The 259,957-nt window shown below is 44.9% G+C and overlaps 1 pseudogene; it reads right to left on the bottom strand.

Annotated features, from left to right (window-relative positions):
• Positions 1 to 35,343: 35,343 nt before the first annotated feature.
• Positions 35,344 to 161,084, bottom strand: LOC146796873 (extracellular calcium-sensing receptor-like; annotated as a pseudogene).
• Positions 161,085 to 259,957: the final 98,873 nt, after the last annotated feature.

Raw genomic sequence — 259,957 nt, 5'->3', positions numbered from 1 at the left:
CTGAAAACTGGGACACTGCCTCCCAGCACCCAGTATATTTACTCTGAGCCCTAAAACTATCGGTACATTTGGCCAATTCCTGATTGACATATTTAACTTACCGATATGTCCCTAATATATGGGACTCTGTGTCAAAGCCTTTATGTTAAATGTCACTAGTGGACTGGAGCACTTATCGTGCCATCACTAAAGTGACAAGTAAAGCCATGAATTGCCCCAGCAGCCTAGCTGGGCAGTTGTAAACTCTCAAATCACCATTTATCAGGCCTAAACCTTCCTTTTAAATAGTAGTAAGTCATCACTGTATTAGCCCCTACCGGACCTAAGGCAGGGTGCATAGTGCTTAAAAATAGGACGTATGTATCTAATGTTTTTAATTAGCCTTATAGAGGAAAAGGCCCCAAACCCATTTTTTACTGTGTCATAGAAAACACTGATTTACTCTATTACATTCTATAAGTCTAACTTCAGTTTGGCATGAGCTCGAAATATATTTCAAACACTTGCTTTTGTAGCTAAACAAAATCCGACCTAATGGCTGAAGTTAAATATTGGCTTAATATTTCATAAATAGTGACTTTAGAAACTCAGGGCCTCATTTAGGAGAAGTGGCACATCGCTGCGTGACAGCAGCGATGCACCACTTCTCAGTGCGCCCTCCTTGCGACACCAATGATGCTTCATATTTATTATATGACGCATCATGTCGCAAGGAAGGACATATACATATACGTCAGAATAACTGACAGAATAACTGACTTTTCTGTCAGGGCAAAAAGTGGCGCATTGCTTGAGTTGTGTCGGAAGCCCGATGCAGCCCCAGCAATGTTCCTTTCACATGGGGCAATCCCTATGGGAAAGGGTCTGCATCACCCTTACGCCTGGGATTCGCACACACTGCATACATTATACCTGACGCAGGTATAATGTAGCGCAGGGGCTTAAGAAGTGACGCATCTGCCCAGATGCGTCACTTCGCAAATATGGTGCAACATGGCGCATTACTTATGGCACCACTGCGTCATTAAAAGTGATGCAATGGTGGCGCAAAACTGGCGCAAGGGGCTCATAAATAAGCCCCTCATTGTTTTCCTGCCTGAAGGCTCTAGTAGCCTTTATAGAGTTCATCCTCAACTGTCACCTGGTAGCTGGCTGGCCCCTTGCAAGGAGGCATGCATGACTCCCAGGAAAGGGAAAAAATTGGGTTCTTGGATGGGAGTAGATGTGACCTCTTCTTGACAGGATGGCCTAGGGATGTGCCCTCCAACTATACAAGCCTCAAAAGGGAATCCCCTATTACAGACAGATGTGACGCATACCCAGGACTGCATTTCCATTGTCTAGGTAGTCAGGATTAAGGGTGGGCAGTGAACTCCGCGCGCCAGTGGCATTCACCGAGTTTTTGCCACTTCCCACTCCGCTTCGGATGCGGAGTTCGGCAAAAACTTGGCTCCACCGGCAGAGCGGGGTTCGTGGGCATGCTCGCAACTCACCCTATAAAGTAAGTTGCTCTGCAACACTATACCACTTACTTGGTCGGATGCAGGCCCGGCATCTCTGCCTAAAGAGACCTAAGTCCTCCCTCATCCTTAATTGATTGCCGGTGCGTGCAATGCTGGAGAATTTTAGTTTGGCTTGAGTCGCCTACAAAAAATGCCTAAATGTTCCCCCTCTTTGAAATAATACCATGGAAGGTTAAACGTGTTGCCGTGATTGTAAGTGTAACTACAGATAAAACTGATGTATATATATTTATCAACCATTCAGTTACGTTAGCTAATTTATTTGATCACATGTGGCAATGTGGTGCATAGGGTTAATTATTAGTACAGAATGAGCTACATTAATTTGTATCGGTGCGCGCTGCAGTATTTTAAATAGCACAAGTTACTTTTGAAAGGGACTGAATGTTCCCTCTCTTTTGGACACAACGACAGAGAAAACAAAATTCTGTATTCAAGATTCAGGAAGACAGCCAGGCCAGGACTCCCGTGTCCTATAACTAACTGCAAACTACCATTTCAAAGAAAGGTATGGGACTGTTCCCCCCCCCTTCGCAGCTCACCCCAGGCCAGTAGCACTACCCCGGAATATATGTCGTTACTACGCATTCCGTTGCAACGCATGCCTTTACCACGCATGCGTTACAACGGAATGTGTTTTCCACGCTTTGCCGTTACCTCGATTTTACCTTTACTCTGCTTTTTCTTTTTTGGGGGGGAGACCCCCCCAAGCCCCCTTTCTTCTTTTTTTCCTTTTTCCGCAGGTCTCCGCCGACACTGAAAACGGACTGATGCTTTTTTTTGGATTAGGATGACGTTGTTCCGTGATGACATTGCTTGCGTGGTAAAGATGGTCGTTGAAGCATTACGCGTTGTGAAGACGTTTACGAGGTAAGTGTATCGTTGTAAACGTAATGCGTAGAAAATGCTTCGTGGTAAAGGCTGTTTCCCCTACCCCAGCACTGAGACCAGGCCGCCCGACCCCTGGTTGCCAGCCTCCTGCCTGTGTCTGCCCTGCCATGCACAGAACCAGGGCCAGCTTCAGGGCCTGCAGAATCCGTCTGTGCCCCCGGGGAGTGACAGACCCAACCAGTACTGATGAGGAGCCAAGGGCCCAGATCTCTAGGGTACGGTCACTGCAGCACGGAGCCCTGTCTAATATACGTTGCACTCGGTGGAGCAATGGGCACTAGCTGACGCCCAAGGAATGCAGCTAAAGGTCAGGGATGGTGGCGAAGTGGAGCATCTGGGGCTAAGAACCTGCTGAGAAAAACAGGTGACGATTATTTTTTTTTCTGTATTTGTTTATAGGTTCGCTGAAACAATAATAAACTTTATTTGTATTTATACTGTACATGTAAGTGTGCAGTTCCCTCTAGTGGAAAATTGCATTAACCCGAGCTTCTTTACTGTATGTTCCGTTCACCTAGCATTCAACAATTTAGTAATTAATCCGCATAACATCATGAGTTTTAATTTTTCATGAGTATTCATTTTTTTATTTTTTCAGTTAATGCAAGAGAGACCTTGATTTCCGTTTAATGTATACCACCAAATTATGGTAACAACTGGCGAATGTACCAGTTTCTCATATAGCTCATGAACATTACATCACCAATTCATTCATCTTGGGGTGCAGGAGGTGTGTTGCTTTGATTAATGCTGCTGAGTGTGTGTACTGGTTCAAGTGTGAAACTCCTCTTATGCGGTTCTGGTCAGGGGGGCTTTTTGCTTGTTACAATGATACATCATTATCATCATCACATGATGCACGCACTCAGCTAAATGTTATGATGACAATATTGAGATTGATCAGCACGGTACATGCAGCTGCTTCTCTGCGATTGATTGAAATTGCTCTCACTTCTCAGCTAATCAATCGGCCATGAATGATTGCAACAGCCTATGAACTTGCTCTGCCTCTTAGTCTTGGTAGTTGGTACACTCCTCATGAATCTAAACTTGTGTCCTTCTCCTTGATTCTACAATATTTTTACAATCTGCAGGCCTGCATGTAAGGTGGAAGCTCCACAACACTCCTACTTACCTTACTGGACCGGTTCAGCCAGGCAAAGACAGACATTCCAAGAAGAATGCAGATGCACTGACCAATTTGGCAAAACAGTATAATTTTTCTTTGAACAATCGAGTTTTAGAACAGCATGGTTTCATTAATTACAGATGAAGCCAGGCTGCACAAAACGTGTTCAGGGTAGGACAGTAGACTTTAGCAGGGACTTTTTAAACCAACTGTGGTACCAGGATCCTAATACCTCTGCGTCCCTGACTCCTTTCATGACTTCTCAGTACCCCCACCTCAAATGCTCCCTCCGGGTACTGCAATTATGGTAGTGCACCAACCCATTTTAAAGCCTTTGAGTGACCACAAACAAACCCCCTGTAGTATTCTCATGTTATGCTGTAATGTTCCCTTTCACCTTGTCCTTAGCTGATCAGCCAGTGTGAGTGTTCCGTGTAGAATGTTGGCGTGATTGACATGAGTGGAATGCCAGGGTGCCTTGTGTGAGTGTTGTCAGTTGGAAGATGGGCTGAGCAACTAGCAGGCTGCTCCTGGTGGGGCTCGCTTCAAATACTTCTTAAAGACTTAATAAACTACATGAAATACATGTCTCGGCTACGTCTACTATTTCTCTTGAACACGTGGGGCCAGCTCACAACATTGTGGCGATGATCTGGAGCTCATCTCACCCACTACAGGTGGTTTTATGACAACTAGGGATGAAGAGTACAGCAGGACTATGTGTTGGAAAGGACCTCCACATTTCCTAGCGAAGACACCACATGAGAAACCTGCAGCAGTAAGTGGTCACAAAGGACGCACAGACAGCACCTGTAGACTTCAGGGAGGAAGTGCTGAAACAAAGGAGCAAAACAAAGAAACAAAGGAAACAGGAGTAGCACACCTCGCAGCCCCACCAGTGTCGATCCGGACAGCCCCAGCCCAGGCGTGCTGTGCTCTGATTCTTCTTCTTTCATCTCCTGGATATGTGTTACTAAGGCAGCCTACATCTTGTTGGACATCTTACGCTACATGAAATGTCTACAGTGGCTGGAGAAGCAAGGTATCCTGTTGCTGCCTAAGTTTCTGCCTCCAGTGCGGAGTGAAGTGATTCTGTTTTGCGGAAGGCTTTATCTGTACAAGTTTTTCACTTATGTCCGAGTACAAGCTCAAGGCTTTTTATTGCGTGGGCTTGGATGGTTTTCTTACTCATGGTACCTCCGTGTCAGCGCAGGATTTGTGGAGCCCATCTACATGGATCTATGGCATTTTTAACGTCAGTCAGATCAGCACGACTCAAAATTGGCCTGCGCTCCCTGCTTGCATGAAGTGAAGATCATCAGGGTGAGAAATATGCAATTTTCATGTTTTTTTTTGTGATGACTACATTGATTTTCCTACAGTCAGGCTGGTAAAAGAAACAGTTATGCTTCTATTTAACATTTCAAGTACAGCTCGCGCACCTTACATTGTCCATGGTGTTGCATGGAGCTGGAGTGGAGTCTTTCATGACGTCTTCATTTCTAGCCAGTCTTCAATGCTGCTGTTGGATGCCTTGCAGCATGTGCGTGCCTGGAGCCACTCGGCGTGCATCCCCTGTGCGTGACGCCATCTTTTTTTTGGAGGAGGATGCTGACTTACAACGTTGCCAGTTACGGTCCTGTTATTTCCCACTCTCTCTACTCTTGGCGGTGAGTTCTAGTTTTATAAAGGTTTGTGATACACCGAGGACACTGTTCTTTTCCTGGATATTCGACTGGTTTGTTCTTTGTTTCATTCAATCCCTTGTGTCCTTTGGTCTTCAGTGGGCGTTGGTTCTGCTGAAAAGTACTTTCTGGTTGCAAGTCTCCTGGAACTATTTTGTCTCTACATAGTACTGTTTGCGACCTATGAACGCCTGCCCCTCATCATTGCGGTGACAGGCATACCAGTGACATTTTTGTTTTGTTAGGCTTACAGTGCATATTTAATTGTTTTGTCTCTAGTTGCAGTAAAAACGAGTTGTATATTTTGAATGACATGTCATATGCTCATTGGTAAGCTGATTTCTTTAGTGGGTGTTCTCACGACTGTACTACTTTGAAGGTTTTTGCACTTCAGATGTCACATCCCTGCCTAAGGGATGAGAGTGGGTCTTAGTCCCATGTCTCTTCTTTATGTTCAGGTTACAGTATTTGCTAAGCCTCTGTATCCTTACATGAGGGGTTGCCTAGGGGTTTTGTTCCCTTGTTACGTTTGGAATGGGTTTTAGCCCCATTTCCGTGTCATTTGTCTCTCTAATTTTTTCTTAACCCTTACACCGTATGAGTTATGGGGTGTTTTCCCTATTAACATATTTTGGAAACATCTTTACATTTCGGGTGTGTTTTGGGGTGTTAGTCCAACCACCACGTTTTGCATCATGTTGTGTGTAAGTCGCCCTCCACCTCACGCTTTCATGTTGTGAGTACGTCACCCTGCGCCTCACCCTGTGCTTTTATGGCATCATTTTGTATGTAAGTCAACATGTGCTTCACGTCGACATATTGTGTGCGTGTGCCATACTATGCTGCACCTGTGTTGTTTTCTCATGCTGCACATGTCCTTGGGTGTTAGCCCCATATGACCCTATTTGTTACACTCCATGTTGTTGGACAACTTTCTTTTTACATCAACCCTTACACTATATGGGTTTGATGTACAGCCTTTCATTTGGGTGTGTGTTTTTGGGTGTTAGTCCCACTTACACTTTTTAACATCAAGTTGTCATTTTTGTGTGTAAGTCGCCCCGCGCATCACCCTGTGAATTTATGGCATCATTTTGTATGTAAGTCAACATGTGCTTCACGTCAACATATTGTGTGCGTGTGCCATACTATGCTGCACCTGTGTTGTTTTCTCATGCTGCACATGTCCTTGGGTGTTAGCTCCATATGACACTAGTTGTTACACTCCATGTTGTTGGACAACTCTCTTTTTACATCAACCCTTACACTATGTGAGTTTGATGTACATCCTTTCATTTGGGTGTGTGTTTTGGGGTGTTAGTCCCACTTACACGTTTTAACGTCAATTTGTAGTGTTTGTGTGTAAGTCGCCCTGCGCATCACCATGCTGGGTTTAGTGTGTAAGTCGCTCTGCGCCTCATTTTGCTGTGTTTAGTGTGTAAGCCGCACTATGCCTCACTTTGCTATTGTGTGTGTTAGTTTGCCACACTGTGCTGCACCTGTGTTGTTTTCTCGTGCTGAACCTGTTCTTGGGTGTTAGTCCCATACTACACTAGTTGTTACACTGCTTTCAGCATGGTCCCTCACATGAGGGGTGGCGTGTTGGGTCATGGTTGCCTTCCCCACTGTTTCCTTACATGAGGAGTACTTTCTTGAGTGCTGTCCACCCACATGTTTTATTCTTGGGGTTCATTTCCCTCTTTACTTTCAATGTGGTTGTTGCTCACATGGTATATGTGAGCTGTTCTTACACTACTTTCTTTTTCACTTTTTGTTCTCTTTTAAAGCAGGAGGATGGTGTTAGTGTGTTTTATCTTTTCATTCTCCTTTCTCCTTTATTTGTCTGTTTTCCTTCTTGTGATGTGGTTTAACCATTTATCCAAGGGTTTATGGACTGTTTTCATCATTTGTACATTGCTGTGTATAGTTGTTTTCATTTTAATGTGGTTCTACTTATTTTTCAATATGAAAGGGAGAGGATATTTAGTATCCTCTTGTTATGCTGTAATGTTCCCTTTCACCTTGTCCTTAGCTGCTCAGCCAGTGTGAGTGTTCTGTGTAGGATGTTAGTGAGATTGACATGAGTGGAATGTGTGGGTGCCTGGTGTGAGTGTTGTCAATTGGAATATGGGCTGAGCAGCTAGCAGGCTGCTCCTGGTGGGGCTCACTGCAAATACTTCTAAATACTTAATAAACTACATGAAATACATTTCGGCTATGTCTACTATGTCTCCTGAACATGTAGTTCCAGCTCACTACACACCCTTACTTTTTGCTTTCTCTTAGTAACCTAGGCACTTCTGTCAATGTTCAGTCTTAAATGGCTCATTGGATGCATATTGCTCAGGTACCCAGGCACTTACTACTTGGTACAGCCCCTCTCTGCACACCCAGAATGCACTTCTTTTCACTACTCCATAATTAGTATTTTTCAAACTTAAATGACAAAACATTTAGATATATAACTTGGGACTCTACAGCTGAAGGGCTGTTTTGCAATGGATTTAACAGAACTGTTTGATAAAAATGTCTCTATTTCCTTCCACAACAGATTGATGTTGATGTGCTGCTCATCATTTCCATGTCCAACCATGAATAAAAGGGATTTAGATATAGAACATCATTCATTAACATCATCATACAGGCCTTGTGTTGCGTCAATGCTTAATCTTGTCAACTCCACTCTTGAGTCCCCCCCCCCGCTGCAGCTCCACTAGCGCTTGTGTGCCCCTGTGCCCGGTATCCGCTGTGCCCAGTTTTGCTTTGTTCCTGTGTGCCCATTCTTCTCCCTCTGTCTCATTGTGTGCCCATTTAGCTCTGTCTCATTGTGTGCCCATTTTGTCTTCTGTGCCCATCTCGCTCGCAGTTTCCTGCCGCTGCTGCCCCTGTGGCCCCTCCCCGTGCCCCTTCGCTGACCCCTGCCACCCGCCTCCCGCCTCCCAGCTGCTCCTCCCTCCCACCTCCCCTTAAAATGGCAGCCGTTGTGCGGTGAGGAGAGTGACCCTTGACCTTGCCAGGTAGGTCGCTCCCCCCAGCTGCAGCTCCACCATCGCTTGTGTGCCTCTGTGCCCGGTATCCGCTGTGACCAGTTTTGCTTTGTTCCTGTGTGCCCATTCTTCTCCCTCTGTCTCACTGTGTGCCCATTTAACTCTGTCTCATTGTGTGCCCATTTTTTCTTCTGTGCCCATCTTCGCTCGCAGATTCCCGCCGCGGCTGCCCCTGTGGCCTCGCCCCCCCTGCGGCCCTTCGCTGACCCCTGCCACCCGCTTCCCAGCTGCTCCTTTCTCCCACCTCCCCTTAAAATGGCAGCCGCTGCGCGGTGAGGAGAGTAACCCTTGACCTTACCATTGTGTTCCCATTAAGCTCTGTCTCATTGTGTGCCAATTTTTTCTTCTGTGCCCATCTTGCTTGCAGTTTCCCGCCGCTGCTACCTCTGCGGCCCCGCCCCCCGTGCCCCTTCGCTGACCCCTGCCACCCGCCTCCCACCTCCCAGCTGCTCCTCCCTCCCACCTCCCCTTAAAATGGTGGCCGCTGCGCAGTGAGTAGAGCGACTCTTGACCTTGCCAGGTAGGTCGCTCCTCCCCGCTGCAGCTCCACCAGCGCTTGTGTGCCCCTGTGCCCGGTATCCGCTGTGCCCAGTTTTGCTTTGTTCCTGTGTGCCCATTCTTCTCCCTCTGTCTCATTGTGTGCCTATTTAGCTCTGTCTCTTTGTGTGCCCATTTTTTCTTCTGTGCCCATCTTGCTTGCAGTTTCCCGCCGCTGCTGCCCCTGCGGCCCGCGCCCCTTCACTGACCCCTGCCAACCGCCTCCCACCTCCCAGCTGCTCCTCCCGTACCTAAGGCAAGCCCGTCTGCACCCGTCTCGGCCCGTCCGCACCTGGACCACGCCCAGCGGCAGAACCCCTGGCCCCCGCACCAGCCATGAAGACCACCTCCGATATGACGGCAGTACCCTCATCGCTCTCAACCCAGGATGAACCCCCACCTGCTGCAGGGCCACCCCGCAGCGCACCCAAGGTACCTTCGCCTGCCAGAACTGCAGCTTCTCCTGCATCAAAGACGCTGAGACACCCGCCACGACAAAACACAACCAGCTCCGATGCATCCTGATTAACACCCACACCGCACGCAAACACTCCGTTGAGCTTTGGGACCTACTCGACACCACATCTCCAGACGTCGCCTTCCAGACCAAGACTTGGATGAACTAAGCCTCCTCCCCAGACATCGCAATAGCCATCCCCGACGGATACAAGATCGCCCGCAGAGACTGCATCAACAAAGTCAGAAGAGGAATCGCCATCGTTCACAAGAAAACCCCCAATGTCTCAACAAACGCCGACGTCACTCTCAGCACCACCGAACACATGCACTTCCAGATCGACACGGATCCTAAGACCACCCTAAGACGCACCCTTGTCTACAGACCACCCAGACCTGCACCACAATTCTGCGACACCATCGCCGACTTCATCAGCATGCATGCACTGACCTCCACCAACTACATCCTCCTCAGAGACCTGAACTTCCATCTGGAGAACAACAATGACAGCAACTCCTCCACCCTGATAGACAACTTCGCCAACCTCGGACTGGAACAGCTCATCACAACGCCGCCTCACATCGCTGGACACATGGTCAACACCATCATCTCCTCAAGCCCACACGTCTCCTTCAGCCACGTCTCCGAACCCACCTGGACCGAGCACCACTGCATCCACTTCACCCTCCAGAAACCAGTCGCACATCACCGCACCCTAGCACCCTACAGATCCCCTGTCACTGCTGGGGCAAAATCACCGAAGTAGATCTACAGACGAACCTTGCACTCAACCCACCGACCATCCCCCCCAACCCCGACGATGGCGCACACACCCTAAGACGATGGATGGACGACTGCGCCAACACCTTAGCCCCGCTGAAAAAAACAAACCCTCAAAGACACCAGCAAGAGAGCCAACTGGTTCACCCCGGAACTCCTAGCGTCAAAGCGCACCTGCCGGAAGTTGGAGAATGTTTGGCACAGCGAGAAGTCGCTTGGCAGTCGCGCAGCCCACAAAGACGCCATCCGCTACCACCACCACCTCATCAGGATCGCCAAGAGGACCTCCTTCAAATACCGCCTCAACAACAACGCACACAACAGCAAGGAGCTCTTCAATGTCGTGAAGGAACTCTCCAAACCCAGCTCCAACGCCAACGACATGCCGCCGTCACAAGCCCTGTGCGACTCCCTCGTCACCTTCTTCCACCTCAAGATCGCCGACATCCACGATAGCTTCAACCCCCGGACGACCCCTACAGGCCCCAACATGCAGGAACCACCACACCCCACCAACTACGACCCCCTGACAACCTGGGCCAACATGAGCATCGAAGACACAATCAAGACCATGGGCACAATCCGCTCACCGTCTGACCCTTTTCTACACCACATCTTCAACAAAGCCGGCAGCTCCATCGCACCCCACCTACGCAACATCATCAACCTCTCCTTTGAGACCGCGACCTTCCCTGAGAGCTGGAAACACGCCGAGATCAACGCCCTACTGAAGAAACCCAAGGCAGACCCGAGCAAACTGAAAAACGTCTGGCCCATCTCCCTGCTTCCGTTCCCAGTTAAGGTCATCGAGAAGATAGTCAACATCCAGCTCACCCGCTACCTCGAAGACAACAGCATCCTAGATCCCTCCCAGTCAGGTTTCTGCAGCAACCACAGCACCGAGACCGCCCTCATCGCCGCCACAGACGACATTAGGATCCTGTTGGACAACGGGGAGACGGTGGCCCTCATCCTTCTGGACCTCTCCGCCGCCTTCGACACCGTGTGCCACCGCACACTATACGCACACGACTCCACGACGCAGGGATCCGAGACAAGGCCCTGGACTGGACCTCCTCCTGCCTCTCCGGCAGAACCCAGAGAGTCCGCCTCCCCCGTTCCGATCCGAAACCTCTGAGATCATCTGCGGTGTCCCACAGGGATCCTCCCTCAGCCTGACGCTGTTCAACGTCTACATGGCACCTCTCGCACGCATCGCCCGACAGCACGACCTCAACATAATCTCCTACGCAGACGACACACAAATCATCCTCTCCCTCACCAAGGACCCCCTCACCGCCAAGTCCAACCTCCACCAGGGAATGAAGGCCGTCGCCGAATGGATGGAGCATAGTCGCCTCAAACTGAACACAAACAAGACAGAGAACCTCATCCTCGGGCCCAACCCCTCAGCGTGGGACGACTCCTAGTGGCCCGCATTGCTGAGGACACCCCTCACACCAACCAAACACACACGCAAACTGGGAGTCATCCTCAACTCGAAACTCACCATGACCAAACAAGTCAACGCTGTCTTCTCCACCTGTTTCAACACCCTCCGTATGCTCCGCAAGATCTACAGATGGATCCCGACAGACACAAGGAAAACAGTCACCCAGGCCCTAGTCAGCAGCAGACTCGACTAAGGAAATGCCCTCTATGCCGGAGCCCCGACCAAGCTCATCAACAGACTGCAAAGAATCCAGAATGCCTCTGCATGCCTGATCCTCGACGTCCCACGCCGCGACCACATCGCCCCCCACCTGAGGAACCTGCACTGGCTCCCTATCGACAAAAGAATCTCCTTCAAGCTCCTGATCCACGCACACAAGGCACTCCACAAGATCTCAACAGCCGACTATCCTTCTACGTACCCAACAGGAAACTCCGCTCCGCAGACCTCTCCCTGGCCACTGTCCCACGCATCCGTAAAACCACAGCCGGAGGCAAATCCTTCTCCTACCGCGCCACCAAGACCTGGAACACCCTCCCCTTCATCCTACGACAAACCCAAGCCCTTCTAACCTTCAGGAGACAACTCAAGACCTGGCTGTTCTATCTGTAGCAACAGCACCCCCTTCTTCCCCTCCCTTTAGCGCATTGAAACCCTTGCGGGTATGTAGTGTGCTTTACAAATTAACTGATTGATTGATTGATTGATAATATTAGGTATTCTTTTCTTTGTTGTGTCATGGTGGTAGTAGTCTGGTCTAAGTCTTTGTAAAGCTATGATATAAATATATTACCCACTAACTCCGTCTTTTTCTTTCAATGTAGATGCCTGTGAAGGATAATTTTTTTGATTAATCCTACAGTTGGGGCATTCCTACATAGGATTGGGGCCTCACTTGTGATGCCTTCCCTGTTAGTGTACTGGCCTGCTATTACTACCACTACCATTAAAAAGGTACCTTGGGAAATTCTGCAGTGAGTTTTGGAAGCCCGAGAGAGGTAGCAGCTATTTCTTCATCTAGTCAGGTAAGAGAACTATAGCGTGAAGTGAACTAGTTTAGTCAATAAGTAACTAACCTCTATTGCAGATTTGACTTTCCTTCCAAGTTTATCTAGGTTGTTGTAGTCAATACATGGAATGGCAGCATGCCCTACCCCCCTAATGGTCAATAATATAGTATATTGAGGGTAGTATGACATGGCTAGAGTTAACTATAACTAACTGATCTACATACACTTTGATAAGCAAACAGATTAAAAAACAGGCTGCACAAAAATGCAACACTGCAGAGTAAAAGTGAACCACAAAAATAAACTACAATAAAGTAAGATAATTTTTCCCTTTACTTGTTTTAACAATAAAAGAACACCCTCCCCACCCACAACAGGCTCACCCCTCTCCCCAAACAAATTACCCCAACCAATGTCCAACTCAAAAATGTCCAAAGTCTAAATTACCTCTCAACTCCCATACCAATTTCCACCCTTCTCACCAACAACAAAAGTCCCTCCCACCATAACAAAAAATAAAAAAGGGCTAGAAGATGGCATTCTCCACGCGGGTCCGAAGTTCCTCAAAGTGTCCCTCCATGCCATCTTGCAGTCTAGGCACGCCAGATGCTGCAGGACACAGCACTGAAAATGGCAGTCTGAGTGGGAGATGGAGGCAGCAATGGTGGTTGAACTGGTGGCTGTCAGCTGCTAGGGCAATGTTGTTACCCTGAAGCTGTAGGCCCTGGCGGCTGGCTGGAGGAACTGAGGCCTGGGGCAGCGGCAACTGCAGATGGCTCCTCCTCCTCCGGGCTGCTATCTCCAGGTGTGTTGATGAACCAGCAGGAGTAACTATATCAAGAAAGAAAAGAAAAGAAAAAAGAGAAATTCTAATCAGTGCTCTTTGCAAACACTTGTTTAAAATTATAGTGGCACGGGCCATGTTTTCTGTACACATGCCTCACATAAAAGCACCGTTTGCCTGAATGGAATTAAGGCAGAATAAGACCACACCAGGTTAAAAAACAAACTGTATTTAAAAAAAAAAAAAGATTTAGCAAAAAACTAAACAGTCACTTTGTATGGAAAACTAAAAATGAATTACCTCTCATTAATGAGTAAGGCATTATGAACTATGGAGTACAAGTATTCTTGTGCTAAATTAATGGAGGCAGGCTAGCAAGTGCATCTGGTACTTTGCTACTCTCTGCAGTCTGCAGCTGGGGCTGCTGTAATGAACAATTATCTTTCTTTAAGTCTAACGGCCTTGCCCTTCTCCAAATGCCTTTCAATGTTACCCTCACTCCAAAGAGGCAGATGAATTAGAATACTAATAAGTCACACATATCATGTATAAAATCATGTGGATATTCTGTCTGCTATAAGGAGACAGTGGGAAAAACGATGCACTGCAAAACAGGGAAATGAACGGGATGCATAGGTTGTACTTGGCACATTAGCCACAGAGTAGCCCATCTGCAAAACTCAAAATCAATCAATGTTGGTGGAGGGTCTGGAACTGTCCGTACCAGTGCTTTCTGGCGATCTTGAACCTGATGCCACTGCACTAGCAACTTGGCTTAGGTCCAATACGGAAGCTCCTCTTTCCTCACATACCTCAAGAGGACACACCCGTCTGCTCCTTGGTTTAATGAAACCCCTAACAGTGAGTAAAAGTAGATGTAGAGGTCTAGAAAGGAAATGCCACAATCATTACTCACCAGAAGATAGGAAGAACTATAAGGCTGCCCTGAAATCCTAACATCTTCAGGTGAAAGAAGCCAAAAAGAATTATCTGCAAGCAAAGATAGAAACTGCCCACAATAAGGGAAAGGAAATTTTCAACATTGTAAAATCTTTCACCGCTCCATCAGCAATAAAGAAAGAATCCCCCCATTCAGCTGATTTGACTAAGCAGGTGGCATTATCCTTTCACAATAATATTGCTATAATCCAACAATCTTTCTAAAATGTGGAAGAGGACCAAGTCATAGAGCAACCTTTGATCAGAAAGACTGCTGCTCCACTGACTCCTACTTTATTAGAGTTCCCTGAAATACAATTGGCCGACTCACTCACTTACCTTAAATGCCTCAAGTCCGGATCTCCAATATATGCTTGTCCTGCTAAACTATTAGCATCTCCTACTATCAATTTCACAGTAAATAAGATACTTAACTCATCTCTTTTCTCTGGCAAAGTGCCATGTATTTGGAAGCAGGTTAAAATGTTACCACTTCTAAAAAAAAACTTCTGCAGATCAAAATGACCCTGCCAATTATAGGCCAATTTCTCTTATTCCAGCTCTCTCTAAAGTCTTAGAAAAACCTATGACTAAAGCAACTTCCGATCACGCTGAAAGCTATAATCTGCTTCATACTGCCCAATCTGGCTTCAGGGCTAATTATAGCACTGAGACTGCCCTGTTTGAAGTGACTGAGTACATCAGGGATAAATTGGATCAGGGTGGTAGGGCCATTCTTATATTGCTGGACTTGTCGGAGGCATTTTATACTGTCCCACATGAGAGACTTATTGATAGATTGAGGAACCTGGGTATTGGTGGGACAGTACTGGCCTGGATGACGTATTTTCTGCAGGACAGTTCCTAGGAAATATGGATACTTCCTTTCTCATCCCCTGCACCTAGCATGAAAATAGGAGTACCCCAGGTGTCTATTCTTGACCCGACTCTTTTTAACCTATACATGTCCCCCTTGGCATCCTTGGTAGAGGCTAATGGTGCTAATATTATATCCTACGTGGACGACGCACAACTGATTTTTACCTGAGAAAAGGGAACTGACTTTGGTGGTGTCAACATAAGATCGTGTCTTACAAAGGTATTTCATCGACTCAAGGTGAATCAGTTGAAATACAATCTGGATAAATCCGAGATTGTCTTTTTCGGCCATCCTGCAGTGAGTAATTGTAATGTTTGGTGGCCGGAGGAGTTGCTGCCTCAACGTGTAGAGCAAACATCGGTTAAAAATCTAGGCATTTTTTGGGATAGTGCCCTCTCCATGAGGACCCGGGTTCAAACTCTGGTAGGCTTATGCTTTGGTATACTGCATATGTTAAAAAAATGTCTTCCACTTTTGACAACAGATACCATGAAAATAGTGGTGACGTCAAGACTAGACTATGCTAATATCCTGTACCTGAGCCTACCTTGCTATCTTATCCAGCACCTACAAGTGGTGCAAAACACTGGTGCCAGGGCGATTCACAGACCTAAATCAATGTCTCATATGTCCCCTCTTCTTTAATCCCTCCATTGGCTGTGATTGGAAGAAAGGATTAAATTCAAAGCCCTAGTTGTTTTTTCAAGGTCCTTAATGGGAAAGGAGCAAGCAATCTCAGCAAACGAGGAAGCGTTAACACTCCAGCACGGTCCTTCAGATTTTCTTCCGATGACCTTGTCCATACCGCCAAAGTTTGTTTGGCCCATATGGGGGGCCCGATATTTGCTGCTCATGGACGCACAGGCATGGAACAAATTACCTGCTACACTTAGAGCCATCTCAGATCTTTCGATTTTCAAGAAACATCTTAAAACTTGGCTTTTTAAAATTTAGTTGCATATCAAGTATCCTGACACATGCTATGTGAGCGCCGGGACACTCTTTTTGAGTAGCTGTTGCGCTATATTAAATGTCCTTCATTCATTCATGGCAGGGTGCATTGTAATTAAAAGGATTGACATGCACTTTTAAGTTTTACATGTCCTGGTAGTGAAAAACTCCCTATGTGAACCCTCTTTCATGGGATAACATTGGGTTGTAATATTACATTTAGTATGCTCTGAGAAGCAGAAGGAGACTGGGATCAACCTGCTCAGGTTTCCACCCAAGGTGCATTGTCCGTCAGGCTGACTTCATGGCAGCTCCCTCTGCATTTTCTCTTCTTCAGCAAATTCTGTTCAGGGGTCCTTCACAGAAGGGGTATGTGGACTCATGGAGCCCTCGTTGGCTAAAGTCTCCTACCTCGTCCCGCTGAATATTTTTGACTTCCAGAAAAGAGACTAGGTCCGAACGCCCTGCGATTCCCCGACGACAATGCCTTCTCCTCAGACACCGCCTGTAGCCTTGCCTCGGTGAGCTTCTACCATCTCAGAACATTTTTTGTTGAAATTTCATTTAAGTCTGAAGGTAAGTGATGACTGGGTAACCAATTCACTCCTTGTATCTGACTCAAGCTCCATCGCGTTCGGCCATATTTTTCGACTTTGACCCAGTTTTGCATAACTAAATGTGCACGTTTTTAGCCTAAATTAAAAAATTCACAACCCCATTTCTACTGATGCGATTTTTGTTGTTTTGAAGTCAAACAATGTATTAACATACACTCTATTTTGCTAGATTGGTGTGGGATGTGTCTTGTGTTGTGTTTTCACTTTATTACTGTTTGTGTCCTGCATAAATACTCACACATTGCCTCTAAGTTAAGCATGACTGCTTTTGTGCCAAGCTACCAGGGGGTTAATTACAGGTTGATTTAGTTACTTTTGCGGTTCACCCTTACATTGATTGTGGCTGTTGTTTGAGTTGGGTTAATACCCCAATCAACCAATTACAACATTTCTCACAAATATCATCCACCAAAATAATAACAACATCCAATACCAAAAATAAAAGTTCAAAAAAGGATCCTCCTTCTCAGTGAAATCTTTATCTTCAGTATATTTTGAGATGTTCCTAGAGGAAATTAGAGCATTATGGGCTTTCATGAATGAAACTAATAAAGCTTTGGAAAACTTTGATGATAAATGGTCTGCTATGGACAAATGATTTACAGAAGTGCAACAAAAAGTTAGTGATTTGCAAGATGATTTCTCTAAAATAGATTATCTGCAATCTGAAGTGTCTAATTTAAAAGGTAATGCTGAAGACTTAGTAAATAGAAATGTGAGAAACAATTTAAATATTTATTGTCTTTAGGAGGGTTAGAGGGCAGCAATCCAATTTCTTGTCTACAGTCCTTCAGCCAAAAACGTCTGAATGTACCAAGTGCTATTAATTTATATATTTATAGACCTCACATGTTGGGTCAAAAAACCCATGCAAACCCAAGGGGTATGAGTATAGTATTTTATGAGGCAAGATTAAAAAACAATTAACATGGAATTTCAAGGTATTCTTTGTTCAACATATACCTAAAGAGACTGCAGCCTGAAGAAAAGATAAGATCAACCTTTTGTTCATAACATGCTGGATTTGTCTAAATACATCCATCTTGATTCAAAGTAATTGTTAAGAATCAATGCGTTACATACGAAGATGTAGCCACATTGAAGGAAGTCAATGGATTTTAAGGGCAAAGAGATGGAAACGTCTGGAGCAAAATTTTTGATATTTGTTTCTTACTGGCAAATGGGATACTCCGTCTCAACCGTAACAGATATTCTGTCTGCCATATTACAAGCTTCATTGCATTGGATATAATGGAATTGTAATTTGTCGGATGGGATATCCATCACGTTTGTGATGGAGTAACCCTGACCAAGAAGATGATTATTTTTTTTCTTCTATACAGATTTCTATTCCTTGCTTTGCCTTTTTATAACAGGTTATTTTGTTAAGTTTTATGTTTCTTTATTGTCCTCTGTTTCTTAAATATTTCCCTCTCTTTCATCATTTCTACATCCATATGTACTAGTTTCAACTTTCCTTGTTCAATCTGTGTGCATTACTTGTCTACACTGTCATTTACTTACAGGTTAACAATTTATAGCTATTTCATGGAATGTTAAAGGGTTTGGAAGTTCGATTAAAACACTGTGACTTCTTTATCATTTATCTCATTTAAGTGCTGAAATTGCAGTTACAAACAACTCACATTCTTGTGACGAACCCCTTAAGCTGAAAAAATGTAGGACTTGACAAGTGTTTAATTCTTCTTTTTAAATAAAATATAAAGAAGGCAGATCATGATTTTCAATATTTATAGACTCACTAATGTAAATAATGTATTCTGGAATAACAGCAACAAATCAGCATATAATGGACAGTGTTTTATATTAGGAGGAGATTGCAATCAGAAAATTAAATATTTTATTGAAGACAGTCAAAGATAAAATACTTCCCAAACTAAATACAGAAACACTTCTCCTCAGTAAAACCACAAATGGTCACATACTTGGTGGTTGGTTAATTCTGAAAGATTATATATTCATAAGTATATGTTGTAGATGCACTCACTACAAGAGTCAAACTCATTATGTTGTTGTTTTTTCAAAAACTGAATAAGATAAAGATACATGGAAAACATTTGCAGCTTACTTAGTTGTAGAGAAACTCTTTGATTTTTCCACGCGATAAGTTGTTTGGAAAATAATAAAAAGAATATTCATAAAAACTATGTGGAGGTATGATACCATTGAGCGCCATGAACAGAGTTGTCCCATATATATTTCATGGGATGTTTACAGACCAATACCCCTATAGGGAATAGAATTTTTTTAAGACAAGAAGAGGTTATGTATGGAAACAAGGAATTGAAGGTAGGAGAGTGTGTTAAATTTTTCAGATCTAGAGAACTGATGGACCATTTGGTTTCCCTGTTGCCATGCTTTATGGATAATGTGGTCCATAATAATTGGATGTGTAATATGGAACAATGATATTTGGTGTAAAATTTAAGGAGAACTTTTGTGTTATCTATTGTGATAAAAATGACTAATAAGCGAGAGGGAGATCTGCATGGAGCACTATGTCAAGGACTTATGCCTTTAAAAACATCATGAGGTTGTTTTAATCTGCACTGGGACCGACGTATCTCTACAATGTTGATACATTTGAAGTTTAAAAGGGTGCACACTTGACTGCTTGACTTTTCTGTATATAACTAAGACAGATTGGAAGTCAAAATGCATCATACAAATACATCTCTGCAAATTGTTTTTCGTAACTGACCTGTCATTTGGGCCAGTGTTTGCACCATGGAAGTCTATATATGTGTATGTGCTTATTTTTTCAAATGTAGTTTGGAAACCTTTCTGAGGTGCAGGCAGAATACAGCAGGTGCTTCAAAACAGGCATGTCTGACCCATTTTACAACAATTAAAATCACCATTCCTGCCAGTTCAGCAACAAAGATCAGCATTCCAGGAGTAAAGCGTGCAGTACTCTGTTTTTTAAATGTGATAGTTCATCGACATAAGCTAGACAATGAGTTTCAGCTCAACCTCAGCCTATGTCACAGTGGAACCTTTGGGTGTGGTCCTTGTATGTACATTATAAATGAATAATCAATGCTTCTGCTTACAGGTAAAACCATATAGTAAGAACAAGCAGCAGAGGACAGCCTTCCCACCAGCCTTGCCACAACATTTTCTACCCCATTATCAGCCTGAGCTAAACAGCCAAATCCAGCTGGGCTTCTGACCCCTGCTGTCACAAACACCGCAGCTCCTACTCGTACCACCACAGTGGCTTCTGCTGGTACCAATGGAGAATCTCCTGTTGCCTCAGTCAAAGCAGTTCCTTCTTTTGTCAGCACGGCTGCTCCTGTTGTATTCACTATCTTTGCTATGCTCACCAATAGTGTTGTTTCTTCTGCAACCATGGCAGCATTGTGCTAATGGAGTTGGGTGAAAGAGTTATTAAACCAATTTTTACTTGAATTAAACTTAAATTAGGCAACATGGCATAATCTCGTTCATTTTGTGTACCAATTGTAACATGAAATACCAGAAACTACATGAGAATACGCTGGAAAAAAACAAAATATTGTTAAGCTTTTTATGTCCTTGTCCTAGAGGGTTCTATAGATCTAGAGACTTGTAGCCAGTAGATGTGAAAGATACACCTCTAAGTTTTCAGCCATGGAAGAGACAAGTACTCAGGGGAGAGAGATGAGCAAGAAGAGAAAGAGGTAAGCCACGGTGGTGGGAACATGGGGCAAAAACATGATCTGTGATGCAAAAGGGAGAAATAGATCAAGAAATAGGAAAAGTGTGCTGGCAAATGAGGAGGGTGTGTGGCCCAGGGGAGACCCAAGGTGGGCTAGAGGACTGATGGAGGAGAAGCGGATCAGCAAATGAAAGAATTGATCAAAGGGAAGGCTAGACATATGGATACTAAATGTCAAGACAGATAATTAATGGAAAACAAGGGAATATGAGAGTATGGAAAAAATCAGTGGGCAAGGGAGAGATCCGCCACAGAACAGTCTGTGCCAGGGGAGATGGGAGATCTACCAATGAAGAGATCTGAAGTAGATAGCACCTTGAACTGGAGAATGAAAAGAAATCCAGGGAGAAAAGATTTAAGGTAGAAAAGAGAAATGTTTGGCTAAATGTAATAACAGATGGATCAGTGTACCGAGGAGGGCAGCCATGGAAGAATGGAGATGATTTTGGAGATAGAAGATGTAGGCCAGGAAGGAAGATAAGTTGGCCAAGGCCATTAAGAGGATGAATGCAGACCTGGGCCTTTGGAATCCATATAGTGTCTAAGAGAGAGGAGAGTTTTTCTAGCTGAGATGAGTGGTAGGTCAAAGAAGATTTAAAGGTCTGCCAGGTATGATGATGTATTGGCTATCGTAGAAATAGGATGAGAGCAGAGCTATCCCAGGCATGGGGAAATTTGGGACAGAGAAGAAGAGATGTTCACCAGGGAAGATATGGGTCCAGAAAGAGATATAAACCGGGATTACAGTGATATGAGCCAGAAAGACTCAAGTTGATAGAGAAGAGTAGACAGGGACCAAAGGAGATCTCATTTAGTTTTGGGACCAGGAGTGCCTCTGGAGAGAAAAGGCCAGTGTAAAAGATAATGGGGCCAGGGAAATGTGACGGAGCAGTGAGTAATAGTTGATGAAAGGTGGGCCAGGGAGAGGAGTTATTGATTAAGTGAAATACTTGGAAAGATGGACAGAAAAAAGGCTGTCCGGGAAACAAATGCCTTGGGAAAAGGTAGAATGGGTGAGTGAGTAGTAGGCAATAGTGCAAAGTTATTGGTTTGGCTTATTAGAGAGAGGCTAGTTTTGCAAGGGCACAAACATATTTGGAATCTCACCTGTGAAAAACGTATTTGAGGAAAGCCATCATTATATACATGAATATAATTTTTTTGCAACAAAAATATTTTGCTCTGGTGCATCTGTTCTACTAAGCAAACAAATGCAATGCACAATGCGGGAATACTGCTTCCAGGTTGGCGAAAGAGCATGGCCATAGTAACTTTCATATCATATTTCTCTCCATAGACTTGTATTTTGGCAGGAAAATGTATTTGTCATATTCTCCTGAGGTGTTCCATTGAAGGCCCTTGCATCCTGCCTCAGCCCCTCCACCTACTCTTCAGGTAATGATTGGGTAGCATGATCAGAAAATTGGCAGCTTCCATGAATAGTAATCTTCAGAAATCATAATGGGTCACAGGTACAATTATCAGGAGGAAGCTGAGCAGTGATGAATTAATAAGGCCACCTGAGAATAACATCAGTTCTGATTTTAGCAAAGAGACAAAGGAAAGGAGGAGTTCAGGTTCCTCTTGTGTTTAAACTCAAAAATAACTTACACATCTAATTTGTGTTCTTTATATGTAGCATTCTTATTTTTTTTTAAATAACAAAAGGATTTGTGTGCTCAATCAAGTGGTGAGCACACATCACTTTCCAGTTTCATTGATACTCATCTTTTTATTTACAGAATTAAAGGAACACTCGCACAAAAATGAAAACTGAGCTTGACCATGTTGATCCCTAATTCCTCACGCTTGTGCTGTAACTCAAAAAGAATTCCTTTAATTATACAAGTTCATGGGAGTGAATTCTTAATTTTTTTCAGTTTCTGATACCCCTATTACTTGGTGACATATATTGTGTCTCTATATGTCCTTATCAGTAACATAAATCCATGTGCTGCAGTCCCTTCAAATAAATGCATTGGAATTGGCATCAGGGAATTGCTCACAGGGAGTACAGTGGAAAAGGTTGGTCATGAACAGTGGAAGTTCACTGTTAACTACAGCAATCAGCCTGGACCTACTAAAATGGTCCCAGAAAGGGGACCTTTAGTACAAAACCCTTGACCCATTTCTCACTGTGAAAAATATAGAACCACTATACTATTGGCTGCAAATAGGTGTGCCGGTTTCCAGGTGTAACTGTGCTCCTCTGCAAAGATATTCTCATGTTGTACACAGGACACACATTTGATAAAAAGAGGAAGTTGGCATTGCACCTGATGAAGGAGAAGTAGCTGAAATGATTGCTCTGTCTCAAGATTATTTTTTAACAGATTTTACTGAGTTTCAAAGCAGTATCAAACAATGGGCAAGGAAGTGGCATTGTACACGGTACCATCAATACATATCCACCTGCGGTCTCCCCCAGCTCCCCACATATAGCTTCCCACCCACCATCCTCAAGCACTCCCATAAAGCTACACAGCAAATACATTTGTCGCATTATTAACATTCCCACAATCACAGCCTGCGCTGGGAAGCCAGTCCAATGGAGTACAGACAGCAAAGGGTAGGGTTGCAATCATAACAGCAGCTGTTAGCAGATACTTGTTGCTGCACAATGTGGGTGTACTGTGTTTGCAGAGAGCCAGTGACAGGAAGCACTGCCCTAGGAAGAATGATCTAGGTGACCCACAGCTTCCATGGCTACGCATAGGCTCCTCTGTCACCATGATAATGAGTTAGTGTTACAGTGTGGCAGGGAAGGATGGTGACAGTGAAAATCAGCATTTTTGTCAATGTTAATCATAAGTTTGTCAGCCAATTTTCCAGAGCTCGGGTCAAAAACTTGATGTGAAGCCCACCTGATGGTTATTCTATTTCGCCAGATGCCATAGGCACCTGATTTTAAGTATTAAAATCACACATGCCCTCCAGCAATGATATCTCACACTATCTAGTGTTCCCATGTAGGCTTCTCATTATTTATAAAGATATGTTAAAAATAATTTTTGGGGGATCAAATAAAAGTATGATGAGGCTGCCACTTTGAACTTCTCTGTTTTGCCAAACAAATTTGGTTTAGGGGAGATGGAATAAGGAATCTATGATGTGTAAGAATAGTACAGAACAACAACATAGAACAAGCCAACTCTCTAGAACTCGAAAGGATTGATTACCTAAAAAAGGACCTTTGGTTTCAAGTATATACAAGTTGACTGTTATGGATTGTATAAAAATAGAAGAATTTATGGGTACCCTCATAAATATGTGGAATGTGGAAGTGAATGGTGAACACCCTAAATATCGATTCCAAAATATCGACTGCCCAGAATATCGAAGTTAAAATATAGAGTGGACAGAATATCGAATTATCAAAAAATAGATAGGTCAGAATATCGAAATTGGGGTACGAAATATCGATTTCCATAATATAGAATTTAAAAATATAGAATTGCATAATATAGAATTTTAAAATATAGATTACCATAATATCGAATTTAAAAATATAGTTATCTATAATATCGATTTTTTTTTAGTATTATGTATGGTAGTATATGTGTTAAAATTATGTATTCTTTTTGTAATGTATGTTTAATTTATTTAAACTAATGAATGTTATGTAATAAAATTTTTGCATAATTTAATTCCATAGCGGGTTGTGGGTTTATAGGGGAATAGGGTGGGAAGTAATTTAATTATGGTTAATTAAATATTAATTATATTTATATGTTTTGATAGTTAATTGATTGATAATTAATTATTAATTGGTAATTAATTTTTATTAATTGGTAATTAATTTATATTAAATGATAATTATGTTAATTGTATTTTTTATTATTAGGAGTGGCTTGTGGGTTTGTAGAGGAATTTGGTGGGAAGTAATTTAATTGTAATAAAGTAAATAATTATTTTTTTATTTATGTGTATTGATATTAATTCATAATTAATTATTAATTGGTAATTAATTTGTATTAATGGGTAAATAATTTGTATGAATTGCTAATTAATTTTTATCAATTGCAAAATTATTTTTATTAATTGATTAATTGATAATAATGTTAATTGTATTTTTTTTCGCGTAGTTTGCAAAGTTTACGCTACTTCGCACTACGCGAACTGCACGTAGCACAGTGCGAACACGCGCAGCGTAGTGTTGCGTAGTGCTGCGGTCATTTTTTGCTTGCTCGCGGTCCTCAACGTCAAGTTGGCGACCGCGAGCAAGCAAAATGACATCCCGGCGATACTTTTTCCTTGTTCGCGATCAGCAACATCAAGTTGGCGATCGTGAGCATGGAAAATAAACGTCACGGCGAGATTTCCAACGCGAGGAGGTCAGGTTTCTCATTGCGAGTGGTCGCGTATGCTCGCGACCGCTCGCGATGAGAAACTACCAGTTCGCGTTGAGAAAGCTGCCGCTCGAGTAAAAATCTACTCGAGCAGCAGAAAACTACAGCTCGCACTGTGCAAGATGCCATTTTCAATGATTGCACAGTGCCGGTTGCTTGTCTGCACTGTGCAATCATTGAAAACGACATCTGGCACAGTGCGAACAAGGTACTACGCAGTTCGCGAAGTGCTACGCGTAGCTCGCGTAGTGCGAACTGCACTTTGCGTAGCTTCGCGAAGTGCTACTTCGCGAACTACGCCCAGGGTTAATTTTTACCCCTACGCTATCCAACGTTTTCCCTACTGTTGCACTCACTGGAGTGGGAATAGTAATTTTTACCCCTACGCGATCCAACGCTTTCCCTACTGTTGCACTCATTGGAGTGGGAATTGTAATTTTGTTCTTCCTGCTATCCAATGCTTTCTGTACTGTTGCACTCTCTGGAGTGGGAATAGTAATTTTTACCCCTACGCTATCCAATGCTTTCCCTACTGTTGGAGTCACTGGAGTGGGAATAGTAATTTTTCCCTTCCCGCTATCCAACGATTTCCCTACTGTTGCACTCTCTGGAGTGGGAATAGTAATTTTAACTCTCCCGCTATCCAGCGATTTCCCTACTGTTGCACTCTCTGGAGTGGGAATAGTAATTTTAACTCTCCCGCTATCCAATGCTTTCCCTACTGTTGCACTCTTTGGAGTGGGAATAGCAATTTTTACCCCTACGCTATCCAACGTTTTCCCTACTGTTGCACTCACTGGAGTGGGAATAGTAATTTTTACCCCTACGCTATCCAACGTTTTCCCTACTGTTGCATTCACTGGAGTGGGAATAGTAATTTTTATCCCTACGCTATCCAATGCTTTCCCTACTGTTGGAGTCACTGGAGTGGGAATAGTAATTTTTCCCTTCCCGCTATCCAACGATGTCCCTACTGTTGCACTCTCTGGAGTGGGAATAGTAATTTTAACTCTCCCGCTATCCAACGATTTCCCTACTGTTGCACTCTCTGGAGTGGGAATAGTCAATCAATCAATCATTGGCATTTATAAAGCGCGCTACTCACCCGTAAGGGTCTCAAGGCGCTGGGGGGGAGGGGGTTATTGCTCGTACAGCCAGGTCTTGAGCTGCCTTCTGAAGGAGAGGTGGTCTTGTGTTAAGCGGAGATGGCTGGGGAGAGAGTTCCAGGTCTTCGCTGCGAGGTAGGAAAAAGATTTGCCTTCGGCGGTGGCTTTGCGGATGCGGGGGACGGCTGCCAGGGCTTGTCCGGTCGATCGCAGTGTGCGGGTGGGTATGTAGAAGGAGACGCGGTGGTTGATGAGTTTGGGTCCTTGGTTGTGAAGGGCTTTGTGTGCGTGGGTGAGGAGTCTGAACGTGATCCTCTTGCTGACTGGGAGCCAGTAAAGCTTTTCCAGGTGTCCGGAGATGTGGTGGTGGCTCGGGACGTCCAGGATGAGGCGTGCGGCGGCGTTCTGGATTCGTTGGAGTTTCTTCTGTAGTTTGATCGTGGTGCCGGCGTAGAGGGTGTTGCCGTAGTCCAGGTGGCTGGTGACAAGGGCGTGGGTGACGGTCTTCCTTGTGTCAGTGGGGAGCCAGTGGAAGATCTTGCGGAGCATGCGAAGGGTGTTGAAGCATGCCGATGTGACTGCGTTGACTTGTCTGGTCATGGAGAGGGAGGAGTCCAGGATGAAGCCCAGGTTGCGGGCGTGGTCGGTGGGTTGGGGAGTGCTGCCTAGGGCGGGGGGCCACCAGGAGTCGTCCCATGCGGTGGGAGTAGGGCCTAGGATGAGAACTTCCGTCTTGACGGTGTTGAGTTTAAGCCGGCTGTCCGTCATCCAGTCCACTATAAATGTAAATGTCAAGGTACTTATAGAGCGCACTGTCACCAGACGGCCACCTTGCGGTGTCGCCTTTGCGGTTTCCTGGCGCTGATACTCATACCGCTGTGGAACCCCTCCTGGCTTTCCCTGTGAAGTGTCCACTCCTGGGCACCCCCAGGGTGAAGCCAGGCATCCTTAGCGCTGTTGGGGCCGGTGTGGAGGCTAAGCAAGCTATTGCCCAGAGTTGCAGCGTGGGACCCATGATTAGAATAGGCACCGAGGCGAGAATAGACAGGTCCGAGGAAATTGAGCCTGAGCCCCGCCGAAGCGGGAATCGAACCCTGGTCCCTGGCCAGAACTCTGCTTCAGGGTCTGCCACTCTAACCATTGAGCCACACTCCTCCACTACTTCCTTCATTCCTTCGTGTAGTCTGGTTCTAGCAGAGGAAGGGTCGTTGGTGAGGGAGAGGATGAGTTGAGTGTCGTCTGCGTAGGAGATGAGGTTGAGTACGTGTTTGCGTGCGATGTTTGCCAGGGGCGTCATGTAGATGTTGAAGAGGGTAGGGCTGAGGGAGGATCCTTGTGGGACGCCGCAGATGACCTTGGTCGCTGTTGATCTGAAGGGGGGGAGGCGGACTCTCTGAGTTCTTCCGGCGAGGAACGAGATGATCCAGTCCAAGGCCTTGCCTCGGATGCCGCGTTGTTGAGGCGCTGTATCAGGGTGCGGTGGCATACCGTGTCGAAGGCTGCGGAGAGGTCAAGGAGTATGAGGGCACGGTCTCTCCCTTGTCGGTCAGGGATCTGATGTCGTCCGTGGCTGCGATGAGGGCGGTCTCGGTGCTGTGGTTGGCCCTGAAACCGAACTGCCAGGGGTCAAGTGATTCGTTGGTTTCGAGGAAGATAGTCAGTTGAGTGTTGACGGTTTTCTCAATAACCTTTGCTGGGAACGGGAGGAGAGAGATGGGTCGGATGTTCTTGAGGTCTGTGGGGTCTGCTGTCGGCTTCTTGAGGAGGGCGTTGAGTTCGGCGTGTTTCCAGCTCTCGGGGAAGGTGGCGGTGGTGAAGGATGTGTTGATGACATCTCGGAGATGGGGGGCGATGATGTTGTCGGCTTTGTTGAAGATGTGGTGGGGGCATGGGTCGGCGGGTGATCCTGAGTGGATGGAGTTCATAGTGCGGGTGGTTTCCTCGGTGGTGATCCGGTTCCAGGCGTGGATGGTGGTGCTGTGGGGGGTGGGTTCTGGTGGTGGGTTCGCGTTTGTTGTGGTGAAGCTGTTGTAGATGTCGGTGATTTTGTGGTGGAAGGCTGCGAGGGAGTCGCAGAGGTCTTGTGAGGGGGTGATGGCGTTGTTTCCGGCGTCGGGGTTGGAGAGTTCTCTGACGATGCTGAAAAGTTCTTTGCTGTTGTGGGAGTTGTTGTCAAGTCTATCTTTGAAGGAAGATTTTCTTGCGGCGCGGAGGAGTTGGTGGGGTTTCCGGGTGGTGTTTTTGAGGGCTGACATGTTCTTGTCGGTCTGGTCGAGGCGCCAGGTTTTCTCGAAGGTGCGGCATCGTTTTTTGGAGTCCTTGAGGGTGGAGTTAAACCAGGAGCTTCTTTTGTGGTCGGCTCCGTTCGCTCGGGTCTTCAGGGGAGCCAGGATGTTAGCGCAGTCGGAGATCCAGCTCGTGAGGTTGTTGGCTGCTTCGTTGGGGTCTGAGGTGCTGGTGGGCGGGATCTGGGAGAGAGCTGATGTGATGTGTTTGTTGGCGGTGATTCGGTTCCATTGTCTTCTCGGTGGTTGTTGAGCGTGGTGGCGGGTTGTGGTTTTCCTGTAGCTGAAGTGGACGCAGCTGTGGTCCGTCCAGGAGAGCTTGGTGGTGTGGTTGAAGGAGATGTGTTTGCTGGAGGAGAAGATGGGGTTGAGCGTGTGTCCGGCGTAGTGGGTGTGGGTGTTGACCAGTTGCTTGAGTCCAAGGTTGGAGAGGTTGTCCAGTAGGGTGGTGGTGTTGTTGTCGTTGTAGTTCTCCAGGTGGAAGTTGAGGTCTCCCAGGAGGATGTAGTCGGCGGAGGGGAGGGCGTGTGGGCTGACGAAGTCTGCAATATCTTCGCTGAAATTGGTGCATGGTCCGGGGGGTCTGTAGATGAGGGTTCCTCTGAGGGTGGTTTTGGGGTCGCTGTGGATTTGGAAGTGGAGGTGTTCAGCGTCGGAGAGTGTGTGGTCGGTGTTGGTTGTGATGCGGATGGAGCTCTTGTGGACGATGGCGATGCCGCCTCCGGTGCGGTTGGTGCGGTCTTTCCTGATGATTTTGTATCCGTCAGGGATGGCTATGGCGATGTCGGGTGCCAAGGAGGGGTTCATCCAGGTCTCAGTGAGGAAGGCGATGTCCGGGGCTGTTGAGTCGATGAGGTTCCACAGTTCGATGGCGTGTCTGTGGACGGATCGCGTGTTGATCAGGATGCACTCGAGGTTGTGTCCGGGGGTGTTGTTCTTGTGGGGTGCGTTGGGGGTCCGTAGGCAGGTGAATCGGCAGTTGCGGCAGGTAAAAGGACCGTGGGTGCGTCTCGGGGTGGTGCGGCAGCAGCCCGGTGCTCTGCCGGGGTTGAGTTTGGTCAGGGCGGCGGTGTCGTAGGTCAGGCGTGGGAGGTGTGGGTCGTGGGGGCCAGGGGTCATGGCGCTGGGCGCGGTCCAGGCACGGATGGGCGCAGACGGGCTTGCCTTCGGCGCTGCGCGGTCTCGCAGCGGCTGCCATATATGGGGTAACCGGGGAGGAGGGGTCAGCTGGGAGGCGGGCGGCGGTAGGGTAGGCGGGGGAAAAAACGCCAGGAAAAGTGGCGAGGGCAAAAAAGCGAAAAAAGACGAGAAGCGAGAGAAACGAAGCAAAAGGGGAACCGGGCACTAAAAGGGGGGCACAAGAACAACCGGGCACTCTGGGGGGCACGCACTCGGGAAACAAGGAAAAAAAGGGGGCAGCACTCACAACAACAGCCGGGCACGCACTCGGGGAACAAGGAAAAAAAGGGGGCAGCACTCACAACAACAGCCGGGCACGCACTCGGGGAACAAGGAAAAAAAGGGGGCAGCACTCACAACAACAGCCGGGCACGCACTCGGGGAACAAGGAAAAAAGGGAGCAGCAGTCAGAATCACACAGAATCGCACAAAAGGAGGCAGGCAAGCACTGGTGGTGCTGCGGGGGCAGGGGAGCGACCTACCCTAAGGTCAAGGGTTGCTACCTCTGTCTTGCAGCCATATATGGGGTATCCGGGGAGGAGTGGTCAGCTGGGAGGCGGGCTTGGATGATAGTAATAGTAATTTTAACTCTCCCACTATCCAATGCTTTCCATACTGTTGCACTCTTTGGAGTGGGAATAGCAATTTTTACCCCAACACTATCCAACGATTTCCCTACTGTTGCACTCACTGGAGTGGGAATAGTAATTTTTACCCCTACGCTATCCAACGCTTTCCCTACTGTTGCATTCACTGGAGTGGGAATAGTAATTTTTCCATTCCCGCTATCCAACGCTTTCCCTACTGTTGCACTCTCTGGAGTGGGAATAGTAATTTTTACCCTCCCGCTATCCAACGCTTTCCCTACTGTTGTACTCTCTGGAGTGGGAATAGTAATTTTTACCCCTACGCTATCCAACGCTTACCCTACTGTTGCACTCACTGGAGTGGGAATAGTAATTTTTACGCTCTCACTATCCAACAAAAGCTCTACTTTTTTTACATTACTTTTATTATGTTTACATTTTAAGCTTTTTTATATTATATTATGTATGTTTTATTTAATTGTTTTTAATATTTAATTCGTTTTATATTATTTTTAATACGATATTTTAGCTAACTATATTTTAACATTCTATATTTTGGAATCGATATTTTAGTACTTACCTGTTTGTAGATAGGGAGTCGATATTCTGTCCTTCTATATTTTGGCGTCGATATTTTGGACATTCTATATTATGTCCCTCGATATTTAGTCACTGAACCGAAGTGAATGACAGCCTTGCCCAGACTTGGGTCCCTTGCTCACTTTGCCACTGGATTCAAGCTAGCCTGGCTGATAAGGGGAGTTATACCTAAACCGGTCCCAGGGCGCTTGTTTCCGGTCCAGGGAAGACCTGGCTTGGCAGTTCAGGCTGGACTTTCCCTTGAGGCACAGGGTCAAGACTGATTTGCATATAGCTGGGTCTGAACTGGGGTGGCGAAGTGAGCTAAAGAATGATGATGGATTCAACTCAGATCTGCCCCTGGGGGTGAGTGTCTGAAATGTTTCAGAGCTGTACCATGAACTTATAGGGATCAGTTGGCTTAGCTTGGAATGTTTGTAGCTTGGCTCACACAAACCAATCTCCCAGGGCAAGAAGCTGGGCATTACTCTCTTCCTAATATATGTCTGCACCAGGCTTAATGACATGTTTCTGATTATTTTCGAAAGGCCATTCCTTGAGTTGAATGATGTCAAGTGCAAGAATGAATGCAGATATATGAATAATTGATGCACTATCAAACTGTCTAAAGTAAATATTATGTGAAGTGCACGTGCACTCAACATTAAATGCATTGCATATTTATAAATGAAAAATGTGCAATCCAATATATGTATATGTGAAATGCAATGGGGGGGCGGTACATAAGCAGAAAAGACAAAGATCACAACAATATAACATTCTTAGGCCAAATTAAGCTGTTGCAGCTTCTTCTTCTTTACGTAAGGGATTGGTCTCCTAGTCTACACCTGTGAATTCTGGAAAGAAAATCAAAGTAATTTCTTCATGTGTTATGATTCTTTTCTCCCTTGCCAGGCCAAGTAACTCACCTCAATCGTATAAGTATCGATATAGATATACAAAGTGCTACAAGTGGACAGCCGAGTGCCTTTGTTCGATGTGCTCTTTCAACAGTAAACATTGGTGAAAGGTGCATTCTCCATAGCAGTGCCACCAGCAAATCCTCTATATGTGTTTCTGTATTAGCAATGCTTGATAATGTCCACAAGAATGCACACAGATTGAACAAGGAGAGTTGAAGCTAGTACATAGGAAGGTAGAAATGATGATACAGAAGAAGAAAGGGAAATATTTAAGGAACAGAGGACAATAAAGAGACATACAACTAAAGAAAATAACCTGTTACAAAAAGGCAAGGCAAAGCAAGGAATAGAAATCTGTATGTGCACATTGTTCATTGGGATCTAGCTACCAAAACCCCATTCTTGCCTCTGTTTACCTCATTCTGCACAGTTATATCAAACTGAATAACTGAAATTATGTGTATAATATGTTTTTATATACATATACCTGTGGCAACCTACCAGACAGAATTGTTAGGCATGATCGATACAGAATGCGACATAGAATCCTATATTCTTTTACATACTAAGCGGTATTCAGTTTTTGCAGTGTAGTTTGAAAACGTACTGCATGTTTTAATAAAGACATTTGCTGGATTGTCATATGTTCGAATGGTGAGCGATGTTATGGTTGCGAATGTCAAATCTGAACCTTTGTGACCGCAATGTATATATAAACCAAATTGCCAATCAGTAACATGCTACCGAATCGCAATTTGGGTTTTAGAATAAATACAAAATTAGTATTTGCAAGGGGCGTGTAAAGGGTGTTCCCTCCTGATACCGAATAATTAGCCGATGTGTTAATGTTTTGTGACCTAAATACGGTTGCTAAAAATTAATATTGTACCACCAAATCAAAATTGGTGGTAATCATTTGCAAATTGAAAGGGGTCCCCTTTATGAGTGTGGCCCAAAAACTTCTTATGCGCAGGCAGTGGTCCCTGGGATTAATGCCTGCTCTTGAATTTTTTAAATAAAATTATTCATTTTCTTTTTTCAGTGCATCCCATTTTTGATTATTGCTTTATTCTAACTCAATCACAAACATGGTTGCCTGCTGACCCCAGGGTCTTCATTTGTGACCAATCTCAAGCATAGCATTGAGATAGGTCAAATTACAACCCAATTCAAATTAGTATTTTGTGAATCAACCTATTAATATATATAGAATATAATATAAATATGGTTCACAAAATACCGAAGCATTTGGTAGATGTTATTCTGCAAATTGCTTTTACTTCTACTAAATCCATTTTGATAGGTTTAGAAAAAGAAATAGCAAATTGCAAATCGTTCTTAGATGCAATTTACGATTTCTTATTAGTACACTAGGCACTTGGGGGCATATGTATGAAACGATTTTGTATTCGCAAACGCTGCGAATCGCAAAAAAACAGCGTTTGCGAATACAAAATCGCAAAATGAGATGTATGAGGCATTTCAGCCTCGCATTCTTAAGGAATCGCTAATTTCGCGATTTCTTAAGTTTGCGGAAGCATTTAAGAAATCGCAAATTGCGATTTCTTAAATGCTATGTAACACGCACCCAAGTTGTGCGATTTCTCCTTAAGAAATCGCAAATGACCACCAACTTCAAGTTGGTGGTAATTTGCGATTTCTTTGAAAAATTCACTTTTTTGCATTTTTCAAGGTGCCATATGCACACACATGCTGATTTCAGGGGTGCATCAGGGTGTCATCATGACACCCTTGCACCTTTGAAAGTATTCTCAATTTGCGATTAGCAAATAGCGATTCGCAAATTGAGAAGGACTTCCCATTCATTGCTATGGGCCTCCTGGCCAATAGGAATGAATGGGAAGGTATTCCTTAATTGCGATTTCGCAATTTGCTAATCGCAATTAAGGAATTTTAAGAATTCGCAAAATTTGTGCGAATTTTTAGATACATCCCGTTTTGCAATTCTCAAATAGCGATTCTCAAAAAATCGCTATTTGAGAATCGCAAATGGGGATGTTGATACATATGCCCCTTGGTCACTGGCTCGAAAAGACCTCACCCTCTATTTGTCTGCTCTTTTCTCAGTCCTGTGATTCTCTGTAAGATAAAGGCGAGTGTGTCAATATTAGCAGCAAGATAGCAACAGCAGTGCATAGTTGTGATGTTTCCAACTTGAAAGTGATATATGAATGTTCCATGGCTGAGCAACTTTGCAAAGACCAAGATAAGAAGATACACACAATATATGGTGACAAGCAGCAAAAGTTCAGTGGTTAAGAGCTGCAGAACTGCAACAAAGTGGAACAGGAGAAGGGTGTGGATTACTAGTTTGTAGCACATTAGAGCACCAAAAGATGCTCTAGGAAAGAGCTAGGCAGCGCCTTGTCTACAAATGCAGGGTGCTGCTGCTCTCTTCCCCGGCCCTGGAGATCTTTCAGGGTGCTTAGAACCATGCACACAGCTTTGAAACAGAGTGCAAGGTGTGTGTGTGTGTGTGTGTGTGTGTGTGTGTGCGTGCGTGCGTGCGTGCGTGCGTGCGTGCGTGTGCGTGTGTGTGTGTGTGTGTGTGTGTGTGTGTGTGTCTAGCATATATTTTGTACTGGACTGTGAGCTTGTTTTAAACCCTAACCAATAATTGTTTATAATAATTATTTCCAATTGTTTTACACCCCCTCGACATATCTTCCCTTAACCCCTGGAATTAATGGTATATCAATAGCTCCACACAGGCTTAAAATGTTGTTAAAATCACATCAGATTGTCTCAGTAGTGTGATTATTCACTGTTTCCTGAAATGTTTGCAACATGAATAGGTATATACTCTAGGGATGGATATGTCACTTTGTTAGTTTACAGTTTCTGATGCCCGGAAGTCCATTTCATTTTGGGGTAAAGGTTACCAAGGTGTTATCTTTGTATAAGACAAAAGACAGAGTGCATGGGGTAGATCATACATATTCTACACTTTTTCAACTGTTCAGAGATAAAGGTATTTCCTCTTCCTGAGTCACATCAAGGATTTCAGCACCAATTGGATACATGAATGATTCTTAGTTGTATGAGAACACACACTAAGGAAACTGTAATATGTAAGCTCTGGCTACAGGCTTTAAGACTCACTATGCTGTACTACAGCACCCAGGAGTCTCAATAACACTATTTGCAGTAATCCCCCGGTAATTACCACATTATTCAGAGTTGTGCTATTTCAAAGAGGGAATTATGTGTAAAAGCGTGTTTCTGCACTATTTATTACAACCAATTCCCCTGTTTCTGGACTTTTTGTGACGTTGCTGCCTGATGACTGTGTATTCAGTAATCACGGAGGGTATGGCAATACCACATTTGGAATTAATGCACATATCAGAATACCACTTCAACAAGTAACTTTTGCTGCCGGCTACTTTGGTAATTAAAAGCAACTTCGAATAAGAACCATTAGGACAACTAACGCGTTACATTGATACAATTAAAATGTGGTGGACGGAAGTCCTATTAGATTTTAAAGTGTCTCTTTACACAACAAAAGATACAATAATCTGTAGAGGTTCATGCAAGCGGAGGTACAACACAAAGAATAGGGATTGCTACATTATGAAGCAGGATGTAATGTAATTTGATACCTTGGAAAAGGTACTTGTGATACATTTTAGATACAAATTGGAAACATATCTGGTGCTGTATCGAAAATGAGATGCCTTGCAAGATATAGAGGTAGTCAGTCCCAAACATGGTAAATCAGCAAGGGACCTGAATTGCAAATCAACACAAAAGATCTTAACTATAATCCTAGCTAAATTATATCTGGAAAAACACCTGGGGCCAACTTTACTAAATGATGAAAAAAGTGAAGAATTATGGTTTGCAAACTGAGGATCTTTTGAGTAATCGGTATGAGGTGTAACTACTAACACATCCTTCGCCTCATTCAAACAATTTGTGTTTTAGTTCTCTTAGGATGTGCTGATTTCCTGACCACAAAACTCTTTGTATTCATCTCTGGTTTTAAAAAGACAATGTAAATCTTTGGAGCAAAAATGCAATATAGAACACCAGCACCAGAGGACAAGATGGCAAAAATCTCAGTCGCTACTAGGTATTTTCCTTTTGTGCTGAGATAAGCTGGGATGAAAGAGAGCCACACACTGACAAACACCAGCATGCTGAAGGTGATGAACTTGGCTTCATTGAAGGTGTCAGGTAAATTCCGGGCTAAAAAAGCAATCCCAAAACTCACACATGCCAAAAATCCCATAAAGGCCAACATGCAATAGAACATTTGTATTGAGCCCTCATTGCATTCAGCTTCAATCTTCCAATTGTTAACACTGTTGTTTCTGGGAAAGAGGGCCATGTCCACTGCCAGATGACACCAAGGCTCAGCTCTATGAAGGTGGCAGTTAGTACAATAGATAAAGAAGTCCTGTTGCCAATCCATCCCCTCAAGTTGCTATTGGGCTTGGTGGCCCTAAAGGCAATGACCACTGTGACTGTTTTTGCCATCACACAGGAAACAGCAGTTGAGAAGGATATGGCAAAGATCACTTGACGGACCATGCAGGTCACTCTGCTGGGCAGACCGATGAAAACCAAGGAACAGAGGAAGCACAGCATGAGGGACACAAGGAGAATATAGCTGAGATTAAGGTTATTGGCTCGCACCACTGGAGTGTGCTGATATCTTATGAATATACACAAGATAACAGTAGCATTGAGGAAGAGAAAGACTGAGATAACAGCTAGGATTAACCCCAGGGGCTCCTTGTATGACAAATAGTCAATCTTCTTCGGAATGCATCTGTCTTTTTCATTGCTTGACCAGTGGTCATCTGGACACATCATACATTCCAAGGAATCTGAGAATAATAGCAGATGGAATATTTTAAAAATAACTCTGTGATATGTTAGATTCCACTATTGAACAAGTACAGACATTTATCCATTACGTTTTATTGTAATGACATTTAGAAGGACTCTTTTTAGGTGTAATGAAATATTACAGATTCAGGAAATAATCCCAGTTATCATAATTCCAGGGTGAAAGTAACTCTGTATATCTGGTATTTTTGCATTAACTTTATGTTGTGCACACCATGATTAAGTGAAACAGAGACTTACTCCAAATGTTATGCTCAATGAAGGATTGCAATTACTTATATGAACATCAGTGAAGTATAGTCTATGGAGGCATTCCCTTTGAATAAGGCACTTTGCTATTTCACTTAATATTATGTTGCTGATTTGCAGGGTTAGGCCCATTTACCTCACTAAGTAGATGAGCTGGGCCCTGCTACTGACAAGATTAAACTTACCTTATACAATCAACTTAACATGCAGTATATTCCTGTAATGTATTAGTGCTTGTTGTTCATTCCCAGATATTCATCATTACCCTTATTAGCAGTTTTTTTCAGTAGCGTGGGAGATTTATCCTGTGTACATTTAATTAAACCTATTGATAAGCACCAGTAACACATCATGCCAGGATCAGTCAATGGAAATCCAATGCTCATTTCTGATAATAAAAGATAGGTAAAGTACAATGGCGAAGCAAGGCTGAAAAGCACTGCTAGCTCAAAACTTGAGCTACATTTGCCCCTCACACCAGCATGATGGCTGGAGAACAGTTGGATTTCCATGTGGCCCAGGGAGAGAATCAATAATCCTTATTAGCCATGCAGCACATATAATGCCCTTGGATGTGTTTTCCTTGTTTGCACAGATACTCCCCAGGCATGGATGAGCAGCAGGCCTGCGGGAATCAAACTTACTAGACTCTGGGACCTAAAGTTTCAAACAAAGCACTATCCATGCCAACAGGGCCTGGAGAATCCCTGAGATCCCCCAACCACTGCCATACCCAAATGAGAGAGAGGGTGGATCCTTAGTATTTGAGCACGCGTGTTTTCCACAAGTTCCAGGTGGTCATCACAATGGTAGGACAATCACCAAGATTATATCTGTTGATGCCTGCCACAATGTTAAACATTGTTAGATTGAGTGGGGCAAGGATAGGGTGGAATCCTTGGCAAAAATGACAGAGCGTACACCTAGATCTAAATTAGGTCTTACACAGAATTGGCATCCTTAGTCAATTTGAGGGCCTCATTTGCATTGCCACAATAACAGCCAATGTACATTGCCATATTAACAGCGAAAGTGGTTGTTGTCCTCAGGTATTACATACCCATTAAAGATAGCAGAAATGTGCTTATTAATTAATTGTAGGCTTTTGTACGGCTCTGTAATTCCACCCTACAGTCACTTTAGTATGGTAGCTGCACAAGAGAATCATAGGGCTTTACTTAGGGGAAGTTAAGTTATAGCCACGGGGAGCAAGAGCTACTGGGCCCAATGTGATGGTTGAAGTCCCAGGGTCCGGCCTACTATGGGCTCTAATCAACTTGGGCAAGTACCTCTAAAGCACCTGACTCTCAGTGGTAGCACAGGCAAAGCAGTACCAGGCTCCTTGCGGAGGGAGGCAGATTTAAGATGAGCACACACTCACAACTCAAAATATGCAAATAAGCAATACATAATTGCCCAATTGAATGCAAAGTATGTTAGACTTGGCATCTTTTGGCATGTTCCCCCTGAGTTTTTACTCTCTGCCCTCCCGGTTTTGACTCTGTTTTTGCTGGGGTACTGTTTCTGTGCACTTTTCTCACTACTGATCAGTGGTAAAGTGCAAGTGCTCCTGTGGTAAATTGTGTCATGGATTTTTGTTTCCATGATTGGATATTTGATTTACTTGTTAGTCCCTTGTAAAGTGCACTGCGTGTGCCAGGACCTGTAAATCAAATGCTACTAGTGGGCCTGCAGCACTGATTGTGCCACCCATGTGAGTAGCCCTAAAAAGGTAACTAAGACCAGCCAGTGCAGAGTCTGAGCGCAGTTTGTAACTTTATGTCGACTTGGCAAATGCCCCCACTTGCCAGGCCCTAAACCTTTTCTACATGTTAATCACCCCTAAGGTAGGCCCGAGGTACCCCTGTGGGCAGGGTGCAGTGTATGTGAAAGGTAGGACATGCCCTGGTGTGTGTGGCATGCCCTGATAGTGAATTACAGACCATTTCGTTTTTCACTATTGCAAGGTTCCCTGTTCCCCATAGGACAGAATGGGAAGTTTGTTTATAACATCTTCTAAACATAACTGGCCCTGGGAATTAGGTAGGAAAATATAATTTAGTATGCTTGAACTCAGAATCTAAAGATGCATCTTTTAGTGAAGGTGATTTTTACATTCTGTGTTTGAATATACCACTTTTAGAAAGTAGGTATTTTCTTGCTCAGTCATCCTGTGTGCCTCTGCTGGAATGTGGATTGCCTGTCTGGGTTTTGGATGACAGAAGGCTGGGGAGCAGGAGTGGCTCCAGATAGTCTAGGTAGGTGAGGAAATGGCTGAATAGACCTGGGCTGCAATGGGGGAAGGGGGAGGAGATTTCCTTGCACCTCAAAGGGCCTGGTCTGCCTCTGACAATGCCATCTCCACCTCCTGCCAGGAAATCACACCAGAGAATGCAGAACTGGTTCTGGCTGTGCACAAACACTCTCTGCCTAAGAGATCAAAGGATTTGGGGGTATAAATATTGGGACCCAGACCCCTGAACTTTAGAACTCTTTTGGATCAAGAAGACTGCCAAGAAGAAGAGCTGGAGAAGCTGTGAGGAGGACCTACCACTTTGCTGTGTGCTCTGCTGTGTTGGCCTGCAGTGGCTGCTTCTGTCTTGGGCAGTGAAAGGACTGGACTGAACTTTCTGTAATCTGCTTTGTGAGTTTCTCCAAGGGATTGAGGTAGAGCTTGCCCCCCTGTTTAAGAAGTCTCAGGAACAACAAGGACTTCAAGCTCTTCTGCCCACAGCACTAGGGACTGTGTGTTTTGTGCTGCAACAAAGGAAAAGCAACTCAACGACTTCTATGACGCCGCTGCCGACTCAGTGTCTTGACAGCACTGCAGAGGGCACCGCCGCAATGCCACTCCGTGACCTTGATCTTACCGACGGCGCCTGCTGCCACCGCTGCTGCCGAGCCACTACTCGCACCACGACCTGTGGGCACCACACTCCACACCGCCTCGCTTCATGGCAACGCCTTGGCACTGCAGAGGGCACAGCCGCAACACCTCACTGCGACCCTGGTCTCACCGATGTCGCAATCTGATGCCGCCACCGAGCCGTTGCTCGCACCGTGACTTGTGGGCACCGCACTCCGCACCGCCTCGCTTCACAATGACGCCTTGGTATCCCCGACGATGACGCTCCATGCCATAATTGATGCCGTTGATTGCACCCTCATCCTGCACTGCAGCCTTGGCCTACCGACGCTGCTTTTACCGTGACCTGCTAGCACCGTGACGAGCACCGCCTTCATCTCGCACCGCGACCCTGGGCTCACCGACGATGCGATCCTTTAGCGCTTAAGAATCAGGTACCACCCCACCCCCAAGATGGCCGCTGGCTGGTACATCTGCTTTCCAGCTATTTTCAGGTGCATGCAGCGGTGTAGTCTTTTCCCAGTTTTGAAGTGCGCGAGCGCGTCCTCACCGCGGCGCACTTCAACCGTCAAAATTGGTTTGACTAGACGGAGTTTCCTACCGCTCCGTATTTCCTAGGTAGAATTCCCCGTCAAGATTCAGTCAGTCAGTTCAGAGAGAGCCTACTTCCCCTTAAGGTTCCTTCCCAGCCCCTAGTCTTTTGGGTTCCAGTTATTTGTTCCCTCAGCTCACCTCAGGAGTACAGTTCGAGTTTCTAGTCACAGCATGAGGTGAAGAGTCCAAATCCCTTCTCGTTCTACAACATCTCGGCGGACAAGAAGAAGGTAGAATCAATTCTTGAACTTGCCCTGCTGGGAAGTAAGTGCTGATTTGTTCCTATTTCTCGTGAACTCAGGATTCCACAGAAGGCAATTGTGACTATCTATCAATTAAAAGAGAAACGAGTCAATCTCACTGTTGGTGAAATCATAGCGGCAGAGAGAGAATAGAGATACGCTATCGCTGAGAATACTCAGAGCTCCAGAACATTTTCAGAAATAAACTAGAGAGAAAGAAGTCGCAAGAAACAAGTAAGGACTACATGAGACCTTGCAAGAGATGCAGCAGAGCATATATAATATATATATATATATACATATATGATTTGAACTTTCAACCTTTGTTTTTCTGCATCGCTCTGGAAGTAGAAGAAAGACTAGTCCGCTAATGTATTTGGTGAACATTTTAATGAAAATCACACTATCTTCTGGTAGAATACAGGTAACGACGGACTTCTAGGGGGAGGTGGTGTGGAAGGGACATCAGGTAGATTAGGTTTACATGTGTTTCTATTTGCAGGAGTGGTACTCACCTTCAACTCCACTACACACCCACTAGAAGGTATCTACTAAGCACGAGCAGAGAGCGGCTAAACACAGTGTCAGGACAGGTACAGTAGGTTAGAAGCCAATGTCTATAAGTGTAGAGAGAGTGGTAAGAATTGTTGTTAAGTAATTCTCGTTGCAGGAATCGGAAGACAAGATCCGAGTCCAGTCCAGGAAGAAGACGCAGTGTTGTCTCTCTTTTCTGTCCAATTCCCCTTTCCCCCTCTTTGCTGCTCGTGAGCCTTTGAGCTCGCGGTAGCGGAGTGGAGGAGTGGAGATCAAGCATCGGCTCCTGTGGAAAAGGCACAATCAACTCAGGTACCTTGACAGAACCTTGACAGATTGAAGTGCCCACAATTAAAATTCCACCCGAGCACGATGGCTGAGGGAATTGATGTAAAGGCTCTAGCAACGGTGTTAGATAGTATACAGAAACAGCTAAGTGACACCTTGGAAGATAACAAGTCCCTGAGAGAAGAAGTTAGGAAGTCTGCCCAAGAAGCTCGCTATTTGCGTCAGCAGTTTGACGAGTTTTCCGGGGGTCCTCATTCCTCAGTAAAGGAAGATAAGCCTCCTTCTTTTGCTCCTGCCCCGTCTGCTGCAGAACTCACTACTCAGGTAATTCATGCTATCTCCCCGACAATTCCATTGGCAGCTCCAGAAAGATTTAGTGGGGACCCACACAAGGCCCAAATTTTTCTCACACAATGTTCCTTACACTATCTCTGTCGGCCAATCATTTTTAAGGAAGATCAATCTAAGGTGGCTTTCATGCTGTCGTACCTGAGTGGAGATGCTGCTGCCTGGTCCATGCCCTTGGTGAACAACAATGATTCCATTTTGTATGATTTTGAAGGATTCAAGAGAGAATTTTTACGGATTTTTGACAGAAGATCCATCTCCCAATCCACAGGCAATGAGCTGTTAGATCTAAAGCAGGGGAATCGTGAATTAGTGGCATACCTGGCCCAATTCAACAAACTAATTGTGGAAACCAGTTGGCCCGAGGCAAAACGAGCTGCAATTTTCTATCGAGGTCTAAAGGATGAGTTAAAGGATGGTCTATCGCAGATCCCAAGGCGTCCCACTGAGGTTTCTGAATTAATTGACTTAGTCCTTCAGATTGATCAGCGACAAAGTGAAAGAAAGAATGAGAGACGTAAGGAATTTAGGAACGTCCCGCCTCGGTTTGACAGAATAAAATCAGAGGGATCAAGGTTAAAGGAAGCTGTGTCTGAGGATGAGCCTATGCAAATTGGTTCTGTAAGAGGGCCTCTGACGAAGGAAGAAAGGGAGAAGAGACGATTGGGCAAGTTGTGCATGTACTGTGGGAACTCTGGTCATTTTGTGCGGGAATGTACAAAGAAGCCCAAGAACAATTTTGGGTTAAAAGATCGGCTCCACCAGTAGAAGGGGTTGCCCTGGTGGAAGCGAAGGAACAGTAAACTCCAGAACCAAAATTAGTGGCGAATACCTTGCAATCATCGGCGCCACATTTGATCATATCGGTGCAAATAAGATTCGGAGGTCGGATCAAGGATGGGATTTCTGTCATGATTGACTCAGGGGCAACTGGAAATTTTTGCGACATAGGTTTTGCCAAGTCTCTCGGAATCACCTTTTTGAGAAAAGAAAGGCCAGAGCCGGTCCGCGCAGTGGACGGTACGAGCTTGTCCTCCGGACCTATTGTGTATGATTCTGAGAAGATCCTGTTGAGTGGACCCGGACAACATCTTAGTTCCTTGCAATTTAGTCTGATCGACGCTCCGCAATTTCAGCTGATTTTGGGTCTGCCTTGGCTCACTGAGCATAATCCGCAAATTGATTGGGCCAGACGTTCGATTTGCATGAACTCTGAGTATTGTCTACGTCATTGCTTTCACACGAATCCAGATCCCCCAGAAGTTTCACAATCCCAACTTTTAGCAAGCTTCCCCAAGACAATTTGTGCGCTAGACACCCAAGAAATTCCACTTGAATACGAAGATCTTGCCTCAGTGTTCGACGAAAGAGAGGCAGAACGTTTGCCTCCTCATCGGGAGTATGACTGTCGAATTGAGCTTGAGCCAGGAGCCTCCCTTCCCTGTAGTCGGATTTACGCACTGTCTGAAGCGGAAAATGCCCATCTCAAGGAATATCTGAACAGATACCTGGCCAACGGTTTCATTCGCCCTTCCCAGTCACCGGTTTCGTCCCCACTTTTTATCATCCCTAAGAAAGATGGCCAATTAAGGACTTGCATAGACTACCGCGCCCTTAACTTGGTTACCAAGAAGAACCGATATCCGCTCCCCTTGATTTCGGAGCTGTTGGACCAGGTGAAAGGAGCGAAAGTTTACTCTAAATTGGATTTGAGAGGGGCTTACCATTTGGTACGCATGGCTGAAGGCGAAGAGTGGAAAACCGCCTTTCGTACCCGTTTTGGTTTATTTGAGTACCAAGTCATGCCATTTGGCTTATGCAATGCTCCGGCTGCATTCCAGCATTTTTTGAATGATGTTTTGCGAGAATTTTTAGATCGCTTCGCAGTGGTTTACATAGATGATATCCTCATATTCTCAGCCAGCGAGGAAGAACATATCCAGCACGTCAGATCCATTTTGAAGAAATTGCTTGAAAATCAACTTTTTGTCAAACTGGAGAAGTGTGTTTTTCACACGACTCAAGTTGAGTTTTTGGGATTTGTGTTGTCCTCAGATGGAGTTTCGATGGATGAGTCTAAGGTGCGAGCAATCAAGGAGTGGCCCTCTCCGCGTTCAGTAAAGGAAGTACAGAGTTTCCTTGGATTCGCCAATTTTTATAGGCGATTTATCATCAACTTTTCTGAGCGAGTTTGTCCACTCACGAGATTATTGAGGAAGAAGACCAAATTTGAGTGGAATGCAGAAACGGAATTAGCATTTAACGAGCTCAAGAAAATCTTTGTATCATCTCCAGTCTTACTCCATCCGGATCCGGGAGAACCATTTTTTGTGGAAGCAGATGCCTCCGATTTGGCCATCGGAGGGGTTTTTTCCCAGCGCCATAAGCAGACAGGTCAGCTACATCCAGTAGCTTTTCGCTCTAGGAAGTTGTCTGCGGCTGAAATCAATTATCCCATTGCCGATAAGGAACTGTTGGCAGTCAAGGATGCCTTCACTGAATGGAGACATTATTTGCTGGGAGCAAGGCATGTGGTGACGGTATTTACTGATCATCGGAATCTCCAGTGTTTGAAATCTGCCCGTACCTTGACCCCACGCCAATTGAGATGGTCTCTATTTTTTGCAGATTACGACTTTGTTTTAACTTACAAACCTGGATCGGCAAATGGGAAGGCAGATGCCTTATCTCGCCTAAATGTGAGCGCTGACAACAAGACTGCAGAAGAAGGAGTCATAATTCCAGCAGAACGGATAATCGGAACACTCTCCTACTCCGACATAGAACAGAAGTTACCAAACTTGCGGTCTCTGGAAGAAGTTAGAGGTTGGACAGCTAAAGGGAAGGAATATCAAGTCAAGGATGGAAGACCCGTCTACCAAGACAAGTTGTTCGTGTCTAGTCGGGAGTTGCAAGAACAAATCATTGAACACTTTCATGACAATATGCTGGCCGGGCACAAGGGAGTGAAGAAAACTACAGAACTGATTCGAAGAGAGTTTTGGTGGCCAGCAATGGAAGCTCAGGTGCGGCAGTATGTAGCTACTTGCGAGTCTTGTATCAAGGGAAAGACACTTAGAAGGGCTCCCCAAGGGTTATTGCAGCCATTGCCCCCTGCCCCGTACCCGTGGCATACTATTTCAATGGATTTCATAGTGGATCTAACTTCCAGTGAGGGTCTATCTGTCATTTGGGTTGTGGTGGACCTTTTTTCTAAGATGAGTCACTTTATCCCTTTAAAGGCCCTCCCTAATGCTACACAGCTGTCCAAACTGTTCACACAGCACATTGTCAAGGCCCACGGAATTCCAAAGGTCGTAATCTCTGACAGGGGTCCTCAGTTTGTCTCTCGTTTTTGGAGATCCTTTTTGAAAAGATTGGGTGTAGACTCTCGTCTGTCTTCCAGTTTCCATCCTGAGACTGATGGACAGACCGAGAGAGTGAATCAGGAGCTGGAGCAATTCCTGCGCCTGTTCTTGATGGACCAGGAGGGAGATTGGCCAGACCTGATTTGGGCGGCAGAGTTCGCTTATAACAATGCTGAGCATGCTTCCACAGGTTACTCTCCGTTTTATTTAAATTCTGGTCGTCATCCAAACGCTTGGGTAGACAAAGAGTCTAGTGATGTTCCTGCCGTGGAGACAGTGGTTCAGGATTTACATAAGGCCTATCAATTAGCTTCTAGAAATCTGCCTCAGGCTAAGATTTCCTACAAGAAGCAGGCTGACAAGAAGAGACGTCCAAATCCTGTGTACAAGAAGGGAGATCTAGTCTGGTTGTCTACTAGAAATTTACGTCTGAAGGGGAATAGAAAGTTTCAGCCGAGGTACATGGGTCCCTTTCAGGTAGACAGAATGGTGAATCCAGTCAGTGTGAAGTTATGTCTTCCTCCTAGGTTGAGGATACATCCAGTTTTTCATGTTTCCTTGCTTCAGTGTAGTCCAAAAGGGGTTAGGTCCAGAAATTCACCTTCCCCAGTTTTGGTACAAGGGCAGGAGGAATTTGAGGTGAAAAGAATACTCGACTCTAAAGTTCAAGGAGGGCAAATTTTCTATCTCGTAGATTGGAAAGGTTGCGGTCCAGAAGAGAGATCTTGGGAGCCCCAATCCAATATCCATGCTCCACGTTTGCTGAGAGATTTTCACCGCACACACCCCACTAAGCCCAAAGGGGTTAGGGAGGGGGTTTTGGTGGGAGGTACTGTCAGGGCTGTGGCAGGCGCAGCTAGATTTCCGACATTTTACATACACCCTAGGAGTCAGGCTGGTCTTTGGGTAGGTAGGCGTAGAAAGGTTTCAGTTCGATCGCTTACTGCCTTCTTGCGATCCTTTAGCGCTTAAGAATCAGGTACCACCCCACCCCCAAGATGGCCGCTGGCTGGTACATCTGCTTTCCAGCTATTTTCAGGTGCATGCAGCGGTGTAGTCTTTTCCCAGTTTTGAAGTGCGCGAGCGCGTCCTCAGCACGGCGCACTTCAACCGTCAAAATTGGTTTGACTAGACGGAGTTTCCTACCGCTCCGTATTTCCTAGGTAGAATTCCCCGTCAAGATTCAGTCAGTCAGTTCAGAGAGAGCCTACTTCCCCTTAAGGTTCCTTCCCAGCCCCTAGTCTTTTGGGTTCCAGTTATTTGTTCCCTCACCTCACCTCAGGAGTACAGTTCGAGTTTCTAGTCACAGCATGAGGTGAAGAGTCCAAATCCCTTCTCGTTCTACAACATCTCGGCGGACAAGAAGAAGGTAGAATCAATTCTTGAACTTGCCCTGCTGGGAAGTAAGTGCTGATTTGTTCCTATTTCTCGTGAACTCAGGATTCCACAGAGGGCAATTGTGACTATCTATCAATTAAAAGAGAAACAAGTCAATCTCACTGTTGGTGAAATCATAGCGGCAGAGAGAGAATAGAGATACGCTATCGCTGAGAATACTCAGAGCTCCAGAACATTTTCAGAAATAAACTAGAGAGAAAGAAGTCGCAAGAAACAAGTAAGGACTACATGAGACCTTGCAAGAGATGCAGCAGAGCATATATAATATATATATATATATACATATATGATTTGAACTTTCAACCTTTGTTTTTCTGCATCGCTCTGGAAGTAGAAGAAAGACTAGTCCGCTAATGTATTTGGTGAACATTTTAAAGAAAATCACACTATCTTCTGGTAGAATACAGGTAACGACGGACTTCTAGGGGGAGGTGGTGTGGAAGGGACATCAGGTAGATTAGGTTTACATGTGTTTCTATTTGCAGGAGTGGTACCCACCTTCAACTCCACTACACACCCACTAGAAGGTATCTACTAAGCACGAGCAGAGAGCGGCTAAACACAGTGTCAGGACAGGTACAGTAGGTTAGAAGCCAATGTCTATAAGTGTAGAGAGAGTGGTAAGAATTGTTGTTAAGTAATTCTCGTTGCAGGAATCGGAAGACAAGATCCGAGTCCAGTCCAGGAAGAAGACGCAGTGTTGTTTCTTTTTTTCTGTCCAATTCCCCTTTCCCCCTCTCTGCTGCTCGTGAGCCTTTGAGCTCGCGGTAGCGGAGTGGAGGAGTGGAGATCAAGCATCGGCTCCTGTGGAAAAGGCACAATCAACTCAGGTACCTTGACAGAACCTTGACACCGACAGCTGCCGACGCCACCGCTCCTGATCCCAACAGAGAGGAGATCGACCGGCAATGCGTGTGACTGTGAGGGCCCCGACGACTCCTGCACCGACCTCTGGAACCCACGCCTGCGGGCACCATGTTTTCAGAAAGTCAGCGAAGAGGTCGCTGGGGCCCTGCGTTTCTAAAAGGTGCTGTTTGCGGGTCTTCCCAACACCGTAGCTGGCCCGCAATGCTGAGGTCAGCCAGAACTGTTTGGATTTGTTTGCTCACAATGCTGTGATAGCCCCGGACTGAGCTATCGACATCAAGGAACTGTTTTTAAAGCTTATTTTTACAACTGTAGATTTGTAGGTACTGTATTGTGGATTGTTATCATTTTTGGTCTTGTCTTAAAGATATACAAATATTGGCTATTTTTCCAAACTGGTGTGGTGTCCTTTTGTAGTGCTTACATTGTATTACTGTGGGTTATGTGCAAATGCTTTACACACTGCCTCACAGATAAACATTGCTGCTCGTGCCAAGCTACTGAGGGGGTGAGCAGGGGTTATTTTAGGAGGGTAACTCCCTTATCCTGACTGGGAAGAAGGGTTCCTATTTGGACAAAGGTGCAAGCCCTTGCAACGAGAGACCCCCATTTCTAACACAGTACAATAAAATACACTTCAAAGAATATACACAGCCATCTTAAGGCATCCCTGCTAATGTTACCAAATGGCAATTCCTGTCCTAATTCCCCATCTATGGATGCATTGCTACTGAGTTCAAGTCTTAGAAGTTCAATGAGGGCTTTTATAAAAAGTTCATGTGTCCTAACCCCTGCATGTGTCAGTCAGGACAATTTCCCCCAGAGCCCAATGGCCCAGTATTTTATCTGCACTCACTTGGATGGCAGTTCAGTGTCCATGGGCTTGTGTTCCAGGCCTGACGATGAGCATAGTTGGCTGTGCGGCAGATGTTTATGGCTCCCCTCTGATTTGATGGTAACACTTCTTCACCCATGACTGGCTTTTGGTGGCCCAGGATGCTTTTTTCCAGTACAAGGAAGACCTGGCTTGGCAGTTCCCATGAGGCACAGGGTCAAGACTGATTTGCATATAGCTGGGTCTGAACAGGGGTGGCGAAGTGAGCTAAAAAACAGTGATAGATTCAACCCAGATCTGTGACTGGGGGTGAGTGTTTGAAAAATTTCAGCGCTCCATCCATCATCTCCTTCTGTTGGATGGGCTTTGGTGGCTCCCAGACTGAGGAAGGAGAAAATTGGTACCAACTCTGGAATCCCCCACCTGCTGGGAATTACAACTGCACGCTGTCCTAGTGAAATGGTCCTGATCCTGGACTCTGGCCCCCTCCTGATTTGCAGAGGTTCTTGATAGCACTCACTGAATGACGGTGTTTAGTCTTCTCATGGATCCCATCCCGGACATATGGGATTTAGCAGCATCAATGAGGAATCAGCCCTATTTTGGTCTCAGTACTACCAAGAGCAACACCCCCTTCTTAATGGCAGTACGGCACAGGATCGGTGACCATTTCTCTTAGCAACTGCCCCCTTCTGGCATCATGGTGTCACACAACGCAAATGGGCAGATTATCCAATCACGACAGCAGTCTTGTATTCTCCGTGGAACCCACCTAACATACTGTTCACATAGGCAGGTAACCTGAAGAGCAGGCTGTTCTCGATAGCCCAGAATATCACACTCCACTGCTGGGATCTTCTTCACAGGACCCCTACTTGACCTTGCTCCCTACAGACAATCTCTTTTTCCCAAAATGACCCATTGGTCCTGGGCCAGGCAGAAATGGTCTTCCAGACAAATGATCTAGATTCTCTTGGGTGATGTCACCTCACCCAGCCTTGGAGACACTCAGACCCTTAATTCCAAGTCCCCGTCATAACAAGAAGAACTTCTGCTGAGCTTCTGCAAACTGATGTACAGTTTCAGTTTGACAATTTGGGAGTCAGAAGCTCCCCATTTTATAATCCAGTTTCAGACACACATGATTGAAAATCCCTCTTTTTGTTTGAGTTCATTTTTTGGGGGTTAGCCACTCTCAAGTGCCCACTTCTTTGTTGTGCTCTTCCTCCATGGAGTAGTCTATCACAGCAGGGCAGTTTCCAATCTTGATAGCCCCAAACACAGGTCACAGGACTGAGGAGCAGTTCACACCTGGATGTCAGGCTCAGTGATATGCTCATCAAAAGGTTTCCAAATAGCCTCAGCCTCCTTTCAGAGCAGAGACACTAAGACTTGCATCGAAAAGCCTTGCATCCAATGTGTGCCCCACCCAGCTCTCAGGAATGTATCAATCTACTGATCTGTCCAGGGGAAATCTCTATCTCTCTTTACTAATCCATCAAGCCCTGGCCCTCCCAAAATGAAACCCAATGTCATCCATGTGTTGTGTCCATTGCAATCATGCACACTACTGTGCACACATATGCACATGTGTGTATCCTCTTATGCATTGCACCCTCGTATGGGCAGCCATGCATCCCAGAATGCCCATGCAGCATTGTGCATCACGTCCTACATGTGGTACTAGCTCACAAGCCCACATGTACATGTAACCATGTGTGCTATTTCCTGATGCACTGTACATCCTCAGAGGCACAATTAAGTCCCAATGCACAAAAGCAGCCACACCAGCTATCTTCTGATGCACTGTACCATCTTGTAGGCACATACATACCCCAACAAGCTCATGAAACCATGTGTGCTATCTTCTGATGCACTGTATCTTCTCACAGGCATGCATGTATCCCGGGGTGCATACGCAACCATGTGCAGTATTTTCTGATGCACTGTACCTTCCCACAGTTACACATAAATCTCAGCTGTGCACACTAGCCAATACATGCCAAGAGTGAGCTAAGCGCACAACTGAGACCTTTAGCAGAGTGGGCCAGGAGGCACCATTTCAGTGACACAAGTAAAAAGATCTGTTCACTCTCCCGATCACTAAAAACTAAAAACGCACTACATTGAGTACCACTGAAGGGTAGCTATTTGGGCATCCCTCCCAGTGTAAGCAGGCAGAAGTCCAGGAGACAGGACTACGTCATAGCCCACACACATGATCCATGTTTGCTTAAGACCAATTTTGTTTTACCAATGATCCAGATATCACAGCAGATGGGGCACCCATGATAGTGGTAAACATCTATCAGCATACAAGGACTGTTCCAATACAACAAGCCTGAACAAATCCCTTTTCAAGATATATCTGTAAGCCAGTTGGTTGGTTCATCACTTAAGATCATTTTGAGTCCATGTAATCACTCGGACTGGCTTTTGAATGCTTGTTATTAAAGTTCAAAGAGTTCCATACTGGATAAAGTGAGGTCACCTGAATGCCTGATTTTGCACTCTCTGTGATCCGTTGAACATGTTTCGTATACCATGGTAGGTGAGCTTGTAGAAATCAAAGTGTGTCATACCAACTCTCTGATTAGCTTCTGTGTGTTGTGGCTTTGAAAGAGCAGAGGACGCGATATACAAGATAAAACTGAGAATGGGCTCGCTTTACTTATGCATGGATCATAAGATCAAATTTGAAAATTCTGATGTATTCTTAGTTTGTGAGATATTTTTGTGTTCAACCCAGACATGCAGACAATTATAATAGGAAGGATTTGGGAACATTATAGACTTATATTCTATGATTTAGGCGTTTTGATGTTGTCAATTACGATACGACCCTTAACATATGAAAAGCAAGATATTATAGCATATGTTTCAGAATACAACTATTATTTCCTCTTTGCTCTTGTCACTGGAAGCATGTCAAGGTGGAATAGCAGCAGCATGGAGGAGTCCCGATGCACCTTACAAGTGGAAAATACGAGAGACATAATCCATTCCTCAGGGTTTATGAAGTCAAGAATGAATCAGTCCTTTTAAACATTGTTTTGCCAACTCCTTCCTGCGTGTTTTGCATTTTGAAAAACATAAAGTGCTCTAAGATTGTTTACGTCACTCAGACATCAAGGAGTGTGAAGTGGCTTGCTTGCGTTCAGTCATTTGGTATGACATTCTACTCTGAGTGCGTCAGAGTTGTTCCAGTTCTCTTACTCATTCTGTAACCCAGCTTTCGATCTTGGAGAACGTGATTGTTTTCCAAATGCCCTTGCAAGTCAAGATCTTTGCATAATATTACTCTGGATTGGTAAAATGTTAGTGTTGGAAGGTGGATTATTAGTAGGGGTAAGTATGCACCTACCACTAGCAATAAGGCCACCAGCGCAATATAACGTCCAGACAAGCTCTCAATACACTTGCCCCTGGTTTAACCCTTGGTAGCTGGCTTCGAGCAGGCAGGCTTAACTCAGGAGACAGGTATGTAAAGCAATTAAAGCACCAACACATTAAATAAGTAACACAGTGCACCCAATAACAATCAGACATCAATTTATACAAGTAGGGCATCTTTAAAATGACACCAAAATTAAAAAAATCCAAATATAGAGAACCAGAGATAAACATTTTTAAAGATTACCCACTTTCTAGTGCTTAAAAACATATAGTGCCAACTCTGGACATCTGGTCATACTTGACCAGCACAAAGTCAAAGTTTGAGGCTGACTGTGATTGAGCACTAAGCTGGAGGCCCTGGTCAAAGTTTTATATTTGGACTTCAAAACGTTTCTGGAGGATTTTCTCCTGGTGCCATGCGGTTCCCTTTAGCAGGCAGTGACATCATAGGGTTGCTTCTTCGCAAGGCCCAGGTCAAATCCTGGAAGCCTGGGGCTCCGGAGCTTTCAAAGGGATGAACCTGAAATCCTGACCTGGTTGCTGTTGAAGTAAGCTGGCTTGACTTTTGCTGTCATGCCGGTCATCTTATGGAACTTTTTCCAAAAGTCAAACTAAACGTCTGGAACGTCTTCCTGAAGTTCCTCTTCATGGTTTAAAGTGTCCTAAACACAAATCCAAGGGACTAGAGTCTCTGAGATTGTCCTTGGAAGTTTGGAACTATAATTCCCACTATCCACCTGGCCAAATCCTTAAAAGTTTACTGAATGCTTTCCAGGCTGGGGACTTCTTGAGGGAGATGGTGCAGGGAAGCTTTTTTCACCTGTTGCTTTCAGGAAGTCCAGTCCCTAATCCTTTTATAAGTAATTCTTAGGGCTGTAGTTCCAAGTGTGCAGCAGAAGCAGTCCTTCAGATTGCACTTCCAACTGCAACCCTTCGGGGATGCCAACCAGGGTTCCAGCAGGGCAGTCCTTCTTCTTGTAATATCAGGCAGCAAAACGGAATTGCTTTGCAGCTCTCGCATATTTATTCAATGATCTCATGAGAAAAGCAGGGGGGTAAGACTGTCCAATGAGGTGCCTGTTTCCACCCAAACACATGACAGCATCCTCCAAAGTGGTGCATAGTCTTGCCCCACAAAGCAGTGCACTTTAAAATTCAAGATGGAGAATTCCTCTCTAGGAGAGTAAGACCTGGCTAAACCAACCTACTAGTGTGGCTCATTTCCATTTCCATCCCACCCCCCCAGACCTTCTGTAAATTCCATTCCTGGACAGCCATCTGGTTGGGGGTGCAGGAAGGGGGGATAGACCTGGCTGGCATGCCTTACTTTCCTGCTTTCTTTGAAGCCCAGTTAGATTTACCTAGCCCCCTTTTTGACCTGTGTTCTGCAGCTGCAGAGCTCCCCCCATCAGAAAACATCTGCTCTATGCAGGCCATAACTTAGTGTCTGTATTAGTTATGGTAAATTCAACAGTGGCATGTTGTCATTTATTATTACCAATCTTTTAAGCCTTTGAATGAATGTATAGCCCCTTCCTAGCAATATTTATACTTAAATAAAATATTCCAATGTTAGCCTATGGAGCTATGGGGCATATTTACAACAGAATGAATAAGCGTGGTGTTAAGCAAACATTGCTAACGCCACGCTTTTCCAGTCTGGAAATGCAGGGGTGCGCCCTATTAACAAGAATGCGACACACGCCTGTGTTTCCCCTAGTGCTGAGTTCAACTGCCTAGCATCAATGCAAGGAACCTATGCCCCATAGTGCAAGTGTGTTTGCGTTGGTGTAAAGGATTGTTAATGTGCAGGAAGTTCTCTATTCCCGCACATAAACAATCATTCATGGCATTTTGAAACTTCTATTTGTGCTACTAAATGCTCACACAGGAGTTACTAAACTTATTTTTTTGATTGTTTATGTGTGAAAGGAACACCTTCCTGCACATAACCAATCAATGGTAATTTGCTGTTTCTATGTGTGCTGCACAGTACAAGGCAGCAAACATAGAAACATGTCACTAACTTTTAGCTATGCTGAACAGCATGCAAGCTGCTGTACAACATTGGCTAAAAGACATTGGCAAAGCCACTAGTTCTCACATGGCAGACAGAATTGGCTTTGCCAATGCATGTTATCCACTTGGAATGATGTGAGTTAAGAATGGTCGGAATATGGTAGGAATGGTAAAAATGTAAAAATGAAGAACAGAAGTCGTTGCATGGGCTGAAATATTTAAGTCCAGGAACTCCCTTTTGAAGAGGTTGATCACAGGCGTGTGCTTTCTCCTGCAGAACAGAACATTCTGGGGTCTCTGTATTTTTTGTTTTGGTAGTGGTGTGATTAAATAATGTGCTAGATGGTTTATGATATTGGCATACAGGTTTGTATTTATCGTTGTTCTTCTACCTATGTATGAACTTTATCTACATGATGCACCAATTTTTTTCACATGTATGGCACTATCTGAGTGCGTGTTCGTCTGTTACTTTCATACTCTTTGTACGTCCTTTTTCTCACTCCGGTTTCGTTTTCCAGTCTCCCAGAAAGGTTTAAATGGATAACATGTTAAGCATTCACTATGATCAAGTTGTATCATTCGCAGTTTCTTGACCAGATGATGTTTTGTATGTACATTGGGTTGCCCAACGACCCCTGGCCCACTGACTTTCTTCACAAGGTCTTTGACACTATGAACCTGTTTATCAATAACATTCCCAATACCTCACTATCAATGGCTGACATCCCCTCAGTTTAGAAATTGGCAGTGGTGAAACCCCTCCAGAAAAATCTCTTGCAGATCCTGACACACTGTCTAATTTTCACCACATCTCACTGCTTCGAGTACTAAAGTGTTTGAAAAATCTGCCTGGAAACTTCTGATGTACTTCATCCCCAGCATTCTGGTTTTCATTTCAAATATTCTACAGAATCTGCTCTGCTGCAAGTTTCTGACACTCTAAAACTGTCCCTGAATGTGGAAAATAATGCGTCACTGATCCTATTGGTTCTCTCTGCCGCGTTCGATACCATCTCACGCTACATACTTCTTAGAAGAATAAAGGACTGTGGCCTTTCCCAAAAATCATTGGCCTGGATTAAATGCTTCCTAGCGAGTATGAGACAAGTAGTCACATTAGGACCTTTCTTATCTATAGACAGACCGGTGGCATGAGGTGTTTTGCAGGGTTTATCTCTTAGCCCTGTGTTATTCAATATATATTTGGCCCCCTAATCTACCTGATAGCTTTTTTGGAATCACTACGACATCATATGCAGATGATAGACAGAACTTAACTTCCAAAACTGTCTGTCTGAAGATGCCAGGTGAATGCAATAAAACAACTTAAAATGCAACACAGACAAAATGGAGATCCTGACTTTTGGCAACTGCTTTAACGCAATTCAATGTTGAACGAACTCAGTACCCCCTTGCCATACTGGAAGTGGCAAGAAACTTAGGAGTGACATTCTAAACCTCACTCGTCTTCTGCCCTCAATCTCCTGCCATGGCTGGGACATGTTTTAACTTAATCAAATCCCTAAGAAAGCTTTTTGAGTTCCTCCAATTAGCTCACAGACAAAAAGTTTATTTTACTCTTATTACTTCTAGACTCAATTATTGTAACAGTTTCTATGCAGGATCCTCCAAAAATATGCCTCACAAACTTCAGGTGGTGCAACATGCAGCAGCTAGACCTGTGCTGAAACTTCCAAGACGTTCTGCTTCCACTACTCTAAAAACTCAAAATTGACTGCCACCACACATAAGGATCCTGTTTTCAGAGCATTCAAAGCTGCTGTTCCTAAATACTTCATGGCCAGATCCATGCACTATAAAACACAAGGAACCTTGAGATCCTCTCATATGAATCTTCTAAAGCCCCAATCGTTCAGACTTAAAACCGGGGGGTGCCATATCCTTCTTGGTACAAGGATCCAAGGCATTGAACAGCTTCCCAGGCCTTTGCGGTTAATGGATTTGGATGCCATTTTAAAAAAGCATTTAAAGACCTGGCTTTTCTTCAATCAATCAATCAAAGCATAGATTTACAAGGCCCAGATTTATTCTTTTATTCCCTTATCTAGTCACCCTCACATTCTCTTTTTCTCCTTCCCTTTCATCTGGGTTATCAGATTTAAAACTCCATTGCTAGGATGCTCCATTGTGAGTGGCAGCATGCTTCATAAGTGTATAATTCATTATTTTGTATGTCTCCCCAAACAGGGGCCAGAACTTAGCAGTGGTCCCGCATTTTAAGTTGAGCAGAATTGGTGGGCGCTCCTTTCGAGTCCTGGCAGCGAGTTGGTGGAATTCTCTTCCTCCACAAATTCGGGCCATCGATGAGCTCCTTCAGTTTAGACAGGCTATCAAGACCTTTTTATTTGTTTAGCCCATCTGTTGTGTCTCGTCTCCTTTTGTCCGCTTTTAGTGCTGTGTTGTGTTCACCTTCTCAAAGCGCCAGGACGCCCCTTTGCTGGGGCAGCTGTGCGCGGTATAAATAAAAATAACATAACATAACATAACAGGGGTATTCATGTCCTTCTCTTTGTCTTAGCTGCTGAATAGCAATTAGTTAAAAGTATCCCTCTTTTCAAATCAAATTAGGCATCTGCCCAGCAATAATTAACTAACAATGCAACATATAGTTGTTTCAAAATGATCCTACCTGTTTGGTTGGCAATGCTGCCATCAGGGCAGAGGACACAGGAGAAACAGCACTTGGGGCGTCCTGTGATGGTGGATTTCCTGTATCCTGGAGAACAACTTTCACTGCAGACTGAGAGTGGAACCTAGGACAATGACACATGTTAAAGCATTATGAAACTACTGGAATTACCATGTCTTTCTTGGCCTTCAAATCAATTTGTCAAACTTGATACAAACTAGAGTCCAATAAACCAGCAATCTATTTGGTTTCAGACATCCATAGACCATTAACTATTTTAGTGATTTCCATTTGAATCACTGAGAGAGAACTGAAGTGGGGCAGCGATTAAGTGATTCCAAAGCAGTTTGCTCGAAATTTCATCTCAGGTTGTAGCTGAGGAGGATAGACATGTCTCAGAAGGGATATGGGTGTCATATTTTAACATAGTCCCCTCTGGGATTGTGTTTTAGGGAGTTTTAGGGAGGTATACGCAGTTGATCTCCCCAAAATTATGGAATAATGCTTCTGGTTTTCCTGAGAGTGCATTGAGGCCTGCTAACCAGACCTCAGTGTTCCTACCCATGAAAAAATGTATGTAGAAGTGTCTACCACCAGCTGGCATTAGCTGACTTACTTACAAATCCATAGTGTATGGTACTAAGGGTATCCAAAGTATGTAAGTTAGAATGTCCACCCAGAGCTGCATCGCTGATTGTGCCACCCTGCACACAAAATATATAACGGCTCCCAGCCTGCCACCGCAGCCTGAAAGAGCAGTTTTAAAACAGTTTGTTCAACTTTGCCATTTAAGCCAATGACAAAGCCACCACTTCCATTAACCATATATACAAGTCTCCCCAAAGGAAGGCCTCATGAGCCCTAAGTCAGGGAGCTGTATATTAATAAGTGGGATATATACTTTAATATATACTTCCAAACTATAGTTTTTACTGTGGGATGTTTAGTAGCCAGATTGGCTAATACAGAGTTACAGACTCACATCTCAGTCCTGCTAACTTCTGAATGGGACTACCAAAATGGGTATTTCAAGGTATATAATTAATCATGGTATTAAACCAAACTTGATGCCCAAGTCAAACGTAATGTCACATTTAAGTAAAAACAATGTTTAGAAAGTTGCCACTTTGTTATCCAGTTAATCGCTCTGTTACAGTTCCTGGCCACCAGACAGCCTTCTGCCCTCCAGGGGAGTATTGTGAATGATGCCCAGGGCCAGGAACAATAGAGGCTTGTTACCTTCCCCATGCAGGAAGCCAAACAGGGTGTTGGCCCAAAGGCGAGCTTCTTTGGGAAGGCTGCCTTTGGTGAGAAAATGGTGATCACACTCGTATAGGGCTGCATCTTTGTTCAGGTACATTGACTGGCAGCGCAAACAGAGGGGAAACCAGTTGAAAAACCATTTTGTCCGTGTGTGTGACCACGCGCCTAACATCCAATGAAGGGTTCAGAAATCTTGAACATGAGCAGAATAGTGCACTCTGCCAGATGGTGCACTCTACCACACAAAGCCGTGAATCGTCATTAGGGTGGGGGGGACCCTGCTAGCACATTGGCTAGTGACTGCATCATCCTCTAGGGCTCTTTATGGGCATACATATGGCACCCTTGGCACACTGAGCCTCAGATAACAAATGGAGTGGAGAGAAGGCTGAAGGACTGCCTTGCTGACCTCTAGGAGCTGATAAGAGAGGCTGCACCAACCTCTGGAACGCATGTGCTACTCATATGGCTATCAAACAGAAGACTGTGGTGCCTGACTCAAGAAAAAGTTGCTCCTTAACCTTTATCTCCAAGGGCCTAGATGCTGAGTCCCTGTTCCAGCACGAGGGCCACAAAAGCAGAAGTAGCCCATCCTAGCCAGGCAGTAACCACTCGCAATCAATTGACACTGACAGCCGATGTGCAGCCAAGAAGGCCTCTACTCTGGTCTCAAAAGTTGCACCCATGTCTGTGGACTTGGGAGAGTTGTAAGAGTGTGATTTGGTTGCCAAAGAAAGACATTAGTCCACACCAAAGACTATCACTGGACTGGCTGTGACTGGATATCGGTATCCCAGCTGCTGTTGGGTCTCTACTGGCTCGATGAGGATTTCAAGGGATTCTAACTCATGTGGCCAAAGTCAGCCCACCTTACCTGTGGACCGAGGAAAAAAACACAGGGAGGCCCGGATCAACTGTACAGCACATTGAACATCTTTCTGTATCCTCAGCATTCTGCATACCCAGCATTAGGGCCACTCAATTGAAGTCTATGGTGGTCTTGATGAAAACCTTAGAACTGGACTTGTGACTGATTTGGCGACCAGGTAACTGTCCTTATGCTCCATATTGGCCCACCCTGTCCGAATTGGTCACGCAGTAAAGTTAGAAGTAGCCAAAGACTAATCTTTCAAACTTTTCAAAAGTTCCCAGTCTTTGCTGTTACTAATGCCTGTTAACCTTTACTGAAAAATCTATGCCTCCGGATCCCTCCTGTGGATTTTGCTCATCTTGGTGTCTAAAAATTCATAAAAATAGAATCTATTTGTATTAATTGGTTTAGTGCTTCTAAATGTTTTACACTGGTTCCTTGGTTTAAGCCTTGTTGCTGCTCAAAGCCACAGCTACTCAGGATTGAGCTAGAGCTTTTACAAATGAGCCTGGCTGGATCCAATATGTTTTCGTGAGGGTATTACATAGTAAGGTCACTTAACCATACCATATAATACATCACCATCCTCACAATCTCCTTCGCTCCCCCAAACATATTTGTTGCCCAGAAAAGGAGAATGGGTTCTCTCTTTAATGAGTGATGCTCTATGACATTGGGAGTGTTAGGAGCCAAACTAAGGGGCATATTCACAAGGAACTATCACCGAGTCAACGGCACTTTATCGCCAAAGGCGCGATAAAGTTATCGTCCCATTCACAAGCTGGTGTTAACAGCCCACAGCACCAGTTTACCCATGATAGCAGCCACAAAATCATCGCCACAGAGACCCCCCGCAACTATCGCTAATGAGATGCAGAGTGGGCGTTGCCGTGCCGAAAGCCGCGACAACATCACACCTCAACATTCTCAACAACCAGACAGAACAGCGATAAAAACACAAAACAGGCGATAAGGCGCGTTAGCCCCAGGAAATCTACACCTGCTCCGACCTGGTGTAAAGTCGGATGGCAGCCTGCACAACAAAAGGGAGCACAGCCCAGGGCCACATCGGAAGGGCAACAGATGCCATGGAGCCACCCTTCATGCGGCCCGGGCACCCAAGAGGGCTACAACACCCACCAACACCACCCCAGGACCACACCCCACACCCTGAACACCCCCCCAGACTACCTCAGACGCAGCACAGACAAAGAAAGCGGACCCACAGGAAGCGTACCAGCCGCACATACCCAACCTCTGACAATGTCCCTGTCCACCTCAGGCTGAAAGGGACAACCATCCCACGCATAGCGACCATTATCGCGCAACAGGCCTACGGCACCAACACAGCGGACAACCAACATCCCACCCCACACCAAGCTGCTGGCTTGGCTGCACCTGTTGGCCCCGGCTCCCCCAACCAACAACTGCCAGAGTCGGAGGAGTCTCACTGCCAGCAACATCCAAGTCCCTCACATATGTCCTGGACATCACCATCACCCTGGTACCCCAGTCCCCATACGTCCAACACAATGCGCAGGTCACGCTAGAGACCAAGCAAGCACCATACGCCATAGCAGGATGCACGTATGTGTTGGGGGCGACAGTCCATCAGCAACCAGCGTTCCCAGGATGGCACCAAGGGAAATGCACAGCCCCTTGGCAAATTTGAAATGAACACCCCACTCACCTCAACTCCACAACCATGCAAATCAAACTCTGGCAATGCACACGTCACAAAATCACAACCAACATGCACAACAACATGCCCACCCACCAGACACAACAGAACAACTCACAGTGGTTACCTGGCCAAGCCGTGAACATGAGCCATCAATGGCATGGCACCTCAGCCACACAACAGCTGAATGTGGGGAGAGGTGGCAAACAGGCATGTGTGAAGGATGCAGTGGTACCATGATTGGGAAAGTACACAATGCCATGAGTGGCGGAGATGTGCCGGACTGACCGCAGTATGCAGCACACACCCATATCCATGGTGACATACACCTCTGGTGTATGGAGTGTAGTGGACAGTGGATGCAACCATGTCACCACAGCCAGTGAGGGGCCTCGCGGAAATCTTGCCTGTTACGCCCCCCTAAGCTTGACCGGCGTGGGATGGCCCCGGGTACGCCACGCCAGCATAGGGGTGTGGATAAGAAGCACGTAGCCCTGGGTATGGTCCTCTTCTGGTAAGCCCGACGTGTCTGCCAGGGCGGCGCCTCTCTCCCCGCCATGAGGCCGACGCTATCCTCTAGAGCAAAGTTGCCTGCGACGCGGTGCGCCTGCCGGACCCTGGCACGCTGGACCACGAACCTGTCAGGCCCGCCCCTGCGCAGACAGGCCTCACTGATCACCTGCCGACACCGGCGTGTGTCAAGGAGGGCCCCCCACATTCCGGCGCAAGCTCCAGGCCTGAGTCCGGCGACCTTGGCAGCCTCCTTAGACCATCACGGCCTCCATGACATGGGCCCGCTTTAGTCCTTTTTCGTTGATGTACTCTACTGCCACCTCAGGCCTACTCCTCGGCCCAGTAGGTCCCATGTGTGAAACTGGTTCTGAGTCATGAATGGCAGTGACCCCGAGTCCACACCAGTGGTCGCACGGAGAGGACTAAGAGGAAGATGCAGCTAAGTATGGACGAAACCCAGGTCACATACACGGAGGTGTCCGAAAACGTGGAGCCACTGAACCTGAACTACGCTGGCTGGTGGGGCCATCCAACCTATGACGGCGACACTCGGTGAATGGCCCGTGCTGACTGCTGCCTCAGGCCTACACCACGGTTAGGTAGGTCACGCATTTGGAACTGAGTCTTGATTACACCATGGTAGTGAACACCATTTTCACTATACACACATCGATGTGGTGCCAACAAGTCTGTGCATGGCATGGCATCACAACCACACATGTCTGTGGCCCTACTCAGACTACTGCCCTCGGCCCACGCTGCGCACGAGTGGGTCACAGATTTGGAACTGAACATCGGTTATTCAAAAGGCAGAATACATGTCATCGTACGCACGGAGAGGTGTAAGAGGATGGCGCGTTGCAGTCTGGAGGGAACAAGATCATCGTTACGGAGGTGATTAAACACTACCGACAACTGCCCTTGTGTCACTAACTCTGTGCCTAGCCAACCAATGACACATGGCTGTGGGCCACTGCTGACCACTTCCTCCGGCATACACTGTGGTCCAGTAGGTTACAGACACTTCATTTTGCAATGGCTGAGTTCATATCAGCATACCGGCATCATCGCAGACAGCATCCCCTCTCAGCCCCGGTGCCACTAAGTCTGTTACCCAACAATCATGGACACTCTCTGGTCGAACTTTGGTGGCGTCTGAGTCTATGGACTAGGGGGCAGTTTTCATCCTCATGTAGCTCATACTGAATTGGTGATGACAACGAGGCTGTCGCATTCCACTCCTTCATTTGCTGCTTTCGGATAAAATCAAACATTTTGGCATCATGCCCTGGAGGACACCTTCAACTGTCCACCGAAACCCTCCGCAACATACACCTCGGACATTGATGGTGACCCGCTCAGGGCGCATGGCCCATCTGACTGCACCACAAGTCAACGTCCAGTAGCTGGGTGCCTGTGCCGGCCGCTGTGCATTCGAGGCCACTAACTCTGTATTTGTCAGGTTTGGGACCCCTTCTTCTGAGATATTGGATGGCCCCTGAAGCGTTGGCCTTGGGGTCATCAATGCCATTTCTCTGTGGCCCTGCGCTGTACGCAGCCTCCGGGCCCAACAGCATCCCACCAGGGCTCACACAACAAATCGAGTCCTTACCGGCCCAGACGTGGCATCACCGCAGGAGGCACACACCACCACAAGGACCACCTCCAACAGCCATCTGCCACAGTCGACACAGTGGTCCTAACAGACTTACGGAGTTGCTCAGACCTGTCGTGGAGGCCATCATTGGCCTGATACCCTGCTCAGCACTCCGGGTGCCAGTGACTCAGTGCACCACACGCCATTGTTTGTTACTGATTGAGTTTTGAGCTGTGGAGAGGTTGCGCAGCGATGTCACCTCAAACAGTGTGGGGGCCCTGAGACGTTGATGGGGAAGATGATGCAGGTGTGACACACCCCACTGCATCTGCATCAGGTATCTGTTGGAGGGACACAATCCAAGACTTTTTCTTCACATGGGCGCGCTCATCTCTAGTGTAACATCCCCAGTGCACTGCAACTCACGGACACTTCTGTTTGCATGTTGGCTGTCCTCTGGACTTTCTCCGGCTCCCTCCATGTTGCTCAGCAGTTGACTCTTTTATGCATGTGTTTTCTGTTTCCGTTGACCTGGTGTCTAATGTTCAAGTGGTTGCCAGCACCAGACATACCGTGCAAAATGGCTTACACTCACCTCCAGCACAGGTGTCTCTGTACATGTGGCCCTGCCAATAAAGGGGCAAGGCGCATGTGCCTGTAGCCAGTTCAACATGATATCTGCATGTGTCCCTGTGGTCTTGTTGTATGCATGAGGGCCCTGGGCCCTGCATAATTGTGTTGTGTACATCGGATGCAGACGTGTCACCGCAGGCAGCGGGTTGGAGCTTGGACATGTAGCTTTGTCGTCACCCACTCAATTCTTAAGAGGAGTGGCCAGGGCCGTCGTACGCAGAGCCAACATGGGTGTGTGACTGCTATTTGAGTGCCCCTGCCCATGGTTCTGTACTGTGAATGTGCATCTGCATGTGTCTCTATGGCAGTGTGGGTCTCCTTAGTGTGGTGTTGGTGGCAGACAACTACGTATGTGTCCTGGTTCACATTCCATTGGTTCAGCCCCCACCCACACCTGTTGGTCCACCTCCTTTTTGCATGCAGGAACATGGCATTGGGGTGCGATGTGTGGGTGGGTGAAGTGTCGTGAGCCAGCTGTGCTTGCAGGTGCTTTTTGCTGTGTGGTCTGTTGCAGGCTCGGTGTTCTCCTCTGAGCAGCTTGGCTGTCCGTGTCCTGGTGGGGGGTTGCGTGGGATATCCATGTGCTGTTGTAGGGCATTGGTGTTGACGGTGTGGTGGTCCTCTCTGGCATCACTGATGTGTTGTATTCTGTGCTCTGCTGAAGGTGTTGTGTGCCCCTCTGCGATGTGAAGGGGAGGTGCGTATTGACTTTGTGTTGACATATATGTTGGTGCATTTTGCCGGTTTGCATGCAGACTGTATGGCAATGTACATTGTGACTGTTTGGGAGGTGCAGGATTCTTGTGTGGGACAGTGTACATTTGGTCTACATGACGGATATGATGTCGTACGCGTACATTTCCATTTCACAGTTTCCGGCTCCGTCAGATGTAGTAGGCATGTTTCTGTGCATGTGCGGAGCCAGTTGCGTCCTCTGTTCTGCAGTGTCGGCTATGCGCATTGTTCCTCATTGTCGTCAATGTGGGTGTGCTGTTCATGCTATGTGTGTGTGCTACAGTGTGCCAAGGGGATCGGGCCCATGACCTGGGTGATTGTGGGTGTGCAGTGGGCTACACCTCGTTGTGCATGTATGCCATTGTGCCCACTTCCCCCGTCCCCCAGTCCCTGTTCGTTGCACTCCCTGTTGATCTTGTGTCAGGTCCTCTCAAGCTGTGTCTGTACTCCCTACTCCTTGCACCGTCTCCACACTGATGACTGTGGCCTGGGTTTCCTCAAGCTCGTCCAGTGGCGCTGGACTGCCACCTCCTGTCGCCGTTGCTGCCTTCCTGTTGGCAGCGGGTTATGCCTGGTTTAGGTAGTCACGTCATGCCGGCGTCTATTGGCCTTCTGGATTGGCCTCCTCGGCACTCTGACTGCAATCCAGGTGGTCTGCTAGTGGGTCAGTTGCTGGTGGTGTTCTGTCATTTCTGTGATGCTGGTCCTGTTTTCCTGCGGTCTGCACCCCGTCTTCCTCTCTCTCTTCTCCTTGGCCTTCCCCGACCCTGTTGTTCCTTGCTGGTAGTCTGTGGGGGTTGTGGGGTTCGAGTCTGCCCCTGCGCTGTGTCAGGGTCCATCCATGTTGCTACGCACTTTGGATTGTTTTTAGTGTATGTTTTCTGTGGTTTTTATGGTGCATTGTTCTGCCAGACCCGTGGGATTTGCAGGCCTGTGGCTGGTTTTCGCTACTTTTTGTACCGCGGTTGGCCTCATCGCATGTTTTTTTGCATTCGCATATCGCATATATGCGGCGTGGCATTGATTTTCACGTGGAGATTTGGCGCGTTATCTGGTGACTATCGCATGCTACCGCCTTGTTGTGAATTCCACGTTGAAACAGGGTTATTTTCCCGCGATAGGCTGAGATATTGAAAGTTGCGTTACGCTACTCTTGCGGTAGTTATCACACGTTCTTGTGAATATACCCCTAAGTCTGTTAGAAGTTTTCTCATCTTCAAAGTGTATCTTTGGTCAAGTCTTACAGTGATTCCCAGAAACAGATAGCACAGCAAATTTGGAAATTTTGTAAAAATTGGTTATTTATTATTCATTATTCTTCAACAAATAATATGTTTTAGATAATGATAATTATTATAAAAATCCTCAACTGGCATAAATTAATTAGGTAAAATCCTAAAAATGCCCTAAACATATTTCATCAGATAATTCTACACTACTAGTGTAAAACCTTCTAATTTAACTAAACATGCTACAGATTACATAGTTATCTTTGCTTTGGATTGTGATGTAAATATCAATGCATACTTTATGCTGTCACTGAGTCTGCGGTCGGAAATCAATGTGTCAGCATGTTCCATCAGCAACCAGCCTTTATATGTGTTTTCCTCTCTAGCTCTAACATCATTTAAACCTTTATCACCAATGATTTCCTAGGGAGAGTGGATGGGCACTCATGCGCGGCTGACATGTTGCTGCTTTTGAACACTGAAAATGTCTCTTTCCTGACGTGTAGAAGGAAGTCAAATGCAACAATTTCTGCTTTCTTCTAAGTCAGATCCATACAAGGCAGGATGGCCCTGTGCCTGTATCACTAGATGCATCTTGTTAGCTTTCATAGAGTGAAACATGGGAACAACCTTTACAACGCAACTGTTACAACGCACTACACTTACAACGCATTTTTTACAACGCATAATCCATTACAACACACTACACTTACAACGCATGACACTACAATGCATTTTTAAAAACTACCTTTACAACGCATTCAATTACAACGCCTACCATTACAACGCATAATATTACACTACACTATCCAACACTTACCCTACTGTTGCACCCCCTGGAGTTAGAATAGTAATTTTTACCCCTATACTATCCAACACTTACCCTACTGTTGCACCCCCTGGAGTTAGAATAGTAATTTTTACCCCTATACTATCCAACACTTACCCTACTGTTGCACCCCCTGGAGTTAGAATAGTAATTTTTACCCCTATACTATCCAACACTTACCCTACTGTTGCACCCCCTGGAGTTAGAATCGTAATTTTTACCCCTATACTATCCAACACTTACCCTACTGTTGCACCCCCTGGAGTTAGAATAGTAATTTTTACCCCTATACTATCCAACACTTACCCTACTGTTGCACCCCCTGGAGTTAGAATAGTAATTTTTACCCCTATACTATCCAACACTTACCCTACTGTTGCACCCCCTGGAGTTAGAATAGCAATTTTTACCCCTATACTATCCAACACTTACCCTACTGTTGCACCCCCTGGAGTTAGAATAGCAATTTTTACCCCTATACTATCCAACACTTACCCTACTGTTGCACCCCCTGGAGTTAGAATAGTAATTTTTACCCCTATACTATCCAACACTTACCCTACTGTTGCACCCCCTGGAGTTAGAATAGTAATTTTTACCCCTATACTATCCAACACTTACCCTACTGTTGCACCCCCTGGAGTTAGAATAGTAATTTTTACCCCTATACTATCCAACACTTACCCTACTGTTGCACCCCCTGGAGTTAGAATAGTAATTTTTACCCCTATACTATCCAACACTTACTCTACTGTTGCACCCCCTGGAGTTAGAATAGTAATTTTTACCCCTATACTATCCAACACTTACCCTACTGTTGCACCCCCTGGAGTTAGAATAGTAATTTTTACCCCTATACTATCCAACATTTACCCTACTGTTGCACCCCCTGGAGTTAGAAAAGTAATTTTTACCCGTATACTATCTAATACTTACCTGAAATGCAATGTAATATTATGCGTTGTAATGGTATGCGTTGTAAAGGTAGTTTTTAAAAATGCGTTGTAGTGTCATGCATTGTAAGTGTAGTGCGTTGTAATGGATTATGCGTTGTAAAAAATGCGTTGTAAGTGCATGCGTTGTAAAAGTGTGCGTTGTAACGTCATACATCCGTGAAACATTCCAGTTTCTGTGCTTTTTATTGTGACTTGTGCCAAAATGCAATTCTGAATAAAATCTGGTGATAAAGCACACATTTGTTAGTCTTACTATTCAAACAAATAGCTAGCTTTATTGGCCTCAAACTTTCACATCCATAGCATAAGAATTAAGTGTGCTCATGTCAGCATACAATTAAGCCTGGAGTATGTATAAGATTTATGTATTATTAGGAAAGCCCTGCCACAGATAACAAGTCATTCCCACTTGTTGCAGTGCCTGAGATATAATGACATTGCAAAGAGATTGGCCTCTTCCCCAGTGCTCTGTCTCCAACAGGTTGATACTTAGTGCCAGCTTGTGTGAACTGTCCAGCCCATCAGAAGACCACAGACATAGCCTCTGTGAACATTTAATAGAAGTAATAAGGACAACTAGCACAGGTATTCACCTGGAGGCTAACTGCCTCGTCAGTATCTGCAAAATGGCTAATGATAAAGGATATACTAACCTGCAAAAGGGTAACATAGAGAAGTTCACTAAAGCAGCTAATGGTCTGTTGCAACATTATGTTGCTCTATAGAAAGGTGTGACTAATGCATTTCAGACAAATGCTGTGTCAACTGCAATAATAAGCCAGGCAGTCCAGAATGCTCAAACCTCACTGGATATATGAACTCTCTGGTTCAGAAGGCTCTTTGAAATATGATGGACAACTCAACAAATGTGAAGGTTTGCTCTCAAAAGTGGAGAATGTAATCCATACCCTTCATAGTTCGGTAGCCAACCTCCTTTAATCTATGAAAAGCCTGCAAGCAGAGGAGACGATTCAAAGGGAGATTGTGGCACAACAACCTTCTGATCATTGGAATGCAGATGGGATAGAAGACTTCTCTCCAGAACAGTTTCAGCACCCCTGGCTTCAGCCTTGGATGCAGATGAAGGACATGTCTACTTGTTTTTTGATCAAGAGAGCACACTATCCTCCCTTAGTGCCCTACCTAGACCTCTTGTATCAAGATGTTGCAATCACATTAATGATGACAATATCCTGCTTGCATTTGAATTATTACCCAAAAGAGACTTATTTTGTGACTCCTCCAAAGTAACTATCTTCATATACTATATGCAAGTAGTCCAACAATAGGAAAAGTACTTCACAGATGGCAAGACAAAACTCATGGAGATGCTGTTGGTCTACATGCTGCTAGACCCTGCTAAATTAAAGGTAATCCATAATGGCAAATCATGTTTCTTCAACACTCTCAGAAGCAACTGGGGCTCTGTGGATGAGAAAAAGGAGTTCCGTGACCCAGCTAGATGGGTAAATACTATATCTAGATAACATTCACACCCGAATAAATGGACACAAGTGGAGAGGAATAGACTTGAGAGACACTGCCACAGTCGTACAATGGAAAGGTCCAGACTGCTGCAACGATAGGGAGCAGTGGCGATGTGAAACATCAATAACCTTACTGGATAGTGGAGCTCAAAACTAGCATTGATACTTGGAATGTTAAAATAGCCACATATCTATTCCTTAAGTAGAGCCTAACCCTGTGTATCAGATCAGGAGGGGGGACTGCTAAAGTTATTGCAGTAGAGAGAGCTTGGTCTCGCGATTGGACTACAAATACATCTTAAAAGTAACTACAGGGAGGAGAGATATTTGAGATGTAGGTTTTCTTCCGTTTGATTTACTTTTTCATATAGTTTCAGTTGACAGAATGTGTAAAAGCTGTCAGTTTTTCTTTTAACCCATGGCCTCTGTATCTTGTTCTAATGATCCAAATTAATATTGGGCCCTGACATGGAATGTGAATAGCTTCAACAATGAGATCAAAAGGGCAGCAGTAGTGATGTGTGAAAGCGTTATCCCAGTAAGATACTGATGTTAAAAGTAACTATCCTCATGTCCACAAATTAAAAGCCTTTTTAGATCGGTGTGGGGAATGTCAGGGTTTCTGCTGAGACTTCACATAGGGCTTTAAAGGACTAGCCATATTGGCAAGGATGGCTGCATGGAGTTTATCTGTCGTGTAAACCTAGCCAAAAAGGCAGTCCAGTGCCATATCTTATGCAGTAATTGTACTACTTACCTTTCTTCTCATTCTTCTGGTTCTTCCCTTTCACATTCCATTCATATCTTCCCAGCTAGAGAGAGGTATTTTGGGGTTTTATGTACTGGTGACCGGCTCACTTGAGGGGCTCATTTAAATATTTCTTAGTCTTTATCTTCAGTGCACACTTAAGTATGCATGTTGTATTTCAATAGTGCAAACTATGCCAAAAGGAAAAGCAGCACTGTAGCTTATGCAGTAATTCTACTGCATAAGTTCTTCCCATTCACATCTTCCCAGTTAAAGACAGATACTTTGGAGTATTATGTAAAGGTGACAGGTTAATTTAATGAACACTTTTGGATACTTTATAGTCTTTATGCTCCATGCACACTCAAGGAGAGCACCCTAGGAGTCTCCACAGAACTGCTGTTGAAAATCTGCAATTGGATTTCTACCTATTTGGGCAACCTGAATGGGGCTATGAGAAAATTGGCTGGGCAGGCATCTAGGTTAAACAGAAAACACATTATATTCTGTTAATCATCAATCGTTCTGTTGCCTAATTATCTTTTCTTCCACCCATTAGCGTCTCTGGACTGGCAGGAGTGTGTATCCTTCAACAGGGCTTTTCACCACGAGGGTTGCAGTTGTACCATTCAAAAGGAGGACCACATAATATCTAGTACCTGAATACCTGGTGGTTATCAGAAGACAACATCTTGGCATTCCTGATCAAGGAAGGCAATTTTTTTTTTCAGTATAAATTTGACTTGGTCTCATTGGCATCCACCGTGTGTGAGAGCTTCGGGACCATCATTTGAGAAAAGAATATGATCCATCCCAGTGGTAAGGTGTAGGAACAAGAACTGAGTGTCACAACTACAAAGAAAGATTCCCAAGCTAAAACAGACCATTGTTGCTAGAGGGTATGCCAAACTTCTCAAAGAATTTGAATCGACTTAATCTTAAGAAAGATAAAAAACTGGCATGCAAAACAGAAAGACATATTTGGAGAGCTTTGCAGAGGTGCATGTTTGTATATGGAGATAAAACAAACAAACACTTAAATGCCCTGTCTAATTGTAAAGCAGTCTCCAAAATCAATGCAAAAATATATGATTTTGTGGGATGAAGGTTAGTGATAGGTGTCTTTGCAGACTGTTAAAATGAGCTCTCCAATGTATGATCCCAGGGGGTAGAAAAAACTGATAACCCTCTACTCCAGGATCTTTTCATCGTGACCCTCTTAAAATTAGATTAGTGGGAACTTTACCTGCCTTTAACACTAGAGGAGATAATTGAAACAATAAGTGAAATGGCTGTTAGATAAAATCCTTAGCTTTCCCATCGAACTCTTCAAGAAATTAGCCTTCCTTCTCTGTATGGAGGAGGCAGTGGTTGTCTAGAAAAGACAGCAGGAAACGGAGACTCTCATGGAACCACTTTCAAGATGTTAGACCTTAATAGGTTACAGAAACATATGTAGTTGTAAAAGCTTTGACTATGTTGGTTGAACCTGAGAGATGTCTGTAGATGTATATTCCGATCTTCACCAGGTGTAATGCAAGAAGTACTGTATGCTTTCTTTTACTTAGTGACAAAAATCGAGAAAAATGAAAATGATTTAAAAAAAAGAAGAACTGTGAATACATTTTATGAACTTGCTGGAGCTTTGGATGGTGTGTTCGGAGAAGTTGTGTGCCCAGAAAGACATTAGATTAGTCAGAATTTGAATATAATGTGAAAGCAAAGTTAATTAACAGATTCCTACAACTGACTTTCCCCAATAGTTGTTGTCTGTCAACAGAAAGACAAGTTTAGTATACGTATTGATCTCAGTATTGATAAGTAACCTATTTTGCAAAAAGACACCATCTGCTGAGAAGACACTGCATTTCGGTATGTTTGTTATGAAAACTTCAAAGTGTGTTTGCAGCATCCTAGCATTCTAGGATGACATCCTTGTGCATGGCGTCAATCATTTGGGAGACTGACAAGATACTGGATGCCTTGTTGGGTGTGACGAAGACAGGAGGATGTAGGATAAGGAAGGCTAAGTACATTTTTAGTAAGCTTGAGATTGAGCATTCTGAGTATTTCTTATACAGGGATGGTATCAGATCAGAATGTGTGGGGTCCTTTAGAACGTAATTAGAATTTGGCACATGCAGAACATTAGCTAAAAGACACCTAATGAGTGTACATAGACATGCATATATACTAAAACTGGAGCTTATATTAATTAGCTTAGTGATACTCCATGCAAAGTCCGCTTTAGTACTGTGTATAAAAGGACCTTGTTATGCAAAACACCAAATCCTAAACAACAAATGAACAAGTTAACTGACCCATGTCAACATTTTGAATAAACTTAACAATCCATCAAGCAAAATATTATATTCTTTAACTTAATATTTTAAAATTCCTGTTGCTACCTTTCTAGATGTGTCTTCCATGGCTAACACATTCCTACTCTTGTACAGTGAGGATATCAAAAATTGATCTCACCTGAGTGTGTTTCCCACCCCATAAGATGGTGCTCTCGTTAATGATGAACTTTAAACCTTGAGGAGCTTGGCCATTGTAGGTCCCCACTTTTACAAAGCTGCTGCTGTCACTGGATGTCATGTGCCAATATAACACATCATATAATGGTGGGGTGTCACCATTTGAATCAAAAAGATTTTCACTGCCAGCAAAGCTCTTCATGCAAACATTCTTTACATAGTGCAACATCTGTAAACAAAATATGACAATATTATGAATAAAGATGAATTTTGAAAGAACCTGATTTGATCAACATTGAGTCTTTAAGAACATGATTGATGCTTTTAAATGATTCAGAATGATGCTCCAGTTTTTTTATTAGAACCAGTGAAAGTGTCAATACATGGGTGCACTCACCTGCCATGGTTGAAAATCTTTAGGATCTCCACATGACCCATTGGTGAAGGGACTGTCCTGTGGTTTACAATGGAGCAGATCATGCAGCGCTTGTGCCAAGGCATAGGTGGCTTTGTATGCATAGTAAGGAAATAAGAAATAATTCACCTCAAACACAGAACTATCGAGCAGTTGTAGCTTTTCTCTCCCAGTGCATAACCCTTTCAGATCTGTCATGTTCCCAAAATTTGCTTCTATTAATGTTTCGGGCCATTTGCAACTAAAGATCTGCTCCCAGAATGACTTTAGGAATATATCCTCAGAACCCATCCATGGGTTAATGCTGTAGAGGAATTCTTTGAACCCAGGTATTTCTCCTCTCTGCAGTGTCAGTCCCAGCGTGCCGTTCAATGTTTCCCACAGACCTGTCTGGGAAAACACTGGTGAGGGGATCCAGCTTGTCACTCCAATCCATATTTTTGTTGCAATCCTTTGACGAGATATTTCATTCAGAAAAGGGGCCATATGCACTGCAAATGCATAACAGACAATCACTTTGGCAGTGGAAGCTTGTATAATGTCAAGGACATGAGCTAGGGAAGCCCTGCTGGCTTGTGTGGGGAGAGTCTCAAAGATTTCAATACAAATCCCATTCCTTACTGCTGCTTCCTTAAGCATCTGGCTTCCTTGCAGACCAAAGTCATTGTTAGAGACAAGAATTCCAATCCATGCCCAGCCAAAGTGGAGAAGTAACTGAACAATAGCTTCTACCTGAAAAGCGCTACTAGCCACCGTCCTAAGAAAGGATGGGAACTGGGCTTTGTCACTCAGGATGGGGAGTCCTGCACCGTAACTTATCTGTTGAGAAGAGAGCACATTTACAGTGATAATTACCAAAACTTGAGTCTTGATTGCTGACTAAAGAAATGGAATCAACATTTTTGCTTTCAGAAATGTACCTAATCTGCATTGTTATTTACCAGTAGTGGCTAGTAAAATTTCAAATAGGTGTGACAGACATTGCTGTTTCAAACTGTACATAGCAATCAACCAACAAGAGGAAGCGTGAATACCCTGAAAGACCTTCAGGATTCCAACCTCCTTGATGACAACTGATAACATTCTTAAAGATGAGGCATTTATTGTTTGACTCAAAAGAGCACAGATTCAAGGAAAAGAAGTAAGGCCTATCTTCCCTTCTAACAATTTGTGGGGGTCCACACCGTTATACTTTTCTGAAACTTTGGGCTAATGTGCGTTATACAATACAGTATCTAAATGAAAATGTCTACCATACAATTACAGATAATTTGTAAACAGCTTTCATCAATTATTCTACTATTCCAGGAAGTAACAAGTCTGACTCTCATCAGATTATAGTCCTTTGAAAGGAAAGCTATACTGAAGTTAATCCAGTCCTACAGCTTGAGACAGCTCATCTAATAGTTAGGCTAGAGAAACAACATAGGTTTAGAAAGCAGAAATATCCCAAAGTTTACACTGATGTCACAGACTCGGGTCTCAGACAGCAGAAGGTATTACACAGCTATAAGAAAGCTCTTAAATCCTCATGAGTCACCATATCAGCAAAGGAAATGGTATATCAGCATTAAGTGTCCTTTACTCAACAAAAATTCTCACTGAATTCAAATCTTTAATTATTCATGAAAGTATCCAAATTGTGTCACCAAATATCAGCTTCTCATTTTTTAGGTAGTCAATGAATTTTGTTTGATAACAGCAGCATGTAATTGTAATTATGCTGGCATAATTTTAGTAATTTCACATAACTAAACTCATGCGTAGTTACTGGAATTGCACCACATTGACTAATGAGAGTCCCATTTGGGGAGAAATGGTAATGCAAGATATAGGGAAACAAGTCAGCAGACACAGTAGGGGTATCTTCCCGGTGTGAGCGACAGCTCCTTTAAGACGGATGGTCAATAAACATTACATATTGCGTTTTACATTTTTTAGGCTGCTTTTAAAAATATTTTGCTGAGGTAATTACATACTTCCTTGGTCCGTTCATGGTTGGGTAATTTTTAAGTTAATTGAATTTTCTTTTCTGACATTGATGAGTTACTGATGGTGGATGTGGGTAAAGGGCAACCCCGCATATGGGCCCCATCATGGGTAAATCTGCTTCATACTCTACCTGCAATGCTAAAATACTTGTTAGGTACTGCAGGCAAAATAGGGCATGTGGTTTTTGTTTTCTTTACCTCCTTCTTTGCTAAACATGAGGCAGTGGTAATTTGATGGAAGGAATGAGAGAGAGAGAGAGAGAGAGAATGTGTGTGTGTGTGTGTGGTGTTCTAAGCCTCCTTCTTCAGTGGCCATGTGGTACAGTGTTATTGTCTTGTATTGATGTATTAAATGTTCTGCCTGCCACCCCCCCCCCCCCTTCCATAGAGTCTAGGCCCTGGAAGGGCACCAGCAATATTTTATTTCATTTATTCAATTACCCTTCAGACTGCAATGGGTCCTGTAAGGACTACAGCATTTACTTTCATCATTTCATTTCTTTTTACCTGGTCTCTAACCATACCATACCCATGGGCCCCGGGGGCGACACTAACACATTTTTGAATAATTTTGTGGATCTGCATCCCCTGCCTTCCATAAAGCCCCCATGGCCTGGAGGGGAACTGGAAATAATTATATTCATGGTTTTGATTTTCACCTGCTTGCTTACCTGCCCGAGTCCCTATGGACCCTGGAGGGGTACCAGCAACACTATTATTCATTTATTAGGAATTTGTCTTAATCCTTCCTCACCTGGCTGCCCTAGGGTCCTGATTGAACACCAGTAAATATTAAATTAGTTTGTTTGATATTTGCCTGCCTTTCTTTGTTTCCCATAGTGTCCCATTAGTCCCTAAATGTATTTGTATTTGTATTTGTATTTGGGTATTTATAAAGCGCAAACTTTCGCTCCGGAGGGAGCATCATGGCGCTGAGCATACGTATAGGGTTCGGGTGATGAGAAATCTAAATAGCTGCCAACACATAAGTATCAGATTGCTGGTAAATCCAGGTCTTCAATTGTTTCCTAAAAAGAGGCTCGGTCTCTGTCAGTCTAAGGTTTAAGGGCAGTTTGTTCCAAGCCCTAGCTGCTAGGACTGTGAAAGTTCTTCCACCCCTAGTTTTGTATTTGTATCTCGGAATCCTGGTAAAGTTAGCGCCTGAGGATCGTAGGCATCGTGCGGGATCATAATGAATGAAGCGTTTAATGAGGTATTTAGGACCTATGGGGCATATCAACAAGGGATTTATCTCTGCTTTTTTGGCTTTAAAAGCCAAAAAAGCAGAGATAAAACTAGCGCCCTATCAACAACAGGGTGCTAACACGCAAATTTGCATGTTAGCACCCTTTTACTCTACGCTTCCCCTTGCATCTCTAATGAGATGCAAAGGGGGCGTTCCAGAGTAAAATAATAGGAGAAATGTCGCTAAGCGACATTTCTCCTATTATCAAGAATGTCGCTAATCCTGTTAGAGACAAAAAAAGCAGCGGTAACCGCGGTTAACGCTGCTTTTTTACGTCTGCTAATTTTCAGACTTAGCCATGATATCCTATGGAAGGAGGATATCATGGCTAAGTTTGCCTGTCCCTATCAACAAGGTAACGTGTGATTATCGCTGGGTTTCCAGCGATAATCACACGTTAGCCTGTTAGCGTGTAGATTTTTATCGCTATTGAGATAAGTGTTGCTAATAGCACGCTATCTCAGCGATAAAAATTCACGCTAGCCGGCGATAATTATCCTCACGCTAAGAGCGCTGAGCAATAATTATCGCTGGTTGTTGTTGATATGCCCCTATATTTTTCAAGGATTTGAAAACTGTAAGTAAAAGTTTAAAAAAGATTCTCTTGTGGAGAGGCAACCAATGAAGGGAATTTAAAGCAGTTGAAGCTGAGGATTTCCTGGGGAGTTTTAACACCAATCTTGCCGCAGCGTGCTGTACACTTTGCAGCTTCTTCAAAGTAGACTTTTTCACTCCTGTCATCAACCCATTACAGTAATCGAGTCGGGAAAGTATCAATGCTACCACGACTGATTTCCTAGAGGCAATGGGGAGGAAGTCAAAAAATTTCTTTAGGGATTTAATTAGACCGAAACAGCAGCCGGCCGTAGTCCTGACGTGATCATCAAAGGATAGAGTTACATCAAATTGCATGCCCAGATTGCGCGCGGAGGACACTACACAAGGTGGGGCCACTGAGTCTTTGGGCCACCAGTCCTTCGGGCAAAAGAGAGAATCCCGGCCTAATGGAATGATTTCAGTTTTACCACTGTTGCACCTCAAGTGGTTTTTATTCAACCACTGAAATACCTCCGTGAGACAATGCTGAAACCGAAGCTCTGCACCCGAACAGTTTTTATCGATGGAGACGACAAGTTGGGTGTCGTCGGCATATGATGTAACGAGGATCCCATGAGATTCTATCACAGTGAGGAGGGGTGCCATATAGATATTGAAGAGAAGTGGACTTAATATGTAATTATATTATTATATAAATGTGGAGCAGAAACAATGCAATGCATTTATTTAATTGTTCCCTGCCCCCCAGCTGCATGGCGTAGGGTTCCCACAGGGCCGGGGTAAACACCAGCAATTATTTGATGAATTTATAAAAGTTTTGTCTGCCCTTTGCCTCACCTCCAATAGAATCTCCATGAGCCCTCAAGAGGCATAAGCAATTATTGTACATATGCATTTGCTTTTCACATTCCACTTCCATAAGGTCCCATTGGCCCTGGAGGGGCACTAAGTTACTTTTTCCTATGTAATGTCGAGCAAAAACAAGAATGGCTTCTGCATGGGTACACTATTGATAATGATTGATGATGATGATGACTTGTATTACTTTGGCTATATTTCACATGATTCTCTGACTTCCAGCTTCATTTTTATTAGGCCAGGGCAGTGAACTCTGCTCCATTTGTGGAGTTCGTGGAGTTTTCTGCACTCCGCGGAGCGTAATTGCAAAGTTTTTCCCTCCCTCATCCTCGCCAACGTCAAGTTGCCAAGCGCGAGCGAGGAAAATCCACCTCACAGTGAGATTTATCAATGGGGGAGGCCGGATTTCTCAATGCGGGCGGTCACGGATTATCGTATCCGCTCACGTTGAGAAGCCTTCCATTTGTGTTGAGAAAGCTGCTGCTCGAGTAGATATCTACTCAAGTGGCAGGTAAGAAGCAGCACCCTCTTGCACTTTGTATGAAGCAGTTTGTGTTGATTTACAGTGTGGGAGAAACACCCAGTGCTGAAAATCAATGCAAAAGACGGGACCAAACTTACTCTGCTGATTGCAGAACTCTGCGTATGGCGGCCGAGCTTTTTGGTCACTCGCGGACTCTTCCCAGGCCTAATTTTTATTTCTTACAGGTTCACAACTGTCACATCACACACAATACCAGGATGAAGAGTAGTCTGAGATTTAGCTGACATTGATACCAGAGTCTTTTGCTAAATGCTTGTGCTAAGTGCAAACCCACAAAAGAAGATAGGCCCAAAGAACACAGTTCCTGTCAAGAATGTGGCTAATAAGGAGAAGAAGAAGAAGTTTGTTGCCTCCACTGGCAAAATCCCTCTCATTGACTGTAAATGCAACATACTTTCTGCACCCCCATCTGGGCAAAAAGAGACTGAGTAGAGGATCCCCCCTATATTAACAACACCATCACCAAAACCTAAGCCCATATCTCTTACCGCTGCAGTGAGTGCAGTGATTGAGAGTACTGAGTCTTAAATAGATTTGTCCCAGCAGCCAACTGAATCTTCACAGGAAAGTCAACAACAGGAACCACAGCCTGCAACACCGGCTCTTCCAGAGGTAGGAGAAGAGCAGGGGGATATTGTTGTGACTGCTCTTCCACTAGATGCAGCAGCTTTATGATTTCCATCAAAGTAAAAAAAAAAAAAACTCCTTATCTTCTCTAAGCCCTGCTTTTGATGACTTTAATATAGATTGGAATCCAACCGAGACCTGCCATGAGAGATGAGGGAAAAGAAAGGTTCCCAAAAGGCTTATAAATGAGGAGGGTGATGAAGAATAAGTCATTGTCAATGTAGAGTGTAGCACAGAAGAATTAGAGAATACCTTTATTTAATGTACTCTTAGTCATGTAGTTTCACCAACACTGTTTGCTTACATCTTTTCAAGACTCTAAAAACCCTGCAGCAATCACCACCCCAGCCTCAGTCACAGCTCATCCTAGAGAAAGGGCTACACAACTGCCTAGCTCACCTCGACAAGTTTTATAGGCTTTGGCATCATAAGAAAGCTCTCCTTCACAGTTCCTAACTTCTTTACACTCAGGCAAAACGAGGATCATATCACAGAATGCTCAATTTGCAAACAATAAGAATATTATGGTCATTACATTTTCAGTTATTTATTGATCTTCAGGTAATTATCTTGTACAAATATAGAACAGATTTTCAAATCTTACAATATTCAACATCCTCATACATCCAATTTGTTAATAGAGCAACATTTGTTATGAGGCTTTTTCAAAAGTGAGAAAAGTCTGATTCTGAATAAAAGTACTATATTTTGCAATAGCAATTACATATCTAGAAAGCTGTCAACTGTTCGACCCCTCACAGTCAGGTTTTCGGGCAGAATATAGGGGCTCATTATGATGTCTGCCCGCCATCATAGTGGTGCTGGGACTTCCCGCCAGACGTGCGGCTTTCCCACCAGCCCAATTAGGATGCACCTGCCAGTATTGCAGGCGCATGCTGGCCTTTTTACATTGCGGACGGTGCTGTGACTGCAGCACCGTTCGCAATGCCAAAATGCCACAATGTGCATTTCCATGCACAACATGGCAGGCACCACGTGGTGCCTGGCACCTTGGGCATGGGAATGTATGGGGGTACCAACTCCCCCAGTGCAAAACTGGCTTCCCCACGACAGAGGGGCCCCGTAACGGGCCCCCTGAAGCCAGCCTGCACCAGCCTTTCCATGGCGGTTCCACTGCCATGGAAAGGCTGGCTGACGCCAGCATTGTGATCGGACGGGCGGTGCCTGCTAGGCACCACCACCATATCCCAGTCTGAAATGCTCTGCCAGGCAATCGCTACGATTGTCTTTGGCCGAAGCATGGTGGGTGCTCTTTGCGCCCGCCACGCTTGCAGAACGATTCCCTCCACCATCCTAATGTGGCCGGGGGAGCCAGATGGCAGAGGGACCCGGCATAGAAATGCCTCAATGCCTGAATATTTAACAATGACACATTGGGCCTGAAGGAGGTGTGGCGCAGTGGGCTGGGTGGCTCCAGCACCGTGTGACTCTGGGCAATAACTCACTTAATCTCCTCAACGGCCTCCAGTGCCTTGAGACCCTTTGCGGTGAATAGTTTATGCTTTACAAATACCGAATGTATTTATTTATTTAGATCTTTCTACAAGTACCAACCTGGTTCTACCGGCATTGTTGGAAACAACTATACCTAAAAACAACTTTATGTTTGATAATTTTTTTCAATACCAAGTCAAGGGTGTTGCCATGGGCTCTGGCTTCACCCCAGATCTAGCAAGTTTGTTAATGGGCCACTATGAACTTTTGTGAATGATAATCCTTTGCTGAACAGAGTTTTGAAGTGGCCCAGGTATATAGAGGACGTCTTTTTAATCTGGAGGGGCCCACTAAATGAGTTGAACCTTTTTCACACATGGCTCAACACCTGGTCCATTGACATGCCACTTACAATGGAAACATAGTAAAATTGATATCCCTTTTCTTGATCTAAGAGTAGGTTCTGAGCAAGACAAGACTTTTGTGTTATTATAGAATCCGACCAAGAAAATCCCCTTACTACACTACACAAGCAGTCATTCAAGAAACTAGAAGACGTCTTACCATTTGATCAATTTTTACAGATTCGCAGAAATTGCAGCAGTAGGATTAATTATTTCAGTGAGACAGACAAGCACATAAAAAGACTGATCGAAAGGGGTTATCCAAGACCACTCGTAGGACAAGCCAGAAAACGAGCTTGGTACAAACATCTGAAAGATCTTTTAGAACCCCGGGACAGAAGCAACACCTTCAGCAGAATTGTCTGTGTGAATACATTTGGTCCAGCAAGTAATGCTATCAAACAGTTTGTTAGAACACATCAGAGTCTTGTTGATGAACACCTGACACAAAAGGAAGTACCTTTATTTTACTTCAAATGGGGAGAATCTAAAAGAGGCTCTCTTTATAAGGCGGCACTTCCCCAACCACCAAAGACCAATCTTAAAACACTATGGGACTCCCGGCAATAGTAGGTCATTACAAATGCAGCCAATGTGTGGTGTGTAAATTCAGTTTGATTACCTGTAATTTCTCCTATTTGAATATGAATATTGTGCTCACAGGTTTCAGTAACTGCAACACCCAGGATGTGATTTATGCTATCTGGTGTCCTTGTGGCATTCTCTATATAGGGCAAACCACACAGAAAGTGAAATGTAGGAATGTACAACACAGGAGCAGGATAGAATGTGGCACAACAGGAGCACAGTGGGTGGACCACTATCAACAATACAAACACAGTAATGGAGATTTTACAGTGGCAAGCTATTGAACAAATCACTGTCAGACCCCGAGGAGGAAACAAAGCGGGCCTTCTTTCCAAGAGAGAACTGTTCTGGATAGATAAATGCTGAACAATTACCAATTGCCTAAACACCATTGACAACTGGTGACAGGTGTCCTTTCTGTGAACATTCAAGACTATTTTGAGTGTATATTGACCTTCCTTTAACAGACAAAAATGTATTGCAATTATGTATACATAACAAAGGATACATTTCTGTTAAAAATTATGTTTATATTATAACATGTTTTAAACGATTGTATGATCACACAACCTACTGTATGCTGATAACCTGCATCTTGCATGTTAAATTATGTTTTGTAAATCTGTTCTCCCCACCTCTTGTTATGAAGGGCAAGTCTTGAGAGGTGAATATAGATGGGAGGATTTTTTCCATGGGATTTGTTCTATGGTCTCTAACTCACACACTATATAGGGTAGCAAAAGGGAAAAAGGAAGGAAAGAAAAAGAGTACTGGGGCACAACAAAGTTGTGGACGAAAACCCTCCCTCACCCGAGTGTGATATGCTCCATCATTGGGTTCCTCCAACACACGGGGACCGCAAGGTACCCCGTGTGGGCTACAATTTACCCAAAAGGGAAGGAGCGGGAGTGAAAAGCAGGTGTTGGATCTACCAACTCAAGATGGTAAGGAGGGGCAGAGTGCAAATTAAAGGGTGATTTAAAAACGACCTAAATAGGGGCAACAACTTTATTCTTCCTTCCTATATGGTAGAGATTAAAAAGCAAGTGAAAAAATAGGGTTAAATGTATATACCCTATCTATTAGTCGGTCAACATATTTCTGCCTTAGCGACAATTAAGTTCTTGGGCATTCATCAGGACCTGTAAAGTTTGAGTCTACACAAAATGAAGATTGATGGTGCAATTTGATGACAGGTCACTCAAATTAATAATATGTGTCCTTGTTCATCTATTTTACAGAGCCTTCTGACCATTTATACTGATGAACACATGCAATCTTTGGTCAAGTATAGAGGCCTACGTCCCTTTACATTTTTCGTTCACATTTTTCATTTATGCATTTCTAACAGCAGAGTGTATCATCTAAAAGGGGGGAATGCAAGTTTAGTGTGTGCTATTACATATGCCTCTGTCAGGGAATGTTGTATCCTTGGACCAGTAGAAACACACAAAGTCATGCCCTCAGAGCAGATGTACTGGTACTAATGTTGACAGGAGTAAGATAGAGATCTTTTGTGAATGGCAACATTATGTTAAATGAACATCACCAGTTAAATTGACTATGTGACCATGTCTCACTGCAGTAATGCTCGCCTATTCCAAAGGTCTGTTGCTGTGTGACAAGCTCATCCTAGACCTATATCATGTTTTCAGAAATATGTGTGCCAAATAACATAATGTGCAAGGCACATGTTCCTGTGCAAGACATACACAACATATAGTTTGTTATGCATAACAGTCTACATATGCTGAGATTGTGTGTGCTCCTATAGTGTATTCAGCTACAGACTAACTCAGCCAAATTCAAAAGTGAGTGTTGTACCAAACAGTGAGTAAATACTGAGTGTGTGTCCTGGACTTCATGATGTTTGTTACTGTCTTACATATGTGGATCATGGTATACTCTACATATTCTTCTGTGAGTATAAACAGAGATGCATACAATGAGCATGGGTATAGAGAGTAGCACATAGTCTCCATACGCCTGTTTGCAAGCACATTGGAAAAAATGCATTGCATCTAAAATAAATGCTTTAAAATGTTGCCTCTTGACCAGTGCTGGTCTTCTATTGGCTACATAGCTCCAACGCAGGCTCACTCCCACCATGAGGCAAGGATGCAACTGCTACATGCATCAATTTGTGTGATCGTGACGGTGCATTTAACTGATAACCAATATTTGCTGTGAGCAGATCACCACAAAGCATCTAGCATTTCCAGCGCCTTGAGTTCCTCACAGGTGATGTCCACGCTTTATAAATCCTTGATTGCTTGAATGAGCCATAGTGTACCATTAATGTGTGCTACTGTGCACAGGACACAAAGAAAAGTCAAGCCACGATAAGATGTTAAATCCAAGTAATGTCACTCCTGTGAAAATACTACTTAATGATGCATTGTTAGGTTTGCCTAGTGCCTGGTGTCATCTGTTTGTAAATGTAAATAATGCCATCTAATTTGAATGGCTACCCACATGCAAAGGTCAAGGAACCTCCCTCTGGTGCAGAGTAAAGCAAATCAGTGAATATATAGTGGCACTCATGATAATGACAATTTTCCGGGCTACTCAAGCTGTTTTTGCAATGCTCTAGCTATAGGTAAACAGATGCGCTAAACACTTTTACTAAGGTTCATTGTGCATGCACCACACATATTGTTTCACACATTAAGCCCAGACTGCAGATATGTCTGTACCATAACATAACATGGTTGACAGTGCCTTGTTTAGTGTGCAAATTAATGTCTGGTGGACAATCACCGGTGTAATATAGGGCTTATTCTATACCTATCATATCTATCCAGTTAATCTGTAAGCTAGATGCGACATAAACTGTACACTGGCTGAACCAGCCATTTCTTGTGCTTCCCTAAATGTGTACTGCATTCATAACATGTCTTATGCCAGGAATCCAGACAGATGGTCTGAATGAAGATATTGTGCATAACAGGGAATGTAATGGTGTTGCTCGTAGGCATTGTATGGGTCAATCAAGTCACCCATGTGTCATGGAACACTGGAGTCTACCATTATATTGGCCAGCATTACTCAATCCATCACATCCTTGATGCACTTTTCAGGCATATCATTATGGGTACATCTAAAGTTCAGTATCCAGCCAGATGAGGCCTGCAAGACGACTAGATGTGTGCAATGAGCTGGGCATATTACTCTCTGTCAGTTTTTGCTGTTGTGTACTTCTGATATACTGGGATCTTATACTTTGTATTTTAAAGATGTACACATGTGTGAAAGCAATAATCAAAAAGATATTTCCACATTCATTTCTCCTAGGGGGACATCTTCGCTTCACCAGTGAAGAGGTGGAATTCTTTCAGGACCCCAATGCTACCAGGAACTATTACAAGTACATGTGTGTACAATTTAGATTTATGTGTGTGTGCTCTATGTGGAAATGTTCAATTGTGATGTGTGGTGGGAGGTAATATTCAGCTACCATCAATAAGCTGTCAGTCTGTGAATCAGAAAATAACATGTCCACAGATTATTTAGGACTGATCATGGAGTCAAATCTTTGACTGTAAGGTGTATGTAAGCAGAGCCAAGAGTAGTAAGCATCTTTACATATGTTCTCATATTGGCACATCTATATGCATGTTGCTTTGGGCAAAGTGCAATGGCGTAGCTAGACATTTTGCTACCCGTGGTGGCCACACACAAGAACGGGGGGGAGGGAGTATGGGTGTTGGCGATTCCTGCGGTTGCTGGCTCACGACAGCCATAGATAAGGGTGGGGGGGAGGCCGCTGCCCCAAAAAACTCATGCTGCATGTGGCTGACCGCCCGCCCCTTGCTGTGCCACTGGCACAGTGGCCATCATCTGGCACATACTGTGCATGTGTGCCACACAAACACATTATCTCATACATTAAATGGCACAAACAACAAAGTCTGGAGTCAACGTGTGTGATAGCACAGTAAGTTCTCTGTTGCTAAGCGGGTGTGGTCATTGTTCAGTAGTAAATGGCCAAATTTGTGCATGATGCAGGGGCAGAAGATGGGCAATGGTTATACACAGCCACTCTTACCAAGCATGAATAGGATAGGTATCACTGTGTGATTATACAACATGTGTTCCATCACAATGCAGCATAATGGGTTCAGACATGCTGCATGTTTGAGCGTTGTCCAGATAAGAAATATGAGCTTCACTAACTTAAGGGTGGCCAAAGATACCTGCTGTGTTACATATGTTATGTTTGTAGAAAAAAGAACTTTCCCTATAGCAGTAATACACAATTTGGAAATGGTAGATGCAGCATATATATTTTTTGTGATAGACCTACATCTTCATAAGTAATGTATTAGGGCCATGATAGATAACAAATGACATGCCTGCATGTGTTTCTGTTCATGTGTTAGTTCATTATTGGATGGACATATAGATATTGGATATGTTAGCCTACCACGAGGTATGTCTGTTGTAATTCTGTCTCAGTGGTACTTGAGCCTCCCTCAGAGTTATGATGCAAGGGTCCCTGTATCCGATAAAATATATTTTGAGGACAAATGAGTAGTCCAACAAGAGTACACAAACTACTGCAATGCTATTTTCGATTTGTGATGTATGGCTTTAGAAGCAGCCTTGGAATGATGTGGGTACATAAGCTTATTTAAGTAGGAGTCAGCATGATATTTCCTACAAGTCTGAAGCAAGAGATCATCCTTACATTTCGGTACAATTGCCTGAGGGTAAATGTTATTTATGTTCCCCATTCATAGTCTACAAGAGGTATATTGCAACCCCCATCCATTTATTGAATAACTATAGGAAAGTAGGATCTGGTTCTTATGATTACCCCCAGTTTTTGCTTTTGCACCCACTGTTTTTGACTAGTCTGGCTGGGATCCTGCTATTCAGGACCCTAGCCTATCTGCTTTCTCCTCTAAATTGCAATACATGTACTGGGTATATCTCCAGATTGGATACTGGGATACCCTTATAAGTCCCTAGTATATGGTACACCACGTACCCAGGGCATAGGTACCCCAGAGGTCTCCCATGGGCTGCAGCATGTATTATGTCACCCACAAGAGGCCATGCAAAATGGAACACTAGGTCTGCTACTGTAGCCTGAGTAGGATGGTGCTTGCTCCACTTATCTTAGATATAGGTTCACTATATCTATATATCACTACACTTAAAACTCTTAAGTCACCTCTCTCGCAGGCCTTAGCAATCCTGAAGGCAGGGTGCTGTGTTTTAACGTGAGCGGGTGCTCCTTCATGAGCCAGGCTCCTCTGCAGCCTTCGGGAGCCATTCACCCTGGCTGTAGGTGATTGTACCAGACATATATGTAGAGATGCATTATAACCTCGCGGTAAATGCTATCTCGAAAACGACTGCTCAGAAGTATGTCGTATTTGGTGTCAAACACCTTGGAATCATGCATCCACACCAGTAAATGATGTGGGAGGCATGATTCCTCCCTTCGGAACCTATTTATGAGGGTACCTAAGTCTACCGGTACCAACTCGCTATAGCCTTACAGCACAAAATGGATGCTGCCAGCCACAGACACGAGTCTGCACTCCTGTTGCTGAGCCGAGCTCAAACAGCAAAAGGCAGCACGATAGGCATCCTGTCACAAGGAGGTGTTACCACCTCCGGGACAGGATTTAGTTTATTGGGGCTGGGTGGGTGCACTGTCTCAGTGCCAGAAAGTCTGCACGTAGGCCAAACTTGGTGTCCTCATGCATAGTTCAGTTCAAAACAGTCCTGGGAGCCATTTGCTCCTGCTCTGGCGTGAAACTGGACAAAGGACAGGAGAGTATCCTCCCCTCCGGTCCTGACCCTCCCCTGGGAGGGTCCCCATAATCTGTCCTACCCTCTCCCTTGGGTATAAAATAGGTTACCTGATCCCAGGACCTCAGATCTACGTGGACAAGATTCTATACAGAAGAAACCACTACGCTGACCATCTGGACACCGCTGGACCTCCCTTGGGCTCAACTTCATCTCCCCTTGCCGTCCTCGACTGCTCCAGTGTCCAAGCTCCATTCAGGCTCCATGCAGGACCCTGTGGACTTCAAGACCTCCTCAGCATCTCCCTTGGAGCAAAGCAGTCACTCCCCCGCTAAGCAGGCACCGCAATGCAACTGACCGGTCTGCTGACCATGAGCTCCTACGGACTCCGAAGAACGCAGCATCACAGGAGGTGAATGATTGAAGTCATGAGGTTGTGCCCCCAATCTTACCAAGTTTGAGGCCGCCAACTCTCGCAGGGACTGCATATCCTGTACCCCTGTGCACTGCACACTTTTGCAGCAGCATATACTTGTTGATGAACAACAACTCCGTGCTTTGAGCTAACTGTAGCCCTGACCCCAGCGTATCTTTCTTGCAAAGGACTCTGGCATCCTTGCACTCTGTGCCCTTCTAGCTGGTCTCCTGTGAAACCTCCTGAGGTCCCCTCGCGACTCCTGTGCCTCTGGCCTGTGGGTCCACTTGAGGGTCAACTATGCTTTTCTTGGGCTCCCCTTGCTGTAGTGAGTCTCCTGGTCTTTGCTGGGCCAAACCGACACCAATCCTCTCCTTCCCTTTTGCTTGCCACTGCCAAGGCTTGTTGGTGCTCCATCCGGACACCGACCCTTCAGCAATCGACATCCTACGTGGGACAGCTCGCCTCCGGCTCCTGGTCATCCAAGATGTCTCTGGGTCCTCGCAGCTGAAGAGACAAGGTCACCGTCACCACTCCTGAAGCACCCAACATCGGTGGGCATTCGTCTTCCGAACCCCTGGTCACTCCTAAGTGACCCAGACTCTGTCCCCTCTGCTTTCAGGTGCTTCTCACCTTGAATCCAGGCTTGGGTTCCTCCGAACACTATTCTCCGCTCCAGCAGCAGGACGTCTTTTCAGCTCGCCATTGAAATCGACGAAGGTTCCCGACACCACTTGACCCCTATGCACCCGGCTCCTCTGGGATAGGTAACTCGGGTACTTTGATACTCACGCGTGGGTTGGCTCTAGAACCTCTTATGTTCCAAAGGGTTTGCTGGAAGTCCTCCTAGAAGTGTCCTTAAACTGTATTTTTCCAACCGCGACTTCTTCATTGAATTGCACTTAGCACGCAGTTGTGTTTCCACACTACACACGTGCTTCGTGGGGTCCCTACTTATTCACCTGGGGTGGTTCCTTGGTGTCCCAGCGATTCTACGTCCTCTAGACTAGGTCTGGTCGACAGTCGTGGTTCTTAAACCACTATTTTAGTATATGGTCTGGTCTCCCCCGAGAGCCCACTGTATATTGTGCTACTTAGGATTGTCTAATTTGAACTGTGTTATTTGAATTGTGTTCTACCCTTTTGTAGAGGGTACTAGAGAGTGTTATATAAAATAAATACATATTTTTATAGCTACTGTGCGGTTTCCCTTTCATTTAATCAACACTATAAGGTTGTATTCTGGTAAAACAAACTGCTAATTCCTTCAAGATTAAGCCTGAAGGCTGCTCTCCATAACTACCACTAGGATAGCTTTCATAAGGGTTATCTTTAACCTAATCACCATAAGGGTTGTTTGGACTGGTGCAAGGTGCCCACTTTAATTAGTTGACAGCATTTACCAGGCCAACATCTCTCATTGGTGTGCAGCGGTTGTGATTCAAGCCTGCATTGTTTTAGCAGATAAACCTTTGTGTTGATTAACTGAAAAACCACTAGTATCTAGGAACATATAATAATACTAGATTAGATAGTAAATTCTACTGAACTTAGGGCTGGGTAGTCAAGGGTCTAGCACACCCTTTTTCCAACCTAAGAGAGTTTAGTTCCCACTAGGTTTTTTTTATTTTTTTAAATTTTATTTTCCATTTTCGTCATATATCAAAATATACAGAAATGATGGTTAACGGTCATACATGGCATCAAGTAAAAGTGATAGTTACAGCAGCTTTCAACACTACATGGCTCAAAAGGCATTGATCATCAGAACAGCAGACAATTCTGAACATTATCATCACATTCTCCATAGTTGACCCCCAATTATCCCGCACTCCCCAGTCTACAACCATGTCAAGCTTATATCTCCGAGCCCATCCTGCATGTAATCCAACCATCGCATAGAGGATACATATAAATGTGAAGACCCTGATTGTAGTAACATATTGTCTATATAGAGAGCGCTGTCAACCCACACCCTCCGGCACTATGCCTCTCTCCAGCTGGGAGTTTTTAGTCAGCCGTAGGTTCTCTACATAGGATTGGTAGGGGCCCGATATATCTTTAGGGCGGGACGAGCAGGGCACAGTGCTTGCATAGACCTCACAGTTAGTGTTACAGTAGGTGAGGCTGCGTAACCAAATCTGTAGAGTGGGAACCGACTTACTTCCACACAGTATAGCGATCTGTCTCTTGGCCAGCAGTAGCCCGAGGGCCACAAATCGTCTGACCTTTCTGGGGAAGTTGACAGTGTATCCTAGTAGAGCCACCTCTGGTGTAGAAATAGGGGTCAGGCCTATCATGGTTCCCAATGTACTGTGTACCTGTTCCCAATAAGCCTGTAGCTTAGGACATATCCACGAGAGGTGAGCAAAGTCTGCATGTGGGGCGGTACATTTCTGGCAATGGTGTGGTCTGGACAGATCCAGTCTGTGTGCTATGGAGGGGGTAAAATAAATGCGGTGTAAGAATTTGAAGTGGATAAGCTTATGCCTACTGTTAAGGGAGACTTTCTTTGTCACTTCGCAGCAATTTGCCCACTGCTCGTCGGTGATGGGATGCCCAGGTCTTGCTCCCATGCTCTGCGGACCCCGCCATCTTCAACCAGTCTCATGCTCGCACATGCTTTATATAATTTAGAAATTAAATGAGTGCCCGTCTCGCTTTCAATAATCAATGTAAGTGGCGTGAATGGGTCAGGTTCAATGGGATAGTTGGGCAATGTGGCGCGCAGAGCCGATCGAATTCGGCCCAGGACGAACCTATCCGTGAAGGAGATCTCTTGGAAATGGGCGTCGGCTGACACCGAGAAGATATGCCCCTCTGGGTACAAATCTCACAGTTTGACAATGTCGAGTTTAGCTAGGGTGCACTTAACTAGCTTTTCCCCGTTATGGGCAGCCAAGGGGCATTGGGGAGGGGGAGTGCTGCAGAATATAATGTGGTGGCGCCGGTGAGTCGCTTTTGTCTATTCCAGGCCCAACAGGTAGTGGAGACTGGCTGTATGTCCTTAGGGTCTCTGTTAGAAAGGAACCGTTTGTGAGGGGTATGGGAATGTTATTAAAAAGATATAAAAATTTAGGGAGAACCACCATTTTAAGTATCGCTACTATGCCAGTCATTGATAGTGGGAAGCTCAGCCACCTTTCCGCTTGCGAGTCTAAGGCGCAAACTGCTTGTCCGTAATTCGGGTGGAGGATTTGTGCAGTGTCCAGGGGAATATGGATGCCCAAATATTTCACCGAGTCCTTGCACCAGTCTAGAGGGAATTTGCAATCTCACGGGACTGTACTAGCTGTCAAAGGGAAAATCACCGATTTGTGCCAGTTTATGCCAAGGCCCGAAAAATGGCAGAATATGAGTATGTCTCTGATGAGCGGCTCTAAATTCGCCTGTAGGTCCCTGACATATAGAATAGTGTCATCGGCGTAGAGCGAAACTAGAAGGGGGCCAGTATTAAATTGTAAGCCTCTATGCAAATGTTTTTTCCTGGAAATGGCGAATTAAAGGGTCCATAGCCAGGATAAACAATAGGGTTGACAGAGGGCAGCCTTGCCGTGTGCCCCAGGACAGTGATATGGGTCGGGATTATGTGCCGTTTATACGGAGTCTCGCCGTGGGTTGGCTGTATAGTAATGCAGAGGTGTCTATAAAACCCAGCGGCATGCCCATGCGGCGCATAAATGAAATGAAAAAGGGCTATTCTAAGGAATCAAAAGCTTTTTTAGCATCTAAAAGGATCGCGGCAGCCGGGACCTCTGGATTAATTCTGTGGATAACCGAGAAGAGCGTTCTGAGATTTAACGAAGTGGAGCGGTGGGGAACGAAGCCAGATTGGGCCAGTGCAATAATGTACTCCATCAGCTGGGCTAGGCGGTTGGCTATGATCTTGGCTAACATTTTGTAATCTAGATTCAATAGGGATAGAGGTCTATAGGATCCGCATAGTGAAGGGTCCTTGCCTGGCTTAGGAAGAAGAAAGATAACCACTTCACGGAGCGTGGGGGGCAGTATCTATTTCTCAAGGGCCTCTGCATAGACCTCAATCAGCTGCAGCGCTAGGAGGTCTCGATATGTTTTCTAGAAGTCTGTGAAGCCATCCAGGCCAGGGGCTGAGGAGCAACGGAGAGTGTCAATGGCACCAACGACATCGGCTATAGAGATGTGATCTGCAATCTCAGACAAGTAGTCCTCCTGGGCCGAGGTGTCACTGTCTGTCCTAATGGAATAAAGAGTTGTGAAATAGTCCAGGAATTTGGCGCGAATCTCTGAGGTGGAGGTGAGTGTCTGGTTCGTGGAAGAGAGCAGTTCAGTGATGTATGCTCTACTGAATGGGGGCCGGAGCATTTGAGCAAGCACCCTGCCAGGACGCTCACCCTCTCCATATCGCCTGGTGGTCTGGTACTTGCCCAAATATAGTAGCTCATGGTCCGCAGTTTCCCCGAAACTCTACCAATAAAGCTAAGCGACAAACTGCCGCATCCGGATCTGGGGAGCAAAGTGTAGCAGTATCTAAGTCTGAAAGTTCGCGTTCGAGATGTGCGAGCGTGTTACGTAGATCTTTAAGTACCCCAGCATGTTTTGCGATGCAAACCCCTCTAATATATACTTTAAAGCCCTCCCACAAGACCGCCCATGTGTCCATTGACCCAGTATTAAATGGCTTAGTGCACCTCAACATTAAAAAGATCATCGTGGAGGACCCGGCTTGGGAAGCACCACTGCCCCTCAAATCCCTCAGGACAGGGGATCTTCAGGCTAAGCAGCACTGGTGAGTGATCTGAGTACATCCTAGGCAGTGTCATCGGCGATTGGGCCCAGTACACAATGCCCAGCGAGACTAGCCAGAAGTCTATTCTAGTCCAGGTGTTGTATTGGCCAGAATAATGTGTGTAATTTGTGAGTGCGGGGTTGCGCTGGCGCCAAACATCTTGCAGCGATAGTTGGTCGCAAAGATCTATGAGAGCGCGGCGTGCTCGAGGCTTGCTGTCAGGTGAGGTGGAGGTGCTGTCTAAGCTGGGGTTCAGGGGTAAGTTGAAATCCCCCCTACTAACAAGAAACATGGTTCTAATCACGCAAACTTGGCATGTAAGGAGTGGAAAAAGTCTGGGGAATCAGTATTTGGGCCATATACACACACCAGAGCCATGCTGTGGCCCATGAATGAGCCAGTGACAGTTAGGTATCTGCCCTCATTGTCCCCTACCACGCATCCGAAACTGAAAGGAACCCTTTTATGTATATGGATGGCTGTACCCCTGGTGTAACTGCTGTAATTAGAAAAATACCTGTGCACGATTTTAATAGTTGAGTTTCCTGCAAATAAGCAATGTCCACCTTATGTCTGAGTAAGTAGTTAAGTACCTGCCTTCTCTTACGATTGTTATTAAGTCCCCTGACATTCCAAGACATCAAAGACAAGCTAGAGGGACCATCAACATTACCTAATTGAGCCATCAATTGTATATGTCAAGCCTAACACATTCAAGCAGCTGCATATAAAGAAAATCTGTTACAGTGACCATCTCTGCAAACATAGAGAAATGTTGAAACAATGAGAGAATACCCCCTCCCTCCCCCATCCAACCTCACTACGATCAGAGCAAGGCAAAATCATACCCAGCCGTAGAACAGAAAGTACCAATCGGCTGTACATGGAAATGAAAGAACCCAATAACGGAACATTCGTAATAACAAGAACAAACCCAAAGGCATACACTGTGTGGGGTGGCAATGCCAAGTCAGTCGACCAGCTGCATGTAACAGTACAGAAGGATGAAGAACATTATCTCCGTATTACTTATATGAGAAGTGCGAAGGGGCCCAGCCACAGAGTCAGCCGGCGCCGGAGCCAGAGAAGAGAGTCAACACTTGCGTCAGATCCACATTGTCGGGGAGAGGAGCCCCCGCCCCTGTCCGGGTGTTGTTTTATTTGTATGTGTGGCAGAACTCCTGCACCTCTGTAGGAGTGTCAAAGATGCGAGCCCGGCCCTCCACATCTACCCTCAGTCTGGCGGGATACAGCACACCATATTTTAAGCCTAGATTTCTGAGGGTAGCCTTGACCCCATTGTATTTATGTCATGCATCCTGTACCATGACTGTGAAATCCGGGTAAAGGGAGAGCTTAGAGCCCTGCCAGATGGTGTCCCCTCACTCTCTGGCAAGGCACAGCGCGGTGTCTCGGTCCCGGAAATTCATAATTCGTCCAATGATGGGTTTGGGGGGCAACCTGGGTTATTTGCACGTTCTACCACAAACCCAGGTGTGAAGGATTCTGTACCAAACAGGTCGGACAATAGGGTCTCAACAACACATCCATGCGGCCAGTGGAGGTGGTTTCAGGTACCCCCAAAATGTGAATATTAATGCACCTGCTGCGCTCTTTAAGGTCCTCATTCTTTACCGCCACCTCCTTGAGAATGCGTTTGACGCGCTCGAATCGTTTTAGGGACTGCGCAGTACTATCTTCCCCAGCCGAGATGCGGGCCTCCGCCACATCCAGGCATCTGTCATGTACTTGGATTTTGGACCCCATATCTGCCAACTTCTTTTCCAGAGCGTCAAATCGTCCGTCCAGAGATTTAAAGCTGGCTCTCATCTCCTGCAGGAGGAATGTGGACAGAGTGGGGAGGTCGGTCGGTTGGCCTGCACTCTGCACGTTTTCAGTCATGTTGGAGCCGTCCTCGGGAGCCTTATCTGTGAGTTTTCAAATTGTAGGGTCTTCTATTTGGGGTCTTTGCAGCCCATGCCGCAGAGACACAGTGAAGACGTAGCCGCAATGTAGTAAAGTGCGGCAAAGGGCTGTGGTAATGTCGGAGCAGACCAGTGTGCAGGCCCTGAGATGCGGGCCGAAAGGTAGTGGCACAGGCAAAAGCAGAGTGATCCCAGGTTAGCTCTAGGAAACAAGGACTGACGTGTTGTGGGTGGCAAGTAAGAGGACCCGAAGAGGCTAATGACCAGAGTGACGCTGCAGGCAGAACACAGCCCTCCCACCATGCATCCCCGTCTCCGCCACTCGTCCGGAGGGTGTTGATAAGCGAATCTGCTTGGGGCTTAGGTTCTGGCCAGCAGCTGGGCCTGAGGCTTGTATAGATGGCAGTGCCCCGTCCAGACATTCGCGCCACAGCAACAGTACACAGGCAAGAGGTCAGCAGCAGGATCTATTGGCGAAGTCTAGGCCAGGATCCTAAAGGCCTGTTGAGGCAGGGGCCTCCTAAGGATGTCGGCCGGAGGTCCGCCGCTGTTCAATTCTCAGGCAAGAGGGAGCAGGCACCACGTCACCGATAGTTGGTCGCAAAGATCTATGAGAGCGCGGCGTGCTCGAGGCTTGCTGTCAGGTGAGGTGGAGGTGCTATCTAAGCTGGGGTTCAGGGGTAAGTTGAAATCCCCCCTACTAACAAGAAACATGGTTCTAATCACGCAAACTTGGCATGTAAGGAGTGGAAAAAGTCTGGGGAATCAGTATTTGGGCCATATACACACACCAGAGCCATGCTGTGGCCCATGAATGAGCCAGTGACAGTTAGGTATCTGCCCTCATTGTCCCCTACCACGCATCCGAAACTGAAAGGAACCCTTTTATGTATATGGATGGCTGTACCCCTGGTGTAACTGCTGTAATTAGAAAAATACCTGTGCACGATTTTAATAGTTGAGTTTCCTGCAAATAAGCAATGTCCACCTTATGTCTGAGTAAGTAGTTAAGTACCTGCCTTCTCTTACGATTGTTATTAAGTCCCCTGACATTCCAAGACATCAAAGACAAGCTAGAGGGACCATCAACATTACCTAATTGAGCCATCAATTGTATATGTCAAGCCTAACACATTCAAGCAGCTGCATATAAAGAAAATCTGTTACAGTGACCATCTCTGCAAACATAGAGAAATGTTGAAACAATGAGAGAATACCCCCTCCCTCCCCCATCCAACCTCACTACGATCAGAGCAAGGCAAAATCATACCCAGCCGTAGAACAGAAAGTACCAATCGGCTGTACATGGAAATGAAAGAACCCAATAACGGAACATTCGCAATAACAAGAACAAACCCAAAGGCATACACTGTGTGGGGTGGCAATGCCAAGTCAGTCGACCAGCTGCATGTAACAGTACAGAAGGATGAAGAACATTATCTCCGTATTACTTATATGAGAAGTGCGAAGGGGCCCAGCCACAGAGTCAGCCGGCGCCGGAGCCAGAGAAGAGAGTCAACACTTGCGTCAGATCCACATTGTCGGGGAGAGGAGCCCCCGCCCCTGTCCGGGTGTTGTTTTATTTGTATGTGTGGCAGAACTCCTGCACCTCTGTAGGAGTGTCAAAGATGCGAGCCCGGCCCTCCACATCTACCCTCAGTCTGGCGGGATACAGCACACCATATTTTAAGCCTAGATTTCTGAGGGTAGCCTTGACCCCATTGTATTTATGTCATGCATCCTGTACCATGACTGTGAAATCCGGGTAAAGGGAGAGCTTAGAGCCCTGCCAGATGGTGTCCCCTCACTCTCTGGCAAGGCACAGCGCGGTGTCTCGGTCCCGGAAATTCATAATTCGTCCAATGATGGGTTTGGGGGGCAACCTGGGTTATTTGCACGTTCTACCACAAACCCAGGTGTGAAGGATTCTTTACCAAACAGGTCGGACAATAGGGTCTCAACAACACATCCATGCGGCCAGTGGAGGTGGTTTCAGGTACCCCCAAAATGTGAATATTAATGCACCTGCTGCGCTCTTCAAGGTCCTCATTCTTTACCGCCACCTCCTTGAGAATGCGTTTGACGCGCTCGAATCGTTTTAGGGACTGCGCAGTACTATCTTCCCCAGCCGAGATGCGGGCCTCCGCCACATCCAGGCATCTGTCATGTACTTGGATTTTGGACCCCATATCTGCCAACTTCTTTTCCAGAGCGTCAAATCGTCCGTCCAGAGATTTAAAGCTGGCTCTCATCTCCTGCAGGAGGAATGTGGACAGAGTGGGGAGGTCGGTCGGTTGGCCTGCACTCTGCACGTTTTCAGTCATGTTGGAGCCGTCCTCGGGAGCCTTATCTGTGAGTTTTCAAATTGTAGGGTCTTCTATTTGGGGTCTTTGCAGCCCATGCCGCAGAGACACAGTGAAGACGTAGCCGCAATGTAGTAAAGTGCGGCAAAGGGCTGTGGTAATGTCGGAGCAGACCAGTGTGCAGGCCCTGAGATGCGGGCCGAAAGGTAGTGGCACAGGCAAAAGCAGAGTGATCCCAGGTTAGCTCTAGGAAACAAGGACTGACGTGTTGTGGGTGGCAAGTAAGAGGACCCGAAGAGGCTAATGACCAGAGTGACGCTGCAGGCAGAACACAGCCCTCCCACCATGCATCCCGTCTCCGCCACTCGTCCGGAGGGTGTTGATAAGCGAATCTGCTTGGGGCTTAGGTTCTGGCCAGCAGCTGGGCCTGAGGCTTGTATAGATGGCAGTGCCCCGTCCAGACATTCGCGCCACAGCAACAGTACACAGGCAAGAGGTCAGCAGCAGGATCTATTGGCGAAGTCTAGGCCAGGATCCTAAAGGCCTGTTGAGGCAGGGGCCTCCTAAGGATGTCGGCCGGAGGTCCGCCGCTGTTCAATTCTCAGGCAAGAGGGAGCAGGCACCACGTCACCGGGTGGCCGGTCGTGTCGTGGGATGGACGACATCGGCCCGTCCCTCCTGCTCTCCGCGCCTGCCCCCATGTGGATAGGCATCTCCCTAGTGCAACGTGGGCCCTGTGCCCGCAGCGGCCTCAGGGAAAACAGCAGGCACATATGAAGAGGATTGGGCGCTGCCTGACTAGGCCACACCCAACCTGAACCGGATGCCAAATGGGGGGGGATCGTACCACTGCCGCCGTGTGCCCAGCCAGCAAGTCCCAGCAACGGGCTCCCACTCACCACATACCCTGCTACTCCAATTCTCGTCCTCCGGACCGTGAGCAGGAGAAAGGCCCAGGACGTCGTCAGCAGCAGCTCCGCCGATCTCTCCACCGGGCGCTGCAACTTGGTCACGGAGTCACCGCTGAGCCTCGGAGTTGGACCCCTGCATGCAGGATGTGTTCAGCGCTATGGATCCAGCCATCTCAAGCAGGTTTACTGGGCTAATATCAGGGGGAACATCAATTCAGCTGGGGCGTCCAACGGAGCTTCAGCGACAAGCGCCCATCTTGGTCGCTTGTGTGGCCACGCCCCCTAGTTCTCACTAGGTTAGGTAGGTGCATACACCACACCACACCTAGTTATGTCTGCAAAAGAGGGTGCCACTGGTGGCAGCCTGCCTGCTCAGTATGATAGCCTTAAGTTCCAAGAACTTAAGTCTATGTGTGCAGCTAGGAAACTGAAGACAGGGAGAAATGCAAACACCCAGCAACTCATAGACATCTTGCTGTTAGATAACCTGAAGAAAGCTTCTGGGTCAGAAGGGCAGGACAGAGTGGGTGGGGCAAAGAATGAGGACAGGACACGGGAGGGAGACTCCCATGGTCTAGACTCAGACTCTGTACAGGAGGATCACAATGATCCTGACGGAACAGGAGGAAGATAAGGTGGACCCAAGAGGCTGGCTCTTCTCTCAACCTGGTAGAGTGCAGAGTTTACCCAGGAGATCTAGATCTCCCTCTGCAGAATCTGATCATTCTAGGCATTTAGTAAAGACGTCCAGATCTAGTCAAAGGGACAACTCCTATGAAAGGGCATGTCAATTTGTTGAGCTTGAGAGAGCTAAGTTGAGGCTCAAGCAAGAACTATCATCCCTGGATAAGGAGTCCCTGGAAGTCCAGAAGGCTAGGAAGTTAATGGTACTAGAGTCCCATGGTGGCAGCAATAGTGTCCCTAAGGTTAGGGAACACACCTATGACCATAGGAACTTGAGCAATATTGTCCCTCCCTTCCAAATAGGGGATGGCATCCAGAAATGAATAACTGCACTGGAGAGGTCCTGCAAAGTACAGCATGTCCCTTAAGGGCAGTGGGCAGCTATTTTGTGGCTCTCCTTTGCTGACAAAGATAGAGATAAACTCCTCACTATTAGAGAAGAGTTGCTGACAACTATACAGTCCTGAAGAGTGCTCTCATTGAAGGGTTTGGCTTAACCACTGAACAGTATAGGATTAAGTTCAGAGACACCCAGAGGACACAGGACTGGGTTGACTTTGTTAATTGTGCCATTAAGTCTCTAGAAGGTTGGTTGCTTGGTAGCAAGGTGAATGACTTTAAAGGGTTGTACAACTTGATTATGAGGGAGCAGATCCTTAATAATTGCCAGAACCAGTTGTTGCATCAGTACCTGGTTGACTCTGAACTGACTTCTCCCCAAGAATTGGGAAAGAATGCAGATCAATGGGCCAGAACGAGGGTAAAGCAAAGAACACAGCCAGGTGGTGACCAGAAGAAGCAAGAGACTAAGAACTCAGATATGGGTGGGGACAAAAATAAAGATCAAAAGTCTTCATCAAGGCCTCAAAAACCTGCGTCTGGAGGGGAGTCACAATCCAACAAGGGTAAAGGCAAGAGGAAACCTTGGTGTTACATTTGTAAGGTTAAGACCCATTGGACAAGAGACTGTGATTGTCCAAAAGCCAAGGAAAATCCTCCAACTACCACTGCCCCTAAGGCAACTTCGCACCCTAGCACAGGTACAAGTGGTAGTACAGGGAACAAGGGAACAGTAGGGTTATCCTTGGACTCTGAGGTGGGTTCTGGCTTAGTCAGAACTCTAGTTCAGTCTGTACTTGTCTGTGATGGAGGCATGGATTTTGCCTCCTTATTTGTAAGTCCCAGTAACCTGGGCAAAAACAGACAGCGGCCTTTGATCAATGGAAAGGAGGCCATGGCCTACGGGGACACAGGTGCAAGTGTCACAATGGTCACAAAAGATCTTGTGGGCCCTGACCAAATCATTCTTGGGGAAATATACCAAGTGACCAATGCAAGCAATGTCCAGACAGACCATTCTATGGCAGTTGTTAATTTCAGCTGGGGAGGGATAACTGGCCCTAAGAAAGTTGTGGTAAGTTCAGCCCTCCCTGTGGAATGCTTGTTGGGCAATGATTTAGAGGCTTCAGCTTGGGCTGAAGTGGAACTCAGGACACATGCAGCAATATTAGGCATCACTGCAGATGTGTTTGCTTTGACTAGGTCAACAGTCTCGGACTACAGGAGGTAACCCTTAAACCTAATGGAGACTGGGGCAGTAGTATGTAACAAGCAACAGTGTCTCAAGCAAGGGTATTATTCGGTGTACAAGTATAATAGGCACAATTAATTACCATGGATTAAATCAAGAAGGGAGAAAGCCTGGGAGATACTTTTGAAGAAAAATTGTATTTCAATTGCTGATCATGTTGGACATATTAAACTTCATATGTACAAGCGCATGAGGCGATAGCACTGCGTTACAGTTAAAAGACATGTAACCGATAATATACTGTGTGCAAGTGCTTGTGAAGTTTTGGTGACGGCACAAGTGACACGTGATGTGGTATATACAGCGATTGTGGTGAACGCAACAAAAGGTAAGTGAACTTAAAATATTTTGTACAATTTGAGATACCCAAACAATAAATGGTATATGAATAGAGAGAGTATCCGGTATATGAAGGCTGCAGAAGTTGCGGAAGGCCTTGGTATTTGTAAGCATTCCCTGATTTACAAGGACGTGTAAACCTGAAAATGTGTCTAATTTTTACAGCTTCTAAGGTCAGGCATAATGAGAAGAAAGATCTCTATTTCTCCTAATTTGTTCTTCTTTCTATCTGTTCTGCATTTTTCAGTACACATAGAAAGAGGACAATGCCTCATAGGATTGTTTTTTTGTGGGTTGATGCATCTTCCTGCACAATTACCAATCTGCCAACAACACAGACACCATTGCACCATAGTGGAAGGGTGTCTGTGCTAACACACAGCTACCAAAATGGTGCTAGGGCAGGGAGAAAGGAAAGGAATGCACTGAGTTGGATAAACACCGCCCTTTCACTTTGGCACAGGCGGTGCAGCAAGGTGACTTGATGCGCTGCCCTTTGCTACATCCCCAATAATGACGGCCTCATGTTCTACACTCCACTACAAGTTACAGAATATGCATTGACAGGACATACTTGACAGAGGTGGACTGGGCTGTACAACATGTGACTAAGCAGTGTGACTTACAGTCATATGATGTATGTATTTACAAGTGGGTTATTCCTTCCCTTTTCCCTAGCACCCAGCACAGTGCAGTGCATGAACATAGGTTTTTGTGCTGCACAGCATGACATGCTTAACCATATTGTCCCTCGGAGCCACTTCCCCTGCAGATTTTCCTGGTCCCCTAACAGAGCACTGTCCTGACTCTGTCTGGCAACTCCTGACACCACCTCTGCTGGTATGACTCATGCCATCTGCTCATTCAAGGGGTCCAGCTCCTTCTCCTCCAATCTGTATGGGTGCCTTCAAGTTGTTGCCCAGTTTCTCCTTGGTCCTGTACTTAAAGTCATGCCAGAACTTCTTGCATTCTGGCACTGCCCTTTCAGTCGGCCCCACACTGTTAGCCGTCTCCGCCATGGATTGCCAAATGGCTTATTTTTTCACTAATGGTAATTTTGAGGGGACAAAGATTTGTTGTTCATGCTATGTCACCTCTGTTACTAAAATGTAATTCTTCTCATCGCAAAAATTACTCGTCCTCTTCCCCTGTGGTTCTATCTGGATCCTAGTTGGCGTGGGTTTGTTACCCTGATTGCTGCTGCCTGCTCCATGTCGCCTTTGTGATGATTTTGAAAAGTTTTTTTTCAATGCGTCAATTTTTAAGGTATTTTTGAAGCATGACACACTTCAATGTGGCACAAAGCTGGTTTGTGGCATGTAAGTGATGCTTTACGACCCACTTAAGCAGACTAGCATCACTTTGGCTGCACATGCATCAGATTTCTCCGTGGCATCTGTCCCACGCATGCATATTATTTTTACAACCTTGGGACCTTAAGATATGGTGCGCCATGCTGTAAATACAGCACACCCATGGCATTTATAACTGTCACACCAAGTGCAACCTTTTCTGCTGCATCACTGCCTCGCTACAGTGATGCACCGGTTCTAAAAAATGAGGTCCTAAGTGAAGAATGTTCTACAAACAGTAAATTTGCCTTTCAAATAGGAAAAATTGTAGCACATGCCTATTTCCTTGTTACAGTCAGAGAGGTAGCCATCCACTACAATTTACTAATAGAAAGCCCTTCCTTCCAACAAAATGAAGACAAAGTAAGCCCCCTAATTAACTATTTCTAAAACACTTGGGTTAGCAGACTGCATCGCTCTGGGCACAGACACCAACCCAAGTTCCAAATACCATTGTAGAATGTCTATAACAGCACCTTGGCACAGGAAGCGAAAATAAACAATGCAGTGGAAGGATGGCACAATGTCTTCCAATCTACACTAGGCCGAACCCAACCTATACTCTGTAAATTTATGGAAGCATTGCAAAAAGAGCAAAGCTACCAAGAACGGTGAATGGAGCAATCTGTTAGTCAAATAGTCCCTAAACTTAGGAAACAAACCAAAAGAATGTATGACATGCTGCAAATTAAAGGAAAACCCTTCATAAATAACAAAGGAGTACATTATTTAGAAATGATAGCTCTAACAATATCATCAAATAAATAGTAAGTCCCCAAAAACTTTTTCTATCAATAATATATATACAAGCTCCAAAGTATCCAACATACAAGGAGCACTCGAACGGCAAAATGCTCATGAAGAGCCTTTATGGTATACAATTTGCCGGCACAACAATGACTTTAAGCAGTTCAATTTGTCGAGGATGCCTGACCCGTTTCAAAGTGTCCCCACTTCTCTTCAGAGGCTGTGGCAGTTGAAGGCGCATAGGACATCGCGCTCATCATTGAAATGTTCCAATGCATGCCCTGGATGGGACGCTCTGCCGCGACTAGCAGATCATTATGGGCCTTGTAGTGTCCTTTGTCTCCATATGGAGCGTGCAATGTTGCTGCTGTAACATTCATTGCCCCCAGATGGGCCTCGGTGTGCTGGTGGATCTGCTAAATCGGGTGCAGCCCCACGAAGTCGGCCTGCTTAATAACAGACCGCGCGGCCCCCACATCCTGCGGTGGTGCTCCTTCGCGGCAGGGTATACCGCGTATTTAGCCATGCTCTAAAGTACCCAACGTACAAGGAGCACTCGAACTGCAACATGCTCATGAAGAACCTTTATGGTATACAATCCGCAGGCACAATAATGACTTTAAGCAGTTCAATTTGCCATTGATGCCTGATGCGTTTCAAAGTGCCCTCACTTCTCTTCAGAGGCATTGGCAGTTGACGGCGCATAGGACACCTCCCTTATCATTTAAATGCTTCAATGCATGCCTTGCATGGGACACCCTGCCGTGACTAGAAGAGCATTATGGGCCTTGTAGTGTCCTTTGTCTAAAGCTGGAGCGCGCAATGTTGCTGCTGTAACATTCATAGCCCCCAGATGGGCCTTGGTGTGCCGGTAGAAATGCTTAATCCGTTGCTGCCCCACGAAGTCTGCCTGCTCGATAACAGACCACGTGGCCCCCACATCTTGGGGGGGTGCTCCTTCGCGGCAGGGTATACCATGTATTTATCCGACGTCCCAAGTACCCAACGTACAAGGAGCACTCGAACGGGAACATGTTCATGAAGAGCCTTTATGGTATACAATTCGCCGGCACAACAATGACTTTAAGCAGTTCAATTTGCCGAGGATGCCCGATGCGTTTCAAAGTGTCCCCACTTCTCTTCAGAGGCTGTGGCAGTTGAAGGCGCATAGGACATCGCCCTCATCATTTAAATGCTCCAATGCATGCCCTGGATGGGACGCTCTGCCACGGCTAGCAGCTCATTATGTGCCTTGTAGTGTCCTTTCTCTCCAGGTGGAGTGTGCAATGTTGCTGCTGTAACATTCATAGCCCCCAGATGGGCCTCGGTGTGCTGGTGGATCTGCTAAAACGGTTGCTGCCCCACGAAGTCGCCCTGCTCAATAACAGACCGCGTGGCCCCCACATCCTGGGGTGGTGCTCCTTCGCGGCAGGGTATACCGCTTATTTAGCCATGCTCTAAAGTACCCAATGTACCAGGAGCACTCAAACTGCAACATGCTCATGAAGAGCCTTTATGGTATACAATCCGCCGGCACAACGATGACTTTAAGCAGTTCAATTTGCCATGGATGCCTGATGCGTTTCGAAGTGTCCCCACTTCTCTTCAGAGGCTTTGGCAGTTGAAGGCGCATAGGACACCGCCCTCATCATTTAAATGCTCCAATGCATGCCCTGGATGGGACGCTCTGCCGTGACTAGCAGAGCATTATGGGCCTTGTAGTGTCCTTTGTCTCCAGATGGAGCGTGCAATGTTGCTGCTGTAACATTCATAGCCCCCAGATGGGCCTCGGTGTGCTGGTTGATCTGCTAAATCGGTTGCTGCCCCACGAAGTCGGCCTGCTTAATAACAGACCGCGTGGCCCCCACATCCTGGGGTGGTGCTCTTTTGCGGCAGGGTATACCGCGTATTTAGCCAAGCTCTAAAGTATCCAACGTACAAGGAGCACTCAAACAGCAACATGCTCATGAAGAGCCTTTAGGGTATACAATCCGCAGGCACAATAATGACTTTAAGCAGTTCAATTTGCCATTGATGCCTGATGAGTTTCAAAGTGTCCTCACTTCTCTTCAGAGACATTTGCAGTTGAAGGCGCTTAGGACACCGCCCTTGTCATTTAAATGCTCCAATGCATGCCCTGGATGGGATGGTCTGCCGCGACTATCAGAGCATTATGGGCCTTGTAGTGTTCTTTGTCTCCAGATGGAGCATGCAATGTTGCTGCTGTAACATTTATAGCCCCCAGATGGGCCTCGGTGTGCCGGTGGATATGCTAAATCCGTTGCTGCCCCACGAAGTCGGCCTGCTCGATAACAGACCGCGTTGCCCCCACATCCTGGGGTGGTGCTCCTTCATGGCAGGGTATACCGCATATTTATCCAAGCTCCAAAGTACCAAACGTACAAGGAGTACTCAAACAGCAATATGCTCATGAAGAGCCTTTATGGTATACAATCCGCCGGCACAACAATTACTTTAAGCAGTTCAATTAGCCATGGATGCCTGACGCGTTTTGACGTGTCCCCACTTCTCTTTAGAGGCTTTGGCAGTTTAAGGCCCATAGGACACCGCCCTCATCGTTTAAATGCTTCAATGCATGCCCTGCATGGGACACTCTGCCGCGACTACCAGAGCATTATGGGCCTTGTAGTGTCCTTTGTCTCCAGATGGAGCGAGCAATGTTGCTGCTGTAACATTCATAGCCGCCAGATGGCCCTTGGTGTGCCGGTGGATATGCTTAATCCGTTGCTGCCCCACGAAGTCGGCCTGCTCGATAACAGACCACGTGGCCCCCACATCCTGGGGTGGTGCTCTTTCGTGGCAGGGTATACAGCGTATTTAGCCAAGCTCTAAAGTATCCAACGTACAAGGAGCACTCGAACGGCAACATGCTTATGAAGAGCCTTTATGGTATACAATCCGGAGGCACAATAATGACTTTAAGCAGTTCAATTTGCCATTGATGCCTGGTGCGTTTCCTCACTGCTCTTCAGAGGCATTTGCAGTTGAAGGCGCATAAAGGACACTACAAGGCCTATAATGCTTTGCTAGTCGCGGTAGAGCGTCCCATTCGGGGCATGCATTGAAGCATTTACATGATGAGGGCTGTGTCCTATGCGCCTTCAATTGCCAAAGCCTCTGAGGAAAAGTAGGGACACTCCAAAACGCATCATGCATCCATGGCACATTGAACTGCTTAAAATTATCATGATACTGGTGGACTATATACCATAAAGGCTCTTTAGGAGCATGTTGCCGCTCTAGTGCTCCTTGTACGTTAGGTACTTAGAGCTAGATAAATACGTGACACACCCTGCCCCGAAGGAGCACCACCCCAGGATGCGGTCTGTTATCAAGCAGGCCGATTTTGTGGGGCAGCAATGGATTTAGCATATCCACTGCCACACCGAGGCCCATCTGGGGGCATTCATTGTCACAGCAGCAACATCGCTCACTCAGGACACTACAAAGCCCATAATGCTCTGCTAGTCTCGGCAGAGTGTCCCATTCAGGGCATGCATTGAAGCATTTAAATGATGAGGGCAGTTTCCTATGCACCTTAAATTGCCAAAACCTCCGAAGAGAAGTGGGGACACTTCGAAACGCATCAGGCATCCATGGCACATTGAATTGCTTAAAGTTATCGTGGCACTGATGCATTGTATACCATAAAGGCTCTCTATGAGCAAGTTGCCGCTTGAGTGCTCCTTGGACATTGGGTACTTGGAGCTTGAAATACTATAAATAATGTTTTTAGAAAGTGGATTAAGTGAACTACCACCAGTAATTGGGACACAACACAATAAAAGATTCTGTCAAGATCTCAAAAAGTTGGTCCCTTGCTCCACCCTTGGTAGCTGTCTGCAAGCAGGCAGGGTTGACTTAGGAGACAGGTGTGTAATGTATTTAAAAATAAAATACAATAAATAAGTAAGACACAATACACAATAAAAATCCAACACCAATTTCTAAACATAGTTGATATTTTTATGAACAATTAGACACCAAAACAACAAACATCCAATGTAGAGAACCAGGGATAATATTTTTTAAAGAATGAACACATTCTAGTTCCTGAAAATCAATAGCATGAAATTAGGTCATCTGGTCACACTCGACCGGGATAAAGTCACAGTTTTGATGACGACCACAATGGAGCCCTGGTGGGTCATAATTTTACCTTCACTCTTACAAACTTTCCTGGAGGATTTTCTCTTGATGTAGAGCAGGCCTCTTCAGCAGGCCGGATTCGCAGTGGCTTCATCGGCTTGGTCCAAAGCGAGCCCTCGGTCAAATCCAAGAAGTCTTAAGCTCTAGAGCTTTCAGAAGATGAACATGAAATCCAGGCTGGGTCATGGTTTGACGTCACTGGCTTTTATCTCGACGTTGGGTCGGTCACCTTATGGAGCTTTATCCAAAAGTCACTCTAAACTTCTTCAATCATCCAAAACTTTTCTCTGAAGTTCCTCTTGTGGGTTCAAAGTGTCCAGAACACCAATCAAAGGGTCTAAAAGCTACAAGATGGTCCTTGGGATGTTGGGACTACAATTTCTGCAATGCACCGGGCCAAATCCTTAAAAGCTCACTGGACGCACTCCAGGATGGGGACTTCTTGATAGAGTTGCTGCAGGTGGGCTCTGTTAACCTCTAGCTTGCAGGGAGTCCACATCTCAATCCTTGAGAAACAAGGCAAAGTCCTTAGGGCTGTGGTACAATATTTTTGCAGCAGTTGCAGTCCTTCAGAATGCAGTCCTTTGGGTGCAGATCAGGGTTCCAGCAGGGCAGTCCTTCTTCTCCTTGTTGTTTCAGGCAGTACATCTGTGTTGCTTGACAACTCTTCCATATTTATTCAGTGTTTCAAGCAGGGGACACCCCTTACCAATGGGATGGAGGTTGCCAACTTCAGGTATGACCACTTCCTCCAAAGTGTGACATATTCTTGTCTCAGAAAGCACTATTCTTCCAAAAACCAAAATGGAGAAACGCTCTCCTGGCGGGTTAGATCAGGCTAAGCAAATCCACTGGTGTGGCTAAGATTCTCTAACACTCTCTTTCTAGCTCCTTACCTAATCTAAGTACAGGGGATTCGGTGTGGCCGGGGATGTGGGGGTGAGCCTCTGCTGTCCTAATGTGTCATTTTCACTTTGACGACCAATTTGGCTACTCCGCCATATCCTGCCTCTGCAGCTTGCAATTCTTCTCCCACAGGAAATCCTTTCTCTCTCTAGCAGGTTACTGCATACCACATTAATACAGCTTGGCTCAGCCTTGCTAGCCTATCAGAAGAGGGGCAGCTTTAAGGCTGAACCTTGACTTCCAGAAAATAAAGTTATAGAACTTCTTTTCTGTAATAGTTATTATAAATCCAGCAGTGGCAAGTTTTTGGATTTATCATAACTATTTTTTGAGACTTTGCAGGACATTTCTAGCTCGCTTCTGTCAATATTTATACTTAAATAAAATGTTCCCAAGTTAGTCTGTGGAGCTAGTACTCTACAATGGGGAAAATTGAATTGACAGTTTTTCCCTCACCAGGACTTATAAAACATCTTTTATAATGTCCCTGCTTATAGTTATAATGCACCCTACCACTGGGTCATCTTGGAGAGAATTTAGGGGTGACATATATAAAGATAAGTTAGTTTGCAACTTTGGAAGTACCGTTAAATCCAAAGTCAAATTGGTATATACATTTAGGTGCCGATTCCGATCGGGTAAAATTATTTCCCGTACCACTGGTATCCGTATTTTTTTTACGTACGAGTCGTACAAGTCCCGTACAAATGGCGAAGTACGATTCGTACCGTAAAAATACATACGAATTGCTTCGGGAAAAGTCTATGAGACGTCCCCGGAAAGATTTATGTACGAGTCGTAAAACTGAAGTCCGAGTGCACAAGTCCGATCCGTACCGGCGTCCCGAATACACAAGCGTATGGAAAACGTCCCGTACAGAGCGAACTTTGTACGACCCCTACCCCGGGTACACTTGGGCCCGGGGTTCGAGTTGTACGCCCCCCCCACCCCACCCGAGCATGTATGCGCCGTACCCCAGCACCCGCGTATGTACGCGCCGGACCCCCCCACCCCAGCACCCGCGCATGTATGCGCCGTACCCCAGCAGCACCCGCGTATGTATGCCCTGTACCCCCCACCCCAGCACCCGCGTATGTACGCGCCGTACCCCAGCACCCGTGTATGTCCGCACCGAACCCCCACCCCAGCACCCGTGCATGTACACACCGTACCCCAGCACACGCGTATTTAAGCACCGTACCCCCCACCCCAGCACCAGCGCCTGAACGCGCCGTACCCCAGCACCCACATATGTACGCATTGTACCCCCCCACCCCAGCACCCGCGCATGTATGCGCCATACCCCAGCACCTGCGTATGTATGCCCTGTACCCCCCACCCCAGCACCCGCGCATGTACGCGCCGTACCCCAGCACCCGCGTATGTATGCCCTGTACCCCCCACCCCAGCACCCGCGTATGTACGCGCCGTACCCCAGCACCCGTGTATGTCCGCGCTGTACCCCCCCACCCCAGCACCCGCGCATGTACGCGCCGTACCCCAGCACACGCATATGTATGCACCGTACCCCCCCACCCCAGCACCCGTGCATGTACGCGCCGTACCCCAGCACACGCGTATTTAAGCACCGTACCCCCCACCCCAGCCCCATACTTGGACGCACCGTACCCCAACACCGTAACCCAGCATCGCGTATGTATGATTCGTACAACACCATTGCATATGTGATCACTGTACAACAACATAGCTATGGACGCACCTTACATACGCGAAAACGACTCGTACTGAGCCAGGACACTGTAAAACAGCACAAGGAGGGTCAATTCGACTCGCACAACACCACAAAACACGTCTACAGGACAACAAACAACTAAATGACTGACCTGGCACATACAAACAGTCAAACAGAGGCCCAAACTCACAACCACCTCTTATAACACACCCACCAAAAGTTCAAACCCAGCCACACCCACAAATGGACCAATAAAAAGGGCCCACAATCACAAACCATGAGCCTTTGCAACAGACCCACTGCTGACAGATATCACACGCAAACAACTGCACCCATACACCTTACCTTACACACCTTTACACAACCTCCTTCACACAGACCCCCTCTACACATACACACACACCTACACATTCACACCCACACACCCACAACCATCAACACCCACACCATGCCCACAGACAAGAATCCAAAGTTCACAAGGGAGGAGCTGGACATCCTTGTCAACGAAATCATCAGAGTCGAGCCACAGCTCTTTGAAACATTGGTCAGACAGACCATCATATCCCAAAAAATTAGCCTGTGGCAGAGGATCGTCGATCGGGTGAATGCTGTTGCGCCCATCAGAAGGACCAGGAATGAATGTCAAGCCAGGTGGTACAATCTGCGCAGGGCAGTCAAGCGCAAAATGAACGAGGAATACGCCCAGAGTAACATCACAGGAGGTGGGCTGCCCCGCAGACTGGTACATTACCATCCCTGGGAGGAGAAGGTGATGGCCCTGCTTCCGCTGGTGGGAGTACACGGAGTCGAAGGAGTTCAAGAGCCTGGTGAGTACACAAACAACTCACGTAACATGGGGGAATGGCATCCACACCCCAACTACAACAAATGCACTCACCTACCCCCAAGCCCTCACCTGACACAACCACACTCTAAACAACGCTCATGCCACTAACATGAGTATGCCCCATTCACAAAGCAAGGCCATGCCATGTCCCAGCCTACACAAACCACAAACCCAAGACAGGATGTCCGGGATGCTGGGAGGGTGGGGATCACAAAACATATTGTACAACTCAGAAACAGACACCATTGCCCTCAGCCCATATGGCCCAGGTACATACCCATGCACCATGCGCTAGGCACAGGGACTGGCAAAGTACTGACAAGGTAGCTGACACTTGGCCCTGCTGTAGGCAGCACAAGGCCCTCCTGTGACAACTGCAAACTCGAACACAAACACAACAAGCTCAGAAATCTAGGACAGGAACTCACACACACTGACATGGCAGCATGCGCCATGGTGGGACAGATACATCACCTGGGAGACCCACTGCCAAATCACACCACACCCACCAGCAGGCACCGTCAATCAATCAACAATCGATCAGGGTACTAGTAAGGCGCGCTATTTACCTGTCAGGGTCTCAAGGCGCAGAGGGGGGTGAAGTTCCACCACTGCTTGAAGAGCCAGGTCTTGAGGAGTCTCGTGAAGGCAAGTAGGTCTTGGGTCAGTCGTAGGTGGGTTGGGAGGGTCTTCCAGGTCTTGGCGGAGAGGTAGGAGAAGGATCTGCTGCAGGCTGGCATACGTTGGATGCGGGGGACAGGTGCGAGGGCGAGGATGCCGGAGCGGAGCTGGCGGGTGGGGGTGTAGAAGCTGAGTCTGATGTGCAGGTAGGCTTGTCCGGCGGTGTGGAGTGCCTTGTGTGCATGGCTGAGGAGCTTACAGGTGATCCTCTTGTTGATGTGGAGCCAGTGCAGGTCTCTCAGGAGGGGGGTGATGTGGCTGTGGCGGGGGGCGTTGACGATCAGTTGTGCCGAGGCGTTTCCGAAGCGTTGTAGCCGCCGTTGGTGTGTGGATGGGAGTCCTGCGTAGAGTGCAGTGGCGTAGTCCAGTCAGCTGCTGTAGAGGGCCTGTGTCACTGTTCTACTTGTTTAAGTCGGGATCCACCAGTAGATCCAGCGGAGCATGCATAGGGTGTCGTAGCAGGAGGAGGAGACGCCGTTGACCTGCTTGGACATGGAGAGGGAGGATGCGAGGATCAATCCTAGGTTGCGTGCGTGGTGGGTGGGTGTCGGTGATGTCCCCAGAGCGATCGGCCACCAGGAGTCGTCCCAGGGTGAGGGTGTGGGTCCCAGGATGAGGACCTCCGTCTTGTCCGAGTTCAGTTTCAGATGGCCACTCCGCATCCAGTCGGCGATGGCCCTCAGACCCTCGTGGATGTTTGTCTTGGCGGTGTGAGGGTCCTTAGGGAGGGAGGGGATGAGCTGGGTGTCATCGGCGTAGGAGATATCTTTGAGGTTGTGGTGGCGGGCCACTTGTGTGAGGGGGGCCATGTGGATGTTGAACAGCGTCAGGCTGAGGGATAATCACTCACCCCTTACACAAGCACACACCCCCGGGGCAGCCAATTGAGTCACACACTCTCACAATGGACATGTGACACAACAAGATCAAGCCACAGCCTAAAAAGCATCCAAGGCCAAATACGACATGTCAACGACCCTGGATAACATTTCAATCAGTCCCCTGCAACATACCCATCCACAAGTGAACATTGATGTGAATGCTAGGCACATACAACTACCTGGAGGAACTGTGGCAACCAGAACATGTATGAAACATGGATGCCGCATGAAACAGCATTAACATTGTCTCTCTCTCACACACAGGGCAACATCATGGATCTCCCTCCAACACTGGGGGGGAACAATCACAGGCCCAGGCTCGGCAGGAAGATGATCCCACCGGCCGCGACAACTCTCAGCACTCTGTGGATGACCCCAACCAACCTGGACCCTCTGGTGCCCAAGCCCCTGCAGCACCTGCATCAGGTACATCTGTGCCAACCACCACCCCCATTCTTGCCACATCCCAGGAGACACCCATGAGCCCTGCCCGCACAGAACAACTGAGCCAGTCTGACCTGGAGGGACAAGGTTCTCCGGCCACCAAGGAGGAGGCAGACAACCCTGAAATTGCCATCCCTCAGGGGTCCCGTAGACCCGATGTGCCCACAACGGCAGGCCAGGCTCATGTGGGCAGGGGTGGTGGGAGTGAAGGCAGGCGGAGGCGCGAACCTGACCAGCCAGCTGAGGGAACCGGTATGTCACACATACGCCACATCTTGGAGACATACCGGCGTGACACCAGGGGCATCAGCCAGGTAGTGGGGACCCTCAACGAAATTAAGAACCAGCAGGCCGAGCAACACGCCAGTCAACAACAACACCAAGGACGGATGGAGGCAAGACTGGCTGAGCTCCTGGCGGTACAAACGGACATAAGCCGTTCACTCCGTCGGATCGCCGACAACATGGGCAACCCTCCCTGTGCCACCAGGCGAAGACCAGCACCAGCCACAGGGAGGGAGGAGGATTCGTCCGACGGAGCGTCCCAAGCATCGTCAAGGCCTGCATCTGAGGGTCCCGCAAGGAAGGTGGGTCGTCCACAGAAAAGACCGTAAGAGGCAGCGGACCATCCACATCTCCCAGGTCACCTGGCCTGGCACCTGGCCCTCATGCACAACAGCAGCACCTCATCCAATGACATTCTCTGCCACATGGACTTGCTGGTCACAGTCTGACCAATGATGACCAACACTGTGGTCTGGACTCTGATGACTCCAAATGACAAGGATCCCATCTCCCCCTGTGAACTTTGGATTCCATGCACACTGTATAGCACCTATTTGTCCACACTAAACAGGCCCCCCACCGAGATTAAATCTTAATTTCTACAATTACATGTTGCATTCATTTTGCATGAGTACACAACCTACATGTGGGCAAATGTCAAACTATACATGGGTCACAATGTATCATACTATACAGACATGGAGCACAATACTCACCTGTGATGGCCTCAAGCTGCTGAGGGGGGGCATGCATTACTGTGTGGACAGACCAATTGGGAAGAGTATCCTGAAGGCGTAGAGGTCATGGCTCATGTGGATGTTGCTGGGGAGGGAGTAGCAGGTATGTCTTGCCAGGTGGGAGAACTATGTCCTGCATGTTGGAGTACGGTGGATGTGAAGAATGGTGGCCAGGGCAAGGTTGGATGCACGGAGTTGGCACAACGGGGTCTCGGATGACAGGCGGCCAAGGTTGGTTTGGGGTCTGGGGTTGTGGCCTGCCTCCTGAGTGTGGGTGAGGAGTCTGAAGGTCATCCTGCAGCACACAGTGATCCATTGCAGCTATCTCTGGTGGACGTTGATGTGGCTGGGGCGCGGGATGTTGAAGCTGAGGTGTGCACATGCAGCCTGGATGTGGACAAGTTTCCCGGGAGTTAGGATGTACTTCCTCTGTAGAGGGCGGGGCAGTAGTTGACACGGCTGGTGTCATGGGCCTGGGGGATGGTCTGTCTTTCCCTGGAGTGGATCTATCTGGGGATCATGTGCATCATGCAGAGGGTGTTGCACCCTGAGGTACAGATGCTGGTGATTAGCATGGCAAATGTGAGTGACAAATCCATTATGCACACCATCTTGTGTGCGTGGGCACTGTGTGCATGTGCAGGGCTCTTGCGGGTGGGACACAAGCAGTTGACCCACCTGTAAGGGGACAATCCTCAGATGATTACCTCAGTCCTGTACAAGTCCACCCTCAGGTGGCTGATGTTCAGCCAATCATCAATGGATCTCATGCCTTCTTGAATGTTGGAACTGGCAATGGCTGCGTCTTGGTGAGGGTGAGGAGCACCTGGCTGTCAATGGCATACGAGCTGATGATGAGGTGCTGTGCGCATGTGATGCCGGTGAGGGGGACCTGGACACATCGAAGATTGACACGCTGAGAGATGATACCTGGGCCATGTGCCAGATGATGCCACTATACTACATGCTGAAGGCTTGAGTCACACTCACATGGCCTTGCTGATGTGCGGAGCCGGTGGGGAGTAGGAGGGACATGACCTGGTTGGTGTGACAGGGCCTGGAAGGCGGGGCAGCGCTGTGTAGGCAGTTGGAGTTGCACACTCATCATGCAAAGGTGTCGTGTGTGCGCCAAGGGTATGCCTGAGAGCAGGCGGTAGCTCTTCGGATGAACAATGCTTGGAGGGTGGCTGCAACATCAGACTGTAGTGTGATGTGGGTCATGCAAGGACATGAGGGTCGTGCAATGTGCACGTTGCATGCGCTGACTGTCCAGCCTTTGGCACCGCATGGGCGCAACTGTGGCACAGACAAGCTGATGCCAGCCAAATGAATGGGTGGAGGGAGGAAGGGAGGAGCATCTTTGAGGTGTGTGTGTTGCCGAATCTGTAAACTTTGTGTGCCCTTGCTGCAGGGGCCGCAGCAGCAGGCGGCATGTCCTGGAAACAATGCCACAAGTTGCACACAAAGACAAGGATGTCAGAAAGGACTACTGCAACAGGCGTATGTAAAGGAAGGAGTGTCCGGTTTCCCATGGCACACCCAGAGACAATGGATGCACAATCACCAAAGATGACTGACACCGGATCATGAAACTGAAGGACGAGCTGCACACAGGATACACACCCTCAGCAGGTGTTGACGGCCCGTTGTGGTCACCAACATGCCCAAATACATACACAACCATGGACATCATGCACAATAGAGATTCTAATCCCTGAAGAACTGCATGCATGTTGCTAAACTACACATAGACTAATATGCACAATCTTTGACAACTATGCCAGAGATGCCGCATGCAGAGTGGCAAGAGACCTGCATTGACAGATGAGGCACCTTGGAGGGTGAGGAACACCTTTATTACTCAGGTTCACACCTAGGGAAATGCATCAATATGAATAGACTCACAGGTAATTTGGCTGAACATGTGGAACCTACACTGGACACCCCTTCACAACACAGATGCTGTAAATCCATTGAACTGGCACACAAGTGAAGGGGGTGTGCCAAATACCCCCTACTGCACACGGAGGGGCTGCAATTCCCCATTTATCCTCTCATGGGGATGTCCCACACTATGTCCACCCGTAGCATCCCGTATGTTTCAGAGGGAAGTTGTACACACATATTGATGCCTTCATCAGAATCCACAGTCCCATTACAGATGACTGTTACGAAGGGAAACTATCAATACATGGGAGTCATGCAACATGTCATGTTCCCCATGGTGAGTCGACATGTATGTATAGTAACACAACATGCACAGGAGCAGTGCCCACACATTCCAAACACCTACCAACACCAAAATGCCGTGCAGCAATCCTTAACCAAAAAGACTTTTCACCATGTCCGTGCATGGGACGCTGATTCAGCACATGTTGCAATACTCATGAGGAATAGCGGGAGGCCAACGATGACACGAGCAGACAGCATGCAAAACGACCTGGGGATGACAGACACACAAGAAGTCAGGGAAAAGATTGTCATCCGCATGCATGGTCATTTACTCTACAGGAATAAGTGTGTCACCATGCTATATTAAAATTGAGTGTCTAAGCTAAAATGTGTGGAAGGACATCATCACTCGAGTGACACATCTGAACACACCTCTAAGTCACTTAGCATACAGTCAGCTGGACACACACATTGCAACACATACCACACAAGGCTCCAGGCATGCATACGCAGACCCATGGACTCACCATTATGAGAAGAAGTTGCGTATGAGCTGACTCCGGATGTCGTCCTCCTCCTCCTCCTCATCCTCACTTGCCTCGTGACCAAGCCCTTCATCCTCCACGGGTTGATGTTCCTACTCATCCGGATCCAGGAAGAGTGGCACAGCCTTCTCCACTGTCATGTTGTGCAGCATGCAACACACGAGGAAGATCTTGCAGGCCTTCACCGGTGCAAATGGGAGGGACCAGCCTGTCTTGTGAAGGCACCGGAATTTGCTCTTCAGGAGGCCAAACGTCCTCTCAATCACTCGCCTGGTCTGCCCAAGTGTGTTGTTGTAACGGTGATCTGCAGCTGTTCTGGGGTTGCGGAGAGGCGTCATCAGCCATGGCATGTTGGGATAGCCAGAGTCCCCTACATGGAAACATCATGTAAAGAAGTGGGTCAGGAGATGCCGTAAGATACAAAAATAGCGCTAAACAAAGGACTAACAGAGTATACCCACCAACAAGACATGCTCGTTCGTTGTGCAGCTGCAGCATCATTTCTGGCACCCTGCTATACCTCATGATGTAGGCATCGTGTGCTGACCCTGGAAAACGTGCACAGACATGGGAAATCAGCATGTTAGCAAGACACACCACAAGGGCATTTATGGAGTGGTAATGTTTACGGTTGCGATAGGCGACCTCCTGTGCCTGTGGTGGTACAAAAGCCACATGTGTCCCATCAATAGACCCAATTACATGGGGCATCCCTCCCAGGGAATAGAACTCACCCTTGACACCTGTCAACTGCTCACGAGTTGGAAAATGGATGAATTCATCCAGGTGCTCCAACATGGCTTCTAAACCATCATGCAGGACACGGCTGAACATGGTCTGTGACATGCCACCCACATCAGCTATGGTGAATTGAAACGTACTGGGGGCAAAACAATGTAGGGCTACCATCACCTTCATCTTGGGGGTCAGCGCAGTAGGATACCTGTGTCGCGGTTGGAGGTGTTGTTCAAGCTTTGCGGTCAAGTTCTCAATCAACTGTTGCGAGAAGTGGTAACGTCTTATGCAGTCACGTTCCCTTATGGCACCTAAGTCTGGCATTGGTCGGGGGAGAGGCGGTGCCCTGCAGAAAATTGGAAGGAATAACGAAGAGTGAGTACATAACAACATCAATGTCAATGAACTGAGCACATGCTCAACTGCTACTACACATCTGCTAAATACAGAGTCTGGTTTGTGCAATACATCCATGACACGTATGCCAGCCAGGTGATACTCTTACGACAAGCCAGCTACACCCCTTGATAGTCAAGTTCTACATGACATGCCCCAAAACTAGCTGTGGGCCAGTGTAAGTGAACAGCCAGAGACATCACAGGAGTGACATACATCCACATATCTGCATTTGAAGGATGTCATCTCATACTGCTGGAGGCAAGCTAGACGCACAGGTCACATGTCATTGAAAATGTACAGATCACACACATAGCGATGAAGGGGTACACGTGAAAAACGAGAACACAGACATGGATACGGCGCAGATATGTCCTCATGTCAAAAAATCATCTTTGAAGCATCCAGACCCACGTAACGTGTGAATCCACATGTGGCATGGTGTGCGTATATGTGTGCCATGCCCATCTACACACAGACACATGTTGGATGCAGCAACAGCAGATGCAGTTGACGGAACACCAACAGCAAGCTCATGGGAACACATGACACACACAGGACACAGTCAATTCGGGGCACGCTGGTACATAGATGTCAGGTGTTAGTGTCCCTGTCCCTGGCATCAGGGGACAGTTGCGGGTGTTGGTGACTATGCCATACCAGTGATGCAGTGCTTGACACGTTTGTACTACATGCACACATGTGCAAAGTGGGAAGGGGAAGCTTGCCACATACTGCCCCATCACACATGACATGTGTACACAGGTCATCACACATCTATTGTGCTAAAACATGAGGAGAAATGTGCCATATCACTGCCTGACACACCTTGGCCCTGCACATGAAGGACTGCAATGACAATAACTTGATGTACAGCCGTGCATGAGTCTGACACCTCCATTCCTTTCGTGTGCGCCTCCTATCACCAGTGTAAGCTGTGAAACGCACCGTACACACACTCTGAGGGCATATAAACGGTCCGTATCATTACATTGGTGTTCCTGCCGGAGTATGGGTGTGTGTGTACGGACCGTACACACGTACGTGTACTACCAGTGTGCACACGTACGTGGACGAGCAGTGTGTACACGTACGTGCACGACCAGTGTGTACACATACGTGTACGACCAGTGTGTACACATACGTGAACGACCAGTGTGTACACGTACATGTACGACCAGTGTGTACACTGCCGTAGCACACGTACGTGTACACACTGGTTGTACACGTACATGTACACACTGGTCGTACACGTACCTGTCAAACGCAATGTGCAACTGGTGCCGTAGGGGTACGTGTGAAACTCACCGTACCTGTGTGTGGATTGCTAAATTACATAGGGGCACATGAGGGACAAGTATTAGGGCCTAAATGCATGCTGGTTGTCATGGATACCGATTTTCAAGTTCAAATTTTTCCATCATGTGGCCTGTAAAAGGCAGTTGACAACTAAATACAATGTTGCAAAGTGGTTGTTGACTTCACATTATGCTCAAATTTTGAACCATGCAAAGGCACTCACTGGTGTATGTTTAAAGGGATTGGAGGAAACGTAGGATGCAAATGAGACTGACCAATCACTCTGTACTCCTGTAAATGAAACAGCCCAGCAAGGCAGATATAAGTCAGACAGAACCCATGAGAGGGCACTTGCCTGCACTACCTTTCACTTGACAACACTGCTGCTGCCTATGCTTCCTCTGGCACCATGTCAAGGTCTGTGGAGAGGGCCCAGCCATTCACCCAGGAGGAGAATGAGGCATTGCTGGATGTCATCCTCCCACAGTACACCAGCCTGTATGGGAGACCAGGGGAGCAGGTGAGTGCTGACTCCTCTACCTTTGACTGTGCACCTTTTTTGTGACTGTCACTTCTGGCATTGTGTCCAGGTGTGACAGGCATGCAATGTTGTTTAGAGTGGGTCCCAGGGGGGGAATGGCTTATGTCTCCCATGCAGAGCATTATGTAGTTCCTGTGTGCACTCCTCACTTGCATTGTGCTTACTGTGACATTCACTGCATAGTGCATGGCACATTCAGCCTGCCCAATCCTTTGGCCCATTTTTGTTCTATAGTCCAGAGGTGATTCAGTGCCCCCCCCGTGTGACAGGTGACTGTACCCACAGATGTGTGTGAGTTGAGTGGAGCTGTGGTGAGAGTGGTGAGAGTGTCCAAATGATGTGTACGCCCCCTGGACATTGATGTGTGTGAATGTTCCTTGTCATGTGGGTGAGTGTCTATGTGGAGTGTTGCACCACAGCTGCATGGAGGAGGCAACAGCTCCACCCATCTGATGTGAGAAGTAAGCCGTGTGGAGTGTCTGACTTTCTGAGCTATCACCACACATGTGCAGAGTGAGGTTTGTATCCGCTGTTGCCAATGGCAGGTGATTGATCTGTGCCTGTGTGTGTCTGTGTACTCTGCTGAGGTTGTGTCAGTGGCCTGGGGCAAGTGACTGCTTGGAGGTGCTGTCCATCAGCCTGGTGTTGCATGTGATGCACAGCGTGTGCTATGATCACGGAGTGTGTTGCACCCCTCATGCCACCCGTGTACTTTCAATGCCATGTAGTGCATTGGGGCTTCCACAGAGGCTAATGTCCGTATGACAAAGGTGCTATTTGTTGCCAGCATTCCATGCCCTGTTCAACATATCAAAGATGTTCAAATGTGTGTCTCTGTGACATGGAGCAGGTGTAGTGATGTTGTCTCACTTTGTCATCCTCACAGGAAACTGCCTACGCCAAGGGGGAGATATGGAAGCGGGTTGTCAGGGCCGTGAGATCGGTGGAGGGTCGCATTCGGCGCCTAGCCCAAGTGAGGAAACGCTGGCAGGACATCCAGTGCTGGACCCGGAGGATCGCCCGGTGCAAGCTGAAGGACTCACCTCCATGCAAGCACGGCAGGCGCCGATGCCTGACCCACCAGATGAAGCGTGTCCTGGCGGTGGTCTTCCCTGACTTAGATAGGCGGTTACAAGAGTTGCAGCAGCAGGAAGGGGGTAGGTACATGTGTGTTTGTTGTGTGTCACCAGCTTTTGGAAGTGCTCAGTCGCCTGGATACACTGCGAGGGTTAATTTGTGCAGTGCATATCCTGTTCCCCAAAGTCAAACGGTGCTGTTCTTCCTCCCTTCCCCTCCTTGACATGTGTTCCCTGGTCTGTGTGTAATCACTATTGCACATGGTCATCTAGGTTGCCAGTTAATCCAAGTGCACATTGCTTTCTGCATCATGTGGGGGGGGGTCTGAGACATGTGCTGTTACCTTGCCTGTGCCCTGTCCTGTTCAGTCATTTGGGGGTCCATATTAATTGGCACTGATGCTGAGTCTCAACATAGGAGTGTGAGTTTTCAAATGAACAGACTTGCAGCATGCATGACCGATGTTGTGGCCTCAGACATGATGTGCATGAGTGGGAGATATGCATAGTGCCGGGACGGTAGCTCATGTTACAGTCAGATAATTCCAGGACCATGGAGCAGTGTGCCCACTACAGTCCCCTAAGACACCCTTGCCTCGGAATTATGTGTGTCATCCAACACTGTGCCCATTCTCTGTGTGTTCAGCATAGTTTGGCCTCTGTGGCATTGTTCCCTGGCCTCATTTGTATTTATCTAAAGTGTGCTAAATGTGCCCATTGTACAGGCTGACCCCATTTTGCTTGTGCATCCTCACACTGGGCAGTGCCTGTGTGTCTATGTACAACTATCTGTTGATGGTTGTTTGTCACAAATATGTGTTGGCAGCCTCACAAGGTGATGTGGAGTACATTTATGAATTCTTGATGCCCATTTTAGTAAACCCAGATTAAGAGGTGTAACTTCTTGATCACTCTCAATAACATTGTCTCAGGTATGGGGGTTTGTGCGGGCAAGGCCTACATGTCCAAACCTTATGTCTCCTTGCCAGGTCTGACCTGTGTGTGATAATTGTCTGGACAGGCACTCTACATGCAGTGATCCAGTCATGTTGTTCAGGGTTGAATGTTTGTGCTTTGCAGCATGTGTCAAAATTTAAAATACATGGCTCATGCTCATCCATGTTTGCCACCAGTGTGTGGTCGAGATGCTACGCAGTTTGGTCTCTGTGTGCTGACATCTGTGTGGACATTCTTGCTTGCCTTGAGGGTGTCTCCTCAGTGCAGGTGCTCCTTATCCCGACACATTGCAGGCCCATTAGCTAATGCATTGTCCTGTGTTTGGACATATGTGCCATTCCACATGACAGGCAGTGGGTCAGATGTGTTGCCAACTGTGTCATCATGGTACGGATGGCCATGTGACAGGTGGCATGATTCAAGTTGTTAGTCAAGAAGTATTGTACCTTGGCACTCACTACACTTGTCAACATGTCTCAATTTTTCATATGCTTTACTTTGCTAGTTTGTTGTGAAGGACAATAATGTGCCTGCATGACAGATGTCTCCCAGGGAAGTGCAAAAGAAAGTACATTTACACGCTGGCACATTTTGAAGAAAGGCACAGTTCGATTACCACTTGTTTTCTGATTATACATATCCATGTTCACACAGTGTGTTTGCATTTGGGTAATTCCTTGGTTGTGGCTGATACCAACTTACGAGTGTCAAGTCATCCAGACCACCGTCGTGCCATGTATATGTACTTACTGATACCCCATTTCTTCTTTACAGTGGCTTATTTGAATTCGGCTGGCAGCTCATACAATGACTGTGTAAATGTAGTTTTGTGTGCACCTCCTTGTGTGACTTCTGTTATACAGGCAGATGTGTGTTCTGTTCACAAAGTGGCAAATTCACACATTCTAAACATGTACATTGTGTAAAGTGTTGTGAGTCCAAAGGGATCGCAATGTTTTTCGTTTGGGTTTCCAAAGTACTCACAGGTCTCAGAGTGTGGGGACACCTTCAGCATTGAGGTCTGTTATTTGGCCTTGGGTGCACCAATACTGTTTCGTTCACAGTGAACAAGAGGTGGCATGCCTTCATAGTCTTGCTGTGCTCAACTGTCCCCAGACACTAGCTTCTCAGTATAATTCGATATCAAGTTATTTGCTGTTGTGTCATAATCTCCATTGTTTCTAAGTGGCATGGTGGGTCAACCAACTGGGGAGTGCAGGGTTACATATGTGTGGACTATTCTAGATGTTACTCATGATGCATTTCCTGATATGCACTGTGACATTTTTGTTTGGACTCATGTGTCAGTTGTATACAGGTGACTGATTATTTTCTGTATCTTCACCTTGCCCACAGCATCATCGGAGAACACCGAGGGAGACACCTGCACGGACGTGGAGGAGGGATCCAGCACCGCTGCCACCACTGCTGGTAAGTCTGCGGGAGCAAGTGGCACGGAGGGCGAGGGGAGTCAGGCGGAGGACCTGTCTAGTGACAACACTGACTACGACACTGACGGGTCTGAGGCTGAACTCCTCGAGGGGGTGGAGGCTGCTACAACACCTGGCAGCAGCACTACATCTGTCACCGCCCCCTCCATTCCCATCACTGCCCTCCCAGTTGCTCCGGTCCCTTCTGTCCGTGCTAGGTAACACCGTGTCTCCTTCGTGCCAGGCACTGCACCCCCTGCCCCTGTCCCCCCTGCTGCCCTCACTGCAGAGTCTGTGGACATTCTTTGGCAGTTGCAGGTTGGCCAGACATCGATGCTGAATGTCCTCCATGGCCACACCAGAATGATGACACAGATGGTGTCGTACATGGAGGGCATGTCATCAGCGATGTCTGACCAATGGATGTTGCTGAGGTCCATGGACTCTTCACTGACGGCAGCAGTGAGTCTCCTGCAGCAGTTCGTCCCCTCCCTACCCCTGCACCGTCCACACTTCCCACTCCCATGCCTGTCCCAAGCACACACAGAAACTCCCAAGCACGCACCCCACCAGACACAGGCAGCACACCAACACGTAAGGGCAAGCGCACTCCTCCTGGCACGCACACTCAGGGGGATGAAGGCACACCCACTGGGTCTGGGGCACACAGGCATACACGCAGCCACAGTCGGAGTCCGCATGCTGCACTACCCAGTCCCTCCAAAGGCACTCCCCTCGGCTCCCCTACCACACAACCTGACAAGGAGGCCTACTTGGCTGTGCTGGGCCACAGCCCCTCTGGCTCTCCAGCCCGCAAATGGGAATGGCACTCCATGGGTAGGGGAGTTGAGTCCCCCCCTGTCCACCCCCTCCCCAGTAGCGCTGCACCCCATCCCTCCGACCCCCCCCTCCTTTGAGCCTGTGGTTTCTTCGGGTGCAGGGGATACGCTGGACGACCTGGCAGCAGTGTGCAGCGCTGAGCTGACCTCCACCTTTGGCGCTGCCCCACCCCCTGTGGTGGAGGCGTCCATCCCTGCACCCACCACACCTACCCTTACACCTCCTGTCCCTGCGGTGCCTGGTCCTTCCCCACATGATGCCCCCCCAGTCGACGAACCTGAGGGTTCTAATGTGCAGGCAAGCTAGGGGAGACGCGTGGCCATGTGTCCCCCCCAAGGACTTCTGATCTGGACTGGCCATGTGCCTTTGTAAATAGTGTCCTTTTATAAATTTTCATTTAATGCTGAATAAAGCATTTTATTTTCAATTTGAACACTATTGCATTTCAAGTATTGATATTGGGTGCTGATGGTCCAGGAGTTGGGGTTGTGGTAATGTGTTATGTTTCAGGAAAAAGTTGTAGTCTGATGCTCATGGGGTGGACCATGGTATCTGCGTGCCATCACAAGGTCTTTGCAAAGTATCTTCGGTCGTGTGTGCTATTTGGGTTTGGAGACATTGTCCCAAGGAGTGTTCCTTCCTCTGTTGCACCTGACATCTTCCCTGCAGGGCGTTGCACATTTGTTGTGCTGACCTGTGTCTACATTTCCTTTGTTGGTGACGGATCCCTTTGACTATGGCCATGCCTGCTCAGCAATGTCTCCGGCTGCATCATCTGTGCCATCCTTGCTAGTCACTGTACTTGTGTATTGAGTATGTTGTAATGCCTTAATGGCGACATTCACCATTTTCCACACTATGCATGTGTGTTATCCCAGCCTAGCACACAATTGGTACTTGTTCTGCAGGGTATTTGGGCACCTGACTGACAATTGTGGGCATTGTATCTGTGGGAACTCCACCCTATTCCTTCCATGAGAGGCAACGCAACATCTTGGTGGCTGTCCCAGCACCTGTACATTCTTATTAGTCCTGGGATGTGCGTGACAGTGCGTGTTCCCTTTGGCTCTCTTAGTTTAGTGGGCATTGACATGAGTATACAGTCTTGTGGCATGATCCCTGTGTGTGTATTGTGCTGCATCCGCCAGGGGTGGGTATGCATGTGTCATTTGTCCTCACACCCACATGTGTTGTGTCATGCAGTGGGGGAAAGACACCCATCCTCATGGGAGTGGGACACTGCTGTCAGTGATGTGTTGTTATGGCACTATCAACATAGTCGAACATTAGGGATGCGTACATGCACCCATGGAGTTGTGGTCATCTGCTAATGATGTACACACCCCCATGTCTCTGTCCACTGCTGAGAGTCCTCTGCACCCACCCCTCACATGTCTCTGTCCACTGCTGGGAGTGATATGCACCCACCCCTCACATGTCTCTGGCCACTGCTGGGAGTGATAGGCACCCACCCCTCACATGTCTCTGTCCACTGCTGGTATTCCTCTGCACCCACCCCTCACATGTCTCTGTCCACTGCTGGTATTCCTCTGCACCCACCCCTCACATGTCTCTGTCCACTGCTGGGAGTGATATGCACCCACCCCTCACATGTCTCTGTCCACTGCTGGAGTGATATGCACCCACCCCTCACATGTCTCTGTCCACTGCTGGTATTCCTCTGCACCCACCCCTCACATGTCTCTGTCCACTGCTGGTATTCCTCTGCACCCACCCCTCACATGTCTATGTACACTGCTGGGAGTGATATGCACCCACCCCTCACATGTCTCTGTCCACTGCTGGGAGTGATATGCACCCACCCCTCACATGTCTCTGGGCACTGCTGGGAGTGATAGGCACCCACCCCTCACATGTCTCTGTCCACTGCTGGTATCCCTCTGCACCCACCCTTCACATGTCTCTGTCCACTGCTGGTATTCCTCTGCACCCACCCCTCACATGTCTCTGGCCACTGCTGGGAGTGATATGCACCCACCCCTCACATGTCTCTGTCCACTGCTGGGAGTGATATGCACCCACCCCTCACATGTCTCTGTCCACTGCTGGGAGTGATATGCACCCACCCCTCACATGTCTCTGTCCACTGCTGGTATTCCTCTGCACTCACCCCTCACATGTCACTGGCCACTGCTGGGAGTGATATGCACCCACTCCTCACATGTCTCTGCCCACTGCTGGGAGTGATGTGCACCCACCCCTCACATGTCTCTGTCCACTGCTGGGAGTGATAGGCACCCACCCCTCACATGTCTCTGTCCACTGCTGGTATTCCTCTGCACCCACCCCTCACATGTCTCTGTACACTGCTGGTATTCCTCTGCACCCACCCCTCACATGTCTCTGTCCACTGCTGGGAGTGATATGCACCCACCCCTCACATGTCTCTGGCCACTGCTGGGAGTGATATGCACCCACCCCTCACATGTCTCTGGCCACGGCTGGGAGTGATATGCACCCACCCCTCACATGTCTCTGGCCACGGCTGGGAGTGATATGCACCCACCCCTCACATGTCTCTGTCCACTGCTGGGATTCCTAGGCAGACACCCACCCACCCACCCGCACCCTTGGTGCTGTACACTGCTGTCCTGGCCATGAACACACCCCAATATACTGGTTATATGCTGCACCAGGCCCTAAGCCAACATTCGTGGTGTGTGTACGCCTTGTATCACTAATGTACTGGTGCCCTAGAGGTACGGGTGATGCGGTCCGTACCCCCGCTCTGAGGGCATGGGTATGGTCTGTACCACCATTGTAGTGGTGATGTAGGTGTACGCGCCGTACCCACGCCCTTAGAGCGTGTGTACGGCCCGTACCACGCCTACCCCTACATCACCACTACAATGGTGGTACGGGCCGTACCCACGCCCTCAGAGTGTGTGTACGGCCCGTACCACACGTACCCCTACATCACCACTACAATGGTGGTACAGGCCGTACCCACGCCCTCAGAGCATGTGTACGGCCCGTACCACGCGTACCCCCACATCACCACTACAATGGTGGTACGGGCCGTACCCACGCTCTGAGGGTGTGGGTACGGCCCGTATCACCATTGTAGTGGTGATGTAGGTGTACGCTCCGTACCCACGCCCTCAGAGCATGGGTACGGCCTGTAACACACGTACCCCTACATCACCACTCAATTTCCCGGGAGTTTTTGGCTGCCGTAAAAAATGATCCGTGCGGAGTGACGTAGGCACGAATCGTACTTGCTGGTCCGTAGAACGCTGCCTGACTCCGTCCGGACGTCACGTACGCGATGTCCCGGATCAGAATTGTGGGTATTTTTTCGTCGCACGTAGTTTTTTACGAATCGTACGGAAATGGTATTTCTGTATGAATCGTACTTGCTGGTTTGCAAGGAGCATTTCCCGGGTACGAGTCGTATGGACAATTCGTACCCGGGTTTTACAGGATAGCTGCCTTTAAAATGACAGCAGGCAACACAGCAGGGTACATTGAGAATACTGGGCCTCTAAACATGTATACCCTGTTACATACTAGGGACTTACAGCTAAGCTATCATTACCGGTTGTAATTACGCCTAATTACCGTATACTTTTAATCAGAGCACAGGCCCTGAGTCTGGTTAGCGGAGCCCAGGGCGCAGTCAGAGTCAGAAAACCAGCAACTAGAAGTCAAAATGGGGGCAAAACATTGAGGGACACTGCAAACCTGTCCTGATTTCTTTCAAATGTTTTATTACATCAGTCTGAAAATTAAAGAAAAGTCTAATGTTAATAGACTGAAATAATAAAATGATATACATCATTTAAACACAACACTTAACCACCACTAACTAAAAAGGTAAAAAACAAACTCAATCCATTCCCTAAAATAATTATAACACATAAACTACACAATTCCAGTTAACAATCACATACTATTTACACACACAAAAATATAACATTTTTCACCCTAAAGAAAAGAAATAAATAAGACTTACTGTTTCCTAGCTGTACATACTCTTTACACAAACAATAAAATATAACACTTTTCACCCTAAAGAAAATAAATAAATAAATAAGACTTAGGACCTGATTACAATGCCGGTCAGATTCTCGTCTGACTGGCAGAGTGGCAGAAGCAGGAGTCGGCGGTCCCGCTGCCCAACATTAGGATGCGACTGCCTTCACGAAGGTCTCAATGTATATATTTTGTATTCTGGCATGTGCTGCAGGCTGCAGCACATGCCACAATACTAGATAAACACATTTTAAACATCCCTGCACCATGTGGCAGGCACTAAGCGAAGGGCCAGGAGGAAAGGGGGGCTCCCAAAGAAACTTTCTACCTGCCTTTTCATGGTGGGCTAACCTCCATGAAAAGGGCAAGCGGAAAAGGACAACGTAATCCCTACAGTGTTGCCTGAGCAGGCACCGCCCCTATTGTAGGGATTACTGTCTCTCTGTCAGTCCAACAGACTCCTTGAGCCCGTCAGAACCGCAGCAGATGATCACTCTGCCAGATGCCTCTGCCCGCTGCATCGTAATGTGGAGGGTGGACCACCACCAATGGCATGACGGTGGCGGTCCAACCGCCATCGTAATCAGGCCCTTACTATTCTGTAGCTGTAGATTTTCCTCTGGATGCATGAAGCCAAAAATAGTAATCCACCAAAAACTGAAAAAATATTATCTAAAAAGCCCAAAACAAAATGCAAAAATAAAACAAATCAAATAAAGGTCCATCAAAGCAATCCAAAACCTGAAAAGTGTTTGAAGAAAGAAACGCTCCAGGAAACCTGAAAAAAAAGATATCAAAGTAAAAAGCATTGGTTTATCATAAACCAACATTGATTTCCTTTAAAAAAAAATATAAGAAAGTCCCACTACCCATATGACATGTACATAGACACAAAAGAGTAAAGTAAATAGGAACACCCACCTGTCTAAAACATCACATTTCCATGTATATCACACTTAGGGGCCACTTACGACGTCCGTCAGAAAGCCTCCGATTGCTAATTGGAGGACTTCCGACCAACGTGGTCGGTTTGCGGTCCGACCTCCTGATCAGGATGTTGGCAGCCGGAACGTAAACTGCCTGGTCATTTCGACTCGATTCCAACCGGCTCTTGGAGTCTTCCTGCTGGTTGGAACCGCACCGCAACCCACAGCCTTTCCGTCCAGGCTTTTCTGACACAGAAAGGCTGGTGGAAAGCGACTATTGGGGCCCCTAGCAGGGACCCCTTGCCTCCTCGGCCTGTGGTTGGCGGACGAGGGGGTACCTTGGGTACCCCCTGTGAAACCCTGCACTGTGTGGCAGTCACCATGGGGTGCCTGCCACAGGGAGGAGAGTTTTAAGCACACACCCATTTCTCTATAGGAGCCTGTATTACGGCCGGTTAACAGCCCTAACACAAGCTCCCATGGGGAAAAGTGAGTATGCAACCGAACAGTGTTCGGTCGCATCGTAATCAGGCGGCCAGAGCCGCCAGCCAGAGGTCGGTTGGTCCAGAGACGGTGTTGGTCAGAGGCTACTCCTATCAACATCGTAATAAGCACCTTAATCAGCAAAATATAAGTAACATAACACAATATAACATAACATAAAACATACATTACCACAACAGTTTACAAAAACCCCAAACTTTTCCTGAAAGAAGGACTTACCTGTCCTGAAGAAAAGCTGCATGTTACCACAACCAGGTTCCTGATATAGACCAAAAATAACACACATTGATTGTAAAATAGAAGATAACTATAAAAAATGGCAGCTAAATGAAACTAAAAAAATATGTATCTTCCCACAGAAAAGAATGATAAATAAAGTAAAGTGCTGAAAACATGTTTCAAAATTAAAAAAAAATATATTAAACTTGTAAAAAATGTCAACAAGTGGTGTTCAAAATGTTAAAAAACTGTAAAGTATAAATAAGTATAAAATGTATACAATTATTTAAAATACACTTAAAAAACTTGATGTTGAAAATATGCATTTTAAACCCTTTCAAGAAATGTCAAAAAAGTCTTAAACGATGGAAAAAAGTCTAAAATGTACAACAGACAATAGTATTTGAATATAAATTACATTTTTTATTTAATGATAAAACATTGTTAAAACATGATTCATTTATTTGATGATATAAATGTATATTTTTCAGTTGAAAGATATGTTTAAAAAGTAAAAAGTAAAACAAAACTTAAATAAATATTGAAAACAAACAAAATGAGAAAAATGTGTTATATATATTTATTCTTAAAAAAAACAAAATAATATTTTACAACCGAACACAAAGGGTCAAATCCAACCAGTCTCTCTCCAACCCGAGTCCCTGCACCCTGGGTGTTCCCCAAGGCTCCTCACTCTCCCCCACTCTCTTCAACCTCTTCCTTGAACCACTGACCGTAATTCTTAAAGACTCTGTCGTACTTTAATATTCGGGACCACGTAGGGAACAGGGCCCTACCCCTGTCTATCTTGGTATTAGTGAACCGCAAATGGTAAATGCGGCATGTACGAGTGCTTTACTTATCGTTCTAGCTATGAATGCACTGTGTACACGTTATTCTGCTGCACTACGCGGGTTCCATTTTGGAAGCAGTGGCCATCTTGTCATTGCCCTCACATAGGCTATAATGGAGCAAATACGGGCCTCACAGTACATGGGCTTCTTCTCTGACTTCTCTGTGACCTGGGCAGCTGGCTCTGCTGCCCCGGGTCAAACTGGTCTCACGAGCTCCCCTTCCTCTCTCCACCCGTGATTAGCATCAGGGCTTGACCCGTCATAAAACCCTTTCATTCTACACAAGCCCCTGGCTAATCTCTTTCGCACCTGGCTGTTCCTGCTTTATGACTTGGTTCCCAAAACAGGAGATGCTCATGTTTATTGGGGGGATCTGTTTACATGTAATGTGGGATCTGAACCTTGTTGTGTAAATCATTGTGGGCTGGCCGAACTGGAATGTGGGATGGTCATCATGACTCTGCCTTTTCTTTGTAATGTACACTTGCATATTGCCGTATCATAAAACCTAGGAATGTATGCTTGAGGCAAGAAAAAGGGTATTTAAGATGAAGTCCATTCCTATGATTTGCAGCAGTCTCCTGAGAACATACACGCTGTTGTACTTCTAGGATACCTGTCATTGGTCTGCAGCCAATAAACGATTCTTTGACTTCACCCAGAAGACTCTGTGTTTCTGTAGGTCCGGAACAGGGTGAACCCAGAAGTCATAGGGTGTGTGTCCCTGCACCGCTGGGTCTAAATTACCCAGTACTTCAGTTTGGCGCCCAACTCGGGACGATTTCAGCGGTACCAGTCCAAGCCAGAGGTTCGTGAGGAGCTTCGTGTGGAAATTCTGGAGGAAGGCCGCCACTTCATCGACCCCTGCATGTCGACGTGGTCCGAAAGTCTTTTCTGCGAGGTTCTCCGCGTCCCGACGGCTACGAAGGACTGCTGCCCTGATTAATCGACCTGTTTTGGACCCTTGACGAGTTTGAGAGAGCGAAACAATCGAGAGAGTCTTCTGGTGACGTCATCGATCAGCAATATTCAGTTAAGTATAAGTGGAGCGTCTCCCATTTGTTTTGGTATCCCTCGGGATCGTTTGGTTTGATTTGGTAATTGGTGATTTGGTGTTTGCAAACCCCAAAGCCAGAGGACTCGTGTATTCACGAGAATATCGTAATCGATAATCCTTTGACGTTTGGATCTAGACTAGTGAGCGAAGATGCCTGGTTCTAGAATATTTGGTAGAATATTTTGTTTGGGTTGTGGAAGAGATTTCCAGCTGGAAGAATCATGCCCGGTTCCTCCGGTTGGAACTCCAACTTATGAGCTCTATGTAAAACATGGCGTAGGCCCCATTGCATATAACGAAGTGTGGATCCACTACACCAGGAAAGACGGTGTTTTAAAATGGCCCCAAAATGGTAGTTTTGATACCGATATTTTAGATAATCTGGAAATTAAATTGTTTAAGAAGAAAGCCCGGCCGGCGATGTTTGACTCTTTCCGCTTATGGCGAAAGGAAGCCAAACAGAAGGAAATTAAGCTAGCGAAAAAGAATAAGAGAGAGAGAGGTATGTCAGTAATGCAAGCAGCTGTACAATTTAAAGACAATGAAGAGGAGCAAATGAATGAGCAATTGCACAGGCAGCGTAAGTTAGGGATTGACAAATGTTATCCAGCTTTGCCACATTCTAAGCAGGATGAGTCAGAAGAAAAGGAGAAAGATCCCCTGATGTCACATTTGTTGAGTTCGCCACCCCCGTATGCTCAAACTGCCACGGCGCCTCCCCAGCTTGTAAATATGCCACCTCCAGTGCATATACTGCAAGCCTTGCCGCAACCGCCAGTTGCTTTGCAACCAGTTCCTATTCCTGTAGCGCAGTCCTCTCAAGCGCCTCCGGTAGTGCTTCCAACTACCCCCGCACTTCCTGCGACTTTGCTTAATCCAGTAACTGCCTCCCCTAACACTCTTCCTTCTACCACTCCAGTACCTGTCTCTACATCCTCTTTTCTTCCCTCTGTTTTTCCCCCTGTTCTCGCCTCAGCTTCTCCTTCAGCGCGACAGCGTTTAGCTAATGTGGTTACTACATTAATGTCGCCTCTCTTTGGGTCATCTGGTGCAACTCCTGGTGTACAGCGTAAGCAGTTGCGCAGCCAATTGCCTAACCCCGATGAGAAAAAGGTAATAGATCACATGGCGCGTAGATGGATCGTTTTTCCTTCACTTTATGATGTGGAATCAGTTGTCAACACTTTCCATCAATGGGATGCCCCTAAACAGAGATATGTGTTCGAGAAAATGTGCGAAATTCTCTGTGAAGAATTGGAGGATAGTGGTAGAAATCCGAACCCGCAGGAATTGTGTAGAGTGAGGTTCGATTTTGGAACTGGTATAATTGTGGACCGCGAAGTAGATAAAGCAGTTGCGGTTGTATTGTCCTTAAGGAATGACGATTGCCAACGGTCATTGTTTGAACAGGAGGTCCTTGTGGGGAAAAAGGCAAAAGCGCGACAATACCCTATGAGAGAAGTTCCCCCGGTATGGAAGGAAGCAGTTGCAGCTGTCGGCAATAACCCCGCTGTGCCAGCGCATTTCCAACGTGTTTGGGTGCATGTTCCATGGAAGCGCTCTGAGGTGTTAGCACTTAAGCAGACATTGCCTGATCCCCGTAAAAACCCAGCAGGTTATTATAAAGAGTTGTCACAAACAGCAGGATCATGCGTTATGAATTTGGCAGACATAGACATGTTGTTTGGTAATGTTGTTCCACAGCCTCTATGGGGATCAATTCGTAATGTAGATCACAATGCAGAACTAGGGGATACATGGGCTAACATTGTCGCTGCTGATGCTAGACAAACGGGTGGTGCGAAACCAGAACCTTTAGTAGCTGAATTGCCTGGTAGAATCATCACGTATATGAAGACACTAATGCCTGCGATGCGCGTAAATTGGGACAAGTTATCTGCATGTAAGCAGAAGAAAGATGAGACAGTGTCAGACTTCTTTACTAGGTTTGAGGAAACGTTTATTGACCACAGTGGACAAGATATGAGTACTGAGGGTGGCCAACGGTTGTTTGTGGATAAGTTTGTGCAGAATTTACTTCCTGACCTGTGTAAAAAGTTGAAAGATTCAGAGAGTTCTTGGGCCGTTTCCTCTTCAGCGCAAATACTGGCTACTGCACAGTATTATGAAAATAGAGATAAGGACGAGAAAGATAGAACAGAGAAGAAAACGAAGGAACTAAAGACAAAGGTCCTTTTACAGCAGGCCTATCCGCCACGTGGAGGTGGTAATAATTATAGACAACCCCAAGGTGTTTATCACCAACCCCAACAATTTCAGAACAATCAGCAAATGAATGGGTATTATCACCCACGTGTCCCTGTAGGTCCCAACCAATGTTCATACTGCAAAGAGGAAGGTCATTTTAAATATAGTTGCCCTAAATTAATGCAACGGAACGGTAATACGTATGGCGCCAGAGGTAGAGGTGATCAGCAAGCTCCTAGAGGCAGAGGGCGTGGAATTGTTCCCCAAAACGCGCGTCCTCTTCCGCCCCAAAGCGCCATTAATAGTTTTGATCAGCAAGCTAACGCGACTGGTAATACGGCACAGTATTACAATAATGATTATTATGTGGAGGATGGCGATGCAGAAAATAATGGTTACTAGGACAGCCATAGACAGAGAGAGGGAGTTGTTTCAGTGCCAGTGGATCAGAGTGGACCGTATGTTGATGTGACTACAGCAAATGTAACGGAGCCTTTTCTGCTAGACACTGGTGCTGCAAAGAGTTCAATCATGCATTCAAAACTCCCTGGCGCACCTTTGTCTGGCGATATAAATGTTTCAGTAGGTTTTTCTGGCGCCCCAGTTAGGAACCCGATTTCCAGTCCCATGTCACTTTCTGTTGGACCTTGCGAGCTGAAAGCGCCCCTGATCCTGACAACTGGTTGTGGTGAGAATTTGCTGGGATTAGATTTGTTGAAAAGATTGCACGCTACACTGTATTGTTCTCCTTCAGGAGTACAACTTACATTAGGCAAGAAAGTGGTTTCCCCAATGTATTTGTCTAAAAACACGATGCCACCTGAATTGTCATCCCTTCCGGATGCCCTTTGGGCTACTGGTCCCAATGATGTGGGCCTCTTGGAGATACCACCATATGTGGTGACTCTAAAGGCTAATGTCAGACTGCCACGTATTCCCCAGTACAAGATCTCTAATGAAGGGCAGAAAGCATTGTTAGACATTGTCAGCGACTTGATTAATAAGGGTGTGATTGAGGAGACAAGAGGCAACGTTTGCAATAGTCCGATTTTACCTGTCTTAAAACGAACGGACCCTTCACAGCCACCTGTTTACAGATTTGTGATTGATCTTAGAGAGGTTAATAAGATTGTTGTGCCTCAGTTTCCGGTTGTCCCCGATATAACTGCCTTGTTAACGATGATTCCAGCCTCTGCTGCATGGTTTTCAGTGATCGATTTAAAGAATGCTTTCTTTAGTATCCCAATTGCAGAAGAGAGCAGAGACATTTTTGGTTTTAGTCTGGGAGGCCGAAGCTTCCGCTTCAAACGCGCTCCCCAAGGCTACTGCGAGAGTCCATCCATATACAGTCAAGCTTTGAAAGCGCAGCTTGATGCACTTGTTTTACCTAGTGGCGCTATCCTGATCCAGTACGTGGACGATTTACTGATCGCCGCGGATACTGAGAAGGTCTGTAAAGAAGCCACATTGTCATTGTTGCGCCATTTATCCGCTTTTCATCACAAGGTGTCTCTCTCTAAGCTGCAATATTGTCGACAAGAAGTGACCTACTTAGGTCATCTCTTATCGAAGGAGGGAAGGAAACTGACCCCAGAAAGAATTCAAGCCATTGCACAGTTGAGTGTGCCAAAAACACAGAGAGAAGTGCGTGCTTTCTTGGGCATTACTTCATACTGTAGGCATTGGATCCCTAGTTTTTCTTTGTTGGCAAAACCTTTATTAGCATTAACATGCAAAGACACACCGAATCCTATCCCATGGTCTGAAGAGTGCCAGAAAAGTTTTGTGGAATTGCGCAATGCATTGTGTTCAGCACCTGTGTTGGGCACTCCTGACTATAGCAAGCCTTTTACATTGTATGTTCACGAGAAAGATGGATGTGCGTTGTCAGTGTTAACACAGCCTTTTGGCGACAGACCGCGCCCATGCGCGTATTTTTCATCCACCTTGGACCCTGTAGCGAGGGCATTGCCAAGCTGTCTGAGAGCGACAGCTGCTGCAGCAATGTCTATCCGACAATCTGCTGGTCTGGTAATGGACAACACATTGATTGTTATGGTTCCACACGCTGTAGACACATTATTAAATAGGACCAAGACACAACACTTGACTAGTGCGCGATTATCAGGGTATGAACTCACACTGTTAGCGAATCATATACACATAAAAAGATGTAATACGCTGAATCCAGCTACGTTATTGCCAATTCCAGCAGACTCAGATGAGATTGAGCAACATGATTGTCTGTTCAGAACAGAAGAAGAGACGAAAGGGAGAGTAGATTTAAAAGATACTCCCCTGACTGAGTGTGATGGTACTTTATGGGTGGATGGTTCATGCTTCAAACTCCCTAATGGTGACACGACTGCTGCATATGCTATCACGACTTTACACACGGTCGTGGAAACTGCACGAGTGCCACATAATTCGGCCCAAGCAGCAGAATTAATTGCCCTCACGAGAGCATGCGTGTTGTCTGAAGGAATGAGAGTTAATATATACACAGATAGCCAGTACGCCTTTGGCGTGGCTCATAATTTTGGACGACTGTGGAAAGAGCGTGGGTTCCTGACGTCACATGGAGCTAAAATTCAGAATGGCAAGTTGGTGAATGATCTCCTTGAGTCACTGACCCTACCGTTGCAAGTTGCGATCATGAAATGCAGTGCGCACAGGAAAGTCACAGATGATGTTGGACGTGGGAATGCGTTTGCTGATGAGACCGCGAAAGAAACAGCACAGAATGTGAAGACTAGAATGTATGTTGCAGGCCCCGCAAGATGGGTTAATGATGTTGGAATGTGTGAGAACACAATAGAGAGTGTGAAGTCGCTTCAGGCTGAAGCCACAGAGGAAGAGTTAAGCAAGTGGAGAGAGAGTATGGGTAAGTTGGATGAGAATGGTTGTTGGATTGATCTGACCGAACATAAGCGATGGTTGTTGCCTGATGCATATGTGCTTGCAGTGGTTACTATGGCGCATGGAATGGCACATATCAGTACGAAAGGTATCTGTAAGTTGTTGGCTCCAGTATGGCAGAATGTTGGGATTCCCAAGTGTGCAGAGAATGTGGTCAAGAATTGCATAGTATGCTTGAAGTACAACCCTGGTAGGGGAACCCCAACTCCGGCCGGTCACTTTGCACCCCCATCATGTCCATTCGAAGTTTTGCAGCTGGACTTTATTCACATGGATAGGTGCAACAACCTAAAATATGTATTGGTGGTTGTTTGTGCTTTTTCCAAATGGGTAGAGGCTTATCCTCTGAAAGATAACACTGCCCTATCCACAGCCAAAGCCCTTGTGAAAGAGTTCTTCCCCAGGTTTGGAATGCCAAGAATGGTATGGTGTGATAATGGAAGTGAGTTCGTGGGTAAAGTGATGAAGAATGTATGTGAAGGTTTAGGCATAAGGCAGAAATTCCACGCTGCAAATCACCCCCAATCAGCTGGACTAGTAGAGCGCTACAATGGAGCCTTAAAGCTCAAGTTAGCCAAAATTCAGGCCAGCACTGGTCTTAAATGGCCTGACGCTCTGCCTTTAGCACTCCTGTCCACCAGAATGACCATACACTCACGAGTGGGACTTAGTCCCTATGAAGTAGTCTTTGGCCGCCCGGCCAACGTATGGGGTGTGCCAAGGCCTACGAAGTTCAGTGAGATTGAGCATCCAGTACTGCTCGATTACCTGTATGATTTGACTGTTAAACTGCGTGTTTTGCACCAACAGGTACATGATACTCTTCCCCAAGCTTCTGAACCTCCTGGACACCCTATCAACCCTGGTTCGTGGGTCCTGGTCCGGAATTTCCAGCGTAAGGGCAACGACGAGCCTCGCTGGATCGGCCCTCATCTTGTGCTCCTGTCGACGAGATCAGCGGTGCGAGTAAAAGGAAGGAAGCATTGGATACATGGTACCCACTGCAAAATAGTCCCCTTGCCTCTGCCATATGACCAGTGGGTCAAGGAGGGTATCACCGACACTGAGACAGACACTGTACCTCGTTTTGTACCATTCAGTGACGCACGCTTAAAAGACACAGCTTCAGTCCAAGAGAGTGACAATATTCTGCAGGAAGCTGTGCCACCATCAAATCGACTGGACACCACTGAGCCTGAACTTTTGTTTCAAGACCAAACAGCACCTGGCCGCCTTCGCTATAATTTGAGACCAAGGCCCATGGACAAATAAAGATTTTCCTCACTATTTCCCTTTGGACACTTTTTTGCTCTCCCATCTGAAGGACTTTCTTGATTTTTGTTTTTCGAACCACCATCCGGGTTCTGCCGCAGGGTCGCGGTGCCAAGACTTTGGGGTACAGGCCGAAGACGTTAGGTCAACGGTTCTGGTTGGTCTAGGGCGTTTCCCTGGACTGACAGGCGTACTCCTTAGCAGAAGAAACTCATCCGCCGCGAGCGGCCCGAGTAGAGGATGGAGTTTTTCAAGATGGAGAGACTGATTGAGGAAATGAACTTTAAAACCAGAATGTGTAGAATTGTAAAAAGTAAATGTTTTGTCTTTTTGTGCCTTTTTACACTGTGTAGTATTATGATGTTTATTGTAGGATTTGTGTTTTTCTCCACTCAAAAGCCCATTGCACCCACTGAACAGCCTATACCTCTTTCTACTGCCTCCTCTCACTCTTTTCACCCTTTGCCTGAACACGAACAGACCAGACGATCGGAGTTTGTAAATAACTCGTTTATCCAGCTCTTGCACCAGCACCAACTAGTAGTGAATACGACCAATTGCTGGGTGTGTGGGTTAATGCCACATACCATTAACAAGGGTATTCCTTATTTGGTGCTGCCATATAGTTATAATGGATCGTCATGGGCATTCCAGACCATGTTTCTCTACGCCCTAGAGACATACTCCCCTCGCCAACCGCGTTCCATCAGACCTGGTACAAATAATAAAGCCTTAGTGAGAGGAATTGCCGATATGAGTAGGGATATTGATGCATACTCATCCATTCCCAAAGAAGAGTTGAGACCTTATGTAGGATGGAACGCGACGGGGTATAGTATTAGTCTGGGTGAAAGACAGCGAAAAATCTCATCTCCAATCTGGGTCGTACCCCACATGGGTCGGTTCTGCTTACAGGGTAATGGTCAGAACCCTAGAGCTCAACTGGGAAGAAGTGACTGCACTGAAACGTACACGTTCCCGTCACAGTTTTCCCCTGCGTTTTTAACTGCCAAGGGTACATATTTCATCTGTAATGACCGAGCATATACATGGTTGCCCCCTGATTTCTCGGGCACATGTTATATTGCGAATCTGCTACCGCCTACATTTACTGCCGCCTCCGACTACCACAAGACCAGAGTTGTGAGAGGTGTGATTAGTAAGGAGGACACTGCCGGTCAGGAAGCGGGAGACTTCTTCTTGGGTTTCCTGCCGTTTTGGGGACCTATGGTCAATAGTAGGAACCTGAGACAGCTGACTCGTGTGGTTGAATCCACCGTTAATGTAACGGCTGGTGCCCTTGGTAATTTGACAGCTGAGCTCCAAGCGGATCGCCTTATGACTTTGCAGAACCGCATGGTTCTAGACGTTATTCTTGCAGACCGCGGTGGGGTATGCAGGGTTATCCAATCCAGTTGCTGCATTTTCATACCAGATAATGCTCCAACAGTGTATCAAGCCATCTCCAAACTCCATAAAATATCTGAATCCATACACGTGGATAAGGGAGATTGGTCACTGGTGGGGTGGTTCTGGGAACTGATATCTGCCTGGGGTTGGAAAGTTCTGATGGTCATTGGAATGATCTTAGCCATTCTTTTCCTGTTCTGTCTGTGTATACAGTGTGCTCCTGCGATATGTGGCCTCTGTGCTACCTTATGTGTAAGGAAACCTGTATCGAGGGACAAGCTAAGTAATAAGATGATGCTACAGCAACATCTCCATGACTTCGTGAACATTGACCTAGACTCGGATTAAGATGAGTATAGTGATTGCCTATGTAAGGGCAAAAGGAGGGTCTGTCGTACTTTAATATTCGGGACCACGTAGGGAACAGGGCCCTACCCCTGTCTATCTTGGTATTAGTGAACCGCAAATGGTAAATGCGGCATGTACGAGTGCTTTACTTATCGTTCTAGCTATGAATGCACTGTGTACACGTTATTCTGCTGCACTACGCGGGTTCCATTTTGGAAGCAGTGGCCATCTTGTCATTGCCCTCACATAGGCTATAATGGAGCAAATACGGGCCTCACAGTACATGGGCTTCTTCTCTGACTTCTCTGTGACCTGGGCAGCTGGCTCTGCTGCCCCGGGTCAAACTGGTCTCACGAGCTCCCCTTCCTCTCTCCACCCGTGATTAGCATCAGGGCTTGACCCGTCATAAAACCCTTTCATTCTACACAAGCCCCTGGCTAATCTCTTTCGCACCTGGCTGTTCCTGCTTTATGACTTGGTTCCCAAAACAGGAGATGCTCATGTTTATTGGGGGGATCTGTTTACATGTAATGTGGGATCTGAACCTTGTTGTGTAAATCATTGTGGGCTGGCCGAACTGGAATGTGGGATGGTCATCATGACTCTGCCTTTTCTTTGTAATGTACACTTGCATATTGCCGTATCATAAAACCTAGGAATGTATGCTTGAGGCAAGAAAAAGGGTATTTAAGATGAAGTCCATTCCTATGATTTGCAGCAGTCTCCTGAGAACATACACGCTGTTGTACTTCTAGGATACCTGTCATTGGTCTGCAGCCAATAAACGATTCTTTGACGTCACCCAGAAGACTCTGTGTTTCTGTAGGTCCGGAACAGGGTGAACCCAGAAGTCATAGGGTGTGTGTCCCTGCACCGCTGGGTCTAAATTACCCAGTACTTCAACTCCAACATCCAATATCACATGTATGCAGATGACACCCAACTTTACATGAAAATCTCCTCCCCCGAAGACATCAGATCTCTCAACGGAACCCTTCTCAAAACCCTTAACTGGCTTACCGCCAACCATCTCAAATTAAACGCCCTCAAGACTGAATTCCTCCTCATTGCAGCCACTAAGCAAACCCCCACTGTTTTGAAATTTCTCTGTAACCTCGCCGCCCTAAATTGCACACCGCACATCGTTGGCTCTACTAAATCACTGGCAGTGGTACTAGACAAAAACTTAAACATGCAAGACCACATCAGATCAGCAACCAAAGGAGCGAACTTTCAACTCTGCATCCTAAGAAAACTCAAACCCTACCTTCCCCAAGATGACTTTAAATCGGCGGTGCACACACTTGTCATTTCCAGACGGCAGTGCGAATCTTTGCCGTTTGCCTAAACTCAGTTTAGCACCTATCAGTGCATCTCTAAATGCTGCCACTAGACTCATCACGGGCTCTAAGAAGAATAATCACATCTCACAGGATCGTGAATCGCTCAATTGGCTTCCTTTTGAAGCTAGGATTCAACTTAAGATCGCATGTATGACCCACAGAGCACTACACTTCAACACCCCACTCTACCTGACAAACAAACTGGAACTCTTGGGTGGCTCCAGGTCCACAAGTAGTACCGGCACACTGCTGCTCAAGCCCAAGAAATTTAAGAAGCTTAAAACTTACAATCGTACATTCTCTGGCATTGCCCCGAGAATCTGGAACTCCCTTCCAGTGACTACAAGACTTATTCCTCCTACTCTTGCCTTCAAAAGGAAAGTCAAAATTGTACTATTGAACAAACCGCTCTAATGAACAATGCGCTGAACTTGATGCTGTGTTCCTATTGCCTTTGAGTGATTGGTTTTTTTTATGTATATTGATGTATATTGCCCCTCTTTTCGTCAGCACCCCTCCTGCTTCCTTTGTTCCCCCAATCTCTGCCTGCTCATGTTGTATTTCGCCTCACTGTTTCAATGATTTCTCTCAAGTACCTATTTTCCTTTGTCTACCTATACCTATGTAAAGCGCTCTGATACCCTACGGGGTCATGTCCGCGCTATACAAAACTTTTAAAATAAATAAATAAATGATAATATTGCTTACAAACATACAACAATTGTTATTATATTTCTAAACATCAACAATACTAATGAAATAACACAAGCTATTTCTAGGATTTCAAACTAAAATTATACATCTAAATAATCATGCTACAAAATACCAATTATTCAGTAAGTGTTGGACACTACAGAGGTGACATTTACTATTCCCACTTCAATCTAAACCAATTTGGGGAAGGTGTTTGACTCTATAATGGTGTAATTTGCTGTTCCCACTCCAACTTATACCAATGTGGGTAAGGTGTTGGACACTGAAAGGGTAACATGTACTATTCCTACTCTAATTTATACCAATTTCAAGGTGTTGAACACTAAAGGGGTTCAAAATACTACTTTCATTACAATTTATAATAATTTGGGGAAAGTGTTGGACACTATAAGGTTGTCATTTACTTTTCCCATTCCTACCCATACCAATTAGGAGAAAGTGTTGGACACTGAAAGGGTAACATTTATTATTCCCACTCCAATCTATACCTATTTGAAGAAGATGTTGGATACTAAAGGGGTAACATTTACTATTCCCAGCCTAATCTAAACCAATTGGGGGGAAATGTTAGACTCTAAAAGGGTACCATACCCTATTCCTACTCCAAGCTAAGCCAAGAGGGACATTAACTAGTCCCACACCAATCTAGCCATATTGGTGAAAGGTGTTGAATACTAAAGGGATGACATTTAAGGGGTCATTCTGATGGAGGTCGGCCCATATCCACTGAAGCATCGGTCCCAGGATGTGGTCCGACCGACGCATTGCTATGCGTACAGTTTGAGGCAGCAGGCAAAGGGACAGTCCAATGCTTTCTGACAGGCTGAAGAAGCCTGTTGGACCGTCGGAGGGTCAGTAATCCCTCCACTAGGGACGGTGCCTGCGCAGGCACCGCTGTAGGGATTAGAATGTCCCTTTCTGCCTGCATTTTCATGGCGGTTCACCCGCCATGAAAAGGCAGGCAGAAAAGGCTTTTCCCCTCTGGTCCTCTGCTATGGGGCCTAGAAGGCACCTATGGTGCCCCACTGAACATCCCTGCACCATGTGACAGGCACCACATGATTCCTGCCACACGGTGCAGGAATGTTTTTAAAGTGTACATTTTCTATTACGGCTTGTGCCGCCAGCAGCACAAGCCACAATGGAAAATATACGCTTTGCAACCGCTGTGTAGGTGGTCGCATTGTAATAAGGACAGCAGCACCGCTGACTCCTTGTCAAGCAGTCCTGCTTCTGCTATGGTGTAAAATACTTACAACAATATCTCAGCAGGAATTATTGAATTCTTTGCAATTGTATGCACAAAACATTACAAACCACAAAGCAAGTAAAAAGAGGCTTCAAATAATTTGATTAATGCGCCCGTGGGCGTCATGTATTTGGAGAAGATTAATGAAAAATATATACAAATTGTAACAGCACTACTTGGTATGAATACCAAAAAACAACCCTAAAGAAGAAAGTGTACAATGTGCTCGTGATAATGGAGTGACGGCGCAAGTGACAACGTGAAGGAAACCATAGCCAAATGGCGCAAAACAGTATTTACAAGATATGTACAAGATGAAAGGTTCAAAACATCCACTTTTTTTCAATTGTCCATTTGATATTTTTCGAAATTATTCGGAGAACCAAACATTAGAGGGCGCCAGAAAGAGTTAAGGCTGATGGGCACAGGTCGACGACGTTTCGATCCTATTCAATTAGGATCATCCTCAGGACCAGGGTCGTAAATTTCAGGGAGTGCTGTACGAAAAAAGGGGGGGAAAAGTGTCAGAGCGGTGGAGAGCGAGACAGCGAGGAGAGAAGAAGGGAAAGGGAGCAACCAACTAAAGTGTACCTGAGGCACGGGAAGGAGGGGCTCGGTTGTAGAAGGAACCGGAGAGTAGATAATATAACGTCCCGGTAGAGATTCAATCGAAACACGAAGGAGCGTGTCTGCTGTCAAGGGTACAGGGTGGACTGGTGAGCCGATCACATGACCTCCGTGAGGGTAAGGAATTTGGCGTCTCTGGGGGATAAGAAGAAAAGAGTATCAGGGAGGGTGGGGGGGGAAGGGGGGGTGGAAGGGGGAGGGAAGAGGAAGGAGGGGGCAGAGGAACACTTGGGTTTGTGTTGCAAACTTACCGCTAACAGGAGCGGAGCTAGGGAGCCAGGGAGGGACGCGAAGGGGCGCTTCAATGAATTCTATGAGGGCGAGGACAAAAAATTAAGGTTAGTGGTGGAATACGAAAATCAGTATTTCGGAGGGATACTGAAAAATCACAAGGGGGGGGGGGGCGGGGGCGGCGCGGACTTACTTGATGAGCAGGTCAGGGGAGTAAGGGTCCAATAGTTAAACGAAGGTACACCAAGCCGCCACGGACGTGTGCGGTACTCGAACGCTGCCAGGAATGAGAAGCCGAGTCAACCTCTACATGAAGGGAGCTTCAGCGTCAAGGATACGGGTTAGGATTGGACAATGAAGCTGGGGGTGGGGCTGTAGCTAGGGACGCCGGGAGGACAGCCAATGGGAAGGGATAGAGTGATGACAGAAGGCCGTGATTGGGTCCTGGTGAGAGGGCTCGTTGCGGTAGCTAAGGACGCCTAGGGAACGTGAAAACAGGGGAAACAGAAGAGTTCTACGGACCCGGGAAGAAGACGGGACAGAATGTGAACTCGGGGAGCACACGGGCGAGTTCAGGCAGGGCAGGAATGGTGAACAATGAAAAAATCTGTAATGAATCCATAATGGAATTGGAGTAAGAAGGCACAGCCATGGTAGCGGGAATAGCGACATGGACCTGTGGGCACAATACATGCAGGCAGTGTATACAATTAGAGAAACCTTACATTGATTCAAAGGACTGACAAACATGAGAAGGGTTCATCTAAAGTATCTAGTCAGTGAGTTGGATGCCCAACATGCTAGGGTGTGGGGCTAGCCTGGAGTCAAGTGTGCTGGGATGATCAGGGTGGAAACTGGATCGTGCTGTTCCACTCATCGATAGTGTTTAGCCCCTGGTTCACGGAGTTACAGCGTGTAATCCATTTACATTCGCATTTGTTCAAGAGCAGTTGTAAATTGCCGCCTCTGGGTGGGAGCCGCGGTTGGTCTATTACTTGCCACTTCATGTCAAGTGCGTCATGGTTCTTTTCCAGATAGTGTGATACCAGGGGAGCTGTGATGATCTTGCAGTGTATTCTGCTTTTATGCTGGATAATCCTTTGTTTCACCATTTGGGTTGTCTGTCCAATGTAAAGAAGATGGCACGGGCATTCAATGGCATAGATCACATTTTGTGACCGACAATTGGTTAGCGTGTTTAAGGGGTATGTTCGATTGTCGAATTCGAACTCCTTTGTGTTGATGGTGAGATCGCAGACACTGCATGACTGGCATTTGTAGTGGCCTAGTACCGGCGGTAGTCCCCATGTTGCAGTGATGGTATTCGAATGGGCGGGTTTGATAGGCCAAGTGATGGCATGAACCAGATGGTTCGAGAGGTTATCGCCTCGTTTGAATGAAAAAAGGGGGGGCTCTTGGAAAGATTTATTCGTTCTCAAAAGTGTCCAGTTTTTTGAGATAATCTTCTTAACTTGGTTGCTGCAGGGACTGAATTTAGAAACAAAAGGAATGCGGGAGTTGGTTTTTTTGGGTTGTGGTGTGAGGAGAAGATCACGATGGCAGTACCACGCTCTTTTGCGGGCGCGTGAAGTCAATCTACGAGGATATCCCCTGTCTATGAGTTTTTGCAGTAAGACATCGGATTCCCTGAAGTAGTCTTTGCGCCATTTGCAATTCCTCCGGATGCGGAGGAATTGACCATAGGGTAAGCCATCTTTGAGACCATGCGGATGGTAACTGGAATAGTGTAATAGGGTGTTCCTCTCTGTAGGTTTGCGATAGAGTGATGTTCCTATTATTCCTTCTTCCGCATGTATGTTAAGATCAAGGAAGGGAAGGTCATTGTTTTTGTATTCAAAAGTGAACTTCAAATGTCGTTGGGAGTAGTTCAGCCATTCAACAAAGGATGTTAGAGTGTCGGCATTACCTTTCCAAAACAAAAGAACATCATCTATATATCGTCGCCATAAGGAAATTTGAGGTCTGAATGGATTGTTAGGGTTGAGTATGAGGCATGTTTCTAGTTTGTGAACAAACAGGATAGCAAAATTAGGGGCAAAACAAGCTCCCATTGAGACACCTTTGATCTGCAGGTAAAAATCTTCACGATACAAAAAATAGTTGTTCTCTAAGGCAATACGTAAAAGGCTCATGATGAAATCCGTAGGAATACGGGTGGGCCTTGGTCTGTTTTCCAATAGTTCGTGGATGGCTAGAATACCCTCGTCATGTGGGATATTCGTGTAAAGTGATTCGATGTCGAGACCAGCCATCAGTTCGGTCTCTGGATCAAACGGTCTATCTTCGATGGTTCTGATCAGGTCCATGCTATCCCGTATGTAGGTGTCTGTGAGGGGGACAAACTCCTTGATGATAGCATCTATGTATTTACCCAGGGGCTCCAGAATGGAACCACATCCGGAAACAATAGGTCTGCCAGGAGGGTTCTGGATGTCCTTATGGATCTTCGGTAAAACATAAATCACTGGTGTGCGTGGATGGGCATTGTTGAGAAAAGTGAATTCCTTAGAGGAAATAATATCTTGGGTCTGTGCTTGTTTGGTGATTTGATTAATCTTGTTTCTGAGATCCGGGAGGGGATCATGGGTGAGTTTACGATAATGGGCAGTATTGGCCAGTTGCCTTTTGATCTCCAAATCATATTTTTCATTGTCCATGACAACGATGCCCCCGCCTTTGTCTGCCGGCTTGATAGTTAAATCAGATCTTTTCTTGAGGCTGATTAAGGCCTGTTTTTCAACCAACGGCAGGTTGTAAGGGACATATTCAAAAGCTTTCTGTACATTCGCAACTTCATGGAGTACTATTCTCTCAAAAGATAATATTTCTGGAGGCATGGTGTGTGAGGGTGGATTGAAGGTGGATGGAGGATGAAAAAGGATTGTGTTGGAACAAATCGGTTCTGGTTTATCTGCAAAGAATTGACGTAATCTGATTCGTCGGAAGAACTGTAGTAAGTGTGTGTGGAGTTCAAAGAAGTTACTTCGTTCCGTGGGTACAAAACTTAAGCCTCTACTGAGTAGTTTAGTTTCATTTTCGGAGAGATTGTATTTGGAAAGGTTGAAAATGGGGATCAAATCTACCAGTCTCTCGAGAGCCATTATTGCTGGGGTCCCCAGCGATAGAATTTGTTTCTGGTTTGTCTCTCTCCGGAGTATTGATTTTGGTAGTGGTTGCGTGCCCGTCGACGGTTCTGGCCGCGTCCGCGGCCCTGTTCTAAAAAACCAGGTGGTAAAAGAGGTGTAGGTCTGTTTGTATTTCTTGACGTACTGGGTTCCTCGTTTGAGCTTACTTCCTCGATTGAGGTGTTAGAAGAATCAGAAAAGGTGATATGTTGGTTGTTCCTGAATCTACCCCAGTTCCGTGTCCTTGGTGGATTGTAAGGGGTGTTGTAGAACTCGTCCTTGAGGTAAGGATAGGTTTTTTCTATACTATAGTATTTTATGTCCTTTTGTATCTTGGTGATTTTTTTGTTCAATTCAAAGGTATTGAAGGTGGTAATGGTCGAGTTGATTTTATCCAGAAGGTTCTTGGCTTCAGGTATAGAATCGTCTTCCAAGATGAGTTTCTCGATTTCGGCAATTTCTTCCAATTCCTTTTGGCTATGTTCTAAAGCCGTATCGATTCCCAACACCATCCAGTGGCAGGAGCAGGTGGTGGCCAGGTGACTAAAACCAGTACGAAATTTGGGATCTTGGGTGAAGATTGCTGGAATGTTGCGGATTTGTAGGCCCAGCGGAATAATTCCTGATTTGAGATATTCGGTGAGCATCCGGGCATGGAGGGTAGTACGGATCTGCTTCTTTTTAGTTTCTCGAGTCTGTCCAATAGAATCTTAGAGGAATTGGTGGCAGTGGAAGAGGTGGAAGGGGTGGATGTCGAGTTAGTGAGGAGGGAGGGGCCGCTCAAGATACGTTGAATATAATCTTCTGTGTAAATGGGAGCCTCTCTAGACATTTTCGATCAGAAGAAATGCTGACAGAAAAAACTAAATGAATTAGTTATGCTATGCTGTCGCATTGTAATGATGCCCTTAGTATTCTCACTCCAATCTATACCACTGAAGAGGTTAGAAATCCTATTTCCACTTCAATCTAAGCAATGTTTGGGAAGTGCTGGATACTGAAAGGGTTTTATATACTATTTCCACTCCAACCTATAGCAATTTGGAGAAGGTGTTGGAAACTGAAGGTAACATTCCCCATTCCCAATCCAATCTATACCAATTTAAAGAAGGTATTGCAGATTAAAGGGGTGAAAATGCTATTCACAGTCAAATATAAACCAATTTTGGGACAGTGTTAGACACTGAAGGGGTGACATTTACTATGTACACTTCAATCAAAAACAGTTTGTAAAGGTAACATTTACTATTCTCATTACAATCAATACCAATTATGAAGAAGCTAAAGGTGTGACATTTACTATTCCCACTCTAACCTAAAAATGAATATAGCCCCAAAGGATGGGGGCTCCGGGGACCTTCCTGGCTCAGGAGGGTGGCTGCTTGCCCCCTCCCAAAAAAAATAGAACACACCCCTAGGGCTGGTGTCCCAAAGACCTTTTCGAGGTGCCGGAAAGGTGGCCAGTAGACCAGCCTTACTAAAAACTTAAATATTGCTCTGGAGGAGGTCATTCCTTACATCCTGCCCTCATTTTGTGCCTGTCATTTTGCTTGTTGGGCTCATCTATCACGACAAGTGGCACCATAATAGGCGTTCCACAAACAAGGAAAGAGTTACGTTTTTAGCTATTTGAAAACTGAAATTTCTTCGCAGGTTGTTTCAAGTAGTGAGGCCAACTGTTCTACAGTCTCACTATCATGACTGAGCATGAGAAGCCTAGCTGCTTTCATCCATTCAGTTTTAGTGAAATGAACATTTGCATACATGATGACCTATAAGTCTAGCTTCAGAGCAATTCAAAAATGTATAGCACAAAAATTGTATAGTAGGCCTTCTGTGACTCAGGCATAGTTTTTTTTTTTGCGTCAGCATAATCTTACATAAATCGTGATAATTGGAAGTTGGCTATTATACAATAGCTTCGGGTGACTAGTTTGAGCATAAAATGTCTTGCAGGCTTTGGGTGCTGTGGACATGTGAGACACACACCTGATGCACAATATTTGACTTCCTAAAGTGCATGAATAATACATCGTGTAACATATCTACGTGAGAACATAGTTCATATACCAAAAAGTAGCGATGCGGAAGTGAGCTGAGAGGAGTACGCGGTGGTGACAGCTGAGAGGAGTATGCGGTGGTGGTGACGGCTCCTGACAGCTCCCATCTGGTGTGGTTCTATACTCGACAGACCACGGACCACGGACCTGAGCCTGTAAACAGCAAGCAGTTTTATTGGCAGTGGTAGAGTTGCGGCGGCAATACAGCGGTTTGGCGTTTTCATTTTCATCATGCTGCTGGGCTGCTGAACATCCGGAGATGCAGTGGGCACAGGTCGGGGAGCCCCCGTGCTACTTCGCATTGTGCCGCTCCTGTACCTGCACCACACAGCCGCCTCACCAACTGCCACAACAGCACACCCTCCTCCTTGGGGTTTGAGTGGCTGTAGAGATAGCTGGTTGGACGCACAGCAGGACCCAGAAGACCCAAAAGGACTCAGAACCAGAATCTCAAACCAGACCCAGAATGAGTGGACTGAGTCCGGAGCCATCCAGAGCTGAGGTAGATTGCTGCTGTGTGGTGGGGGGGACTTTGGGGTAGGACACAAAGGGGGGTGCTACCATCTTGAAGGAGGAGGCTAATCCATGGTACAGTGACCCTGTGGCTAACCCGCGGTACAGTGGCCCTATGGTTGCGATTCCTGTGACTGACAGTTCCCCCCTCCCCTGTTCCGTACAGCAGGACTACATGGCAGAACTACACTGCTCCTCACAGCTCTTCTGACTATAGCTCACTGATTACTTCAGCCTAAAGTGGTCACACAAGAAGGAATCAAGACTATCACACCCTTCATAATAAACAAACAAACAAGCAGATCATCTCTAGTCGAAATACAGACAAGGCATTCGGGGGACCCAGGACAGAGTACAGCACTGTATAGGAATAATACACAGATACACAGGCACAGACACTACATTTTATACACCCGGGGACCCCTGGATAAAGCTTATAACAGCAACACTCACATTCACACAGCTAGATAGGGAAGCCCACCCACCTCCCAGCAGGAATCCAACCGTACCAATGAGATCAACGCCCCAAGCAAGACAACATGCGCAAGTCCAAACAGCTACTCGACATAGCCAAACTAGGCAGCAGAAGTCAAGAGAGCAGGCCACAGATTGAGTGCGCAGGGCCAGGCTGCAGACTTCTGCATTTTACACCAATTGGAAACACTCGCACAAGGTCTTTGAGGCTCCAGGAATAGGACTACCTCTAGGACAACCACTAGAAAAATCAAGAGTGCAGAATCTGACAATAAAGACATAAGGGAGTGGCAGCAAAAGGGAAGCAATGAGGGACAGAAAAGTCTGTAGATCGGGGCAAGATAGGGACAGGGACCGAGCTGCACACCCTATCTACCACAGCAGCGGAGGGAAGAGAAGGACATGGTATCACCAGAAACCGGGCGACTCGCAAACTAGCAATAGGGCGCCTCCTGACACATCAGTATTTTAGAAGGCTGAAGACGGAAACCCCAGGAGATCACACAGGCTGTATGGTGGGAAATGAGGGGCTCACAGTGGACACCAGGCCAAGCCCCCTGCTAGCCAGCCAGGAGGCAACAATGGAGAGAGAGGCCCCCACTTTTATCCCAAATTGTATGATTCGGGATAGTCTAAAAGAATTGTTAATTACAGAGATGGTGAGACTCGCAGACACAGCAGATACGGCCACGGATAGTAACGGCACCCAAAATGCCATCAGCAAACAAATTAATAATAACATTACAGACCATCGGTTAGAGCAAACTGCGATCCTTGAGATATCGTCAACTATAAATGACGGCGAAGTACTAAGCAAGACGCAGGGTCGAATACTCTCTGGACCCATTCAAAATAAGAATTTCTTTGAAATCGAGGCCCTCGTTCACCACACTAACGACCAGCAACATGACACTCTGGATGATTCTACTAACCCTTGTGTCTGGGGAACCAATCATAACTGTTCCACACCCGTTAACAATTCCAGAAGGGTTCACATACAACAACAATTTGGTGATCTTTGCACCCCACATATACCATACACAGAGCCCATCACAACAACAGCAATATCAGCCAGCAAACCACAACCAATGGCAGTGGAACCCACAGGAGTCGCCATGGGTCAATATCCCATTGTAATGATCAGGATCCGACTTATAAGGATGGCCTGGAACTCATTCTGAACACAATAAATTCCTCTATGCTGGCAGCAGTAAAGACACTTACCTGGCAATCCCACAAATTAGTGATACAGGTGGAATTAATACATATGCTAGCACAAAGTGTTTTGACAATTAATAAAAAGGTGGACATGATTAACTCCAAAGTAGACAAATGGACTACTAGAGAAAATGGCCAAGAGGCTACCACAAGACAAGTAAAGAACTTTAGTGAAGCAATAGTAGAAAAAATAACTACACTGCCTGATTTGCTAATAACCTTAATAAATCAATCCAGGGAAGCATGGACAAACAACACACAAGATAGGAAAAACTCTGAAAATGAAGAACTGCCCCCTGGAGTAACAAAGAGCATTGATGGAACCAGAAGCAATAATTGGCACAGCTGTTCCAACCAGCGTCATGCTCCCGAGCAAAAGTGGCAGCCCTGCAACAAGCATACATGATGGACAAAAAAGCAGGACAACAGGCCAAAGAGTAATTGAAGGGTAGTTTTCCAGACGGCAAAAGAAAAAACTACGGAAATCACTGAAAACAAAAAGTGTGAAAGGGCAACTCTCCCAGACTAAGTCCATAACCAGTCTAACACTGGCACAGAGAGCACTGACAAGGGTGATTGAACTATCCCATCTTCCAAATGAGGAAACAGCACTATAGATGAAGTGGCTCAGGCAAGAAACTGCCAGAAAGCTTCCAGTTCAAAAAATCTGAATGTGAAGAACACAGAAGGTCCACATAAGGCAAATTCAATGTATCTCGATATACACACTGCTCCCAACTCTCAGGCACAATCCTACACCGAGGTGGTGAACACCAACCACAGAAATGTGGCTAAAAGAACAGAAAGTTGGCAGGCAAGGCCACCATCTGAGACCTGCAGAAGCACGATAACTCGAACAACAGGACACAGATCCACGGAAATGCAACCGTGCAAGAAGCCGGAGATGTCGTCACCGGCACCAGTATTCTTGCACACCAAAGGTATACCCACCACTAATGGAAATACAACGCAAAGGCCAAAATACAGCAACTTCACAAACTACAATAGCATGGAAGACAACAACACCCAATCAAAGGGCCCGGATGCTCAAGCAACCTTTCAGCATTAAACCATATGACATAACAAAAGATTCACCATGCTGGGAAAACAGCCAGATGAGGATTTATGATCAAACAAATTCACCCGACGGGCAAAGACATGAAATGGAGGGAAAAGACATGGTAAAAGAACCTTTTGATAACTCATCACTTACGGTAATTTTCACCCCCAAATTCAAGACAAGAGGCCCGGGAGACATCCTAAACCTCTCAAATATTATATATCTCCTGTTAAGCATACCCTCACTAGCCTATTTAATATCAGCTCATCTTGCATCAGTGCACTTTAAAAACTACACCTGGATAAGCTATAGGGAGACAACCCTGACAAAGTGGACCAGCAGGTTAGACACTCAAAACCTTATGGCAGAAAAAGAACTACTTAAGGTCTGGGGGATCCGTGTAGATAACTGCCCAACTGAAAAATACCCCAAGTACTATTATAGAGGTTACATAAACAAGTGGCACAAGAGCCACAGAAACGCATACTAAGGGGTACAAAATTGATTCTGAGTCAAACCTGCAATAGTAATATTAAAATCCAGCTTTGCAAGGGCAACTTAACTAGATATTGCATGGAGGTAAGAGCACCTAATGATGTAATGATATCTGAGGATTTGGCCTGGATCTCAACAGCACTGCATACCAATGGGAAGTCAAATTCCTAGCACAAGAAAACGTTCGATCTTTCACGGATCCAAACATCAATGGATACCAGGGAAAGCCAAAACGAACAACTTTGAAGGCATAAAAGAGCTGACAACAAGAACCAAGATCAGAATAATAAGTTGGAATGTGGCTGGGCTCAAATAGACTTTAGCTAATAAAGAAGCCATGGAATTCCTCAAAACAGGAGACATGCTATGCTTACAGGAAACATGGATGATAACACCAAGCTCTATTAAATATTTCCAGGTAACCCACACATTGGCCAATAAGAAAAACATCTTTGGAAGACCCTTCCCATCAACTTAAACTGATACTAGAGACTTTACTTATGTCACCAGACCAGTATGCTTATATACTCCCCCCAAAACACAATACTGTATCCTCTTTAGAGAATCAACAGGTTAAGGGGAATGTAACTGTGGTGTCTGGACGTGTGTGTTTGTAAATGTGTATCTTTTGTAAAGCACAATGGGGTGGATGGATGGAATGATGACATTAGGTGGGAATCCATCAGAGGGCACAAGTGGTGCTGGCACTACAGTGGTCACTTGTCAGAGCACCATTTCACATTGACTCAGTTTGAACATGCATGATACTCTTTTACTTGCTGGTGCTCCTTGTTCTATATCTGAATTTATAGGTTTTGGAATTTCATTGTCAGCACATAACACTTTTGTGAGGGAGCCAAGTTCATACTGTATTATTATCCTTGCAGTGCATTTCCAAGCATTACAAGGGTCTCATGCCTGGCCCAGCATTGGGTAATCTACCAACCTTTGCACATTTCAGGTCGCCTCTGTTGACCTACCTCTACAGCAATGTACTGTTTGACTATCTCTTTATCTTTTCACTTAGTTGGCCTACAACTCATCCATCTTCTCAATTAGTTCCCCTCCTCAAAAATGCCAGTGCTACTCTCCCAATTTAATCCCCAGCTCTTCATGTTCCGCCCATAGTTTGAATACGACATCGGGATATGTAACTAGTGGGCAAACATTATGTGTTTCTTTTTCAGCTACATTTTGCATTACATGTACTTACTTGATTCCGAGATTTGCTGTTTTCTGATAGTATATCCTATAAAATTCCAGTCAGAGTAGGTACCATAATCTCAGAGCAATCTCACAAACTCTAAAACAGATCAAACTTTAGTCTCCCTGATATACGTTTAGCCCATCCATCAACACTCATAACAAATGCTCTCAAACAACTCCACCCCATAAAACCAAGATTCATATTCTCTTTTGGTCTTTTGCACCAAAACTAATGGAAGAACAATACACAGAAATTCAATATGGGTCTCGTTTAAAAAACAAAATTGCAGAATGTTCGGAATTAAACTAAGTTTCAACTTTACGCTCTGTAATCACATTCCGCCTTACTTTAAATGCCTACATTGCCTCCTGGGATCAAAATACATGTGATTTAACCAGCTAAACACTATTCGCTAGTAACATCAACTAAAGGCCTGAGATGAGTTACATTAGTTCACACCTCTAAAGTTATTACTTGACGAGGAACTTCAGATGGAGGCAGTAAAATGGTGTATATTATAAACTGCACCCCAAATTAAAAAAATAACCATGACACTTACTGAAAGGCATTGACCATTTCTCTGACAGAAAGCAGGTATGGCATTCCATTTTTTTCCTTTTTCAACAATCTTTCTACAACTCATAAAAGTACTTCTATCCTGAATCACTCTCAGGGACTTCTCTAAAGTTTAAGATCCTGCATTCTGCAGTCCCTGAAGCAATCACTTTGATTACATCTAGAACATCACACAAAACGAATTACATTTAGGAATTACAAATATTTGGGATTTACACAGAATTTAATAGGAGAAAAATCCATGCATGATACAAAACCCCACAGTTTGTGTGTAAAATGAGTAATTACTCCTTTTGAGAAGAGTGGCAGATAAATTGAGTAACAGTGGAAACTGTACCTCATCCTCAAGGTCACTATAGCAGTATTACAGAATGTAAACTTCTCACAGAATTGACACGAATAGCATTTACAGTCACGCTCCAAGTACAAATATGTATATGTTTTCCTCAATATATTGCTTGTAGTAGAGCAGAATACCATCAGGCTACCTCATTACAATGGCAAAAGAAATTGAGTCAAAGTTAGTATTAGAGTCAGATAGTTAGGGGAATTATGCTTGCTGGGAGTAGGGCAATTGTTCTAATAATATGGAATTGTCCAAAGAACGTGGAGAATCAGCATCACTGAAAGAGAAACAACAGGAAGAGTTGACAGTATAAGATAGGTCTGTGTCATACCTGTGGGATTCGACTGACTCCTAGTATTCTGGCCATAGGCAGAGCACCTACTGTCAGGCCATCTCCCAGGAAGCCGGCCATCTTGGGCCTCCAATGACAGTCATAGTTGGGGATTGTCTCCTTCCCTCCTGAGAGCTGCTGCAAGGTGCCTCCGATAGCTCCCAACTCAGAGGAACATGAGTCATAGATCTGAAAACCCAAGGTGGTATTAGGTAGGAGATCTGGGCTTCGATTGATCTGATTAATGGCAAACACCATGGCGAGGACACATTGGTAGAGCTCTGTATAAATACTGGAGGTAGAAAACAAAGATTCATGAAGACAATTATGGAGTCTGTTTTCATGCATTGATTGGCATTGACTATCCACCTTGAACAGCAACAAGAAATAGGGTTTTCAAACACCTCAAGCAGTGACAATTAGCATTGCAACAAAGTCATCTTTTTACTTGTATTTACAGTTAAAAATTTCCCAAATTTCCCAAATGAGTGAAGGAGTGGTAGGGACCATACAAATGCACTGAACTGTAGTACCAGAGTATGAATCCAGCATGTTAAAAGTAATTGTGATCATCCACCAGGGTAAGCATGCTGAGATTGCCGGGATGGGAGTCAAAATGTTGACACTAGTCTCAGAAAATGAACTGTCTCTTTCCCAGTGATTGGACCACCCAATTGCGGCTCCTGCAGGTAAGCACGGTGGGGCAGTCCAGTGGGATGTCGACAGTACAGGGAAAAATAAAAAAATAAAAATCCTATTCTGTTGTCTATCGACATCTCCACTGCCCCACTGCTCTTACCTGCAGGAGACGCGACTGGGACCACTGCACACTTGTCCTTCAGCACATTACAACATAGGCTTTTCCCAGTATGGTCAACAGCCAATTTATACTTGTAGTAATCTGTTTTTGAGTAGTTTTTGCACACTACTCACTGTGCGGTTCACTTTATTTAGTGCTGTAGCACTTTGCTTTACCACTTAGGTTTGATAACAATTTATGTATTTTGTACTTAAAACAATGAGAATCTACGTATATCATACATACTGTGGCCTCTTAATTGATGTGTGTGACATCAAATTGGATCTCAATTCAAATCCACATATTATAGTCCAAGAGGTTCAATAGCCTACTAACAATTTTGGGAAAGAGTTTTGTTCATTGTTAAAAGGAAACACAGTCCTGGTGGTGGCTGAGGTATGAGGCATTTCTATTAGAATGCATGCAAAAGTGAAAAACTAAATTCAGAAACTAATTGATACAGATGTGCTCAAACCAGTGAAGGCAACAGAGTGGATAGCACTAGTAGTTATTGTGAAAAAACAGAACCACATGTTGATTTAAGGGCTCTCAATCACAAGGTAGTGGTGGACAAATTCCTACTTACTAATATTGAAGAGTTGGTGACAACCTTTGAATGGACTAACGTGTTTAGCACACTGGAAATGACTACTGTATATCACCAAGTTGAGTTCGACTTGTCCTTGCAACATTTTACAGCTTTCATAACTCCTATGGAGACTTTTAAATTCAATAGGCTAACTTTTGGGCTAATGTCTGAGGTGTTAAAGGATCTCCATGGAGTAAGGTAATACCAAGATGATTTACTGATTTTTGGTAAAGATAAGCAAGAGCATGATAAAAGGACATGCTTGGTTCTCACACTAATGAAGCCAGGTGTTACTCTTAAGGGAAAGAAATGTACATTGTGTGTAGAATAGTTGAAATATCTAGGTCACCTTATTTCCTCCAAGGGTATTTTGCTGAAACAGGAATTGGTGAACACTATAATGAAAATGGAAGAGCCCAAAAACAAGAAGGAGTTAATCTCTTTTCGAGGACTGATAGATTTTAATACCAGATGTGTGCAAAATGATGCAATGAAAATGGTAAATGTAGGATCTCAGTTGAGTTTGTATTTAGTTTAGAATTCTAAAAAGAGTTTGAAGAGTTGAAAACCGATCTTAAAAATGTTCCTAGCATAAAAGCATTTGTGTGAGGGGATGAGACAATAATAGTAACAGAGGCTAGTTTGAAATGTTTGGGAGATGTTCTGATTCAAAAAAGGAAGGGAGTTGAGGAGTTGATTGCATGTGCGTCAAGAAGCTTGAGACATTCAGAAAACAATTATTCAGTAATTGAACGAGAAGCTCTAGGAATTTACTGGGCTTTAAATAAATTCAGAAACTTTGTGTGGGTTACCTATTTTGAGGTTAGGTCAGATCACAAATCCTTGAAGGAGGGTTTCATGAAGAAAGGGTTGGATGTAATTTCTGCCAGGTTAGGAAGATAGCTAATTTCTCTACAAGATTTCAGCTTTGATGTGGAAAAAATACCAGGGGCCAAGAATTATTGCGCAGATTGTCTTTCTCGTCTTGTCAAAAGTAATGTTGAAGAAGAAGGGGGTCAAGAGGTAGAAGATGGATTGTTGGAAGAGACTGTAAGTGTGTGGGAAGACACTTTGGGTGTCATTTCAGAAGAAGAATGGGTAACTAAACTGGGAAATGGCAGAGGATTGTGTGAAGTCTTCACTGCTATAAGGGTGAATAAAATTGAAGATCTTGCCAAACCATGGTCTTTGGTGAAAGATGAATTGCCTGTGGATAGAGGATTCTTCACTAAGAGGTGCCAGGCTTATTCCTCCTGTAGGGTTAAGAAGCAAACTTATTTCATCGGCACACAAAGGTCACTTAGGAATTGTTAAGACCAAGGAAAGATTGTGTGCCAACTTCTGGTGGCCAGGTCTGGATACTGAGGTCTAAAGGTTTGTGCGGTATTGCATTGAATGCCGCAATAGTGATAATAATCTGTTCACCAGGCGGATTTCGATGGTATACAGGAGGTTGTCAGAACATCTATCGGAGGAGATTGTCATGGATATAATTGGCCCACTTAGAGGTGGACAGCAAACTCCTAACCTGATAGTTTTACTGGATCTTTACTGGAGCTTTATTCTCGGTGTGTGGAACTGAGCTGTGTTAAGGATCTATCGTCTTGTAGTATGATAAGGTTTTTAATGGCGATTTTTAAACATGAAAGCTTTTTCAAGTCACTGTTGACTGATAATTGTCCTCCGTTCTGCCCCGATGAGTTTGAAAGTTTCATAAAAGATTGTGGCATGGAGCACAAGAGGGCTTCTATTTTGCATCCTGAATCGAATGGGGCTGTGAAGAGGGTGAACAAAACCTTAAAGGAAATCAAACAGTTGCTTAAGATGAATAAAATGGATTTGAAGAGTGTGTTACATGAGGGCATCATGGCCTATCACATGTCTCCTCACTCCAAAACTGGAAAGTCACCCTTTAAATAATTTAAAGGATGATTTCCTAGTACCAAGTTATGTCTAGGATGTATAGATTAGAACAAGGGTGTAAAATTGATTGGTCTAGGAGATTGGTGTGATAAGGAGATTGAGTCTCTTTGAAAGAGAAAGGAGTACTTCGACAAAAGTAAAAGGGTGAAAGACATCACAATACAAGTGGGTGATATTCCAAAAAATATGGAACCTGTAGGGAGTGCTCAGTGGTCCAAATTTACACAGAATAAAAGAGTGATCAAAGTTTTTAATAACGAAACCAAACCAGATGACCGCAGGGTTTTGAACGTGAATCGGGCTGTGAAAGTGTGTGGAATTCCAGGAACTTCTCTCAAACATGATGTAGTACTGAACTTGAGTCATTCCAGTCAAAGTGACAAAAATAGAGTTGACAGAAGAATAAGTAGCAGGGTCTGCAAGGCCAAGTCTCATCTTAAAGATGCAGTGGTGAGCTAATAACCAGTGTCTTAGCTAGTATCCTATCTCTTCATGTTAGGTGAGAAAATTATAGGTAAATCAGTTGTTTAAGTGCACATACAACTTTGTTAAATTATTGATATGTACTATTTGTTGTGCAAGGAGAAGTGTGATGTCTTTGTAAGGTTCCATAGTTGCTTGTGCTGGAACCTTACAAGACAGTAAGAACGTGGTATATGTAGGGTGGCAGTTGAAGCTGGACCACCGGCTAGTTGGGATGTGATGAATCTTACATGGACTTGGCGTGGTTTGTCCATACACTATGATACCACAAAGTGACTCTTGTATTGAAAATGTAAATTATTGACCGGTATAAAATGTTATGTTATGTTATGAGTAGCTGTAAGGCCTACTGTCTCCCACAAAGGTATTCTGCCACCAAGCAAGTATGTGTTTCTAATTCTCTCTGTGGTATGCTAGTTAAATAAACATGTAACCACACTATCCCCTGGTGGTCCAGGGGGAGGGAACTAGAGGCGCGAGGCACCAGGAGCAGGCCAGCCTCCAACATAAAATGTTCAACACAAAATGGGGCGCTCCCAGATAAAGTGACCTAGGTGCAGAGGATTTAGATTGTGGGTGTATGCATCTCACAATATGTGTTGGACTGGTCTCACACACCACCTGGTGTCATGCTTCATCATTTATCGTCCTCGCCCTCCAGAAACTCCGTTTGGTGGAGGGCGGGCATACACCTGGCGACAGCAATGCACTTCTAAACTAAGTGGGGGCCCGTGAAAAGTGAATGAGCCATTATAGCTGTCAAATTAATTTTAATGTTATAGGCAGCTATATGTTTTTTTTTAAAAACTAGTAAACGGTGTAGTGGGGAATTTAATGTCCCCTCACCGTTATCGGTGTGGTCGGCATGTTTCTGCCGTGTGGCCCAGTTGGGTCTGTGGCATTCATTAGGACCAAAGTAAAGTGAAGGGCTCCGCTCTTACCAACCATCTGGTGATAAGATGCCACTGTTGTTTGGGTGGTGTTTGGTCTTTGTGTCTCGTTTGTGTGTGCTTGTGGGGTGCTGGGAGCAGTAAGTGCGGGAGTGTTTTGTGTAGGTCGTGGAAAGTGCATGTGAACTTGCAGGAGGCACATGTGAACGCTCCTCCCGTGTTTTGTGGTGCAGTGCGACAACAGTATGGCTAGCAGTAGCCGAGGTTGAGAGCACAGAGGAGTGCTGCGACGTAGCAGTGGATATGGGAGAACCAGAGTTCCTTGCACTGCCATTGTCCAGGGGAAGATGTGCATAAACAGGCTTGCCTTTGGCATGCCAGCAGCACATCTGCACTGCAGCTGCCATTAATTAGGTCATGGGAGGGGAAGAAGTGAAGCAGTGCCATGGGTGGGAAACCAGTGATGTCACGTCATTTGCATATGAGTAATGGGAACTGAAGACCCTTGCCTGACTTCTTCTTTAAAGGTGGTTTTGGCTGAAAAACCAGAGATGTCACTTCCTATGCATATGGATGATGGGAAATCCACTTATGTCAATGGGAAGAGAAATTACAGAATGAAATGAAGTCCTCTTGCTTGGCTTCTTCTTTTAACAATGGATTTGGCTAGAAATCACGTAATGATTATTCATCTACTCTATAGTGCATGCAATTATACCCCCTGAAAGAACCATTTTTCCTTTAATTGCTTTATTACCCATGTTCCCAGAGTACCATTGAGTTGGGTAACAATAAACATCTGTTACTCAGCGCTAAGATGCCTAAGGGTGAGCGTGCGATTTACAAATATACATCTGGTATAATGGGGTGACCCAGTGCTCCTCAAAACCTGGGTGTACAAGAATGTGGAGAATGTTGGTTATGTCGGGTAAATTGATGCGTTTAATAGTTGTTTGCACTCAGGCCTCGCAATTCTTTGTACGAACATCCTGTATGATTCCTATATATGGTTAACAGGATCAAGTACATTTCAATTTGCATCATAGAAACATTGCACCTGATAAGCAATGTTGATAAGCAATGGAATTTCACAAGTTGTGCAAATGTAAGTTTTCACATGTACACAGCCCCTTACCTTGTTGCTGAACCTTGCTGACTTGGATGTCCTGGTACACAACCTGCAGCAGCTCAGACATCTCCTACTCTGGCTGTTGATAATGACCTCCCACAGCACTTGCACAGCCCAGCACCGGGCACCCCAGCTCCACGGTGAAGAACCTACCCAGGCTGTCGCCGGCACCCGTCACCAGGTACAACTTGCCCACCAAGGTCTTTTACCGGGGCTGCACCAGCCTGCAACCTTTACAGAGGCCCAGAGCACCTTCAGGGTGACCAGCAGCAGCTCCAGCAGGATGCTGTTTAACCTGAGACTCAGGCAGAGAGGGCAGATCGCCTCGAAGAGTACAGAAAACACTCTTTGCCAAAATGGTAAGCGCCCTTAGAAAATGGAACTCAGCCTTTCATTACTCTTCCCCTTATGATTGCACTTAACCCCTCCACACCACACCTTGACCCATCCACATCACACCCTGACCCTCATGTATGAACTTCCTGAGTAACTGTCCCCACCTCCAGTGCTGCTAATAAGTGATAATTTAAAAAATGCACCCCGTCCCTGACCCCCCGCCCCCTAATCATTCTTAGAGCATTATGAGGCACAACGTGGATGTGTACATAAATTAAACATGCACTGCAGAGCCTAAGCACCTTACACTAGGCATGTGGTCCTCTGCATAAGTGTCACATGGTGCATAAGTGTTTTCTTTAATCCAACCACACTTTACATGCTGTACCTTTTAAGGCTGTACTTGGTAAACTACACATACCCATAATGCACAGTGTTAACAGCTAAAAATCCAGGAATAGTTAAACTGAAAGACTGGCATCTGAGAGGGGATTGTTTGACAGCTACGTAAATGAATGATGCATCAAAAAGAAGTGCAAGCACGGAGGCAGCAAGAGATAACGAGAAAGCAGCTACATTGGTACACAGGCTCACGCTCTACCTTTTATCTCAATGATTTGGCATTGCCAGTACTATCCAGATGGCCAGCAGGTGCCTCACATCACAGTTGCCTGCTGGAGGAAAGTAAACACCAGAGCTAAATCCAGAATGTTTCCACTCCTGGAGTTCAAAAGGGCTCAGGAATTAGAGGCGATTAAACACAAGGGAAAAATAGTACAGCATAATAGGTAAACATCTGCACAGTTATGGGGCCCGTGAGAGTCTGGCTTTCTCTGTAGCCAAGTACCGAACTCCTTATTAAAATAAACAGCCAGTGGTGCACACTTTATATGGAGACACTGCAGGCTCTGGTGATGGCGAGCACTAGTAAACTCCCCTAATCAGTGGAAGTCAGAGCTTTTGTCAAACTCCACACTCCAAGCAGAGTGCAGAGTGGCAAAACTCCACTAACTCCACCAGTGGTGCGGAATTTGCCACTCACTCTTACACAGTTTCCATTTTCTCACTATGGCTATGTTATTAGTTGATGGGTATGTTTACAAAAGTTAAGAATTCGCCATGTACTTTTATCACAATTTTGCATTAATGGAAAGTCAGCAACTTGCAGCATTCTGGGTTAGGGTTTTACATGCACTTAAGTATTCGGCTATATTTTTATCAACAAACTACTACCACTTCATTGAAGTGGTACTAGGCTGAGTTTATAAATGTGTATATATGATTGACATAGGGATTATTGAAAATGTGGTCCCTTAATACCTTTGCACCCGTTTTAAAAATTTCCACTGAAGCTTTTTTTATAAACTTATTTTGCCCTGGCGAGGTCCCGCTGGGACCCTTCCTAAGAGGTCTATAGGGTTAGGGGATTCCTACCCTGCACCCATCTCTTTCATTGATAACGTTTTTTTGGGGACTCGATAGAAGCTGTGCCCTAAGTTGGCTGTCAACACTTCTTGGTTGTAGTGTTGGCAGCCAATCAGATTACAGCACTGGGACTGTCACCTCCTTGGAGGATCTGCATCCCTATATATACAAATTTGAATTTCTTTTAATAACTCCTCAACTACTGAACAAATTTACAAAATGGTCGGTTTCTGGACCAACAGCTACCTTTCTGCCAAATTTGGTGCAATTCCGTTTAGAGGTTCGGGCTGTAGTAGTGTCTAAGATTTCTATGGGAATTACCATGGGAAACACATGTTTTTTGACCCCCTCTTAATATCAGCCCCCGCTTAACGGATCACACCAAAACTTTCCATGAACAACAAGAATCACCCAGACACTTCTTTGGGAATAGTTTGTGAAGATTTGTCAAACAGCACCAGAGATATAGGCAAGTCCAAAAGTGCTTTTCCTATGGAAATATGGTCCTAAATACAACTACCTACTGGTGTCTGTATACACACACACACACACACAAACATACACACACATATATATGCATGAACATACACACCCACACCCACACACACACACACACACACACACACACATATATATATATATATATATATATATATATATATATATATATATATATATATATACAGAGAGAGAGAAAGAGAGCGAGAGATAGAGGGAGAGAGAGAGAGAGAGATAGATATAGATATAGATATATAGCTATTTTCCACTTATCACTTTGACAAATAACCTCCTTGTTTCAATCAGCAGTTTGTTCAGGAGACACCAGTTTCAAAGGATGCATAATTACTTTTGGCAACGTCTGGATGCAGGAGGTTCTGTTAATAAGAAGTTAGTTGAAGGGATAATGGTCTCCAAATGGACAGCAGCCAGAATACCAATTGTCACATCTCCATCCTTGCAATAGCTTTCCATGGTTGGTGTGGAGAGCCCACAGAGAGTTGATCGATCTTTGGCTGCAGCAGCAGATGCCATTTCCCACAGACGTAGTAGCATAATCACGTGTGACAGGAAGATTTTTTGTGATGAGCCATGTTTGCATGCATGCTTTTCCATAGTATGTAGCTTTAGCTCAGTCTATATATGACACTGGCCCTAAAACACATATCAACAGGAGCATCATTTAAAATGTAACCACATGTTCTTCCTTATCATTATCACTTGTCTTCTGTCCACACTCTTGATTCCATGGGTATTGGTGGGTCATAGTTTAAACAGTAATAGTGAGAAAATGGAAACTTTCTGAACATGATGGAAAGAAGCTGAGGTTGTGAGGTTTGTGAGGATCTTTCACAATAATAAACTTATACTAGTTGAGGATCAATCCGTCCATTTCAATTGATGTTGTGTTTTCTATACCATAAAATCTGAAGCTGGGTCATTGATAGCTATGTCATTGACATCCATGAATAACTTCTGGCAGTGATGGATGGACATGAGGCACACAATTCCAATGCAAACTCAGTCCTTGCAACTTGACATATATTACGCTGAGAAGAAAATAAAAAAGAACAGGCATGACAGGTAAAGTAGAGTAAATAGAACTCAACATTTGAATCGATCTACATCACATAACCATCTTATGTAAATGGGATTCCAGTATTTAAAAATGCAGTAAAGAGATCTGACCACGTTTTAAAGGTCAGAGACCCAGATAAAAGCACTCAACAGAGCTACTGACCTGGGGAAAACATGGCAGCCAGCTAGGGAGCACGGTCGGGAGTTCCGGCGCACCGACGAATGAAAATAGACATTACTGAATAAGCCACTAATCCTTTTACAAGAGGCATTTCGTAAATGAATCTCTAAAATTAGTGGCAGCACACGCCTTTGTTTATGGCCTGCTCTTTTTTCAGCGCCACCGGTGTTGACTTCAGCACCTCTGATGCCCATTTGAACTATTTGTCGTTTCGGCTAGCGGCCGGCTACCCTCTGATACGTGCAGCCTGTCAGTTGCAAAGTTGTCGGCGGGCAGCAGCGCCTTTGATCTTCCGGGTTGCCTGTGTTGCTGGGGCTGCAGTGGATGTGAGAGAGGCCAGTTTCAGGAGATTACAAGAAATGAGGGGGACTGTGTGGGTGAGGCATTTAAAAGGAGTGAACAATTTAGTTTTTGCACAATTCAAACAAGTCAAAAACTCTCTGGCTCAGCGTCTACAGGGGGCTGGAAGTTCCCATAACCATATGAACCCCAAGAAAGGCAGCATAGGACCCCTCAGAAAGAGAAAAGGTATACCAAGAAAAGGGGTTGAGGAAGTAGGGAAGAAAGAAACCAGCACTGACAACAACCATCGATTTTCTGGGGGTTAACTCAGTAATTGAAGCTGGGGCATGCAAAAACAGGTACTCTCTATGAAATATAGAGTGCGTGTGATTATTAGCCCAAGGAGTGGGAGAACTAGTAGGTCGAGGGCAAGGGAAAATTAGGAGATGTATAATCAGCAAATTAGAATATTATCTTGGAATGTATATGGCCTCAGGGTGAATAGGAGAAGGAGAAAGATTTTAGAAATAATAAAGCTTTCTGAAAATGATATAATAATATTACAGGAGACTCATCTCCAACAAGAGGAATGGGGTGAGATTCTAAAATCAAGTAGGTGGACAGTACGGTTGATTTGCACTGATCAATCATGCAATGTAAAAGGAGTAGATATGCTGTTAAACAAAATCAGCAAATGTTAAAATATTGAGCTCTGTGGTGGATAGAGTGGGCAGATGGGCAATAGTTAACGTCAAAATTGACAATCTAGGATACACATTGGTAGGATATTACAGTCCTAATGTGGATGATCCGTCTCCCCTTAATGAACTTTGCAGGCACCTATTGGATGCTAAGTATAACATCATCATTGGGGGAGATTTAAACATTTTGATGAATCCTGCCCTGGATAAATCTTCAACAAAATGTACAGTTAACACCCCGAAAATGAGAAAGAGTATACAGCAGATTGTTAAGAATCTTGGCTTACTGGATATTTGGAGACTTAAAGCTGGTTCCAGGAAATAATTTACTTACCAGAATAAAAAGTATTCGCAGGCCTCTAGAATAGATTTATTTCTCGTTGACGCAAGATTGAGTAAAAACATTCTTATGGTTACGCATCGACTAGACACTAGAGCATCTCTCAGACCATGCAGCAGTGAGGTTAGAAGTCTCGGTGGGAAATAAACAAACCGAGTACATGTGGACTCTAGATAAAACACTTCTGGGGAAACAAAATGTGGTAGATGCTTTATAAAAGGAAGTGGCAGAGTTTTTTTTAAATAACTGGAAAGTCTGCAGCACCTCATATTGTATGGGATACTTTTAAGGCTTATCTCCGGGGGTGAGTAACAAGCTATGCAGCATTTAGATGGAAGGAAGGGAAAAGAGAGTTGAGAGAACTTGAGGTTAAAATGGAAACAGCGCAGAAAAGTCTATCTGACGGTCACAATCCCACTTTAAAAAATGAGCTCCAGGGTAAATTGAATGAGGCTAAAGGACATTTAGGTGAATTCTTGGAGAACAGGATCCGAGAGCATTGGGATGGCAGTAAAGTGGCCCACTATGAATATGGGGAAGGATTTGGGAAACTTCTTGCATGGAAGACATAGCACCATCAGTTAAAAAATAAGATTACAGAGGTGCAGATTGGTGCTACCCAAGAACAATGTGTTGAAGACTATAGTATTGGGAGGGCATTTAGGGACCTCTTCTGGAACATAAACACTGAAGAGACATAGTTTACCCAGAAAGAATTAGATGAATGGTTGAATCAAGATCCCCTTCCCAGGGTAGATATCAGTCAACAATAATTTCTCAACCAAGAACTCACCACCCTAGATTTAGAGAAATCAATTGCCCATTTAAAAAGAGGGAAAGCTGCACGTCCAGATGGCATCCCGAATGAGATGCACAAGGTCTTAAAGGAAATGTTGGTTCCACATCTAAATAAGTTATAAGATTAATTTTAAAACAAGACAAAGTTTCCTCGAAGTGTGAGTCTTATAGACCAATATCACTGTTAAACAGCGATTACAAAATATTCACACAAATTCAGCCACAAGGTTAAATGGTGTATTAGGCGAAATTATTCATGAGAACCAAAAGGGCTTTATAAAACATAGGCAAATCCGCGATTTAACACATGATTTGATCAGTGCAATCGAAATAGCTACCACAACTGGGTCTCCTCTAACTGTTATAATGATTGACGCAGCCAAAGCATTTGATCGAGTCAGCTGTCCTTATTGGTATGCATTCATTGAACAAAACAATTTAGGCAGCAACTTTCTCAAAGCCATACAATCAATATATGATGCATCAACAGTAAGGTAAGTGGGAAATGGGTCCCTTTCATCTAAGATCATGATAGGTCGGGGTACCAGGCAGGGATGCCCTTTGTCACCACTCCTTTTTAATTTGTATATAGAACCCATCGCTAGGAGAATAAGGTCAGAAAATGTATTTCCTCCTTTTTGATATCTAGATTGGGTAAAAAAAGGCGGCACTATATGCATTTGTTAATCTATACATCACACCGGGAGGTATCATTACGACTTATAATGAGAATAACAGAATAACAGAGACCTTTGAGAAAATCTCTGGATATTTAGTAAATAAGAATAAAATAGAAATCATGACATGGAACGGTTTAGTGGATTCCTTACTAGAAAAGCTAGAGATTAGATATCTAGGAGTAAGAATAGTTAAGGATTTGGACAAGATGGATTTCACTAATTTTAATGGAATCCATTTGGAGTCCAACAGGTGATACCTTTTTCGATTCTGGGTAGAACAAACTTGGTTGAGATGATAATCCTCCGTAAATTTACTTTTATTTTCAATTCTCTACCACTACACTTCAAGACTGAATGGTTTAGGAAACTGCAAGGTGACTTGAGCAGTTTTATATGGAAAAATAAAGCTGTGCCAATGGCCTGGAAAAAACTGCATAAAAAGAAAATGGATGGTGGGCTAGCATTACTTGCTTTTCAATTGTATCATTGGGCTCTTTTTCTAAAAAATATTAGACATCTTTTAATGGATAACAGGCAAAGAATTCCCCCTCACTTAAGGGTGTTGAGAAAGAATTTTCTGGATGAAGGAAATTATTTCTTATTTAAATACGGCCACCCCAAATTCCTCAAGAAAATTAAGTTTATGGTGTTATTAGCCTGTAAATTATGGGTCCAAAATAAATCAAGCAGATCTTGGGAATACCTTATTATAGTTGTAATGCCCCGTTTTGGAACTCACCGTACGCTCCCAAGTGTCTTCTGGACGCCTTAGCAATGCCTTTATTAGCAGTGGGTCTCACAAAATGGAGACAGCTTTTTGATCAAGGCTCATTGACATCATGGGATACATTAGCAGCAAGAACAAACTTTTCAATATCAAATTTCAAATACTTTCAACTAACAAGGTGGTCACATAATCAGTCACAAATCGGACTGGAAACAGAGCGGGAGGGTGAGCTAATGAGAAATCAAAGTTACGTGAAGGAGGTATCCAAATGGTATTGAATGTTCGTGGAAGAAGAGGACCGCTCCTTAAAAGCGCCAGAGGAGATATGGAGGACGGACATGCCGGAGTCAAATATACAAAGTTTCTGGCAAGTATCAATGGCTACAATTTGGCAAACAGTTAGACCCGCATCATTGAGGAAGAACCATCTTTTCACTCTGTACACAGTGTATTGGTCTCCAAAGAATCTGTCTGATATGGGTGGAAGCTAGCCAAGACAATGCCTGAAGTGCATGCTGGAAAACGCAGATGACGTCCACCTACTGTGGCAATGTCCAGTAATCCAACTCTTTCATCATGAGGTGGGTGACTTTGTGTCCATATTGTATGGGGGCAAATATAGAGGTAAGCCTTGAACTGGTTATAATTGGGAATGTACGAAGGGACGGGGGTAACCAAGTACTGGCAAAATCTCAGGCCCACCTTTTCTATGTAATAATAATAATTGCACGCAGGGAAATTTGTACAAAATGGGTAGATCAAAATGCACCATCACTACAGGACTGCATTTCATATGTTTGACAAACGCACGGGCTAGATTGCACAAAAGGGTCTGTCAAAAGAACAAAAATGTGGGACCTATTACAGGACATATAGATATAATCCAATTAGGGGGGTAATATAAAAAGTAAGCACAGCTAAATGTCCTATGATTAAGACACATTTCAACTATGAAGGAGGACGGTGCGATCAAGCAGAATCCCCCTCATACATAGTCTGCACGAGATCTCTAGGATCTTAGAGACAAAGCTAGCTCAAACAGTCGCCTTGTGATAGATCGCCTTCAACTTAGATCAAACACAGGAGCTTGTCTTCTAGCCCATTTATAAGCTGTATCTTGTTGGAATAGAACAAAGCCTTTCATCCAAAACACCTTATCAGGTCTGACAATGGTTTTAGAGAAAGTTGGAAGATATCAGTGACAAGAAAGAACCCTGTGGCACACCACATCAAATTGCCGACATATGTGTTCTGAATAGGAGGAGCAACAGAGTCTGAAAAGGGTGGACCTGGAGAGCTCAAACCGGTCCTGATGTCAATCATGTTGAGACATTTGATGAGCACCCCATGGTCAATGGTATAACATGCAGCAGAGAAATCCACCATGATCACCCCTGACCTTTTACAGCAGTCAATTAATTACCAGGTCCTGACCTATGTTTTTGTTGTCACTTGTACATGATGTACTTTTATATTTATTAAAAGTAGCTCAGCCTCTTCCAATCATACATGAATGTATCTAAAAGTTCTACTGTGTTCTTACAAATGTAATTATTTATTAAATTCTGCAAATGATAGTTAAGTAGTCTGATCATTGATAGTGGTGATTAGTGTTGGTATAGGAAAAATGTAGCCTCTATCCTGTTCTAAAACCTTGACAACAAGTATGTAATGTTATTTTATTTGCATAATAACCTGTGCTTCCTATATTCAATTGTGGTGAAAACATTAAGTTGTACTGCACTTGTATTAAGGTAGATGGGACATATTTAGATCATATGGAGAGTTTCACCCCCTCCTTTTTCTGGAATATCTCCTGCAAAGAAGAAATCCACCTGCATCCAATCAATGGATAGTCTATTTCCATGTATTAATTCTGTTACCTATATTGGCATGCAAATGTGGTTGCCAAAATGTAAAACACTTCACTAAATGGAGCTTGGCTAAAACCTTTTTGAGTGGTAAAACACTATGTTAACATTAATTACAGATGCATGCATGTTGCTGGGAAACATTAGCAATAAAATATTTTGAGGCAAATAAATATCACTTACTCAATTACCAGTGGAGGATGCAGGCATCGTGTTCTGTAAAGGATACCATGTGTGTTTGCAGTGAAATGAAGATTAATCCTGTGCCATTGTGTATGGTGAACACTTATATATCATTTTATCTCTGAAGGTTGGTCTACAGCAAATTGCACAGTTTCTGAAAAATCACCTGTTCTGGTCCCTTGATGGTTCACCCTCCATTCCATGGACATCCTCAAGGGAGTAGTGTCAGGGTAATAGCAGAAGCAAAGTGGAACTTTGTAATGCATAACAATTAAAGCCTACATGCCATTTAGATGAATGCAATCCTCAAAAGAGAAGCATCTTTCTGAGCATGATGTCTCCTCCCAGATAATCACTCCAGGAATTCTTGGCAATATTGATGAGGCCATTCCAAAATTTAAAGAAGGGTAACCCAAGTGTATCTCTCAAACAGTAAAACATGGCTCTTACTCTTTAAACTGTCATGCTTGTGATTAACATTCATGTTCATGAAAATTATTAAAATGATGGCCCAAATAATTCCTTGCAGGAGCCTTCAAAACTACATACTTTAAAGAAATGATGCTCACCAGGGCCTGTATTAAACACAATGTTGAATTTTCAGCAGTAATTTGTGCCCTTTGGGCACTACAGTATAGGGTTCAAAGACATTTGTGGTTCCCTCTCTAATGTGTTTGATGTTTTTGCACATCCTGCATGGTCCAATCCCCAAGTGGTGTTTCCTCATTTGCATTAGGGTGTAGCTCATTTGAAATGAGGGTTCCCTTTTCAGTGTTATTGTGCTGTAATGCAGACTTTGGCACAATGCCAAAGTAGCCCTTTTGGTTCCATTTATTAGATGAGGTACTGTCAGTTTGTCAACTGAAAGAATACCTTGATAGAAGAGCTTGGGAATTCCATGGATCCCCCAGCATCTCCTCACAGGCGAGTCTAGTCACTCACTGCACCTGTCTCTGAGCGAATCACTTCCCCCATTTGAAGGTGAAGCCTGATCTGCACCTGAAGGAAAAGCAGACTGGGGACTTCAAAAAGCCAACCTGCCTTACACTAATGGGCAGCTGACTCTACAGGTGCAAGTTCTCACCTGCACTATGAACAGACCTGCAAAAAAATAACCTTCTATCAGACCTAAACCTTCCCTTTAAATAGTAGTAAGTCACCTCTAAATTAGGCCTTACCAGCCCTTAGGCAGGTTGCATGGTGCTTAAACATAGAACATCAGTATTAAAGTTTTCGCATGGGCTTACAGTGAAAAAGACCCCAACCCCATTTTCCCTGTGTCATGGATAACACCGGGCTGCTCTATTACACTTAATAAAGCTAACTTTAGATTGGCACAAGCATGAAATATACTTCAAACACTCACTTTTATAGTTAAACAAAATCCAACCTAATGCCATGTTAAATTTTGTCTATTTCAGATATAGTGACATTAGAAAGTCAATGTTTTCCTGCATAAAGCCTCTAGTAGTCTTGTCAGAGGTAAGTCCCAACTGTCACCTGGCTATCTGCTTGCCCTTGCAAGGATATTTCACAAGAACAAGGTGACCCAATTTGTGGTAGGGGACCTTGGGTGCATAGAATTTTACAGGAACAGCAATCCCTAACAAGGAAACAATTAGTAGAGAAGATTTTTTATATTGAAATACAATGATGTATATATTTAGCTGTCCAACTGAACATGTTTGTTTAATGTAAGGAATTATAAGAACATCATACAAGTGGGAACATATACAACATTAAAAATAGAAGAAATCAGGCATTAGAAGAAGTGTGGCCAAAAACAATACATCAGTTAGGCCAACAGAAAATACATTTCAGCACCCTAGCACATAATATTGAGGGAAACAAGGGTGAGTCAGAGTGGGAGACGTCGATGACGTTTCGATCCCTTTACCGCAGTACTTGGATCATCTTCAGGACAAGACAATTAATGCCTGAGACAGATGCCTGTTAGAGTTTGAAAGAAGAAAAGGGGAAAGAAGGGCAGAGGGAAGGGGAGCGGGGAGTAACATGGGAATATATTATTAGAAAGAGGAAGGTCTGTGATTGCTTGGTAACAAAGTGTCTCTGAAACGTGAAAGTCAAGCTCGATGAGCTTAGCAGTATACACAAGTATTATCCAATGTTCGGCATGCATTGAAATTGGATGTGAAGCATGCTTAAAAGATGGCAAAAGCATTTCATGGATGTTTGTATATTCAGACTATTGTGGAAATGAGGTGTGAGTTGGCAAAGACATGAATTAGCATTTGGTACGATCGAGTCTTCTGGTAATTGTGGCTTAAGATGAGAAACACATGCACATGCCCAGTATTTGATATGAGCAATGAGAAGTTAAGTATCAGATGGCGTGACTAACAAATAGTAGCTTCAAGTGAGATATAATGGTAAATTCAATTAACTTATTTACCAGGGGCCTATAGAAGGCAGTGGCAGTCAAATAGCGAAGGCCATGGCTCAAAAATGATGGAAGAAAAATCTGGATGTGGTATGGGCGAAGCGGTTGCGGTCAATAAAGAGATCCATGTTACTAGCACGACCAGTGCTCACAAGAACAAGAATTTGCGCAATAGGTCTCGCTTTTGGGAAAGTTAGAGCTATTGGTGCTGTAAATGACAAGGGGGTATATTCACAAGGATCTATCGCCGAGTTAACGTCACTTTATCACAGCCATAGTTGCGATAAACTTATCTCCCCAATCACAAGCTGGTGTTACTATCCCACAGCACCAGTTTACCTGCGATAGCAGCCTCAAAAAACATTGCCACAGATGACCCCGCAACTATCGCTAATGAGATGCAAAGTAGGCATTCCCGTGCCAAAAGCCGCAATAAGAACACTCCACAACATTCACAACGACCAGCCACAGCTGCGATAAGAACACAAAACAGGCGATAAGGTGCCTTAGCAGCAGGAAAATAACACCTGCTCTGACCTGGTGGAAAGTCGGACCACAGCCTGCACCACAAAAGGGAGCACAGCCCAGAGCCACACATGAAGAACAACAGATGAACCCGGGCAACTGAACAGGCAGCCCGGAGTGCCGAAAGGGCAACAACACCCGCCGCCACCACCCCCGGACCCCCCTTCCCGGCACCCCCCCGACCAAAGACATGCCACATCAGCTACACCTAAACATGTACAAAATAATCTGCATGATGTCCCACAATCGCAACTGGTGACATGTCGTCACAAAAATGAGCATCATACATTCACTTTCGAAGCACCAAATGAAACTTTATTAAAATGAACACTGAAATGAAATGAAGACACATGGCGGCTCCCCTTGGGACAATCCGTAGGTCACAGCCTGCAGGACAAAAATCATGATGAGAAGGTGTGTCCTGCGCACATCAAAGGACAGAGAGTGAGCGAAGGAGTGAAAGAGGAAGAGAGGGGGAGAGAGAGACAAGAAGAGAGGGGGAGAGGGAGAGAAGAAGAGAGGGGGAGAGAGAGAGAGAGAAGAAGAGAGGGGGAGAGATAGATAAGAAGAGAGGGGGAGAGAGAGAGAAGAAGTGAGGGGGAGAGAGAGATAAGAAGAGAGGGGAGAGAGAGAGAGAGAAGAAGAGAGGGGTAGAGAGAGAAGAAGAGAGGGGGAGAGAGAGAGAAGAGAGGGGGAGAGAGAGAGAGAGTGCCACCCCTGCGCATCCAGGCCACACTGCTCACCTGCTGCCACCGGTGTGTCTCCAACCACTTGCAGGTATATATAGCAGATCACCAGGTCACACATCTGAAACAGACCCGTCATCTGAAACAGAGTCCAGATACATGATTTGCACAGTACACACAATTGCACAAGACAGCATCGCCCGCCCACCCATGCACACCCAAGCAGAAGCACCCCAGCCCCTCCTGCTGCCCATTGGAGCATGCCCGCCCATGCACACCCAGGCCTCACTGCTCACCTTCCTCCACTGGCGTGCAGACAGGCAGTCCCACCACGTACCACTGCAGGCCACAAGCCCGGGGCCCACGGACATGGCACCCTCCACACCATACAGCCCCGCTCCGCAGGCCACCAGGTCTCACGTTTGGTGCTGGGTCTTGATTACTCCATGGCAGAAGACATACCAGTGCACCCGGCCTCATCGCAGGCTGCACATCCGCTCAGCCCAATAGGTGCCACTAACTCTGGGATCCCGGAAGCAATGCCACGTGGCGGTTGGCCCGTGCTGCCCGGTGGCTCTGGTCTCCACTGCGGTCCAGCAGGGCACACAAAACCTGAGCTGTCCGGACCGCCGGGACGGGGCATCATAGCAGGCTGCACACCCGCTCAGCAGCTTAAGGTGCCCCTACCTCAGTGCACCTCAAGTCACTGTCCCGTGGTGTGGTGCCTGTGCAGGCCGCAATGCTCCAGGTGCCACTAACCCTGTGCAACCCCAGTCAGCGCCACGTGGTGGTAGGCCCATGACGGCCGCAAGGCCTCGGGTGCCACTAACCCTGTGCGCAACAACTCATAGGCTCTTTATGATTGAGAACCATGGAGCATCCGTCATCCAGTCACCACCGGCAGAGGGGAATGTGACGTCATCGGCCCCTTATGTTGGCAGAGTCACATGGCCTGTGACGCCTGTGCCGGATGGTTGTGGTGTGAATGCAAACCTGCCCTCAGGGAGTGGCTGTGACGTGCTGACAACTAGACCAGTGACCTGCACACCACCAGCGAGTACGCCTGCGACGGGTAGCAATGAGGGCCCCCCCTCGGAGCGTAAGCAGAGTGGTTTGGCCTGCCGTACGCCGGACCAGCGCAGGGCTTGCAACAATGGCTTGTGGGCTCTGGGTGTGGTTCAGTCCATGTCCTGACATGGAAGTAACTGATGTGTGTGTCCCTGTTGTAGTGTCCACGGCACCCAGTACACAATATGCAATGTAGCACCCTCTGACTGGCATCCCACAGGATGAGCATCATTGACACAAGGGAAATCACTGTCCCTACATTCATCCATACATTCATACATGAATGATGAAAGACTTAACACAGCAGTGCGTCACTGGATGTTTATTGCACATCCAGTGCAGTTCTGCAGCTGGAGCGGTACAGGGCATTGCCGAGCACACTACACAATATGGGCCCGTGGAGGGCCAGCTGGAGTCCATACGGGGATGACAAGTACTGCGGAAGAGGAAGGGTACAGTCCACAGTCTGGTCGCCATATCATTAGTCATCAAACTGGTTATGACAGTCAATGTTGCTGTCCAAGGTGAGTGCATCGGAGTGTATAGGGGGTCAGTGGAAGGTCATGGGGCATTGTGCGGCACCAAGCAGAAACAGGCCAGGTGGCCAAAATGAATGCTAGTGCCTCCTGATCAAAAACCCATTCAAGTCCTCGTGCCCGGATGTGTGCTCTGCCCCACCTGTGGGTGTTGCAGTACCGGCTGAGGCACTGTGTGCCACTGACACATCAGGTGCTGGAGTAGATACATCTGCTGCACTGTGAGGCAATGGCACACCAGGGGGCGGAGATGTCGATGGTGTGGGGCCAGCAGCATTACTCATCACCACGCCTTGTGGCAGCAATGCCATGACGAGGATCTGCAGGGCATGGTAGATCCCAGCTACATTTCACTGGTGTGCAGCGGTGGCTGCCATCCTTTCCGCCTCCATCCGCACCATGTCCTCCATGAGCCTCCGCATGTGTGCCAGCTCACGGCTGGTATCGCTGGAGCCCCTCTGAGCGGACAGGTGTTCTTCTCTCGACTTCAGGACTCCAGCGATGTCAGTCAGGGCTCGTTGGAGACCATGGAGTGGGCCTAGACACCCATGAATGGTGTCCAGTTTGGTAGCAATGAGGTCGAACCCCACCCACACCTGCTCAGCCATCTCCCTCTGGCCCTCCAGCACACTGCGTTGGAATGCCATGTATTGTTCCTGGGGGTCTTGGGAGACTGCCGGGGCTGTGGGTGCCTTCTGCCGGGTGGTTTGGGTGGTGGGTGGGGTCTCCTCAATGCAGCTGGGCAGCCCTGATCCTGGAGGTGAGTCACGGATGATGTCAATGATGTCTAGGAGGGCTTGTGCGTCGATGCTGGGGTTGTCCTCCTCATCATCACTGAAGAGTGGCAGGGACTGCTCTGCAGGGGGTATTGACGGTGGCCCTGCAACGTGAAGGGGAGATGGTGTATTGCAATGTGTCCACATGTATGTAGCCGCATGGTACATGTTGACATTCAGACAGCATGGCATTGTACATTGTGACAGACTATAGATCTGGGCGATGACCCAGAGTCATTGATGGTGTGCACTGTGCTCTGCTTGATTGTGCATGTGTGCCATCGTGGCCATCTCCACCCATCCCCCCAGTACCTGGTCGAGCAGTGTCCGGTCCCCCGACTCCGGCCATAGTATCCACACAGATGACTGTCAACACCAGCTCCTCCATGTCATCCAGCACGAACTGTGGTGCTGGGTCCCCACCTCCAGTCTGCATTGCTGCCTTCTGGTTGGCTGCGAGTTTCTCCTTGGTCTTTCGCTTGATGTCATTCCATCGCCTCTTGACCTCATCCATTGTCCTCTTGTGCTCTCCGACGGCATTCACCTTGTCCACGATGTCCAACCATATTCCATTTTTGGTGCCCAACGACACGTTGGAGGTGACGAACAGTTGTTGATGGTGTTCCATCACCTCTGTGACTATGATCCTGTTCGCCTGCAGACTGAACTTCATCTTCCCCTTATTTTTGTCCATGCCCTTCCCTGTCCTCAAGGTCCCGGGCTGGTCGTCCGGGGTGCTTGTGGGGTTGCGCTCTTCCTCTGCGCCTGCTCCAGCTGCATCCATGGTGCTTGGGTGTTGGTCAGTTTGTGTTTGAGTGTGTTTTCTACTTTTATGGTGATTCTTCCGGCCTGCCAGGTGTTTGTTGCTGGCCTGGCGCTGCTTATCGCTGATTTCCTGATCTCGCTTTGGCCAATCGCAGGTTTTTTGACATTGGGGTTTGTGTTTTTAGCTCTGTCGAGGTGGTTGTATCGCGGGCATTGGCTGCGGTTTCGGCAAATTATCGCATGGGGCCGCCTTGTGGTGAATTCCACGTTGACACAGGGTTATTTTCCCGCGATAGGCTGTGATGTGGAAAGCTGCGTTAACATTTTTTGGTGATGTTTAGCACACGTTCTTGTGAATATACCCCAAAGCTTTTTAGTTATGTTTTTGGTTTCTAAACATTTTACCTTGCTGTTCCATAACATGAAGCACTGGCAAAGCCAGAAAGAAACAATGCCCTTTGTGCTTGTAGTTTTAGTAAAATAACTCCAGTGACAGAAAAACAAGCTGGACAGCTGTCTAGATTATTAAAATGCTGTGCTGCAGCATTCACATGTGTTTCTGAAGTTAATCCTATTATGCATGTTATAAAATGACAAATAAAGTTAAAAATAAAAAGCAAACAAAATGTCCGAGTGAAATTCTGGTTAAAATCAGCAAATAGCGTGCCTGATTCGGCTCGAAAAGCACTGATTCCTGCATGTTATTCCGTATCCCAGCTGCAAAACCCAGGATGGTGTAGCGCAGTGCAGCAGCTAGAAATGACCTGAAATGAACCTCAGCTCTACGGAGTGATGACATTTGGACATAGGTATTTAAATGTTTATTTGTGTCTTCTTTTATCTCATTCTACCTTCACTTAATCATTTCTCTGTATTCGTCCCAACTGTAAAGGAGCAGTTCTCCAAATTATATTTTCTATTCATATTCCGAGCAATGTAATAACATTAAAATTAAAAAAAAACTAACAAGTAGGGTCATTGGTGAATGTAAATGATCCATTAGAGTTGATGGGCAAGATTTCTACTGTGGGGTGAGGGACAACCCCTGCTTCCTCATCAACCACAACAAGGGCGTTACGTCACTCATGTCATCAACGTATACCAAACACATCTTGCTGATGTGATGGCCTTCAATTCTAGTTCTATATAGGAGTACCTACATTGCATGACCTTGCAGTCTACTGTACACGACGTGATCTAGGAAACCATTTAATTTGCTTTATAAATTCATGTAAACAGGACAATGATACATGAAACTGAAACACTTTACTTTTGCACACTGCCCTTACACAAAATGCTCTTCAGCTCAACGGTTTATTGAATTAAAGGGCATATCAACAACAACCGGCGATAATTATCGCTCAGCTCTCTTAGCGTGAGGATAATTATCGCCGGCTAGCATGAATTTTTATCGCTGAGATAGCGTGCTATTAGCAACGCTTATCTCAATAGCGATAAAAATCCTCACGCTAACAGGCTAACGTGAGATTATCGCTGGAAACCCAGCGATAATCACACGTTACCTTGTTGATAGGGACAGGCAAACTTAGCCATGATATCCTCCTTCCATAGGATATCATGGCTAAGTCTGAAAATTAGCAGACGTAAAAAAGCAGCGTTAACAGCGGTTAGCGCTGCTTTTTTTGTCTCTAACAGGGTTAGCGATATTCTTGATAATAGGACGAATGTCGCTTAGCGACATTTCTCCTATTATTTTACTCTGGAACGCCCCCTTTGCATCTCATTAGAGATGCAAGGGGAAGCGTAGAGTAAAAGGGTGCTAACATGCAAATTTGCGTGTTAGCACCCTGTTGTAGATAGGGCGCAAGTTTTATCTCTGCTTTTTTGGCTTTTAAAGCCAAAAAAGCAGAGATAAAGCCCTTGTTGATATGCCCCAATGTGCGTGCGGTGCCCCTACAGCATCATGAGCTCTCGAAGTGTTGAAACAAACCCAGAAGACAAAGAAACTTATGACACAAATGAAAAATTACTACTTGATCTATACATTTATCGATATGACGCAGCACATGGCAAACGATCTCTGTCACGCCCGTTGTTGATCTCACCAAATGCTTTTAGAAGGAGAAAAAAAAAGTTTACTGTTGAGTTTACAAAAATACAATCTGCTATTGTCTGCAAGAAATCCGGCTGTAACAAGGCAAATAAAAATGGTGGAATATTCAAATGCTGAATTATCCTTCTCCTATATAGCGTTGTTGTCCCACCCCTTAAGAGAATAGAACACGCTCTGACAAAGCCGATAAGCCTCACTTGCGAGAGAGGGATTGGCTTTATCAATGTTTTTAGTCATCTTGTACAGCAAGCAGCACGGCACTATGATGTAACCGGAGTGACTGGCCAATGGGCTAGGTCATAGTGACCGTTTTCCTCTTGCATGACTATCTCCGCATGGAATCCGATGGTGAGAAAACAGGGTAGGCCACCTGGCACTCTCAGTTTAAATGTAGAATATTCCACCAGCATGAGGTGGGGGTGCCCACTAGCACAGAGATAAAAGCAGGTGTTGGTATCTTTTTCCATTCAAGTCATTTACATTTTGTGTCCTTGGGCAAATACGTACAACATAGCTGCAAGGGGGGGAATAAAACTATTAATTTTTCTCTCCACCCTGCGCTTGATGATGCCAAGAAAATCCCTTCAAAGTGTGTGTTACACTTGAATGCATTAGTTTAAAAAAACTGACTCATTTGACCAATCAGATACAAGTCCTAAAGCATGAATAAGTTATCAAATACAAGGAAAGAATTCCCAGGTACAACATAAATAACCTGAAGATGACGGTCCTTTGAAAAAAGTTGCAAGACACAATGGGCCTCATTACAACAGCCGAGGTGAGGCAGTGAGGGACTAAACCGTGTATTGTTTATAACAAATAGACACGAGATGTACTCCTACCTAGCAGCCGTGAATCAAGGAGGCCCTCTTCTGCCTCACTTCTGATAATGAAAGTAATACAACGCTGTCAACTGAGGCACCTCCTGCTTGAAACAAGCATTGGCACCGTGCTGCACTCACAAAACCATGCAACTCACTCTAAATTCACAAGAGCACTCCTCTCACCCAGCATTTATACAAAGTGTTTGCTCTGCAATCACCCAGGCACACCACTCACCCTGCACTGACAGACCTCTTATGCCGCACTCCTACATCTCTCACCCACCACAGGCATTTTATACAGCGCACTATACAAACACCCTGCCCTCACCCACCTGGACACTCACCCTGCACTAACATTGCTAACCCTGCACGCCAAAGACCGCTCACCCTTAACTCAGACACTGCTCACAGACTTTTCTCCCAGCACTGACACGCCTAACACCCCGCACAATTCATCTCATACTCCACAATACACTTCTCACTCTGAACTCACACACCACTCATGCTGACAGTTTACCTTGCTGGCAGACGTCCATCACCTGTGCACACGTCTCTCACTGGCATGCACACATCTCTCAACGGCGCACACACGTCTGACACTGCATACTCAGCACTCATCCTGTACACACAAACTCACCTTGCACTCCTAGACGAGTCACACATCACTCTCCTGCACAGACATCCACTTACTTTACACACAGGCTGCTAATCATGCACCTAAATTCAGCTTATCCTACACACACAGCTTAGCTTGTACAATCTTACACCACTAATGCTACATACACAGCTCACCCTGCTTACTCATCCACCTCAAACCTTGCACACTCATCCTCCTGTCACTCTGAAAACATCCTCCACTCGCCCGCAACCAGCTCTAATCAATGACACTGCTTATTCTGCATTTACCCATTTATCACCTTGGACAAACCCACACACCTCGCATGCTGATTGATCACCCTGCACTCTCCTCACTCCCCTTGCACAATCACCATACATCCGTACACCCACACCACCCACCCTGCACACTCATGCGCCGCTTGCTTGCACTTGTACAAGGATCACCCAGCAGACATAGGCCGCTTACTCTGGACTGACGCACTGGGTGACCGGAAGCTACAGATCTTGGAGAGAGAGAGAAGTCGTTGCTGTGGGCATTTGTAGTCCGAGCATCACAAACCTCACAGGCCACCAACGCACCTAGTAAGCCTGTCACAGACCGGCCTGAGAACCAAAGTGAAGTGATGACAGACAATTGATGAAGTAAGATCCTTTATTGCTGAAGAGCAACCCCCGGTACATCCACCTTCATCAAAACTCAGTACTGGTCTCCACGCAGTGGAACCTCACACACACTCAACCCATAACATTCTCACCCACGAGCTTGCACAGCAACCATAGCCACGCGGAAGCGCGACCATTGGTTACCTAGCAACACACTTCCCCCTTCCTTATACAACACAATAATACCTAATATGTACAAAACAGAATATTATCATCATGAATTCCTCACTCACTGTTAACCACATAATCCTTAAGCCAGATCGGAACTTTCTTTGAACGTGGAACTCTCTGATTATTAACAGGAGGCTCAGCCGGCCTGCTCTCCCCAGAACTGGGACCTGGCTCCCCCGGAACACCGGAGACCACCCCATCCCCCTCCTGGACAGCAATAGGACGATGAGCATCAACATCCTCATAACACTCAGAAGAAAAAGGAGATGACGCATTCAATTCATCTTCCAGCCAGTCAGATTTGTAAGGACCACTATCCCCCAAGTTCTTACCGGATTTCCCCTGATGGTCCATAGCAACCCTCTTTAAATTTCAAACCTCACCATTTTTGAGTTTCACAGCATTGTGGAGCACCTCAACTACCTCCTCGGCATCAAAGAAAGCGCTCTTACCCTTGCAAACAAACCCTGGTTTTCTCACTCTTACCCAATCTCCCACTTCAATTTCAACAGGCTTGGTGGAATGCTTACTATTATAATAGTCACTATTCTTTTTCTGAATACGTTGCATCCTGTTCCACACTTCTTCCTTTGACCACTTCATCACTCCAGATGGAAATAACCAACTGGGATTGAATTTTGAACGAGGCTTACGACCCCGCATTAAGATAAATGGAGGTAACCCCGTTACTTCTGTAGCAGTCACCCGATAAGCCCAGACAGACTTCCCTACTTGCGAGATCCAATCATGTGCATTACTAGACGCAATTTGAATTATGCCTTTTAACACACGGTTGAACCGTTCAACCATACCATTCCCGCTAGGGTTATACAACGAAGTCGTCCTATGCTTAATCCCCAATTTTGCAAAATACTCCTTAGCCATATTGGAAACAAATTGGACAGCATTGTCACTAATTAAGGACGATGGAATACCCTCAGAAGAAAAGACTTCATCCAGGAATTCAAGGACCGCCACTGTATCAGCCTTATCCACAATTTTTACTACTGGCCAGCGAGAGAAAAGATCCATAAGAACCAATATATACTTCTGAGACACACCATCTTGATCTTTAACAGGTCCCAAAATATCAATAGCCACAGAATCCCATGGCTCTTTTGCCCCAATAGTCTCAGACATAGGGGGTCTAAATGTCTTAAGGGACTTGTCCGCATTCCCACATGTAGTACAATTCCTGACCACTCTCTCCGTTTCAATATCCAGACCAGGCCACCAAAATAACTTTTTAATTACAGACTTGGTTCTGGAAATGCCTGAATGACCCTCATGGCACAATTCCACAATAGACAAACGTAAATTCTCAGGGGGAACTACTCTTTCACCTCTTAGTAATACCCCATCACAAAAAGATAACTCCGATCTAATCTCCCAAAAAGGCTTCAACAAATTGGGAATACTATCCTTACGTGGCCAACCATTCAAGGAAAAAGATACCACTGGCTATGAATTAAAGCCACTTGGAAATCATTCCATACCTCATCCTCACATTTTTCCAGACTGACTGGCATCCTGGATAAAAAATCAGCTACCAAATTATCTCTGCCAGGGGTATACACCATTTTATACGTAAAATTCTGCATGCGCATCGAAATCCTAGACAATCTGGACGATATATTAGGTGAACCCTCAGATGATAAAATTGTAACTAATGGTTTGTGGTCAGATCTGAGAGTGCACACTTTTCCCCAAATGAATGATTTAAAATGATCTAGGCCCCAAGCACAAGCCAATGCCTCCCTCTCTATTATCGGGTACTTTTCTTCACATGGGCAAAGGGATCTAGACGCGAATGCAATGATATTCTCCTTGCCATTGCCAGCACACTGGGATAATACTGCACCCAAACCTTTATTGCTTGCGTCAGTAGTTACAAAACTCTCCGCCGAGGGATCAAAACTACTGAGGCAGGACGCATTTGCAATTGAAGTTTTAATATCCTGAAAATCCTTATCACATCCCGCAGACCAAGTGAAGTTCACATTCTTCTTCAGCAGTTGCCGAATATTAAAACACTTGTCAGCAAAGTTCGGAACATATTTTGCGCAAAATTCCACCATGCCTAAAAAAGATCTAATATCGTCTTTACTGCCAGGGGTCGCTGCCTCTACGATAGCCGACACTAGGGATGCCTTTGGCCTAACACCGTTACAATCAATAACATGACCCAAATACGTTACACTCTCACAGGCAAATTTACACTTACTAAATTCGATGGTGAGGCCCTTATCTTCCAAAATTTTTAGCACCTTCATGAGCCTAGCATCATGTTCCTCTTTAGTTTCCCCATAAATCAGGATATCGTCCTGGAAAAAAGTTACCCCCAAATCCTTGTTAAACAAATGGAATATTAACCTTTGGAAAACTGCACCAGCTGATGCTAGACCAAACGGCATGCGGGTAAACTGAAAACATCCAAAAGGGGTTATAAAGGATGTGAGGTGTTTTGAATCCTGGGATAGGGAAATTTGGTGGTAGGCTGCTGATAGATCCACCGTTGAAAACCATTTCGCACCCTTAAGACAATTCACCATTTCATTAATCTTAGGTAATGGGAACCTATCAATAACTATGTTATTGTTAAGATGGCGAAGGTCCACACAGAGGCGAATTTTTCCGTTAGCACGTTTAACAATCACAACAGGAGAAATCCATTCTGATGCCTCTATTGGTTCAATAACCCCTGCCGCTACTAGTTTCTCCAATTCCATGGACACTTCATCTTTAACCATTGCGACAACGGTGAACCTTAGGGAGTGCATCGTCTTTCAAGTGAATACAATGCTCGAATCCAAGTAATTTACCTAATTTCCCGCTGAAAACAGTCGGGAACTGTTTGATCATTTTTTCACCTAATGCAGACCCCTCATCCAGAATTAACACTTGTTCCTTGCTGTTGGGGTCAAGAATAATGTGCAAAAGTTTCTGATCCAACCATCCCAAAACCGGAGGACCATTTTTGGCTACATACAATTTAGCACGACAAGATCTATTCTTAAATTAAAAAACAAACCACCTGAAACCAATCAGGTCAATTTTTTCCCCACCATAACCCTCCGGGTGGATGTCTGGCTCATATAGTTGTTCCCCGACCATGTTAATGAATTTACTCTTCCATAACTTTTCCTCGATTATAGTGTAGGGTGACCCCGAATCCGCTATAATATCAATTTTCACTCCTCCTATTGTCATATTACAAACCGGCTTGTTGGTACAAGCGATGTCATTAATATTTAACATCAAATTGCTCCTAAAGCAGTTATTCAACTCAGAATTCACAATCATGTCACCAGTCTCAGAGCTTGGTTCATCCGGATTATCACCCTCTGTAACACATCTTACTTTATGATTCCTTCTTTTACATACTTTTGCAAAATGACCCATCAACCCGCAACTAGTACATTTTTGCTTAATAGCAGGACAATTTTTACTATGGGCCAAGTGGTCCAAACTTCCACATCTATAGCATTTAGCACGCTCTTTAACAGCAGGTCTATCTTTAAATTTATGTTGACTCTTGTTAAAATCATTAGAATTATGGATAATTGTTTTGCCCACTAATGCGACATTTTGGGTATCTTTTTTCAAAGCTACAGCACAACGGCCCGAAATTTCCGCTTTCCTTACAATAGCTAATATGTCATCTAGTGGGGCATCACCATTCACCCATAATCTATCCTGGATTGCAGCATTGGCAGTATGTATAACGACCTGGTCTCTAATCAAATCGTCGTGCAAAGTTCCAAATTTGCAATCAAGAGCCAACCTTTTAAGATCCGACGCATAGTTATCAATGGTTTCCGAACTTGACTGTTTCCTCTGTAAAAATTGGTATCTGGTAACTCCTATACATACTTTAGGTTTAAAATAATTGTCTAGCTGTAATAAGGCAATTTCAAAAACATTAAAATCCCCCGAAGTAATGCTGCTAGTTAACTGATGAAAGGTCTTGATACCCATAGCCCCCAAAGCATGCAAAAGCAGTCTTTTCTTCTGTTCTGCTGACATCTTCTTTGCCTCATCCACTGCCTCAATATAATTAACAAAATACACCTTCCATTCAGCCCACTTGAGGGAAGGCTCAGTTCCTGTGGCCCAAAATGGTTGAGGAGAAGAAATGCTAAAATTAGCGTTATTTGGCTGCGCTGCGCTTGCTCCCTCTGTAGACATGGTGGAAAAACCTTAATGAAATCCAATATTTGGTAGTAACAGTCACAGTCCGAAACACACTCAGGAACCAAAAATAAAAGGAAAATACCTTCAAAAAGGTACAAACTGCGCTGAAAACGATCCCTTTATTATGAAAGGTGATGAAGAACGATGCAATCTTCTTTCGATTCCTTCTGGCGTACAATTCTGTTGCTTTTCCGGCACCGGACTCCGGTAACCTAGCAACCACAAACACCAAGATAGCCGAAAGGGAGGGCACGCAACGTGATGACGCTGCCGTGAGTAGGATGACACTCGATTTGACGAGCTAAGCGTCCTTGTGATGACGCACCTCCGCGCTCACCCAATCAAGAGAATAGAACGACGAAGACGTCAGCATCCACAATGGCACCAGCTCTTGACGAGCTATGCGTTCCTGTGATGACGCCCTCACGCGATTACGCCCTTAGGACAGTAGAACGAAGCGGGAGTCAGCATCGGCCGGAGATCTGAGATCGCGCCCGTTTCCAAGGTTACCAGCCTCCTCGAAAGATGCGCCCTCTCAACGGCCCCACAGGTATGCGATACAGAACGTGAACAGCACCAAAAGTTTTTTGTAGACCGCTGGTAGCTCGCAGGATCCGCAAGGACAATTGGTCTGTCACTCCCAAAGTTACACGACAGCTTAAGCTTGAAATCTCCCGATTTTGCTCAAAGGCAGAGAAATCTCCAAAAACGATCCAAATCCTCCTTCACGCATGGGCTCCATGCTCCTCAGCACCTCAGTCGCCAATTGATGTGATGACAGACAATTGATGAAGTAAGATCCTTTATTGCTGAGGAGCAACCCCCGGTACATCCACCTTCATCAAAACTCAGTACTGGTCTCCACGCAGTGGAACCTCACACACACTCAACCCATAACATTCTCACCCACGAGCTTGCACAGCAACCATAGCCACGCGGAAGCGCGACCATTGGTTACCTAGCAACACAACACAAAGCCATGTACACCGCTAAATGCAGCAGCCGGAAGAACAACCTGGGCTGGCCCCGCTGCTACTAGGAACTTGTGACTGGACAATGCGTCACTCACTCTCACCACCCTAGGTCAGCTGGCCCTACCCCAGACTTCCACCCCTGACTGCCCGTCCCCCCTCACACCAACAGTGAGGCTGCCAGGGTGAAGGCTGACTGCCCTGGCCCAGTACCCGTACCCGATGCGTGTCTGTGTGTGCTCACTCCTTGTCTACAGTTACTGAGTGAGCACACAGACATCACAAGTCCATCTCCTGGCCTTGCTTACAAGTAAAATACATAGGTGATTGCGGTGTCCTCACCTAAAATGATGGAATCTCGGCATGACAAATTAGTCTCTCATGCTTTGAAGGTCGATAGAAGTCGCACCGCTGAATTCGAGGACATGGACACATCCAATCACGGACTGTGTATACAAATAATGCATGCCATTGTCCCGCGAATGCTGGGGGGGGAGAAGCGTGTTGGCAAATAAAGTAAAAATGTGAGCGCGGTGTCCCTAGCGGGCGCCGCGCTCACTGAAGTAATTGAAAAAACTTAGACGAGAACGAGGAGAGGTCGCCATCTCTCCACTCGGGCTCCTGCTTAACAGCGGCCTGGGCATGTGGTGCCGCGCCGCAGCTCGTCAGCAGAGTGGAGAGTGTGCTCATGTATGAGTCCAGATGGGCGGGGCCTAAAGGAGACATCGAGGGTACAAACAAGCCTCACTTGCAAAAAAAAGCGAGCGTTCAGCATAAATTGTGATGCGCGCCAATCAAAAGCATGGGTGGAGCTTCCACCCCACTTCCGAGATCGAACCGACGACAATAGATCTCGCAGAGCGAGCAGTGTATGCACTGTGGCACTAGGTGAGACCTAAAAATGAAAAATGACAGCAATGTAGGGATAAGTGAAAGGAACTAACCAGCTAAACAGTTTGCCGTGATCTGAAAGGTCAGTCAAAAGGTCAAGTCATAGCTTTGATATGAAGAACACAGAGCATGCATCAATTGGTTAGGAATAAAACATGCAATGAGCAATGCATTAATCCTTGCACTGTATGCATAAGGGCTACTGAAAAGTTTATATGGCTATGAATACAAACTACAGGACGAAGAAATATTGTTTTATCTAAAGTAGAAACTTTGGCTGGCACGATGACATAGGTGGCGCTGCGTGTAAAATGTCTCTCTTCAAAGGATTTCACTTCTTGCTACAGTGACAACAGATGCTGTAAACAGTGCAAAGAGAGCATGCGCGCGCATGCTCAACCGGAACAATGAAAAACAGGGACATTTCTGTGTTTAACTGGGACACTGTTTTGAAAACAGGGACATTTGAGTCACTTGGAGAAAAGTGTCGGGACACTTCCCCAAAAACGGGGACCGTCCTGGGAAAACGGGGACGTCTGGTCACCCTAAACTAACGAGCTCTGGAGTACAATTCTGAGGACATTGCAGGTTCTGGGGAAAACAAGCGGGTACGTACCCCTAGGGTGAGGTCATGATGACTGAAATGTGGTGTTATGAACAGGGTATTGATGATTAATCCGTGGTCCAGATGAGGCAACCGGTGCTCCGGGCAATGGAGCAACCGCTGCAGGAATAAGTGAGGGCCATTGGTATGACTGGCCTTCTGGGTGGGTGATAGCATTCAGCCGCTGTGGGAAAGGAGAATGGGGAGTGCAAGAGCTGATTTGAGGCGAGAAGGTTCTGGTGAAACTGATGTGATTACGCAGCGGAGGCATGGCCAATTAATGTCCACAGAAACAGATGAAACGCTCTGGCCATATAGGAACGGAATATGGGGAGAGCTGAGGTGTAGATGCTTAAGAAGGAACATATCACATTTGGAAAAGAACATGATAGATAGAAATGTATCAATTAAATGTTATAAACAATCATTCATTTTTGAGAGCAGCATCAATTAAACATTTTACTTAGAGAATTACTATCAACATGGAAAATGCAATGATTAAGGCGTGACCAATTAATGTGGACTAAACAGGTGAGGCGCTATGGTCATTATGGAACGGAGTTTTTTGAGGTCTGATGTATAAATGTTTAGGGAGGAACATATCACAGTTGAAGGAAAGAATTTTAGAAAGAAATGTATCAATTGAATGTTACAAACAATCATCCATCATTTAGAGCAGAATCAATGAAACACGTTGATGAGCAATATGAGCTACACGCAATTTGCAATGTTTAAATGAGCCAACTGTCGCAAGAAAGCCTAGGCTTATATCACATTCATGATTCCTGTGTGAGGGTACATATTAGCAAAGGCATAGTTGCAGAAATTGTGTTTATATATATGAATGAGAGGGGTCCAAATCTCCACCCAGTTTAGATCTGTCTATAGGCTCTTGGTGCAAAGAATCCATTAAGTTCCTCCTTATGAAGGATTTGCTTGATGTCTGCACCTCTGGGTGGTGGTTTAACCACACTGATGACTTGCCAGCGGATGTCGTCCTCTGTGTGCCCCTTTAGAGAGAAGTGATCCATGAGCAGGGCATTTGGCACCTTGCAATGGAGACAGCTTAGATGTTGACAGATGCAAATCTTTACTTTTTGAGTATTTGGCCAATGTGAATCTTGTTACAGGGGCACAAAATGGCATAAATCACATTGGGAGTGTGACAGTTAGAAAACCGATGGCATCAAACACAAATTCCTTGCTTTCAATAGTAAACTGGCATGCAACACAATTGTCACATGTGGAATGGTCAGTTAGAGGGGGAAGGACCAAGAGATCATTGAGTGTCTGTGTTGTTTTTTTGGTGGGAGACTAGCCCTGACCATATGGTCTTTTTTTTGTTTCTGTTTTTGGGAAATGAGGTGAGAAGGTTGTTTTGCCAAGTAAAGCGATTATGAGTGTCCTTTTTTTGTTCTAAATGTAAGGAGGCTATCTCGTGGGCAGTACCTGGCTCCCTTGATTGATCTGTGAACTAGTTTGCATGAGTATCCTATGGACAGTAGTTTTTAAGCCAAAATGTTGGCTTCATGAAAATAGTCCTCTTTAAATAAACAGTTTCTCCAAATGCAGAGAAACTGTGAGAATGGGAGTGAATCCTGTAAGGAGTGTGGATGGTGGCTACCATAGAGTAACAACGTGTTTCTCTCTGTGGGTTTCCTGTAGAGCGGCGTTAATAGTTCAACCTTTAGGTGTCTTACCATTAGATCTAGAAAGGCAGTGTGTTAGTGTGAATCTTAGCCCATTGCTGTTACTTTTGAACCACTCTAGGAAGGTCATCAGTGACCCCTGGTCGCCATGCCAAATTAGAAATATATAATATATATATCGTTTTCAGGTGGCTATGTTGTCTAGGTGTGGGTTAATAGGATCAGTATTTTCATTATCTCAAGATCATCCATGTAGAGTATCACAAAATTTGGATCAAAAACAGCTCCCATTGATGTGCTTTTGACCTGCTGGTAAAATTGGTCATTGAAGGAGAAGAAATTACGAGTCAGGCATTGTGTTAGTAACTGGAGAATAGAGGAAGTAAGGACAGCGTGTGGAAGTGTTCTGCAGTTGAGTATACTCTCGATGACTGCCAAAGCTTCCATTTGGGGAATGTTAGTGTAAAGTGATTCTATGTCCAAGGTACAGAGAATGTCTGTTTCTAGGTCAAACGGTTGAGGTTCAACTTGGTTTATAAGATCGATGCTGTCCATGACGTAACAACGAGTTTTCGGAACAAAGTCTTTTTTATAAAGAAGTCAACCTACCGTCAAAGGGATTCCAAAATGGAACCACATCCAGAGATTATCGGTCGTCCAGGGGGAGTCTCAGTGTTCTTATGCAGTTTTGGAAGGGTGTAAATGAAAGGTGTTCTGGCTGATTAGGTGTTAAGGAACAAAAAATTATTTTGGGTTAGGTAGCCTGCGGTTTTGCCTTCCTCTATGATGTTTAGGATAATGTTTTGAATTTTGTGTGTTGGGTCTGTTGTCAGTTTTTGGTAATGGTTGGTGTTGGACAATTGTCTTAGGATCTCTGCATTATACGGGTCCCAAGAAAAAGAACAAAGCTAGGGCCCCGGGTGGGAGGAGATGTGACCTCTTCCTGACAGACCCTCCGCTGTACAAACCTCAAAGGGGAATCCCTTGTCACAGGCAGATGTAACTCATACCCAGGCCTTCCTTTCCATTGTTTACATAGTCAGGATGTCACTGATACCAGTGGAGGAAAACCCACCTTTGAAATGGTTTGCTACGGAGTGTCTCATTTCCCCAGGGGTGTGCCTAAAGCTCTGCCAAGTGGAAGAAAGAGTCTGCCATATTGGATTTTGGCCGAGCAGTGAAGTGTGGGATTGTTTAGGACTAAACCCCCAGGATTTGGTACCCACAAAGTAGTGCCAGGAATAAATGTGACACTTCTGTATATGTTATCAGGTCACATCTGGACTTGTGGGAGGTAGAAGAAGGACTGCACCTGTTTTTGAACCTGTTGAGAAAAACCCCAAGGGCTGGACCTGATACCACTTATACCCAGGGCTGTGTACTCCAACAATCAGTTGACTGGCCTCCAGTTAAGCTGCAGTGACCCTAAAGCTGCAAAAAGCCCACCTTCCTGAAGAGCCCAGCTGACCAGTTACCTCTAAATCTTCAGACCTCTTTATGCCAATGTGAACAACTTTACCGCAACATGTCAATGATGGAGAACCTTCAATCTCAAAAAGAAGACTTGTCTTTTTTCAGTAATTTCTAAATCAATAGTGTTAGACCTGTCAGCCTGAGGATGATCTTTCCCCAAGCTTTTTGCCTTTACACTCATATTTGTTAGAATTCATTTTTGTTAGCATTAGGACTCTGTGCCTTGCGCCACAGCTGATCAGTGCAAAAGTGCTTGTGCTCACTCCCTAAAACTTGGTAAATTCACGTACACATGATTGCCATATTTGATTTTCTTATAAGTCCCTAGTAAAGTAGTAAACCATATTCACAGGGCCTGTAAATTACATGCTACTAGTGGGCCTGATTCACTTATTGTGCCACCAACTTAAGTAGCACCTTAAAACATGTTCCTGGTCTCCCATTATGGCCTGCATTCAGTTTTCAACTGCCAATTTGACTTGCAAAATAAACCCATTGCAAAGCTTGTAACTTCCATTCTGTTACATAGAAGGCACTGTTAAGGTAGGCCCTATGTAGCCCATAGGGCAGCGTGCAGTATAATTAAAAGGCTGGGCATATGCTGTTAAGGTTTTCTTGTCCTGGTAGTCAAAAACTCCAAAATTCATGTTTTACTTATGTGAGGACTACCTCTCTCATAGGAAAACATTTGGTTGCCACATTTCATTTAGTAAGTGCTAACTTTTGATTGGGAAAAGTTAAGCATTTCATGTTTGGTGTCAAAGAAAGCACAATTTTAAATCCTCTATAATGGTAAAGTCAAATGTTAAGAAAGAAATTTGAAAATGCCACTTATAGAAAGTTGAATTTTCCTGGTATAGCTGTTTTGCGCCTGCAGTCTGCTCCTAGGTTACATGCCTGGGTGTAGTTGGCAGTTAGACGTTCTCTTTTCCTCCCATAAAACCACACAATAGAGGGGTTAGGTGTCTCTAGATAGGCTGTTACTAGTAGGATGGGGAAGCAGCCCCACATGTAAATCACTAAGCTGTGCCCTGCCTTCACACAAAGGACCTGACACCAGTGAATTGTTCAGGCAGCCAGGCTGGAGCCAGGGCAGGGGAAGTACTTCAAAGTTAATCCTTTAGAAACTTTTCTTACTTCAAAGAAGGCACCAGGTATAAAAATAGCATCCTTGGAGCTACTCTTTAATTCAGTTTCTGGACCTGCAGAAGGTCTCTCAGAGAACTGCCTGCTGCTGTTACCTGCTGTGTACTTCAAAAGATTGATGTGCTGCCCCTAGAAGAACTGCTTTTACTACATGAAGCCTGCCTTGAACTCTCAGAGGCTTGTACTGCTTATTGAGCCTTGTTCCACTTCTTGAACCCAGGACTACCAGAGTGACTCCAAGGACTAGTTGGCTGGCCTTCTAATCAGAGCCTCAAGGACTGAAAAGGCTCCAACCATCTTGAACCTTCACCTGGACCCAGCCTGAGTAACTTCTAACCACCCATGTGGTGTCGATCCAGCCCTGGACGCTTGGTAGTGGTGTTAAAGGTGGCAGATAGACAAAATACAAAATGTGAATAAAAATGCTCTCAGAACCAGGAGGAAATCGGGCCAACCTGCTTGCCTATCTATACAAGGTGCACTGGCAGTCAGGCTGACTCTGTGGCAGCTCCCGCTGCATTCTTCTCCACAGCAGCAAATCCCGGGGTATCTGTACTCATGGATCCCTCATTGGCTACAACCTCCAGCTTTCTCCCACTGGAGATTTTTGACTTCCAAAAAAGAGGCTAAGTCCGAATGTGGAATTCTTTACCGCAACTTCACTTCTTGTGTCCGACTCAAACTTCATTATGTATGGCCAAATTTGCTACTTTGACGTGGTCTCGCATGACTAGATGTCTGTGGTTTTACCTTAAACTGAAAGAAATCCTTACTGCATTTCTACTGATTGCATTTTTGTTGTTTTGGCATAAAAAAAGTATTAAAATATACTCTATTTTTCTCAATTGGTGTGGGATGTTTCTTTTGTTGTGTTTTTACTTTGTTACTGTTTGTATGCTGCATAAATACCTTACACATTGCCTCTAAGTTAAGCCCGACTGCTTTTGTTCCAAGCTACCAACCAATAACACAATTTCTCACAAATGTCATCCCCAAAATGCTATCAGAGTCTCATACCAAAAATAACAGAACACAAAAGGCTCCTGTTTCCCAGTGAAATCTCTTTCTTCAGTATATATCGAGATGGTCCCATAGGAAATTAGAGCATTATGGCCTTCATGGTGGAAAATGATAAAACTTTACAAAACGTTGATGATAAATGATCTTTTATGGACAAATGAGTCACAGAAGACAAACAAAAAGTTAGTGATTTGAAAGATGCTTTCGCTAAAATATAACATCTTCAACCTGAAGCGTCTAATTTATAAGGTCATGCTGAAGACTTAGAAAATATAAATGTGAGAAACAATCTAAATATTTATGGTCTTCAGGAGAGTTATAAGGGTAGCAATCCAATTTCATTTCTACAATCCAACATCCAAAAACTTTTGAATGTGCCAAAAGCTATTATTTAAAAAACATTAAAATGTTTAAAGTTTGCATCCGAAAACCTCTGCAAAGCCTAGGGGTATGATAATACTAGTTTTTTGTTAAAAGTATTAAATGAAAAAAGACTAAAAATCAATTGACATGGTCTGTTCAAAGTATTCTGTGTGCAAGATATGCCTAAAAAGATTGATGCCTGAAGAAAACAGTTTTTAGACATGAGATCAACCTTTTGCTCATTAAATGCTGTGTTTGTCTTAATACATCCATATCGCTACAAAGTAATTTTTAAGAATCAATCAGTTACATACGAAGATGTAGCCAAATTGAAGAAAGTCAACAGATTTTAAAGGAGAACAGATGAAAATGAATAGAGATTAATGGTTGATATTTGTCCTTACTTTTCAACACCTATGATTATTCCACTGATTATAATATTTTAACCTTTGTTTTTCTTTTATACAGGTTTCTATTCCTTGATTTGCCTTGCCTTTTCATAACATGTTCTTCTTTTTTAGTTCTATCTCATTATCTTCTTTAATTATTTTCCTTTCTTCCTTTCTTTATTCATATGTACTAGCTTTATCTGTCGTTCTTTAATCTGTGTGCAGGCTTGTCTCCACTGTCATTTAATTCCAAGTTAACAATTATTAGTTATTGCATGGACTTTTCATGAGTTAAGAATCCCCATTAAAAGACAGATACTTCCTGCTCATTTATTCCATTTAACAGCTGATATTGCATTGTTACAAACAATTCATATTTCTGAAAAAATGGTGGGCTGCACAATTGTTTACCTCTGCTCCTTTGAACAAAAGATAAAGCGGGCAGATATTGATTTTCAATATTTACAGATCCACTAATGCAGATAATTTATTCTGGAATGACAGCAAAAAAATCTGAATATAATGGAGAGTATTTTATGTTAGGAAGAGATTGCAATCAGATAATTCATTTTTTATAGAAGACAAAGACAAAATATTTCTCAAACAAAATACTGAAACACTTCTATTCAGTAAAATCACAAATGGCATGGGCACATATCTGGTGGTTGATTAGTCCTGAAAGAGTATATATTCTATTCACCTGTTCACCATTCACATACACAACAATGCTCAACTTGGTACCATTATTATTCATGATCATGCTTCAGTAAACATAAATATTGATTTACATAGTTCACAATTGAGAGATACTTTTTTCATTTCTGCTTTCCAAGATTTTGTTAATGATTTTTTTCCAAATAAATAATTGCATTTTTGGTTTGAGTTGTATGGGATGCCTTTCAACCAACAGCAAGAGCATGTTTTTATAAAGTATGTTGCAACTAAGGAAAAGGAAAGTATGATGATTCTAAATAAATTCTTACAACTTGAACAATTATTTTACACATCAACTTCTAAAAAGTGTTTGTAGATACTATACAGGTCAAAATAAGTCTTGTAAATTATTACAAAATTATTTGAAAAAACTGAAAAGAAAGAGGCAAGATATATTTTATATTCGATGTTAATGTCCCTCCAGTATATAGGAATAAATAAATTTCAACCATATTTGAAGAATGTTCCAAAGATCTATTTATTCCAGATTTAATTTCATTTACAACTGTTTTTATTGCTAACTAACTCTATTACCAATTTTTCAACTTTGAGATGTATTCTCTCCATTAGAAAGTGGTATTTCTGTGGAGGAAATTATCAAGGCTGTATCTTTATTATAAAGAGGAAAGTCTCCTGGCCCAGATGTTTTATCTGTGGTGTTTTATTCTCAACTCTTTAATATTTTATTGATCAAATTGCTTGAATTTGTTTTATATTTCCACTCTTCCAAATTCACCTGTGACTCCTTTCAAGAAGCACTGATGTTAGATTTTAAATGTTATTTCCGTAATGCACAGAATCGAAATGCTCCCTTTGCTATGATCAAACTCTATTCCGTGTTAAGTTAGCATCCATGGCGCCATCTTTATTGGTGCCATCTTGTTCTGTAACTAAGATCAAGCTTTTGTCTCATGTTGCTTGCCTCAGCAGAAAGCTGCTGGGATGCATTTGCATCTCCAAAGTTTGGTCTCACTGAAGCATGAGAAATTTGCTTGTTAATGCATACCTTTCCCTGTCATAGAGGGTGCTCCCACTATTCCACCTGCAAGCACAGACTGTATGACCTCACCAGAGAGATAGTGTGTGCCCAGTCTCAGACTCTTAGCTCATCCTTCTGTGCCTCCCTTTTGTTCAGTGTTTGCCCAAGCTGTATTTTTCCATAATGGTACGGTCTTTGTGGGCTCTGCAACATACATAATGTAACTTTATACTTAGAGTCAGTCCCTTGACAGCCATCCCATAGGGCTGGTCAGACTGGACTCCACTGCAGTGTATTTACTAATAACCTAGTTAGTTTGTGTTCTCTACTGTGCCATCAACTCTTCGGGGCTTATTTACAAGACCCTTGCGCCACTTTTGCGTCACTTTTCCCATATTAAAAGTGACACAAAAGTGGCACAAGGGGCTTGTAAATCTGCCCCTTCATTTCTTGGGAGGCTAGAGGAGGTCATGAGTGACCCAGGTGACCCTAGTTGGGTCACTTCTTTCAATTATATGTCTCATTCCTAAAGTAAACAAAAACAGTAAACTTTGTAAAAATTAAAGGGCAATACATTTGGTTAATATTGTTTATGTCATTTTTGCATTTGCTTTTTAGCATTGTGTCCTAAATCATTTTTACCGAAACCAGCAGGTGCTGAACAAATCTGGCACTTTGTTTAAAAAAATCTTTATCTATCTCAGAGTTTTAATGGAATTCCACTTAAATCCTTGTTTTGGGAACATGGTTTCCTCACACTATTAAAGAGACAATAAAAATAAATGTACAATAAATATTTCAGAAATTTCAAACCTTTATTTTGAAATGGATTACCTTATTCTTCTCATTCTGTGGACATTTGGATTCCATTGATGTCAATTATTTCATATGTTCTTTCCATGATCCCATTAGTTATTCCAGTTACATTTTTTTTAGTTGATTATATTCTTATCCTTGGTATAGCTATTTCCAAATTAAAAATACCAAACAAGAAGATGGTGTGAACTTTCCAACCTTTCAAATATATTATGGATTTTTTTCTCTTAAACACTTATCACACTGGGTGTCAGGAAATGTTAATCCCAGTAGATCTTTATGAGATTAGATGAAACAATTGTTTCTTTTTCCTTTTTCATTTAAGAAATGTCTCTCATTTACTATACCTCCATAATATTTATTGTTACCATTTTATATCCATTCTTGTACGATCCTTGAACCTTATATTAATCATAATGAAATGAATATAAATTCTTTATTTGCCTCTTCTATATGGAATAATTGTAATTTTGCAATCAGAAATATTTTTTTTTAATTGATGAAGCAATGAGGGTATAAAATGGATGCATCAAAAAGGTTTATCTGAAAGGTGGAGGCACTCTGTAAATGGAATTGTCTGAAAAGTGAAGACAAATTGCGAGTTGATAAATACTATATACTCAATAGAGCTTAAAGGACTGCTGCTGCTTAGCTTTAAAGAGAAACTTTTTATGTTCTCCAATCCGAATGTACCTCAATAATGTATGTTAGATGTCTAAACATGTATATGATTCCTCTATTGAAGTCACCAACTGCCTTGATTCTGTATTTAACTTTCTGCCTTATCTAGTTGCAATACTTGTTTTAACTGGCTTAACTGGCTTTCAAGTGTATTTCATATTTTCCTTTACGTTCTCCCTCTTTCTTTTTTCCCTATATTATTCCCATTAATGAGACTTATACACATTTTTTTCATGTAGGACAAATTCACAAATAACAGCTCTTGTAAGTTGTATATGCAATGTAATTATAATATATTCATCAGATTATTACAATAACGATACAATCTGTAAGCCTTTTCTGAACATAATAAATATTTTCTGCACTCTAAGTTTAATAAAGTTTCATCAACTTAAAAATGGTGCCAGTGAGCCATATTTGCAATACATCTCCACACATCCTTTAAAAATTTGAGGTCCTGATAACAAAGCCAGGGACAGATTTATACAACTAAAGGAATTGTATCCCTAGACAAGTGTAGACAGTTAATGTGCACATAAAGTGAGGAAGGGACTTCGACTAACTGCAGCAGGATCCTAGCACCTGGATACCCTCATGAATGATCAGCTGTACTCCACAAATCCTGACTTATTGATAAGATAACACAAGAGAGGGTTGGCAACTTGTGATTGGGACCCAATTCAGTGTCTTGGCAACCTGTGACAGGGTCCTAATTCATTGTCATGCACAAAACAGTATTTCAGCTAAGAAAAAAAATAATGTTTTTTTTAAAAGCAGATAGAAAAAATAAAAACAATTTAATAAGAAGGGCTCTCCTTTGAAGGAAATGGAGTATAAGGGATTAAATGGTTTTGCAACATCAAAACTATCCCATAAAAAAACACTAGAAACAGATAATCCCATGTTATCATTTGGGAGGCAGCAGACATAGAGGTAGGTGCACTTTGCATTTGGATCAAAATGGCCTCTAGCTGGGGATATAATGATGATTTCGAACTGCCATAGGTTTGACCTTGAGATTTAAATTCCACTGAAAGAAACTATTGCCCTAAGTGTCAGGAAAGAGGTGTTGATGATTGCCACAATCTGTAGATGGTATTTATCTATTTGTATATTAGTCAAATAATTTCAATCATTGTGGCCACCAGTAGGCAGTTACAGTTTGGACCTTTTTCCATAGCAAAATACATTTTTGTTTTGCTAATAACTTTGGTGCTGTTTGACAAATCTTCACAAAATTATCAAAACTAGTTTGCTACTCACTTCAGCTGCTGTCTGGAACCTTTCAGTGTGATTCATCAAGTGAGGGTCGAGAAAAGGGGGAGGGCAAAACAAGCTTTTTCAAAGCAATTTCCCATAGGGATGAACAAAATTACACCAAATTTGGCAGAAAGCTATATCTTGGTCCAGAAAGATCTCTTTTTGTAGTTTGGTATAAATCTGTACAATAGTTTTGGAAATATTAAAGAAAAAAGATTTATGTATATCTAGAGTTGTGCATCCTCACGCCACCAGCAATGCTGTGATTGGGTGGCCTCAACCTGAGAGGAAAGCTGCGGTCTTCATTTTGTGGTTCGGGACACGGTTCCTGAAGAACCCCTTATGGGCAACAAATAGACCAAAATGGTTTTTTGCATGGACGAGGATCTGTGGATGCACTGCGGTGCTCAGCATGGCCCCTCATGTGAATCCGCCCAGGATCCATGGATCCCACGGATAATAAAAAAATTACACAGATCCACTTATACACTCTCTTATACTCCCGCACAACTACTCACACACCTACTCATACATACATGCATACATACACCTACTCACACAACCACTCATAAACCCTCTCACATACCCATACAGTCACTCACATATCTAGAAAACAAAATATCGTTCCCAAGCAAAACACTAATAGAAACACTAATAGAAATTCATAGATAAAATCAATGCAATAAAATGTCCATATCCAAGGTGTTCTCAAGTGAGAATTGTTCTTCTTTTAATTTTCTTGTCTTCTTTTTAATCTTTATCAAAGATATACAGTTGATTTCACAGCAATTGAGTTGGTATAAATGACATCACCAAATGGAAAATTAAAAGAAGAAAAATTCTCACTTGAGAACACCTTGGATATGGACATTTTATTGTATTGATTTTATCTATGAATTTCTATTAGTGTTTTGCTCGGGAACAATATTTTGTTTTCTGTTTACCCTCTGTGCCCTTGGTCACATAGGTTGTTTTGGGACATGGGTGGACGTTCCTCTTTGTTCCCTAGAGCATGTTTTGAATTTGTCCTTTACTTCAAAATATTGGCTCTGCGCAAGAGGTAACCTAGCCACACTTCGGAGTTTATCACTCACATATCTACTCACAGACCCAGAGAACCATTCACAGACCTATACTGACAGCAACATACCCACCCATATAGCCAATTGCACACCCACTCACAGACACTCACACACCCACTCATAAATCCATAGACATAGATGTACAGTCACACAGCCACTCACAATATGTGTTACAAATATTATTACTCTTTAGTAGTACACAAACTATACTTATTTGAGCATTGTAGTATCTTAGTTTATATCTTGAACACTCAGAAACATTTAGAAAACACTCACACTGACTAAATCATGTCATCAGTAATATAATTTCAGATGCCATCAGTGATCTCATCAGTGATGTCACTGACTATGTCTTGAGCAATGTAGTTAGGAGGTCTTAAACAGTGCATTGTGGGGGTGTACATTATAGTTAGCTCAGGTAACTATAACTGCTGAATTTCACTGCCAGAGTGAAGTGTGAGCCTAAATATAATGTCCTTTGTTTTTTTCTGTGGATTTCTACATTTTTTTACATTCTATTTACCTACTATATTGTCTCTGTAATCTTAGTTTTTTTCAGGAAATTTCTAAGGTTTTTTAAATTCTATTTCTTGCTATAACGTCTCTGTAAACTTTGTTTTTTCAATGAATTTCCAAGGTTTTTTAAATTCTAAATCCTACCTGTAATTTGTAACCTTTAACCTTTGAAAATGAGTGTGTAAGTGAGTGCAATAGTGCCTCAGTGGGTGTATGACTGAGTGTGTGAGTTTCTCAATGGGTGTGTGACTGGGTGTTTGTATGTGGGTCTGTCTGAGTGGGTCTGGGACTACCTGCTTAAGTGTCTCACTGGGTGGGTGAGTGGGTGCATCACTGTCTGAGTGAAACTCTGACTATTTGAGTAGATGTCTAAGTGGGTGCATAAGTGTCTGAGTGGGTCAGTGACTGGGTGCATGAATACTTGAGTGGATTTGACACCTGAGAAATATCTATAACATGCCGAATGAAGCTTGCAGTGAGAGACAGGGTCTGCGCTAATAGTCATCACCCGTGTTTGAAGGACTATTTCTGTACTTGGTTCAGTAGGTTGTGTCAGTACTTGCCTAAATATATCAAAGAATGTAGGAATGCACCTTTGTCAGTGCCATGAGATGTTTAAGTAAATGTGCTGGTATGCAACTGCCTGCTATAGTACCTATATGACTGCCTAAATTTGTTTATAAGTAGCTGCACAAATACTTCAGTGCCTGTGTTAGACAATAGAGAGAACATATATGCCAATTGTTTTAGGGATGACAGTCTCTGTGTAGTACTTGGCATAGAGGCCTGCAAGTGCACAAGTAACTTACTCAACTCAAAATGACATCTCTCAATCTCTTAAGCACAAAACATCATCCATTATTGCATACCTAAAGCATATCCTAGAAGTGTCTTATGTGCACTAAAATGTGGGTTTGATACTTGAGAAAGACCTAGAAGATGTCAAGTTAAGCTTGGAGTAAGAATACACAGACAGGGTCTGCACTAGTAGCCATCACCAATGATTTACACACTATTTCTCTGCATGGTTCAGAAGGTTGTGTCAATACTTTTCTACATATGTAAGTAAAATATACAGTACACCTGTATGAGTGCCATAAGATGATTAAGTAAAGGTGCGGGTATGTGACTGTGTGTTTTACTAGCTCTATGGTTGTCTAAATGTATATTTAAGTGGTTGCACAAGTACTTCAGTGCCTCTGTAAGGAAACAGAGAGCTAGGAACGTGTGCCTGCAACTTTGAGTTTGCTGTAGGCATAAGTAGTTTACAGTAGGTGACTGAATGTATATGTGCATCTGTAGCTGTCTGATTAGGTTTCAGAGGTGGTCTATACATTTTTTTTAATTTATATCAGTTGCTTTAGGGGTGCATACTCTATGTAGTACTTCGTATGGGGGCCTACAAATGCTCAAGTAATTTATTAAACTCAAAAGGACATCTGTCAATCTTTTAAGCACAAAACAGCATCCTTCATGGCATACATACAGTGTATGTTAGAAGTGTGCTATGTGCACTAAAACGTGGGGTTGACACTTCAGAAACACCTATAAGATGCCAAGTGATGCTTGCAGTGACAGTGCACAGACAGGGTCTGCACTAGAAGCCATCCCGGATTTTGAAATACTATTTATCTGCATGTTTCAGAAGATTGTGTCAGTACTTGCCTACATATCTAAGAGAGAGTATAGAAGTGCACTTCTATCAGTGCCATGAGATGTTTAAGTAAATGTGTGGTATGTAACTGCCTGCTATAATACCTCTATGGCTGTCTAAATGTGTATGTAAATGGCTGCAGAAATACTTCAGGGCCTGTTTTAGGCAATACAGAGTTACACAGTTGTGACTTCAACAGCCTTTGAGTCTGCTGCATGTATTAATAGTTTCTTGTGAATGACTGGATCTATTCTAGCTTCTTTAGTTGTCTCAACAGCTGAAACAGAGGCTTTATGTTTTTCTGAACATGTATGTCAGTTGCTTTAGGGATGGCAAACTCTATAAAGTACTAAGTAACTTAGAGAACTGGGTAGAACATCTCCCATCTTTTCAGCACAAATCAGCATGCTTTATAGCGCACGTATAGAATCTCTCACATGTGACTTACGCATACTGAAACTTGGATGTAAGACTTAACAAACAGCTTTTACATGGCAAATCAAGCTACAAAAGAAAGTGCACACACCAGACCAAGTATCCATGTTTGAAAGAGTATTTGTCTACATTATTGAGTCTGTACTTGCACCATATCTGAGAAATTGTAGGAGTTACCTGTAAAAGTACCATGAGATGTTGAAGTAAATGTGCCGGAATGTGACTGTCTATTTTAGTATCTCTATGACTCTCTATATATCTATGTAAGTGGCTATAAACAAACACCTCAGTGCCTGTGTTATGGAAAAGAGAGTAATTTGGATGTGACTACAACTATGTTTGATACTGCTGCATGCTCTAGTAGTTTCTGGGTAAGTGACCAAATGTATATGTGCTTCTGTAGCTGTCTGACAAAGCACTGTAACAGAACTACAACACTCAAAATTCAAAGACAAAACACTCAGAACAACAAATCATATATACATGTAAATAATTCCACATTTTCTAATGCCTTGCTAGCTAAAAGTTTAACTCTTAATCTACAGTTATTTTTTACTACCAATTATACCATATAGTAACCAGCCAATGTACAACATAGCAATTCAAAGCAACAGATTTAGAAACCACTTTTTAAATACCTAGTCTGTAAATCAGAAAAACTATCATCCTTCTCATATACTCATAAAGTATTTTGCTCACCTGTTATTACACATACAAAGCCACTCACAAAACCACTCATACAGTACCTCATTTAGTAGGATACTCATAGCATTCTCACATACACATATACCTTTTCAATAATGTTTATCTCCAAATTAAATGAAACTCACATACCTAAAAATTGAGGGTCAGATCTACAAGAAACTAACGCAGCGTGGTGCCGCAAGTCATTTTACTGCGCTGAGTTAGTTTCGAAGCACAGGGATGCGACATATTTACAACAATATGTTGCATCTCTGCACTTCCCTCTGCGCTGGCTCACAAACTGCTGCCATGCGCCGGCGCAGGCACCCTTGCATCATGGTGCATGGATGCCTGCGTCATGGGGAGATTGTTTTTGTACAGGTATGGGGCACCTTCCTGCACAAAAACAATCAATTGAGGTGATTTCCTCTTCCAATGTGTGCTGTAGAATGCAGCACGCATTGAAAGAGGAAAAAAACGAGGAGAAATGAAAAAAATTCTCCTTGTTGCACCTCACTACGCCACCCCTAGGGTGGCGTAGCATTCTGATGCATTTCCAGATTTACAATTTCTCGTAAATCTGGAAATGCATCAGTGGACATGGGTGTTGCGTGGGAACACCCACAGCAACACCCATGTCCCACCCCTAACACGCAAAGTGTTGCATGAACAAAGGCGATATTTACAAGCACAGGTTAAGTCACACAGGGTGACTTTATCTGTTCCTGTAAATATCACTTAGCAGGCTGCGCCATCAGTGCGTCACGCAACGTGATGCACTGGTGGAGCGATGGGCTTGTAAATATGCCCATGAGTTTGCTGATCAAATGTTATTTTTTGTATTATCAGATAGATACAATATTGTCAGGAAATGTAAAAAATTAAGCATAAGAATGGCACACCACTCACACTCAAAGCAACCATTAATGGCAGCATTTTCAACTTTGCATACTCTGAGAGTGCCAAAGGCAGCAAATAAAAACATATCTTTCATTTTTTATTTTGTAACTCCATTCCTGAATGGTTAGTATTTGTTAACATTTCATGCACTTTTATAAAGAAGCCCAATATGGTTAGGTGATTTGCACACTTCTGACAATGGGCTATTCTTGGGCTATATTTGGGTGATATTTGTGCTTCATTTGAGCTCTTTTTTCTTTGGTGGTCATCTTCGTCTTTGTTATGAAGCTCCCTAATCTCCTCATTTACTTCAGTATCGTCAGTAGAAAATGTTTTAAATTTTCCAATTAAATTTCCATCAAGATGGTGGTCAGATGTACCACACGTTTGGCATAAATTCTGAATGTAGCACTCTAGCTGTTCACCAGAACACTGCAGTAAACTGCTGATCAACAGGGAGTTAACTTTCAGTCTGCTGCTGGTTTTGAAAGTGCATGTTTCAGTCTACATGTAAGAACGTTTTAATAAACTAGAAGAGGAAGATATTTGGGAACACACTTCAAATGTGTCCTCATTTTTAGGTCTCGCCTACGCAGCGCGCATACGCAGCATAGGAGAGAGAGCTAATGCCATCGGCACAGCTTTGGGGGCAAAGACGTGCATGCGTTGCATTGCTTGCAATGGCAGCGCGTGCACATCTGGCGATTTCCTTGCGGGAGCGTGGGGCGCCATATGGTGGCGCCATATGGACGCACGCTCCCGCAAGGGAATCGCGCACGCCCCCTCCTCCTGCTGCCGATCGAGGTGCGCGCTTGTTCTCAATGCACAGCGCCTGTCCTCGCGCAGGGTCTGTGGTAAGCTGTCCTCTTCTGTTTCTTTGCATTAGCCAGCAGACCCAGACAAACCCATTCCCCTTTGTTGACCATAATGTGACTCATTACTTTTGTCATCTAATAGTTATCGGTATGAGCGCCCGGAGCCCGAGCCAACTGCGTCCCCCACTTATAACTGGTACTGGAAGGTAAAACAGATTTGTCATTTACGATCTGACTGCTAAGCCACGCTTTGTGCTCCATTATTGTGATTAACTCCTGCATAAGATATGCTTGCCTAATTGTTATTTGTGATACTGCACTGGGCACCAGGACTGTCAGCTTTCCTGGAAGCTTGTTCTATACTGTCGCCAGCGTCCATTTTGCAGAAATGATGCTGCCACTGACCAGACCTTTAGAAACAGTTCAACTCGGACTCCTGACAACAAACCGCCGCTGTGGCATTGCCAGCTGACCTTAAGAAGCCCAAAAAAAACTCCACAGCAAGACACTGCTATGCCAGCTGATCCCGTTCGCACAGTTGCGTGAGAGTGGCTTCGTTGCCCTACTGACTTTGAAACTCGGTTCTTGGGTAGGAAGGGGACATGGCAGGAGGTCAATGCCCCGATCAAAGAATCCAACAGTTGAGAAAATAAAACCATTGAAAAGGTAACAAAACAGCAAGACAGCGGTCAGTAAATAGTGATATTAACAAACAGATGTAGCGTCGTGTCAAACAAAGTAAGCACTGAAAATCCCAAATTAAGGCTTTTGGGCTGATTTTGGCTGGAAGTAGCAGCGTTCGTTGACATACCTAAATTAATCAACAAAAAGTAACACAATATAACTCATTGGAGAAAAAAATGGCACACTGCAGAAAAAATACCCAAAACAGTATGCAAGAAAACATCCACAGTACAACGCAGCAAAAATTAGAGACAAGTGAAAGTAAAACTGTGATCCAAATATCGGCAATCCTTTTCCTTATGGACACCTCTGTCTAGACATGAGGCGTTATTAAGATATGCCCTCATGTGCATACAACACCATCATTATCTCTAGAAAAAACTTATATAAAGCTAGAAATAACAAAGACTCTCACTGGCCATAAACTCTATGCTTACGAGTTGCCAGTTTTAGGAGGCAGGTAGATACAGCATTGAAATGTTTCATGTTTAGAAGTAGTGCAAACAGACACAGAAATGCAGCGGATGGTACTGGGTACAGACCAGCAAGAGACCAAGGGCCAGATTAAGAGTTTGATGAAGGATTAACGTCCATCAGAATGGTGAAGAATAATACCTCCTCTATCCCGAGGGACCTCTACATGCCACATTTAGGCTTGTGTACTGACCCTCCAGACAAAGGTAACTCCTGTCAATGCAGGAAAAGTTTGACGGACAATACCATCAGCCATAAGGCCAAGTGGGAGTTTGTTTTTGAAGAATAAAACAAAAATGGGCCCAAGTCTCTGGACGTTTTCTGAAAGGGTAAGGGGGATCATTTTGTTTTCCCCCTGTCCTTTAGTACCTTGATATTCTTTCATCTGATGGCCCCTACTCTGTCAGCCCATTGGAGAGAGTATTCTGTCAATGAACTCAATGGGGACTCTATGAATGGAATAGTTATGGTCCTCCCAACTCTAGATGAGGTGAGCGGACAGACAGTTTGTTATTTGCAACAGAATACTCTGTATGCTAAGCTATAAATCAGGCCATGCAGGATTCCATGTTTCTGTAAACATTTCCACCTGTTTGTATGCAGTGTTTTACACAAGCAGTTTAGCAGCTTTTAACAGCTGACATCTCCATTTAAAAACAAAACTTGTAATTCCCATGGACCCAGTAACTTTGGTGACTGGCCTCATCAGAATTAATGGAAGCAGCAACCTGTCACTTATGGGGTTATGCTATGAGTTCACAAGTATTCCTACAGATGTTATATACCATGCCCTCTAATCTCTTAGTAAAGCTGATTATAAGAAGGCAACCACAGTACTGATGCAGGGAAGTGGGTACATATATTTCTATTTACATTTTCACAGAGCGATACATTAAATATTCTGTATGTATAGAGATATGTGCTTGTATCTAAGCCCCTTATTTCACTTAGCCAAAGTTTACATTATTTTCATTATTCATATATTTTTGCGTATATCTAATATTTTCACATGTATGTAAACCGATATAAAAAAATAACATAAACATTGCAAAGTGAAATGAAGAACAACAAACAAAAACATACCTCTCTATACAACAAGCATTGGCATAGCCAATAGGTCTCCCCTTTGGGACCTTATAAGTGTTTAGCCATGCAACAGTTCATGCTGTTGTACCAATGATATTGTGCTGCATAACTAAATACTTATAAGGTCCCAAAGGCGAGACCTATTGGCTATGCCAATGCTTGTTTTTCTATAGCACTAACCATAATTTCTATGACAGAATGAAGCCCCTCATTTTGTTCTTTTTAAAATTAAATGTTGTAAGTTTTTCCAGTTTGATTCAATCAAGATGGCTTCAGGTGTGCAATACTTTTGTCATAAGTAAGACTGTTAGTGCTCGCTATTTTTCTTTTAAACGCTTTGAGAGGTCTGCAGTAGAAGACACGGGAATCAACTGACAGGCTGATCCTGTTGGAAGTACATGTTTCACTGAGAATGTCAGACTTCATTCTAATATGGCCGAGAAACATAGTATCAATTTCCAGAAAATATGCTTTCATTTTAGCTTCTGAAGCACCTTCTATACTCTCTATAGGAAAAGCATGAGAAAACAATTTTCTCTCAAACATGATAGATGTACTCTCAGCAGAAGGCATTTCCACAGGGTAAAATCACCTTAGAACAAACACAATTTCTAAAACTAGTATGCTGCAGTCAACAAATGATTTCTCCTTTTTATGACACTCAAAATCTGCCATTCACTGCAGTGCATTTCAATGGGATGCTATCATGTATATTGATCCCAAAATGGCTGTCAGCGCTTTCCGGTTAAAGTGCTGACAACCAATCAGATCTCACCATGAGATCTGTGCTTAGGCTCCACCAAGATATCCTTATTTTCTTTCACTTAAATTTCCCAACAACTACTTCTCAACAACTACTGAACTGACTCACACCAAATAATTGAAATAGTGGTCTGTGAACCAACATCTACTTTCCTGCCAAATCTGGTGTAATTGCGTCCAGTGGTTCAGGCTGTAGTCTTGTTCAAATCTCCTAAAGGAATTCACATAGAAAATCATATTTTTTTCGACACACCTTTTTCTCTGTCCCTGATTGATGGATAACCCTGAAACTTTCCATGCATCATTACACTTTTTGGGGAATATTTCATTAAGATCCGTCAAAGGACATCAAACATATAGGCAAGTCAATAAATGCCTTTCTATAGAATCATATATATATATATATGAGTGAGTCTCTAAATATGTATACCTTTGTTTGCAGCCACATGTAACATCTTTTCCATCATACATAAACGATACCACAGATTTCCTGATCAAGATCAATGAAGTAGTTTGGCGTCCTAATTACTGGCTTGTGGTTATGGACATTGAGTAAAATACACAAGCATCAATCATGTGGATGGTGTTGTTGCAACCAAGTCAATAGACAATAGACAATAGAGACATTAATATGAAAGATCATAACTGTATGCTCCTAGAAATGATCGAATTGTGTCTGCTGAACAACTTTTTTCTATTCAATCAGGAGAATTACTACCAACTAAGGGGCGTGGCTATGGGGGCATGCTTCTCCCCCAGCTATGCATGCTTGCGTGTTGGCTGGTGGGAGAGGTGTGTCCTCATGGCCTCACACAGAGAATGGTAGAAGCACATTGTGCATTATTGGCGGTACATTGATGATATCTGTCTGGTTTGGAATGATCTAGAGAGGCAGCTATTGAATTTGTGAGAGCCATCAATACTAATGATCTCAATCTTAAATGTACTGTCACTGTTGATGATTCCAGTGTAGAGTTTCTTGATGTCTCAGTATACATTAGTGATGAGAAAATACAAACTAGGCTTCATCGCAAGTCTACCACAGGAAACTCTATTCTACACACCGACAGTTCTCACCCATGCCACCTCATCAAAAGCATACCTTACAGCGAGTTTGTGCGCATGCGCCTAATTTGTAGTTTGGATGCTGTCTCCAAAGAATGTCAGCAGGAAGCATTTTGTCGGTTTTTGGATCGAGGATATAAAAAGTCTCACTTGAACAAAGCCCTGACAAAAGCAAATGAATATCTAGAGAAGCATTACTGCGGCTTAAGCAGATTAGGACTATCAATATAGATGAGGCGCCTAATGATGAGAAGCCTACTATTCGACTGCTTACCACATTTAGTCAGCAAGAACAGAAAATCCGTAGGATTATCTATTCAGAATGGCCGATTATACTCACAGACATCACTCTGGGTTCAATCTTACCCACGTTGCCTTCAATCACATTTAGGAGGGCACCCTCGATGAGGGATGCCTTAGTTAAGCCTATGCCTGAAGTTACACTAAAAGGTTCCTGGCTCAGAAAAATAGGTTTCTATAAATGTAATTCATGTCGTGCCCGCACCTTCGCGACTAATGCAACCCACTATGTGGCAGCTTTTAGTGAGAAAGCTGTTGAAATCAGGGAACATCTCGCATGTAGAACAGAATTTGCTATTTACAAACTCAGGTGCATGTGTGGTCTTGAGTACATAGGGAGTCCAAAACTTCCCGTGCACAAACGTATTTTACAGCATATGCGGACCATAGTAAATTCCGACCCGAACTATCCAGTCGCCAGGCAGTTTAAGCTAATCCATCAAAACAAATTAAAAGACCTACAATACACTGTATTAGGGGCAGTACCCATCCCCGGATGAGGAGAGAATTGGGAAAAACTGTTTCGGCAACTTGAATCACATTTTATTCTAGCCCTCGATACCCGAATGCCGAATGGACTAAACATGAGTGAAGATTTAAATAATTGCTTTTGGGGAACTAGAGGCTACTTGGACCTTACCTTGCCTCGCTGATACCTCCTGCTGTTGCTCCGGGCTCCGGTTGTCGCCGAAGGTCTCTCCCCGCCGCCGCGTTCTGCTCCATCAGCGCGGCCGCAGCGAGGGAGGGACCACAAGCCCCACGAGCCTTTGCGGCAGGAAGCCGCCACCGCCAGCCCTAATTCCGCGCCAGGAGGCGTTTAAATCCCGAGGTCTTCCTCCGCGTCGCGGGATCGCGCGCGGGTCGGTGCCGGGAGAAGCCCGGGACAAGGGCGGGACCGTCTGTGGCCGTCAGGGGCCAGAAGAGGCCGGGCTGGGCCACCCCCCTGAAGTGCTGCGACACGGACACTGTGACACTGTGTGAAGGTACTGTTACTAATACTTGCGGCAGGTCTGTGGCATTCAGTTGCTCGTTGAGGACGAAAGGGGGCCTTATCTTCTCCTTGACATTCAGTGGCACTACCTGGTTACAGGTTACTGCGGATTGAGGGGAACGGGAGAGATTTGCCAGGGGAAATAATTGTTCATCTCTATTGATTTATAGCAGTGTGGTGTTAGAGTACCCCATGTCTAAAGTTAAACCTTCCTCGACCAAATCAACCATGGACAATTATTTGGTGAAGATGGTTGATAAAATAAATCAAGAGCGGAGAAAGTCATTGGGGCGGGTGGAAGTTATTGATCCTATTCTTTTTGATATCAACCCTCCTTCCCATTTATCTGCTACAGACAATGTTAATGTCAACTATGAGCTCAATGATCATGATCGGATCCATGATACGGTAGATCTTAGTGTGGTAGCCACCGCAGATGACACCAACCTAGTTGACCCACCTCCTGAGGACCTAATATGTACTGCAGACTCTTCGACTGCTGTCACAGCGGCTACTACATCCCAAAGAATATTACGTTCTAGCCGGTCACATAATAAGACACACAATAAGACTCTGCATTCTAGGAGGGGGGGGGGAGAGCATTACCTAAGAAAATTGATTCTTTAGTCGTGAATTCTACCCAAACCCCTCCCACTGTGATGGATAGTAATTCGGTCATTATTGAAAGCGGTCAGTTGGATCTTCTAATTAGCATGATTGACGCCAAGTTTGATTTATTAATCAAACCTTTAATGAATAAATTAGATATGGCAATTACCGAGGTGGCTAGACTGGGAGGTCTGTTAGAATCTCATCTTAAAGCAAGTACTGGAGCTCAAGCGATTGCTGAAACCCCAGTAAATAGCCATGCTTTCCGACAGGCCTCTGAGTTGGTTAATACAGCGGCCAACCCCCCTAAGACCTCACAAGGCGTACAAGTTAATGAAAGTAGAAATGCCATCGATTCTCTGCCGACCCCGGACCAGCAAGGATTGCCATATACCCCTGGTCCTGGCGTAAATAATATAGGTACCTCTAGGCCCGACCTGCCCCCAGCCTGCGCCCCGTTCGTGGCGGTTCTTACTAATGTTCCACAAGTTAAAGAAACTGGTCGTAACCATAGTGAAACCCATGTTTCTTTGAAAAATAAAACTGTGGATTGGCTGCACCGGGAATGCGGCTTTCCAGTAGCCTTGGCAAAGGATATTATAAGTACTAGAAGAGTTGATTGGATTGGGAGCTCGCGTAAGACTTGTGGGGGTGACTGTATTATAGTTAATTTCCGTAACCCCCACCTTGCTTCCATAGCCCTGTTAAGAGCGCAATCCTCCCCCTCATTGGACCAAGGGATATCCCTTCGGCCTCTAGGGTATTTCTATAGGCATTATAATACCCGTCCAAACACTGTACATACTGGGGCAAGGGAAAGAGATAAGTATGTTCCCCCTGGTCCTATCTTTACCACGGCAAACCGATTTGAAGCATTGAGCGGACTAGATGGGAATGATTGACTGGGGCCAGATTTGTTTGAGTCAACTATTGTGGCTAATATCACGGGAGGTAAGGGAGGGATTGACGCAGTGAGGGTATCAGACTCAGTGGATGCCAGTGGGACTGTTATTACCGGTGGGAAGTTTGGCCACTGTGAAGGAGAGAATTGTGCCCCTCTGCCCGGTGACCAGCCCTGCAGTCCCACCCCTTCTGATTCTACTAGCTCCCCTTCCCGCCTTAGATCCCGGAGGCAGAGTGTCTGTTCGATTGCTAGTTGGAACATCGCTGGACATTCTTCTAAGATTACTTGTCCAGGATGGGTCGAATTTATTAACACTTTTAACATTTTATGTTTTCAGGAAACCTGGTGTGTTGACCCAATCAATTACAATGGCTTTGTTTCTTATAACCTACCAGCTGAGGCCTCATCATCGGGTAGAGCTAAGGGTGGGTTATTGGTTATGATTGCAGTAGATATACCTGTCAAAGTCAAAAAACATGTGTTGGTTGGTACACATTCCCAGATTCTATGGCTTCAACAGGAGCAGGACAGGAATATGCTTTTAATCAATTTTTATAACAATGTCTTTGACAACTCAAGGTACCAGGTTGTACTTGCATTAGAATCAGCTATGGAAGATATAGTAACTAAATTTGATATTGTTTTTGATATCATCTGGGTGGGAGACTTCAATACAATGGTGTGTCCTCTTGCCACCCAAAGTGTATGCGGCTTTAATGATTGTTGGGGGGATGGGGTCCTCCATTTCCCTCACAACTCATATGGTAATTCTTTGAACAAAATCTTAACAACATACGACATGGAAATATTGGCTAACCAGACTGATAACTCAGGCGAAGTTGTCCCCACTTATACGGGAAGGAACGCCAATACAGTGATTGATTTTATCTGTTTATCATCCGGTATCGCTCCAAGGTGTTCTACCCCCGTGGTTGTAGACAACATGATTAGCGACCACAACTGTATCACCGCCGAGTTAACTTTATGGAAGGAACGACCTGTGTCTGCCCCATGTACTATTACCAATATTGAGCCCCACCGCCCTAACGGTATCCGTATTAGATGGAAAGGCAATAAAGCGGACATTCAATCCAATGCCATTGTGTCAAAGTGCCTTACAGAAATAGTTACTATATTAGAACATGAGGAGGGAAATGCTGAAATCTTGCATACTTTTACTAATCTTAATCTAATTATAAACCGCAATTTCACTGTATCGCATAAGGGTACGAAACACCAGCCCAAGGGATGGTTTGACCACGCCTGCACCATCGCACTTAAAAGACTCAAAATAGCATTGTCAGATAAGAAGAGAGATACTGGAACCATTAGGGAATTACGAGGGATTTACCAGACGGCTATCAAGTCTAGGAAAACTAAATTAAGACAAGAGGCTTGGGAAAAATTAGATCAAGCAGCCTCTACAGCGGATTCTTCTTTATTTTGGGCAACAGTAAATAGCCCTTTTCTGAAGGATGAAAAGATCCCAGAATTAACAGCTAATGTTAGTTCGGAGAGCTGGGTCACCCATTTCTCCCAGATTTTTGATTCCACCAGAACTGGAGAATCCCATGACGACAGATGGCCTGTTATATCCTTGGACATTACTATTGCCGAAGTGTGGGATAGTATTAAATCCAGCAAGGGTGGGAAGGCCCAGGGACCTGATGGGGTACCTATTGATGTGTACAAAACAGTACCTGAACTATGGGGCCCATTGCTTACAAAAGTTTTTAATACTGCCGTACGTTCTGGGGTTCCACATACCTGGGAAGAATCCATTATCGTACCGATTTTCAAGAAAGGAGACAGGGGGGATGCAAAGAATTACCGCCCAATATCCCTCCTGGACTCCTCGGTGAAAGTCATGAGCCGGGTACTCATGGTCAGGTTAGAAGAATGGGCCGAGTCCAATAATATCCTTGCTGACTCCCAATACGGCTTCAGGCGGGGCAGAGGAACATTAGAGCAATGCCTTAACCTTGATTTAATCATAGGCAAATATACTAAGGCAAAAAAAGGATCTCTCTATCTCTGCTTCGCAGACCTGAGTAGTGCCTTTGACATGGTGGATCATGGCACCCTATGGACCACGCTATTGGAAATGGGAGCTCCAGAGGCAATTGTTTACTTTCTAGCGAGACTTTATGTCAAATTAAACTCTAGTGTCCGCTACGGCCAGGCCGGAGAGTGTACCCCCAAGTTTAGGGTTAGACGGGGAATTAGGCAAGGGTGTGTGCTTGCCCCTTTGCTTTTTATTCTTTTTATTAACAAAGTGGACGCAGTTCTAAAGGAGATTGCGGCTGACGCACCAAAAATAAAAGATTTCAGCGTCCCCGTACTCCTCTACGCGGACGACGCTGTAATTTTGTCTAGGACCCCTATTGGCCTACAGCGTCTGATGGACAGGTTCCTGCTGTTCATCAATGATAGAAAGCTGTTGATCAACAAGACCAAAACCTTCATTATGGAGTGTGGGGCGGTATGTAAAAAACCTCATGCTTACTTTTTAGAAGGTCATAAGGTGTTAACTGTGGAATCTTTTAATTATCTCGGCATCACCTTTTCTAAATCAGGCAGCTGGACCAGGGAGATTAATAATGTCCAGGCTAGGATGGCGAAAAGCTCGCATGGGGTGTTCAAATTCGCTACAAACATTGGAGATAAACGGATCAAAGATATGTTGACGATCTTTCAAATGAGATGTTTATCCGTGGCCCTTTATGGAGCCGGAGTGTGGGGGTATACCAAGACAGGGAACCTGCAAGTAGAGGAAAACCTCTTTCTGAAAAGGTTGTTGTGTCTACCTAAATCTGCCACAAATGATCTGGTTCATAGAGAACTAGGTATCTCCCACCTCTCAGATTTACTGGCACTAAGGCCCTTAATGCTGTGGCGTTCTGTATGGTTAAAAGAAGAGACCTCCCTAAGCAGAGCAATCATTGGAGATTGTCTCTCCATTGATGGCCATATGAAAATTCCTTGGATTAAATATGTCATTAATTGTTACTTCGAGATTTATGGTATTAGTCTTAAAGACGACTGTAACGCCTCCTCCAGTCTGTCTAAAAAAGTGATGAAATCAGTTTTTACGAATTTTATACTAGAGCAAAGGGAAAGTACTAGTAGTAATTTAAGTACATGTATGTTTTATAGTAGATTTTGTGAAGATGAGGGTTTTCAGTCATATCTGAGTTTAGTCACTCGACCCCCCCCATAGGTACGTTATCACCAGATTAAGGTTTGGGATAGTTCATCATCTGGTGGCTTACCCATGTATTAAAAAACACCCGGTAGGCCCATGCCCATGCGATAACGTATCAGCTCAAAGCACCATGCACTTTCTTTTGTCATGTAATCTTTATGATAATTACCGTCGAGCCTATCTCAAACCCATCTTCTTAAAATATGGAGTAAGGAACAGAAAAGATGCCATGAAACTGCTTTTTAAACCACATCCTGATGTATGCTTTTTTACTGCAACCTTCCTCTTATTAGCTATCAAAGTAAGGCCTGGTATGCTCTTTTAATTATTTATATTCTTAAATCATGTAACCTGTCTACATTTTTAATCATGTATTGTTTGATGTATTTGATGAGTATTTGTTTTGCTTTTATGGACTTGTGTTTTAAGCTCCGAATAAAGCCTTATGAAATGAATGAGTGAAGATTTAAATAATTTCCTCTAGTTGGGTGACATGTCTGTGGGGTCATTGATTCTTTCCACCGTTTCCTCCAATCTGCAGTACATTGACGTCCTCTGAATCCTTTCTATAGACTGCTGTTGTGAGAGCTACATGTATCCTTAGAATTTTTAGATAATCAAACGATTCCACAGCCGACCAATGTTGCGCCCATCAGTGTCATAGTCCCATAATCATGTAGATCCTGTGCCAATCAACTCCGAGACCTGCTGTGTTTAGATCTCACTGGAAAACCAGAGACGAAAAATGAAGAAGAATGGAGGTGGCACCAGGTATGAAGTCACAGTTTCGTGAGAATGAGTTGGTTCAAAGTAATATTTTATTCTTCTTTGTATGCAATATAAAAGCAACAACCAACGCGTTTCGTTCCTTTTTAACTGAACTTCATCAGGGCTGCAATCAACACAAAACAACGTATAAATAACGACATAAATACAGACAAAAACATTTGATAAAAAAAGACAATATAAACCAATCACATTCATGGCACAAAAACTTAGATCACAAACATATATATGAAAAAACAATTAATACACCATGTCAAACAACACATATAGACACTACTGATCACTATCACAGGCGATATATCTCTTTGTAATACATATATATATATACAAACTTAAGAACAACCAATTTATACAAATTAATGCTATTTACAATCATATGAATCAATTACCTCATTTGGGGAAAACGAAAAAGGAAAAAAGAAAGAAAGGAAATAGGTGAGGAGAAAGATAGGACAAATCAATAAAAAATATGATACCATCTATGATTGAAATGAATATTGGACATACTCCAGGTGATACAATAAGGTCATGGTATTTCCAATGTGAATAGGTAATACAAACAAAATCAAGACATTTTCAATGTGAGCAAATGAATAAGTAAATGAGATCTCACCAGAGAGTAGCCAAAATAGTTCGTTTACGAATAATTTCTCTGTAAGTGTCCAAGATAAGGGTCATCAAAGTATGATATGGTCTATCTACAAATGAGCGAATAACACCAGTTATGGTCCCAATATATTATAGTTTCAGTACAAAGAATAGTTCCCCCAATCTAAGCACCTAAGGGGGCAGCTCATTGAAAGTGAATGTACACCTGCTAATGTGACATGAGCAGACAGTGGACACCCCAAAAAAACATAGGGAATTATGGCCAAAAGGACCCGCCCATCCCAACAACATAAGAGCTTTTCCTGTATCCGTACGTAACCAATGTCCCAGATAATATGTTTGAATATGTTAAACATGTGAACAGCACCATCGCTCCATACCCAATCAAAGAACACATCTCATGTCTTTCTCATCATCAATTGATATAGACTCATACTAATAACCACAAATGGGATTCAGCATTCTGATACTAGGGCTATTTTCTAATATAACAATAACTTCTTTTTTTGGGGGGAACGGATTACAAAACTATCTGTGAAGGGCCATTATTTATCTAAGAACCAGTGTTTCAACAATAATATCGACTTTTAGTCGACTTTTAGTGCCACATATAATATTCTCATTTTTTAGCATTTTGCCTATTTGTACAGATATTAATTCAGTATAGTTCGACAGTATGAGATGTCAATATGTTTATTAGTGACTGTTTTATCATCAGTTTTTGTCGTATTTATAGAATGCACTGGCATGTTTTCGAACAGACCTATGCATTGTGGATTTTAAGTATTTAACTAAAATACTGCAGCATTGTCGGTTTTTAGTATCTGTATTTTAAGTACACTGAGCTTTTGGTTCTTCTCCTATTTATTTAGACAAACTGATATTTATGTTTTCAATCATATCGACCTTACTGAGTACTTGTTTGGTCTGTCTTTGCTATTCACTAACCTGGTGTGGCTATCTTTATAGTCAATTGTGCACATTTGTTTTTTTTAAGAGTTCTCCGGAAACGAAGCGTATCATGTGATCAAGGTCGCTGTGTCTGGTGAAACGCGTCATGGCAGGCAATATGCCTATGTAAACCTGTGGTTAACTTTGGATTAAATTACACTGCTTTTCCACGACATTACGTCTGAAATCTTCTTTGAGTTTGGCTGAGGTCTGTGCCTGCTGGGTCTGCCGAGGATTGGCAGACAGGAATCTTTGTGTGTGAATATATATATTCCAGTAGGTAGTTATAGTTAGGACCTAGGTTCCATAGGAAAAGCATTCTGTGATTTGCTAATAACGTTTGCGTCGTTTGACGAATCTTCCCGAAATGCTCCCCAAAAAAAGTCTATCCAGGTCAGCTCCTATCCTGAAAGAGTGGGTGTGATTTGTCAAGCGGGGGCTGAAAAAAAAGGGGGGTCCCAAAACTCGTTTTCTCTATGTTAATTTCCATAGGAAATATTGTGACAAGCTACAGCCCAAACTGCTGAACGGAATTACCCCAAATTTGGCAAAAAGGTAGAGCTTGGTTCAGAAAGCGACCTTTTTTTTAAATGGTGTAAATCCGTTCAGTAGTTTTTGAGAAATTCAAAAAATAAGAGTCAAAAAATCAATTTCCCATAGGAAACTTTGGCAAGGCTACAGGCAAAACTTCTGAACGGAATTACTCCAAGTTTGGCAGAAAGGTAGTGCTTGGATCAGAAAGCAACCTTTTCAAAAATGGTGTAAATCCGTTCAGTAGTTGCTGAGAAATTAAAAAGATAAAGGTTTTGATATCTGGGCAGTGCCTAAGTCGTGTGTGCGAGCATCACTGTGATTGGCTGCTAGTAGTCCAAACCAGGAAGTCTTGGCAGCCATCTTGGGGCTCGGTAGAAGCAAGTCACCCGAAAATGGAGAAACGAAGCTATAAAACAAGAGAAGGGGGCAGGGTGTAAAAACCCTGACCCCCTAGGCCTGCTCAGGGGGTCCCAGAAGGACCCGCAGGACCCAAGAAATCATTTTTTTTTAAATAAAACATCGCCAAAAATTTGCGCTGGGGTCGCGGGTTCTCGCATTTCATTTTAATGTGGCCCTTCGGTGGGCTAGGTTCCGGGGGTATTTCTTAAAAAACAATAGCAGGGGTTGCGGGGGTTGCGGGGGTGCGCTGGGGTCCGCGCAGCCCCAGGGCGTCACTTATGTTGGGTGGGGGGTTGCGCGGCCCCCCTTCTGGAGCCTTCTATGTGCTTGTAACTTTGGCGTTGTTTGATGAATCTTTATGAAATTATCAAAAAAGTTTCTCATTTTTTGATTAGCTCTTATATTGAAAGTTTGGGGGTGAATGGTGTAGGAGGGGCTGAGAAAGAAGGGGGTCCCAAAGCGTGTTTTCTCCATGTAGTTTCGATAGGAAACTTTACAGAAGACTATAGGTGAAAGTGGTGAACAGAATTACATCATATTTGGCAGGGAGAAAGGTGATGGTCCAGAAAGTACGCTTTTGTTTAAATGGTGTAAATCTGTTCAGTAGTTTATGAGAAATATCAAATTTTACAGATATCTCGGTGGTCGTCGGATCATGAGGACCGTATTTCGCTCTATGCCGATGATATCCTCCTGTATCTTGCCTCACCTAAGAAGTCACTTATAGTGGTCTGTGACGTACTCGCATCGTTCGGTAGGAACTCGGGGCTTGTGATTAATTGGGGCAAATCGTACTTGTACGTCCTTAGTGGCGAGGTCCCACCGATCCCTAGAACATGTTCGATACAGGTTGCCCAGCAGGGTTTTGTGTATTTGGGGATTTTTATATCCTTGGATCCTGCTGTGCGCTATGAGAGGAATCTGCTCCCCCCCTTGGCACGCTTGCGGCGAGATGTGGAAGGTTGGCGGAGGCTGCCGCTCTCCCTCGTTGGGCGTGCGGCCCTGTTTAAAATGATGTCTCTTCCCCGCTTCCTCTACGCTCTCCAGAACACCCTGGACTGGGTACCGGCCAAATACTTTCGGGAGGTCGAAGGCCTCCAAAGGACGTTGCTGTGGGATGGGCGGCCGCGAATAGCTATTTCAAAGTTGACGCTCCCATGGTACGATGGGGGCATCGCGCTCCCAGACATCCGACGGTACTATTGGGCCACGCAGCTGAGTGCGATCAACCATGGGTTTTATGGCCCTGCCCTCAGCCCTGGGTATGCCATGGATAGGTGGCTGCTGCGCGGCGGCAACTACTACAGGGCGTTGTATTCGCGGTCCTTAGACTCGTCCCTCACGGGGCCCACAGGTGTGGCGGTGCGCGTATGGAAGATGGCGACTGACTCGTTGGGCTGGAAGGATAGGCTAACCCTCGCTACCCCATTGTTTGAATCGGAAAGGTTGGGAAGACTCTGGCACACGAAGGGCTTTGATAAGTGGGACCTGATAGGTATATCCAAGGTGGGAGATGTACTGCATAAGGGGAGGGTGAAGTCTTTCGAGGAGTTGCAGACTGAGTTTGAGCTAGGGCCCTCAGAGTATTTCAGGTATATCCAGCTGCGTCACGCCCTCCGATCAGTCCTTGTTGAGGGTGAGAAGGTGCCGGAGTCCTCTCCCCTTGAGGACCGAGTCCTTGATGGTCATATGCCCGAGAGCACGATCTCGCTCATATATAAGAAGTTGATAAACGTCCGGGCAGACTTGCTGTTGGGGCTGAGAGAACAGTGGACCAGGGATGGTCTTGAGTTGGATAATGAGGACTGGCAGTCAGCGGTTTCTTCGCCTAAGGAGGTTGCGATCCCGTCGCGTCTGAGGCTGGTGCAGCTTAAAATACTGCACCGGGTGTATGTGACGGGGCCAAGGCTGGTCCGCATGGGATTCTCGGAGGACGGCCTGTGCAGAAGGGGATGTGGTATGGTGGGCACTTTCCTGCACATCATTTGGGAATGTGGTGTCATTGTGGAGTTCTGGAGGAGAGTCCATGCAGTTATGGGGGAGGTGACGGGCATTGTGGTACAGCCGGAGGCGCGGTGCTGCCTCCTGAACGTCTGGGGGCCCACTGACCTCGATGAGGCGCAGACCCAATGGGTGACTCTGGGTAACATGGTAGCAAAAAGGGATATCGCGCGGCTATGGGGCTCCTCGGGACCCCCTACACTGACCGCGTGGAAGGAAAACATGGATTGGAGCATGTTTAGGGAGAAGACGGTCTACTGCTCTAGAGGTCGCCCCCGGAAGTGGCATGCCATCTGGGGGCGGTGGAACCAATACAGGGGGGGAATATGTCTTGCCCCGGATCTGGAACCTCCCGAGGAACAGCTTTCCCCCTGACCTACTTTCCAGCACAGCTTGGTTTTAGTAACTGTTCTGGGCCTCTGCTGTTCCCCTTCTTCCTCCGTACACAGTCTTGTACTTAGTAGACGAGTGGGGTCCGGTCTCCCCTGGGGGCCTCCGCCATGGGCTCACAATGTCCTTGCCTTGCTGGGGTTTGTTGTTAGTTTTTTATGTGTGTATTTAAAATTGAACCTTTTGCATTATTCTTTGAACTGCATTGGGGACACATCACTGTATCTAACTTGTTATGCTGCCGAACCTTCGGGCTGTCGGCTGAATAGCTGTGTCCTGAATCTTGAAATAAAGGTTTTCAAAAAAAAAAAAAAAAAAAAAAAAATTTTACAGATATCAATATTTCAGAATTCTGACATGTGATTGGCTGAGGGGTTACAAGCACGAGCGTGCGGCTCATTGGCTGTGAACTGTTGAAACCAGGAATTGTTGGCAGCCATTTTGTGATTTACTCCGTCAGCTCACATGTCTCCATGTAGAAGCCATCGGGTCCACAGTTTTACCTCTGCGAGGCAACACTGGCATCTGTGTGAGATATGCCTTTCACGCTGGCTCTCCTTATATCACTAGTTCGCAGCTATGGCTTTAGTAGCCCGTTCGTAGGCTCCCACCTCTCTACGTTTGCAAGCTAGTACGCTGCTGTGGGGCGCAGGTGTCCCTTTGCGAGACTGGATGTGAACTGTTGATAAGTCACACTATATGAGCATAGAAAAGCCATTTTGTGATTGAGTCTGTCAGCTCGCATCTGTCCGAGGCAACTCTGAAAACAAACCGGAGGTCTGTCTGTGCGAGATACCCCTTTCACACTGCTTTTTTTCCACATCAGCAGGTAACACACCCTGTTCCTATATCACCAGCATACGCCCAACAACCTTATTGGGCCTGCAAGTCTCCCTTTGCGAACCACTGGTGGGCTCACAGCTGTTCCGGTGGGACTTCTCAGGGCTGCAGTTGTATCTGTCAGGCCAAGACTGGAAATATACAGCAGGTCTCACTCTGCGAGATACCCCCTTCACGCTCCCTCTGCCCAACATGACCACTTCGCAGCTATGCTTTTAGAAGCCACTGCGTCGGCTCGCAGCTCTCTACCTTTGCGAGCTAGGCCACTGCTGTGCCTCTTCTTCTTCGAGCTACTACGCTGCTGTTCCTTTGGGAGCGGACGGCCCGTAGTTCTCCCTCTGCGAGTCGAGCCCAGGGGCTGCAGCTGTTTCTCTGCGAGCCTGGGTGCGAACTGTTTAGAAGTCACACTGTATGAACATTGAAAAGCCATTTTGTGATTGAGTCCGTCAGCTCGCATCTGTACGAGGCAATTCTGAGAACATACCGTAGGTCTTCTGTCTGTGAGAGCTATTCCTTTCACGCTGCTTCTCCCCACATCAGCAGGTAACACACTCTCTTCCCACATCACCAGCATACCCTCAACAACCTTCTTGGGCCAGCAATTCTCTCTCTGTGAAGCAGCTCCTTGTCCGCCATCCCTGTTCACCCCCCACAAAGAAATGTGATAGGAACGTTTTTAAATCTTGAGCCTAACAAATCGGCTGGTGTTGTAGTTTATTAGAAAAGATGCTTGTGAGGTTGGACAAATAAGAATCTTAGTCATGTATGGATTTACATATAAAATATTTTATTAAAACAAAACAACAACAAATAAAACTGTGTGTAAAACTTTTTATTAAAACAAAACAACAACAAATAAAACTATGTACAGTGATGGCGTGTCATCCCTCGACAATTTGTAAATCACAGCCTGCAAGACAAACAGAAAGATAAGATGGTGCATCATGCGTCCAGCAAAGGAGAGAGAAAAAGAGGGAAAGAGAGGAAGAGTGAGATACAAGGAAGATAGAAAGAGAAAAACAGTGTGAGAAAGGAAGATAGAGAAAGAAAGAGTAAGACAGAGAAAGAGTGAGAGAGATACAAGGAACAGAGATACAAGGAAGAGAGAAAGAATGTGAGAGAGAAGAGAGAGAAAGAGTGAGAGAGAGGAAGAGAGAGAGGAAGGGAGAATGAGTGAAACAGTGTGAGAGAGGAAGAGACAGAGAAAGAGTGAGAGAGAGGAAGAGGGGGAGAGAAAGAGTGAGAGAGAGGAAGGGAGAGAAAGAGAAAGTGTGAGAAAGAAAGAGTGAGATACAAGGAAGAGAGAAAGAGAGAAACAGTATGGGAGAGGCAAAGAGAGAGAAACAGTGTGAGAGAAGGGAAGAGAGAGAGAGAGAGAGCAAGTGAGAGAAAGAAAGAATGAGAGAGAGAGGAAGAGACAGAGGGGCATATTATCAACAAAGTGGCAAAGAGAGGCATTAGCCATCTTGGCTTAACGCCTCTCTTCACCACTTCAGAAATGCTAGGCTGCACCATATTACCAAGGATATGGTGCAGGCTAGTGTTTCCCCTTGCGATGGCAATAAGTTTTACAAGTTACCGCCAGCGCAGGTGCCTGCGAGGAGGGAAGGTTTGTTTATGTAGAAGAAGGAGTTTCTTCCTGCACATAAATGCCATTTTGTAACTTACATGTGTGCTGCTTCATGCAGTACACATGTAAGTTAGAAATTGGCATTTTTAAAAAGAGGTTTGTTTATGTATAGGAAGGAACACTTTCCCGTACATAAAGACACCTTGGGATTTAGCTTTTTCCATCTGTGCTGCATAAGGCAGCACACATGGAAAAAGCAATAACAAGGAGAAATGAAACATTTCTCCTCGTTTCGCCACCTTAAGACCAGGATTTTTCTGGTCTTAAGTTTGGTGATACCACCTATTATTGCCAAGCTTGGTAATAGGTGGCAGCGTTGAAGTGAATGGGTGTTGCGGTGTACGCCGCAACACCCACTGCACGTCCCTTTCAGGATAGGTTTATTGTGAAAGGGGCCCTATTACCAAGGCAGCGCTAAGGCAATTAACGTGATAATAGAGCGATGCACATATTGCCGTGTTATTGGCAGAAAAATGCAGATAAGGCGGCAATAATGGGCTTGTTAATATGCCCCAGAGAGAGAGAGAGAAAGTGTGAGAGAGAGAAAGGAAGAGATGGAGAGTGAGTGTTGACACTGGAGAAAATCTTCGCAGCTCACCTTTGTGCCATCAGTGTGTGTCCAACGAGGTGCCGAGTCATAGTGTACCCTCAAGTTTAGTGATCTGAAAGATTGTATAGAATTAGTAATTGTAGAGTACATACAATTGCACACGCGTAATTCTCTGTGTCGCGTGTGCATATGCAGACTGCTGCACCCCATCCACTCCCACAGCAAGAAGGTGCCTGTGCGCTCTGTTGCGCTCAGGGTGCTGTACCCCATCCACTCCCACTACCCAGAGGTGACTTCCCGTTCCTGTGCACCCAGACTCTTGTACCCCATCCACTCCCAGTGCCCAGAGGTGTTTACCCGCTCTTTTGCAGCCAGGCTGTTGCACACTATCCACTCCCAGCGCCTAGAGGTGACTGCTTGCTGCTGCGGAAAGAAGCCTCTCTGCTCACCGGTGTGTGCGTAAGAGGGTCCTCCACGTGCCAAAGCAACCTTCTCAGGTGTTGAGGATGACCATGCATCATCGCAGGTTCAACAGGCGTTCAGCTCTGGTGGTGTTGAGGGGGGGCACCAATTCGTGAAACACAGATTGTTAGATAAAAAGGAAGATAAGATTGTGCGTCATGCCTCCATCAAAGGATAAGGAAGAGTGAGAGTGACACTGGAGAAAATCTTTGCAGCTCACCTTTCTGTCACCGATGTGTCTCCAAGCACGTGCAGGGACATAGTGCACCCTTAAGGTCCACATCTGAAAGATAGTAGAGAATTAGTAACTGTAGGAAAGTCCAGTATGCAGGAATGAAAAGACAGAACACGTCTTTTAAGCAGCAAGTAAAAAGCAAGAATGAGTGAACCCACGTTAACTTCTACGTCCCAACCTTCTCACATTTAAAACATAACATTCCCAAAGTGACGCGAGGCAGTCACATGCTGTGAGAGGAATGTCACCCTCGTGTCTGGATGCTTCGATGTTCATAACACACCTTACCTCGTTATAAAAAAAGAGAGAAAGGAAAGGTTGTCAAAACTTGATGGTAAATTTAAGGGCACAAAGTATGAAAAAATATATAGTCAACTAGTTTCTACAGATGTGGGAGCGACGGATAGTTGACCGACTCTAAAAACTGTCCTACTATTGACATTTTTTAATCAAAATGCAATAAGACAGGGTAAAGCCAGGGTATATATGACTGTGTACGCCTAAATCGCTGTGACGCGTTTTTGTATCCAAGCTGCTGCACCGCATCCACTCCCGCCGCCCAGAGGTATCTGCCCGCCGCTGCGCACCCAGGCCTCACTGCTCACCTTTTCATGGACAGGGCACCCTCCACATCATGCAGCCCCAGTCTGCAAGCCAGAAGTTTCACAATTGGTGCTGAGTCTTGATATCGGCGTGGCAGAGGACATACTCGTGCACCCGCAGGTTGCTCACCCGCTCAGTGCTTGCAGTGCCACTAACTCAGTGACTAGTTATGGCACGCACGTGGTGGTACGCCCCCCTGGTGCATGACTCAGGCCTACACTGCGGTCAAGCAGGGCACACAATAGATGAGGTGTACGGACCACCGGGACGGGTCATCACCGCAGGCTCCACACCTGCTCAGCATTTACAATGCCCTTACCTCAGTGGACCGACATTCACCGTTTCGTGGCTGTGTGCCTGTGCCGGCACAAGTGCATCCACTGCGAGCAACTCTACAATGGCGTCGAGCACGTGCTCTCGGTATTTTTTATTGGCAGGGTCACGTGTCCTGTGATGCCTGTGCTGTATGGGTGTGGTGCGGGTGTATAGCAGCCGTGAGGGAGTGGCTGTGGAGTGCTGAGAACTAGACCTGTGAGCAGCAGATCACTATATGGAAATCTGGGCCATGTAGTGTCGTTGTCCTTTTTTGTAAGTGTAAGCGGAGTGGGCTGGCGTGCTGTATGCCAGTGCTGCGTGAGACTGTGAAGAATGACTGCGGAGCTATGGGTGTGGCTCTGTCTTGAGGTATATGAGGAATTAACTGATGCGGGTGTCCATGTTTTAGTGCTGCCGTCACCTGGGTCGTAAGCGCAAATGTGTCATTCTGTGAGTGAAGTCTCACAACATGGCCTACATAGAAGGTATGGGGAATCACTGACCCTACATTCATCCATAGTTCCACACATGAAAGATGGTGAACATGACGCATTTCTGTGGATATGAATGTTTATTGCACATTCACAGCCGTGTTGTAGCTGTAGCAATACAGGGCCATGGAAAGTTCAGCTTGCAGTGTTTAGGACATGGAGGGCAGCCAATTAGAGCGAAGCTCGTGTTCGGAGTTAGGCTGCCCCAACATATGTACTTATGTGGTCTGTTGGCTAGACTGCCGACTTTGGTGGTGGAAACCAGCGTTCGAGCCTTGGGGTCGCGTACACATCGTGTGATTATAGGCAAATCACTTATTCTCTGCATGCTTCAATGTGTAATGTAAATACGGTGCTCATGTAAAGCACTCCAATACCTTCGGGTGGAGTTTGCGCTATATAAATATGCAACAAAAAAATAAAAAAACTCTGACAATCCCCACGCACTTATAAATCGACTATACACTCTCCTTGCAGTACTCTAATGATCCAGTGTCTACGTACGTACTTGTGCAATGAGCGAGACAAAGTTACATAAGCAAAATTTTCCCCACCACTAGAGGTAACTTGGTTGCATACGCTGTCTACAGCACAACGTAATGTGGTAGGGTCCATGGGCAGCATCTTGCATACATAATGAACACACGGACACAGATAGATAGTTGAACTGGGTACGGGCACGTGCGCTCGACTCCTTTTTATTACCATGATCACATGTCCAGTGACATGTGTGCTGGGTGCATGTGGGGTGAGTGTAAGCCAGTGCTCTGGGAATGGTTGGTGGTGGTAACAAGTACGAAAGTAATTATTGGATCATACACAGAGATTTATTCATAAAGGGTCTATGACTTGTTCTGCAGTAAGGTTGGGGCACTACATGTGAAATAATACACAAAAGATTGCATCGTAAAGAGTCCGTGACTTGTGGTGCACTGAGGTAGGGACGGCAGATCTGAAATCATACACAAAACATTCTATCATAAAGGGTCCATGAGTTGTGGTGCACTGAGGTAGGGGCATCATAAGCAATGAGCTTGTGCGGAGCCAGCGATGATACTTGGTCCGAGCAGGCCGCACTGGGAGCAATGTCTTTTGCGTACTGGACTGCGTCATCTGCAATCCCGACTCGAACAATAGATGAAACATCTATGGAATACATTGTCAAAACATGTAGGTTTCAGGGACGTTATAGTTCAGATTGTGAGCTGTGCTGTCTGCAGTGTAGAGTGTCATTCAGTGTTCGTTTGGACTTTACAAGATGAATTTGGTTATTGCAGTAAAGCTATAACTGCTATAAAACAAGTTCTTGAAGCAAGGATACTAAAAGGATATTGTGTAGGTTTTGAGGGACGTTATACTTAGTTGTGTACTGCACTTTTCATTAATGAATGAAGAGTCAATTTAATTGTGAGCTCTGATGACAGCAGTGTAGGCAGGAGGCAGCGTTCAGCAAGAGCCCTCAGGCACGTGGTGTTGAGTACAGGTGCACAGGCATTGGCAATTCAGTGTGTGTGCAGCCAGCGATGATAATTGGTGCACTGAGTTAGTGGCACATGAAGAAACCAGCTTGTGTGGAGCCTGCGATGATACATGGTACCCGCGGGCCGCACTGGTAGCAATGTCTTTTGTCTAATGAATTCTGTCTTATTAAGGCCACGTGGCATTGATTTGTGGTGCACTGAGTTAGTGGTACCTCTGGTGCTCAGCGTGTACGCAGCCTGCGATCATGTGTGGTGCAGGCGGGTTACAGTGAGAGCAATGTGTCTTGCATACTAGACTGCGTCATCTGCAATCGGCACTGCATCTGAATTGTGAGCCCTGCTGTGCGCACTGTAGATGGAAGGCAGTAGTCGGTACAGACATAAGTCTCCGGTGCTGTGCCTCTGGGTTCGCAGGGGGCCTGTGTCAAGGAGGCCTGCGTTCATGGCAGCAGCCACATGGCAGGGCAAGGCTCGCCGTTCTGGCAGACGTGTTGGCCTTCCCACAAGTGAACCACGCCCAGAGACCCAGATTATTTATTCATACTCCTATGCTGGAATGGCGTACGTTGGACCAGCGCACTCCGCTTCCACTTCACGGGGGTGCAACACAGCTACATGACCAAGATCTTCACCACTGATTGAGGTAGCATGGTTGTGTCCACTGTGCACAACACTACAAGTATCAGTAGTATATGTCCAAATGGAGAGGTTTGTGCTTTGCATAGTGAGGTCTGTCCAGCACATCACCGCTACACTTGGTATTGTGTGCATATTATTGATGGGTGACTTGCGTCCTTCACACATACTTGGTTCTCACCTCTCCCAACATTCAGCTATTGTGTGGCTGAGGGGCCATGGCATTTTGAGAAGGTCCATTGTCCTGTTCTGCACTGCCTCGGTGGTAGTCGGAGGAGTATGGTCAGGGGGGAGGTCCTGGGGGTGGTGGCGGTGGGTGTTGTCGCATTCTTGGGTGTCGGAGCTGCATGATCAGCAGCTCTATGACATGTTGGTCTTTACATGTGGCTATGGGTTGGGCTCGAATTCACACTGTAGATAGTCGTCCTCCTTTACACCAGGCTGATGTTAAATTCTTACTGCTAACTCGGCTTATCGCCTGATTTTTGGATCGCATCGCAGATTTGGCTTGTCGTTGAAAATATGGGGAAGTGGTGTTTTCGTGTTTTTTTTGCACTAGAACGCCTACTCTGTATATCATTAACGTTAGCCCCAATTCCCCCACGGTCCCCAACGAGGTGGCCAGGCCCCGGGGGATGGGGTACCCGAGGCCAGAAGTAGCCTGGGAGGGGGGCCACGCTGCCCCCTCCCCAATAAAATAAAAAGAAAAAAGAAAAGGCAGGCCGGCCCCGGGGGTTGTGGTCCCTGGGGCCATAATTGGCCTGAGGAGGGGGGCCACATGGCCCCCTTCACCCCCCAAAAAAGGATTGCCGGGCCCCGGGGAACGGGGTCCCCGGGGCCAATACTGGCTTAGGGATGGGGGCCATGCGGCCCCATTAAAAAAGGACAGCCCTGGGGAATTGGGTCCCTGGGGCCAAAATTGGCCTGAGGAGGGGGGCCAAGCACCCCCTCTCCAAATATAAATAAATAAAAAAAAGGTTGGCCATGCCCCGGGAGCTGGAGTCCCCGGAGCTGAAAATGGCCTTGGGAGGGGGGCCAAGGGGCCCCCTTCTGTTTTAGAAAAAAAAAAATAGGGGTCAGGCCCTGGGGGATGGGGTCCCCAGGGCTCAAAAATAGGAAAGGAAGGAGGGCCACACAGCCCCCTTCTATAAACGCGCCCTGTGGCGCGTTTTAAGTTAGGGAATTAATTCCACTTCAATCCTGAGGGTCCCTGGGGGCCAATTAGCCCACCAGTTACCTCCAGTAAGCTCCACAGGGTTGCGTTGCAGAGAGGTGGTTCGAGGCCATGCCCCTTTTTACACCTCTGTAACACAGCTCTGTGGCATTTACTGGAGGTACCTGGTGGGCTAGTTGGCCCCCAGGGACCCTCAGGACTCAAGGGGACTTAATCCCCCTACTTAAAACGCACCACAGGGCGCGTTTGCACACTTGCAATATCAGGCCCCGCCCCCTCCCTGCACCACTGTGCAAACACGACCTGTGGCACCTCGAAACTGGCACCTTCCCCAATGACTGTAAACGCACAGAAGTCAAACCCCTCTTCAAGAAGCCCTCCACAGACCTGATGGACCTCAAGAAATACAGATCTCTCTCCCTCCTCCCCTTCACCACCAAAGTCACCAAGAAGATCGCCAACAACCACGTCATAAACTTCATAGAATCCAACTCGATCCTCAACACTTCTGAATCCAGATTCTGCAGCAACCACAGCACTGAGACCGCCCTCCTATCTGCCACGGATGTCATCTGCACTCATCCTACTGGACTTCTCAACAGCCTTCGACTCGTCTCCTACCACACACTAGCCACCAGACTCCTTAACACTGGCATTCGGGGAACTGCCATTGACTGGATCCACTTCTTCCTCCCCAGCCAAACTCAAAGAATCAGATTTTAGCCCTTCCTAACCAAACCCACAGAGATCAGAAGTGGAGTACCCAAAGGTTCCTCACTCAGCCCCAAGCTCTTCAACATCTACATGGCCCCGCTTGCAACCATCGTCAGAAAACACGGACTCAGCGTAATATCCTACGCAGAAGCACCCAGCTCATTCTCTCCCTCACCAAGGAACCCGACATCACCAGACACAGCTTCCAGGAAGGAATGAAGGACATTGCATCCTGGATGAGCAGCAGCTGTCTGAAGCTCAACTCAGAGAAGACAGAAGTCCTCAACCTTGGATCTTCCTCCTCCATGTGGGACAACCCTTGGTGGCCACGTGCCCTTGGCAACTCTCCCACACCCACAGACCATGCCCGCATCCTTTGCATCATACTCGACTCCTCCCTTGCCATGAAACGACAGATCAATGCTGTATCTTCCATGTGCTTCAACACCCTCTGCATACTCTGCATGACCTTCAAGTGGATCCCCCCTGAAGCCAGGAAGACTGTCACCCACGCACTCATAACCAGCAGACTCAACTATGTAACCACCCTCTATGCCGTAATTAACAAATCTCTACTTCCCAAACTCCAGACCGTCCAGAACACCGCAGCCAGACTCGTCCTCAGCATCCCACAAAAAGACCACATCACCCAGCACTTACGAGACCTCCATTGGCTCCCCGTTGAAAAGAGAGTGACGATCAAGCTGCTTACTCATATCTACAAATCCCTCCTCAACACTGGACCCCAATATCTCAACAAAGGAGTCTCTTTCTACACCCCCAAGAGAAACCTCTGCTCCGCCGACCTCACCCTGGCCGAAATCCCTCTTATCTGAAGAGCCAGAACAGGAGGAAGATCCTTTTCCTACATCACGGCCAAGACCTTGAGCGAACTCCCCCTCAGCATCAGACCAAACCCCACACTGCAAGCATTCAGGAAGAGCCTCAAGCCCTGGCTGTGCAGATTACTGATTGATTGATTGATTGATTGCTAGCAGAATGCAAGGGAGGATTTGGGCTAAGCCTCACTTACACATGAATAGGTTATGTCCTGTCCACACACAAAGGCTGCATACCCCTGTTGTGACTCTGGAGCCAGGGCAGAAGGGAGGTCCTGTGTGCACTTCAAAAGCATGTCTTTTGAAGTCTCCCCCACTTCAAAGGCACCAATGAGTATAAGTACTGGACCTTAGCCACCACCAAGACAGTACACTTCCTGTGGATACTCTGCCAGGAACAAGGACTGCTGTGCTGCTGGAGGACTGCCACTCTGCTGGACAGCTGCTTTGCTGGACTACTGCTATGCTGTGCTGATCTGCAGGCCTACTGCCCACCTGCCTGACTGAGAAAGACTGGACCCCTATTACTTGACCCCAGAAGCCAGATTGACTCCAAGGGCTAGTTGGCTGGCCTCCTGATCTGAAGCCTCAGGGACATTACAAGCTTCCAATCCCTGCACCTGGACTCTGCCATCTTGAAGTCTACCCTGCCAAGTGGTGCCACTGCAATCCTGGACCATTGGAAGTGGGCTTAAGGTCTTCACCAGTGGAACTGATGCATCATCTCTGCTGAGCTACATATCCCTGAGCAGAACTGATGCATCTCCTCTGCTGAGTAGCCCATCCCCAAGCAGAACTGATGCATTGTCGCTGCTGCATGGATTGGACCCATTGCAAAGATTTGCATCGCTGCTGCGTTGCACATCCTAGGACCAATGCATTGCCTTCAGAACTACTGCTACATGATACTTTTTCTGATGGCAGCCTAGCCGATTACGCTGAAACTATGCGTTGTAGCTTCCACTTTTATCGGAATCGAATTATCACCTCAGCTGCGCGTCACATCCTCGACATTCGACTTCGCATCACAAGCCCTGTTGACAGGATCCTTAATGCCGATACAACAGGACCTCGTGCCGCAACTCGGAACCGACGCATTGCCTCTGCTTCTGCTGCATGAAGCATTTTATGCGTGGATCCATGTAATGCTCAACAACCAGGATTTAGGATACTGTGTTCAGTGGGCCTAAATGGGTCTCTGTAGCCAGCCCACACTCTATCGCGGCCAGCCTGAACTTGTGACTTTGTCCCAGTCCGGCACGACCAGATATCCCTAGTTGGTGGTTTGTGCTTTTTGGCGCTCCTCATTATTTATAAAGACGGGTTGAGAAGAAAATATTTTTGATAAAACAAGTGTATGATGAGGGTACCACATGGGACTATCCTGCTGTATAAGACAAGCTGGGTTTAGGGGAGGTGGAATAAGGAATATATGGTGTGTAAAAATAATACGGAACAACAACCTAAAACAAGTTGACTCCATAGAACTCAAATGGATTGATTACCTAAAAAAGACCTTTTAGTTTCAAGTTTATGAAGTTGACAACTATCGAATGAATGAAAATAGGCACATTTCTGGATACCCTCATAAACATGTGGAATGCGGAAGTGAATGATGGCCTACCACAGGATGTTTTGGGATATAGCACTTACTCCAACAAAATGTGATGAATAGAAAGTACAGGATTTCTTTATGAAAATATCATTATGGTCTGCAACAAGAAAATGTGGTTGCTATGTAAATTCCATCCAGCTAAACTGACATATATGCTAGGGGATTATCTTTGAAGCATAACGGTTATAATCCGGGATATTTCACAGTAGAAAAGTGATTACTCTGCTTAATGTTTGCATGTCAAGGTTAGTGCCAAGTCTTCATCATAACTTCTCTCGGGCATCTTTTCCTCACCTATGTGATACGTTGTCTTGTAAGGACATTAATAACCAGTTTATATCTCAGCAGGGAACTGTTCAGTGTTAAAATTCAGTCAGAGGTAACAATATGGAATAATATTTACATTTTGTGCATCCTAGTGTGCAGTAGAAGCGGGAATTTAGAGGAATTTTGCAACAAAGAGCTTATTGAGATGTATGATATATAGAAATTCTCTCTCCAAACCATATTTGGGAGAACCCTTCATTCATCCCCCTGCTCCTAGATCTAGGTATAGGTACCTGAATTTATGATAGAAGCCTTAACCAAATAGGCTTGAAGATATGTCGCTCAGATTGGTTAGGAGTCAAAAGCGTTCGGGGGTCTGCTAGAAAATTGTTTCCTGGATTGTCAGACCACAGGCCATTCTATCTGTTAGGATTACCATGACATCAAGACAGCTCATGGGGGGAAAATTGTGCAACAGGCCAACATGTCTGCATAATTCACATGGGACTAATGTCTTGACTTTTGTGAGAGCTTTTCACCAACAAGTGATTCCGGATTGTACAACGGATACAGATAATCCAGAGATTATGGTACCAAGTGGTCCCACAGAAGATATTTTAATTAATTACTCCATGAGCTGAAGCTTCAGTTGCGTAGTTTACAGGCACACTAAAATAATAAAAGTTTGCCTCAAAACTTCTCTGTGCCAAAACAATCCTTGTAATAAATTTGCAGAGCTGTCTTCTAGTCCATAGACCTGTGAGTGTGGTGTCATGCACTAAGACACATTTAGACAATCAAAAATAGGTTGTAAAAAAAGCAGCTTGCGCAGAGGCACATCACAAATACTTAGCGCACATTTACTCATGCCTTGTTTGCATGTGTTAGCAGACTAAAGAAAGATCACTTAAGTTTGCCAATGTATGTCCTAACCGTTTTATCCTTAATAATTTAGAGCAACCGAATAAACAACTAACACCTTTAGAGCAAGAAAAATTATTTAGAGACACTGACTGAAGAGCTGTTATAATTTGTTCAAGATATGAATAGCACAGTAACAATGCTTTAACAAACTACAGCTACAAGAGGCCAATTTTAATGGACCTGGAATATAAGGACATGAGATGGGGCTCTTCAAACATTTTAAATGATCAAAACCTCTGAAATTGAACAGTTATAGGTATCTCCAGTAACTATAACTTGTACCCTAAAGTAACTATAACTCACACCCTCGCCATGCACTGCTAATTACTTCACATATTTCACCACTCATGACAATTTCTATGACATTATTGATAACATCACTGCAACATCTAAAATGACATCATTAAGGAGAACACTGTGCATGGCCGGGGCACAAGTTAGAGTTAATTGAGCTAACTATAATTAGTAAATGTCTGTGGATTTATATATATATACCAAAGTGAGGTATAGTGTGCACAGAGTCCAGTAGAACCCTAAAGGTAGACAGAGGTAAAAGTAGATAGCACCTCCCTCTCTATTTGTAGTAGTGTGGTTGAGCAGTAAGGCTGTATCAGAGGGTAGTGTTAAGCATTTGTTGTACACACTCAATCAGCAAATGATATCACACACTCAAAGACTGAACTTCGGACCAATAGTATTTGTATAAAAATATTCTTTTAGGTATTGTATTTTCTCGAACCAAGCAAGCCTGTCACAGGTAAGCAATACATACTTTACAGTGGTAATGCAGTTTGTCAACAGTTTTCAATTGCAATTGAATATGCACTTTGATGTGATTACAGTTGAGTTATTGCTAATGCAATGCTTTTGATATACTTTACATATACTTTGTATAGGCTCTTTAGTAGAATGTCGAGTAGATTACTTTACAGATTACTTTTCTTACACAGTGCAGTCTAGACCTCCTCTTGCCTTCCAAGAATGAAGAGTCGATGACGCAGTACAGAATGCAAGCAAAACGGGTTTAGTCACAAAGTACACTGCAGTGGAGTCCAGTCTGACCAGCCTCCTATTTTGGCTGAGGAGGGACTGACTCTAACAAGCATAGAGTTACTTTATGTAGGTTGCGGAGCCCACAAAGACACGCCTATTATGGAAAAGTACTGGTAGCTGTCAGCAGCCTGGTACAAGCTATCTACTATCCAAAGTCGTCTGGCATATCCTCCTTCTAGACAGGTGGGAGAAGGCCTCTATGTAACCGAAAAGGCATGCGGTAATGAGCAAGTTTCAGCATTGAAGAAACAAAACTTACCAAGGACCATTTTTTGTAAATGAGCAGGTAACAGTTTCGACAAATAATACAAAATGACGTCTCCGAGAGCTAAAATGGTGGCACAGACAGAAACCTAACTAATGCATCATTTGTATTTGCTGATCACGTCTACACACAATGTGCAGGTATAATGTATTAGCCATATAAATGCTAACATAATTTTGGGTAAAACACGAATAAGATGACAATGTTACATTTCAATTCTATCAGACCCTCCTTCTAGCATTTTATGCTAATGCAGATAACCTTTATTCTTGCTATCGGGTAGGGTCTTTACAATTCTAGTAGTGTAAAGGAAAATACAGTTATACAAATGATGATATATTGAGTACGAGTATGTATATGAATATAGCTTGCACAAAAAGAAACATGACACTAAGCAGTTGTAGTACGAGTAACATCAGGAACTAAACCTGCAAGAGAAGTAGTTGAACCAAAAACTCATTCCTCCAGCTGCATAATGGTATCAAGCTCCTTTTGAAGCATTATAGTTGCATTCGTGTCAAGGATCGAAATTCTTTTAGTAGTAAGACAAGTTGTACAATATGAGCAACATGGGACCTTCTAAGTATTTAGTTATGCAGCACAATATCCTTGGTGCAACCACATCAACTGTTGCGTGGCTAAACACTTATAAGGTCCCAAAGGCAAGACCTATTGGCTATGCCAATGCTTGGTGTGGTTGTGTGTGTGGTTTTGTGTGTGGTTGTGTGTATGGTTGTGTGTGTGTGGTTGTGTGTGGTTGTGTGAGTGTGTGTGCTTGTGTGTGTGCTTGTGTGTGGGTGCAGTTGTGGGTGCGGGTGTGGTTGTGGGTGTGCGTGTGGATGTGGTTGTGTGTGTGGATGTGTGTGTGCTTGTATGTGTGCAGTTGGGTGTGGTTGTGTGTGTGTGTGGTTGTTTGTATGGTTGTGGTTGTGTGTTTGTGTGTGTGTGTGTGGTTGTGGGTGTGGTTGTGGGTGTGGTTGTGGTTGTGTGTGGGTGCAGTTGTGGGTACGGGTGTGGTTGTGGGTGTGTGTGTGGATGTGGGTGTGTGTGTGGATGTGTGGTTGGTGTGGTTGTGTTTGTGGTTGTGTGTGCTTGTGGTTGTGTGTGTATGGTTGGGTGTCTGTGTGGTTGTGGGTGTGGTTGTGTGGTTGTGTGTGGTTGTGGGTGTGGTTATGTGGGTGTGGTTGTGTGTGTGGTTGTGTGTGGTTGTGTGTGGTTGTGTGTGCATGGTTGTGTGTAGTTGTATGTGTGGTTGTGTGTATGGTTGTGGTTGTGTGTGGTTGTGGGTGTGGTTGTGTGTGTGGTTGTGTGTGTGCATGTGCGTGCGTGTGTGTGTGCGGTTGTGTGTGGTTGTGTGTGTGGTTATGTGTATGGTTGTGATTGTGTGTGGTTGTGTGTGTGTGTGGTTGTGTGTGTGGTTGTGTGTGGTTGTGGTTGTGTGTGTGGCTGTGTGTGTGGTTGTGTGTGTTGTGGTTGTGTGTGGGTGCAGTTGTGGGTGCGGGTGTGGTTGTGGGTGTGTGTGTGGATATGGGTGTGTGTGTGGAAGTGTGGTTGGGTGTGGTTGGGTGTGGTTGTGTATGTGGTTGTATGTGGTTGTGCATGTGTGGTTGTGTGTGTTTGTGTGTGTGTGGTTGTGTGTGTGGTTCTATGTGTGTGTTTATGTTTGGTTGTGTGTGTGTGTGGTTGTGTATGTGGTTGTGTGTGTGAGTGGTTGTGGTTGTGTGTGGTTGTGGTTGTGTGTGGTTGTGTGTGTGGTTGTGTGTGTGGTTGTGTGTGTGTGGTTGTGTGTGTGTGGTTGTGTGTGTGGTTGTGGTTGTGTGTGTGGTTGTGTGTGTGGTTGTGGTTGTGTGTGTGGTTGTGTGTGTGGTTGTGTGTGCAATTGTGTGTGGTTGTGTGTGTAGTTGTGTGTGTGTGGTTGTGTGTGGTTGTGTGTATGGTTGTGTATGTGTGTGGTTGTGGGTGTGGTTGTGTGTGTGTGGTTGTGGGTGTGGTTGGGTGGTTGTGTGTGGTTGTGTGGGTGTGGGTGTCCAAAAGGACAATGAAATATATGATCTTTTCTAAAATCCAACCCCAACCACCGAAAAAAGATCAGCTCCAATTTCCACTCTCCATCCCTTTAACATTTTCCAAAATATCTAAAATGTGCTGCGTGATATTCTTTTCCATATTCGTAATACCGAGCACACACTGTTCTCCTAATATTGCGCATGCACCACCATTCTAGGCCAAAATAAAATCGACTGCATACTTCGTTTGTTCAGAGTATATGAGCATATTTTCCAACTGAGTGGTGATGTCTGTTAAAGCTGCCACTGTAGAATTGAATAACATTTGCATCTTACACCCAAAATATTCTCTAGCTCATTCACCCCTGGCCATGGTGGTACCACCAAATGAAATAATGGAGGAAAGGATATATCCAAAGGGGATACCATCACTCTAATTATTAACTTCCAAATCAGTAAAGCCTTCCTTGGTCAATGTACTTTTTACCCATCTTATATTCGGTCTACTATGCCTGCAAGGTACCCCAAGAGGTAGCACCATTCCCAGAGCCACATCCTCTGTACCATTGTACATATCAGTATATGTACCATTTGATAAAAAAATTAAACCTCAATGTGCATAGAGTGGGCCTTGATCATGTAATGGAGCATATCTAGCATTCATTCCCTTCATACTGGGATCATCCTTTCTTCCTAAATGCATTACATTCTTGTACACTACTTCTCCTGGACAATTGAGATACAAATAAGCGTCAGTACTATTTATTACAAGGCAATACGCCAAATAAATACCTGCCTCTTGAGTGACAGTCAGATCTTGGTAATGCCAGCCTGTCAAGTTGATATTTCTTTTACTAAGGTCAAATTTCAGGCATGCATCCAGGGTACCCTGTTCCCCTCGGTTTTCTGTGGTATAAGCAAGGTCCAGGATATCCCAGGCTGAATTCCCCTTCTAACTCTATAAATTTGGGAGGACGAACATATGTATAATTCACTAATGACAAGGGGTAAGCAGTCTATACACTTGTAACAGAATCAGTAGGATAACAAGCTGTGTTGTCCCCAAAGAATGTTTGAAAAACATTGCTATGCATTGTTCTTTTTCCCCGACCCGAGGAAACAGCCTGATATAAAACACATGATGAAATAACTTTAGAGCACTCCAATATCCAGAACAGCGCCCCTACCACCAATAGGAACACAATGTAACTACAACCCCAAATATTTTTTTCCTGGGCAACCATTCTAAACCAACCTGCCCCGGATGCAGGGCAATAAGAAACTGTTCATCTTCTGCAAGAGGTCGACCAAACAGATCATTTTTTTTGGTTTACAAATCAAATGACCAGAGAAAAATACATCATATGATGGAGACAATGATGGAAAGGACGCAAAAAACAAAAAGAATAAAACATTAAAAAAAAAGAATTCAGGGTCCGTTACAAGCCTCCCTGGCAGGCTTCTATTGTCCATTCCTCCCTGGTGCTATTGAGCATGCCGCGGTGGAGCCACACTGTTGTAGCCTGTCTGCAAATGTTCAATGTTCTCAGGATAGGGAACTCTTCCTCCTTGGAAAATACCCTCAGATTATCCTGTCCTGCGTCACAAGCAGTGCACCGAGTCTTCCACTCCCTAATCTAATGGGAAAATGCAGAAACAAGGGGCATTAACAATAATCTTATCCAATAAAGTCCATCCCTAACTACACCCACGTCTCTTTTGGTGCACCACACTTCCGTCAAGGAAGCAAATTGTACCTTTCTACTCCAGGTACTGTCTAATCTCAGAGAAGAAATTGAAATTCAGGGGGCGCCAGGAACTGAGACTCAGATTCCTGGGGATCAGATGAAGTAGAGACTTGAGCACCCCCAATTTCTGGGGGACCAACGCATTCAAAACAGCATCATTTTCCTCCTCTGTCTGTGTCCAAACTAGTTGGGTTTTGGAGAACAAAAGAAATCTTGTCACTTTCTCTGACGTGCCGTCTCCAATGCCATCATGCACCCAGGCATCATAGGCAAGGGGTAGCAGCACTCGTCTGCAGTGTGAAGCTTGGATCCAATGCTTCCGACATTCCACTCTTACCGCTGTTCTTGTTGGGATGAGGACCAGATAGGGTCCCTTCCATCTAGGCTCCAAGCTGTCTCGTCTCTGGAAGCTTTTGGTCAAAACATAATCTCCAGGCTGAATGGTGAGTCCAGGCCCCTCAGGTGCTGGAGGTAACACCTTGTGTATCTGTTGGTTAATAGAACGCAAACCTTTAGTGAGTTCATTCAAATAGTCCACTAATAAAGGATACTCTATCTCAGAAAACTTATTCAGTCTAGGGTCACCCCACATATTTGCTGGATGACCAAAGATCACCTCGTAGGGTGATAATCCTGTTCTAGCATGAGCTGTCATTCTGGTGGACAATAGGGCAACCCAGTACTTTCCTTAATTTTTGCCAATTTTAGTTTGAGAGTACTTAATGTTCAAACCATCACAGACCAGTTGGATCACCTTTGAGTTGAAGTGACTTCCGTTTTCACTCCAAAACAAGCTGGGCAAGCCGCAGCATGGGAAAAACTCTTTAATAGGAGCCTTTGCAGTTGCCATGGCAGTGTTTCATTGTTGGGTAAGCCTCATTCTATTTGCTAAATGCACAAACTACAACTAACACATATTTCAAATTATTAACTCGCTGTAATTCTATGTAATCCATCTGGAGTGCCTCAAAAGGGAAAGAAGGGGGACCCTTCCCAGGATTGTGTTTCAAACAGATTATACAATGCTTTACTAGATGAGCAGCAACTTTTGAAATATTTTCATTTTGCCATACAGGTTCTAGCAATTTGCAGATGCCTTTTGCGCTAATATGAGCTGGACCATGTGCCATACTAACTACAGGAAATACAAATGCATCTGGTAGCATCCATCTCTGTTTCTCGGATTTGTCAGTCCAGCATCCTTCATCATCCTGATGCCCTGTACTCTCCTGCCACACTGCCAAATCCTTTACTATTGCCTCACTCTGTATCTCTGTAACACTCTCCAGTGAATTCTCAAACATACCAACATCTGGTACCCATCTAGCAGGACCTGCCACAAACATTTTCGTCGTTCTTGATCTAGATGTCTCTTTCGCTACCTGATCTGCAAAGGCAAATCCCCTCCTCACATCATCAGTAATTGGCCTATGAGCACTACATTTGACTATTGCCAATTGTTTCAGAAGAGTCAAAGCTGTCAGAAGCCTCCCTATCAATGGACCATGTTGTATTTTAGTCCTATGTGAAGTCAATAATCTTCTCTCTGCCCAGAGGAGTCCAGAATTATGGGCCACCCTGAAATCATACTGACTGTCAGTATAAATATTGATTGCCTGTCCTTCACTTAATTTGGATGCTCGCAAAAAAGCTATCAGCTCCGCAGCTTGCGCTGATTGATGAGGAATACGTGACATCTCAACTAGAGTGTGCAGCGTGGTAATAGCATACGCCGCCGTAGTTGTGCCATCTGACAATTTGAAACAAGAGCCATCGACATATAGTTCCCCTTGAGGGTCAGCTAGGGGAACATCTGTCAGGTCTACCCACCCTTTTGTCTCCTCCTCTGTCCAGTACAAACAGTCATGGACATCCTTATCCTCTGCTTCCGAAGGGAGGGGCAATAACATAGCTGGATTCAATGTGGTTCAATAAACATCAGAGGTGGTTAGAGGTTTTACCCTGAAATGCATTGGGTTACTTTTTTAATAAAGTCATGACATGTGGAACCAACCATCGCTCCTGTGCTTGTGGAAACACTTTTACAAAAATATCGGAACAGATAAAATGAATTGAAGTAATGTACAAAAGAAGGTGAAAAATATTATGGAGTAAAACAGGATAAACAGAAAAATAAGGCATTTGAATTTGATTCATTGGATTCGTTCAGTCAAATGGTTGTGCAGCTTGATTGGAATCGATTGGAATCTAATGTGATTCCTTCATGTTTGGATTCAATGTGGCACATCTTTTGATAGTAATATGAGGTGCAAACAATGTTAATTCATACCCAGTCAGACAAGCACTGGTAAGGTGCTGCGTATTTGTTTTATTCAAAAGTACATCCAGAGCATGAGGTACCATTACTGTGAGATCATAATTGAGAACGAGCCCCGTTGTTTGCCGGATGAGACCACCGCAGCTACGGCAGCTCTAAAACAACTCAGGAGGGCTCTGGCGACAGGGTCAAGCATTGCAGACAAATAAGCACACTGCCTCTGCTTACCTCCAAAGGCTTGTATTAACACAAAGAGTGCACATCCTGCCTCTTCGTGTACGTACAGCACAAAGGGCTTCTTATAATCAGGCATACCAAGCACAGATGCAGAGCACAGTGCAACTTTTAAATGTTCAAAAGCATTCTGACATTCATGCGTCCAAGTCAAGGGTTCATGCACATCTTTAGTTATCAGGCAAAGCAGAGGCTGTGTTATTAAAGAATAAGCAGGTATCCAGGGCCGACAATATGAGGGGATGCCTATGAAAGCACGTATGTCCCTTTGAGTTACAGGGACAGGCATCTTGACAATGGCATCAACTCGCTCAGGTGTTAGCCTCCGACCCTCCATTGACAGTAGGTGACCTCAATAGGTGACCTGGTAGTGACAATTTTGAAATTTGGAAAGGGACACTTTATGTATTGTTTTTGCCAAAGGCTTTAACAATTTTACTGTGGTGTCCCTACAACCCTCTTTGGTGTCGGAGGCTATCAAAATGTCATCAACATACTGCAGTAATACATTACCTGCGGGAAGAGAGAGAGAATCCAATTGATTTTACAAAGCTTGACTATAAATACTAGGGTTTTCAGTATACTCCCAAGGAACTCTACAGAATTGTAAGCTTCTACCAGCTAGAGCAAAGACAAATAAATACTGGCTGTCAGGATGCACAGGAATGCTAAAAAAGGAATTTTTCTAATCAATAACAGAAAAGAATTTAGCTATGGAAGGAATCATTGTTAAAAGGACGGTAATACCTGGTACCACCGGGAACTGCGTAGCATCTATTTAATTAATTTCCCGGAGATCAATCACAAAGCGATAAATATCAGGATACATATCAGGGGAATCCACAGGTGCCTTTTTAAGAATCGGGAGAATGGGGCTATTGAACACATTCACTACTGTCTCCTCTACCATCCCCTGATTTGATCAGATTCTGTGTAATCTGCATCAAAGCCTGTTCCCCAGCCTGTGATATTTTGTATTAGGGAATTCGAGGAAGTACAACATTATCTTTGACCTTTATTGAAATTGGTGGCATCCGTAACAACCCCACATCCGTATCCCCTGTGGTCCACAAAGAGGACAGCACATCCTTAAATTCACCAGGATGCAGTGTATCTTTCACCAAACACAGTTTTGCACTAACCACATTAGGTCCAAAGGTCAGATAAACACAATCCAGGAAACAAGAAATGGTGGCATGTAACTTCTTCAACAAATCCAATCCTAATACATATTCCCACAGTTTGCTGTCAACAAAAATGGGGTGTGCACACTAAAAGGACCAACAGTGAAAGCAAGAGGTTGGCATATAGGGCACACAACTGGTATGCCTGAAAAACCTACAGAGACATTATTACGGCCAGACAGGGCTGCCCTGGGGACCAGTGAATGAGAAACAGAGCTATTCATTGCACCTGTATCCACCAAAAATTTCTGTGTCGAATCATGCAAATCTGCCGTGACATAAGGACCACACTGATCAACAGGAATTTGGACTGGTCCCTCACCCTGTCCCTTGCTGTCCTAGCTATAGGACATCCCTGTAACTTCAATCATATAATAATCGTCATGATGGAACTGCCTTCCCTGGGGGTCATCGAAATAATTCTGATCTGCACGACCCCCTCAAGATCCACCAACCCGATTCTCATCCCGATCAGCCTGTCCACGGCCCCTTCCACCAGTGCCTCGACATCTTCCAGACCCCCTTGCAACCTGTTATAGGAACACCTTTGTCTTCAGAGCCTTACTCTTTTCCTCCACTTTATCTTTTTCCTCATTTTCTCGATGCTCATAATATTCAGCCATACTCAATATCACTAAAGGGGAGGAAGTAGTCCAAGTACTCTCAGAAGCTTGCAGTCTAGCCACGATCTTAGGAAGCAAATTCGCAACAAACAAACGAACACCGCCTTCGACTGACAAATCCTGGCCACTGAAATCTAGTAACACTGCTTCAAAGCGAGTAAAAAAAATTTACACACTCTCATCTTTCTTCTGACGACATGCCGTTAACTTGTCCCAATCCACCCTTCTAGGTGGGATAAGAGAATCCATATAGGTAATAATGCGGTTTGGCAAGGCCAAAATTTCAGCTTTGGGCTTTTCACCAGCCTTTCTCGCCTTATCCCATGCCCTAATCTCATTCCAAATGCAAAAACAACAGTTGATGGACAGAATGCAGAACAATGTCATACATTCATCCCAGTACACAGGTGGCATGGTGAGCAAAAGAATGATGGATTTAACCCTGATCTCTTGATGGGGGGTGAAGGTTTGGATTTGTTCTGCATTCCGTCCATCAATTGTGTGTCTTTTGCTTTCTCGCCCTAAGTGCGCCAGGTATGCTCAGACGTGAGTCCTGGGCTCACTGTGCCACTGGAATCAAGCTATCCTGGCTGAAGAGGGGTGAAACCCCGAAACCGGTCCAAGGATTCTTGTTTCCGGTCCAGGGAGGACCCGGCTTGGCAGTTCGGGCTGGACTGTTCACATGAGGCACAGGGTCAAGACTGATTTGCATATAGCCAGGTCTAAACTGGGGTGGCATGGTGAGCAAAAGAATGATGGATTTAACCCAGATCTCTTGACTGGGGGTGAATGTTTTGATTTGTTCTGCATTCCGTCCATCAATTGTGTGTCTTTTGCTAATCTCATTCCAAGTACCACCCAGCTCCACTACATAATCCTGCGTATGCACCTGTCGCCAAATATCCACTGGCACCAAAAGTCCCAAAACTATCTCAATGTCTGCTAAAGTCATAACTGATGAAGAGGCAGCCTCTGTTAATTCTTTATAATATGCGGTAGCATTTTTCCTAGGGTCCGGTAACTGACTTTTTAGAGGAAGCACCTCACTTCTCTTCCATGCGGTATAGACCCATTGTTCCTGAAAATGAGCCTCTACCCGCTGCTGAACTACATCTCCATTCTGGTTATGCCGTTCTGGGATCTCAGGGTAAAAAACAAAGCGCACCTCTCTCATTGGAAATTGGGACATGGTAGTCAGAATTTGGTAACATAATCTTGTCCGATAACCAAGAAGTATCCCAACATTATTGAAAACTTCTGCAGGGGCCATATCAGCTGAATAAACAGGGTCTCGAATATCATAAATAATTTGAGGAGCTGTACCACCAATACATTGTTCCCACAACCCGATCATTGTAGCCGACATATACTGAAGGGCATGCTGCTGCACAAATGCTTGGAAATCTTTCATCACGCTCCATATATCCTCTAAATCGGACTCCGAGCCCATTGTGCTGCCTGATTGGTCACCATCTTTTTCTCCTCCTCACCCACATCGGATCTAATCAATACTCGTTCTAGTCGCTCCCATGCTGCCACACAATTCCCCGTGTCTGATCCACTTACCAGCGTCCCAACACTACACAACGCTGGGGAGGAAATACTCGGGGAAGACACAAGAGACAGAGACTTAGGTGACAAGGTTAACAATGGCTGAGTTGTAGGTGTAAGAGAAGGGGAAGAAACATAAACAGGAACAGCAGACACTGCGGGGGTGACTGCAGTCACCACACTTGCAGGTTGCAGTACTGGAGGAGAGACAGATATGGCTGGAGCCAAAGCTGTTAAATTCGCGGAAAGACCAGTAGGGGGTAGTGGGGCAACGGAGGACTGAGGCGATGGAACAACGGGGTATATTCTCTGTGGAGCATAGGGAAGTTGGGGATGGGTGTCCATCAGATCCTCCACAAAAGTATCCTCATCCTCATGAACAACAGAGGACTTATTACATTGTAATTAAAACTTCCTATCTGCACACTCAATACCCTTTTCAGTTTGCTCCTTATCATAAGCTACCGCTTTTTGAACCACTGTTTGCATTGCCTTCTTCCTAGACTCCTTTCAGCCTGTATACGCCGCTGCTTAGCTTCCTTATGCCATTCCTGCAAGGTATCAAACATCGACTGTCTACTTCTCCTAGCAAACAATTTATCCTGTAAATAATTCAGTTTTTGTTCATCAAAGGTACCTTCCAGTGTCCACTGAAGCTCAGTATTGTCCCTCGTATACTTGTGCCACAATGTACGAAACATAATAGGGCCAATACAGTGCTTCACATACATCTCAAAACTCGGAGTGTCTTCTGGAGGTGCAGGCTGCCTTTCCTCCAGCCGATGTTAAGTAGAACAACAGCGACACCCCAAACACCACACTTCACTCCAACAAGGCATACTAGCATCAGACACTCTCACTTATTTACTCAAACAACACACGGCAAGTGCCGTTGCGTGGAAGGCTTCTTGGGAGTTCCAATCTGGGCAGGCACTTCCGGTAGTGTTCAGCGCGCTAGTTTTCCGTGTCCCACCACTACTTAGTTCAAAGCTTAAGCGCACACGCAATGGACGCGCTCAGCGGGCGCGCCGCCATCGTGCCGAAGGCGCGCCAAAGACAAGCCCGTCTGCGCCCGTCCGCGGCTGTCAGGGGCTAAGGGCGACCCACTATGCCCATTTTATCTCTTACTCAGCAACCGAGCTGAGACACTTACAAGCTAACTGGCCTATTAATTCCCACACAAAGGCTTATCTGCATACTATAGGGATTCTCAATCCCAGAAACTTTCTCCCTGAACTCTCTGCGCTACCGTCCGAGCAGAGTCCTCCTGCCAAATCTAAAGAAACACCTGAACCTATTACTCCTCTCCCCCAGGAAAAAAGGACCCTGGTATTTAGCTATTCAAACACCCGCTCACTGACTAAACACCAACTAGAAATATTCCAGCTACTCGACTCCGATAAACCTGACATACTTCTCATGTCATAAACATGGCTCACCACCGAATCCGTACCCGACATCCTGGTAGCAGTGCCCGTGGGTTATTATATACTTCAGGCCAACAGACCATCAGGGTAACCTGGAGGCGGGGTTGCAGCAATCATCCATCACATACTCAGATTTACCACTATGGAAGTCACTGGCATACCTTCAGTTGACAGCCTCATTTTAAAATGTGATTCTCCTCACTCTCTTTTTATCTGCGCTCTCTTCTACAGACCCCCCACCACATGCCTTCTTTTTCTCAACTGTTGAAATGATCTCCCAACTCATAATCAATAATGCCAAAATTATCATCATAGGAGACTTTAATTACTGGCCCACCAACGTAAAGGTGAGCACCAGCTCATTAGAATTTACCGACCTCCTGTCTGGGCTAAACTGCACCCAGCATGTACACAGTGCCACCCACATCAAGGGACATATCTTGGACCAAGTATGGACCTCCAACTTGGAAATTACACTCACTACCCCTAATCTCCCCATGCCCTTGGTCAGATCATCACATTATCAATGTTTCCATGGACTGCACCCCCCTTATAAAATCTTCTCTCCTGGGCAACCATCTGGCTAGAAACTGGAACCCGGGCCAATATTAGTGAGTTCTGCACCCTATGAAAAGCCTCCCTCCCTGATGAACAGGATTCCTTAAGCAATCAGGCTACTGGCATCAAGCGCTGGCTCGAGTCAGCCAGCAACATCGTCGCTCCTTTCAAAAAATCCAAACTTAAATGTCCTCACGACGCCCAATGCTGGTTCTCCGATGAGCTGAAATTAAAGAAATTAGCACTCAGGCAAGCCGAGCGCAGTTGGAGACATGACTAAGTTATGGAAAAAAAGCCTCCTACACTATTCTATTAAAAGACTATAAAAATTCCATTCTCCAGACGAAGACAACGTATTTCTCCCTGAAAATCACAAACTCAGTTACCAAGACTATGGACATTTTTTCCATAGTCAACGAACTATCACAACCAGACGGAGTAATTGCTAAACCGGTCCCCTCTCAATCACTATGTGACTCCCTAAATGCGTATTTTATGGAGAAAATTGCCACCATTAATGGCAGCATCCCCCCTCCCGTCCTTTTAACAAACCCTCCGATCATGTTCAATAACCCCCAGGTGCTGAATCAAATACCTCTGATCCCCAAAGAGGAATTGCTAAACCGGTCCCCTCTCAATCACTATGTGACTCCCTAAATGCGTATTTTATGGAGAAAATTGCCACCATTAATGGCAGCATCCCCCCTCCCGTCCTTTTAACAAACCCTCCGATCACGTTCAATAACCCCCAGGTGCTGAATCAAATACCTCTGATCCCCAAAGAGGAATTCCTTGTCCTACTAAGAAAAGTTGGATCCAGCTCCCCTACAGATTGCTGTCCCCCACGCATTCTACAAGAAGCCTTTTCTATCTGCCCAGACCCCCCACTAGCGCTTCTCAATAATTCTCTCAGACAAGGCACGGTCCCCGATACCTTCAAAATTGCCGAAATTGTCCCCATCCTTAAGAAGCCCAATGCCGATCCCTTGATACTTAGCAACTTCTGCCCCATCTCGCTACTCCCCTACCTCAGTAAGATCTTAGAAGCTCATGTAGCTAATTGCCTTAGCTCTTTTATTGAACACTCACTGTTCCTTGACCCCCAGCAGGCAGGATTCAGACCAGCACCCTCTACGGAGTTAGTCATCCTAGCAGTCATGGACGAGCTTAGGAAGGGGGCCGATCAAACCTCTCCTAGGCCCTCGTACTTCTGGACCTGTCGGCGGCTTTTGACACGGTCGATCATGATCTCCTGATCGACAGTGTCAGCAATGCCGGCATCCAGGGACTGGCCCTGAAGTGGATCTCCTCCTTCTTAGACAATCGTTTCCAGGCAGACCGCCTAGCCAGCTTCTCAGCTGGATAAGTTAGGCTGACATGTGGGGTCCCTCAGGGGTCTTCTCTCTCACCCATTCTTTTTAATCTGTACATGTCACCCCTGATACGCTCCTTACGCAACAGTGAAGCAGCTGCTTTTAACTACGCCGACGACCTTCAGCTGGTGTTTAAAATCGTCTCCTCTACCACCTCCAACTTTCAGTCCACCATGAACCTCATCAGCAACTGGATGTACGCCAATCAATTGAAGCTCAACCCTGACAAGACTGAGCTAATCCTGACTGGCGGCACCTCCAATCCTTGGAACCTTAACTTCTGGCCTCCTCTTTTAGGTAACCCTCCTCACCCAGCAGAATCTGTAAAAAGCCTAGGGGTCATAATAAGTAAAGACCTGTCCATGAAATCCCAGATCAGCGCGGTGGTATCATCTTGCTTCTTCCATTTACGTAGAATCTGGAAAATGTGCAGATTCCTAACCACCGAGGCCCTAACTCTAGTTCTCCTGGATCTGGTCCTCTCCCGTATTTACTATGCCAACTCACTCTATGTTGGCATTCCAGCCTACCAGCTCCATCGCCTACAAATGGTTCAGAACCAAGCAGCTAGGCTCATCTTCCATCAACCCAGACATCAACATGTCCGCCCCTTGATGAAGAGCCTCCACTGGCTCCCGGTGGCCAAACGCTGTGCATTCAAATTGGGTTGTACCATCTTCAAAGCCCCGGCCGGTCAAGGCCCGGCGTTTATCTCCTTTGTGATACATCGCTAAACCCACTCATGTGAACTTCGCTCCTCCCTCTTGAACCTGCTCACTGTCCCCCCCTCAAAGCAGAAAAAATATGGTGGTCTTAGATTCTCTCTTCTGGCCTCTCAATTCAGGAACTCCCTTCCCATGGAGTTCAGATCAGTAACCTCATACACCCGATTTAGAACACTCCTTAAAACTCTCCTGTTTTCTCAGGCATACGAGTAAGCATCTGTCACTACACTACTGCCGCATCCCGTCATTAGCGCCATGAAACCACTTGGTGTAAGCGCGCTTTACAAATAATTTTAACATAACATAACACAGACATGCAATCAAAACACACACCAACAAAGGAGCTCTCAAAACAGTCCTCAGACTGCGCCAAGACAAGTCAGTCCTCGGACTGCACCAAGACAAGATAGACTCTAGCCCCAGGCCTTTTCAAGAATAATCCAAATCAACAAGTGGCCTAGCAGAACGTTCAATAACACTCCATATCACAAAAGTCCACAGCCCCACCAAGTTAACCACAACGGCTCCACACTTACCAAGACTCAGGCAGTGCGCACAAGTCAAACAAGATTATTCTCCACTGCCCACTCTTCGGACCAAACGGTCAGATCCAAGGGTTTTGCCTTTTCAGGACCCCAGCCGAGATAACCACTAGATGAGGAGCCGGGACAGACAGGACAAGAACCAAGCTCTATCATATGGGGATCCCTAATCCGCCCGTTCGCTCAGATGCAACCCTGACCCCCTCAACCCGATTACGGTAGGGATGGGTCACCTGGTGGAGTCTTTGTTTGGGTGCCAAACTGAAGGAAGTGACGCACTAGGGTCACTCGAGTCACTCTCGACCTCCTCTTGTCTTCCAAGAATGAAGAGTTGATGACGCAGTACAGAAAGCAAGCAAAACTGGTTTATTCACAAAGTACACTGCAGTGGAGTCCAGTCTGACCAGCATCCTATGATGGTTGACGAGGGACTGACTCAAACAAGCATAGAGTTACATTATGCAGGTTGCAGAGCCCACAAAGACCCGCCTATTATGGAAAAGTACTGGTAGCTGTTGTAATACAATGGGGGCACAGAACACAAGTCTCAATTCCACAGCCTAGTACAAGCTATCTACTATTCAAGGTCGTCTGGCCTATCATCCCTTCTAGACATGTGGGAGAAGGCCTCTATGTAACAGAAAAGGCATGCGTTAATGAGCAAGTTTTATCATTGGAGAAACAAAACTTTCTCGTAAATGACAAGTAACAGTTTCAAATATTATACAAAATGGTGTATCTGAGAGCTAAAATGGTGGCACAGACGTCAACCTAACTAATGCATCATCTGTATTTGCTGATCACGTCTACACACAATGTGCAGGTACAATGTATTAGCCATATAAATGCTAACATAGTTTTGGGTAAAACACGAATAAGATGACAATGTTACATTTCAATTCTATGATACTGCACTGGGACATTTCCTGTAAACAGGTTAGGTAAAAGCATTTTTGTTATTTAGTTACAGTCTTAAAGGTTTTCATAGATTTTCCAACTCCACACTTAGAAACCTTTCATAGAAAAACAATCAATGTTATCCTACGGAGGAAAATAGTGTTATCAATTAACAGGTAAGTACTTTGTTGTGGGAATTGCTATTCTGGGGTTAGATTCGAGAGTCCCCCAGGGTCAAGTGTGCACTCTTGTTACACCCTCAGCGGCACTAATGCGGCCAGGTACAGAGTGCAAAGGCCCAGTGTTATCCAAAGGGGGAAAGGGGGCCTCCGTTTGGTTGCTGCTAACGAGCAGGCCACTGGGTTGTGGGAGAAAAGCTCCTGGATTTAAGCTCAGGGCAAATGGGGGTTTGAGCCAGCACAAAAGGTGCACTCTCAGCGGCACTGGGGCGGCCGGGTTCAGAGTGCTGTTTTGGCATTGGGAGCCCTGTAGCTTTCAATGGGGAGTATCCGGTTTGCAAACACACAGTAGGCTCGGGACGAAGGTCTTCTGGGTGCAACCACCACTTGGAGAGGTAAGTTGGGATGCTGGGGGTTGGTTAGGCACCATCAGTTGGGCCACACAAGGCCGTGGGGCGTCAGGTGCAGGGGTGCCTTTTAGGGTCAGATCTTCTTACCAGCTCCTGGTCGCGGCTGGGTGGGCCTTCCGGTTTCAAGCTGCAGGCGTCGGCTGGAGGCTTGAGGCAGGTCAGGGATCACCTGGGAGACCTCCTCTTGGTAATGGGCCACTCGAACTCGAGTGTGGGCATCAGATGTAGAGTTGTGCAGACTCGCAAACTTTGGCGCCCCTGGAATCTGTTGGTGAACAAATCCGGTGTTCACAGGAGACAGAGTTTTTTCTTTTGAAGGCATTGCAGGTCCTCGGGGTTCTTGAGGCTGCCGGCTGCAGGACACACTGAAGTTTTGCTTCTGCAGGTTTGAGGTGGGGACAGGCTGGTAGGGCTGGGGCCGAGTCAGTGTGCGTTCTCCTCTTGTTAGCTTCGGCACGGCTGTTCGGTCCTTCTTCTTCTTTTCTTCTTCTGGTTTCTTGTCTGAGGAAGCAAGGTTTGGGGTGCCCCCTAGATACTAGATTTAGGGGCGTTACAGGTAAGTAACTGTTGGGACCAATGGGTCCCTTCCTTGGGGAGGGTACACCCCGTATTATGCCACCCTCCAGTGGGAGGGGGGTATATGCCTCACTCTGGTTGGCTGGGTCTCCCCATCTGCAAGGTGGCGGGAAATAAGAGTTGTGCTTCACATCGCCTCCCCCGCATGAGGGGTGGAGTTGGCAGAGGTGGGCACACCTCTCTTCCTCATTTGTTTTTCCTGCAGGTTCTCCCGTCCAAAGTGGGGGTCAGAACCAGTGGGGACCAGTTGCTGAAAGTAGCAAGTGGCCCGGGGAAGCCCACAAAGGCGACAACGCTTTGAAGCTTTTCTCTTCGTGGACCTTGCCCATCCTGGGGAAGGAGGCTTGGCAACTCGTCCCAGGATGTGCATTGTTTCAGGCCCCCAAGAGCAGCAGGCTATCGACTCAGGGGTCCAGAAACATATCTGGTTGTGGCAGCTGAAAGCAGCTACTCAGCCTGGACACTAGGGGTAGGTCATTTTTCAGGGGGCATCTCTAAGATGTCCTCTGTGTGCATTTTTCATTAAATCCCACACTGGCATCAGTGTGGGTTTAATGTGCTGAGAAGTTTGATATCAAACTTTTCTGTTTTCAGTGTAACCATTATGGTGCTGTGGAGCTCGTAATGACAAACTCCCAGCACTTTATAAGGCAGCACTGCTCTTACAATATTTAAGAATGGACTTAGACACTGTAGGGGTACAGGGCTCATGCACCTGTAACCTCACCACTGTGATAGTGCGCGCAGCTGGAGGGGTGACTGATCTATGCCAGGGCAGTGGGTTGGAGGTATGGCACACAGGCTTGTGTGCCATGCTGACTCTTCACTTTGTTCTGCACCAAGACACACAGCCTGCAACGAAAGTGTATGAGTGTAAAAGTACAAAGCCTCTAAGGGTGACACAATAAGTGCTGCAGCCCTTAGAGGTCTTCCTTGGTCACAGTGCCCTGGGTACCTGTGGTACCATTTACCAGGCCAGAGATGCCAATTGGGTTTTGTTTTCAATGCAGTTTTAGGGAAAGAACATAGGCCCTGTTTACCTGATTGGCAGGAGCCCAGATCACACACAGTCAAAGCACATCAGCAGTTCGGCAAAAAATGGGGGCAACCAGGCAGAAAAAGGGCACTTTCTCACATTAACTTTGGCACAAAAGCTCCACAATAATAGTTTAGGACAACTCATCTACTTTATGAAAAGTTTTGGGATGGTCCGTCAAGTGAGGGCCAAAACAAAAGGGGATCCCAAAATTCATTTATGCATGCAATTACCCATAGGAAAACTGAACATCACTACAGCCAAATTGTCTGAATGGAATTACACCAAATTTGTCCAAAAGCTAGATCTTTTCTCAGAAAGCGTGTAAATTGCTGAAAATCTGTTCAACCTTTTGAGAGAAATTACATTTCAAAATGTATAGATATCTAGCAACCAAGTACTACCAAGGGACTACCACAGGAGAAAGTACAGAGGCACTACAGATGGAAATAATGGCACATGAAGCCTTCTGATTGGCTGCTCTAGCGAGACTGAGCACATGATTGACTGGTCGGCACATGATTGACTGGTCGCAACATGAAGTCCCGGTGTACTGAAAATTTAATTTAAATGACATATAAGGGGGTGAGGATAGGGGTATATGAGATGGACTCGCGATCCTCTCATGGTACTCACGCGGTCCCCTCCCAGGAAATTTTGCAGGAGTACTGAAAAATTACAGCGAGTTTGCCACAAGATCGCAGTAGTACCAAATAAACAAACAAAAAAATGGATGAATGTAGTGTTTTTTTTTCTTTTTTAATGCAGATTTATATAGCGCAAACTCGACCCGAAGGTATTGGAGCGCTTTACATGAGCACCGGTTACGTTACACAAGGACACATTCAGGCACGGGGAGATTAAGTGATTTGCCCAGGACAGAACACCGAGGCTCGATTCTTGGTTTCCAGCACCAAAGTCGGCAATCTAGCCGGCGGACCACATCCTCTCTCGAGTGTTGCATGACTGTGTGGTGTTAGTCAGCAATGGGCGTTGGACCACCTGCGGAAGTTGGACTAGGGGCCTCACCGCAGTCCAGCACCTGTGCCCAAGCACAGAATGTGCACATCTGAAGGTCATGCACTGTGGGGGCCACTAGGATTGAGTGAAGTGTTTGGCTGCAGACCATGCCCAGTGCCCAACCCCTGCACTCCATTGCTTAGTGGGTGTTGGGATAGTTAGGTATGGTAATAAAATCTTAATAAACAGTAAAAAAAAACAAAGGTTCTCTGGTAAGGTAGGAGTCCTAACTTTACTACTACTAAACTGAGAAAAATCCTAATTTTAAGACTTTTGGTATTCACAGAAGGCATTTAGGAGTCCTAATGTTAGGACTCCTAACTTCTGAGAATACCGAAATGAGTAAGTGCCTTCTGTGACTACCAAAATGGTAGTTAGTTTAGGATTTTGTCTTAAGTTAGTTCTGTGAATCGGGTACTCAGGGAATATTTTGTGACATGTACGTATCATTCATTAATGCTTACCAATTAAGTTTATGTAAATATTAACTGGAAAAAAAATCTGTCTAAAAATGTCAATTAACACATGCCATTTTAAACAACAAAAATCAACAGAAATTCACTAATTGTGGTTATCTCAATTATTTATTTATGTATTTATTTTTATTTATTCATAAAGTTTTACATAGCACGAACTTGACCCAAGAGGTTATCAGAGCGCTTAATTAACTATAACTTGTGCCTTAAAGTAACTATAACTTGTGCCCCGGCCATGCACAGTGTTGTCATTAATGATGTAAATTCAGATGTTGCAACAATGTTATCAGTAATGTCATAGAACATGTCATGAGTGGTGAAATATGTGAAGTAATTAGCAGTGCATGGCGAGGGTGTGAGTTATAGTTAATTCAGGGCACAAGTCATAGCTACTGCAGATAGCTATAACTGGTCAATTGTTTAGGTTTTGTTAATTTAAAATGGTATGTTTTAACTGACATTTTGAAGAGCCCCACCTCATCACCTTATATTCCGAGTCCATCAAAATTGTCCTCTCGTAAGTATAGCTGGTTAAAGCATTGCTGCCTGTGTCATACACATCTTGAAAAATGATAACAGACCTTCAGTCAGTTTCTCTAAATCATTTTTCTTGCCCTATAGAATTCAGTTGTTTGTTCAGTTGCTCTAAATTATTAAGGATAATACAGTTAGTACATACATTAGCAAAGTCGCTAGGTCTTTCTTTAGTGTGCTAACACATGCAAAAAAGGCACTAGTAAATGTTCACCAACAATTTGTGTTGTGTCTCTGTGCAACCTGCCTTTCTCTGCACCCTTTTTTCAATTGCCTAAGTGTGTCTTGCTGCGTGACACCACATTCACATGTCTATGAACTAAAATATAGCTCTGCAAAGTTATTGCTTGGATTGTTTTGCAAAGGAAAATTTTGAAGTCACCTTTTATTATTTTAGGGTAACTGTAAACTTAGCAAATGAGGCTTCAGCTTCTTCTTTGGGACCAGTGCACAACTTGGTACCATAGTTGCTGGATTATCTGTATCCTTTGCACAATCCTGAATCACTTGTTGCTGAAAAGCTCTAAAATAAGTCGAGACATTAGGCCCATGTGAATTATGCAGATCCACCAACATGTTGAACCTGTGGCACAATTTTGCCCCCGTGAACTGTCTTGATCTCACGTCAATCCTTAGGCCCTTTGTTCTTAAAATTCAGAAACATTTATCTATCAGACCCCCTGAATTGAGGCTTCTGCCTCCTCCTAGCCAATCTTAGTGACATATCTTCAAGCCTGTTTGGTTACGGCTTCTATTATGAATCCAGGTACCTATGCCTGCATAGATCTAGGAGCAGGGGAATGAATGAAGAGTTCTCTCAAATATGGTTTGGAGATAAAATGTATATATATCATACATCTCATTGAGCTCCTTGTTGCCAAATTCTTCCATATTACTGCTTCTGCTGCACACTAGCATGCACAAAATGTAAATATTATTCCATATTTTTACCTTTGACTGCATTTTACCACTGAACAGTCCCCTGCTGAGACATAAACTGGTTATTAATGTCCTTACAAGAAAACTTATAACATAGGTGGAGGAACAGATGCCCCGGAGAGGTGATGATGAAGACCTGGCACTAACCTTTACATTTAAAAACATAGCAGAGCAATGACATTTATACTGTAAAATATCCCAGATGATAACCTTTGTGCTTCAAAGGTAATCTCCTCAACTACATGTAAAATTAGCTGGATAGAATTTACATAGCCACCACTGATCATTTTCTTGTTGAAGACCACACTGATATTTTTTAAAGAAATCCTGTACTTTCTATTTATCACACTTTGTTGGAGTAAGTGCTATGTCCCAAAACCTCATGCAGTAGGCGGTCATTCACTTCAACGTTCCACACGTTTTGAGGGTATCCAGAAAGTTGCCTATTTTCATACACTCTATAGTAGTCAACTTGTATATACTTGAAACTAAAGCTCCTTTTTAGGTAATCAATCCATTTGAGTTCTATGAAGTTGATTTTTGCCAGCTCCCCTAAACCAAGCTTCTCTTGCAAAACAGAGAGGTTCAATGTGGCATCCTCATCATTAGTTTTATCAAAAGTATTTTCTTCTCAAACCGTCTTTATAAATAATGAGGATCGCAAAAAAGAACAAACCATCAATAAGGGATATCTGATTGTCCCGCACTGGAACAAAGTCACAAGTTCAGGCTGACCACGATAGAGTGCAGTCTGGCTACAGAGACCCATTTAGGCCCGCTGAACAAAGTAAAATAAATTCCTATTACGGAACAATGCATGGATCCACGTTGATGCATCACGCAGCATTCTCAGTTTTGGTGAGACTTCGGTGCGGGATCCCATTGTGGCATCGTCAAGGATCCTGTTGATGGGTCTTGTAATGCGAATTTGGGTGTCGAGGATGCGAGGCGCAGCAGTGGTGATAAGTCAATTCTGATAAGCGTGGAAGCTATGATGCAGAGTTTTGACATAATTGACAAGGCTGCAATCAACGATTGATGCAAGGAGCTTTCACCGGGAAAAGCATCACATGGCGGCGGTTCTGAAGGCAATGCTTTGCTCATTAATGACAAAGGCAGCAACAATGCAAATTGTTAGTGATGGGTCCCACCCATGCAGCAGCGGCAATGCATACGTTCTGCTCGGAGATGTGCTACTCAGCCAAGAAAATACATTAGTTCTACTCAGGGATGCGTAGCTCAGCAGAGAAGATGTATCAGTTCCACTGGCAAGCACCGCAAGACCACTTCCAAGGGTCCAAGACCAAGATTCCAAGATGGCAGAGTCGAGGTCCAGGGATTCGAAGCCTTTTATGCCCCTGAGTCTTCAGATCAGGAGGCTAGGCAACTATCCCTTGGAGTCACTCTGGGTTTTGGGGTCAAGTGATGCAGGCCCAGTCCTGCTTACCCAGTCAGGAGGGCAGTAGGCCTGTAGATCAGCACAGCACAGCAGGAGTCCAGCAAAACAGCAGTCCAGCAGAGTGGCAGTCATTCAGCAGGACAGTAGTCCTTCTTCCTAGCAGAGTATCCACAGGACTAAAAGTTTACTGTCTTGGTGGTGGATGAGGTTAAGCACTTATACTCATTGGTGCCTTTGAAGTGGGGGATACTTCAAAAGACATGTATTTGAAGTGCAAAGAGGTCCTCCCTTCCTGTCTTGGCTCCAGAGTCACTACAGGGGGATATGCAGCCCTTTGTGTGTGGACAGGACATAACCTATTCAGGTGTAAGTAAGACTCTGCCCAGCTTCCTCACATCCTGCCAGAGATGCCCCATTGAGACACACCTAAGCTCCCACTAGGTGTGGCTGTTGAGGAGGAATACACAAAGTCCAAAAGCCAACTACACCCAGTCATGTAGCTACAGGCACCAAACAGCCAAAGGAAAAAAATGCCAACTTTCTAAGTGTCATTTTTAGAATTGCAATTTAAAATCAACCGACAGCGTCTCAATATATCTTTCCTTAACCTACGGAATGATTGGAATATCAGTAGCTCAACACAGGCTTAAGACTTTGCTGAGACGACATCAGACTGTCTCAGTGGTGTGATTATTCACTATTTCCTGAAACATGTGTAACATGGATAGGAAATGCAGCATATCTCTAGTGATGCATATGTCACCTTGTTAGTTTAATTTCTCAGATGCTCGAAAGTCCCTTTCTTCATTACATGGTCCAGCTGCCTAAAGGATGTACACTCAATGTAAGCTGTAGGTTAGCCTACTCAGTACCAATATGAGAGTCTATCAGTAATGGACCTGCCTGTTTTGAGGAAGAGGTTACCAAGGAGTTAGCTTTTCATAAGATAAAAGACAGATTGCAAGAACCATAGTGTTAGGACAACTAACGTGTATCATGGATACAATTGGATTGTGGTGGATGGAAGGTGCTATGAGATCTCTGTGTGTCCCTTCACACATGTAAGTGGAGGTACAATACAAACAACAGGGATTGACAAATTATATTTAATTTAATTTTTAATTTCTTCATCAAATACTCTTTATTTTGGCATTTAGTCATGAATGACAAGTAAATACATAGCTAAAACATAGTGTAGTACAAAATGTAGCTTTGTCACAGGCAAATAGGCAAAATAGAACAGTCTATTTACTGCACATACACTAAAACAATAAAAATTGTACATATTAATTCCTCTGCTGGTGTATCATTTTATACCATAAAAAGAGTATCATCTCATTAAGCAATGATGAATCAATATTCAATAAGAATTTTCTTTTTATTATTGTACATATTAATTAATGATTGTGTACTAAAAATATACAGTGTATACAAAGCAATTCACAACCCCTCCTCAATCATACTGTAAGAAAGACACATGTCATATCATTGTGTATTATTCACTATTTTTACCATTAGAGTAAAAAAATCCTCTATTATTAAACATATTGGGTTCCACTATGTATAGCCTGTTTATTTTCAGAGTAGTGAACACAAAAACTAAAATATCAGTTTGCATATTATCTTTTGATGGTGTAAATTTACTTCTAATGCACCATATAGCAAATAAATATTTTGATACTGCAAATGCTGTAGCTTGTCTAGTGTCAGTTTTTTTAATTCTAAATGCCTCATTATGCTGAAAGGTCCCAAAGTTCCTGCACATGGGAACTATCCGTTTCTTCTAGCCTTGCTATAAAGAGGAGAGAAGAAAAGAACATGGACTTCTGTTTCACTAATTACACCACATGATGGGTAGGCCTGCTCTTCCATAGTTCCAGGGTTGCCCACCTGATGGTATATGAGCACAGAGGAAGAGTACAAAGTCTAAATTGAACATACAACTTCCTAGTTAAGGTGGGTTAAATTTTATCCATGAATCCTTCAAATTTGTAGGAATCCTTATACATTAAAAATCTGTCAATTAACCCAATGTGGAGCTGGCCCAAAACATGTTTAATTTAAACATTTGGTGGCGCTTTTTTAATTCAGCTTAGAAAGTGTGTAAACAGGCCCTGCTGGGATTGTCCAGGCCATCTCTCCCCATGTTTTTCAGAGTAACTCCGACAAAACTGGCCCAAGGTAATTCGCCAGCACCAGGTATCTCTTACAGGCCTTGTCTGCATTAAATCAGTTTAAGGGTAACCTTAACTGTCCTGCAATAGAGGAATGGCCTGTGGACAATCCCCTCTAAAATTGATTGAACCCCCAGATCAAGACAAGTGGTGAACTAACTGGGAGGTTCAACAATTGCCACAAAAAGAGATTCTCAGACAGAACAAGGTTTTTCGCTGGCTTATGACTCCAGAGCGCTAACCCATACAATACAGCCACCAGCACTTAATGTAGATAGATCTTAATGGTTGGGTTGATGGGCTTAAAAAAAGACCACCAGTATGATGCTCTAATCTGAGTCTTTGCTTAGAGATGCGTGTTGTCCAATCCATCTGCTCACAAAGGGTAATACCAAGAAAGTTGTTTACCTGCTGTAATGGGGTCCCATTTAAAGTGAGGTTTCACCGTGTTGATTTGCAGGAATTAAAACCATAAATTTAATTTGGCTCAAATTAATTTCAAGTCCACTTAGTGCACAGAAATTACTAAATTTGTTGAGAACTTTCTGTATACCCATGGGTTGTTTGAAAGGAGGAGAGTATAAGAGCTGGTACTTTCATTGAGATTAAACTAGGGGCCTCGTTAAACAGGGAGAAGAGTGTGGCCACCTCCCCAAGCCTACTACATCGCACCTGTGGAAAATCCTGTGAGTGAAGACTTTCTATAATGGAAAGACGGGAAGGTGTTACCGCCATGTCAGACAACACCTACCACAAAATTCTCGTGGGGACAAGGTCAAAAGCTGACTGTAAGTCTTCAAAAAACATTTGGAGTCTACCCCTCTAATACTATAGTTTTTCAGTAGAGAAGCTGCAACCTAAACACCTGATTAATCATTAAGGTATTTTGGAAGAAGCCTGCTTACAAGGGGCTTCAAATCAATTCTTGCAGTGTTTCTAAAATGACTCTAGAAAATATTTTTTGCATAGTATCTATTAAAATGATAGATCGATAGTTTGTGGGGAGCAGAGGTGAGCCTTTTTTGAAAATAGGGATGATTTTCCCCCCCGCCCCAGAATGTGGTATGTGCATCCCTTCCATAATGGCATTAAATAATAGCGTACGGTAGGGGTCCCATACCTAACATTCTGACAAGAATAAATCACCCGGTATTTTATCAATATCTGGTGCTGTGTTGGGGGCAGTCTTTTTTAAGCTCATAATTACCTCATCAATCATAACTGTTGTAAACCAACTTCTAGAGCATACCACCTTTGTACGTATCTTGTTATTAGCATTGTGTGTGACCAAAAAAACAGGATCCCCACATAAGCTTGAAAAATACTTGTTCCAGGCATCTACTACTGAGTTTTTTCATATAGTCATGATGCCTACTGAATTCCATGTTGAGACCAGATTCCAAATTGCAGTGTGGTCTTTACTCCTTGTGGGGCTAAGTATGTCTTCCCATCTACCTTGGGTCTTTCCCTCTTGGCATTGTTGACTGACTTTATATAAGCCACTCGCACAACTTGGGTTAGGCTTTTATCCTATTAATTTATTGCATTAAGTAGTGACAATTTAGCGTGTCTACACTGTATTTAAACCAAGAGGTAGTGATCTTTCTAACTCCCGGATTTTTAGCCTCATAGAAGATATTCTTTAGTTCACTATAAAGATGAGCATGGACCTCACCAATCCTCTGTGGAGTGGCTGCATTGCCTTGCAGAGATACTAGATTATTCACAAAAACTCCTAGGCTTTTCTCAACTACCTGATAGATCAGCCTTAGTTATTCTGCGGTCTATCACACTCCATTTGATTATATGCTTATTGATTGGAAAATAATGTCTACCATAACAAGCATCATACCGGGTAGCCGGTACACTGCAAACTGTGAGGGTGAAATCAAGTGCTAGGGCATTATGGTCACCATCATGTCTTAAAGCAATGGACATATCAGCAACATAGGACCAAAGTCTGACATCAACTAAAATGTAATCTCTATCAATCTGGAACTCCTGGTCCAATTGAAGGTATGCATACCATTCTTGTCTGATGGTGTTCTCCCATTACAGGCTCACACAGATTGATTAAGGCTAAATGTGTAGATGTGTAGGGCCAATGGGGACCATTTTTTAATAGGGGGTATAGACAAATCTTAAACCAACCAAGAGTTATTCTCGATTAATATGGTGTCCTCAAAATGTACGTCAAGGGGCGTAAATTGGCAATTAAAATCACCACCCGCTACCTTGCATGCTGCCCCAGTAGCGAGGCCATGTGTGTTTCAAGAATCTCCACTAGTGGAGATTCCTCCCAAAGCCCACAGATCATGAATAAACATTTTACACAAAAAAGTGAACTGGGATGGAAATAAGAGATGTTTTCAAAGAATATCGTCGGATGCTATCTCAACTGTCATTACTGGGCAACCAAGATGCACTCCAATCTGTGTAATCAAGCCACCTGATGGTCTGCCCCTATCCCCAATATTGCTTTTTTACTAAAGGAGGCAAACCCAACTCACTGTGTCTCCTTTGTCTGCCAAGTTTCCTGAAATAGACAAACGTCAAACAGGTCAATAAACGCTCCCCAGTCCGAACAATCAAGCTTAGTGCCTAGACCAGTGACATTCCATGGCAACAATCTTACCACTAAGTTAGCCTGCTCAACATTTCAGGTCATCTTTATTCCAGCTTGCCCTTCTTGGCTGGGAGCACTGGCAATACTCTCCCCACCACAACTATCGGAACACACTCTACCAATTTTTACTATTTCTACTGAGTGAGTTTGGTCCACAAAATGACCCATCCCACATGAGGCATCTGCTGGCATGCAGGAATAATAGTGGAGTCAGCTCAATCTATGATAGGCACTCAATGGGTTCTCAACTGACTCAGTATACTTGACCTTTGGGGCCTTGTCTTTAGCTTGTTCATGTTTCATAGGTGTCTATTCCTACTACCCATACAATAGGGTCTATCACCTTGTGGGCCCTCCTTTTCCCTCCCTTAAGACATAGTGTTGTAAAATCCCTCTTTGCTGATGAGTCAGTCAACACCCTCAAGTACATCAAATCTATTTACAACAGGGATGTTATCATTTAATTTTTTATTATCAAAGTGCATAGTTAATTAAAATCATCACACTGGCAAAAATATATAAAAGAGCAGTAAAATGTTGTTTTCATGAAAGAGTTAATGAAAAGTGCAATCTTGACATTGAATGTAGATAAAAATACAAAGTGACTTTTATAACTGTACATTCAAAGGGATGTATTAAAAAAAATTCTTAGACGTAGTTATCCAGAGGACTTCAAAGTGTCAGAGCATGTTTCAGGAGTATGTTTTTTGCAGTGCATGTTTCAAGGATAGTTCTTGTGGGTCCTGTTATTGATACTTGCTGGGCCGATCTACAGTGTTTATTTGTGGTTACTTTTATTTACAACCTCTGGCCTAGGTCTGTCAGACATCATGGTTTACTCCTATATATAACAGTTTCAGTATGCAGCAAAGGATCTGTGCTCCTTGCCGATACTGCATGTGGCCTGTATTTCATCCATGTGGGTGTTTTGTTCTAGCTTCGAAAATTCCCAGCAAATTTTAACATCCGGATGCTAAGCAGTGTGTTTACTGGGTTGAGTGATGCAATGATGGCTTGCCTGCAAAAGCTGACAGCCGCCTGATTGAAGCTGCCCACAACATCCTTCTGCGCTCCGGTAGCATTGCCAGGCAAAAGCAAAGGCATTAATGCTTTGTCAGGCATGGGTAAACTTTGCCAGCTTCTCTTTATCTTCTTGCATGGAGAAAAGTATGGCAAACCTGTTGAGAATCCTTTTAAATTGGGCAGATGATGGCCTTCCTTGCCACAATTCGAAGGCCTGCAGCAACTGCAGGGCATCCCTGAGACTAAGATAACAAATTGATTTTAATTTTGGCTGATTGGTTTCAAGCCAGACAAAGACAGCTAATGTATTGTCCTCCACCATTTTAAATCTGTGGCACATTTTTAGGAAGCAGCACTTTGTGGCAATCGATTGTTTTGTCAGGCCTATCCCTAAAGTGTAGTTGAGCCAGAGATGTATAACTTAGGGAGCCTGTGTACAAATATATAGGATTTAGCAATTAGCAGGTCCTGCAGCCTTGCCACCTTTGTTCCTATTATTATTTTACACCCATATAAGATAGATGGAAGGCCAGAATAGGACCTTGAAAAGATTTCAACAGGGTGTTGAAACTGAATGTTAGGGAGGCAGCTTTGGATTTCATTAAATCAATGTGTGCAGTAAAGGTGCCTCTTCTGTCAAAAAGTATTCCAGGGTATTTATATTTTGATTTAACTGATAGTCTGACACCTTCAATCAGCCACGCTCTGGGTGTTTCATTTTCTTACACAATTTCTCCATCCTAATTTTTTTATAATTAATTTATAGTTTGTGCATCTTGATGAAACTTGAAAGTGCATCTAAAAGATGTTGTAGACCTAAGGGGGTCATGCTCATCAAGAGTAAATAGTCTTATATTGCGTATCTGTGAGGCAAAGGCTTCCAATGTTTTGTGGATGGGCATTTACACAATCTTGTTGATATG

Source organism: Triturus cristatus, chromosome 10 (assembly GCF_964204655.1).
Source record: "Triturus cristatus chromosome 10, aTriCri1.1, whole genome shotgun sequence".
NCBI lineage: Eukaryota > Metazoa > Chordata > Amphibia > Caudata > Salamandridae > Triturus > Triturus cristatus.
The sequence above is the reverse complement of the archived record's forward strand: the minus strand, read 5'-3'. Positions and strand labels throughout refer to the sequence as shown.